We start from the raw sequence: 288,358 nt of genomic DNA, 5'->3' as shown, positions 1-288,358 counted from the left end.
AACTTTATAAGTCACTCTTTATTCCCGTCCGGTCATCTGACGAGTCGTCGTTCCGAGGCAAAGATTCTGCGGAAGATTTATGGTCCTTTGCACTTTGGCCACGGCGAATATCGCATTCGATGGAACGATGAGCTGTATGACATATACGATGTCATTGACACAGTTCACCGAATTAAAGACAGCGGCTACGTTGGCTAGGTCATATCGTCAGAATGGACGAAAATACTTCAGCTCTTAAAGTTTTCGACGCAGTACCTGCCGGGGAAAGCTGAGGAAGGACCAAGTGGAGAAATACAATTGGCGCCACCTTGCGAAAAGATGAAATTACTGGAGCGCTGTTATCAACTCGGTTATAACCGCGTAAGTGGTGTCTACGCCAGTAAAAAAGAAGAAGATCTTAAGCATACTACGAAAAACCCTTTGGAAGTAGTGTGGCCCCTACTAGTTAACGCAAAAACATGTCATGGACCGAAATCCCATCAGTGAATACTACTGCTGATTAAGACAATGTCAAGCAATAACGCATGTGGTCGAACCGCGGTGAGCTGGCGTAAACGCACGGTCAGAAAGTTTTGCTATGTATTTGGTGAGATTTTCAGGCAACAGTCTAGTATGAGCCGCTCTCTTACGGCCAAAACCCTTAATTCGGACCTTTATTATCAACAATTAAGCCCTCTAAAGAAAGCAATGGCACACAAGCAGACAGCTTTGACCAATGCAAGAGGAATCGTTTTCTGTCAGGACCACGACAGACCACATACATTGATAAAGACTAGTCAAAGGCAGAGTAATGGAGTAGAATTTTCGGAATTTTGTTTTAAATGCTAGAAATTTCCCTCAAAAAAAAGTATCAGAGAAATTTTCACTACCAACCAGCGAATTCTATAAGCTAAAATAAACATGAATTTTTATGAAAACAAAATAACATGGGTGCGACAGGAATTACTCATTCCCCAAAGTTTCTCAAAGAAAAAGTCGACACAAAGTTTCCTTGTTGAAGTAGGAGTTTACTGTCAGAAGCTCTCTATCTCTCTCTTCAGACTTCCTGACTATTGCAGTGTTTTCCAAGCCGAGGTGGCAGCCATTAAGGTAGCAGTAGATTTACTGCTCCGGAAAGTAGCCTCCTTCAGAGAAGTGACCATCCACTCAGATACAAGAGCGGCGATACTAGCCTTGAACTCATTAAAAGTGCGTTCAGGATTGGTCAAAGAGTATCTAACCTTGCTATCAATAGTATCAGGTGTCTTTTTGATAAGACTTGTATAGGTGCCAGGCCACAGCGGGATCGCAGGGAATTGTAAAGCTGATGAGCTAGCAAGAAAAGGCACCCTAGAACCTCTATTGGTAGATTGGGAGCGGATCGGAGCTCCCGTATACTCCCGTATATAATTCGCAGAAGCTTGGCCAGTGCCAGGCCAACATCGATATATGCGCTGTCTCAAAAGTCTTGTAACCCAATATCGATTGCAACAGATCTAGTGATCTCTTAGTACTCAGTAAGGCTAGCGTCTCCCTAGTTGTGGGGCTTTTAACAAGACACCCCTATTTGCGTCCACGGAATAAGGCTGGGAATCTTATCAGACGCCATCTGCAGAAGAGGTATGGAAGAAAGATGAGCTGGAAACAACACTTCCTTCAAGTTTTCAAGGTCGAATTAAGAGCGAATAATATATTTTTACTGTCGAAACTCTGATGCTTCAGAATTTTTTTTCTCAAGTTCCTACAGGGTCCCTCAATAAGCCGCTATACGCCTTTGGGCCAAAACAATTAGATGCAACACTTCCTCCGTTCGTAGCGACAACAAGACAAATATGTTTTGACCAAAAATTGCCGCCGTTGCTTTTTATCACTTTCTGTTGCGTTTCGGTTCTTTTCAACTCACAACCGCCACAACAACACCTGGCTGCTTCGTTAGCAGGCTTCCTTGCACTGCGGCTGACAGACAGGTCACCTGAGTTGCTGCTGCTGCTGATGATGATGATTTATTTAGTTGATAGTTCTGCAACAGAAGACAAATGGAGCAGAGAACGTTAGTCGCAGCGTGTGGCAAGCGTGGACTCCTTGCTTACTTAGCTATGCTACAACGTTGCCAACGGCTGCATGAAGCTACTCAAGCTGAAAAACGGGAGTTCACAACATCACACCAATAAATATATACATAGTATGCATGGACGAGAGAGCAGTCACATGTGCATGTATGTGTTAAGGTGTATGTGTATTTGCAAGTACAATCATGCAATGTCAGCGCTTTTGCGACAATAGCTCACCTGTGTAACTCAGGCTAATGTGGCAAGGCAGCCTGACAGTATTGTTAGATAGAAATGAACTGGACGGCAAACGAGTTGGAACACACAGTCGTCTTTACTAACACACATACTTAGAAGCGTGTAAGTATTTCATAGTCTATATGGGCGTCGACTTTCAACGACCACTGGTCTTCTCAACGCGCCTTTTCCCACTTTGCTTTTATCAGATTCAGCTAAAATGAATCGTCTTACTTACTATATGATGTTTTTGGCGCTTGTGGACTTCGATTGTACGCAACTAAACCTCACCGCTCACTTTCCAAACTTTGCTCGCTTGACTTACACCGGCGACAAAAAAGTTAGAAACGTCTAATGTTAAATTTTTACACTAAAATATTTAGGAGAAAATACGGAATTAGGGGTTACTATTTTGATTATTAGATGAAGATTATAAATAAAATTACAACTACAACTTCCACCTGGCTCAGTGCAAAGAACACGAAATCTGAAGTAAATTAAGAAAATTTAAAAGCCGATAGAACGAGCTACCTGGGTCCAAGACTGCAAAAGTACACAAAATTTCTATTGGCATTCGATAGAAGAGACACGGAACATTTTGGGAATACTAACTGGACACTGTCTGGTGGCGACGCACGCCCGCAGGACGGAGCAAATCACAGCTCTGGAATCCCTTCAGGTTGCTATTCGTCCCAAATGCGATAATTTTGCATGGCTCTAAAATGTCGGATCTTTTTGGAACTTTTCAGGAGCCCATAGAGCGAAACGAAGGTGGATCGGCTTCAGTTCCTACACGCTGTATTTTGCACACTTTCTATTTAATATCTCGACGTAAACGCGCCGATTCGTTCCATATGTCAGTCCGAATTGCTGCGAATGGCCCTGATTCGAAACTATCGCCATTCTCCATTTATTTTCTGGTAATACCTACTTTAATAAATTTCAGGTTAGAGCAAACAAGAACGTTAGCTTTGTTTATTGTTAGGTTCATCTAAAACAATTCCTCACTTTTTTATCCTTACTTGCTGCACTTTCGAGAAGAATATTTCAAATCAATCAAATCAACTCTTTCGTGCCCTTCCTTAAGTTAAGAAAACCAAAACTTCCAAAATCACCGAAAATTCCCAAATAAAACTGAATTTGCCGCAATTTTGCAACATTTATACCCAAAAACTGTGCAGCACCCCTACACCGCCCCGCGCTACCAGTCATTCGCTGCGCGCAACACAAAAAGAGGAGCAAATTCACCATGGATTTTCAACTGCTGTTTATGCCACTGGCAGCAATCAGACAGGCAACAAACCGACAAACGAATCGGCGAAACGAACTAACCCGGCAAGCTGGCCGCCACTATTGCCACAACTCACTCAGCGACTGATTATGTTGTTGCATTTTCTGCTGACGTGTTGTTGGCGCGTTGGTAATAAGCCTTTGGCAGTGATTTGATGTTGGCGATAAATTGAAGGTGGTGATTTTTCGGTTTCGGTTTTTCGACTGTGGCGCGCGTAACAGCAGCAACTTGCCACATGCCACATGGACACATGCAACCAGCTCACCCATTTCAGCCGTTCACCTTTGTCGGCTGTCCAAGAGTTTTACGCTATGTTTGTAGATATCTATATATAACTATGTATATATATATTTATATGAGTGTGTATGTGTGTTGCACGCTACTTTCGTGTATGCGTTGCACGGTAGCCGAAGCGGCCGTCACTTTTAGTGCAAATGATGCTTTAATTTTCGATATCCTCAACCCAACTTTGGTCTTAATTTTTTTATGCGGCTTTCAGCTCTCTTTCCCATTTGTGTATGAGTGTGTGTGTGTGTGTAATCCCACTCTTTGTGTATATGTTTTCGTGTACGAGTTTTGTCTGATTGCTCCTTTGCGCTTTGTTTTATGTCTTTCTTTACGTTTTAGTCGGTTAGTTTGGCTTGTGTTCGTCCGAATTGATTTATTTGTATGGTTCGGGGTATATAATAAACATTCGTGCAACATTATGTGGAGGTGTTGAATTGTGTTGTCCGACATTCTTTGATACAGATATTTTGATTATGTGTGATTTACTGCACTGCGGCACTTGTCTGTGGGCGTCCAACACACATACTTACTTGTGTCCATGTGGATTTATGCGTGTAATGGGGATAATAATATTGGCAAAAGTCAAAGTCACCTTAACGAGGATAAACGAGGCGTATTGTATTGATTGCTTGGCGTGAACTAGTAAGATTACACTAGTGATGGCGAATATTGATTTATTCTACTTTATTTATGTTTTTGTGAGAAAAATATTTCTATCTTCATTTATCGAAACATAATATTACTGAGTTGTATATTTCTATCTTCATTTATCGAAACATAATATTACTGAGTTGTATTTTAAAGGCATGCCACATATTTGGATTACACAGGAATTTGAAACTAAACATCAAAACCCTGAGTTTAAGTAGAAACAGAAATTCTTGACTTCGGCTGCACCGAAGCTATAACACATTTCATATGCGCTTTTCTGACATAAAAGGTTATAAAAAATCTGTATCTTGATTTTTATGAGTCAGTTTCTATGGCAGCTATATGTTATAGTGATCCGATTTGAACAATAATCTCCAAGATTATACCATTTCTTTGGAAAATCATATGTACCAAATTTCGTGAAAATACCTTGCCAAATAAAAAAGTTTTCCTATACAAGGACTTGAGTTTGATCGATAAGTTTGTGTAGAAACTGTATCCTATATTGGTCCGATTTTGACAAATGGAAAAAAAAGCACGTATGCAAAATTTCATATCAAAATCTCAAAAATGGAGGGACTAGTTCGCGTATATACAGACAGAACGGGCATGTCTAAATCGACTCAGCTAGTTAGGCTGATATGCTCAGTATACCCTAAGTGATCTGCAGAGCTGAATAGAGAAGGTACAATCTTTTACAATAGTCTACAACTGCTGGCGTAATGACCAATGACCTCGATATCATTTACTGTTAACCGCACCGTTAGTTCTGCTTGCTCCAGATTGGACAAAGAAGCGAAGCAAATGGGTCTGGTGGTGAACAAGGGCAAGATGAAATATCTCCTGTCATCAAACAAACAGCTGTCACACTAGCGACTAGGCTCCCACGTCACTGTTGACAGTTATAACTTCGAAGTCATAGATAATTTCGTCTATCTCAGAACACCAACAACAAAGTCAGCCTCGAATTCCAACTCAGAATAACTCTTGCCAACAGATGATACTTAGGCAATTGAGAAGTAAAGTCCTCTCTCGACGAACAAAGACCAATCCCGGTCATCATCCTCGCCGGCTATATAGTGCAGAGACGTGGACGATAGCAACATCTGATGAGTAGATATTATGAATTTTCGAAAGAACGGTTCTGAGGAAGATTTATGATCCTTTGCGCATAGATGAAATGCTCTCATCACTTTATTCTTGATTATCTCTATTTACCATAATTAAGTCCGCTCTAAAGCTTCTTGAATTACATTTAGTCAGAAGTTCAGTGGAATTATTGAATTATTATCACTTGTAATACATACTCTGGATTTGCATTTACTAGAGTAAGTAGGTCAATGAAGGCCTTTCAGAATATTTCCAAACGTAAACGGACCTCACTTCTGATTTCATAAACATAATATGTCATACTTTATACGAAAGATAATAGAAAGATATTTACTGAAGCAAATTGTCAGAACTCCGCTTGGATTTCTGAGCTAGATCTTTTTATAAAATCCATAAGCAATTAGGAGATGAGCAATCCGTACAAACATGGTAATATTAGCAGCTAAACTAAACATCTGACACTACAAGCGCAATTTTAATATACTTATTTACATTACTTGTTTATGAACTTCCAGTAATGATTTGTCATTTCCGTTAATGGAACAGATGAGCTTCTAACGTCCGGCATATTTTGAATAAATTAGCAGCTTCAAGCTACTAGAACTCGATCTGTTACACAAACAAACATCTAGAGACTTCAAAGAACGGAGATCTAGATCAACCAGCGAGGTAATTGTTCAAAACGATTACGAAGTTATTCCCGTCAACTATTTTGAAAAGGGGAATCACATCAACAACAAATATTATGTGCTATTTGAACATTTTAAGGAGGAAATAACAAAAAAAACCAAGAAGCAAGGAGTGATGTTCCTTCAGATTAAGGTACCGTGCAACAACTTGGATGGAAATATGTATTGAACTTACTTTCGCATTTAATTCCTCTTTCGGTTCTTAGATCTCAAAAAAGTCTATTTCGCTGCAATTGTAGATGTTCTGACTGGGCATTATGGGATAGGTACGTGCTGTGACTAGATATTTTGACGGACTTTGCCAAAGCTATATGAAGGAAGGGTAGGGGGGATCAGCGTATCGCTATTTTCTAAACATACAGTCCGGCTTTTGTCAGACTGATAATGAAAAATTTCGATAGCCACACCTTTGGAGAATCTGACGAAGTGGCTAAGTGAAGCACTTTATGGAGTTTTTTAGATAATTTAAATATGTGTCCACGTGAAATCCATCGACTTTGGATCAACCCTACGACCTAACCTACCCTATGCTCACAGAAAAGAAATTCGGCGACAATGAAGAGGTAATCATCGCAAGTTTGAGAGCGTTATGGGTTCTTAGAGGAATATATGTAGATCTCTCAATAAGTGAAGAATTTTGTCACCTCTTTTTACCGTAATAATAAACTTTTTACCACTTCTATTGACCTCAACTATATTCTAAGCGTTATATGCCATGGATGTTGTAAACCAATTGTCCGCTTTGCAGCATTGATTTTGTGAGCGTGACGGTTTCAATACATTATTTTATATTAAGAAGACGTCTGTCATGATAAGTTAAAAATTAAAAATCACGCTATTGAATCATAACGATTAAATAAATTTACGACCGCAACCAGAGAAGAGAAACTAACTTAATTAGTGCGGCAAAAGGGGTCCAAATGAAAAGCGCAATTAAAATGAAATGGAACTGTAAAATACTTAATCAGTTCGAAGAATCTTTATTGTTTATGGGAAAACTCAATTAAGCCACCCTCGCAGGGAGAGCAAAAAATCTAACGAAAAAGGCTGTTTAAACACTTTCGCTTTCACGAGCGCTCATAATTTCCACAATCAACACCTCTCAAGCAAATAACGACGAAGGAAAAGAGAATCTCCAAAAAGGGCTAATTGAATATTCGGCAGCAGATCAATGGACCCATAGTGTTGCAACGGTATCGGAATGAATGAATTAATGAATATAATCGAAATGATAAATGCATAATCTATAAACCACTTTGCGTCGCTGGGGGTGCGGGTTCGAAAAGCAAAACATTTTAAATGAAACACAAATGAGTGATTTAGCGGTTTTGTGCACGCACCCCTCCGACACACCAAGGCTCTTCGGCGTTGCACTTGAATCGTGCTGCAAAGACGAAAGTAAATTGCACATAACACACACACACACACATACGGACAAAGCAAAACAGCCACTCGAAGGCATAAATTCAAGTGCAGCAAAAACAACAGCAAATTGAAAAGAAAACAATAACTACAACAACAAACAACAACAGCAGCATATGTGATAGCACAACAATTAAAGAAATCATCCATTGGGGCAATGCGGCGCAAACAAGACCGGAAGGCCTTGCCACTTGAGCATGCAGCGCTGCCATCAAGCTGAAACGAGTGAGAAAACAACAAAAAGGGAATAGAAGACAACAAAATAGAAATTCGGCTGCGCCTGTGCATTGTGTCTACGAGGCGGTACCAGCGTGTGACTTTAGGGAGCAAGTACAGGCAACAGCAACAACAACAGCAATCGAAGCAACACCAACGGTAGCAGCTGATGTATTGCCTTTTGTAGGCGACTGCCAAATATATGAGACCACAAATAGGCACGTAACGAAAATATTTACTTTTTATTTATTCGTCTGCCCGTCGCGTCGTTAAATAGTGCAGCCGTGTAAGTACACAAGATGCAAGAATTTTACGCTCTTTACACGCCGCTGTTGTTGTTATTGCAGCAATTGCTGGCGGTATTATTGTTTTCTTGCCGCTATGGGATATACACCATCATTTGGGAGTATTTTTTATACTCTTCTTTTGGAAAATCAGTTTCGTTTTATTTGTGCAGGCAGTTCGTGCGAGACTGCTTGACGTTTGAAACGGCCGCGCCTCGAAGAAAGAGAGCCGTGAAAAAAATTTTAAACATTAAAATTCTTATTGTTTTGGAGCCTCGAATAAGGAAGAATTTAATTTTTTAGACCTCAAATGAAAAAATATGTTCTTACTTTCTCCAGTATGTTGGGACCAAAAATTGGTTTGTTCATGCAATAATATCCAGAAAACACAAAAATTAGAAAGATGAATTAGAAAAGTAAAAACTATCGTTCTTTTATGAAAAAACTGAATATGAACTGAATATTTTTAATTATCAGGAAGCTGGAAAAGATAGTAATTAACGATTCCAATATTCTAGTATCTTAAAAACAGAATCGACCGAACTTCGTTTCTTCGCTGTGAGTTGTAATGAAGTCCTAAATTTTGTTTTGTAGACTGTGAAGAATTTTGGCACTCCCAATGATGACACCAAGGAGTTTTGAGCGGGTTGTATATCTGATCATATTTGAAGCAGGTTGATATATTTAAACTGTGCGCGCAAACCGAAACGACAAAAAAGTTTTCCTAGATTGTTACAACCCTTTTTAACTTCGTATAAAGTTTGAGAAGGACCTCTCTCAGCTGTTCGATACCAACTGAGGTTTCAGTCAAGGTCACTCCCTATCGTGAGACTCCTTCAATCTACTCTTGAAGAGAAGGAGCAATCTTCTATAAGAGTTTACAGCTGCTGCTGCTAATTGACTTCAACCACCGCGCTGTTAGTTCAGCTTTCTTGAGACTGGATAAGGAAGCGAAGCAAATGGGCCTGGTAGTGAACGAAGGAAAGACAAATTATCTCCTGTCATCAAACAAACAGTCATCGCACTCGCGACATGGATCCCACATCACTGTTAACAGTCATAACTTCGAAATTGTAGATAATTTCGTCTCTCTTTGGAACAGTATTCACGCCAACAACAATGTCAGCCTCGTCAGCCGTATACGTTTGTCAATGTATACATCAACATTGTCATAGTTCAGCGAATTAAGAGACAGCGGCTACGTTGGCTAAGTCATGTCGTCCGAATGGATGAAAACACTCTACCTCTGAATATTTTCGACGCAGTACCCGCTGAGCGAAGCATAGGAAAAGGAATACCTCCACTTTATTGAAAAGTCCAGGTGGAGAAGAACCGGGCTATACTTGGAACCTCCAATTGACGCCATATAATGAATAGGAAGAACGACTGGCGCGTAGCGTCGTGTGTAAACTCGGCTATAACCGCGTAAGAGCGGTATCTACACCAATAAAGAAGAAGAAAGTTTAATATCCTTGCGTCAATTACGGCTACGGAAAATGTTACATTAGTATTTTGGGTAGCCAACTTTATCACGAGCCTAAGTATTAGAGTAACACTTTCAGTAAAATTCTTGAAATCATCGAAATCGAGTATCATGCGTGTCGTTCATTCACTCTTTGTTAACAATGCTTGAACATCGTCGTGCTGACCTCAAAGAGAGAGCAGATTATCTCAATTTTTTTTAAGGACCGATCGAAGTCTGTCAATGTAAAACGACGTCGAGTATAGGTTGTTAGTGTTGATGTTATAGCGGCAGAAATGTGCCGTGTTGACAGTCCTTGGCCGGATAAAAATCCGGCTCCGTTCCGATTTCGTAGAAACGACTGTCTTTTTTTTTCGAATAGAGGTCGAATAGAGGTCGAAAGTGAGGCTTGACATTGTAACTGAGGACCCTACATTCATCAGACGCATCATTACCGGAGACACGGCGTACGTTTATTAGTACAACGTCGAAACAGTCCAATAGCGAATGACACTCCAAAAATTAGGCGAAACCAAAGAAAAACAGTCGAGGCTCATAACAAGTGAATGGAAAATTGCATTAAGCGTTGGCATGCTTGTTTTGACCCAGAAGATTGTTATTGTATTAAAATCTATGAGAAAGTTTTTTTCTGGCAGACCGAATCAAATTTTGCAAAAAAATAAAGCAACAACATTGGTGAAATGATCATCATCGTAAAATAATTATACAAATTTACAACAATCTAAGCAGCAGTGAAACTAATGGATTTCACGAAATAAAATTCAAACATAGAAGAAGGAAAACAAGGCTTAAGATGTTTAGAAAGAAGAAAGTAGGATCACTGGAGAAAAAATGAATTTCATAATGCTTTTAATTATACACTTCATTGGAAAAACTTTCAAGTTACTTACATCCCACCCGACTATATGGGTCATAAATGCCATCTTGAGGTATATGCAGCAGTTATCGATATGTAAGAAAGTACGTATTTATGTTAACTTACTACAAAATAGACAATGGCTTACTACTCTAAAGTTTAGAGTCTAATTTATTGTTAATAATAAGATATAACGAACAACATTTCGAGGCAACTAAGCTTAGTGGACCGATAATGACCAGACTTATTTCTAATGGCGTTTATATTTTTTTTAAACTTTTGAAATACTCGTTAGAATTTAGTAAAATATTAAGTACAATTTAATGCGTTTCCTTTAGCTTTCACAACTTACAACAATTGATTAGAGATTAGGCCAAAAGCTTACCTGAAAGGAAAAACAAAATAATTGATTAATATAAAAAGATAAACTGTTATTCATTACTATTTATTCATAGATAAAGTTTCCAAAGGAATTGAAAATATATTAATGATAAGTAATATTAATATAAATGTACATTTATAAAGTGCTGGTTCAAAAAAATGCAGTTGAGTTGCCTAGAGCAGGAAAATTACTACAAGATTCCTAATAATGTTTTAAAATAAATGTTCAAAAGCTTTTAAAATGAAGCTTAAGCGCTGTCAATATTCAGTTAATTGAGAATTACAAATTTTTCTTTCATAAGACTTTGCAACCAGCCTTCCATATTCGAAAGGTCTCCGCAGAGTTTCTATATAGTATGAGAACTCATATTTAAAACTCTTAAGTAGAGCTCAAAGTATTGTCAAAACCGCTAGAAAACAAGAAAAAGGATAACTTTGGCTCATCCGAAGTTATAATACCATACAATGCATTTTATAACATGAAAGTGTATAAAAGATCTTTATCTTGCTTTTGATCTAGCAGATTTTATGGCTACTATATGCTATAATGTTCCAACACCGGCGGTTTTCTACTGACCTTAGTATTCGCAACATCATCACCCGTCTTGAATTCCATCATTCATTATTGGATAATATTCCACCGAATAGACCACGTCCAGCACGCAGTGAAGAAAATAAAGCAGCCGTAGCTGAGAGTCTACACGAAGACCGTGGAGAGTTGATATGGCGCCGTTCGCAGCAACACGGACTGACGTATGGAACGACTTGGCGCATTTTACGTCGAGATCTTGCCACACATCGCATCAATCAATGGATTTATTGAAAGAACGCTTCGTAATTATTATAATTTCACGTTCGATTGACCATCAAGACTGTTAGACTTTGTCCTGTGAGGATATGTAAAGTTTAAAGCCTAGGCGGATAATCCCGCTTGAATTCAGACCTTGGAGCAAAACCTCACGCGTCTCATTCGCCAGTTACTAGTCTAAATGTTCAAACGAGTATCGAAAATTGGGCTCAACGGATGGACCTGACACGTAGCCGCGGCCTACATGTGAAAGAGATAATTTTCAAAAAACAAATGCCACAGAATGTTTTTTCAAATGATAATAAACATTCCCCATTAAATTTGAAATTTCTGTGTTTTCTCTTTCAAAAAGTAGGGAACCTCGAAATGGATCACCCTTTACATACACATATTGAAAAAAATACCAAACACTAGATAACCGTTGCTGTCCAACCTCTTTACGAGCCACTATACTCTTTAGTTCGCCTACAAGAGGAGCTTGTTGCTTTGAGCCTTTTCCACACACACTTACATGTCTATATAAATATACGACATCCAAACTGCTTACTTTTACTACGTAAACTAAAAATACTGCTTCCTCTTCTTTTCATAAACTCTTTTCATAAAGCCTCACTAACAATTTGGGCTTGAATTCTAAACACTTAAGAGTTTTGCCGTCGCTCGTTGGAGGCGTTGCTTTGAAAGTTGCAATCTTTGCACTCGAATGCGCTTCAATTGGCTCTCAGATGTGCTAGGCTGTTGCACTGAGCTCCGTATGCACATGGCTTACGAGCTGGTGGCAAGTCCAAAGCGTTTGCTAAATGGGTTTGGTGCTTTAAATGCTAACCGCAGGCGCCACTCAGATTTTACTGCATTCGAGACTGTTTTCAGGTGCTAAAATTATCGAAGTGTGCTTGCAGCGAGAGCAGATGACCGAGCAGCAACAGTGATTGTGGCATAACCCAATTCGTCCATGCACATACTTTCAGAAGAATTAGTCGTTTTATGTGTTGATGAAAAATTTTAATGACTGGCTATGCACTGCGAAGCAGTTAAGTGCTTAAATGTTTGTGTGAATATGCTCGTATATCTCTTAAGATTCTTACGTCAGTATGTAAATGCTTACAATATGTGTTGTGGGCATACGGTACTTGTAATTTTCGCAAAATGTTCCTCTAGTTCATAATTTTGCCTTTGCTTTGTATACAATTTCGTACAGAAAGTGTTGTTTGATATGATTTACAGATTTGTATGATATATGGAGTTGTAGAAATGGACTGAATTCAACATTATGTATGCTTTTAAAAAATATTTCTTAATGAAGAATTTCATGCCGTCTCCTAGGTCTCTGATAATACCTTTTGAGACTTAGCCTACCGCTATTATGGTATAGGGACAGCTTCAATTCCATACACTTGTAATAAACCTCAGCTGCATCTTCAGCGACTTTTGGTTTTTTTGGATTACGGCCAATTTTTGGTGCTCCATTTACTAAATTATTGGGCAGTTTCGACGTCATAGTAATAAACCCCTGCCTAGTCACCAGTTACGATACTTTTGATGAAGCTAGGGTTTTCAGCTACGGTGTCAGGCACCTACTTTTCGACCTCTATTCGACATCGTTTTCATTAAATCTTCAGGTATGTTGATACGAGTCTAGCATTGACACGCTTCATACCCAGAACATTAACCGAAATGTGTCGAGTCAATCCATAACAGAAGTTGAGATAATCTGCTATCTCTCTAAAGCCAACAGGATGATTTTCAAGCACTGAATCCTTTACCTTTTCTATAAGCGTCACATGTACAAAAAATAATTGTACCAATCTATGAAATCGGTCTTACAGTTTCTTATTTTTTCCTTATTTTCAGTTAGAAAAATTCAAATCTCGCTTCCAACTACTTGGAAATCTATAATTCTAGTTGCAGAAGTTTGCAGGCAAAACGGTAGAAATTTTATTATTTTAAGGCAAATGATTTCTCTTCTTATGAATTTTATAACTCAATGAAAAAAAAACCATTATAAATCAAAAAATGCTTAACTTCATCGAAAAATGATACGAGACCATTTTTGTAGAACAGTAAGTTTCCTTTTCTAGATATCGGTTTGAACCTTCGCACAAAAACTTTTCTCCCCAAAAGCCTGATCATTTAATGAAATCACCGACCACTTTAAGATATACTATAGCTGCCATACGAACTGATCGCATCACTACAATCACCGAACATATTGTTCAGATTGGACCACCATATCATATAGCTACCCTACATTGTGACATAAAGGCACCCGGAATTTGTCACTAAATTCCTCATGTAAATTATATTTCAAAAAAATCTAAGTTGGACAGTCCTACTGTCCTTAATTACTATGCCAAATATGATTGCCATCCGTCAACTAGTTTGTTTACAACAGCTGCTTAAGTCGGTACAGTAGAGCATTGCGAATTTTACAATGGATAAAAATATCAAACAAAGAATTTGTCTCAAATTTTGTATTTCTAACAAAACGTTGTGTGCGGAATCGTTGCGAATGTTGTACTTACGGTCAGTTTTATCAAAACCATAAGCCTACGAGTGGTACAAAGCCTTAAAGACAATCGAGAGATCGTTGAAGACATGCTTCTTTTGGTTGATCTTCGACCTCTTCCACTGATAAAAATATTAAAGAAGTGAAATTTATGGTCCTGGTAAATCGTCAGGCAAGTTAGCGAGATGGCAGGAGAGCTCGACATCTCTCGCGAGTCCGTTGGAATGATTTTTGGGAATATTTTGGGTATGAAACGCGTTCCTGCTCGACTCGTCCCGATAAAGCTGATTTTTTTCAAAAACAGTACCTTAAACAGGTATCTTTGGACATGCTTGATCATGGAATTCGATCCCACATTCATGTAGAGCATTATAATTACCAACGAGAAATAGGCTTATGAGTTTGATATGCGGATTAGTAGGAAAAAACGAGGCGAAACCGCAAAAACCTCACCAAAGCCGCTCAAAAATCGAGGTTATCATTGTTTTTTTTTCGATCTTCGTGATTTGGTTTATCATGAATTTGTTCCGGAGGAACAGAAATAGGAGTTCTATTTGGCCGTATTGAGGTGTTAGTTACCAGATTTAGCTCTGGGTAATTTTTTCTTCTTTCCCAAACTGAAATTGCCCGCTTTGTGAAGCCCGTTTTCAAGCGATCGAAGAGATAAAACAAAATTCGCTGAAGCAGCTGAAGGCCAATCCAAAAAGTGCTTATTCAAATTATATATTATCTATGTACATACAAAGTAGCAAAAAGCTTATGAAAAGTGTTCAGAGGACTGGAAAAATTGTTGACATACATACATTATTGTATAGAAAGCTTTTTTCTTTGTGAAGGGCTGATTTATAACCAACAATTTTATTTTAAAATATTTATATTTACTCTACGTGATCAATAGCAACAACAACATCAAACTAAATAAGTATTTGCTTTCTTTTATTGATTTCTGTTGCTTTGTTTACATTTGTGTCTAAGCATTTGTAAAATGGCTTTCTGGATGCATTTCGTGTACTACATTCTATTTACCTTTTATGTGTGTGTATCAACACGCACACATATGCACATTTCTATTTTTGTATACCTATTTGTATAGTGGCTTCATTGCTCTCAAAAACTGTAGACAACTCTTTACAACAACACCAAATGCTGCTATCAAAAGTTGGCAATGGAACTCCAACTTCGTTTTGGGGTTTGTTTCATTGTTGTTTTTGTTTGATAATACTTTTCCTTACGAAATTCATCTGAGTTTCTTCCTTTATTTACTTTAATGTACGAGTTTGCACTTGCCACCAGTGTGTTTAATATTTGTTGTTTGTGTTTTTGTTGTTTAATGCGGACGTGTACGTGTCTTCACAAAATTACATTTAATTAAAATGCATTTCATCCACAAACTTCACAAATCCAACAAATACATATCTCTTGTAAATAGATGTGAATGGAAGCGAGTTGTCTGTTGCAATAAATATTATTTCTTTTCTTGCCTACAGCTGCTGCCACATACAAAATAATTCCAAAAATCTCTTTAAAGTCATGCAACGAAATAATTTTTTTATTGCATTCGATTCGTGCGTAAATTAACTGTTAGACAACATAGCTTAGTTAGCTTGTTGTTGTTAGGTGCATATCTACAACAAAACATCAAACATCATGGCTGTCTTTAAAGCGGATGTCGAGTTTGAAAAGGAAGGTGATTCGTTTAAAGCCTAAACTTTAGGCTAAAGTGTTCAGTAAGGAAACAAAACCTCTGAACTCTAATGTTCCAATTTCTGACATATTCTACTTCCTTTGGCTCGAAAGTAACGTTTGTTGGGTTAGAAGTGAACTGTGCGATAGAAATAATTAAAAAATGTGTAGGTTATTATAAGTACGAGAGAATTTTCAGCAGAAACTGGGTACCAATGCCGATACTAATCTTCTGAATTAAAACTGGTAGCCATTGGTTAAGGGGTTACATGAGTTTACGGGTTTCAAAGAATCTAATATTTTCATTGTCTTATTAAATTTTACAACACTTTCAGAATATTGTCGTAAGTTTTCAAATTGATCCGAGTAATAGTTTGGGAGATAAACCTGAGAACCTGTGCGCTCGAGGCTAAGTGCGCCGTCTTTAAACGCGTTTTTCTCGAAACTGTGTGTTTTGAAGTCGCTTGGCAAGATTTCTCTAGAACTAGTCAACCGATCTTCATGAAATTTTACACGGATCTTTGATACAATTCTTAAAGACTTGGACAAAGTATTTTTTTCGATCATAACTATTTGAAACAAAATGTCGCGAATTTTCACTGACATTTTCATTTGTTTGTAAAAATGTTTGCCAAAAATCTAATTTTCATTTTTTTCCCTTCGTACAAGTTCTATATTAATATTTTAACTAAAACACGTATTTTTGCACTTTAGGTGCTCCTGTAAGTAGTTATCCTGCCAAAGCGGGCTCATCTTTTTTCCGAGGGGTAACCGCAAATGACGTAGTTTAAAATATTTTTCCCCAAAAATTTCAGAATTTCTTTGTATGCCTTAGTGTATGTTTGTAACAATAAAAAATTCCAATTAAAGATTTCATTTTTTATATGAATTGTTGAAAAAAAGCCTGTTTTTACCCGAGAAGACCCATGTAACACCTTAACCTTTTAGGTAGGTCAGACACACCTAAAATAATTGAACTTCAGACTGATAAGCTACTTAAAGCTAAGGCTATTTGATTATATCACGAGGGTAATTTAATAAATATTTAGTCTCACCGCACGATGGCGCCACTATCGCGATAAAAATTGACGTGTAATACATTCTCGTAGACCGTAACAGTCAAAATTTTATCCAAATCGAACTCACAGTTTGATGCAACGTGTGGAAGAAACGGAATTGTGGAATTTCTTCGAAGGCGACTGAAGTCAAAAATTGGCTTAACAAGATCCAGAGAAAGAATATATTTCAATACACTACAAAGTTCGTATCCTGTTTGAGTTTTTTCACTGCGAACAACAGGCGCAACCGTGAGGTCAGAGAATACTGTCAGACACTGTTTAAGCGTGTGTTGCCAATAAACCTATTAATAATATGTGACAGCCGCCATTTTCTATAGTACCCCAGGTTTTTTGGTCTGAAATGCCCCAGTTCTAAGGACTCGCAGAAAACGTTAAATTCAAAATGTTGGAAAAAAGACGTTTTATTTCCCAACATAGTCGAATGTTGCTTGAAGTTTGGAAACAGAAAAGTGTTACATAGCGCCGAATTCATAGAAAATAAAATAAAAGAAACAGTTCAAAGTCTCATTTGACCACTTGGCAGTGGCGACCACAAAAGTCACAACTGGTTACATCCGGTGCGTTGTCATGGTGGAAAAGCACTTTTTTCTTCGTCAAATGAGATGCCTTTTTCTGCAATTCTGTGTTCAATCAACCTAAACACTTGGCATAGTAGGGAGCCTTGTCTCTATTTTTTTTCTCTTCCTCAAGTAGTAAGTAGATTACCTTTTATATTTCGATATTTGGCAATCCTAGTGTTGCGATCTGGCAACTTACAACTTGATTGTAAATTTGGCATTTTTGATGTTATAAATACTCAGAATGTTTTGTCATGCGGCCGCTACTTGTGCTCTTTATAGTAACTTGAAATATTCATCTCGGCCACAAAGTGGAATTAAGTTAATTAATTATTTTTCACAACGATGTGATTTATCTCATCAACAGTGCATCGATGAACTTAATTCATTTTTTGGCGATGAAGCTTCATCAAAGACCAGTGTTTATCAATGGTATGATGAATTCAATCGAGGTCGCAGAACACTCCAAAATCAGTTGTGGTTCCGGAAACTATTGATGCTGTGCGCAAACTAATATGACCTGATCGTCATGTGACCTATCGTGAGATAGGCACAACTGGAGCCATTAGTGGAACCAGCAATTTGGTACTCATTATTCCCGTCCTGCTATATGGTGCAGAGGCACAGACTATAACAACATCTGATGAGTCAACGTTACGATTTTTCGAGAGAAAGGTTCTGCGGAAGATTTATGGTCCTTTGCCACAGTGAATATCGCATTCGATGCAACGATGAGATGTTTGAGACATACGACGACATTGACATGGTTCAGCGAATTAAGAGACAGCGGCTACGCTGGCTAGGTCTTGCCGTCCGAATGGACGAAAACACTCCAGCTCTGAGAGAATTCGACGCAGTACCTGCAGGAGGAAACAGAGGAAGAGGAAAACCTCTACTCCGTTGTAGGGACCAAGTGGAAAAAGGACCTTACTTCGCTTGGCATCTCCAATTGGCGCCACGCGTAAGCGGTTCCTACGCCAGTAAAGATGAAGACGAATATTTTTTTTGTTCTCTAAACTCGAAATATAAAATGTAAATGTAAATCCCACAAAACTATGATCATCACCTTTCAGGCCACTAGCATTGTCTTCGTTCTCTTTGAAGCTTTGTCGACGTGTGACATCCACTTTTACGACTATTTTCGTTTGCTCTAATATCCCTTACAAAAGCCTTTATCGTAAAGCGAACAGAAAAATTATAGGATCTTATTCATCAAAACCACAGTTAGAAATTTTGTATTCATAAATAGCAAATTTCAATCGCCGATCCACCCTTATGTGCTTAAGCTCAGTTGCAACTCTGGCAATTTAAAATTTTACTTTAAATAACTGCCGCACAAATATTTGCTTCCATATAACATACATACATACTTAGATATAATATTATCGAAAATCATAGGTAAATATGGTTATTTGCAATATCAATTTTCATATTTAAATTCTTTTGTTGGTTTTTGTAACTATTTAAAGAAAAGGAAATATGACCAAATACGTTTTTAAATATTTAAATTTTCAATTACTTGCAGTCAATATTTGTTGGCTTCACATTGCAGCTTGGTGCATTTACTAGAGCTGTTAATGGATTTTTACATACATATGTTACATACAAGCACATGTACATATAAACACATATATACAAGTAGGTGCATATTTGCTAGATGTTTACTTAACGCTACTTGGTGATTCAGTTTTCGGTGTTGCAAGGTAAACAAACACTTGCAACTGTTGAACAAATGTGACACCTAGAAGAATAGTGCTGACAATAGAGATTTAAATGGTAGTAAGTAGTTACAAAAACAAACAAATATTACAACTGCTTCTGCAACTATTGCCACCTTAGATTATTCCAACCGTAGGCTTCAATTTACAATATTTGGTAGAAATTACCACCCATAGAGAATATTACATTAAAAAATACTTTAAACGTGTGGATTTCAATGGGGCAAGGCGCATTCTCAGAGGCGCCATACAGTACATACGAGTACAAAACGAGAAGGCCACCCATCCTGATTTTCACAAGCACATTTTTTTCAGCGATAAAGCTCATCATTTTTGAAGAAATATGGACCTATGATTCCTCCGGTCCACAAACCACATCAAACCGTTGTTTTTTCTGGATGAAATGGCAGCTCTTGAATCTCTTCAAGTTCCTCTTCGTCCCAAATACGGAAATTTTGCATATTTACATACCCATTGAGCCAGAAATGGGCCTCATCGCTGATCTAAATTTGGCTCGAAAACGCCGCTATTCTTGGAATTTTTTACGAGCCCATGGAGCAAAGCGATATCTGATTAAAGCCGTTAGCAAAAATTTGGTTTGCTAAAATATGAAATATCATTAAATTATATTTTCAAACAAACTCTACGATCTTAGGTAGAGCAAAGTGAAAGCTCAATTATTATCTTTATCACGTATTGACCATTCGGAAGTGGGTAAAAACTTGTAACACTACCTTTTTTCTAGATTAAAACACATATCAAAATTTTTTCTGATAAGCTTCCCACAGAGCCCTTAACACATCTGTCTAATGACTACTGACAGATAATCGGACAATCGGCATATACAGCAATAATATTATTAACAGTAAAATCATATAACATCCATTCACAGAAAAAAGTTAATAACAGATGGCAGTATTCACTAGACTGGGTCCCATCCAATTCATACCTTTATTTTGAAACACTTGTGTAAACAGCACACAACTGTTCGTTGCAGGTGAGAGCTTGGAATATGATCAGCGGCTTCTTTGAAGATTACAAAACAGACTTTCATATTTCCAATATTTTTTTTATTCAAAAATTTTGATCTCTCGTTACCTTTTAATCGGCCCTTTGGTGCAGTGGATAGCACATTGGACTTCTAATCCAAAGGTCGCGGGTTCGATCCCCGCAAGGGCTCAAATTAACCAAAGATTGGTGAAAATATTATTTTGCAGCAAGCGAACTAATAAAACTTGTGAGTAGACTTCACATATACATATTATCTTACCCTGAACAGGGTATATTAAGCTTGCCTTGATGTTTGTAGCACCCAAACGGAACACATGATAAGTATGAACACATTGACAAGCTGAGTTGATTTAACTTTGTCCGTCTATCTGTCCGTTCGTCCATATCTTTTTAAGGTATTGTTCTGAACTTTTGCATGATTAAGAAGCTACTCATTTATTGGAACCGCCGACATCGGACAACTTTAGCATACAGCTGCCTTACAAACTGAATCATCGGAATAAAGTTTTGTATAAAATTTTTCAAGAAATTTAGCAGGGATTATTATCCAAGACATCACTATAATCTCTGAAAAAATTGCTTGGACGGATACCAGCATATAGCTGCCATATAAATTGACCAATCAAAATCAAGAATCAATCTTTTTATTTCCCATTATACCACAAAAAATATTTCGAGCAGCCGAATGGAATATAAGTATGTACAAATATTCATCGTAATAAATCAACTAGGATTTCAAATGACAATCAGGCATAAAAAATCATCCGTGGCATGAACGTTGAAATGTCGTCATAATTGGCATAGTTCAGTGAATTAAGAGACTGCGGCTACTCTAGCTAGGTCATGTTGTCCGGATTGAAGAGAATACACCAGCTCTGAGAGTATTGGACGCAGTACCCGCTGGGGGAAGCAGAGGAAGAGGAAGACCTCCACACCGTTTGAAAGGTGGAGAAGAACTTGGTTCCACTTGGAATCTCCAATTGGCGCCAAACTGCGAAACTCGGCTATAATCACCTAAGCGGTGTCTAGGCCAATAAGAAGAAGACTCAAGCAATCGTGGGAGAACTGCAACGTAGAGAAAAGTAATCAGCAAAAATTAAATTTCTTGTCCAAATACTTCCTCTTAAATAAATTAGTTGTAATCACTTTTCATTAAACATTTAATTATGTAAATAAAATTTACACCGGAAACCTCTACATATACATATGTATGTATATGAATGATCAGTCAAATAAATTTTATGCCCCCACATTAACAAAGCAGGCTAATAATAATAAACAAACGAAAACAACAATTTTACAAAGCCATTAAAATGCAGCAAACTTGTGTATTGTACCAACACATACATACATACATAAATAAACAAATAATTACAAGCAATATGCATTAATGCGAAGAGTTAAGAGTGTGAAAACACACATTAGCATAAACAAAAGGCAATACTTTTAATGCTTCATTAGGGCTTAAACTGGGCGTAACTGGGCAGTCCAAGAGGCGCTGACAATAACACGAAAATCATTAATTTAGAAATTTCATAAAATGGCAAATTAACCAAAAGGAATGAAGTGAAAGGGCAATGACAACAAACAAACAATTAAAACAAAACAAACAAAAGGATAAAGACCGGAGAAAATGGCGCGACAATGGCAATGAGTCCCTTCATGCGAGTACATGATATATACGTAAAAACACATACATATTTACAACAATACATTTAACCATATGTGTGCGTATGTAAGGGCGTGAGAATATATTTTATTGTCCGGTGACATATTAAATGCCTATGAAAAGTCTTCAAATGTGAAGCTTTTGCTTGAATTTGTATACATTGTCCATATACATAAATATATTGTATATCGGTATGTAAAAGTTTCGCTCCTACATTTGGGACTAGTTTTTCACTAGTTCCAAGGTAATAAGGCTTGCATTCTGCACTGCCACAAACACATTGAGGTATAGAACTTTTCTCTTTTAGTATGTTCATCTAAGCGAATTAGCTTATTATCTGTGTTATGTAAGACAGCGGCTGAATAGTTTTTCATTGAATGGCCTGGATACTATATGGTATAAGCTTTTTGAATTGCGCACGGCCACTGATTTCTGTATAACTAAAAACGTAAGCACCATTCAGGATTTTATATTTTGGATTAAGACTATTTATTGCCAAAAATTGGGATACGAAGTTGGCTATCAGCTACTATACTGTCGCTGGTAAACATTCATAATAATATATAATATAAATAAATTCCAATATGGACCTCATAAACAATAACTTTTATACTAAACCCATCACCTGTTGCAAAGACAAAAATTGTAAAAACGATACCTAATTCAAACTCTGGCGTCTCCTCCTCTGCCCATATACCGACGAGGGAGTTGTGGGTGGGAAGAAGCCGTTGAAGGAGAGAGGCCAAAGCTTGGGGGGAATGTTGGTAGAGGGGTTTACTGTCAGGAGTTCTCTATCAACTCCAGTTTCAGGCTTTCTGACTGTTGCAGTGTCTTCCAAGCCGAGATTGAAGGTAGCAATATATTTCCTGCTCCAGAGTGCAGCCTTCTTCAGAGAAATGACCATTCACTTAAATAGCAGAGCGGCGATACCAGCCTTGAACCCATTAACAGTGCGTTCAGGGTTAGTCAAGGAGTGCCTTACCTCGCTATCAATAGCATTGAGTGTTTTTGTGATATGATTGTGATGTATAGGTGCCAGGACACAGCGGAGGCGCAGGAAATTGTAAAACTGATGAGCTAGCAAGGAATGGAACCCCAGAACGTGCGATATTCGATCAGCCATCTAACCTAATCTTCCTCAGTAATTTATTAAAGCTGCTTGCATTTCGGTAGGTACGAAGTAAGCCGAATTATAGCCGACTTCGCCTCTTTTCAAACGTTCAAATAGTTTTGGGATAAATAAATAGTAAACGTTAATTTTTGTTGCACTGAAGCTATAATACCCTCCAAAGATGCATTTCTTATAGAATAAAAAAGGTATTAAAAGATGTTTTGCTTGATTTTGATTGGTCAGTTTGTGAGGTAGCTATACAATAAGCCGATCCGAACAATTTATTCGGATATTGTGAAGTTATTTTGCAAAATATAAATGTTTTAAATGCAAGAACTTGATTTGGACAGGTCAGTTTATATGGCAGCGAACTGGTAAAAGATCACCTTTTTGAAAAGAAAAGAAAAGGACATGTGTAAGAATCGACCAAAGCTGAGGAACGACTTCGAGTACATGTGGTACAGAAAGATAGACGATGAGAGCGGCAGCGACTGCAACAACAAAATTCTTGAACTTTTTCATATGTGATCCAACTTATAAAGTATACCATTCTATTTGAAAATACATACATTATATAGTACTTATGTGTATACAACATTTACAATGTACCAATTATTTGGTGGTGAGAAATAATATTTTGTTTTAACGAAATATATTTCGAAAAAGGCTAAAAATTCTTAACTGGATATGAACTAGTCTCAAAGTATCGTGCACTCCGCCGTATCAAGTATTTTCTTCAAAGACCTATTAAATTTTTTATTGTTTATTTCTGTTATATAAATATCAAAAATGGTATTACTTAATAGAGACATTAGTTTGCAACTAGTTAATTTCACTGCTGGGTAATTGCTCATATTCAAGTGTTTACACTTAGTTATTGTTGTATAAACGTCTGTTGACAACGGACAATGCAATTACAATAAAAAATTAACATTGAGACATACATACATTCATAGATAGATCTAAGCGCAGATCTACATACATATAAAGTGGAAAACTAAATGCATTTACCGTTGAAAAGGCGATTTCGATTATGGCTTATAGTTAGTTCAAGTCACTGCCGTTATTGTCCAACAGATAATTTGTAAAAAAGGACTATCTATTTAAGAACGGTCATTGCATTGACTGGACCTCATTTGTTGTGGTTGTCACACACAATATTGCAGATATTGTTATTGAGGTGGTGTCCACTGGGTGGTGGCGTCTATTGGGTGGTGACATTTACACACTTCTTTAATGTATACAATATGTATGTATGTTTATACTTGTATGATAGAGACATAGTAAGTAGTGGCAGACATTAGGCTTAGAGCACAGGGGATTTGGTAATCGAGGTGCAGACAAAAGTATTTGGGTCATTATGGCACAAAACACATTTCACATGCAAACAAATACTTAAACAAAGAAGTAAACTTGCAGATAAATGTGCGCCCGCTGTACGTTATTGTTTGTCACACTTAGTAGCCGTCAAGTTAGGGGGCAGGAATAAGGACAAGGAACAGAAGGCAGCATAAAAAATCATGATTAAACGACTGGCATTTCTAATGCACACAATATTTGACAAAGTTCTGGGGATAGCAACAAGAAAAAACTAATAAATCCTAAATTTTTAGCACGAAAATATTGGATATTTTTCTGCGAGACTAAGATATTAAGTCTATTAGGACACTTTATTCTTCGACAAGTTGATATACAAGTGGTTGTTTTTTTGGCATGACTGTGTAGTTTTCGTATCACCGTCATTTAAATTTAAGTACATGAAATATTGTTTTCGAAAAGATTTCGTTTCATGATGCACAATCGAAATCTCAGACCTATTTCTTTTCGAAATTACCAGAAAGAAATTACAGAAATTGAAAATGGTGCAGAAGGGTTTTGAAGAGTATACTTTATTCCGAACACAGGTATTTGAGCGGCACAAAGCATTCAGGGTAGATCATTTAGTCATCGAAAACTTGTCTCATACGAGTCATCCATCCACATCTGTTAACAACGATAACGTTGAAAGAGTTTAAGAATGAGTGCTTGAAAATCATCTTATTGGTATTAGAGGATAGCAGAGGATCTGAACATTTCTCATAGATCGACTCAACATATTTTCGTTAATGTTCTGGGTATGAAGCGTGTAAATGATAGACTTGTACCAATAGTCCTAAATATTTTGCAAACATAATGTCGGGTAGAGGTCGAAAAAGAGATGACTGAAAGCTTAACTGCAAACCCTAAATTCGTCAAACGCATCTACTAGAATTCGAAACCGCCCATCAATCAATGAGGCTCCAAAGAAGATACATCAGATATATCCTTATTTAATCCCTAAATACATAAAAAATGTACACAACTCATTTTTCACCAAAACGAATAAAGAAGAAAGAAAAAATACATACAAAGTAAAAGCTTAGCCAAGATAATAAACCTGTGAAATAAAGTAGGAATAAAATTCAGAGTAAGTTGAAAAACGAAGTTTGTTTAATAAAATTACGGCAATAAATTTGTAAAAGCAAAAGCAAATATGAGGGTAAAGAATAAAGAAAGTAATGGATATGGGAGTGAGAGCACGCCTTAAAGGGAAACTGGTGGCAAACGCATAAGCGCTACCCGGACAAACTACAATCAAAGGCATTATGACACAAAAAGTTATAAGGATGACATGCAAGAAAATCCAAATGACCGGTAAAAGAGGGCTAATGGGCTAAGAAGTCGTCAGATGATATTTAGTAATGAGAAAGGAAGAGGATAAGAACAAAACGTTGAGAAGGAAAGAAACGAAGGTCACACAAAGTAAATGCTTGGAGAAAGTGGGCAGAAAACGATGGTTTAAATAAAAGGCAAAGAATTAGTGAAGGCGCAACATAAGGACAATAGAATTTATTTTTGTTGCAAATTAAAGTTACGGTAAAAGTGAAGTCATAAGGAGGATATAGTTGGAGCAAAGTAAAAGATGTAAATGGAATAAAACACACAATAAATAGTGGGCAAGGACTGTAAGAGATTCAAATTTGGAAATGCGGGTACTGCTACCGATGGACCCCAATGCAAATGAGCTTTGACAAAAAAAAAAATTTAGGGACATGCAATTTTAAATCATCTGGAGAAATGTAGATAATTGTGATAACGAGGCCCAGAGTAGCACAGTTGTTGAAATTAGCTTTGAACAGTTGTGTGTTGGCTAAAGATTTCTCATTATTTTAAATTCCATTAATACTTAAATTAAGCTTAAGAATTATTCTCTAGTAATTAAAGCTACCGAAAATTAGAGTTAAAGGGTTATATCCACGTGTTGCTTTCAAAAAATCGAAAAACGAAATGTGTTGTCAAGAATTTCCCAAAATAATGTTGTTTATTCCATTTCCTCATATACATACATACATATAAAGGGAGCATGAAAGCCATCAGAAGCCTTACTATTTCTTCCAAAGTTCCTCACTGACTCATCAAAAGCTCTAGTAAAAACTAACTTCTATCATATTGAAGCATAAGACCCTGGAAGATTGTGTCAGATGCCTATTCAGCCATATCTATACTTCTTCTTCTTTTTCACTACAACTGTGGGTCAGTCTGGTCCGAGAACACATACCTTCGCCAGTTGCCTCTATCCTTTACGTGGTCACGTCAGTTGTACATACCAAGTGCAGACAGGTCTCTAAGCACTTGATCCTTCAGTTGGATGCGTGAGCGTCCTAGCTTCCGTTTTCAAACCATTGGTCTCGATTCGAAGCAGCTTTTCGCTGGAGCCTCACCTTCCATTCGATCTAGCGCATTCGTTGAATTTTTATGCTCTTTGCTTTTATCGTTGTCGCCGTAACGCTTATACAGTAAGTGATTCCATCTTCTTCGACATCATCGCTGGCGCGGTCGGCTCCAAAGATCTTGAACAGTCATATCTGTCTATATCAAGCCTTTAGGGTTAAAAATATAACGGCAGGTGCGTTTACCCCGAATAGGCAATTCGTGATTCCCCAGTGTCCTATAAGTAGACCTCTAAGCATCTACAATAGATAAGTTATTTTTGCTTTTATAAAACAACTATTTATGTCAATAGATACTTTGAATAACCAACTCTTCCTGATACTACCAGCTTCAGTATGCTATTTTCACTTATTTTGCTCTCTTTAATGCTAGCAATCCTTCCTTCATTGCTGCTGACCCGCAAGGGTAATAGTAAGCGGAAACCACTGTGGGTCCTAAAAGTGAAGTTGGCGCTGCGAGCAAATCTAAGTGATGCCGCTATTATCAACTTGTAACCGTACTTACTTAGGTTACTTGTACTAAAAGCAGCAATGCGAAGTTGAAAGGAAAATGAAGCGAAAACAAATTTCCGTTGTGGTTGGGTGGTTGAGTGAGCGAACGAAAATCGAATGCAGCGGAAACGGAAATAAACACGCTGGTAAGTGGTTGTTGGCAATATCAACTTACATACAAACATGTAACTACTTGGAAAGACATTTTAGTATTATTTATATGTATATGCATTTATGTAAGTATTTCCGTCTCTGTATGTAGATATAGCTTGAAGGTATTCATTTGTATATTTGAAAAGCTCCTGAGCACTATAAAAAGGAAAATTGTCACAAATGTTGATACAATTTTCGTTTGTTTTTTTACTAAAAACAACAAAAAACACTCGTATATTAATAATAATAACAACCTATACTTGCAAGGACCCTTCATTCAAACAATAAAATGCGGTGGACCACCCACCCACAGGGCTCTTCTTAAGTGCGTACCGCCGCCTTGAAGTCAACCTAGTAAATTCACTAGACTTGGCCATTTTTACTACTCCAGCGCTCGAGTTAAATACTTTCACTCCCCCTTTCAAACTTTACCGTTACACTGTACATGCAAACAAACACTTTGGCCTTTCCTCTATCTACCCTGTCATTTCACGCTTGCTTTCTTTGCTTATCGCTTGCGTGGCAACAATAACACTATGCCATTGTAATGGACAAATCGCTTTGGGTATAGAGGCTGTGGGCGCTAGACGCCGCTATGAGCTTTTCTAAGCTGCAAACGTATTTAGAATGGCAATATTGTATGTTTGAAAGTGTGTGTGTGTGGTCTTGTGCTCAGTGACTTTGGTCTCGATTTATTTATAAATTTATTGTATTGACAATTTTTTGGTTGGTATTTGCGCACATTTATTGACCACCAGTCAACCGCGCAATAAAATAACAACAACATGAGAAAATTTGAACAGATGTGGCTCATTTCAATGGCAGGCAGTTTGTAAATAAAAAATAAGCCAACAATCATCTCGGCAAATAAATATGTCAGGCATACAGAATTACAGACTCACAGTCACACACACACATACTTAATTACATACACACTCACACAAACGTGCTGTAGTGTTCATAAGTATATTAATATTCCCACTTATTTGGTTATTCCTTCGACAAGACTCAGTTTCAGGTTCAGGCTCAGGCAAATTGGCCACTTCGCTTTTCAATCGACTGAGTTTTTGTTATAATTTATGGCACAGCTTCGGTCGCTTAAACCTCACTGCTGCTGGCCACTTTGCTCTGCGCATACTTTTCTACTCACTCCTCTGTTGGTCTTTTCAAGTTCAATAGACTGTAATAAATTGTAATTAATTGTTGTAGTTGCGTGATTTTGACGTAGTAGTCGTTGACGGTATACTTTTATGATGAACACAAACACGACTAATATAGCCAACGTGTACAAGTGTAGCACCCATGCTTGTATGTATATGAATGCGTATTTTGGTCATTTGGCGCTTAATCCCTGTACGCCAACTCATGCAGGATTTGCCGCTTTGCACTCTTGAAATATGGGTAACGCAAATAGTTTGATCGAAAAATTATTGTTTTTTTTCTGATCCTGTGATTAGCTTGATTATGATTGAGTGTGTACAGAAATGCAAAACCACAATATTATTTATCTTCATTTGAAAGCAATTGCATAATTAGGCTATCAGTTGCCGTTTAAGATAGCAGTAGAGCTAAAGATTAAGAAGTGGCGCATTTAGTGGGGAGTAAATGTCTAAAACAATCTACGGTTCGCGCTAAAAGAATTATTACCGCAAAATATAAGCATGAATCAGTAAAAACAAGTTCAATTGGTAGTTTTTAGAAAAGTTTCTAATAGGTACTTTTTTACTAGAAACTTTAACACAAAAATATTTTCCAACAGACTAAAAATCTTCAAAACCAACTTTATGTACATAATATGATTAATACACACATATTTATATGTAACTATACATAAATTATACATATAGTGTAAAATTTAAAGTTTATGAAAACATTTAAACTATTAATAATATTAAAATTTCTTATTACTTCCGTAAAAGTCAAATTAATTATTGAAATTTGTATATAAAAATCCTCTATAAATGGTTGATTTAATTTAAAGTCATTTTTAATTAATTTCGTTTTATTTTTTTTATTTATTGATTTATTTATATTTTTGTTTATTGATTTTTTTTATTTCAAACATTGCATTAATTGCACTCAACATCACTTAACATACATTCTCATTTATTCTCACTACATTGCAACATTTGAATTTGTTGCTAACAACACGTAATCTTTCAATCAACATAGGTAAATGTTTCCCAACATATGTATCACTCTCACTAACTCATACTCTCTCGCTCTCTTCACCAGGTGCTCATGTATAAAAGTCACGTTAGCAACAGTCGTGCTAAAGAAACGAGTGGAATGCAAGCTGTTAACAAACATTTGCATGGATTGCATTTAACAGAAAGTGCTAAAAACCAAATGTTGCTAACAGATTAATGAGCGGCAGAAAATATAAAAAAAGAGGAAATTATATTTGAAATTTATAAGCAATGAAATCAAGCAGACTCGGTTGCATTGCAACTTTCGCAATTTCGATTTTGGTTAGATTAGGCACATACATATATGCAATGCAACATGTTGTCTTTTATAGCAGTTTATTATCGTCAACCCACGCTCTATAAACAAAATATGTATGTACATATATGTATGTATGTAAATACATACGGAAATATAAATTAATAGGATTGAAATTTGAGGTAGCCTCAGTAATTACGAACCTCCGAAAAAGTAAAAAGATTTTTAAGTTTTCAATGATTCCAATTTCTCAAAACCAAATAAATATGATTATTACTACAGATGAGTTCAGATAATAATCGAAGGACTAGTCAAAGAATTGATCTCTTATTTGTGTAAATAATTACACTTCACTGTGGGTTAACAAATTGAAACTCTTGTCAAAATCTATTTCCTCTAATCAGTACCTGATAAATCTCAGAAGGTCGTGTGAAAATTTCTAAGCTTACCGTTCGCTTTTTCAGAGAAACTTTCTTCACTTAAAAAATTCTTACATATACGCACATGCATTATCCGGATCAACTTCAAATTTTCAAAAATATATGCAAAACAAATCGGGTTTTTGAAATTCACAAGTGGATATAACCGCTTGAAAAAGAAATATTTTAGACAATTTACTATCCAGGGCTTTTCAAACTGTTTAAAAATGTAGAGGAGTAACAGCGCTGCTATTAACTTTGCATGCGCATACATGCATACTATTTAAACAAGAATTCTATAGAAAAATGTTCGTTGCAAAAGAATAATTATCATTCTACCAAATATAATCCAGGAATCCACTTACCTTGATTATTTATTTCTGCCAGACTTCTATTTAACTGAGAAATGTTCTAATTAACGCCACTCTCCATTGCTTACACTTCACCAACAACACTTTGAACAGCGACAGGTGTTAACAGCGCTGCTAGCAGCACGCACATTTCCACTTCACTTTTCACCCGCGAATTAAAAGCATAAAAACAATGGCCCGCACTCATTTTTCACTTGAATTCAATTAATTATGATTAAATTTATTAATTTAGCAACTAATTGTATTAATTTTAGTTTTTTTCCGAACAAAATTCCAAGTTTTGCACTCACTACGATTTAGCAGCAAACTTTTTCACACGCACGCAATGAAACTGACAAATAACGGATGTGCAGCGAATAGGGAATTTAACAGCGCTGCTGTCAACTTTGCATGTACATACATGCATATAGATAAGTTTTCTATGGAATAAATGTTCGTTCGGCAATAGAATATGCATAATTCTACTAAATATAAAACCGAAATCCATTTAACTTAATTATTTATTTCAGCCAAACTTCTTTTTAACCGAGAAATGTTCAAAATAATGTCACTCTCCATTGCTTACACTTCACCAACAACACTTTGAACAGCGACAGGCGTTAACAGCGCTGCTAGCAGCACGCACTTTTTCACTTCACTTTTCACTCGCGAATTAAACACATAAAAACAATGGCCCGCACTCATTTTTCACTTGAATTCAATTAATTATGATTAAATTTTTTAATTTAGCAACTAATTGTATTAATTTTAGTTTTTTTCCGAACAAAATTCCACGTTTTGCGCTCACTACGATTTAGCAGCAAAATTTTTCACACACGCGCAAGGAAACTGACGAATAACGGATGTGCAGCGAGCGAAGTTGTTGTGCATTGTTCGTTGAGCAGAGTTGTATGCGCATGTTTAAAAAGAACCTTAGAAATTAAAGTTAATAATTAATTAATTATATTTATATATTTATTTGTAATAATTTTAATGTAAGAAAATAGTGAAAATAAAATCATGCGGAATGCATTACTAATAAATTACTTCACTTTAAAAATATATTTCAATGCGGTTGCCACGTTTCTGAACACTATAATGAAAAAAATTAAATTAAATAACAAGATACACTTTTCAAAAGAAGATTTCTTTTCAATTTCAATTCATGCTAATTTAAACATTTTATTTATAACTAGCTTCGGGTATTTAATTAAAAAAACATATTTTTTTTATTGTTTTACACTAGAAATATGTTAATATTATTTTACTTAATTGTTTTTAATATAATAATTTTTATTAAAAGAAAAAAAAAATTTTTCAATAAAACAATAAAAACGTAGGTATTTTAAAATCTTTTTAAATAATTTTGAGAATACATATAATCAACCGTTCTCATAAGTTTTTTTTATTAATCTGATTAGTTTTTCATTTCCACATTCAAATACTTTATAAAACGACTGCATCCCTGCATCCGTCTTTGACTGTCTGCTAATTCCGTTTGTTCTTGACAGTTTCCTTCTCCGCCGACGAGTAAACCCACACTTCTCAGCAACTACAAGTGAATATTTAATATTTGCATTTAATTGTGCAACAAATTAATTATAACATCGATTAAACGAAATCAGTATAATTTTACTATAACAGTTTGTGAAATAATAAGTGCAGTTGTTGCTTTGAGCCTTTTATTGTGCAAAGTGAGGAGAGCCTGCGCTTTTGTATCAACGAGTAGCTTTTGTATCAACGCAGCCCGTACCGGCCATAAACCAAATGTTAATATTTGTGTTAAATTGTGAAATAAATACAATTACATGTTAATAAATCGAAAGTAGTAATATTTTTCAATCAAATAATGTGAAATGTTAAGCTCCGGCTGTGTTAAAAACCTTTTAATATGCGAAGAACGGAGAGTGGGTGCTCGCAGCAACTTTCGTGCCGGCGACGAGTACTCGACTCGCATTAGTTTGTATGTGTTTGTGATTGTGAGTAAATGAAGTAAATGCTCGTTATCATACATTCGTGCAAATGTTAAAGAGGTGTCATTAAATGTTAAAATCAAATGTGTATTATTTTTTATTAAAAATGTGGTTATTTATTAACCAAAGAGCAATCAGTTTTATCGTTGAAAACAATAATGTTGTTTAAAATACTAAGGGGAAAGGGTTTAAATATAATAAAAACTTGAAACTGAAACTAAAAAAATCAAATTGCGTATTAAAAAAAAATATTATAACTTGAAAATAAAATCATTAAATTTCGATACTGAATATCTTATGTCCGCACTGAAGACAGAAAAACCCAATTTTTGCGGTTTATTTTTAAAAGTTTTGGATTCTCTTTTTCCTTAACCGATACTCGGGAGGGCCTCTGAAAAAGGGTGTTTTGCGGTGAAGAATGACAATTCAACTTTTAGTCGAAGAACAAAGCAAAAAATAGTAAAACTTTGTTCATAATTTTAAAATTCTCAATTTATTCTTCCAAATCTATGTCGTTCCCCGAAAGAATTTCTCATTGGTCTCAAAATACTTGTGCCCCTTTTTTCCAATCCTCGAAACTGTTATAAAAGTCAAATTTCGGAATAGTCTTCAATGCGCGTAGGGATTCACGTTAAATGGCTTCAATTGCTCAAAACGATTCCCAAAGGGGTCATTTGAGTTTGCCGAATAGCGGCGAATACGGTATTTGCGGCACGGTATTAGTTGAAAATTTGGCGAAAAACTCACGGAAAATCAATGACGGTGCAATATCGTGGTGCAAAAACCAAGAGTTATCGGCCCATATTCCGGGCAGCTTCGCACAAACGAGGCATAAGAATCAAGTAGTATTCCTTCTTGACAGTTTGGCCGATGGGAAGGATTTCGGAATGCAATACATCTCCATCGAAGAAAACAGTCAACCTAACATAGATTTTTGACCTGCTTTGACGTGGTTTTTTCGGCTTCGGCTGACTTTTACCTCCGACTGTTAATCGTCGATTCTCAAGTTGATTATCAGTTGATGTTGATGGCTGTTCGTCGTCAAAGCGTTCTCGACCCTCTTTGAATAATTTGTACCAATCAAAAACACTTGCTCGCGACAAGCACTATCACTAAAGGCCTTATCCAACATTTTTAACGTTTCAGCACCAGAAATTTGATTCCTTACGCAATATTTAATGGAACTTCTTTGTTGAATAATTTCACGCATCGTAAAAGTCGAGGAATGCACTTTATGTACATACTTCAGAAAGACAAGCGTATAGTAAACACTATTGATTATTTTTATGTGACATTTGGCACAGATGTCACTGACAGTCACACCAACCTAAAAAAAATTTCAAGGAATAGGTTTTCGCGCGAAACTTAAATCAAAAAGTCTTACTATTTTTTGCCCACATTAATATATAAATAAATTATTAATAAAAATTATTAAAAAATATGTCAACTGTCAAAAATTTTACAAAATATTCAAAAGAATTGAAAATTTGGAATCAATAATAGTTTTTATAATTAGGCTTGACTTTTTATGCCAGAAATATAAAACAAGTGTTTTTAGAGAAATTCATATAATTAAGTCGCAGTCAGCAACATCAATCAAATTTGTATAATATCACATAAGTAGTAACACATGTACCAGAAAGCGGAACGAATACTCTCTCTCTAAAGTATTTTGCAAGTAAGTGATTATTACAATAATATTTTTTATTTATTAATACAAAAAATTTAAATGCTAAAAAAGTATATTTTATTTATATTATCAAATTAATTATTAAAATCACGAAAACTATATTTTTTATAAAAAAAAGTTTGTTTCACAGAAAAGTTATTTCTTTTAATTAAAATGTTTATATAATATTAATATATTAAACTTGCGTTAAAAATCATTGAACTCACCTACTTTAATAGGGCCAAGTTCATCGCGAGCACTTTCACATGCAACTAATTAAAGTTGCCTCATCAATCTAAAAATTATGCCAATAACTTATTTTCTTTATCGCATATTTTAATACTTTCATCTTCTTCATATTCTGTTTACTTATTTACATTCCACCAATCATGCACCACGATAAGCAACTCCATAGCATGAGTTAGCCACCTTCCAGCTCCACCTCATAACCGCTATTTTATCACTTACCGAAAATCTTTTAAAAGAAATTACAGCCAAAATTAATTTACGACAAGCTTAATGATGCATTTTCGACCTTTCGTATGAAATCTCAATTAAAATTCTCCGCCAACGGGCAAAAGCTGCCTCCTTCAGCCTCTGCGCACGTCAGTCAATATTTGTGCGACACTGACGCCAGGCAGTCAAGCGGCCGATGCTGCTTGATATTGCAGCAAGTGAGCAAATATCAAAAGGAAAACTAATTAAAGTATCGGCGCACGTTTTCGATGCCGCAATTTATTACTTTAGTGGCTGTTATTATTATTATTGTTGCATTTGACCTGTGCCGCGTGCCACCTTTGCTGTTGTTGTTTGGTTGTTGCAGGCGTAACGCAGTTTACGTTTTTAATCGACAACAATAAAAACAATTCAAACGCTACAAAAAGTTCCCAACCACTACCGCAGCTACGCGCGTTGGGGTCCATCGACTGCACAGTCGCAACTGTGGCCGTAAAGTCAGGTAGAAAAATATAAATGCTGCTTGTTTTTATTATTATTACTCATGGGCGCTCATATACGATACTTATACGGTTTGTATGGGCTTGCCTCTTTGTCGGGCCGTGTACGCCTGCCACGATAACTGGTAATCAAGTGCAGCCAAAATACCGCCAATAAGACCAGCAGCAACAGCAACAGCAGCAACAGCAACACGAACAACAACATTTACCGGCCAATGTTCGACCGCCTGCCATGAACGCCAATTATCGGCAACATGAGCAACTCAATCGACAAGTTAAATACAGGTTACGCGCCTAACATGTCCACTCAACCTGTACACCCATGCATCCTTCAGCACCGCGCACGGTTATGTTACCCCCACTTCATCACCCCTCCCTCAAGCGATACGCTTGGTCCAAAGGCTGCTATTTGGCGGCTCACGTTAGTTAGAGATTCCGTTGCAATCGTTTGCCATCGATGCATTTGCCGAGTGTGGGCTGTACTGTGAGGTACACTGTGAGAGCCTACAACGCTTGAGCTACTTGTATTTATACATAGTACAGCCGTATATGCCCTCTGCTGGTGGCAGCCGTAGCAGCTTTGGAGAAAATTACTATGAGAGATTGCTATACACCCCCGCAAACCCCCTCCATCACCACCAATATGTACAAAATCTTGACAACAACAGCAATAATAACAACAAGTAAAGTAAATACTAGAGAAGCGCAGCAGCTGCGACACAACAACTTCGAAGAGGCGCCGAACATTTAATAGGGGCCGAGTCAAACGTTCATACCCCCCGTTAGATAAGACCGCTGACAAACACACATGCGCACACAGCACCAAACAAACACCCAGTTTTCATGCATTTGGCCATGCAACAATTGAGCAATTTTCATTAAGTCGCTGATAGTAATGTGCGATGCGGTTATGTGCTTGAGTGGCGTGGTTGCGCGCGGCGTGCTGTGGGCGGCGTTGCCGCTTGCAAGTGAAATGCCATTTATACGCCAGTTTGCGCCAGTTGATGGCGAATTTTGTGAATTTGTGCAACAAATGTGATTTTAATCTTATTGCTTATGCATGCTTTGGCTCGAAATTAAGCAATTAGCAAGCGTCGTTGGCAGCGAAATGATGGTTACTTTACAAGTGTTGTTAAGTTGTCGTAAAATGAAGTTATTATCTTTCATCAATATAGTCATCAAAAGTTGTAAACTTCAGCGAAAAGTTGTTTATTTAAGCAATCACAAGTTTGGCATATATTTAGAAATTATTTTAGGGCTTTCAGTGTTAAAAATTATTGAATTATTAGTTGAAGTTAAGTTATTAGTTGTTGCTTTCTTCTTCAAGTAACACTTGATATCCTGAAGAAGGATTAGGAATGTCAAGGTATCTAGTTTCGCGAGCACTCATTAACAGTGACATATGACTTATTCCCATTATAATGACCACTTTTGTCTAAAAAAACAGTTTTTAAATTAGGAAAGAAAGCCAGCTTTAAGTTTTATGGCTGCCATAATGCAATTTCAAGCTAATAAATTTATAGCGTAAGGAGCATATTTGCTGTATGATAGCTATGTCAGCGATAGTTTTTTTATGTTAGACCAAAGCTCTCATGAGCTACGTAGATTCAACTTGCGAAGGGAGTTACCAAACCACATTTTCACGAATTTTAAAACAAATCTTTACTACCGTCTTTAATATGAACTTATGGACCAATACAAGCATGCCACCGTCTTATCCAATTTTTCGTATATTCTGACAAAAAGTACCCTGAAATTCTAAATAACTCCCAAAATATTTAATTATTCATCAGTATTATTTTCTTACCTTCAAAGTATCCCGATCAGATGGTCTTCAGCTCCTTCAGCGAATTTTGTTTTATCTCTTCGATAGACTGAAAATTGGTTCCACGGAGCGGCAATTTCAGCTCGGGTAACAAGAAAAAATCACACGGAAGTTGAAGAGGTCGAAGGTCATCCAGATCGAGGGATATCTTCAAAGATCTCTCGACCGTCTATGAAGGCTTTATATCACACTTAGCTGTGTTTTTAATAAAACTGAATCACCGTAAGCCTTTTACAACATTCGTATTGACTTCGCACACGAAGTTTGTTTAGAGATACAAAATTTGAGACAAATTCTTTATGAGATATTTTTGCTCATTGTAAAAATCGCAACTCACCTGGTTGACAGATTGCACTCATATTTGGCATAGTAATTAAGGACAGTAGGACTGTCCAACTTAGATTTTTTTGAAATTTCATTTACCCGGGGAATTTAATTACAATTTCCGAGTGCTTTTTTGTCTTAATGTGCTTATTATAAGCCTCTGCTGGGATGGCCTTCATTGCCTTAAACGAAATTTTTGATTTTTTGACTTTGGCTAATATTTGGAATGCCTTTCCCTAGAATTTTGGACAGTTTCGAAATCATATTTATAAATCCACCTCTCGTCCCCAGTAGGGGTGCATTTGATGGGGGATTAGGGTTTTCAGCTACGCTGCCAAGGATCTTTCTTCCGGCCTTTACTCAACGTCCCTTTTTGCAAAATACACAGGGGTTTGGTACGAGTACAAGTCTAATATTGTTACGCTTCATACCAAAAACATTAACCAAAACTTGTTTAGTCGGTCCAGGAGAGATGTTGAGTTGCTCTGCTATATTTTTATGCCAGCATGAGGAATTCTTTACCCTAACTTAATCGAAGTTATCGTCATTAACATGTAACAAGTTTACAATGAATTCACAATCTTCTTTGAATTTTTTGTTCCACTAAAATACTCGTATTTGTAGTCGTGATTTCATTGGAAACACAAAATTTCAAGCAAATTCAGTGCTCATTTGTTGGAAACGCCAATATCAAAACCGCATATAGCTGCTATACAAATTGATTGACCGTTCAAAATCAAGTTCATACTTGAACATTTTCTTAATTTGACTAGACTTCTTCCTAAAATTTACCATAGAGGTGCAAAAACCAATAGTTGTCGGTCCGTAATTCCGGCCTCCTTTTACGAATAGCTTCGCGCAATTGACGCATAACACTCAAATAGTATTTCTTGTTGACGGATTGGCCAGTCAGAAGAAATTTGGAGCCCACCACACCTCGATAATCGAAAAAAACCAACATAACCTAGATTTTTGACCTGCTACGTCGTGGTTTTTTCAGCTTCGAAATGCATCGCCAGTAATAATAATACTTTTCAGGACATCCTGGTAGTCGGAATACATTGTTTCACATTGAGGGATTTTGGAACCAGTAGCGCTTTCTCTTGTCTAAGGCCCAAATGATCTTTGAAAATGGTATTTACTGATCCTTTCGATATTCGTGCAATAAGTCTCCGCAGGACACTGGCCATCTCTTTGCATTCCCCACCAACTCATCTGACACCCCTCTCCCTTTGGTCTGACCTTGTCGATCCAGCAGGTTTCTTGGACCTTCCGTTAGATGACGTCCACGACAACTTAGCTAATCCTTAGCATCCTAACGAGAACTAGGTACCCGCTATAAAAACAACTACTACATATTTCATTATTTTATTGATCGTGTTGATCCTCGGTTGATGTTGATGGCCGTCCTGGACGTGGTTCGTCATCAACACGTTCTCGACCCTAAACTATCAGTTTAGTAATAGAGGAGATATCTAACTATTATGCCAAGATGCGCCTTACATTAAAATTACACACATTTTTATAAACAAAAACTTAGTGTCTTTTATATTAATAGTAGAATACACAGTGTTCAACTTAAATTATTTAAAAGCTAACAAAAAAATATGTTTATATGTATACTTATTTAAAATTACGTAATTATAACTTTACACGTTTTCAAAATAAAAAAAAATAATACATCACACGCTACCAGTGTATACTGGGTATACCCCTACAACTTTCTACACCTGCTACGCCTTACAATATGCATTGCAAAAAATACTCTCATATGCAGTCCAGCCCAAACCTATTGGTTACACTCTCGTTTGTTGACGCTGGCGCAACTCTGCCTCATCACCTTCGAACGCCCTATTCTCCATGCCGTTGGCTAACGTTTGCGCCTGCGCCACAACCGCTGCTCGCGCTTCAGTATCCCGTTGCACACATTCGGCCGCATGCTCGGCCTGTTCGAGATTTTCATGTATCACATTCGTTACGATGCCGTTTAATTGACCCTTCGCCTCACTCGCCAATGCTATCGCCTCAATCGCATTGATATTACCATTCGCGTCTTTGGCGTCCAGACAATCAGCTTTGCCAGCGCCAGCTTCACTATCGGCGGCTTGTGCAATAGCCTTGCGCTGTTGTTTGCGCTGGAAGTTGTACATCCAACTGTGGGTAGATTTGACATTCATAAATAACACGGTTATTAGACAGCTAATCTGTTACTTACAGGAAAATAAACACTGCTGGGGCGGTGAGTGCGCCGCCTAACAAATAGAAAGCGCCGGGTAATACTTTCAACGTGGCCGCATACAAAGTGGTGTACATGGGTGCGAAAACCATGGGCATCAGCGCTTCGGCAACACCGAACAACGAGTTCACTTTGCCCAGTTCATCTTTGCGCACCAGCTTGGTGGCAATCGAACGCATCGCTATGAAGGCAGTACCGTTAAAGATCTCCACAATCGCACCAACATACATATGCCAGGGCACGGTAGCAAAAGCGTAAACGAAACCCGATAGAATCTTGGACATACTCGAAATAACGCCGACCAGCGCATCATCGATCTTCAACTTGTGCGAAAGTATGCCGACGCAGAAAAGTACGCCTAAACGAAAGTAAGATGGGAACAATTTAAATAGCAAACTTTATTATAACCTCAAAATACGTACCAACTAGACCGGTGACCATCGCATAGGTTGAAAATACGCTGAACTCCACCTCACTCCAGTTGAAGCGGAAACGTGTAAAAAGATATGTCACAGACATTTCACCTGGTTTTGAAAAACGAAAGCAATTGATAACCACTCTAAGTTGCTAGGCATGAAAAATTGTCTCACCATGCATTGGTCCAATAACAACCATCACAACAACCATTAGCATTATGACACGCTGACGACGCTGATTTTCGCCTCGTTTAAAGGCCACCCGGAAAGTCTCCACCACGTGATCCTTGTCGAAGAAATCGGCTAATAAACTCTTGCGCTCGCCCTTCGGCACACTCTTCTCTGGTTTGGCACGCGGTTCAGCTAAGAAGAATAAACCATATAGGAACGAGAACAAATAGAGACTTGCTGAGATGGAGAAAACGCCATAGAAACCAATTTGTCTGGAAATAAAAATATATAGGTGATTACTTAATATTTTCTATAGACAAAGTATGCTTTTGTGAGCAATGCTAGGAAAGAAAAACAGTAGTTCTAGACGAAGTCGAAGCCGAGGCCGTAATTGTCTAAAACTAGTTGGGTTTTTTATCGTGAGTTTTAGCAAATATGAATCAAGAAACTCTAAAGTGAGATATACTAAGGTGGTTAAGCGCATGTCTGACGATGCACCCAGGTCTTCAGGAGAGCCATTGTGAAGCCATCGGAACTAAAATCCTGCTATACTCTATTAAATTCTCTCTGAAGCATCCTGTGCTCCTGATGAAGTTCATTAATACAAATTTTTCTCTACGATTGTGTCGGATAGTAAGAAGTGTGTTAAACCCCTTTAATTTTGGTACCAAACCTTATAATGTATATGTATTATAGAACTTAGAATATTAACTCACTTCAACAGCAGTCCACTGAACGCCATACCGATCGGTACGCCCACCGAAAAGCATACATTCAATATGCCAATACGTAGCGTACGCTCCTCTTCCGTAGTAATATCTGCTATATAACTGAAGACACCCATTAGCATCGTAAACCAACCACCACTTAGCGATGGAAATATGGCTTCCGTCAAAGCGGCCACCTCCATCGGCGTACGTTCGAAGTACACACAAAGTATGAGACCTACGGTACCCAGAAATTCGCCAATAATCGGTATGAGAATACAAGGTTTTCGCCGATGATGCCGATCACTCCACGAGCCCCAAAACAAAATGAGCAGACAGGGAAACATCGATTGTATCACAGTTTTCCAGGCGGCCATGCGTGCGACCATCTGTTGCACGGTCTCCTCCTCGCTGCAATTGTGTAAGTTACACAGTGAGAGGTTTGCAAAGCTAATTATTATTACAATGATTTTACTTACAGCGTATAATTGGCGGTATCTCTGCGTGTGAGCGCATCACACACCACTTCGCCATAGTCCATGTTAACGCGACACGCCTTTTCTAAATTCAGATTTTGCGTCGCCAAACCCGACAGCACACTGGGCATAATGTATGCGGCTAGGATGGGCTCTACGGTGATATTATTGATGACCTTTTGCAGTTTCTCACGCCAAGTCAACTTCGGTTTCTGCGGCGGCTTTTCGTTGGCTTCCACGCTTTTCACTGTGATAGGCGTTATAGTTGCAATGGCCATATTTGTACCCGCCGGGCTGGCGGTAGTCGTGTCGGCCGCACTATGACCCATTTTGATAGGGGTAAACTTGAACGAGAAAAAGTATGATGTTTTTGTTAGTTCGTAGTTTTATATGAAAGTCTAAAAATTAGCCTTAAATAAATAATCTTAATAGAAAAACAATGTAAGAACCTTCTTCCCCACAAGTTTAAAATTATTTCAGGAATTGGTACCGATTTTATTTTTAGTGACCACATAAGAGCAAATAATACCTGATGAGACAAAATCAAAGCAAAAAAACAAAATCAAGCTTGATTTTCTGTTACACTTCCAGCTGAAGCTTTGTTTATTGCGTCACTTTCAGGTCAAAATATTTGTTTTCAGCTAAGTAATACTAAAAACAATTCGACACAAGTATTGATTGGTGGTAACTCCAATTAATAAACGTCGAGGGTCACTGTTGAAATAGTACTCAACTCTGGTTACCGCGAGCTATTTTATTTATAGATTTTTCTTATCCTAATTCATTTATATATGTAACACATACATACATATTTGTATTATGTATATAAGTATAAATTTTAATATTAATCTAATGTACATAACGGATTATGGTCATTCGCTGCCAAGTCGGGACTGTGCTGTGGATGACTCATCAAAAATGCAATTGATTCAGTCGTAGTGAAGAGTAATCCGTTTTCGGTGATTGGTTTTTTTTGATTTCTTGAAAGACAATAGGCAACCAAATGGTTGGGTACCACTAAGACTGCAGTTTACTTTCGAGCTCAAACGATTCATCACCTGTGATAGACGTGTTTCGAAGCACTTTTATCGTATTTTTTAACTTTCTCTCGACCAATCCACATGAGTCTTTTTTCAGTGGTGGAAAAAAATATTTCTACAATCATGCAATATTGAATGTATGCTAGTCTCACTAATGTCTATAGTTGTCTCCATCTACGATAGCTCACATGACGATCTTGCAAAATCAGTTTGCGCACAGCACCAACAGTTTCCGGAACAACAAGTGTTTTTGGACAACCTTCACATTTTTACCGAGATGAATATTTTAAGTTACTGTAAGCAACACACGAACTCATATATCAAAACTGAACTTTATTATAGCTTCAGTGCAACTGAAGTTAAAGTTTTTCCACCGTTCTTCAATAGCAGATCATGTCGATTGTCTATATATTGAGTGATACATATTGTCAGTCAAATGAAATAGTCAAAAAGCTGAAAATCAAATGACCTTCTTTATTGTGAGTACGTACGAGGTTTGTTCAAAAAGTATAGAGAATTTTATGTTTCTAAAGGAAGTTTCCAAACCTCGAAACAGTCGGTATACTCTTTTTTGGTATAGCCTTCAGGACCTTCCTCGATTCAGTTTCTATCTCCTCAATCCTATCACTTGACCTTTTGAGTTTGCAGAATAGCCAAAAGCCGCACGAAGCCAAGTCAGGTGAATATGATGGTTGCCATATGAGTCGAATTTTGGGCGAAAAGACAGGAAAAATCAGAGCAGTATAACATGGTACATATGACTGAGTTTGGAACCAACGGAGACTTGACGCGTTTGAGACACAAAACAATCTACAAAATGGCTTAGGCTAAGCCAAATGACTTTTCCACACTATCAATCAACGACTTTAAACCAAACCTTTGGCTTAACCCTCGCCGGTAGAGGATGACACTCGTCCACTTGTACGGCTTATGAGCTTATTTTCTGCCATAATTTGATCATCAAAGATTTTCCACAACATTTCCAACGGGTACGCCAAATAATATTTTTCCGCAGAATAAATACAAAAACAAAATTAGCAAGTTCTTTGCTTAATAAAATCAACCATTATATTAATTATTTTTATTGCAAAAATCGAAAACTTCACTTTTAGTTGTTTACAAAAGCGCATGTAATTCGGAGATCTTTAAACCTTTTGACAAACAGATGCTTGGCAATTATTATACATAGTTCCACGAACATAAAAAAAATATTACTACCTTCCTGATAACATAGCGAAAATGCAAAATTCACGTCACTTTCTGTACAAACCTCGTGTGCACTTACTCAACACAAAGCTCAAAGGTTAATAAACTTTTCTCATTTGCCTAGTAAACTAAGTGTTTCACCTTTGAAATACTACATAAAGTTGTAATTACTTAAAACATTGACAACATGTGGCAACATTATTTATTGCTCATAGTACTTTTGCAGATTCGGCAGCAGAGACACGAACTAGAAAGTCTGAACTCTTTCACCTATGGGGTAGTTTGACAAACTTTTGAACTTTATTCAAATAATTTTTTGTAGCAATTTTTTAGCAAAACAACAAATTTTCAGTTAATACATACTAAGTTGTTTTAAGACAAATCATTTATAAATACTCGCCGGAAAGACCTACATACTATATACTTACATACAAATGTATGAAAGTCATCTGATAAAATTTGACGGCGACCGAGCCATTTAAACAGCGCGCGCAAACCGGACCGGCGACTTAAAGATTTTTTTTATTTTACATACATACGTGAAAATTTTTTTTTTGCCAGTGCGGTTCTAATTTGATTAGGTGATATGTACTTTGAATGGATTATGACGACGTGAAAGCCACAAACACAGATGTGTGAGTATAAGTATATCGCTTAATAAGCTTATTGCCGCGTGATTATCCAAGTTTACATGAAATTTAAATATAGAAATCGGAAGGTGCCTACAAGTTGCGTATGTGTGCATGTGTAACAAAATAAAAACAAAAACAACAACAACAATATATCTTCTTCTGCTAGTCGATTCGATCCGCCTTTGTTGTGTTTTCATTGTCGCTCGCATCTTCTTTTTTCTTATGATTTCGAGATGGGCTTATTGCTATTGTTGTTCTGTTTGTTATTGCTTTCTAGTAATAGTTGTTTACGTAGCGCTGTTGTTGTTATTGTTGCCTGACATTGTTACCGGCAACAAGTGATTATAGCGCGCTGTTCTATTTTATATATGCGTACATACATGAAATCTGTCATATGCATATGTACATACATATGTATGTATATACTCAAACATATCTCGAAACATATTTCTATACCGACAATGCTCTTATTCAACGTGTGTGCATGTGTAGCAGCGATTAACAAAACAAATCTACGCGAATAATTGATAAATAAGATTAAGGTGATGCCCCTACACACCCACAATTTCTTCGACTCTTGACCACATACATATGTATAACATGCATATGTACACGTTTGCTTGTTTACTTCTGTTTATATACAAACACCGCTATTTACTTATGTTTATGTGTGTGTATGCATCCATATGTTTGTATCATCTATTATCTGGCGTTGACATAAATCACTTAAATTGCTTTTTGTCTATTTTGCGTAGTCATCGGCGGCGACGCCGACGCTGGCGGCAACACCTAAGCGTCAGCTCAGACTTATAGATTTCGGCGTCTGTAACTTAAAACGTCTCCAAAGCTTTGTGCGTTGAATCTGTTTTTATTTTTATTTTTTTCTATATGTCATTTATTTATTTTTTCTTCTTTTACTTTTGTTTTTGCTTTTGTATCACTCAGAGTGTGTATTATTGTTATTGCTTGTTTTTGTTTTTTTCTTTGCAAATTGCTCGAGTATTTTCTAGTGTAAATTTTTATTGCCAGTGTTAGCAATAAACCGGCGATAGCTGAGCTTTGCCTTTCTATTTCATTAGAGGTGAATTTTTAGAATTCTAAAATAGAATGAGTTGTCATTTTTTCTTTGCTTTCCAATAGTTTTGTTGTAAAACAAGCTATTTAAACGTAACACTTTAAGTAATGTATTATGGAGTACGGAAAATATGGGCAATTATTGGCTAGAAAGCGAAATCGAAGACAGAAAAATTTATCGGTAATTAAATTTAATTCAGTAGGGTTTTAAAGGTGATTTTATCTAATTCGAGTATGCTAATAATAAAATAGAATGTAGTATTATTTTGTTATTTAACTTCAGATAATAGATTTGACTTATTTTTGCGCAGTCAGTTGGAAAATATTTGAGTTATATATAAGTCTCAAAGTTAGTTGTTTCTTTTGCAATATAATTTTATTATTATTACTTAGGAAAAAGTTGAAGTTAGGCAGAACTTCCACAACGTGTCACCAGAGGCAAAAGATTATCAAAACAAAGAAACGGTAAAAACGGCTGTCGAAGCAATAATAGCCTTCATTTTTGATTTCACAGACTTTGAAAGGCTATTGGGATCAGAACTACCCAATATATTCGGTTATTATAGCGCTTCCTTTGGAAAATAATCTTCTTCGAATTGCATGAGGATATCTTGTCAAGTAAAAAAGTTTTCCAAACAAAGACTTAATTTTGATGGTCAGTTTGTATGGCAGCTACATCCTGTAGTGATCCAATAGCGGTGATTCCGACAAACAAGCGGCTTCTTGGAGAGAAAAACACATTTGCAAAACTTCAGATCGATATCTCAAAAACTGAAAGACTAGTTATGAGAAATGGAGATTCAAATCGCTGGGCTTTTCTCGCTGCTCATTTATATACAATATATACATATGGTATATACTTTATATCCGTATGGTCGTCGACATTTCTTTCATGGTACTAAAAACTTCTTAATAAACTTAATAAACTCTATTCAGGGAATTTTAAGCCCAATGTGGCTATCTTCAGCTAAATAAGTAAGTATTGCTTTTTGTGTGTTTAGTGGAGTTAAAAGAATTTACGTCGATAGATGGCGCTAGCGTTAACTTATGGGGTACCATGGTTTTTTCGGGTAAAAAACAGCCGCTTTTCAATAATTTTTTTTCATATAAAAAATTATATATTTTATTAGAATTTATTATTGTTACAAACATACACTATTAACAAAGAAATTCTGAAATTTTTGAAAAAAAAAAATATTTTAAACTGGGCCATTGCGACGCTATTTCTGGTGAACCCTCGGAAAAAAGATGCGCCTTCGTTGGCAGGATAGCTCCTTACAGGATCATATAAGGAGCAAATATAGGTGTTTTAACTTAGAACTTGGTCGAAAGAAAAAAAACTGAAAATTTAATTTTTGTCAGACATTTGAGGAAAAAAACTAAAATTTCTGTACAAATTTCGCGAAATTTTATACCCTTAACGAAGTTTGTAAGATTCAGAAGGAAAGTATATATATAAGTGATCAGTTTGTTGAGCTGAGTCGATTTAGCCATGTCCGTCCGTCCGTCTGTCTGTATATATGTATACGAACTAGTCCCTCAGTTTTTAAGATATCGTTTTGAAATTTTGCAAACGCCATTTTCTCTTCAAGAAGCTACTCATTTGTCAGAACTGGCGATATCGGACCACTATAACATATAGCTGCCATACAAACTGAACGATCGGAGTCAAGTTCTTGTATGGAAAGCTTTCATATTTGACGATGTATCTTCACAAAAGTTGGCACAGGTCATTTTTTAGGGCAACAATGCAATCTCCGAAGAAATTGTTCAGATCGGCTTACTATAGCATATAGCTGCCATGCAAACTGAACGATCGGAAAAAAGTTGTTGTATGGAAAACTTCTGCATTTGACAAGATATATTCAGAAATTGTTCAGATCGGCTTACTATAGCGTATAGCTGACATACAAACCGAACGATCGGAATAAAGAGCTTGCATGGAAAACTTTCGCATTCGACGTGGTATCTTTACAAAATTTGACACGGATAACTACTTAACGTAATAATATAATCTCCGAAAAAATTGCTCAGATCGGATTACTATAGCACATAGCTTCCAAATAAACTGAACACATAGTTTTTTTATTTTCAAATACTTGTAATCGAATAAAAAAATTCTTTGTTCAAGTCTTTAAGAATTGTATCGGTTAAGTAGTTCTCAAGAAATCCTGCCAACCAAGTTGAAAAGCATAGTTTCGAGAAAAACGCGTTTAAAGACGGCGCACTTAGTTTCGCTAGACTCGAGTACACAAGTTCTCAAGGCTATATCTGCGAAACTATTACTTTAAAATTATTTCAAAAATTTAGAACAATATTTAAAAAGTTCCAATAGTAAATAGAGGCTTTTGAATTAGAGAACTAGATCTAGTTTGGCTCAATCAAAATAATCAAGTCACAATCTCGTCAGCACGATGCAAACTCTCTCTTTCTTAAACTTCAGTAACTATCTCTTAGGCGCCGTAAGTGCCAACGCAGTTAATACAGTGCTCTGAAATCCGTTAATGGAGGCTCTATTATTAGCAAAGGCAACAACAAATAACAAACATTTTCTTGTCATTATAATTTATAGCGCTTGTAAATCGATAAACAATTGTGTCAACGAATAAACAGATGTTTTAGCGAAAATAAAACTTGTGTCAAGAAAAGAAGAAGAGAATTTCACAAAACAGCCGCCGGATAGGTAAACATTAACTCAGTTTGCAATAACAAAAAAATTAAAATGTGTATCAAAGAAAAATGTAGATAATGTATAAAATCTTAAAATAATATTCGTCTGGCAGATATACAGATGTATGCCATATGCACGAGTATATGTTTTATTATTTCAGGCTTGGAATGCATTGATATATAATCCACTTATATATATATAAGCATATTAATATGTTTATCACCTGCTTGCTTATATATACACATAGAAGATTAATATAACATTATCTATTATGTCAGCCTAAGCTTTGAAAATGCTACACTCAAACACTCTTACTTATAAACTATTTTCTTTCGTGTGAAAATGCATATTCAGTCGTGCGTGACCGCCATGCGTGCAAATATTTTGTTGATATATTTTTCATAAATTGTTTTAGCATTTTTCTGTATTTCATTACTGCCTACAAAACGAAGATCAGAGAAAAAGCACGCCACTTTCAGATAACGCAATTACAGGTATGTGTAACCCAGCTGAGCTCAGCTGATTGCACGATCTACTAAACGCATTGCTGCATTATCAAACTGTATGTAGTTAGAGTAACTTACAGCGAATGGGAAAAATACGAATTTTTCAAAGCACAATAACAAACATTCTAAAGAATTTTCGACATATAATCTTAGAATTTATTTAAGAACGAATAATCGAAAATAAAGCTTATTAACGCTACAGAAAGTGGGCTTAAAACTCTTTTGATTGTTGCGGAAGGCATCCGAAGACCTCATGAGTAAAAGGTACCTCGCATTTGAACTCTATATCAGTAAGAAACCACTGTATTTGCCTGACTTAGCTCCGTGTGAGATCTGGCTATTCAGCAAACTCAAACGAACGCTTCATGGAAACCGTTTTGAGTCAATGACAAAGTACGTGTTCAGAGTCTTTTACAAGTATACACTCCACTTATAAACACTCTGTACACATCGGACAATATGTGTCAGGTGGAAATCCAAATCCCCAGGTTGTCTATCGATCCACAAATGTATGTCCGAAATCAGTCTGTGTGTCCACCGCGCTTAGCATAAAGTTTGTCACTCTCATCTCTTTTTACTGCTAAACGTCTCTGATAAGTAATATTTTCGCCCGAAATCGTCACACTGTATGTCAAGCGGCGCCATACTGACTAATTCCTCAGCAGCGTTATTTGATATGTATGTTTCGGAAAGTATTTATCATGCGTATTGCAGAAGGCCTATGCATTGCGTTAATTGGTCTAGCATATTATCTTATGTCTAGCGCCTGTATCTATATTGGGGTCGTATACAGTATAACTGAACTCATTACCTTAGCTATTAAAAGTCGTCGGCTGGAGCGTACACAGCCTTATTTTCCACCACTCTATATAAAGCAAGTGCTCCTTGTATTTGAGTCTTGAGTAAACTATTACACCATGGTACTTCAACTTTCTTCAATTTTCCTGAAGCTTATGAACAAGACTGTGAAGTAATCCTTTCTTCAATTTTCCTGGCGTTTATGAACAAGACTTCTGTCTTCTGTTCAGCCAACTCTAGACTCATGGTAACAAACCATTTATGCAGTCATTGCATTTGATCCGGAAGGTCATCCAAATTTTTAGCCACTGCTGCCACTTGAGGTCATCGTATAGAGCTTTTATTATGTTTGCCCACTTTACTCGTACGAAGTTGAAAGCATTCTTCACATCCAGGGTTATTGGCGCGCAGTATCAACCACTTCTCTTAGTGCGTCATAGTGATATATGTATGTATGTTGCATATTGTTTATCCTGCATGACGTTGTTTTCAAGTGCCAATGTGCATTTTTAATCAATTGCCAAAAGGTATATCTTAGGTCAATATGCTATCATATGTATACATCTTAACCTAAATAAATATGTTTGTATATTTAAGTGTTTAATGCAGGTGTATCACATTGGAATATCTATGTGTTTGTGTGTTTGTTTATGTTTTGTACTGTCGCAACATTATCAATAATAATCAATGACGTTTGAACATATTGCCAGAGTAAAGAATGTAATTATATAAAATGTGTGGACTGTATGTGTTTTCTTAATAAGTATTATAAGATTAAAATTAAAATTAAATATTCTGCTCCTCAACGCACATGTTCATTTTTGAACACCATCTGATTGTTCAATTCGCCACTTTCCATTATTTAGCGTATCGAAGACGTTTCACACTTAAGACTTTCTCTCATTACATTACTAACTGTTTTTTTTTCTTAAATAAAACAAAAACAGTTTCGGATATCTATGAAATTCTATATTTCTGAAAAATGACATTCGATGCCATTATGTATGAAACTCGATTTTTTTTTTGCATGGCCACCACGGGCACTCTTGTAGAAGTCCAGACGCTGAACACAATTTTCGACGGTTTTCAAGCATAAATCGGCCGATACTACAGCAATTTCACATTCGATATTCGTACGAAGATCGGCAGTCGTCGCTGGCTTGCTCCCATAGACCATAGGATTGACGTAGCCTCACAGAAAATAGTCTAACGGCGTCAAATTGCTCGACCGACGCTGTCATTTGACTGGGCCATTTCGTGAGATAACGCGTAGACCAAACTTGGTTTTCAATAAATCTATTGTGACGCTGTATGGGTTGTGGGCCGGTGCTGTTGGAACCACATATTGTCCAAGTCCTTGACATCCAATTCGGAACAAAAAGATTTGGTTATCATTGAGCGGTAGCGATTCCCATTCACAGTGACGTACCGGTCTTGATCATCACGGAAGAAGTACGGCCCAATAACACCGCCGGCCCATAAACCACACCAAACCTTAATTTTTTCGGGATGCAATGGTCCTGAAAATGATCGCTGAAAACGATTTTCGATGAAAATCTGGATAATTTTCAAGTTGTTGCTTCACGTACACACGTACAACACGACTTCAGTTCTTGCGTCAATTTGATCTTGTAAGGATGTAGGCCAAGATATTTTCGCAAAATTCGCCAACACAGGGATGCCCAACGCTTGAGAACGACGTGTGGGAGACTGATTTGGATCTTCCTTAATTGGCACTTCTTTGTCTCACTGGCACGAGCAAATTTTGTACTTTCCCTGTGAATTTAAATTTTTCCACTAGACGCTCAATTGTTGGTCTGACAGGACGATTATGACTACCACAAATTGGACGTAGCACTTTTAAAGTTGAGGCCACTGACTTTGAATTTCAGTAGTAAATTTTAATAATTTCGACTCGTTGTTGGATCCATGATGAAATAGCAAACCTTACTGAAGAGAAATGTCAAAAGAGCGGGAAAAATACGGCATCGTTTGCTGTCCCTATCGGTATACTTTTGTAGCGTTCCTATTGAAAACTCCGTCATTTTCTATAATTTTAAATTATTAGGTTTTTTCAACACGCTTGTATAAGGCTAAAAGAAGCTTATTCGCATACCAATATTTCAATGTTGCTTACATTTAGGCGTTTATATTAAAAAAATAATATTTTATATATACTTTTGGGCCAATTTACTATTTAACAATAACTTATGAACATATAAAATAATCTTTTTTCACAGCTTTGCACTGCCGTTCTTTAAAAAATTAGAATAAAAAAAATATTTTGCCTACTTTTAGGCTATGGTAAACTCTTTATTTTACTAATTCATAGAATAATATATTTTCCTGTCATTATTATGAGACAAAACACAATTAAGTTGATGTTTTATTCCAACACACCGTGCGAGCTAACACCACAAAGTTTCTCGGTCAGCTCGAGTGATTCAAATGTCAAGGTCAGGTGCATACACTACCTTATACTAGGTATTTAATTAATAACATACGCCCACTTGTAGCCTTTACGGCTAACTTTTTGATATACACACGCTTAATTAAAGCAACTGATGAGTACTTACATAAAGATCAATCTACAGCTACAGCTCAAGCCATATTTAGAGCAAATTTCATATATGTATATATATAAGTATGTTTTAGTGTTTGTAAATATATTTTGAGACTTATGCTTGTAATGGTGCATACAGCAATTAGTTTCGGTGGCTTATATTATATAATTTCTCTTCATGGACTATTGCTCTGGCTCAATTGCATAGCTGAACGCTAATCGTGGGTTGACATGAAAAACACAATAAGTGCGATTTGCGTAAAATTAATAGTAGAAAAATTATTCTTTCCAAATATTAATAACAATTGCAATATTTAATATATATGTTAAAAGCAAATGAAAACAAAATCAAAATAATTTAAAATATAAAATAAAATTATGAAAAAATGCAATAAATTAGAATTAGTAAAATTAATCATTTAATAACAGAAATTTTATTAAGATAACACACAATTCAAAATATTTTCAAAAATTAATATTTAAATCACATTTATGTATTTAAGCTGATTCAACTAATTTTTATGACCAAAATTTACATAAAGTACATAAATCAAATTAATTAAAATTGCATTTAATCTAATTTCCACGCAAACCCATGGGTTATTTTTGTCTTTCGCGTGTTAAAATACTAAATTTATAGTTTTAGATCACCCACACCTACATTTTAATGCTTTTATATTATATTTAGGCGCGCGTGTTCAGAAAGTGCGCATCCATTCGTGTCTCTATGTCAGTTCAATAAACGTTTAATTGTCAGCACACGATGTACTCGTGCAACAACAACAACAAAGAAACAACCATTTCTTTGTTTATAAGTTTGGTCGTATTTATAGTAAATATTAGCACGTTTAATTTACATTCCCGCGAAGTAAATCGTAAGTTGCTGAAACTAGCTTCGTGTAAAATTTGTAGAAATGAAAATCCATAATGCGACACTCAATATGTGGGGAAGTGTCAATATGCTCGGTTAGTGAAGCAAAAGCATGTTAATTAAAAAAAGAAAAATTGTAAATATTGCGTCTTAGACTGTCTACTGTCTCTGATCTTTTTCTTAACTCACGCCATTCCATTTCTCTATTTTGAAAATGCTTTCTATTCGTTCTATTTAATCTTATAACACTAGTTTTCAACCATTTTGCAGGTGTGATGTTAAAGACCGTTACTATTAACAAAGAAATTCTGAAATTTTTGGAAAAAAATATTTTAACCTCGGACATTGCGACGACATTTCCGGTGACCCCTCGGAAAAAAGGTGCGCCCGCGTTGGCAGGATCATCTAAAGTGAAAAAATACGTGTTTCAGTTAAAACCTTAACTTAGAACTTGGTGAAAAAACTGAAAACCGGATTTTTGGCAGACATTTTTACAAAAAAAATTTAAATTTCACGACATTTTTTTCCAAAGAGTTGTAATCGAAAAAATATTCTTCTTCCAAGTCTTTGAGAACTGTATCTGTGTAAAATTCCGTGAAGATCGCTTTGAGCAGTTCTCGAGAAATCTTGCCAATCGACTTAAAAATCACACTTAGCCTAGCTAGCCTTAAGCGCAAAAGTTCTTAAGGCTGTATCTCTGAAAATATTACTCGTATCAACTTGAAACAAGGATAATATTCTGGAGGTATTGTAGAGTATATACTGTGATCAAATTGATTTTGTTTTTATTTATTTATTTTTAATTTAGACTTCGCGTATTTTCGAATCGGTAAATTTTGTTTTCTGTAAGTTGGTAGTACTTTTAGTGACAAATATGCTAAATTTCACGTGAAAATATTCATTAGTGTTTCAGATACGCGTCGTTTTGTGAGGCTTTGAAAGTGAAGAATTTATTGTACAAAAAAGTGCGAAAATGCACCATCTCATACTGCATTGGTTATTCGTGATCATTTCAACTAATATCGTGCCGGAACAACGGCATTCGCCTGATTAACCTTCGTGTAACTTCTGGCTATTCAGCAAATTCACATGACCACTCCGAGGACACCGTTTTGACTCAATTGAGGATATAAATGCTGAATCGAAGAAGGCTCTGATGGCATAAATGTATTGCAAAGGGAGGGGATTACTTTGAAGGAGATGAAATGGACAAAATTCACCTTTCAATTTGATCATAGTAGTAATAAGACAATAAAAAATCGATTTTTTAAAACCCTTAAACCCATGTAACCCCATAAATACCAACACAGACCTCTTAGCTCATTAAAGATTTGAGTTTAATTGATATACATAAACTAGTTTTACAAATATTTTGGAAACTTTTTAAGAATATACTTATAACTCAAAAAGATGACTCGAGATCTTTCACCAAGCCGAACGCCAAAAAATGTTTAGGACTGAATTTTACTCAAATACACATATTCGCCTTCTTTATTAATTTATATTCATTTTTTGAATACGTCTAACATATACTTCGAAGGAAATGGTCATATAATGATCAGAAATCTGTTTTCGTACAAATATACTTTTCTTTACAAAGTTGTCATTTTCATTATCATATTCAGTTTATAACGTATTCAGATATCCCTCTCCTAATAGTTTTATAGTATATGGCCCCAAACGTAAGCAACACTTTTAATTGTATCTTTTTTATAAAGAGTTTTATCCGCGCTAGTTCAGGGAACTGCCATAAGCTAATATTATTTATTTTAAATTTGGAATTAATGACTCGTTTCAAAATAATGAATACTCGTATTATATTGTGAAGCAAAAGAGATTTTTGCCAAAGCTACTATGGCTGCCATATTCCTCAAGCGTGTCAGCACTGACAATGGTGCTTAGGTTTAGGGATATGACGTTCAAATTAAAGAATTATGTAACTAATACCGCAATAAAGATGCACAGAAACCCAAAGGAAACTAATAAGTACCACAAAGCTTCTGGATCAGCACCGAATAACCCAAAAGAAATACGTTAAAATCGATCGAAAGTCGTATTTATAGCTGGGTAAAGTAAAAATTCTTTCGGTAGGGCCAAAAGAATGGTTACGATTAATAGAACATTTACACTTACATTTGGAAATTTAAATAAACTAAATGATCTTACGCAGTTGGATTTGGGTAAAATGTTGATGGACTTTTCCCTACTAATTTGCGCAATTCATCCTACATTTTCTGTCAAACATGCAAAAAAATCATCTCTCAATCACATTATTGACCACATTTGAAAACAAATTAATTATAATCCAAACTGAGGCCTAGAGATATTTAAAGATTCCAATGGAGCTTAGTCTCATATGCTACATAACAACTTTTAAAATCAAATTTGTTCAGCTAGAACATGTTATCTTAAACTTTATAATTAGTACTATACATAGTTCTTGAAGCATGAACAACTTTTTCGTTTAATCTCTCATACTTCCAGAGTGTCTTCAGTAAAATAAAAAAAATAGTATTAATTAAAAAAATATTACATACAAAGTTTTAATCACTTTCAATTACTCACACTCGCAGAAAAACTGTATATAAATACCAACACACACACAAACTCTCGCACAAACAATTAAACACACTTGCTACAGTTAAAGCCCGTTCTGTCGCTCAATTACGGTATTTTCGTCACCAAATTAATTGCCACTAAGTGCAGTTCGTAAATTAAAAATCTCCAACAAAGACTAACTAACCGGGATATCTACAAACCCATACATATACAATGCACATATCATAGACATTCACACCGACACATACACACTCATACACTCATACATAAGAGCACATCTAAATTTGTAATAATAGAATCGCAGTTGAATAATAAGCATCGCTCGAATGCTTGAAATAAATGCTATGTACTTTATAACAACCCCAGAGAAGGAACTAAAGTTGTTGTAATGTGCATAAAGCGATAATTTTTGTAGAAAAGAAGCAAAAAAAATTGCTGCGGGTAGTCATTAAAAATGATTGAAATAAAAGCTTATGTGTTTGTATATAAACAATTCTAGAGGCGGCGAAATTTAAGGACAATACTAAATACGCAAATGTTTCATTCAGAAAAAAAGCGCAACAGCTGGCGCGTGCAACAAATTCCGCTATGTCACGGAGCGTTTGAACAATACATACGCTCGATAATGGAACTAATTTTTGTTCTGACTTAGTTAATTTCGCTACAAAAATGCTACAATGTGGACATATATTTAAAATTGGCGTTCATTAGTTGTACTTTGCGTTTCGCAATGAGCTTAGTTAAGCTTAACCGGAAGATGACACTTTCGCCGATTCGCCGATGACTAATCAATGAGCAGGTACGCGCAATTTGCATAATTAAGCAAAAAGTACTGTTACTTCATCGGTTCATTTCCGTTTTCGGCACCTACTCATGCTTGAGAAAGATGATTGAGATTACGGTCGAGTAATCTCAAGGAGATGACTCAGACCTCGGCAGTCTACGTAAACAAAAGAAACACGGGCTTTTCCTGGCAAAAAACTGTCTATTCTTTAGGTTAGTTTAGATTAGGAGTCGATCATAACATGGATCTCACTTGGACTGATCCGTTGGAGTACCCACGAACTGGATCATAAAACCATTAAAAATCGACGAAGCGTTTTAAGCCTCCTTCAAATTTGTTTGAGGCAACTAATGCCAGTTTCGGCTATGTCTTTTGGTTTGCCGAAGGTAAGACTGCCGAGACGTTTCAGCCTGAAAGGCTGGGCAAAGGCCGTGAAAGTGCCACCTCATCCTCTTTCATACAACTTTGACAGCTCCGACAAATTTCTTAACCTAACCGATACCTTTGAACAGTGTCCAGTACAAACTCCTACGATTGCGGCAAGATTAAGTTTTCTTAAGGCAAGTAGTTCAGTAGATCTCCTGCGTTCTACTCTAGGCCAAAAGAGAACAGCGCTTGCTAAGCCTACACGAGGTCCATTGGTCCAGTGCTAGAGTGCTGGAGATCCAAATCGATCCCATTCCACAGTGAGCGGGGCAAGCATGCCACCTCTGGCTAGCTCATCAACTTCGCAGTTGCTAGCGATTCAGCTGTAATCAGGCACCGAGTCTGATGATGAAGTAACTTGATGCTATTTCCAGTGAGGACAGATATACCTTTACTAGCTTTGAGCGCATGATGTGTACCACCTTGTTAGCAACCACTGCCTGAAAAACGCTACAGTGATCTGTTAGCCTAAGGCAAAGATTGACAGAGAGCTGCGTGCAGAAAACTCTCCCTGAAAACATCCCTCTTAGCTTCGACCCAATACGCTATTTTCTACCTCTCACATTTTATTTAAAATCAAGCCTACTTCGGCGAGCAGAAAGGAATATAAAATGGTCATGGGGTATTCATAGTGATCTAGTAATCAGCAAGATTCCTAGAAATTGTTGACGCTTGGCTGAATCAAAGTCAATAATATAGAGACGTCAATAAATCCTAACTAAATAGGGCAACTGTTAAAGTTAATCACTGATTTGAGATAGTTTTTGTGAAATTAAAGGGAAAAATTTCAGTGTACTTACTTATTAAAGTCTTTATAGCAGCCAATGAAAATAAGTGCTATCAACGAATTGAAGTTAATTTTAAGCAAGATTAAACAACAACTTTTAATAAAGTCAAAAACAAATAAAATCAACAGCTCAAACAACGAATTGTGCAATAAAATAAAAACTTGCCAAATTAAATACGAATTAGCAACACTTCAAGGTTTCGATCAAATAAAAATATTATATATAATATGTATTAGTCGTCTTCGATACGCCACTATCGTCGTCTGAGCTCTGCTATTTTTACAAATAATAGTTTATATGTGTGTGAGGAGGAAATAGCCATGTGCTCACGCAAGTTAAAAAAGTTCTCTGAGCCCCATTTACTTGGGAGTGACCAGAAACGATTCTTTTACATTTGCCTCAAACAGCTCACAACTTTCGGTCTTAGACCAAGTATACTCTGGGTAGCCAAAAAACATCCGTTTGAAGGCGAGAATTATTTATATGTGGAAACAATTGCTGTTACTATCCAGAATTCAATCAAAGAGGAAGCGAGAGTATGCTGGTAGCTCATTAAGCTGATAAATAATGTTTGCTATTAAATCTCCAATCTATTATACCAGTCTATGGCGATTATACCAGTTGTTTGTTCGATCCGTTACACTTCAAGGTCTGGTAAATTGAAAGCAGCTATTACATATTATATGCTCAGTTAAATATGTTTAAACATATATATACGTGGCAATAGTTGTTAATTTAATATCGTACACACGACTTCACCATATTAACTTTTCTTATATACCGATTTTTTATAGCAGATTTATTGCCTTGAACTTTTTAACACCCCAAAAAACAAAAACATCAATGCAGTCAAACAGCTATAAGTAATCATATGCAACGCTACTCGTTTTTAGATTCATATACATATATACAAGTATGTATATGTGTATACAATACATACATACATTATGCACACATATGTATATACCGTATAGACGTACGTTTACACCGTTTAACTAAAAACTATCCTTCATGGTTAAATCTAAAAATAACAAAAAAGCAATTTTTTTAAGCTTCAACAGCCGCGAATGTTTTATGGCTGCGTTTGTGTGCTTGTGTGTATTTTTTGGTGTGCAACTTGCAGCGCGCATGCTTGCGTTTAGATGCCACATGCGATCGGTTATGGAAAATCATAAACAATTAGTGAGTTATGAGCCGTTAAAGGTTAGCTTTTAGGCATCAAACTTGAAAATTGCAGCTCTTTGATTTTCGATTTTTTTTCTTTGTTTTAGTTTTTTTTTATATCTTTACACTTTTTATATGCTATTTACACGAGTGATAAAAGGTGCATACGCGAGTGCAATGACTTTTGTTGGATTTCACAGCGCACGGTTCCATACGCAACACTGAAAATTGCAACACTGTTGAACAACATGTTCTTTATTCAACAAAGCAATTTTCTTTTCTTATTAATTTATTACGTTTAACAATCGCACTGGAAATATAAAATTTTGAAATTTTGCTTTATTGGCAAAAACGATGACTTATGTATATTACAGTATTGGTTTTCTGACATATGTTAAACATACATACATTAGAGTGGGTCAAAAAAAACACAAATTGGTGGATAAACAGCTCTAAGCAAGCCTCTCCAAGTATGAGCTTTTAATTGTAACGGGAATGTCTTCGAGTAGCGAGTCGCGTTTGCTTGACGAGCTTGAAGAAATAAGAAAAGCTCTCCACTTACGAGGTCTTATATGTAATGGAAAAGTCCTCCGCCCAACGGTTTTCTATTTTTTTCTTATTATCAGATAGATAGATATCTCTCCGCTGCAACACGGCACTCCTCATCGTACCAGCTGTTCTTTTGACTTTTCCGAAAACCGATGGTTCTGTTTGCAGCTGTACGTAAGGAGCTTAAAATGCCGTCCCACAGTTCTCTTATACCGAGTTTCTGAAGAGTGCTCTCAGAGGGCAGGAGTGCAAGTCGAGTAGAAAATCGTTCGGCTGTCTGTCGTAATTGCAGCTTCTAGACGTCTAAGCTTCTTTGTGTTTGTTGATGTACGTTGTTTGCTGCAACAAGATAGTGGTCCGAGTCGATATTGGGACCTCGGAGCGCACACACATCTAAAACACTGGTGACATGTCTCCCGTTTATCACAACATGATCGATCTGGTTGGTAGTTTTTCGATCCGGAGACAGCCAGGTGGCTTGATGAATTTTCTTAGCAGGAATCTGGCACTACAGATAACCATATTTCGAGCCCCGTCGAAGTCGATCAATTTACCGACTGAAGATACCTTCCTTGCCCACCCTGGGCAAGTTAAAGTCGCCAAGAACGATTTTGATATCGTGGCGGGGGCAGCTGTCATAATTGCGTCGTCGTCCTTATTTTCCGTCGCGGCGTGAGCACAATCAGCGATATGTTGAAGAACTTCGCTTTGAGGCGAATTGTGGCTACACTTTCATCTACCAGTGTGAATGCCAAGATTCGGCGACTCCTATCACGAATCCCACACCGAATTTGCGCTCCTTTATATAGCCACTGTAGTAAATGCCACAAGGACCTACTCGTCTCAGTCCTCATCCCGTCCATCGACCTTCTTGGACGGCAGTGATGCCAGCCTCTACTCTTACGAGGACATCAACCAGCTGGGCAGCGGCACCCTCCCAATGAAGGGACCAGACTTAACACGTTAGCATTCGTCATTCAAGGGAGGTTAATAATCCCAGGCTATTTTGATCTTTTCATTGGGTGTGTTTTTTTAAGTGGCGGGTCAACTCAAGAAAGAATATATGCTTTTAAAAATTTTACTCAAATAACACCCACTCCCGCCGGCATCAAATTTCAATACCCACAAATAAATGAAAAAAACTTCAACAGGTGGCTGTGCTCTAAGCTGTTTACAGGTTTCCATTTAGTTTCCTTCTCAACGAGACCACAACAAACCAATTTTTATGCAATCTCCCTATACTACGCACTTACAAACACACATACATACATACATACTTATTACTGACACACATACATACACACACAGCTACATGCAAGAGTATTGGTGAATTAGCGCAAATTATTTTTAAGTAGCCAACAATAACAACAACAGCAATAAAAGCACACACAATGCTGCCGCTGCAACTAAGCGCTTTACAATGCCCGCTCACAGCATTAGCAACAACAACACTACACAACATATAAAGCTTGAACTAAAAGAAAAAAAGGAGGAAAAGGCAAAAAAGCAAAAAAGCAAAAAACACAACGAAACACACACCAACTAGCAAATAAAATCCGATTAAAGATTTTATTATAGCACAATAGAATTTCAAATTTCCAAGCGCACATCAAATAAGCGTACGAACAACAACAAAAAATGCAGCGATATAAAATAAATTGTTGTATTTAGAATGAGATTTTGTTGCTGTAGTAGCGCAGCGAACGATTTAGTTTATTTTCAGCTAATTGCTGTTGGCATTTCAAATAGGTAAAAATGTAAAAATTGTGAGCTAATAAAAAACGGATTACCTTTTATGGTGGACTGCAGGAAATTCACACAATTCGCGAATACGGCAACACTGGCGAAAAAGTTCAAACAAAATGTTTGCACTCAAAATGAAATAATTGCGCGGGCTTAGAGTACTCTCATGTAATTAGCGGTGTTTAATTGTAACTGCAAATGCAAATGTTTGTATGATAACTTTCCTTAAGCGGCAAATAAAAGTTTATTGCTTTTTATTGTTGTAAATTTACCGCAATTAATTGTGATTTTCAGTTATTTGCTGTTGTTTTTGTTTCGCCGGTTCATAGCAGAAGGAAACTGCTCTTTTTAAAGCGGATATTTTATTTTTGTTGTTGTGTTTAATGTAACATGTTTCTGCAAAACAAGAGTGTTTGGGAAATATTTTTATTTATGGCTTTCTTGCCGCTTTTTTGAAAAGTATTTTGTGTATTTATTTATTTTTTTCATAGTATGTGAGAAATTTGAACAAAAAGTTTATAAAGTATAAAAACCAGGCGAATTGGAATTTTTTTAATATACTTGTTGCTTAAAAAAATATATATTATTATGTTAAATATATTTATTTTAAAAATATTATAAATAATTTTTTTTTTAATTTTTTTTATATTTTTTTTAATTTCTTAAATTTCAATTTTATTATACATATTTTTAAATTATTATTTTATTTCATATATATATGAATAAAAATACTTAATTTCATAATATGCAAAATCTTCAAATAATTTTATACTTTTTCAAAAGTTTTAGATTGTTTTATGTAAATTTACACATTTATTGATTTCATTAAATTTTTAAATATTTTTTATTTATATTTTTTTATCAAATTTAATTATTTTTAATTTAAGGACTATGATATATAAAATATATTTTCTATCAGCATATATTTTGTTATTAATTCTTTATTATTAGTTTCTTAATTATTTCAATTAATAAATTGTACGTGTTAAATTATTTAAATTAAGTTTTAAAAAAATATTACCCATATAAAAAAAATTTTGTTATACCAATTTTGTATTAAATTTTCCTAATAAATTTTTTAATTATTTACTTGGTAATAATTACTTAAATTCGTAATAGTTTTTTATTATAATATTTTTCCTAACTTTTTACAATATTTTGAAACCAAAATTTTTCAATCACTTATTTTATTGCATTATTATGTATATTACGCTTTTTTATTTTGATTTGAGTTTTTGATTTCTTTTTGTAATTTTTACATTGTTAACTTTTATTTTATTTGCTTTGATTTTTTTTTCTTTTTTTGGCTTTACATTGGTAAGTTTTATTTTATTTATTATTTTATTTTCTAAATTAATTATTTTTCCGCTTATTTTTGGAATATTAAAAAAATAATTTTTAATGTTTTACTTAATTATAATTATTTTATTTTTAATTACTAACACTTTAGCAATATTTTCACATACAAATCAATTTTATGTTTTTTAACTCAATAAATTTATTATCTTTTTCCGAAAATATCTCTTTTTTATAACAAGAAATCCATCAAAGTTAAACTTGTATTAAACTTACCAGTTTTAAGCAAGCTTTATACATATCTCTTTATATTTAATTTAATTACTTGTTTTATATTTTTGATATAACTTTTCGCATATTTTGCTCAAATAATATTTTAAATTTTTTTTGGGTATTAAAAATTTATTTACCTAATTTTATTCATTATTAAAAAATAATTTAGTTCAAAATTAATTTACCTTAATTTTTTCATTATCAAAAAATTAATTTAATTTAGATCGGAAGAGCACACGTTTAATTTTATCATAATCTAAAAAGTTAATTGAATTTAAAATTTATTTATATAAAATATAATTTTTTTATTATCAAATAACTAATTCAATATAAAAAAGTGACATTCTTTATTTTATGTTCAATAAATAAAATATTATTAATTATTATTTATTTTTATATGTATTTTAATTTCAAATTCTTATTTTCATAAATTTCAAATTTTATTTTTTTTTATTTTTAATATAAATTTTAATAATTTTATTTAAAAAATTTTTTAAAGTATATTTTAGTTAATCAATATTTTTGTAAAGATTATTGATATAAATCAAAACTCTTATTTTTTATTTTTCAAAACTGCTTAGAGTCCACTATAACCCGGAATAGCATGCCAACTCAAAAAGTTCTACAACACTCATACGCTCCCGTGTCCCACCAAGCGACAGGAGAGCACTTATACGCAGGCGCATACCGTTTTCAAGCCGAAAATGTCAATTTTCGCGCAACTACACAATACTTTTCACATTTCTCGCATAATTAGCAAATATGCACGAGTTTCAATATTATTTTCTAATTGATTACACACGAAAATAATTTTTGAATATTTCTACTGCACACACAAGCTGCAGCCAGTGCAACTGCGTATGCAACGAAAGAGCTCAAAAGCAATTTCTAGTTGTTTCACCTTCAATTCGCAGACAATTTATTCGCCTTTACGTTGATTGCTTTCATTTACTACAGTTACTTTGCCACTTATACGCATGCTTTGCGACTTTACGCTTATTTGGATATTTTAGAAATTTGTCGTTGGCGCGCTCACCTAACGCTCGTTACCACCGTACACCACACTATTTCACCAGCTCTTTTCTGTTTATTAATGTTGTTATTGTCAAATTTTTTTCGAAATTACTTTTCTTTTCTTTTTCAACTTTTTGCCAGTTCAATCTCACTATACTTCTTCACATTCGGCAGCGTATTTCGAAAGTAACGAACCAGCGGCGGCGACTTGAGCGCAGCGACTGAAATTTGAATTTTACGTTTCGAGTTGATGAAGTCGCGCGCGCACACACGCCAAGTCGCTTCGCGTCGCGTCTCGACGCTATGAGGCGAATCAAGCCCAGCGAAGCCAAAGCTAAACCAAGTTCAACGGCAACGGTGACAGCAGCGGTGGCGCAGCTACAGTTACAACGGCGGCAACGCAAGCGCGGCACACACACATATACTTATATATTGATATACATAGACATATGTATATATATAAGTGTGTGTATTTGTGGGCACATTGTTGTCTAGCGCTCAAACAAAAAAGCAACAAAATTTACGTGTATTTCAGTGTGGCATACATACATACTAACGTGTGCCCACAAAGCGGTAAATATGTCTGCATGTTAATATGTCAACGCCTTTGTCGTCGCTGGCTAGATAAACGAAGCGCTGCCCAGAAAAAAAATCTAAAAAAAATAAAAGCAAATTTTGCAGAGAGTGAAGAAACCGAAGAAGCGCTTCTTTATACATACTTATATGCACTTGTAGCAGTATCTACATATAACATACATATATTACTGCATATACAAGTATACAAGTATACTCGCTTCCATATAGTAGTAAGTGCCTACTGACTAAGTGACTGATTGCCCAAAACACCGATTGTCTGTCTGCTAGTCTGTTTGGCGCGTCTTTCCGCCGCTCATTGTAGGTGAGTGACTGTGCCGCGCTGCCGTGTGCGCCACACACCAAGTAGACTTACTAACCAAAAGAATAAATAAAACCGAAAAGTCACAAAGAAAACCATAACCAAAAACAACAAAAAGAAAACAACAAGCGTGCATTTAAGCGTCGAAGCTGCACTTTACTTGGCGTCGAATGCTTTCAATTGTTTGTCGCCGCATTAAATCTTTTAATTCTTATAGTACATATACATAGCAGTTATGATTTTATTGCCTTGTTGCATTTGTTATTTATAGATTTAGCTGCTGTATGCTATCTGATTGTTGTTGGTCGATGCATTGCGCGTTTTGTTGGCCATTGTTTAAAGCATCGTACTTACGAGCCGCTGACGGATCAGCTGCTCTCCGGCAGTGCATCTTATTGCCTAGTTTGCAGGTGTAAAAATGTTTAGTCAGAGTTTTTTTCCCGCTGCCATCTATGCATGGATGCGATTAGAACCATCAAGATGCCACGGTATTTTTTTAAGCAAAATTCTCGAGCGTAAACGTTGACATTTGCGTACAATTCGGAATAAAAGTTAGTGTAATGTGGGATTGGTTGAGTTCCAAACCTTCACTTCTTAGAGTAGTTCCTAAAAAATGAGAAGAAAAGAACATTAATATGTTTTTTACATTCATCATGGCCTCTCATTCCGTAATAATATTCTCAAAGAAAGGCCTTATTAAATTTAAGTAACCTTTGGAGACTCTATAATACCCTTCACAAGTGCATTATTTATATCAAGTGGATGAAAAAATGTTTAACTTGAATTTGTTCGACCAATTTGTATGACAGCAATATTCAATACCATAATTATCCGATCACAGGAATTTTCCCGGAGATTTTTACATTGTCTTTAAGATCAACTCATGTCAAATTTAGTGCAAAAATCTCTAAAATTACAAGAGTTTTCCATAAAGAATTGGATTGTGATCAGTGAATTTGTATGGCAGCTATATGCTATAGCAGTTCAATCCAAATAATTTATTCAGAAATTGTAGCATTATTTTGTACAAAAATTCTTCCAAAATTTCGTGAAGATATCTCATAAAATACAAAAGTTATCCATACAAAAACATGGTTTCGGCCGATCAGTTTCTATGACAGTTACATTCTATAGTGGTCCGATATTGGAGGTTCCGACAAATGAGTAGATTCTTGGGAAGAAAAAGACGTGTGCAAATTTTCAAATCAAGGTGTGTTCCAAAGTAAACGGGACTTTTTTAATCTAGCGCCTCCTGGTGGTGCCATCTATATGTCGACTGATGCGTTAGAATCTGCTATCGTTATCGATTGTCCAGTGAGAATTGCATAACATTTCATTGATTGGAAGTGAAGTTATTGCGTTTTAAGTGTCAATATGTTTGTATTATCGGGCGCGAAAATTAGCTTCAAACTAAGAGCCAACATTAAATTTTGTTTTAAAATAGCTAAAACTTTTACCGAAACGTTTCAATTGATGAAACAAGTTTATGGCGATGATTGCCGTTTCAACGTTTTCAAAGTGGTCGTGACGATCAACATGTGGGCCAATCAAAATCAGTGGTCACCGGAAGTTCCATGGAAACTGTGCGTGAATTCATCAAAAATCAGCCGAAATCATCATAGAAATTCATGGAAATGGAATTGAACATCTCCAAAACATCGATTTATCGCATTTTGGCCGAACATTTGGGCTTACGAAAGGTGTGTGCACGGTTTGTTCCGCACAAATTGACTGACGACCAAAAATTGCTCAGAATCCAACTCATCGATCGACGCTTGTGACCGATTATTTGACCAAAAATCACATTTTAACCATTAACAACTTCCCCTATTCACATGATATGGCACCGTGCGACTTCTTCCTTTTCGGAAAAATGCATTTGCCCATGAAAAGAAAGCGTTATGCAGACGTAGAGGCCATTCAAAAGGCTTGCACCGGCATACTGGCGGCCAAACCGGCCAACGAGCTAAAACACTCGTTTGACATGTAATTAATTATATAAAGTTTATAATATAGATACATACATTGATGATGTACATAAGTATATATATATTCTTTTTTGTCAAATTATTGCAAATAATTTATTAATTTCATTATAATGTTTTTGTATATTCATATCTGAAAATATACATATTTTGGAAAAACTGAACTTCCAAACAATTATTCAAAATTATTTGCTGTGCAGAGTAATGATCCCAAATGAAATTTACCTGCAAAACAATAAGAGCCAATATACGCAAAAATATCGCCAAGCGCTCGAATCATCAGTCTGTACAAACAATTGTTAAATGTTTCGCAATTTAATTTACAATTGACGAACTTTGCATGCGATTTATTGCGCATGTTTGCGTTAAATTGTTATTTGCACAAATACAGATTGGAAAAGTCAAAATATGATAATTAACGGTCGTTCTGCAACTTCGCTTCACTTCGCTCTGCTGACAATTTAATAAAAGCATGTAAATGCCCGACTTTTCGCTCCATTTATATGACATATAGTATAAAAAAAATGCACAATTTTTATGCACAATAAAATTATACAGTACTTCACTGCCTAATTATTTGTGCTTCAATTTCGAAGCTTTTCACCCCTGGCGATATTATAGTTGTTGTAAATTCCATTATTAATCTGTCATGCCATACATTTTGCTCTATATAACTACAATGCATATACATATTTACAAAATATGAATTTAAAATTATTAATATATGAAAGTATATACATATATGTATATAAAACTGAGAAAATATATACAAAATAATTATAAATATTTATGAAATTAAATACGGTTGTTGCGAAAGCAACAACATTGTTGCACTGATTTTGTTGTAAATTAAACATTTATAAAAATTTCTTGTTACTAAAATATACCATCACACTTGCACATATTCGCAATTAGCAACTACTTAAATGATATTTACACGAAATAGATTTCAATCAGTTTGATTTTATCGATAATTAATTACTGTTATTGCAGTTCTAGTAGTAAATGATTGAAATTTCAGTTATCTAAAATTGACAGCGATGACTTTATTGCGCGTGATGAACCTTACTTTTGTGCACATCATTAAATAACAGATTGATAACGGTACCTGGTTAGTGAAAACATAAGCTTCAAGAGGGAAATTTTTATACATTTTAATTTTGGGAAGATAAAAACCACCTGTAAGGCATGCTAACGGGCGATAAAAGTAGAGGTACTTTTTCCAATAGCCTTTCTTTGACAGATCAGATGTGACTTGTGTCAAGCTGTCATGTCATTTTTGTTTGGTTTATCATCATAGAAAGACTTATGACTGAACAACCTCGCTTCGCCCAACATATGATCAACAAAATCGGCCTACTGAGCGTACTATTCGCAACACCATCACCCTTCTTGAGGTCCAGCATTAATTATTGGATAATATTCGAGCGAATAGATCACATCCAGCATGTAGTGAAGAAAATCTAGTAGCCATAGCTGAGAGACCATGGAGAGTCGATTCGGCGCCGTTCGTAGCAACTCGGACTGACGTATGGAACGACTTGACTCAATTTACTTTGAGATCTTAAACTAAAAGTATACAAAATATAGCTTGTGCGAGAACTCAAGCCGCTCGACTTTCCCAAAGGACATTTCAAGAAAATTCTACGTTTTCGAGCTAAATTTTGTTCACTGAAGAAGAAGCCCATTTTGGATCAATTGATATGTAAACAAGCAAATTTGCCGCATTTGGAACGCAGAGCAACCTCAATGGTTGCAAAAGCTGCCAATTCATCCAGAAAACACAACGGTTTGGTGTAGTTTATGGGCCGGTGGAATCATCGGTCCATATTTTTTCAAAGATAATGCCGGTGAGAATATAACCGTCAATGTCGACCTGAAATTGAAGCTCGTGATATCGGCAATATTTGGTTTACACAAGACGACCCCACTTCCCATACCTTGTATCAGTCAATGGATTTATTGAGATAACACTTCGGTGAGCAGATAATTTCACGTTTCGACCATTAGACTTAGCTGCGGCCAACATTGGAAAGAGATAATCTTTAAAAAATAAATGCCAAAGAATGCTCTTTCAAATGATAATAAACATTATCCATTAAATTTGAAGTTTCTGTGTCCAGTTTAATTGCTTTGTGATTTCGTAGAAGAACATATTTCCGTATCACGAAGTTTGTTACTCACAAAAAGAAACATGCCCGTCTATCTATCTGTCCACAGTCCCACAGTTTTTAAGATATTGCTCTCAAATCGGTCGGAAGAGTCGTTCTTCTTATTTTATTTCATCATCTTTTCAACTCTCTGGCCACCCACAACCAGCTTTTGTTCTCGAAAAACACAAATTTTTTATGGTTTGCATAACTGTGAGTAATAAAAGTTAAATTTGTGCCCTTTAAATACTAAATTTATATGCCATTAGATAAGGTTGAAATGGGTTTGCTTCCGGAAATGCTTCTTTTTTCCATGGCAAACAATTTTTACTTGCGACTAATGTCAACTAATTACCTCTTCTATAAAAAGGTATTATTTTAAACTTACTTTTTGTATGGCAAGAATTTTTGCGTTATCGTTTTTGATAAATTTGTGTCATTAAAAATGCACAAATCACGACAATACTGATAAAAGTATATCTAGCTCTCAAGTGAAGTCTTTTCAAACTCTCATATATCAAATTCAGCTCGCTAACTCTCTCCAAAATTTTTTTTCAGGAGTGCGTCGCTCTCACGCAATCGTTTCCACACGAGAGCGTCACATAAATGTAGCAGGCATAGAAATTGCAAATCGAACGCGGCAGTAATAACGCTAACACGGCCTGCTATATTTTAGGCGCTCAAAAATATTAATAGACTAGACAAAAATACTATAAAATAATTGACATGCAAAATAGAAATGCCTTATATAGCAAGAGAACAATATTAAATATTACCGGAACTCCGTCGCACAATAACCTCGTTAATTCCATTAAAGCAGAAAACAGTCGGAACTATTTGAATAAGCGCTTAGCGTAGCGACGGGGATTCCAGGCACAGATTTAGGAATTTTAAAATTCCGAAGTTGTAGCAATTTTATGTGTTTCGTGAGCAATAAATTTGCTAACCGAAAATGTAAATGATAACTAACACGTATCGGGGAAGAAATAAATCAATGTTTTTTAAGTATTAGAGAGAATTAATTTTAATTAATCATTTATAAAAGTGTAAATAAAGTTAGATTGTTTATAGATAATTGCATTCGATTTGTAATGGCTTACTAACATACTTGTATATAAATTTATAATTGTTATGAATAAATAAAAATAATACTTTCTATTTAAATAATGCGTAACAATTTTTTTAATATATAATTAATAATTTACCGCTGTTAGGCCATTTATAATGTAAGTGTGTATATGAATAATGAATGAGTTTGAAAGTTTTCCGTTTTAATAAGACAATTTAAGCTACTGACTATCACTTTTTGTGCTAATCAAATGGTTTTTAGACAACAAACGACGCTATTTAGTTATTAAACAAGTTTAACTTATTTATAAACAAAGTAGGCACACTTCTATCCTTAACCTTGTGTTATTATGTAGGGTAAGTTTTGCGATAACGAGGAAATACTTGAGCCTCATTGTTCATGCTAGATATAACCAAGAAATTTAAATACCTATAAGGTTGAAATGTCTTCTCACACTCGCAGCAAGTTCAAAGGAACATCCTGTGCATTATTGATTCTTGAAGCCAAAGATACTAAGGCCACTCTTTGAGTAATTACTATTGAAAGACATTTGGAAGCCCACAAATTTATTTAATATTAATAAACTAATAGCCGATAATCTAAAGTTACACCAATTAAGAATTTGACCATATCCGACAGCGAACCGCAAGTTTGTACTCTAGTTATATATTATTATCATATTTCTTTTTTACTGGCGTAGACACCGCTAAGAGGTTAAAGCCGAGTTAACAACAGCGCGCCAGTCGTTTCTTTTTTTCGCATTTTGGCGCCAATTCGAGATACCAAGTGCAGCCAGGTCCTTCTCGACCTGGTCTTTCCAACGGAGTGGAGGTACTCTCAGGGCTAGAGTGTTTTCATCCATTCGGACTACATGAACTAGCCAGCGTAGCCGCTGTCTCCTACTTCGCAGAACTATGTCAATGTGTCGTCATATTAATATCTTGTACAACTCATCGTCCCATCGACTGCGGTATTCACCGTTGCCAATTCGCAAAGAACCATAAATCTTATCGGTCTTGTTTTTGGAAGAGAAATCACAAAGTCACATCATAGAACTCTTTCATAATATCTACAGTGACTTTGCAAGTATTTTGTTCTAAATTTTCAGATTAAAGGGATACCTTTGTGCTGTGGGTCCGGCACCCGGTCGCGGTGCGACTTCACACTGAACTGAATTTTCAATACTACCTGCCTTTAGGCTTAAACCATAGCCACCACGAATCTCACCAAAGGGCCAAACCCAATGAGCATATTAGACCGAACTCTAGATTTAAGTCTCCGGCCAGATCTAGTAGCTTTTGTTATTACCAGTTCAGCACCGATCAAACTCAATGACAAGTGACATTTGTCGCTTGAACTTCAAATATCTCTAAAAGGATCCTCATTCATAGTCTGTAATATCAGTTCAAGCTGAATATTATAACACTATTTCTGACAAGACTATGTTGAAGTAACAGACACAGTGCATTATTAGATTTTAGTCGCCTCTAACGACAGGCATACCTTCTACCCCTGCCCGCTGGGGGAGAAGACACAGTCTACAATCGGTTTAACAAATTTCAACGACGCGAAAACAGTTATAATCGAGGATAATGTGACCAAAGTCAGTGATGATTGAAGGTGTTTAAAATATTAGAGATAATAGCCATATGAAAAAACAACATGGGTTAAGAAACGGTAGGCGTTATTAGTCAATTTTCTCACTCCAGACAACAAACGCCACTTCACATCAGTGCAAGATACCGTTTAAGCGCAATCCAAAGGTGTTTCATGACCGCCGTTGAAATATGTATCCAATGTTATACACCAGAGGCCAACGAACAACCGGAACAGTGGACTTTAACCTTCTAACCTGCTGTGTAAAAAACGAACAGTTCCATCATACGAAGAAAATAGATCGTTTCTCCCATGATAACGTACCGGCTCAACCGCCGTAGCGGTAAAATTGCTTGAATGAAACTTAAAAATGGAACCTTACTCCCCGCTTTTAACAGATGTGGCCACTTTGCAGAACTCTGGTAAACATATTTTTCAGACGAGTTAAGGAAGTGGGTGCAAGATCGGATAGTCTATTTATAAAACGTAATTTTTCTGAAATGTTCGATTTTTTTTTTTGGCTAAATACTTGTCGAACGGCCGTACTTAGACGTTTCTTAGGACCTCAGAAATTTCGTTCTGAATTTTTATAGCTAATAGCTTTGTAGATATGTTAAGCAAACTCGTAAAAGTGTCAAAGTTATCAAACAACAATATAAATTGCATAATTGTCTATCAATTTCGAATAACTTGCTTCGAGTTTACTGCATTAATTAAATAATTGAAATTAATTTTGTCTGACCGATTTTGCGCTTAGATGAACACTTACTTTTAAGCGCCACGATTTTGTTTTGATCTTCAATTTCTACTAATTTTTTATTCAACTCTTTTGCCGAAAACCCCATTTTGTGAATACAAAGGCGGAAATCGCTAGTGAAAAAAGGTAAAAATAGAAAGAAATTAATTTGGCAAAAAACGGGTAGTCACAAAAAATTTACCGAATAAATTAAGCAAATGACGAAAACAAAAGTGGTAAGCACTTAAACAACTAATAAAATGTTTTATGCTAATATTGACTTTTTTGCCGTCGCGCTCGTTCGCAATCGTTGGCAGCTTTGTGGCTAAACGCAATCAGCAATTCATCACATGAACGCGAAGCATGCGCCGTGAATTTTAAGCAAAGTGCTGAAAATCTAGCGCAAGTGGAACGTATTTTACCAATTTTTACTATTTTTATGTCCAAAAACAAATGCAACAATAAATAACGTATAATGGATGCATAAAATGATGGTTAACACCATAAAACAAAATGTAAACAAACACTTGAAATACCAGATACCAGCGCATAAATAAACAAATGTTATAAGGCTTCGATGCAACCGCAAAAGTATAGGCACAAACATACAACAACACCGATAAAAGCAATATAAGCAGCATTACTTAACGTTCTTTGGAAGGTTATGAGAAGTGGTATCTGGCCATCACTGGCTGTTGCTCGAGCGATGATGCTGCGCAATATATTAAGTTTGGAGTGCAAAAGAAGGCAAAACAATTTATTAAAAAAATTATAGTTTCATGGATTTGTGCTAAAGAGTAAATAAAAAAGTCTCTCATAGTGTAGAAGTTGGTAAATAATATATAAAAAAAGTATTGAGATACTACCAAAACTATCTTGAACAAAAAAGCTAACAACAACATATAGAAAAAATTTAAAAAACTATTTAAAAATCGAAGCCTAATTCCAATTCGTAAGGTAACGCATGATGTCTTTAAATATTCTCGCCAATGTCTTGTTTAATTGCTCGCCCTGAAGAGTCTTATAGTATAAAATATACCTATAACTCGAATACAGTTTTCCAAGATCAGATTATATTTATATTTTGGATTTTTATCAGAAACTGCTAAAAAATGCACGACAATCTGGTAAACTAAATAAAGTCTTAATAGTTCATTGTGCATATTATATTGGTTATATTCAGTCGAAGAAGTAGCATCCCACCAGGAACGACACGAGTCTGGTGACTCATCTTCCTTCCTCGCGTACTTTCTTTGGTTATTCTTCCTTCCAAAGATAATAGTTCCGTTGAAACATTTTGAATAATAATTAGTAATGAAGACTGTCTAAAGTCAAGCAGTAAGTTCAGTAGTAAACAACTTAAAATATTTCTTGATGTGATTCTAGAATTGAAAATGCTAATAATCCATGGGGGCTTGAACAGTTGTCATAGGATCTGAACCATTTTTTGTCATAAGGTGGCATATCTTAGGGGAATTATTAGTGCAAAGTTTTATTCAGTTATATCAATTAATTCTTGATTTGTGTACTGGAAAGTGAAAGAATAAAATGGAATTTGAAATTGTGCTATATGAGAAGTAGAGGTTGTTTTAGTCCGAATTCGCACTGTGGCTTAAGAATGTGAGAAAATTGTCATGTACCAAATTTAGTCGAAATTGGTCGGTCGGGTCCCGAGATATGTGATTGTGAGTGAGCGGTGCCTCTTTTCATTTCAATTTTCACCCCTTCTCCCATAAAGCCGGGTGTAAATGTTAATGATTTTATGTTATTAACAGTACCGTTAAACGAGTAGTGTACGAGATTATCTTCCGATTTCGCCCATTTTTACAGTGTCGGTAGGTTTGCTTAAGGGAATTATCCCAATTGAATTTGGCTATTGTAGCTTTAGTGGTCTAGCCACTGAGGACCGCAGATGCTTCTTTCTACTGTGATCCCCAGTGCCAAATAAGAGTTCTATGTCTTAATTTAGTGCTAAGTTACGGGGCTTTATACGATTTCGGTTAATGACGTTTTGTGAGCGTGCCAGTGGTCCGACTACGCCCATTTACGATCTCTCTAACTTTTTTGCCAAGAAACATGTCAGAGCAAGTTTCATCGAGATAGCTTCATTTTTACTCAAGTTACAGCTTGCACGGTCATACGGACAAACAGACAGTCAATGGTCATTATTGTATATACCCCTATATATGTATATCTCGCTTAGAGATACATACATACAACTGATAGGTGAACAAAACTATTATGATCTGTAACCACATTTTGCGAGAGTATAAAAAATTAAAAACTCCTCGATATACAGGAAGGTGGCGTGAGGGCTTCAAACAAATTGTGCTTCCTGGTTGACATAGTTCCAACCATTGTAGTGATCTAATTTTTTTACATTTTTGAATTTTTTAAAAATACTTAAACTTAAATTTTCTCAAATCCGAGACAGGAGCGGTAGAGAGCTTTATAACAAAGATTTTTCAAGAAAAACATGCGTAAAGTTTCGTCGTCTGCTAAGCCGATCCATTTGTACCGACACTAAAATGCCAAAAATTTCGGAAATAATTAAAATTTTGAAAAATTCTTTTAAAGAGATATTTTTGGATACCTAAATTATCGAATTAATCTCGATTTTTTCAAATATCTACATTTGAATACCTTCTCTAACTTTTTCGCCATGGGAAAATGTTTACGGATGTACAAGTTAGAGCGTTGACAAGAAATAGGATAAACAATGACTAAATCATGATCCCTTCGATCTCAGTGAGTGTCATCCGAAACGGCCACTTCGCAGTTGACTCGCTTACTTAATGAAATTTACATAAAGTATAAAGAAGTATAAGCTAGCGTTAAAAATCTCCGTTCAAGTCCATAAAAATATGGATTTAATAAAAAATATAATAAAAAATAAATAAATATTATGGTGCTTTTGATACATTTGGTACATTTGATGACTTCCAAAAAACAAAAAAAAATTTTTGTAACCTATTCTTCCTTTCGTTCAACATATTCATCAGAAAGTTTTAAACACTACCTCGGCAACTTTAACTTCTATAAAAACTTTTTCGCATTTTATGTAGTAACATTTTTTTATTACACACTGTTTGCCTATTGTGCCACAATTCTTAACCAACCTGTTATGGGCAGATGCTTTGTTCATATTTGTCAACATAGAAAATAGCACCGCAAAGCTGTAAGAAACCAAAACTATGAACTGTGAACAGCAAATGCAAAAAACAAAGCTTGCAACTCGATTTGGGTTTGGTGAATGTGCGAAAAATATTTGTTTTATTTACTTAAACTGGTGATTTGGCGTGACAAAAGGTAAAACTATGCTAACCACAGCATAAACGAACTTAGCAGCAGCAACATAAAGGCGTACTACATACATACATGCAAGCATACAAACAACAATAGTTTTTGTAACGAAGTGACAGCACTTTTAATTTTTATGCCCTAAACAGGGTATATTAAGTTTGTGAGGCAGTTTGCAACACCCAGACGAAAACGTCGGAGATCGTAAAACATATGTAAATATGATGGGTCAGCGATCAGCGTGACTCTCAATGACAATTTGACTACGCGAAATAGTCCATCAGCTTTTGAGATATCGATCTGAAATTTTATGCATTTTATTTCTCTCCAAGCAGCTGCTCATTAGTCGGAAATATTTATATCGGAGCACTGTAGCATATAGCTGTCATATAAACTGAACGGGCAAAATCAAGATATTCTATGGAAAACTTTTTTGTTTGACAGGATGTCTTCAGGAAATTTGGCACAGATTGTTAACACAGATAATGCTACAATCTCTAAATAAATTGTACAGATAGAGCCACTATAGCATATAGCTGCCATGCATAGTGAGCAATGAAAATTAAGCAAATTGTTTTTATACCCTTTTAGAGTATAAGAAAGCACTCGTGAAGGGTATATAGCGAACTAACCATTTTTTCTATTTTTTTTTTTAATTTGCACTTTTTTCTTTAACTTACATATAAGCAGCTTTAATTAAGCTAAGCGCAGATGACAAACTGAACATCTGTTACGCCACTTAGCCACACCTCAGACGTCACTCACAGCATGCGACTTCAGGCCGCCCGCCCAATTATGCATTAACATCTAATATTTGTTTTACAACATATAATCATATAGAAAATTCAAGAATTACTTAATCGTTGAATTGCGTGTTTTTGTTGTAATGGCGTCTTACACACACCGTCGTCCAACAGTTGCAGTTGTTGCTGTTGCAATATTAACCACAAACACTTGTCTGCTTCGGTAAGCTATTGTTTATTGTTGTTGCTGCTGCTGCTGCTGCTTGTTTGGACAATTATTTTTCCGAAAGATTATATCATGTACAAATTGATTTCTGGTTTCGCACGCTGCACTCCACAACAACAACAACAACAACAGCAGCTGGCATCAAATTGCTAAAGCAATTTTCCAACAAATTCTCAAATAATTTGCACGACAAAATCATCGTAAGCTTGCAGAAATACATATTAGTTAGCAAATTTAGTTAATATGCGAACAATTCCCTTCGGATACACACACAGATGATCACACACTAGTACATCGTTGCTTTGCCTTATAATAGCGGTTTTGTGAGCGCTCTTATGCACATACTTGCCTCACCAATTAGTGCTAGAATGTGCAATTAACTTCGCTTACCTTTTGGAATATTCCGCTGTGCGAGATCTTACCACACTTAATACATATTCATGTGCTTTGGGTGGCGTTATTGAATAATGGCCAATTTAGTTGCTACCATTTTGAGTTGTAAAGTTCAGTAATTGCGTAAATTACAAAAAAAAAAAAACAATTTTAAATGCCAATCAGTTAATTGAATTATACATTGTAATGTTTGAGTATGAAGAAAGAATGACATTGTTATTATATCATTAGAGACTTATCCAAGACTTTTGATAGAATTATAACCTTAATTTCTTAAAAGACAAACTAGACACTGAACAGGGTATATTAAGTTTGCTAGGAAATTTGTGACACCCCATATCAGCGAAAAAGCTTCTAGACTCTCAGTCTTTGAGATATCGGACTGAAATTATGCTCATGTTTTTTTCTACTTAGGGAGAGCTGGACTTACTATGAGATCACTAGATATATTGTGATCGTACTTGGACCAAAAGGCTTTTGCGACAGCGATAGCCAAGCTTACGCGAAGCCCAACTAATAGTAGAACACAAGAGGATACGGGAGAACCAACCCGCTTCCATTCTAACGATAGCCCAGGTTGCCTTTTTTTGTTAGCTCATCAGCTTGACAGTTTCGTACCGAGATTAGGCACCCTTTGACTGAACCCCTGAATTCAAGGCTAATATCGTCACTCCGCTGTCTGAGTTGATGGTCAATTCTCGAAAGGAGGCTCTCTCTGAACGAGCAGCTTCATATTTTCAATGGAAATCGATGAACCGAGGTATAATTCCGCATAAAGTTAATGAAGTGGTAACTATTAGAACAGTTGTAAACCAACTCTTCGCTCAAATTTCTTGAAACCTATGTTTATGTAACAGACAAGAGGCTAGGCCCTTGGTTCTATGATGCTATAAATATGGAAAATGTGAAAAAAATGGGCAAAGGTGAGATTTTAAGCTTTTTCACCAGCTCAGTAGGATATAAGAACGTCTGAGCTACCAAATGCTTATGCCTTGTTCTTACAAAGGCGGTACAGTCAATAAGGAAGTGTTGATGTTGTTGATGTTTCGACCTCGTTTAATGCATTCAGCTTCTATCGCTAGCATTCGCTAAGATTCTCAACCTTATAGTGTGGACGTCTATAGTGCGTCATTACCTGTTATAACCCTTCTATGCGGTTAACTTTTACATATGTAATTATAAGTTTTGAAAATTTCATGCCAAAGGCCCATACATTTTTTAAAAAGTTTTTTGTTTTAGGTTCCCTACCTTAGCACCACTAATCTTAGTGACAAATGGTTTTATCTGCACGATCCATTAAGCCATGTATATAGAGTAGGAAACCTCTTTTTCAAAATAAAAGTTATTGACGTCGAAAAAAATTCTCTAATTTCTTTAACTTCGCATCGGGTTTGAAACTTTTTTAATAATACGGATAATGAATACAAAACATATTGCGAAATCGAAAAATTCTTTTGGTAAATTGTTTCTAGATGTTGTTGCAGTCATATATCACCAGTGCTACCAATCATATTGATTGTGCCAAACCACATAGTGTTGGAAAGGTGAGATTTTAAGCTTCAATTCACCAAAAAGAAATTAAATTCAGGGAAGCTGAAAAAAAGTAACAGCTGTTCAAAAATGATTGAAAATAATAAAGGAATTTGCTATATTTTGAAATTTTTGTATGAAAAAGGCAGGGGCGTAGCTACAACTTCGGGCGCCCGGGGCCAAGGATGTTCATGCCGCCCCCTTTTATCTACCTACCTACAAGTTTCATGAGGTGGTGCGAACAAAAGTGAATTTTTACAAAATATCTTCCATATTAAGTATATAAAATTTAGGAACTAGAAGCCACGCACATTCTGAAGTTCCAAAATTCTCACAGTACGGTTTTTGAGGAAATTGATAGTAAATTTACAAGACATCTTATTAAAAGCCATAGAAAAAACCCATTTTCGCCTTATATCTTGTACACTTTTGACACAATTTTCGGGAATTTTGGCCCGAATTGGAGCTTTTAAATACAATTTTTGAAAATTTGGAGAAATAAAAGTATTTGTTACATTCAAAACATAGGGTAACTGTGAGAGTGACACGTCGCTAGGCAAAGCTAGAAAAGTGCATCTTTAAGTTCTATCACTATTTTTAAGAAAGAATAAGCCAAAAGATATAAGACAAATTCAAAGACTGAAGAGTATTCGAGTAAAAATTAATATTTTTCATTGTTATTCAGATTATTACATTGTGAGTGTACAACTCTTTATCTTTTATAATAAATTTTGTAAACAAAATTGTTGAAGTATTTTTCTGAATTTTAAGAAACAGCGAAGACCGTTTTGTCGCCCCCAAGACGTTGCGCCCGGGGCGACGGCCCCCTTGGCCCCTCCCTAGCTACGCCACTGGAAAAAGGGAACAATACCACGCAAGCCGCCAATGAAATTTGTGAAGTTTACGAAGACGATGTGGTATCAATTCGTGTAGCACAACAATGGTTCGCTCAATTCCGTTCAGGAAATTTCGAAATTTCGACTTTCGACTTTCGACTTACTTTGATGAAAGTTTTACACTGATGGAATAATGTTTCTAGCGGAAAAATGGCAAAAAGTGGTCGACCAAAATGGTATACATTTTTTTTTATTTATTTATTAGTATAACAATAAAAAAATAAGTTGAAATTTGATTAGAAATACGAAAATACTTTTTCGACTTTCAAAAGTTATCCAGTCTTAAAATGCGTGCGTTTTCATGTGATTAACCTTATAAGAGCCAGACACATTAACTCCCGCCTAAACTAAAATTATATAATTATATGTATAAACGATTGTATATTTATATAACAAATATAACTTATTGAATATTCATTTCAAAATTACTATAAAAACGCAGGTCAAAATTTTTCAAATCGGAATTGCATACTTAAATACATGCAGATAACGAGGCTTCCTGTTTCAAAACAAATAAAAATCAATTTGTGTTTGAGTTTATTTACATCCGAAATGAAATTTGATTTTAATATTAAAAACAAACTCAGCAATTATCAAAATTTGTTTTGAAAATGCAAAAGTTCAAAGAACTTATATAAAATGCAAATGTACGAAACGTCACACGGTCGATGCGGTAGCCAAATTATCGGCGCCGGTAGTGGTGTGTGTGGCTTGGAATAACAATTCATACATACTTATATACTATTTTGTATAAATAGACAAATGTGACTTTAAGGCAAAAAAATTATATTTGTATAAAAATTTAGATGCAAATAGAAATATCAAAAAAACCCACATTTTATAAACACAATACTTTATGTGGACTTAAAAATATTTACCAGCCAGCGGTTCAAAGACGCCAAGCCAGCGCACACGCTCGAGCATGTGCGAGTCGAAGCAGACGCGGCAAAATGCATTTTTAACGACACAATAACCAATAAAATCACTCACGTTTCCATGATATTAAAATAATTGCCAATTTTTCGAATTGCTCGAGCAACAATTTATGCAATTTCTACAAGTCATGGCTGTGATTAAACATGACTTCTGCGCTTCTGCTGAGGTGCAAAATAGCTGCACCTACAGTGCTTTGCAAAAGTGTTTTTTCTGCACAACTGTGTGCCCCTTATGTTAGACCATAACGCACCTATTAGAGGACCAACGTAGTACCAGCTTTCCTGCATACATATTTAAAGCTGTACGACGCCGCCAAATGCACTTCGTTAATCACTGTAATGACATACCGTTAATAAGCTTATCATTACAATCGTTAATCACACACAATCAACACACTTTATGACTATGCAACAAAAACAATGGCGGGCAAAGCGTGTGATGAAGTGTGCAAGCCGCAGCAAAATGCAGTTAAGCTGCACAGCTGTTTAGTAAGCGTTGATTGAGCGCAACGTGAGCAATTGTTGCCAGCAATAATTTTGCTTTTTTCTCACTTTCCGCAAATCTTCCTTATGCGGTGCATACTAATAAGGCCCGTCTTCTTTTTATTTGCATTTGTGTGTAGTATCAATAGTCATAATTATTAATGAAGATTTTTTTTAATTAATTTTTCTTTTATTTTATTTTTTCTTTTCATCATTATTATTGTTATTTAGTGTTAAATTGAAACCACCAATTGTTTGCCTGATTTTCTACAACCGCAATTAAATAAATTTTGCAGTCGCGTCATGGTGTGTGAAGCATGAAATGCATTGAAGCATACAGAAAGCCCTTGGGCGCAGCTTTTGAACCCACTCCGAGCTGACAATGTGCGCAAATAAACGCTTAAAATGAATAGAAATCCACACTTTTTTGCTGGCCCATCGAGTTGATGGATAGTCGTTGTGCTAGATAAGCGAAGTGAAGTGGATTGCGTAAAAACACTGCGAAGATACAGATAAATGTAGATGTGCAGTTACAGTTTCGGTAAATACATATGAGCGGACCAAGATGCAGATACCGATACACAAATCTGCATACATTGTCTGATATTGATACTGATGCGGATAGAGTTAGAGATAGGAAATTATTTGCTGATAAGGATATAAAATTCATAAAAAATCGGTATTAGAATGAAACACAGATTTACATAGATGCCGGAGTAGAGGCAAAAACAAAAGTATCAAAATGTGGCAGCAATTGTGACAAGCATCATCCAATGCCGGCGTAATATCCGAACATCAATGCATGAATAAACGGACAACATGAGTACCTGGATTTCCTCCTGACCCAAATATTTTATGAGCACTAAATAGACATATGTGCTTCAAAAGTTACCTTTCTAGAATCCATAACGATGTTTGTCTGAACTGTGCAACAAGTATAGAGTGCTAAACCTTCTTCTTTGAATACCATTTTAATATAAGAGAAGAGTGAATAACTATTCTTAACAATAGTTTGATGGTGGAAAATTTACGACAGTCATGTATCAGTGCCATGATAAATCGTCCTTCTCTTCAGTCGGGGTGTGGGCGCAAATCAGCAATATGTTGAAGAACTTCGCTTTGATGCGGATTATGGCTAGACGTTCATCCACCGGGGTGAATTCCAAGACCTACTCGTCTTATAAAGTAAAATCCAAATTCCAAAAGGACCTACTCGTCTCAGTCCTTGTCCCGTCCATCGCTCTTCTTGGACGGCGGTGATGCCAGTCTTCACTCTAACGAGGACATCAACCAGCTGGGGAGCGGCACCTTCCCAATTAAGGTACCGGACATTCCAGGCGAATTCCCTTAAATCATTATCCTTAATTCTTCTCATCCGAAGCTGTTGTTTGCCTTTTATTGGGGGCATTTCTTATTTCTGGTCCCAAACCCAGCGCGCAACCATGGAGAGATAATTCGCCTTCTCAACGCCTTCAAATGGATGTTCTTTGGTTACCCAGAGCATACTTGGTCTAAAACCGGAAGTCGTGAGCTGCTTAAACAATATTTAAAAGAAGCTTTTCTGGCCACTCCCAAGTGAATGGCACTTAGAGATTCGCCACATGACTCCTGTGCTCACCTTGGCCAAATGTTATGAAATTTAGCCATTGAAAAACATATACTCGTATACCTTATATGCCCTAGTTCTAAATTTTACTTAATATATTAGCAAATGTAGCAATCTCAAATTCTTCTACGAATGCTATTGTTCTTACCTCCTACTGGATGTTAGAGCTAAAATTGAAGACCAAACTTTTCAGGACTTTTGGCAACACTTTCGTCACTCATTCAGCTTAAGAAAATTGTAACTGAAAACTACCATATGATCAAAATTTATCCGGACTGGGGAAAAAGGGTTTTCAATAGTCAAAGCCATGTTAGAATTTGACGGCGCATTATCGTGGTGAAAATTCCATGAATTTTCTATTCACAAATCTAACAAAACGGCCTTATTAACGGTTTGGCTCTATGAAATGATTTCATGGTGAATCACATTACGGTAAGCAAAGAAACCAATGAGCATTTACGATTTCATGTTGGAACACAATCGCTAGATTGTCGAACCGTTTGAATAGAGCCACCACTCGTTGCCAGTAATGAGGCGTTTGATAACTTTAGGGTACTCAACTACGTTGGCAAGCATCTCATTTGCAACCTCTACTCGATGACGTTTTTCCAAAGGACTAAGGATTTTTAGTACAAGTCTGGCACTGACCCACTTCATATCCAAAACATTCACCAAAACCAGTTGAACCGATCCATAAAAAATTTTGACAACCTCTGCTGTTTCTCTGTTGCCAAAAATCATCGTGTAAGGATTAGGCGATGTCAGCGTCATTAATGGGTAATGAACGACTCTCATAAGGCAAGTTTTCGACAACTTCAAGACCTTCACTTAAGGTTTTGTGGCACGTAAATGCTTTTGTTCGTGATAAGAGAGATTCCTAAAAATACTTCTGCAATATTTTCAAAACTGCTGTATCCGCGATTCAACTCGTTGTTCAATTAATGTTTCCATTCTTCTTCTCCTTGTCTCGAGTTCTTCTCCGATGTAATATTGGAACTTTCGGTCGCTAATATAGTTCAGAAAGAAGCTTATGATTAGTTACGATATATTTCAAATGGCATTGTTCTAAAATGTTTTTTCAGGCGAGCTGCTTGTGAGCAAATTTTTTCAGAACCTCTTTCTTAAAAACTTTGGCATAAACACACTCATATCTCTTAAAAGTGATAAACTTCGAAAGCTTCAAGCATATTCGGAAAGCACTGTCAGCGTGCGTTAGTTATAATGGGTTGTCAAAAAAATCTTGCGGTATTTTTATTGATTTTTTTTTTTTATTGAAATTGAAATGAATTTTTGATGACTCATGCCCAGCTCTTGACCGATGCTACGGCTGCTACTATGCCGGTCTCTTTCGACCAATTCAGCGATTTTATCGCAATTTTCGACGACAGGCCTTCCGGAGCGTGGCGCATCTTCGACCACCTCTACACCAGAACGAAAACGTTGAAACCATCGTTGTGCGGTGGAAATGGAAACTGTATCGGGTCCATAAACTGCACAAATTTTATTGGCGGCTTGAGATGCATTTTTGCCTTTATCGTAGTAGTACTGTAAAATATGCCGTATTTTCTCTTTATTTTGCTCCATATTTGCGACGCTATAACTCACGAACGACTTAAAAGAAACGACAATCAATCGTGTTAGCGCGTGAAATGAGCTTTCCAAAAACTAGAACTACGCGCTTTCAGCGCCAACTAGAGAAAATACCGCAAGACTTTTTTGACAATCTATTATAACAAAACTTGTCAGGATCATTACTGCAACTACTCGACTTACTTTCCATAATAAATGTGTACTATTAATCTCATAAAAGTGATAAGCAGATTGACAGACTTTGAATAAAACCGGAAAAAATTAAAATAAGACTTGTAGGTAAACCAGAGCTGTCAGCTGACATCCAGTAGCAGCAATACAGTTAATACTACCTACTTTACCGAGCTGCACCAAACAAAAATTTTTTTTTTGTAGGCCAGTGTAATCGTCATAGATAATTAGTACATACATATTTATATGAAATTTTCTGTTTACCTACCCAATTTAAATAGGTTAAATGAAAAAACATATAATTTGGATAACAAATTACGGAAATACATACATACATATGTATGTACATACAAAAACAACAAAAAACTATGAACAATGTCTATAAATACAAGACAAAGGATCATAAAAACGCACTAGAATAAACATGTACCAACAACAGTTAACCATCAGCCAATCAACCAAGGGATCCAACGTTGCACCAAGCTCTCTAGTTTATAAATAGCCCGAAGAGACTGCAAAATTAAAACAAAATGTGAGACTCAGCTACGCACGGAAAGTTACCAGCTCGGTGATAGCGCCGGCAACAAATGCTGGATGCTGCCGTTAACTACCTTTACATTTTTTTGCTGCGCACCCGCTCGTAGCGTAACTGCGAACAACGGACTGTCACGCGGCTAAACGGCAAACCAGTTAAAACGAAGCGTATCGCGAACGCGCTGTGCTGTTCTGGGCGACAAATAAAAAATTTTATTGATGGATTGGTACTGTCAGTCGCAACTTTAATGTCGTCTCAAAGTGAATAGTGATTATCACACGTCGGTGATGATGACGAGCTGCTGCTCACGGCGATTGTGCAGCGCAGTGGCGATGGTGTGGCTGTTAATGATGCGAATCTGCCACCAATACACCAGCAGTCACTCTCGGTGAATCACATATGATTACATATACATACATATATGTAAACGGTTATTAGCAGATTATTTTCATATTCCGTGATTGACAATGTCGCAGAATATTGATAGCTCCGTCGCAACAGCACGTCCCGTTAACTATCCAATTGATACAGCAACAATGATTGAAAGTATTAAAGCATGATTAAATGGTACTGCGGGCATAAAGAGATGAATGCCAGCTGATACCAGCAAACAGTAATGTCGCAGTAAAAGATAATAACTATTTATATGACACTCATTACACCTACACACGTACACTCACGTACACTTAGAAACATAAGTGTTTATAGATTTATAATGACTATTTAGCATACAATTAATTACTGCAGCTGATAAGCCTGGCTTGCAATACAAAATAGAAATAAAAGTGCGTATTTACATTGAATTGATGTGGAGCCACTCCCCCACTCTTTCGACGGGCATTTACTAGTTGTGTGGAGCAGCAATTAACTATCAATTCTTCAGCCGTGACAGTCAGAAGTTCTGCTCACAATATCAGAAAAGCATTTGTTGAACTTGCATTTGAAGTTGATTGACTGAGGTTCATTAACCCATAAGCAAGTTCAATATGCAGTGGACCGCAAATATATTTTAAAACGCACGCAGATCTATGTATGTATGTATGTATGTAGATTTAAGAGAATATGTTTTCTTTTGAGGCATGTCTTAGACCATTAAACACGCTTCGATAGTAGAAATAGCCTAACTAGAGTTAATTGAAAATTTAACTCGAATATCATACTACTTTTTTGAGTTCATGAAGATACATTGGGATAAAAAAGCACCCGGTAAGGGGTACAACTTTTTAATATGGCTATTTTTACTATGGCTAAAAATATCGAATAAAGAATTTGTCTCAATCGTTGCGAATGTTGGAGGAGAATAACGGTGATTCAGTTGTATCAAAAACACCAGCCTACGAGTGATACAAAGCCTTCAAAAACGGTCGAGAGATCAATGAACACATGCCTCGTTCTGGACGACTTTCGACCTTTTCAACTGGTGAAAATATTAAAAAAGTGAAGGATATGATCGTCATGGCAAGTGTTAGAGAGATGGCAAGAGAGCTCAACTTCTTTCACGAGTCCGTTCGAATGATTTAGATGTATGCATTTTTTTCAAAAATAGTGGAATTGTGACCGAATTTAAAGCCAAAAACGCAATGAAAACCATCGATCAACCCCCGTATTTACAAAGATTTGGCTCCGTTTAATCCGTCTTAAAGCCTTAAGATCACGACCACAGTACCGATTAGTTTAGGAAATGACACGCATTTTAACCAACTAAAGGCTATTATTTCGGAAATCCGCTAGCTACAAGACGCACTTTTTGGGACATAACTACATTCAGACTGACTATCAAAAAGCCTAAATCGATTCAAATCACAACTTCATGGCAAACTTAATAAACTTAAATAGGTATAATACTAATACCTGAATTAAAATTAATTTAGTTTTTTTACAAAATCAATTCCAGTATTGATTTTGGAAATTTAGTCTAATTTACATTTTAATCTATTCTGTTACTGATTTTGGCCATTTAGGCTCATTTACATGTTACAATGACTCTAAACGTTTAAATTTCGTATTCTTCCCTCCGCTCAAATTTGGTGTCAATATTTGCTAAATTGACCCCTAAAGAAAACGGTACACAGCTCAATAATATATAATTTAAATACACTGTCAATAAGAAAGTTTTAAGAAAGCAAATTTGATTAACAACTTTCTCTGACAATTGATTTTCAAATTCAACATAATAAGCCTATTATAGAAAGATACCCGCTTTAACCCCCCCACATAATAACCATTGAAATGCTACTGAGCTCTGCCCAACCTTTGCTGAGATGAGCTGCTCAAATATCCAAAACAAATTGAAGTGTTAAGCCTTAAGGCGTTAGCAATTCATCACTGTTTTGCAAGCAACTTTCACTTAACACACCGAAATGGATTACAAAATAAATGTATGCTCCGCAGCACTAATAAGCTGGTGAATTTTTAAAATCATCGTATAAAATTTCCATAATGAGGTCAAAAGCATTAGCGTGCGTTTTTGCGATCATTTGGCAAATAAATTAAATAAATATTGGTATCTTGGAAATGGAGATGTAAACAGTTATAGAATTTAGCTATTTTGTACTGGCAGTGCCTGTCACTGCGGCACAAAAAACTATGTACCGACCGATTAACGAGTTAACGCCAATTTTCTTTGTTTGGTCACTGAATTTATTTTTAGATTTACTTGAAAATTTTCTTAGAAATTTCCATAAATAAATTGAACATAATCCAAATAACTGAGAAATTAATACAGCCTATCTTGCCGGTTAACTTTATCCCGTGAAACTTATGCTGACTGAAAACTCTAAAACTGGGTCAACAGTCATATAATTCTGAATCTGCAACCAAGTACTCCGGCAAAACAGTCAATCATTTTCCTCGAGATGCTCCGTGTGGAGAAATTTTTTTGTATTAGCTTTATCTTCTTTTCATTTTTTTTACATTTTGTTTTCCAGTTTTTTTCCATTATTGACATATCATTTATCATGTGCATCTCTTGAAATCATTTGTTTGCAAACTTTGACGTATTTCTTGACCACGTACAATATATGTCTCATATATTATATATACAACATATATAATATGTAATGGTAAGTAAATATTTTTTATTAAATATTTAATTTTATTGTTCAGTTTTTCGCAAATTTATTTCACATACACGCCTATTTCACGGTTTGCTAATATTGATTGACTTTATTTGTTTGTCGACGCATTTAACACAACTTTATGAATTGGTTGTGTACTTGATGATGCAGCTTTCGTACACTTTTTAGTGAGAAAATGTTATAAAAAAGTTAAACCATGTTATTAGATTGATTCTTTAAATCGTCTAGTAAAACTTTCCTATAGGCCTTGCCACCAAGCGGACATATTTTTCTGTAATTTCGGTCAAGTGATCGCCGCGGTTGGCTCGAATAAATTTCAGCCGACAGGCCCAGTTTTCGATCACCTCTTGAAGCAATTGAAGCATGTCAGCAATAATGCGCCAAACATTTTCTTTCAAAGAAAAGGTTAATCTGCGTAATCAAGCAATTTCGCAAGAAAAATAGTTCTACCAAAAAAGTTGTCACCAAAAGTTTCCTTCAAGATATTTATAGCTTCCTTGGCTTTATGGCGTGTAAGCGCCGTGTTGTTGGATCAAAAGGTTATCTACAACAACATCCTCCAATTCAGGAAAAGTCTTTAAGCATGGCTTCATAGATTCTAACATTATACCGGATTAATTTTTGTAGAAATGTGGACCAATAATTACCTCTTCCCATAGAACACAGCAAACAGTGACTTTTTGAGGATGTAACGGTCTCCTAAAAATGGTTTGTTGATTATCAACACTCCAAATGCAAAAATTTTATTTATTAAGATACTCATTCAATCAAAAGTGAACATCAACGCTGAAAACATTTGTCCCGGTAAGAGTATCATAATTGTGTTAATAAATTCGTAAACATTACCCTGGAGCAGGTCATTTCATTATGAAATTGAAAGCCAAACTGAGTATAAATCAAGTAACAGCTACCCAAAACATTGGCCAATGTGTCAGATTTACTATTAAAATTCAGAAATATTCTTTCCTGTTAATATTATGTCGGTGTTTCAAAAATCGGAATCGGATTAATACTTCCCTTAGCAACCATATACCTAATATAATGACTTTCGAACTTCCGGGTGCCTGGATAACTTGATAAACTTGAACGAAAAATTGACCTAGCTCCCACATAACTAATATTAGAATTTTTGAACGCCCAATTGACTTTACTCTATATGATTGTGATTGTATGTGAGGAACCTTGATGAAACCTTAACATCTAGCCTGTGCCCCTTTAATTGCATGTATTATTGGCAAAAAAATGGTAAAAACCTCTATAAGAGATAGTATATATAAGAGATAGTATATATAAGATACTCAAACTGTCGTCAAAATTAACTGAACGTATAACATAAGGTTCATATAATTTAATGCCAAAAATGAAATTTTTTTCATTACTCTAACAAACCAAAATAAAAGTGCGTGGATTCCGATCCTCTGGTTAGTCTTTTGCACCTAACTTTGGTCCTAGCAAGTCGCAAGAGTCCATATCATTACATGTGTTCTCTTCACTTCGGTATTTTCGAATCAAATCGATTTATTTTTGTATTTTCTTACAAAGCTCTGTTTTCCATCGGTTTTCAAGGCATTTGCTTGTCTTACTTGACTTCCTCATGTAGTGCATTATTTTCTGCACTTAGCGAAATTGAACCTAGGGGCCAATATTCGCTCATTCGCTTCGTTTAAAGGTTTGACATGACGGAAAGCGGAAACTTCCAATGATTGGCTTTGTTCACTTGAAATGCACTGATGCACTTGAAATTATAAACGTTCTAAGAATAGTAAGAATGTGTTATTGTGTAAAATGGTTACCATTAACATACCATGGTTTATTCGCAAATTGGCTTTGCTAAGAGCATAATTACGCTCTTTCATAAAATTAAGTAGCTTTTATAGTTCTAGTCTATAAATTAGTTAACGTAAACTGTTTATTACCCATCATAAACAATGTCAAACCTTCGAACTCGCGTAAAAAAGTTTCACATAACAATCGTTCTGACATTCAAATACAGAATAAGACTGATTCGGCCATATAGTATCTCCGGACCTTGAGCTGAATATTTCGTGTTTGTATACTATTTTTTAATTTCGCTATCGAAATAGGTACCTTTTGTTTCATTCTTAGCCTAGGATTGATTAATCCCCTCACCTAAGCTCCTCACCATTTTTCATTTTATGTTCGCAATTAACTCCAATGTTCTGTCAGTTTTCCAGTCTAGCCTCTAGTCCTTGTTCTTCCTCTCCTTGTTCGTTTATATAATAAGTATACAATAATATACGTGACACCTTGTAAATCCCCCCAAAAACATATACTAATCAACAAAAGTGATATTCTCATGTATTAATGGAATGAAATTCAAATCAGCATTTTTTCACGAAAAATTATTCCCGATTAGTTTTTGCTTTGTGGCATGACTTGCAACATATTTCGCAATTTAACTTCGTACAACACGTACATTAGAAATTTGACAATCGCAATAAGCGCAGCTCCAAAGTACCGCCAATTAGTCTGATATATTGAAATACACAAATTATTGTTAGTGTTGACATATTTTTCGGCAATACGTGCTGTACAACACTTCTGCTTTAAAAACAGGTTTCAATATCAAGCTGAGAGCGTAAACAAACACCCAAATATTGCTAACTAACACACATACATATGTTGATAGCAGCAAGTAATGTAGCAAAAATCAATGGAAATTACAACATTGTTTTCAACAAAAATTTGCAGGCATTGCTCAAAAACAACTATCAATTTGTATATTTGAAGACATACTACATATATCTTAAAAAGTACCTATCTTTCACTTAGTAATTAAAATACTTCCTCTGTATGTCATCTTTAAATTAAAATCGAACAATTCTTACTGTTAAAGGTACAAATACTAAACTAATGTAAAATCAAAAAAATAATAAATGATAGTTTTTCGGGAGAAAATATATTTTGGGCACCAGAGAAAGCACTCACAAGATGTTATTTTGTTTGGAATTGTGATTTGAAGGTAATACTCACTCATTTCGGCGAAATACACTTAAATTTAGAGGTTATGTCAACGCTCTGTGGACAAAAACTACAAATTTCCTTACTTTTATTTCCATTATTTACTCGGTAAAATAACATATAAAATTTAATTAGCTGGTGCGGAGACATTGTTTTCAACTTTTGATGTACTTTTGATTTTACTCAACACCTTTGAATACCAAAAGAGTCATTGTTCCAAGATAATTTTTTAATCACTTCTTCCTTGCTGCCTGAGCTACTTTATATCAATGATTTGGGAAACAACTATATACTAGTTACAGATAGATAGTATATTCCACATTAATGATCCGATCATGAGAATGTAATTGTTCTTAGTACTTAGCCTTTGCCGTATTCGTCGGAACAGCTTCTGACCTAATAAAGAAAATTTTAAAAATTTATTTTATACAAAAATGCACTGAAATAGTCTCGTTCACTAAATGATGCTGCAAATAATATCCGAGAGAGATATAAGATTATCCTAATAAAGGGTGACCCATTTCGAGGTTCCCTTCTTTTTTAAAGACAAAACAGAGAAACTTCATATTTAATTGGAAATTTTTATTATCATTTGAAAGGACATTCCCTGGTATTTATTTTTAGAATTTTTTTTTTTTTTCAAATGGTGTCCGCGGCTACGTCTCAGATGGTCCATACTTTAAGTATATGATGTTTTGCTTCAAGACCTAATTCAAAGCGGAATTGTCGGCATAGCCTTTAGACTTTGCAATAAATCCATTGACTTGTGCGATGTGTGGAAAGTTGAAATGTATTGAAACCAAATGTCACCAAGATAACGAGCTTCAAGTTCAGTCATCAAATAGTAGGTTATCATGGCGAGATAGCAGTCGCTTTTGGCGATTACGTTCTCACCAGCATCATGAAATATGGACCGAATCGATGTTTTTTCTGTATGAAATGATAGCTCTCGAATCTTTTCATGTTGCACTTATCCATTTAGCCAGAAATGAGACTCATTGCTGAATCAAATTAAGCTCGAAAATTTCGGATCTTCTTGGAACTTTGCAAGAACCAATAGAACGAAGCGATGTCGCTTGGGAAGTTCAAGCGGTTTTATACGCTTTAAATTTAAGATCTCGACCTAAAATGCGCGCAGTCGTTTCATACGTCAGTCCGAGTTGCAGGGAACAGCGCCGAACTGACTCTCCACAGTCTTCGTATACACTCTCAGCTATGGCTGCTATATTTTCTTCACTGGGTCTCAAGATAGGTGATGGTATTGCGAATAGTTCGCTCAGTAGGCCGATTATGTTGACTATAAGTTGAGCGAAGTTCGCGAAACATATTTTTTACAGTACGTAAGTTTTCGTAATAAAGCTGAACGATTTGTAAACGTTGTTCAGGCGTAAGTCTTTCCACGATGAACTGCCAAACAATGCTGAACAAAAATAACATGACAGCTTAACACTACTCACGCGTGATCTGTCAAAAAAATAGCAATTGAAAAGAGTACCTCTACTTGGATCACCCGTTATATGTATATCAATGCTGTCAGAGTGATGAAAAAGTTTTTGTATAAACTAGAAAGATATCTTAATAAACAACTTTACCGTTTTCGGTAGATATCATCCCCAAGTCGCTCTCTTGATAAAATTTGAAAACCTGGAAATCAGTCATCAACAGTTCGATCTTTCCCAATGTCACCATTTTGAATACCTTTAGCTTAAATGATTTCATTGTTTTCTGGAGCAATTGTTTGAAATGAGAGCGAAATCATATTCACAAGAAACCAGAACCAAATCCGAACTTCAACTCAATAATTTGAGCAATTTCCGTGTCAACACCGAGATCGCTTAAAAAATAAAATATAATGCAAATGATATTCTAAAATTATGCAATAGCGCTAACAAAAAACCTAAAATATTATAAAATAAACGTTTCATAGCCTAATATTTTATAATTTTTAAAGCCTGTCCAAGCGCAGCACGACTTAATTTGCTTAGAGGCAATTAGTTTAGCAAATTGTAGGCATATAAGTATATATAGGTTAGTACATTTGTATATGTAGATTTCCGTTTCAGAAATTCCAACCCCCATATATTTATAATCACGTTTTCACACCCGAAAACCCCATTAAAGCACTTGCAATTAAGCAAAAACAAAAGCAAATACAAATGCTAATTCTTTGCTATTAAAACTTTTGTGCTAACAGTAAATCCGCCTTTAAAAAGTTTATGGAAATAGTCAAGCAAAAAGTCGCAAGTAATTAATATACATATATGCTTATATACATATATACACTTGTATGTATAGTTTAGTAGAACTGAATTGTATCTATTTATCATGCGAATTGTTGAAATCTTCTCAAATTAGAAGCTAACTAAACGACTAAAAAAGTGTCGGCATTGCCATCATGACAAGGCAATAGCGTCACGCCCATGATCAAGGGAATCCATTATTTATAATTTAGACTTACGACATACGCCTTGTGCCTAGTCCTACATATGTTTGTGTTTACTTAAGGCACAGAGAGCTACTAAGGGAAGACTTGCAGATGGAATAAATGATGCCACACACGCGACACAGCCGCCAACTGCTTTATAAATAGACACTTTCGTATTTCGCAGACAAATTTTATATTATTTTCGCAAGGCATTCGGTATTTCCAACAATTATGACGGAGTAGTTGGGACTAATTTTGAGGTACTAGACGACTTTAAGAGACTAGTACTTGCGCCACACTAATTTGTTGTGCAATTATACACAAACATATATGTATGTATATATGTGTGTGTATATGTATGTAAATGAACAGCTGGAGCATATCCACAGCTCCACACAGTCTAGTGATGATAGACAGTTTATTTAGCAGATAAATTTTAAAATAGCTCAGCCCCGCAGACATTAGGTAAACTCTGACGAGAGCAAAGTATCGCAATGTCAAATTTTAAAAGACACACATGCACATGAGTCTCATGTTAATCTAACATACATACTCGCTTCATAAAAAAAAATACAAAATCCGTAAAGAAACAGAGTCTGCTCTATTCTATAGTCTATATAATCTGCCTCGTTTTGTTTGCTTTCATTATAGATATGTTTGTATGTATGTATGTATATCACTTTCTAAAAATTCGATTTCAATGGCTGATAAGCATACCGTTTCGCAGCGTCACAGGTGCTCACGGCGTCAAACGTTATTTATCTGTTTCCGTGGTGTAGTGGTTATCACATCCGCCTAACACGCGGAAGGCCCCCGGTTCGATCCCGGGCGGAAACAGTTAGTAAATTTTTTTACTTGAAATAGGATTTTGTCGTATATTGATATATTGTGTTAAAGACAAATAATTTTTGTACAAAAATCTCTTTTATGAAATCCCTCGAATGCAACGAAATCACGTTACGGCACGCTCGCAGTATAAAGAGTTTTACTATAGTGAATGTGAATACTCTTTACACTCCGTTTTTGAATTATAAGGTTCGAAACTAGAATGATTTACAATAAAATAAAAATTAGAAAGTTGCCACCTATTCGAATTTTCTAAATCAAAAACAGTTAAAATAAAGAAAAAACATTACAAACTATATTTGTTTAAGAAAGTTTTTAAATTTTTTCTGAGCTTTTATACAACAAAAAAATTAAATGGCTGCAATCTTTTCGAAATTTGTAAGTAAAAAACAGTTAAAATAAAGGAAAAACATTACAAACTAAATATGTTTAAGAAAGTTTATAATTTTTTCAGAGATTTTTTACAACAAAAAAATTAAATGGTTGCCACTTTTTCGAAGTTTGTAAGTAAGAAACAGTTAAAATAAAGAAACATTAAAAACTAAATACGTTTATGAAGACCATGAAGGGGTTGCCACCTGTTTGAAATTTGTTAGTTTAGACTAAGAGGTCAACCCCAACAGTAATCTCACTTAGACAGCTTAGAACGCCGGTCCGTTGTGGTAAAAGTTGCACTTTAATCAAATTTTTAATATAGTTGAATTGTTAAAAGTTGAATTTCTAAGTAAAAAGAATTAAGAAAGATTTCTGTGGATTAAAATTTTAATAAGGTTGCCAACTATTCGAACATCATAACTCGACGATACAATAAATAGCATTACTAAAGGGATATCAAACGGAGAAGTATTCGAAGAGCTTGCATTTGAAATGCTTTTTTGAGGAGGGTTGTCAGCTGTTTCAATTTAATTAAACGAAAGTGTTACATAAATAAAATATTTCAATTTGAGTATCAAACTAAATTAGTTAAAAAAAATGCTTTCATCTTTAGCAATTTTTCCATTTGGAAAAATCAGATTGTACAATTTATATACAGAAAAAAAACGATTTAAAATTATAATTACAATAAAGTATTTTACCTATTTCATTCTCTATACATATATACATTTGATTTTTGAATAAAAATTTTAGAAACTTATTTTCCAATAACCTTATCATTCTGACAACACCAAACATCGAAATGTGTTTTTCAAGCAAGAACAAGGAAATTTTCGAAAGTTTTTAGTCTTGAATTTTTTATATGATATTTATATATGTATATGTATGTACGTATGTATGTATGTATGTATGTATATATATATTTAGAGTGCCGTTCTGTCGTTCCTTTATACATAGCTATACCCTCTCCTACATTTCATTTGGTAACATTTTAATAGTTACTTAAAACATATTTCCCCCCCAAATCAGTCAGTTAAACAAAACAATCATAAGATCAATACTGAGCTCAAGCAAAGAAGTAAGACACTAACAAAGAAATATCATAATGTAAAAATGGGAATAATATTATTTTGCCACAATGACAACAATAATAATAACAATAACAGCAATATAGTGATAAAAATAAATATACAACTCCCGTGGGTATAACCAATGGCTTGAATGACTTAGTGGATTTCTCGAAACAATTGATGCAAAAAGCCACAAGTAAGAAGCTAAAGAAGCAAATAGTGAAGCCCAAACCGTTGGAAAGGCAAATGGAATATTGTTGAGAAAAGTAAAAGCAATAAATGAGAATTACTGATATTTTCATGATAATAGCTGACACTTATTTATATTTTGTTCCACTTCCTTACCGCCATAGGGACATAGATTTGCCTGGAGCATATAGAAAAATAATGGCGCAAAAAACTAAGCGCATAAAGGACATAAGAAAGTCAATAACTAGGAGTATTAATAAATCGGAGAGACACAGAGGATTGTTATATGCAAGCATAAATTGTTTATTATTCGTTTTACTATATTTTATTCTATGACATAGTGTTAAGTTATATTATATTTTATCTTTTATAGTATATAATAATTTTTTTTTGTATTTGTAATTATTTTCTTTTCTTTCCAGCTAAGTATTTTTACATAATCGACAAAAGCGCTGCTATAATTCTGAAAGTATGTTACAAACTTATTTGTATATAGTAATACATATCTGAAACTATTTTGATTACTAGAAGGATTTGAATTTAAATAAAGCTTCAATGTTAAATATTGTAGGGAGCTGCCGTAGAGTTAATGTTCTACTTTACTTTTTAAAATTATTGTAATCACTTTAGTTAAACCGAACTACGATAATATATTGGATAGTCGAAAAAGTCTTTTCGTATTTCTAATCAAACTTCAACTTATTTTTTTATGCTTATACTAATAAAAAAATAAACAAATATGTATCATTTTGGTCGACCACTTTTTGCATTATTCCATCAGTGTGAAAGTTTCATCAGCGCAAATCGAAATTTCCAGAACGGAAGCGAGCGAACCATTGTTGTGCTACACTAACTGTAAATTTCATTGGTGGCTTGCGTGGCATTCTTCCTTTTTAAACAAGAATTTCTTCACTATTTTCACTCATTTTTGAACAGCTGTAACTTTTTTTCAACTGAATTTAATTTTTTTTAGTTAAATGAAGCTTAAAATCGCCTTTTCGACACCATGATTGGTAGCACTGGAGATATACGACTGCAACGACATCTTTTGACAAAATACGAAAAGACGTTTTCGACTACCTAATATTAATAGGTGATAACCGTATACTTCATGCTTCTTCATTGTTTATATTATAATTGAAAAAAAACCCTACTGATCTATTGCAGTAAATGAGTCTACACCGATGTCGGATTTTTATTTCTGGGTGCAAGCCTTTAAAATTATCAAAGAATATTTTTATCATGCAGCAGTAGAGATTTTTTGGACGAAATTTCGTCTGAAATATTCACTTAATTTTCTAACACGGTTTCTGAATTTCTTCAGTTTGTCAAAAACCACAAAAAAATCAGAAATAATCAAAAAACAAAGGGAGAAAGTTATCACAAGCCAGATTCATGTTAACAAAAGATGTATATACGTACGTATTGCTTTAAATTCACCGGATCATTACTTAGCAATCGAAAATTAAGACAGAACATGCTTTGAAATCTCAGTGAAGGCTCTATATACTACAAGAGTTATCATATACTGCCTTGAAGTTTTGGTATTTTGGACTATGAACCGTGTATTTTGCCTTAAATTTTGGAAACCCCAGAAGAATACGTCGGATATCGTATAAAGTATTCAAGGGTCGTCTTTTAAACGGAGGAAAAATCAAAAAAATTTAATAATCGAAAATCGAAATCAAAATCAAAATATTCTCCAATAAGTTCTATACACTTTTGTACGCGTTTGAACAAATTTTCGAACCACTTTAGCCACTCTGATTGAGGTATCGGCCAAACTTACGTTCATGAACAGGGTATATTAAGTTTGTCACGAAGTTTGCAACAACCAGAAGAAAATGTGTGATGATCTGAACGATCAATATCGAACCACTATAGCATATATGTAGCTGCCATACAAATTGGACAATCGGAAACAAGTGCTTGTATGAAACCTTTTTTATTTGGGAAGAATATTATATTTGTTTTGTTATGGAAAGTGTAAATATCCACGTATATTTGGAATCTAATATTATTGAAAAAAACAGAAAAGCGAAGGGATCAAATGAGACCCGAGGCTAAATACCCATTCATGAGTTCACATTGCATCATATATTATCCATCCAATTCTATCTAATGTCTATGCACCTGTTGGCCGCAAATTTGTAGTCTAAAATTGGGTATATACCAACCTTAAGTCGAATTTCTTCTACATTTATTATGTTAACATGGGAGGCCACATTATTTCTATTTAATTAACTTCCTACTCAAATTGCTCTAACAAATCATATATACGCATAATTACAGTAAAGTCAATTACTTACTTAAATATATAAATCCCCAACACTTTTTGAGTTAATTTAACAACATCTTGTAAATTACGCTCTTCATTATTTAGTACTTGACGCTGTCAATGACTTCCGCAATTCTTCGCTATTGACAACAGAAGTCGGCTACTAGCAAATGCAATAACAATAAAAACAATGTGAAGAAGAGCCAAAGTTAGGGGCTGGGGGGAGGACAAAAATATCCGGAAAATTGCGCGCACGCAGCTCTTGAAATGTCAACAGCATTTCGCTACTCTCGCTTTCACAATCAAAACCCCAACCAAAGTGACTTCAATAAAAGTGTATGTGTGTACAATGAAGTTGCATTTGTATGTGTGTATGTGTACAACGAAGATTTCTTTGTGTGTTTATTTGTGCCTTTGTAAATGGTGTTGAAAATGGGTGTGTTGCGTATACGCCATGGACGTCAAGAGCATCTAATCAAATAGACCGTATCGCAAGTATGTGTATGTATATGTATATGAGGGGCAACAATAAAAGAATACATTTTTGGGAAGGAAGAGCGTTGAAAGTGGATGACTTGATGTTGCCTCATGCCACATGTCTTCATTGCAAGCGCTACCGTTGGTGCTGAGGATATTGTTGTTATATTTTATTGCAGTACTTTATTTTACCACAACCACAACACTTAGGCATCAGCAATAAACCAACACAAGCAACCAATACATACACATACACATATTATAAGGTGACAAGTGTGTATGTTGCAAGTGCGAAAATGCGTGTGTGTTTTTTGTGTATTTTGGAGGAGTTGTTATTGTTGGGCAAGTGTTAAAAAGCTGTTTATCCCTTCATATAAAGTACGAGAAAAGAAGCGACAAAATATCGTAAAAAACGTGAATTGTGGAGGGCGTGAAATGGTGCTGACAACAAAACTGTTAATGTTGTTGTTGTAAAAATAACTAGCAAATCACCAACAGACAATCCAAATGCGTAGCTATGTCCTTTAAAACGTCAAAATGCACACAACTAACACACAAAAATTTGTATTTAATATATGTATACTATGCAGTATACACAAACATGCCACAATAAGTTGCAACTACATATACTTTTAATAAATGTATGTGCGTATGTAACTGTCACGTTTCTCTTCAAGTTTTCCTTCTTTATTTTCGTGTCAACCGCCGTCAGCGCAGCGCTTGGTTGCAATGTGTGAAACAATAAAATTTATAGCATACTTTTTGGCGTATTAATATTATCTTTATTTTGCATGCTGCCGTTTAATAATATTCGCTTTTGTTGTTGTTAACACTAACAACAAGCATAGTGTTTCGTGAGTGGCTGTCGCTGTTAAAGATTATTGATGATACATGTGCAACATGGAGTAGTCTTCTACATTGAAGTGCTGCACTTCGGAAATTGATACTTGCCCATGTGTGTATGTAAATATTTGTGTGTGTGCAAGGGCGTTGAAGTGCAATGAAAATTCTGATTTATTGAAAGTTTCATATATGTATGTAGTGAAGTGCAGGACAGCTGGTTATAAATAGATACGAACATAGAAATTGAGTTCTAAAATGGAAAAGAAGCTTCAGTGGAAGAAAATTTTGTAATTCAGCTTCTAACAAGTATACGCTTATTTTTTACAAAAACAAGAAAAAACTTTCATTTCGGCTGCAGCGGTGCCTTAACCCTTTAGAAAATAAAAAGATTTCAATATGATAGGAACTTAGCAATTTTAAGGGTGCTATATGCTATAGTGGTTTGATCTAAACAATATACTCGCAAATTATAACGTTGCCTTCGACAATAATCTAATCCAAATTTCGTAAAGATATCATGTCAAATAAAAAACATTTTCATACAAGAACTTAATTTTGATCGATTAGTTTGTACGGCAACTACATACATGCTATAAAGGTCCGATATTTGCCATTCTGACAAGTTAACACCTGCTTGAAGAGAAAATGATGTATCCAAAATTTCAGCACGATGGAGACATCCATAATGGTATAATTGATCTACCGTTCCCACAACGGCCGGGCCTACGTAACCGGCACGGAGACGGATTTATATCCGCCCAATTACTCGGCAGTAGTCTTCAAAATGTTTTCAAGAACATTTTCTGCCACTACAACAAAAACAATATATTTGATCTCCTCTTTCTGATTGTAAAACCTGATCCCTTTACATGCAAAGACTCAATTATTGCAATTAATCTAAATTTAATTTTGACTGTTTCCTTTTTTTCAAAACTTGCTTCGTACAACTTCCAGCTGTATAGCAAGGTCTCGCATTTGAAATCTTTTTTGTTTTCCCTACATGTTGTGATATAGTTTTAGTGGCAGCCGAAGTCTACCCTGCCATGGAAATCTTTTTTGAAGGCAGCATTTCTTTCTAATAATAAATTATTTTTATTCGAATATATATATGTATATTCGTAACTGTAGTTTTAGATTTTTTTATTAAATTTATAAATTAAATATTTTAGTTAAAAGTAATTACAATCGAAATTTACTATTTCCCTACAACTTTAATAAACTTTCCAATGAGATTTACTTAAAAAGACATGCCAGTTTATTGCTATATTCAAGCCATGCCTTACTAATTTAATTAATCTTCAATTTTCTTGTGATTTAATTGAAGTAATTGTAAATTAATTAAGCATATATTTTCAATACTCAAATTTTCATAAATGCTGGCCAAAAGCTATGGTACTTTGGAAGCAATCAAGATGAAATTCAATTCATACGAAGTTAGTAGACGCATTGTCTATATATCTATATATATTATATATATATATGATTATATTAATATGCACAGCATTATTTAAATATATATTTACATATAACACATATAAGCTAGGAAAATTTTCATACATTCTACTTCACATAGTATAGGATATTTTTTTAGATTAAGATCTTATTTTAATACATTCAAAAAAAATGTATGAAATAGTTAATATTTAGCTTCATTAGGTAATACATTTTATAAAATTTCGTGTTTATCTCGAATTTCGTGCTCATAGCCTAGTTGCCATATTTTATCTGTTCGATTTCATCTAAATTACTTCAAGAAAAAATTGCAGACAAATTACCTAAGCTAGTTGGTGAATTGCTAAATCCATTTCCGGATATGAATTGAATCGAATCGATTCAAAACTTCGTTCAAATAGAGAGCTGCTTTCATTAACTTAGAGCACTGCCAGACTGAGTCCATTTACTTTGACGACCAAAAAGGCAAGTCAATCGTTTTTTCTACATGCAAGGGATTATCTTTTCAGATTTTTTCTAACTCCACTATGAAAATTTTGCTTTGTCAAGCCAGAAATGTGCCTCAACGTTAAAGATGATTTGACGGCTAAAATATAGGCGTAAGTTTACTGCATAGAACCCGAGTGTTGAATGTACACTCGTGGCCACGCAAACCTTACCACTCAAAATTTTCAAGTATTGTGCATATTTGACTGCATTTTATAGCGGTACGGTATAGAGATTTTTTATTTAGAAATATATTAATGACATGTTATTAAACAAAAATTTTAAAAATTAAAAACAAAATATATTCAGCTATAGATAAATCAATTGCAAGATAGTGAGCTTTACAAAATGAGCTCAAAATACAAGAGACTGACATGCGATGAAGAAATTATACTTTTTTTTTAATTTAATTTCATTTACACTATATCTGAAATTAATATTTAATATTATTTTTTTTTTAATTGAAACACGAAGTTTAGTAAAAACAGTAAAAGCAGCCACTTTTGTATAAGCAGAGAAAAGCTAATTTGTGTTTCACTCATTAAACGTTATAAATTAGAAACTATAATTATAATTAGATAATATAATTAAGTTTACTTATGCTTACTAAAAACAGAAAAAAACCACAATTGGAGGAAATCCCGAACGAACGATAAAGTTCGAAAAAAAATTAAGAAAGTATAGTGGTAAGGTTCGCGTGGCCACGATCGTATTTTTCAACAATTCTTATACCTTATTCAATTATATGGTAAATTATACTGATCATAAAAGTCAAACATATATGTTCACTTTGACAGCTAGTTTGACATGTATTTCTCAATATAATTATATGCCTCTAAAAACCACACCCTATATAAGTATGGGCGTATGCATATTCAACAATTCCAACAATTAAATCCTATTCACATTTGGATTGTTCACTTCCTTGTAAATTTGTGTATGTTCGTTCCAACTCAAATATTCTCAATTTTCCTTGAGTTGTAGCCAACAACAATTACGTTTAAGTTTCTGCTGCCATTATTTGGCATACAATGCGCTCTATAGCAACAGAAACGCATATTGGCCACAAATTAATTGATAACCTTCGACAATAGGATATGCCAATAATTCAAAATCATTCTGAAGTGCAAATCAAATGCGTTCTTTGGTAAATAAAATTTTAATAAGTTCAATTAAATCAATAATAGACAAATGTTCGGAAAATAGTTTGCATGAATGATCTGGCAATCTTTTGGAATAAATATGTTTATTTAGTAACCATGTTATCACAATAATTTTGATTACTTTATTAAGGAAAATATTAAAGTTGGTAGCACTGACTTCTGATAAATAGGTGAATTTTTTAGTAAACAAATTTATTTGGCATAGTTTTCTTCTTCTTCTTTATTGGCGTAGATAAAGCTTACTTTGTCATTCCCGAGTTTAGAACAGCGCGCCAGTCGTTCTTCCTTTTCGCTTTCAAGTGTAGCCAGGTCCTTTTCCACCTGGTCTTTCTAACAGAGTAGAGGTCTTCTTCTTCCTCTACTTCCCAGGCGGGTACTGCGGGGAACTCTTTCAGAGCTGGAGTGTTTTTATACATTCGAACGGTATGACCTAGCCAGCGTAGGCACTGTCTCTTAATTTGCTGAATTATGTCAATGCCGACGTATATCTTGTACAGCTCTTCGTTCCATCGACTGTGGTATTCGTCGTTGCCAATGGGCAAAGGACCATAAATCTTTCGCAGAACCTTTTACTCGAAAACTCGGATCGTCGACTCGTCAGATTTTGTCATCGTACAGGATCCCTACTAAATTTCATCATCTCTTCTATATTGATTGGGTCCGTTCTTCGCTCTTAACCATTTTTCGCAATAATCTCTCAATATATTAAAACAAATGAAAGGCTTAAGCACTGAGATTTAAAAAGCAATTTTTTTTATCAAAAAAGTACCAAATTAGAGTTATTCACTCCCATCGCAAGCACATCTTCAATATACGTAGTTTTTTGGTAAATTCTAAAAATATTTTACTTATGCCAAACGCATGTTGTAAAAATTACAGAATACTATCTGCAACCCAAAGACAATCATCCCACAACTACATATCTTCACCACACAAACAGCCGTCGGCGACGACGCATTGTCATCAATATTCAAGGCAGGTTTCACAAACAGCACAACAAATTCACTTTCATGGCAAAAGTAATTTTCACACTTGGAACATCTTCGCGATTTCAGTGCACCAAAAGACGAGACAGGCGAAAACACATGCAAGCACAAACACATTCGAATGGAGTCACCCAGACTCCGCATTCGCCACTTGCCACTAGACACCAGTGCCTTCAAATAAAATAGCTGAAGGCTTGATGAAGTAAGACCGAACTTTCGGAGCAAAATCAAAGAAAAAACTTTGCGCCAAACCGTCGCGTTGGGGCGATGAGTGATTTAAATTTTCCGTCACGTTGTATTGGCAAAGTTTAGAAAATCAGCTGCAGGCAACCAAAGTAATCAATCATGCAAGCCGCAATCCACATTGAATGCCGCACATTTTCTATTAGCTGGATGGCAGAGCTTCAGTGGAAAACATCAAGCTATTGGGTTTAATATTTTTGGGAAATTATTTATTAACTAGCTGAGTAATTAAAGGTGCCAATACAAAAATTATGGAAGTAGAAGTAGCGGTCGTCATCAAACGGGGGGGGTCCTCTCATCCGAGGCTATTTTCTTCTTTTCATTGGTATTGTTTTTTCCGTGGCGTGTCCCAAGCCCCGCGCACAACCCTGGAGAAGATGGATCGCCTTCTTACTTTAGCTCGCCTTCAACGGATGTTTTTTGGCTACCCAAAGGATACTTGGTCTAAGACCGGAAGTAGTGAGCTGCTTGAGTCATATGTAAAAAAATATTTTCTAGCCACTCCCCAAGATGGCGTTCAGAGCACTTTCCTCACTTACATGAGCTTCTATACATGGCTCTATCCTCCACAACATGTGCGCGATGGGATAGAAATATATAGCGACTTACAGAAAGGTTCAAGACCGTCGCATACTCTTGTAGAACCCCCAGAGGTGATCTAGTGAACACTTCTCCAACCTGCTGAAAAGCAGTGAAAACATAACGTCAAAGAGATGGTGAACTCGATTCCCCATTCCATGACGATGTAGCGGACGTTCCATTGCCCGACCGAGAAGAAGTTCGAATAGCAATCACCCGTCTGAAGAACATCAAAGCGGCGGGGGCCAATCTATTGCCAGCCGAAGTATTCAAATGCGGCTGCGAAGAACTGATGAGGAGGATGCATATGATCGGAATTTAAAGGGTCAGTAGGGTAATCTTTTTTCCAATTTAATTTTTTTTTTTTGCATTTTCTGTTCCCTTATACCCTTAGAATTAATGTAGAAACCCACTTTACCATTGGAAGGTTTCGAAAAAAGCCCAAAAATAATAATACCGTTCGACGTTCGGAGTGCACACCTCAAACTTTAATCGCGTTTTTCTCAAAACACATTTTTTTAAACTGGCGGACATGATTCCAGTCGAACTACACAACCGATTTACTTAATTTTTTTTTGATGTTCACAAAACGCTTGGCTATCGTCCCTATATTTTTTATAATTTATTGACAATGTTATGACAAATTTTATGTAAAAAAACATGGGGAAAAATTAAAATAAAAACGTTAATCACTTTTTTATTTATCAACATTTTTTCATGATTCCAGTAGGAACGATAACCAATCACATACTTCTTAAGAATAAATTGGGTTTTTGTGTTTCAGATGATCCAAACATGAGAAATCGTGTACGCCAGCGAAAAAACGCATCTCACCCAGCCATTTCTCATCAGATGTCATCAATAAATTCCGAAAAAATTTGTCAACAAACTGATTGGACCTTATCAGTGTGGCTTTAGGCCTGGAAAATCAACAACTGATCAGATATTCATCATGCTCGTCACAAGAGTCAAGAGTAAGAGTTAAGCCCGAATGTATCATTGAGCGATAAAATCACTAATTTAGATAACTAGACTGGATATATGATCCACAACGAAATGACCCCAATAAGAAGTCAATGCCTATTTTCCTAAGTAGAAAATATAAAGCCAGCGGACTTCGTGAAATCCCCAGCCATAGAGTTATAGGAGATAAAGCTTAAATATGTTACTTCTTAAATGATTTTTTTTAGTAAAAATTTTCTCATAAACATTCGTACAGCTACACATACGGAAGTGAAAGTTGCACGTACAAATTGGCTGAAGTCAACAGGACTGACAAATAGCCGAACACATTCAAACTATCAAATTCGATGTAATATGCTAGGCATACATGGCAGTCCTTTAACTCTAACTCTAAGATATATTAGGAAGTAAAAATGGAAAATCAACGGAATATTAGCAATGAATATAAATGAACTGAACGTCCATATGCACTGCAGGCATCTTACAGCATAGAGGATATTAAAATTAGCAAAAGAGAAGAAAGAACGCGTAATAGTAAGCTAACACCAGGACCCGTCCTGTCAGTTTTAAACTAACAAAATATGCTTAAAATTTAACGAATTGCATAATTCTAGGGACACGAATTCTTTATCATCCTTTTTGCGTTGTACACATTGATATTGCCCATCGAATCAACGGTCCCAGATGTATTTAAAACACTTTCGAACCGCTGATAGACATTATTTGAAGTATTTTTTTTTTCTAACAGTTAAAATTCAACACCATTGATATTACTTGAATTCGAACTCAGATTGAGAGTTTGCGAACAGAGAACACCTCGGACTCATTGCTATTTAAAAATAACTGTTGTTCGGTCATCTACAGTGACAGGAAAGTTTACCAATGTGAAAGAAGTATATATCCTCCTTGTCTCGTGAATCTAGAGTAACCAATGCGCAAATACGTTCTTGATATTGTGAAAGGTTAAGCTCCTACTTATCCGTAATCGAACCCCACATACCAAATCGTTACCCATTTTTCGATCACCGTAACAGAAAAGTAGAAAATGCCGTCCTATCCTCCTTGTCTTGAACAACTACGTTCTGAAATCTGTAGTACGTTAAGTTCCTACATATCCAAAATCGACTCCGACATACCAAATCTATGTTCGGCATGCATTGAAGTCCCGTATGAGACCAATCACCTCTTGGATGTCTTATGAAACCAGATTAAAGTAAGTCTTTCCCGTATGGTCCAACCCCATCGATGTTTCCTGGACCTTCCGTTCGCTGATTTTAATGACAATTAACTTGCGTCCTGCCACCCAAACAGGATCTAAATAATCGCTATCACAACAGCAACGACATACATATCTTCCTAAGAGAGAAACATAATATAATACATTTCTTCTTTATTGGCGTAGACACCGCTTACCCGGTTATATCCGAGTTTGCAACAGCGCGCCAGTTGTTCTTTCGTTTCGCTGTTTGGCGCTAATTGGAGATTCCAAGAGTAGCCATATCCTTCTCCACCTGGTCTTTTAAGCGGAGTAGAGATCATCTTTCTGCTTCGTCGAATACTCTTAGAGCGGGAGTGTTCTCGTATAGCTCATCGTTCCATCGACTGCGGTATTCGCTGTTGCCAATAGAACAGAACCTTTCTCTCGAAAACTCGTAACGCCGACTAATCAGATATTGTCATCGCCCCTACCTCTGCACCATATAGCAGGACGGGGATGATAAGTGATTTGTAGAGTTTGGTCTTTGTTCGTCGAGAGAGGACTTTACTTCTCAAATGCCTACTCGGTCTGATGTAGCTCCTGTTGATGGTTATTTTGCGATGGATTTCGAGGCTGACATTGTTGTTGGTGTTAAAGGTGGTTCCAAGATATAGACTAACATAATACATTTGGATCTAAGAATTTACGGTTCGAGTCGCTACGATCAAATACGAAGAAATTCGTATTTATGTATATAAAAGTAACGTCTAGACCACGAAGTGTCCAAAAAACATATTTGTATAAAAATTTACATATATATTTATTTACATGATTCGAATTTAAGCTTGAGTTTATGAAGTAGTATATGTATATATAAAATAAAAATTTACATACATATTTACAATTCTATAAAATCCATTATATTTAACAGTTGATACTGGATAATTCCTTTAGCTTTACACCTTATAAACTATAATAAAACTTAATAGAATCTAAATAGAGTGCAATCGCCACCCAAAGTAAGGTATTCCAAGTGGCTTCAAGCAAAAGCACGAAATGGGTATTCATCGGTCCAATGCGCCAGTGCCACGGCAACATTTTATGCATAACGGTATGACCCACATACATAATAATTGCATTCATGCCAGACTCCACAAACGGATAGCCCGTCCACCAGCGACGCACGTCAATAACAAAGTAGAGTATGCTGAGCATGAAGAAAGCCAAAGCAGAGGTGACACAAACAAAAGAAAGAGACCTGCAATAGAAAATATTTTTAAATATACATATGTACAATATTATTCTGCGACTAAAAATTTTGTCTCCATACGCACCAAAGATTTTTATTAATTGGTATGGGACCAGCTTCCACAGTGAAAAAGCAAAGGGCGCCACCCAGCAGAGCCAGAGCAAGCGACCAATACAGCCAGCGTTTAATGCGTGCGCTCCAACCGGTATGCACCAATATAATAACACCAGCGAGGACGCCTAAAAATGCCTGCACCACAGTCAAAAGGCAGCCTGTGGGAGTACAAATAAATTTTTTAAAGTAGACTTCTTTTTATCCAATTTTTTCCTTACCAAAGACACCTTCGGGATCGAAAGCCTGTGCGCCGTATATAAATTTCGCGGTGGGATGCTGATAGATGTGCGCATCGCCTAAAATCAAACGATCTACATAACCGTTAGCGCCGCCTGTACAGTTGGGATATTGTGCGTTCGCGTGCTTGCCGCCAGGACCGAGATAACCGCTTATCAAAGAGAATATTTAAAAAATTAACCATTTAAAATAATGGTATATTATTCACATAAACTCACGTCGGACAATTTGGCACCGGAAGTCCGAAGATTAAACCCAAGTAAATGGCAATGAGTGAGAGCATTACCAAAAATTCTGTTTTCAATAAAATAATATCGCATAAAGCGCGCTTCCAAGCAATCTAAATATATGACAACAAAATGTATAAAATATATCCGTACATAAAAAAATTATATAGTAAGACCACTTACCTGAGGCATCACAAACTCCCTCTCAATAAAGACGGTGTGAACCAATCCACAGACTAGATATGCAACAGCAAACCGTTGTAGTACACCCATTATACGTAAATTGGACATTTGTGGACCATTAATGGAATTTAGACATACGCCGATAGCAAATAGTTTAAGTGAACGCTAAAAAAATAATACTTATAAAAACATGTCATTATCATTAAACTACTGTAAGATCTTACCCAAACGATACGTCGACATATTCGCGCCTTCGACGTCCCACGCGCCACTTGCGACTTAATCGAAATCGGTATGCAAACGCCCATAATCCATAAGAATGAAGGAAAGACAACATCTGCCAAATGTAGACCATTCCAAGGTGCATGTTCGATCCACCAGTAGTCACCGCCGCCACTATTTACAAATATCATCAAAACAATTGCCATGCTAAAACGGCGCATACGAAAAAATTAATAAAATAACAGCTATAAGTATTTTACTGCTTCACGCATTTTACCCCCTAAAAGCATCCAAACTGCGCATTCGTTTGCTCGTCTGCGCAGGCGCAACCGCAGCATTGATTTCAGTTGCAGCGGCCGCCTCGGGGCTGAATGTATACGAACGCCAAGCGCAGCAAGCCATTCGTATCGCAGCCAAAACCAAAGTGACTAGGATAAACACCGAAGCGAGCGCTAAAGAATAAACCGACGATTAATTTATATAACATGCTTTTATCTTATAAAACATAATAATTTCTATTACATACATAAATTGACATTGACGCCCGCTTTATCTGTTATCAGCTCACAGCTACCATTTTCATGCAACGTAAAATTATAAACCCCAAATTCTTGCAACTCTGTTGCGGACGCATACAAATCGCACACACTGTTACAGTTCGTGTCATTGCATTGCCTGAGGAAAGAAAGAAAGTGGTTTGATATCTCTTTTTTTCAAAAAAATAAAAGATTTACACTTCATTAGCGGTCAGCGCATCCATTTCTTTGTCATACACTTTAAATTCCCAGCCACGCGCCACATTTAATTTGAATGTAAAGTTGTGCATTGATTTCACAAAGCTAAATGGGCACTGGGAGAAAAACAAACAATGTTATCAATTTCAAATCTATTTATGTACATATACATATGTCTTTGCATAGTGCTTAATGTACAAATGTATATCAAGGGTGATCCATTTCGAGATTCCTGGAAAATGTTTTATATCATTCGAGAGAACATTCTTTGGTATTATTTTTTGAAGAATGTTGACCGCGGCTACGTCTCAGAGGGTCCATCCGTTGAGTTCAATTTTCGATGACTCGTTTAAGCATTTCGGCTAGTAACTGGCGAATAAGACGAGTGATGTTTTGCTCCAAGACCTGAATCTAAGCTGGATTGTCCGCATAGACTTTAGATTTTACATATCCCCACAGCAAAAAGTCTAAAGGTGTGATATCACACGATCTTGGTGGTCAATCGATCGGCCCAAAAGTGAAATTATCTGCCCACCGAAGGGTTCTCTTAATAAATCCATTAATTGATGCGATGTGTGCGAAGTGGCGCCATTTTGTTGAAACCAAATGTCGTCGAGACATCAAAAAATCGGTTAAAGGTCGCCATTGGCGGTTACATTCTCACCGACATCATTTTTGAAGATAAATTGACCGATGATTCACCGGCCCACAAGCCACACCAAACCGTTGTTTTTTCTGGATGAAATGGTAGCTTTTGAATTTGCCTTCGTCCCAAATGCGGCAATTTTGCTTGTTTACATACCCATTGAGCCAGAAATGGGCTTCATCGCTGAACAAAATTTGTCACGAAAACGTCGAATCTTTTTCGAATTTTTCAAGATCCCATAGAGCGAAGCGATGTCGCTTGGGAAGGTCGAGCGGCTTCAGTTCTTGCACAAACTGTATTTTTATCGCTTTCAGTTTAAGATCTCGACGTAAAATGTGCCAAGTAGTTCAATACAGTTTAACACGACTCACGCGTGTCGAAAACTCACGCATCTTTCAAAAGAGACTATTGAAAAAAGTACCTCAAATTGGATCACCCCTTATTTATCGTTTTTTTGGTTTTTACTTACTGTGTAACATTCTTCAGACCGACTGTAAAGATAAGCCGGTTTGTTGTAGTGAGATTTGACCACTAAGTATGCTTCATCAACTTTCAAGTCTCGCATATTCATGCCACGCCACACTGGCTCAGTATATTCGACAAATTGAGACATGATTTCTTCGAATCATTTAAGTATATGAACAAACTGCATCATGAGAAAAAAAAAACAAAAATAAAAAGAAGAAAGAACAAAAACAAATGCTTAATTTCTATGCAATAAAAGGGCAAGGGTCACTCTCAATTCTCGCCGCAACTTGATCTCGTCATCTGCAATGGGAGACAGTTTGTTGGTTGCATCCGAAGACTGCTCAGCATATTGTCTCATGTCGTCGACATAGTTGAGGAAGGACCTCTTGATGCTCCTAGGAGGCGGTTCCGCTTCAAGAAGATGATTTCTACGAAAACACCCCAGCAGAAACTGCTTGAAGAAGAATTCATTATACTCCTTAACTGGGAGCATATGGGCCTCGCTGTGCACATGTTCGATAGGAAACATCAAAAGGCATCCCGTTTGCGTTTCACTGGATCCAGGCGACTATATTGGTGCGGTGTAGTTAAGGACCGAAACGGCTGATTGCCTTGTATATTGCCAACAACGTTGTCTTTTCCCCATGTGCTGCCGGCTAGCGACTTGAGGAATTTAATACGGCTCTATACTTTGGCAATAATCGCGGTCGTGTGAGGAGTGAAGGAACACAGGCTGTAGAGTGTCGCACCTAAAATCTTAGAGTTATTGACAGTCGGAATTTTAACGCCATTAACTGCAATATTTTTTAAGGTCAAGTCTGTACTTCTTCTTCCAGTTTGTGAATATGGTCAATTTTTCCATAAAAGGACATGCTTTCAACATGCCTTATATGGCAGATGTAGAGAGAAAAGGACGTATTCAAAATTGCAGATAGATAAGCTGGTACCTACAAACAGACAAACCTGCAGATCGACTCTGCTTGTCTTATTGACGACGACGTTTACGTCTGAGTTTTACAAATTTCATGGTAAACTTATTATACGCTGTTCAGATTATAAAAATAATTACAGAAAATACATTAATCTAGACCGCATCTAAGAAATCTAGATACAGTTTCTAACGATGCAAGCATTCGAGAAATAAACGTCATGCCCATGGACGCTGTACCGAAACAAATTTTGAAGACTGTTTGAGTGTTTGGGAGCATCTAAAGAGCTAGTCACTATCTTGTGAATTAATCGAATCTCACTTTAGCTTTGCAGAACACTTTGATCAGTTTAGACCAGTCGGTTATATTTCGGAATTTTAAAGGAATGCTCCATAGAAAATTGAGGTTTTTACAGAGATATTTTCCTGTTTGAAATGTTTTTGTTCTATTGCATTTTTACTTCGCCTCTGTTCAGCTGATCTATCTTAAGGAGTTCTGACGAAGTGAGCTCACCAAATATGATCAATTTCGGAAAGGTGAGCTTTATGGATACTTAGAAGGAGGGGCCAGTTTATGCTATTTATGAGACCAAAACTGTCATTCTAGATTGATTTTGATTGAGAGACAATCAATGCGAAAAGTCGGTGGAAGTGCTAATAGCTCAACTGTGAATGGCGTTTGGTACGGGCCAGTTGTGTCCGTAGTCTGTTGGGTTTCCTCTGCGTATCGTTTCACAAGCCTCTAACTATTTTCAAATTTTGAATTTTCGTTCAACAAATTACTACATATGAATGTATTTATGTAACAAATTTATTTATATACATATATTATATGGCATGTCTTCCGCACAGCAAACAGGTTGTTTTATTTGACGCACACTGTATTAATTTATGTAAACATTTTGCAAATCAAATCTGAAAACCACCTACACAATGTAACTAATATTGAGGTCAATAAAAACTCACTAATGTTTGATTGATATTACAAGGCACCGGAACTTGCAATTATGTAAATAACCTATTTACTAGAATACAAATTCCTTCACCAATTCATATTAAAAATTAAAGTGCTCAGTTATATTTCTAATAATTTTTTTTTTTTACATTTGACTTTATACCACTATCTTGTATTTAAACTGCATTTGTACTATATGTAAATATTTACACAAAATCAAAATATGTCAACAATACAGCAAAGCCAAATTACTACTGTCAATTCTTGTTTGTTACTGCGCACCAAAGTGCATACATTGGTACATACATATGTATGTATGTATGTATGTATGTAGTTGGGGCAGTATCCACATAAACAGCTGAAACTACTGTGGGGAACGTCAAAATGAACATTTGTAGAGTTTTTACAACGAAGTGGAATTGAAACACTTTTTTTGTTTTACTTTGGGGCATTTGTAGCAATTTTTAAATAGTGGGAGCTTGGCCTATGGCGATACCTAAGAGGCCCCATTTCAATGTTTTTTTTTATGAAACAGTTAAAATCCATTTTCAAAAATCGTTGGTACATCATAGTATGACTATGGTTACAAAAATCAAGCAGTGTATTAAAATATACGGCAATGGCAGCAATTACTCTAGAGTGTATGGAAAACAGCTGAATCTAAAGAAACTAAAAAATTAAAATTATATCGTTGGATACTCGCTTTACGCTGGTTTTCTTTTTCGAAATTCAATTTTTTTCAATTTTTGGGTACATGTTAAAGTAAAAAAGAAACAAATTTTGGCAAAAAAATCAGTTAATAAAAGTAGCTAAGCTTTGAAGAAAAAAATGTCCAGCGTTACCTCGTAAATTATGTACATATGTATAGATAATCGCCAGACAGACAGTTAGTTATACAAATACTGGTAACTTCGTTTCTTCTGCAATTGATTTGAAATTTAGTAATTTTGCTGAAATAAATTTGGAAAAAAATATAAAAAACAAACCCTCTTCCCCCCTTAGGAAGATGTATTGTTTTTAAAACTGGATTTATTGGTAATATTCGGGATGTATTATATGTATGTATATGAAACTATAAAGTTAAAATAGAATAAAAAATGTTAACTATAATGTGAATAAACATAATTAAAAAAGAAAACATAGAAATAAAAAAAAATTAAAATAATTCGGCTACATATTTCTATTTTTATATTTATACACTTATGTAACATATATAATTTTAATTTAATTTATTGTGTACCTAATTTTTTTTATTTACTCTATGCCATTTAACATAGTAGTGATTTCTAATTGTGATGTATTTTTAATTTATTTATTTTTTTATTTTCACAAGTAACATTTAGAGGAACACGAGTATTTGCATATTTTTCATATCCGATACTTGCAACAATAAGTTCAAGCCACAATAGTAATAATTTTACATTATTAATTTTTATCGGTTGGGTTATTCGTTTATGTGTAGAATATAGCTACACGATATATGTATATATACTACATACATACATAGATGTATGTATATATGTGAGAATTTATGTTTTCAAATATATGTATATATTTGTAAATTTTCTTAGCAAAACCGTGACTAAAATATCTTCGTAACAAAAGATATATGTACATATGTACATATGCAAGTACAAGTTTTAAGGCATAAACACAAAAATAAATGTCTATAACAGTATTTCATATAAAAATGCAAAGATACATTTTAAGGATAAGAAATGGTTTTTAGATAAAATTAAGCATATAATTGCAACTACAGTTTTATTCTTTTAACTCGTATAATAGAAACTCAAAAAACTATAATTATATTGAAAATTTAAATTTTAACTAACCCGCATAACCTACTCTCTTCAATCACACTTTCCAATAATTACAAACATTTATTTATTCGATAGAATTCATTTCGTTACTTTTTTAATTGCTATTCCTTGCTAATCTTTCATATAATGCTGTAAACAAATTATTTTTTTCTAAAAATGTGCAATACTGGTTCAATAAAAATATATTCAAATACAAAACTTTTTATTATAAATGTTACATGTGTATAAAGTATGAATGCAATAGTAGGCAGTTCAGTTTTGCTGCATTTTGTCTTTTATGTGAGATGTTCTACATAATGTACAGGGCGAACTCAGTTCAGTTTTTGACTAAGTGTATTACCGGTGCCAAAAAATCAACTACATCATCTTCCCTAAACTTCTCTGGATCATTATTTATGTTTATTTCATAAAATACTTTCCGGCATTGTTAAGCCTTTTGTGAAAACGCATGTGTTTGCAGTGCAGGTGGTTCAACTTGCCTTCGCCTATTTTATTTAACCAAAAGTATATACATACCAATATTTGTTTAATTTTTTGTATAGATATATGTTGTTACCTAAAATCTCATCAATTGTCTTATAAAGAAACATGCAATATAAATACATATGTACATATATAAACAAATAGTATTTGGACAATATATTCAACATTTTCAGTGTCACTCGCTAAAAGAGTGTTTGCATTTCTCCAACTTCTTTCTTCGCATTTTTCAGAACAAAACAATAAATTTATAAAATCAAACTCAATAATTTGGAATGGGATGAATTTGTGAATTGCTTTTACTTGTACGCTCTTTGCTCACATAATTTCGCTTTACTTTGTGTCTCTCTTCAACTAATTTCTCCATTTGGTTTCAACAAAAAAGCAGCGCTCGAAGCAATTACAGTTTAAATAAAAATAATCGAGCATACATACGTTTTCAAATATTAATAAAAAATAATAATTTTTTCACCCGCGAAAATTGATATTTGTATGTATTTCAGCTTATCTAAATCACTTAACTAAAATTGCAACATGAATTTGTCTTTTTGGCTGTCTTGTAAAATGCTTTACTTTGCATTGAAAGGTTTTCTGATTTAATTACCATGTCATCTAGCTTTTCGCCACGCTCAAGCACTGCTTCAATTGTATTCTTTAGTATAATCTTAGTTTCATCTAAATCGTTTTGCATTTTAGTCAACGCATCTGCCTCTTTTGGGTCCTGATATTTGGCTAAATATGCAGGCAAAGTATTAAAATCAATAGTTCCATCCGACCCCGTTTCCCAACGGTCCGCACTAATTTTCGCACTAAACTCATCTAAGATTTTTGTTATGAGCGTATGAGCAACGCGCTGCGGATACTCATGATCAGCAATCAATACGCCAGCTAAATTGTCGGCACGTACGTACACATGACACATATAGGCCTCTTGCTTTACTGACTGACGCATGGTGGGTTGTGTACGCTCCACAATGGTTTTTGATGCAAAACTGAAAGTTAATCCTTTGTATAGAAACTAATTGGTGTAAATAAAATATAAAAATTAACAAATACATACGTCATGAACTCTTGAACTGTGCCCCGTTGAAAAAATGAAAATGACTGTAAATCGTAAGTAGATTTTAATAGACGAGCTTCCGCAGAACCTTTGTAAAAAATACTCAGTGCAAAGAGTTTCACCATCGTTTTTGCTTTCAGCTGACTTCCTCGAAAAACTATTTGTTAAAAATGTGACTTAATATTATTTTTGATTGTTGATTGTTACATTATTATTATACTCACTTGACTGTTTAAATACAAGCGAAGTTTCAGAAATGTGATGCTCCCACTTATATGTAGAGAATTCAGTTGAAGATTATTGTATTTTTGATGACTATGCGTTGTTTAGTCAAAATTTTATGTTAACAAAAGCAGCAATATAATTTTCCTTCTTGAATTAAATTTCTTTAAAATTTTGATATTTCCCGTGTGTTGTTTTTTTTGCAAAATTTTTGTCTATTATCTTATGTCGTCATCTGTCAAATCAAAATGTAATTTTCTCAGAATGTTGCCACAATGTTTAAAAGTTATCTTTTTTTGATTATTTAATTGCAATTATATACACATATAAAAAAATCAAATGTGGCAAGAAAAATCTCTTTACATATGCTGCCTTCGCAGGCAATAATACTTATCATGATAAGCTTTCAAAGAAGTCAGATATATGAAATTATGTATAATAATTTTAAAAAATGTTTAAACGTAATTTGTTTTAATAAAACAATTTTTTTGTCCGATTGACTTAAAATGAATCTCCACGAATTATATAATTTTAAAAGTAACAGCTTGTGTTTAACCAGTTACAACATAAACTTGTTGTGAGTAAGGTTAAGTTAGACGACTGATCACTATGCCTGGAGCCATTCCCAAACTGTACCACTTTCACACCTATCTCACAAGAGACACCATTCTTTATATAGAGCTGCCGATCGTTCATCAGCACACCTTATGATCTTGGGAACCCCTTGACGCCCGGCACTTTCACACATTGGAGGTGATCCTAGATTCACTCTCTCCACGTTCATAAAAATTACGGAAATTGTCATAACTACTCTTTTCCACTCTTCTCGGCTGATGGCACCAACCTCCCTACTGCGATCGCATACGCTAAGTTCAGTGAAATGCGCAAGTTTAGCTATTTCGCTAAACGCTGACGCAAGTCCCGTGCTTAGTCTTTTTCCGAGAGAAGCTTCTCTCTCACGTGCCCTTTACAGCTTTTTTTTTTTTGAGGTACGCATTGTTCGGTTGTTCCTGTAATTCTTCCTTCGTTCAGCACCCTTCTCGTCCATAGATCTCTGCTCAGCCTGTCTGTCAACGCAGCGCTCCAAAATTTTAGCTGCTAAACATCGGACCGACTTCGCTTTCCTGTGTGTCCTAATGTGTCTGAGATAGAGGTTGCACCAGCCTTGGAAAATGAAGGATAGATTTGGAAATGGGTTACGGCTTCCCTTCTCCTCCGGATTTCGTCTTCTCCTCGCTAAATTTGGTTGAAAATTTCATTGCTAAAAGGGTTTCCTCACAGCTTGAAGGTAGCCGGCTTTAATGGTCCCAAGGTTAGCTCTCACGAGGCCAAGACGAGGGTCGACACACACCAACCAAATGATGACATGCAGGAAACGTACTCTGAGGGCTGTCATGGTTCCATCGGGACTGAGACAGTTACACCATTAGGCCACTAGGGAAGTACATATGTCATAAAGTAATTGCAGAGGTTACAATTAAATTAAACAGCAATAACCTTTTTTTTAGGAATTTGTTAAAACTTCAAATAACATTTATTCATTTAAAAAATCTATTATCTAAGAACGGTTAGACTGATTTTGTCGCCTCCTCTGACGTCTCCTTTTGCGTATATTCTCAGCACGTCGAACTTGTCTCTTCCAGCTGCGTTTTCTTCTCCTTCTAAGTTCAGCTCTTTTCCGCTTGATCCATTCCCGTATAATTCTTCTCCGGCGAGCCGCTCTCCTTTTTTGAGCTGGTGTGAGATTACCTGATGATGAAGGTGCTTGTGTGGTATTAGTGGGGGTTGGACTTGGAGTAGTAGAAGTAGTTGTTGTAGTTGATGAAGTTGTTGCAGTAGCTGAAGTGGTTGATGTCGGGGAAGTAGGTGAAGTAGGCGAAGTTGGACTCGTTGGACTAGTTGGACTAGTTGGCGAAGTCGCTGGTTGAGCATTACAAATGCTAGCAAAGTAAATCACTACCGAAAACACGAACACGAATCGTATATTCCAATACAACAGTTTCATTTTCGAACTCTCAAAGGCGTATCATATTAAATTACAGAAAAGTTAAACTAATGTAGGATCATCAACAAATTGTACTGCTTTATATATCACAGTGTAGCCTTCAAATACATAACAATTGTTTTTGATAGATTATACTTCCGGCCGTTGAATTAGTTTTTAAAATTCGTAACCATTATTTGTAAAGCTGGTTTTGTAAAAGAGATATTTATACCCTGAACAGAGTATATTACGTTTGTCACGAAGTTTGCAACACCACGATGGAAATAAAATAACAACATGACGAGCTGAGTCCATTTACATAACTGGGTCCTCCTTTCTATCTGTCTGTCTGTTTATACGCAAACTAGTCCATCGGTTTTTGTGATATGGATTTAAAATTTAGCACACGAATCTGCTCATTTGTCGAAGCTTGTAGCTTACTATGAAGGGTTTTTTAGCAAACCCATTTAATAGTTTCGGTGCAACCGAAGTTAATGCTTTTTCTTCTTTGTTAAAAATATGAACTTCCATATATATTTTAATCTTGGATACATATGTATATACTTTGATATTTATGTGAAGAACCGTTAAAGCAGTAAACGTAAGAAAATTTTAAATTGAGTGTCGAAATTTCCAGCGAAGTAGATCTGGTCGTCCAGGAAATTTGTATTTCTTTTTTTTTAACTGTACAAAGTACTTAACCAATCCAACAAGATTGTACATACATTAATATAAATACATATATATATGTTCTTAAAATGTTTACCAATTCAATATTGACATACCCCATATTGACTCAAAACGTGTAAACTTCCAATAATTACATTTCCATTTTATTATACATACTTATGTATGTACATACATATAATATGTATTCATGTAAGCCTCAAAACAGCAGTTTAATAAGCAACTGTTCAACATCATCCAGTGCCAATTCCTTCAAGCACCTCCAACATCCGGTAATCTCACCTCAGCTTAAATATGAATATTAGGAATTGCACGGAAATGGATAAAGCGTACATGTGGGCCTGACGATTACATTAGGACACACTAGACTTGAGATGAGCAATATTTACATATCATCAATCACTTACCATTAAGCTGGATATCATCCGAATATTAGTAGTGCCGTCGTAGAGGACAACAGGCCCATACTTTGCGCCGCAAACATTGTTAACAATATATCCATGATTTAAACACTACGTTTATTTATCAGTTATCAGTTAAACAGTTCACAAAACTTGCATTGTGAACACGCAAAACTGTGTAAACGTGATGAGCCATGAAAGTGCATGCTCAGACGAGGACAGGACTCCTTCTGTAGGTAAAGTGTACCAGAATTTAACTGTCAGATGGATGTCCATGGTACCTATAACAATTTTCGATGCTTTGTTTATAATTTACTGGTCATTTGAACATTTTTCTATTTTATCTCTTCTCATCCTATAGTCTATAACGCCACCGGCATTTACTTACTTGCACCGATAAATAAGCGGTGGTAACTCTGTTATTATATGCAATAGCTTCAATCATAACATTAGCAGCTGATCGTAATTTTTGATTTTATTGCGGTCGATATAAAACTTTTGGAAGTCCGTGATATTAATTTAAAAATGTCTCGTTTAATTTTGCGTTCCTTGCGTAGTTCAGTTGGAGTTTTACGCAGTAACAATCGTTTATTTAACATGTGAGTAAAACAAAAAGTAACAATGCTTAGAAAATGTATTAATTTTAATAAATTCTAAGTTGCTTACTTCAATCGCAAAATTTGACATCATTTCAACATTATGGAGCGATTCCTACAAATAAGGCGCTGTTTGATAATAAGTCATCGGTTCCACTTTATCAATTTTGTCGTAATATGTTTATACAGACACAAGACACACCTAACCCTGACAGTCTAAAATTTCTTCCCGGCACAGACGTTCTGGGAAAAGGTAATACATACGACTTTCCCAGTGTATCTGCTGCGTATTGTAGCCCCTTAGGTAATTGTTTTATTTTTTGTATACGCATGTTAATACAAACTTTGTCTACATAATAGCTAAGCTTCTCTTTCGTATCGACGGGGTGCGTGCTGTGTTCTTCGGTGCCGATTTCATAACAATATCTAAAGAAGAAGAAACGGATTGGGCCATTATTAAGCCAGAAGTTTTTGCTGTAATAATGGACTTTTTTGCCAGCGGTTTACCAATACTGAGCGAAGCTAAACCAAATTCAGATACACAAATCGAAGATGACGATGACGATGTGGTTATGATGATTAAAGAACTTCTTGACAGTCGTATCAGACCCACTGTGCAAGAAGATGGAGGAGATATTATATATATGGGTTATGAAGATGGTGTAGTTAAGTTAAAGATGCAGGGATCATGTTCTTCCTGTCCAAGCTCCATTGTTACACTTAAAAATGGCGTACAAAATATGTTGCAATTCTACATACCCGAAGTAGTGTCTGTTGAGCAAGTTTCTGATAAAGTAGATAAATTCGCAGAAAAAGAATTTGAAAAATTCGAAAGCAAAATCAAGTTGAAAGAACCTTCACCGACAAATGAAACACAAGCTTAATGTACTAAATATTATTCATTTAATGTTGTTAAATGTACCAAATTCTACTCAGTATAACGAGGTATATAATGTAAGAAAATTCATACATGATAAGATGTTACGTTGATTTGAGTTAATACAAATACATAAAAACATAAACCTGTACAGACGTACTAATAATATAAATGAAGTTATTTAATTTTTATAGTTTACTTATACCATATATAATGTCATAACACACCATAATTTTGTTTTTGCGTTTTTTTTCTGTTTTGATCGGCAAGTAGAAAATCCGATTTAGATCAAATGTAGTCCGTTTCATTCGATAACTTTTTGCTATTTTAAAATTTACATATATGTATATACGTATGTTGGATCGACTTGTAAGAATAATGACTCCTACATTTGTGAAAATAGTTCACTAAAGAAATATCATGAAAGCGATGAAATTTTTTCTCAGAGCAGCAGAATCATTGAAGATATTGATGAAGCCATTTCCATATCGTTTGTCTAAATGTCGCAGAGTTATAGAAAATGCTTTCGGCTAACTTAAAGCCCGATTTCGAAAAAATGACAGAGGTTTACCAGTAGCTCCAAAATATGTCAACGTTATTGTACATGCGTGCCGTATTTTGCACAATTTTTTAAAAATGGAAAATGATGAAATTCATTCTTTGTGGATCCAAGATGCAGCAAAAAAATGCAGAATATCAACTACGCTACACTACAAGAGCTGGGGAAAATGATGTATCAGCATCGGCTAGTAGAAATGCAGTTTGAGTTTTCGTGAGTATAAATGCCCTTAATACTTACTTACATTTATAACATTGCCTTATCATCTAAAATATTAGCATACTTAATTACAAACATTATTACTGTAAAATTCATATATATTTTAAATTAGAAAAAAACTTTTTATACAAGTTTTTCTGTTATCTTTTCCATTAATATCAACAACTTTTCCGTTATTCGGTTCTGCTCCAGAATCGCCCCTACCATCTCCTGATTGACAAGTTTTGATTCTTCCGCAATTGTTTTTAGTATTTGTGTTTGCTGCTTTATTAATTTCACCATCTCACAGTCATAATTCCGCTTTCTTGCAGTTGGTGACTGCATTGGTGCCGATGATGATGACGGTGATGGCGATGACAGCTGAAATGATGGCGATGGCAGCTGAGGAGACGGAAGCGGAGAGGACAGCGATGGCATCGATGATGTTGGTGATGGTGAATTCTAAACAAAATGACTTTTTAAATGTATTTTTTGATAAATAAAATCAATGATTTTTCTTACCAAAGAATCAGTCTTAACATACAGTGCCGAATTGACGGCAGTTGACCCTATGATGCGGTGTACTGCCTGATAATGTTTCCATTCAGAGGGACTACCGCCAGAGGGGTCAATTTTACTTTTCTCCTCTCTGTAAACATGTTTGGATATAGACATAGAAATATACTTGTAGTTATTGTAAAAACTCACCTGTATTTCTTTGTTAAATTTTTCACTTTGCAATGAACCTCTTCCGCACTGTATCTTCTTCCCATTTCCACAGAAATTTCTTGATATATATGGGCATTCCTTTTCGCCTTTCGGAGGTCGTGGGCACGCTCCTCCCACTTCTCCAGCAGCTCAATCTCGTCCGGGAGTGTCCATTCGGAGCGTTGCTTCCTGATAGACATCTGAAATATTCGAAGATGTTGGTGATGGTGAATTCTAAACAAAATAACTCTTTAAAATTAATTATAGATAAATAAATGATTTTTCTTACCAAAGAACCAGTCTTCACATACAATGCCGAATTGACGGCAGTGGACCCCATGATGCGATGTATAGCCTGGTAGTGTTTCCATACAGAGGGACTACCTCCAAATGGGTCAATTTTACTTTTCTCCTCTCTGAAAACATGTTTGGATATAAACATAGAAATATACTTGTAGTTATTGTAAAACCTCACCTGTATTTTTTTGTTAAATTTTTCACTTTGCAGTGAACCTCCTCCGCAGTGTATCTTCCTCCCATTTCCATTGCAATTTCTTGATATATATGGGCATTCCTTTTGGCTTTTCGGAGGTCGTGGAAACGCTCCTCCCACTTCTCCAGCAGCTCAGTCTCGTCCTGGAGTGTCCATCCGGAGCGTCGCTTCCTCATAGCCATCTGAAAAGTTCAAAAGTATAAATTTGTTTTGCTTTAAAATTAAGAAATGCTTACACTGACTATTTCGACGCTACATCACTGTGGCTACTCTATTCTTGTTTTGTGTATTGAAAATTTGAAAAACAGCTGTCCGTGTTGCTTGCTTTTTATTCACAATAGAGTAAAATTGGCCATTTTTAACAATGTTGCACGTAGGCAACAAGCAGCTACTCTCTAAAATTTTTAAGATTAAATGGGATTTAGCAACGGAGTTATCTTCACTAACTCCTAAATTTATCCAGATTAATAGCCTTGACAGACGGCAGCGTTAATCCGGATTAACTGCGCACTTAATCAGATCCAAATTTGTAGGTGACAGACGGCAGCTATGCGAGTTCGAAACTCTCATAAACAGCTCATTGTCCTTTTTATAATATTTTCAATGAAAATTGATAGAAGATAAACATTATGGTTGTTAGCCGACCAATTTTTACCAAACCATTTTTATTACAAAAGCATATCAACACATTATTTTTAAAACTGCATCACAACATAGAAGTTTTATTGATATTATATTGAGAATTTGATAAACAGCTGTCAGGGTTGCTTGTATTTCATTCACAATAGATGAAAATTGGCCATTTTTAACAATGTTGCCAACGAAAATCTCACAAACTCCCTAAAATTTTGAGAGTTATTTTTGGATTCAGCAACGGAGTTAGCTGTGTAACTCCTGAATGAATCCCGAAAAATGCAATTAATCTGGTTTAACGCTGCCGTCTGTCAATGCTATAATGCAGCCGTCTGTCAATGAGATTTAATTAGGAGCTAGCAAAGGAGTTAACTTCACTAACTCCTAAATTTATCCGGATTTACTGCATTAACTGCCGTCTGTCGAGGCTAGAAGGTAATCTCTTATAACAATTTGAATCATCTGTATTAAAGCATAAAAGATGTTGAACTTAAAAGTTCGGGTTTATAATTAATTTACTTTTTTTCTTTCACATAATAAAAATCCGAAATAAGATGTATTTTTTTTAAATAAAGCACATTTGTACATACATACATACATAAATTTCTAGTTGTTTGATGAATTTTTTAGATATTCAATAATCAGAGTTAACATTTTTATTTAAAACAATCTTATTTCACTTGAATCACCCCGTTTGCAGACGCCATTTGCAAGCTGCATCAAAAAAATTTCCCACACAGCCGCCATCACATTCGCTGCTTCGTTCGGGCTTTCTTCATTCGTTTGTCACAGTTTGGTAATTGCTCGTTCAATTGCCATCACGTCGTTTTCGCTTATTCCTGCACATTTAAATTAGTTAAAATAAAATACAATAAAATAATAGTATTTTACTTTTATTGTATAACAGAACATTTAACTAATGCTTCGAAAAACGTAAAATATTTACTTTTTTCGTAACAATAAGTGAAATACGCAGTAGACGAACAAAGCAGCAAAGTGAAGGGGAAAATTAGTGGAAAATTTTAATTTTCTTCGGGCTTTTCAAGTATTCAAAGGAAACATATAACCATTGATTGCTGTAAGGACCGTAGCGGTATCCGGCCAGACCAAAAACTAAAGCAGAATAAGTTTTACATCCGCTTTAATTGATTGCGAAAAAATAATAATAGTTTTATTACAATAGAACTATAATAAAGAACTTCGCATCGAAGCGGAAAATATAAATTGAACTATTTCAGTGAAATAGTGTTCAACTATAAAGTTAGGTAAGTCAATCATTCAAATTACTTGTATATAAGTAGGACTTAAATCGCATCCTACTTATTGTTTTTTATTAAGTAAGCGCTTTCTCCCTTTTGCTACGAAAAACGAGGCACTATTGATTTTCTCAACGATGGCAAGCGTACCTTTACGAAGTTGATACGTATAGAAAAATTGTATGCTTGTACATAGTTGTAGTTAGATATACATACATATGTGTACTTAAAGCCGACTCCCTTGCCATCTTACGAACCATGTGGTTTTCTTTACGACTCCACTGCAACAAGACTAGTAAAAAGAACTAAGCCATACAATGCTTTATTTACATAATGAAAAATATACATACACATACATATCCAAAAAATTTATTGAAAAACGTTTTTATTTTTATGTGTCAATAAAAGTTTTTGCCGACTATGCTGATCCATGCTTCAAATTAAAAACTGACACAAGTAACCATGCCTACCTTTGTTGAAGTGTCACTTGAACGTCACTAAATGTATATACAAAAAATTCTAATTCTCATGTTTCGTTTCGTTCGTTTCTTTCAAATAATAGAAGCAACGTGGAAAATACGACTTTTATTCTAGAAGAATAGAAGTCAATTAGTTAAAGAAAAAAGGACGCAAAATATAAACCCACTTTTCGACGAAACTTTGCCAGAAAAGTAAATAAAATGTACGCAGGTGGTTATGCAGTGAATGGCGGCAGCCCACATGCCAACTCGAATGGTTTTTATGGTGGTGGTGGGGCAGGCGCTGGTCCACGTCCTGAACGTCCACATTATCAGCGAAACACCATGAATAACGGCAGCAACGCCGGTATGCCCTATGGCGGCGGATCGGGCTTATATGGAGGTGCCCAAAGCACCTACCGTGGCGGTAACAATTCTAATTCAATGATGACAAGTGGTGGTCCCAGCTTTTATGGGAACGGCGTGAGTAATCCTGGTGGTTTCCAAGCTCGTGGTAAAAATCCAAATTTCGTACCTCGTCATCAGAAACCCAACGGTGGTTACCAACCAAGCAATGGCGGATATCATGGCGGTATTAATTTGGGATTATTGAGTAAAGAAGAGAGAGCGGAACTACAGCGCGAAAAGGCAAAAAATCCCGGACGTAATTTACAAATTCCACGTTGGGAAAACCTCCAACCTTTCAAGAAAAATTTCTATGTACCACATCAAAACACACTGAATATGAGTGAACAACAAGTCGTCGAATTGCGAAATGAATTAGAAATTACTGTATCCGGTAATGGTATTCCACATCCAGTGTCATCGTTTGAAGAGTGTTCGCTACCAGAATACACTATAGAAGAAATGAAGCGTCAAGGCTTCACAAAGCCTACTGCTATTCAAGCACAAGGATGGCCGATTGCGCTCAGTGGACGTGACCTGGTTGGCATAGCGCAAACGGGCTCCGGTAAAACTTTGGCATACATGTTGCCAGCAATGGTGCACATTGCGAACCAACCACCACTACAACGTGGCGACGGACCTATAGCTCTCGTATTAGCACCTACACGTGAATTAGCCCAACAAATTCAATCCGTTGTACGTGATTATGGACACTTGTCTAAACCCGAGATCCGTCATACCTGTATTTTTGGAGGTTCATCAAAAGTACCTCAAGCACGTGATTTAGAAAGAGGTGTTGAAGTCATTATTGCAACTCCAGGACGACTGATAGATTTCTTGGAAAATCGTAACACAAATTTGCAACGATGCACCTATTTGGTATTGGATGAAGCCGATCGGATGCTGGATATGGGTTTCGAACCACAAATCCGTAAAATAATAGAACAAATTCGTCCTGATCGACAAGTAGTAATGTGGTCTGCAACTTGGCCTAAAGAAGTACAGGCACTTGCCGGAGATTTCCTAAAAGATTACATATCCATCAATATTGGTTCAATGAACCTCTCGGCTAACCACAATATTCGTCAAATGGTTGAAATATGTCAAGAAATGGAGAAACCTCAGCGCATTGTTAAATTACTACAAGAAATTGCACCGACAACAAACAATGCTGCAAATAATAATAACAAAATAATTATTTTTGTCGAAACTAAAATCAAGGTAAGTGTTGGAATAAAAGTTTTTCATTATTTTTTGTGTATTAACTACATCAGGAAAAATAACAAGTTAAAATCAAATTATCGTCATAAAAACTGCAATTTTATTTTTCTTAAATTTATAATTTTTGTTATCTGAAAATAACATTACTTAACGGATAAAGGAATATACCATTAATAATATTTCAATAAATTTCTAGGTCGAGGAAATCTTGCAAATTATTCGCAACGAAGGTTATACTGCCACCTCCATACATGGCGATAAGTCGCAACCTGAACGCGATTCAGTGCTAAAAGATTTCCGTAATGGAAAGTCGAATATTTTGATTGCCACCGATGTCGCTTCTCGTGGTCTAGATGTGGAGGATTTGCAGTATGTTATCAATTATGATTACCCAAATTCGTCGGAAAATTATGTTCATCGCATTGGACGCACTGGACGTTGTCAGCAATTGGGAACCGCATATACTTTCTTTACCCCGGACAATGGAAAGCAAGCACGTGATTTGATTTCTGTATTGGAGGAGGCCGGTCAGGTACCACCTCAAGAATTGTTGGATCTGGCACGTTCATCAGGTGGTAATGGTAATGGCCGCGGAAATAATAATCGTCGCTGGCAACAGCAGCCTACCCATCAACAGCGTAGCAATCCCTTGAATTATCAAGCTGGCAACAACGCTAACGGCGCATACGCTCCGAAACAGAATCACTATCAGCAACAAAACAACAGTATGTATCAGCCACATAACGGTGTTAGCAGTGGTGGTGCTGGTGGCAACTGGAACAATCGATCCGGTGTGGTTGGTGGCGGAGCTGGTGGCCAATACAACAATCCCGATGCCAGTGGCGGTCGCACATATCGCCCACGTGCTCCATTTAATGCCGGCGGTCCTCGCCCTATGATGGGCTACATGCCGCCACATATGCAACAAAATAATGGTTACGTACCACAACAACAGTATCGACCACGTAGTCAACAATTCATTCCACAGCAGAATGGTAATATACCACGTTTTCAGCAATATCAAAAACGAGAATATAATCAACAACAACACTACGATAAACAGCAAAATGTAGTTGCTAATGGCGGCGCTGGTGGCGGTGTGGAGCATCAACCGCATAACGGTGTTATCAACGGTACAACAATACAACAACAGCAACAGCAGCAACACCAACAGCAAGTAAATGTTGCTGCAAATATTGCAGCTGCAGTGGCTGCTGCCGGTGGTCAATTGGGCGGTGAGTATCCCAGCAATGTGTCGACACCACCGGCTGCAGCTTTATATGCTGCACCAGCACAATCGCCTCCTACTGCAGCTGCCAATACTGCGGCTGCTTATATGTATGATGCTAGTGGTGTTTTGGCTGCTGCTGCTGCAGCCGCCGCTGCCAATCCATATGGCGGTTTGGCACCAACAGCATACTACGCACACCCGCACCAGTTTGCTGCGGGTGTGGCACCAGCCACCACTGCTGACGTATTGCAACAACAACAGCAGCAGCAACAACAACAGCAACAGCAGCAAAGAGCGTAAGTGCATCAGACGTATGAATTATAGCAGTGCGCTTAGCAAGCATATAACATATACATACATTTCTTCAATTTTATCGACTTACTTACAAATATTTACTTATTGATACTACATAAAAAAAAAAAAACATTCATAAATAATAATAATCGATAAACGGTAACTGTTCAAGGTATACATTAAATATATAAAGCCGGTATGAGCCAAAAGGCACTTAAACGAGAGTTGAAAACAAAAAAACACGCATTGCAAAGAACGAAACAATTGAAAACAGTAGAAAATGTGTAGCGAAATAATACATATGACATATGTATGTAATAACTTACATGCATATATACGTGTATTTGTAAACAAAAATAACATAAGTATTCCCGGTGAAACATACTTTTATTTTTCAAATTAATCTTAAATCGGCTTTAAGAAACATTACATTCACATTATTCTTACAATAAATTATTGGAGTAGCCGTTGTTAATACTTACAAACGCAGCAGCACCGTCGGCAGCCTTCAGGTGTAAGCGGCTACCCCACAAAATTGGCTAATCTTGAATAATTACATATGACTTAAGCAGTGAATAATTATCATCTTACATAGAAACCGTAAAATTTAATTTCACATAAATTTTAAAATATGAATTATTTTAATGCATATGAATTTTTTGTTTTGGTATAAGAATGTTAGAGAATTCTTAGTTATCAGAATATGGAAAAAATGAATTGGCTTCAACACACCGCACTGTGGTGTAGCGGTAATAAATATTATTTTAAGCATTTGAAAATGTACCAAAATTCTGCAAAGTGCATTTTTTTAATTCTCTGTATTATTTTATAACTACGAAATTCCTATTTCCGGTTTCTAAAAGAAAAACATTACAAAAAAATAAGCGAGCAACTAAAAGAAATTAGTCAGTAACTATGAAACAACAATTTAAACGCTGAACTTTTTAAAACTGCATCAAATGAAATGAAATTAAATAAAAAAATTAGCTGAGTTTCGTACGCAAATATGTGACCCTATAAAACTTTTTTATAACACACTTTCGATTTAATCATAAAAAATACTTCAAAAGAGATAAGAGAGATATTTCGCAAATTATCTTCTATGCAACTCAATTCGTTTTTAAGTTATTAGATGCATAAAATTGTAATGAACAAGAAATATCGCGTTGCATCAATTGAAGTACATATATTATTATCCCATTTTATATATTTTTTCAACAGTTTATTATAACTGTTTTTTCCAAAAATGAATTATACTAACTTTAGAATAGATTTCTCAGGTACAGCTCATTACGGTGGAAGATCATGATTGTATTAAAGCAAATAAGAGATACGAGTAAAATTCTGCAGATTTACAGAAATGATATTTGCATGAATCATACGCAAATATCATTGAAAGTAACGCTGCAATTACATTTTACTTCTACCCTTGCCACAACATTATAATTAAATTTATTTCATGTTTTTTTTAACGAACAAAAGACAACCTTCACTAATGAGAAACAATTTCCAATTATCTTCAAAATATTGAAGTTCACGCATTAACGTTATATAATTAATATATCAAATATAATTTTAATTTAACTTAATTATCTAAAAAACATTGAATTGCAACAGCCAAATCTAGCCAGTTACATATTCATATAAAAAAATTTTGACCATATAAAAAAGAAACATAAAATGCGCCGCATTCATCCATACAAACATAAAACAAGTTTACACTTGAATCAATAATTGCAAACATACTTGTACAAACGACGATCATGTAAATAGTATGTATATTTATGAGACGAACAAAAATCATAGTGAAAAGTATTCGTATGTTAGGTTAGCTGTTAAGCTGCACAGAAGCTTTTAATTTTTTTATGAAAGCTAGTTGGTGAGCGCAGTTGAAAATATGTAGCCTAATTACAAAGAAAGGACGAGGCTTCCTTTAATTAACTCGTAACATGGTCCGGGTTTAGTGTGGAGCAGTATTTCAATGCCTTCGATTCATATGCAGTGTAGAAGTAAACGATAAATTATCGGATAAATATGTATACATACATATACATATTTGCTTTGTGGTAGTGTCTTAAAAAAATTATTTTACGCAACTGTTTTATAACTTATAAAAAGGTATAAATAATCCGTTTTCACCGGCTAAATTAAACGACAAATCTTAAAAATATATTGGATTTTAGATTACTGATGTTAAAAAATTTCAAATTTTAAGATTTTCCATATTTAACGTTGCGTATTTTGTTTCATGGGTGAATCTACCACTTTCACTGCCAAGCATAAACCCTAATTGAAAAGCATACAACAAATAACGCATTTTATGAAAATTATACAAGTCCCTTTTAACATATGTACGTCAAATTTTCTATTCCTTCACAACATAGCAATACATATGTACATTATATAAGACAAATATTTCCAAAAACTTTGCTACATACAATTAAATGCACTTTTCCAAAGACACAACGGAATATGTAAAAGAATACACGTAAGGTCTATGGGAACTTGTAAAGAAATACTTTTCTCATTTCCCAGCAGAAATAACTATAAATTAATTTATTTAAGCAATTGTAATAGTTTGAGCGCGCTGAGTTTGCTTTTTAAATTTGATGTATGCCATTCCTCCACTTCTACATGAAAGTCATTTCGTATTGAATATTTGTCTATCAAATTTGAAAACGAATATTTGAGTACAAAACGGTATATTCAATTTGTCGCGAACTCATTCACTTTGTGCTTTATTCCACTGCTGCTCGTATTCCTACCGAAATAACACGAAAGTCTGCAAGCGACTTTGTATTCGAATTTTAATATTGAGAAGAAATAGTGTATTAAAATTACTTTTAGTAAATCTAAAAAATTTAACTGCTGAAAGTTGTTAGTATCGAAGCCAAAGTCAAATTATACAAACAAAAAAGAAATTGAAGGTGTGCAAAGCAGGATAGAAGTTAACAAATATAAATATTTTTTTAAATGCCATATATATATGTATGCTAAGTATATATACATATATATTTATAAATGTGAGGAAATAAGCGAAAACATAAAACGTGAACGTTAATTTATAAGAAATAGTTTTGTATTTCACTAAACAAAATGCAATTATTCGAATATTCCTAACCAAAAAGTCCCAAAAAAAATTTACAGTCATACATTAAGCATGTATGCGCAAACACACATACATAAACATATGCTATTGCTAACACAGTTAAGCAATTTGCAAATGAATTTCTTGTTGAGAAAAAACATTGAGAAATGTGTGTAGTAATTAACTGGGACAATTGGTTAAACAACTAACCAATTTCACACAATGTTTCTACCAACTTTGCTACTGACACTAAAGCAAAATTAAGAAACGAAATCAACTGAAAATGGCATTTTTCACAATTAATTTCTTCTTTTTTTTTTCGTAAATATAAAAATTGTATCAAATGTAACAAAACAGCCGCTATCACATGGTTTTGTAGAAAAAAAGTATAGGCTTACTAAAATATACGAGTATAACTGTATACATACGTCATTTGTATGTAACAATTTCGTTAGTTAAAGATGAAAAAGCGATAAACTCGTTTTCGTGGCAAATAAATGCATTGTGTATGTAGGTACTAGGTACTTTTTGGGCAGGAACTTAACCAAAAACATAAAAAACGGACAAAGTTATAGTTAGTACCAAAACCAAAACGCCATTCGCCGTATAAGCTTTCATGGCATTTTTCATTTGTGACGAGCGAAAGAGAATTTTTTCATCGAATCACATTAATTTGGATATTAGCAGTATTCAATGATGTTCAACTACCATATGTTGTACTCAACCTAAAGATCTCTTAGTTAAAACAGACTAGAATTGTTGAATTAAATTAACGTTTTTATTTTTCACTTTTTTTATACATACATACATATGTAGCTTTTAATTCGAACACATAATTGGAAAATTAACATTGTTTATCGAAAAGGAAACAAAATATTTATTTTTATACATAAAAAAGATGTTTTTACTGTTGTTTTTGCAGTGAACAAAAAATACTTTGTTTAGCCATCATACGGATCGTAACAAAGAAAATAAAGCGAGGGGAAAAACAAATCTTTTGAACAATAAATATTGTTTCAAAAACAGTATTTGATAAATGCATTTGTTTTTATTTTGTTTTGGAAAAGCCGCGTTATGTATAAATGCTGCAATTATGGTAAAAACAAAAATTGAATGTAACAACTGCAAAGCGACAACATAAAAATTAGCATACAAAAACCAACAACAAAATGTGATGTGATAGACTTAAAAAACATATGATAACAAAACTATATTTATATGGATGATATGAGGCACATTCTATACTATATTTTTCTTTTTTTATTATATATATACATATATATTATATACATGTGTACATATGTACGTTAAAAATAACAAATTACATGAACTCACAAACTCTACAAAACTAACGTTTATATGTACAAAAAAAAATATATATATACATATATATTGCATATTTTAAAGAATTTTCGTATTGCGCCAGTGCAGCTGTGCGAAAATGTAGCTGAACTGTATGAAACATTAAATAAGTTGCTAATTTAACAAACATGTTTCTCATTAAAAGCATTACATGATTTTCCCTATCTTACTTCTTTTTTGTGGAACATTATGAATACAAATAGTTTTTGTTTATTGAGCTGTAGAGTTCTCTCTTTGAAAATTTTGAAAAGCATTAGTGTTAGAACTGAATACTAAAACACGATTGGTTTTTGAACACTTGTTAGTAGTTTATTAATTTTGTTTTGAAAATATGCATACCAAAATAGTTAATGTAAAAAATGGAAATTTGTGAATTTTCGCCGAGCGAATGAATGATTGTTGGAGTAAAGTGGTTTCTGCTTAGCTCAAATGAAGAAAAATTCGTTTACCGCAAATTTCTGTTGTTTGAGTTATTAAAACTCTTATGAAATATTTATTATATTTTTATTTTTGTTTTCATATTTAATTTTTCAAAATTTTTAATTACTGTTGATAATAAATTAAACGACAACTGCTTCATAACTTAATTTTTTGTTCATATTTATAATATTTTATTTGTTTTTATTTTATACTATATTAATATATATTTTTATTATTATTATTGATTTTTATTCTCACTCCTCTTCAGGTAAACGAATTTTATTCATTTCAAATTGTTAGCTTTTTATAAAATGCTATATTTTTTCTTAGCATGAAATGAGAATTTATTTAATTTTAAATTCTGAACATTCGGAATAGAAATTCGCAATGTGCCCACCTTAATAAACTACATACATACATACATAAATCCATACAAATTAAAATATATTAAGTTTACAAGTACAAAAATATCGTATGTAAAACATAAAATGTAACCAAAAAACACAGCAAAGAAATATTTTCCCATGCTAGACATAAACGTACATATTTTTGAGCATAGCATTAGAAATATTTGCATACAAGTATGCAGCTTCAAAAGTCTGAAAAATTCAATTTTCTTATTAATAAAATATTAATAATTTGTTCTTTTTTTTTTACAACTTGAATGACGAAAAAAGGTTCATTCAAGTAACATAAAATGTCGGTGCAAATGTATTTGTGCACACGAGACTGAGGTGTGTGTAAATTTTTATTGTTGTTTGTACCATTAAGATGTATTATATGTAAATTTTCGTCATATACATATGTACGTGAATACGTGTCACATATGTATGTATGTACATGAATTTGCCTTTTACATTACATACGATATTTGTGCGCATACTGGAAAAGAGGCCGACATATGTAGATATGTAGAAAGGTACATTCAAAGACACGCAAGGATAATAAGAATTTATGGATGTATGTATCTCCGTAAATAACTTGTATTCGCAATTCACTTTTTTATACAACAGTAAATAAAAACTAATTGGCGGAGTCATTGTGAACGATTGTATGCAATTAATATTTAAATAAGCGCAAATCATTCTTTGAGTATGAAATTTGAATGTGAGTGAGCTCTGCTGCACAAATTCCATTTTTACTAAAAAATTACCACTTTTTATTTAATTGTTTTTCGCATTTTTTTTAGTAAGAGTAGTAGATACGGTTGCGCGTTTGCGTCGCATTATTTGAAAAATATAATAATAATCGAAAATGTACGAAAATTAAAATGAAAATCAAGCTATAATTTTTTATGATTCTTTTAAAATGATTTTGTAATTATTATTTTTGTCTCTCAGAAGTTGCATAAAGCCTTTTGCGGCATATACCATTATATAAAAAAAGACTACAATGTTACATCCTGAAGTCAGCAATATCAAGTACTTTTATTTTTTTCATTTAAATTCATTCCAAATAATAGAAGAACACACAAACACACATGCGTATTTATACCCATGCTATCCACACACTTCCATACACACAACCAAAGTTTGAATAAATTTGCATGCAGATGTTTGTGAGAGAGCGAAATATGAAATGTGAATGATGAAATGATTCAATGAACGCCGCGGTATGACAAGAGTTGGTATTTAAAATGAAAAGCGTATTAAATTGTTACACTTTTTGCTCGACCATTTCTTTTTAGTGCTGCAATCAAGTTACCAAACAAAACGAAATCGAATTGAATGTAAAACATACATATAAATATAAACATGAATACCGTACGTCGAAGCATAAAAGCAAGCTAAAATTGCAATTAAGCAGCCTATGCGCCGTCGACAAAATAATATATACATATACAAAGGTATATGTAAAAGCAATTCGAAAGAAAGTTAAGAACAACTAATTAACAACTGGGTCAGATACAAGTATAAGTTTTCTGTAAAGCCAAAATATGAAACTAACATTTTATTGTCATTCAAATAAAAATAATAAAGCAGGCATATAAAAACATTGTATGTATTTTTATTGTTAAATTACAGCGACTAAATATGAGTGAAAAAACAAACTTTAAATATGAATTGTACTGATATTGAAATATGATTTTTGATTGGAATTTGTTTTTGTAAATTTACTATTTTTATTTTCATTACTGTTATAATATATCAAAAAAAACACACACGTCTTTTTTTACATTATTTTTACCTTTATTATTATAATTTTTATACCCTGAACAGGGGATATTAAGTTTGCAACGAAGTTTGTGACACGCAGAAGGAAACGAAGAAACGCTATAAAATATCAGTGTGACGAGCTGAGTCGATTTAGCCATGTCTGTATATCTGTCCGCATGCATACCTGTACGCTTTTGATATATCGATTGTGGAATTTTGTATATGTCCCTTTCTCTTCAAGAAACCGTCGAGATCAGACTACTATAGCAGCATATAGCTCCCATGCAAACAGCTGATTTTCACATTATGAGTTAAAAAAATATGCTAAATTGTTTTTCAGCTGCTAAACGATTTTTTTATTATTGAAAAAAAATAGTAAATTGTTATACTCAAGATCACCTTCTATTTTTACGTATACTTGAATAGACTAATTTTTGAAAGTAAAGATTTTCTCCAGAAAAACAAAACCAAACCTCTGTTAGTTTTATAAAGATCGACTTTATATTTATTTCCATCCAAAATTCTTTTAGCAGTGAGTTTAAGAAAACTATTACGAATATATAATAGAAAGGATCATCATTATTCCAAATGACTTTTTTTATTATTTGTAAAATTCAGTAATTCTGCAGTAAAATCTAATTTCTATATTGAAGTTTGAAAATTGGTTAGGATTTGAAGTCTACTATTGTAAATATGTTCAATACTAACATAAGTAAAGAATTTTATTTATTTATTCTTCAAATGGTGGCTCCTTGACGAAATTGGTACCGAACAACTCATTAAGCACACAAACGGCCACATTGCGGCGAGCAGTTTTCTTAGAACGACCAGAGCTTTCATAGTCCACTTCGTCAACAGTAACGCCCATGCGCTGTAATACATTTGGTGGGTCGCCTACTGTACCAATTTCGCGATACTGCAATCCTGGACGCATCTGAATTATAAAAAGAATTTCGTTTAATGGTTTTCAAAATTCAATATCTTCATTCTTTTAAGTAGAACATCTCAAAATTATATATTCAGCAGAAATTAACAACATTTTCACTTACCATACAGAGTAAAGTAGAAGGATGAATTGATTCCCAATTGCTTGGCAATTCAGAGCGAATTGGTGCCGCCTTTGGTGGCTTAAATTGAGGGTTTCCATCTCCATTGGTGCTGTCGTTGCCAGAACCTGTTTGCGGCGGATGAGCAACACGCAATTCGGGTACAACATAACCCTCGTTCTCCCATTCAGTAAACAGTTTAAAAATAGCAAATGAAGCCAAATTGACCATAGGTACATCATCGATTAACGCTGATGTGCCAGAATTATCCTGCTGTCCATCTTCTCCATTCTCGCTGACAGTTTCTAAATCAAACACATTGTTGTGAATATCGTTTTCTAATAATTATATAATACTTTTTCTCTTACCATTGGGAGCATCAACGGCCATTTCCACAGACTCATCATTATTAACTGAGCTCTTACGCAATCGTGGCTTTTCACGCATTTTCTCCAACACATAATCGCGTAATGCTTTCTCGCTGGCACTATTTTTAGCAGCTATCTTAGAATGACCTTTGCCTTCATATTGTTTATCATTAACCGTAACAACAGCTACAAATCCACCACCTGAAGCAGTGGTAATAGTAAATTCGCTAATTGTCAAGCCAACGACCTCATTCAGAACCATCAAAGCATTCTTGGGAATTAATGTTTTGCGCAGTTGACGATTTTGACGTATTTTCTTCTCCTTGGCACGCACTGTGTAGTAGAGGAAAAAAATACTTGCAATAAAAGTAAGAAATATGAACAAGAAAAAACGTTAACTTCGGCAGCACTGAAGCTATAATACAATTCGCACGTACATTTCTTATAGCATAAAAGGATATAAAATATATAGGTGTAATTGTATATCGATAAAAATAATAAATTATAATGCATACCGGAAGACTTCTTGCGCGTACGGAAAATATTTTTGTACTGCAATTTTCCACTTTCATCGTATAAGCCAGAATCTTCCACTTTGACATCTTCTTCTTCTTCTGCTGGATCTTCTTCCATTTGTGGTGGTTGTGGGGGTGGCTCTAATGGCGGCGGTTGTGTATTCTCATATCTCTGCTGCTCTTGTGCCTTATTTTCTTGCTGCTCTTGTTGCGTTTTTTCATTCCGGTTAGTTTTATTGTCATAATTTTGATTTTGGCGTCTTTGATATGGTGAGCCTTGATTTCCTTGTTGATCAATATATGATTGTCGCGGATCCTAAACATTGATTTTAGATTTGAAAAAATAAATTATTACTTGATGTAGAAATAAATATGGTTTTTCTTAAACAAAATTTGTATTTTCAACAAAAAATCAATTTCTTACACATTTATTGCAAATACCAAATGCGTTTTACAAACCAAACCACAATAACGTGCACTTCTTATCACATTCCATTTCTGGTTGATCACTTCGTGTCTCGTATTGCTGATTAAATCAATCCATTGCAGAGCAACCACGTTTTTGGCTCGTTGTTAATGGATTCATGCTGGCATCGCATTCGATTGGCATTGCAAACTCAAAAACCTTAGTTTAGCAATAGCTATGGACATTCCTACAACCACTGCTCAAACGAAATTTTCAACTACAATTGCACCTACTCAATTTAACAGCTAAAACGCATTAATTATCTTAGTTAACAATGTGATTATAAAATACTCAATGCGTTAACAACTGCTGATTGTAGTACACACAATAAACGAATATAGAGATCAATCGGAATTGATACCATTGCATTCAATCATTGTATGCGATTCATGATTAAACCTACATATATGTATAATATGTATTTTCACATATGTTTATTATTTATATGTACACATATGTATTTGTTCTTAAGAAAAAATCATAACCCTAACGAATGCCTACACATTTTATTTTTTTTTAACTGGTAACTACACTTATGGCAGTACTACGTTTTTTTCGACATTTGTGATTATAAAAATGTAAAATGTGTACACACCGAATGGAGGCTTGATTAATTCTAAATCAAATGTGTAATTTACAAATGTAACTACAACGATTTCATTGCATCTATAGGACAAATTGTCACTATAAAGAGTATGAGACAAAAACAAATATTCCTAGTTGTAGCGTTTACTCTAATCTACGCCCTATGGTATATTCGTTTGAGTTTACAGCGAAGTAAATGTACATAACTATGATATACAAAACTAATATTTAAGAAATCAAATAGACTCATTTCCAACAGCTTGTAAAACGCAATAATCCCGAATGTCTACCATTACAAGAATGTTTGCTTGTCATAGCTTTTTCCTACGCACCGTACACGCAATTAATACATTCAATTTATAAAATTGATAGCTAAAATTGTGCAAACGATTGCGGTTATGACAAGTCTGCAATCGGATTAGAGTCGTTTTAAAAATTATTGCAAACAAATCTATTATACAGGGCACTAAACAGTTACCAACCTTTGCCACTGCAAATTATAAAGAAATAAAATAATGAATAAGTTAACCCAATGTAAAATTTTGTTAATTTGGTGCTGGTATTCTCAAAAATATACAATTCTTATACAAATAAGACTTAATATTTTTTGTAGATACTTATAAATGTATATACATTTGTAAATAAATACCTTTACTTAAATAGTTAGTCTATATAAAAATAGGGCTTATACAAAATAACAAATGTTGTCAAAAAGTCAATAGCTTTTATATTGCAAGCTAAACAACTTTAGTTATTTTAATCAATAATTGTGGGTGAAATTTGCACGCATCGAAAAAATAAAAGGAATAGAAATGGACCTTTTTGAAAAGGTATGCCATAAAAGTTAAGTTCTCATAAAGGGGTATTCTTATCTAGGATTTTGAAAAAATCGATTTTTTTTGCATATCTTGAAAGTTTAGACTTTCAAAAATATTACCTTGGAAGGATTTTTCAAAATTCGACTTATTTTCGAGCCGATTTTGTGACGTGGCGTCCGTGTTCACTAGAATTGTCTCCAAAACTTTAAACGCGTTTTTCTCAAAACTGACTTTTTCGGAACGATACCCACGATTTCTCAGGTTCTACTGGACCGATTTACTTGAAATTTTTATAGAGTCTTCTTTATAGGCTTGTCTATGGTTGGAACTAGCCCCATCCCCAAATTTTTATTATTTTTAAAAAATTCGAAATAGTCAGAAAAAGTGATCCCAAAAAAAACTTTTTTTCAGGCAGTCGCCATTTTGTGAAAAAAATTGTTTCCCAATTTTCCATAGTTCCGGCCATTGCGACATTATTCTAGATTAATAATCTTTTTTTTTGGTTTCAGATAACTAGGAGGGTTGAAATCATGGGTATGGTCACGTGGAAATTTTTAGAGACCTCCCACTTCGTCAGCTCATAATTTTTGAAATTTTTTACTCTTTTTAGTTTTTAATTTTTTTCTGTACTCTTCTAAAATTAACAAATAACTAATAAAATAATGGATAGTAAAAATATTAATTGCCTTTTTTTTACGACACTTTAAAAATTACCTGAAATTCATGCTTCTAGACCAGAATGCCCCCATAAGCAAATTAAACAGACGTATTCTCCGAAAGCGTTTCGCGAAACACCTGTCCAAGCCCGTTTATATATAAATTACACAACATGCCGCAAATACGCAAACAACAGATTTTGAGTCATACATACATACATACTATGTACATACATAGTATGTATATAAATAATAGATTTTTTACAGAAAGTTCTTGCTTGGAAAATCAGGATTAATATTGTATGAAAATAGTTGTATGTACGATTTCATATACCCAATAATACAATTTCATAACTAGAAGAAATTCTCAATTTCAGGACTATATCCTCATTTTTTTAGACGTTTTGAGTATACACAAAAATATTTCGTATAAATTGATTACTCAATTAAAGAGAGATACACATAAACATAAAATTTTTCTACCTTTATAAAGATTTTCAGTACACAATAATATTTTTTGTATAAATTGGATAATCGATTGAAAGATAGATACACATAACTTGAAAAATATACATCTTTACAAAAATAGGAATGAATTACTTACATATATTCCGCCAGAAACAAAATTCCTCTTTTGGGGTGGCCGACGTGACCGATTCATATTTTCAACTAGTGTTTTTGTTATTCTGACACTATCAAATGTATTTTTATATTTTTGTAATTTCACTATGGAAGTACAAAATCACCGAAATAACCACGATGTAACTCAAAAAATCAATGAAGGCAATTTTCTTCGAAACTCTACGCACAACGAAAAGAAATGAGTATTCTTTCCGATTCCTCTTTATTTTATTTTCTACGTTTTAAAATGTCATCGCTGTCAAAACGAAAACGGTATTGCCAAGTAAGTAAAAAAACAGGAGCGCTAGTAATACTATGGCTATGACGTCACCAGCATAGAAATATATAAAAATTTTCCAGCCATTTAAATAAATTATTACTTTAATTCATAATTCGTCGTTAACAATACATATGCATATACGATCTTTTATTGTAAAGTAATAAATGTCAGAAATGTTAAAAGAGGTACATAAATAGTCGGAAAGGGGCTTTTTGCTAGCTTTTTCGGATTAAATTTGTTTTCTTTCAAATTGAGAAGTGTGTATAAAAATAGACGGATACAACAATTACAGCACATCCGTATCTCAAGGGATCCTTTCTGTGATTTTGCTTACATGAAATTATTGAGATTTCTTAACTGGTTATGAATCAGGTTGCGGTAACTATTTCTATTATATGTATGTATGTATATATTTTTTGTATCAGTTCAATGCACATTTCTCCGCTCTCCAAGGTCAACTATACATTTCTCATATATGTATGTACATATTTCAACCACATACTTTTCGCTGATGATAATATATGTATACTACATACATAATAAAATCTAATATAGTTACTATTTTTTATTTCGACAAATAATTTAAAGTATTTATTCTGATTTTATTTATACTTAAAATTTTTTTTATTAATATATCGAAGTTGAAATTAAATTGTCAACTGATGTGCTAGAACAAATAGTTAATAGAAACCACCTACAACAATTTAAATTTGCAGTCAAAGCGTATTTGTGGTCACAAAGGGTGTATAATGTAATATTACAGTCCAGACAAGAGACTTTCCGGGGGGTTTTAAATCGCTCAATCTTGGCGGCCATACCACAGGCCCACGACAGGAGAAAACGCTACCCGAGCACGTTCGTGCTCTTTCCCTTCGTCTTTCATCGACATTTGGGCGACAAACGATCCCTTGTGTGACACAGTCTAAAATACATTGCATATAGGCAATACGCATACGTCCATATGTACACATATTTACATAATATATACAAAGTATATGGGCATACACATATACCTACTACACCGCGTAGTTTTCGTATATGAATGTTTTAGCGCTGCCGGACAAAAACTAAGACATAAGATCGCAGAATACAAGAAAAAAAAACAATAAACGCGAAGCCAAACAACGGTCAAGTACAGTCTGCGAGGTTAAAAAACGTTAACATAACCACAGAATAACTTTTTCTCCCACTATTATAATATTGTGTTTTTTATACAAAAACTCTACAATTTTATTTTAGTTTTGTAGGTATATGAATTGTTTCTAAAAATCCATGCACATTATCCATCTAGTTTGCACTTTGTTGGCTTAAATTTCTAATATGACTGGTACTCAAATTCAAATACACACATACACCTGTCGACGCATGCAAATGCGACCACATGTGCATGCGAATTTTCCTTGCTAATTTGTCGCATTCACAGCGACGACTGATTTCGCGCTGCTGACGAACCTAACCGCAGCGGTGTATATTTTAAATTAAGTACGGAAATCTGAAATAATCAGGCAAAACACAGATACTTTATTTTGTATTTCTACTATTTTACAAATAACCATGTTCTCAACAACCAAACTCATGCAAGAAATGCCAACAACAACAAACATTCATAAGGCCACAGCTGCGTGAGAATTTTTATGACGATAATAATAGCGCCGTATGCAGTGGTGGCTGACAAAGGTTGGCAGCACAGTCAACGCCATTTAAACAAAGCCGACAACAAGCGGCCATTATGTGAATTTTGTACGTCGCGTTTGAACTACTCGGTTTGCATCGGCTTTACTCTCAATAAACTCAATACAGATATGTCTTCTCTTAACTCTCGCGTCTCATTCGTTCAATAATGTGTTATAAAATTGCAGAAGGGGCCCTAAGAGAATACGAACAAACTCACAACTTCAATATATATAAAGGGTAAGCGAGAAAGCATGAGTATAATCGGAATTTTTAGTGTGAAAGATTCAGCAAATACATATGTATGTATGTGGGTTTGATGTAAATAGAAAAATATTTTTTAGCAGAAATGAAAGGAATGGTGAGGAAAAATTTTAAGGGGGAGTCCAATGACGCATTCTTATACGCGTATACTACCATATGATCAAAAATGATTCGGACTGGTGCGTTTAAACTGCGCGCGCAAATCAAACTGATGAATTTTTCGCCCCCAGTTTAGTACAAAACTCTATAGAAAAGTTAATTAGTGTATGTTTGGCAGCTGAATGTTGATGATGCGAGATGTTTGTCTGGCGTCGTAGGTTGGACCCTACATTCATCAAACATACTATTACTAATTACGGGATGTGGGTTTATAAATATGACGTTACAACTGTTAAATAATCTAGCGAATGGCGCTACAAAAATTAGCATAAACCGGAAAAACTAGGCTAATAACAAATTTATGGGAAATTGGATTGAGTGAGCATTAGCATGCTTAAAACGAGCCTATTTCAAAGGCGTTAAGAAAGATTTGTATAAAAATACGGGAAATGTTGTTTTTTTGGCAGTCCGATTAATAAATAAATAGCAAATAATGGGTTGTATAATTTGTAACTCTACAATTTAATTATGCTGATTTGGAGTATTGTTCAGTTAACAAAACTTTTTACCTTAAGTTGGCTATGTTCAGGGTTGTGGTGAGAAAACAGATAATGATTATAGGGAAACATGTCTTAATCAGGGAAAAACTATAAAGAACTTTATACTATATGTATAGGGAATAGTTTATACTCTTTCCGCATGTAAAATGCATTATTGCAGGACCCTATTTATATTTAACCACTTGAGTGAGGACAGTGGTGCACCGTGAAAGGGTATCTTACCATAAGTAAATGAACCCCCTACTGAAGTACTCTAGACATCTCTCATACAGATCTGAAAATATATTTCTTACAACATACATAGATGATGAGACTTAAATTCAAATTTGAAAAAACATATCTTAGTTAAATAAGTTCAGACATTTTAAGAAGTAATCAGAAGTTGAAACTGCTAATGGAATTATTTATTTTAATTGAATTACGTTTTTAATTTTATTTATTGTTAAAACCAAATTTGAAAGCTTACCTGGCGAATTTAAAAAATAAATATATAGTGCAAATATTTTCATATTTAAGCGATCGCTATAGAAATCTAAAATCACAGTGAGATAAAAATAGCAAACACTGAAATCACAGATATTGAAAAATCGTAATATCGGTCGTCACTAATATACACATACTTAGTATCTCCAAGTGATCCCCCTACAGTACGCCTCATATTTTGTTGAACTCAGCAATTTAGCACATAATATGAAGCAGAAAGCAAACAAAAATATCTGAAACGTGTACGAATGAATAAGAACGAATTCAACATATTGTATGTATGTATGTATCACATAAGTATAGTGGGCTTGCGAAGAAAAAATGCTGAAATTTGGCGCGCTCTTCACCTCGTCTATTTGAAAAACATATAAACAGCAACAATAAATTAGCACTGAGCTGATCAAATTTGACTTCGACTTTTAACAAAATTTTCATGTTTTATTTTATTTATATCATTTGTATTATAGTCTGTCTATACTTCTACACCAATTTAAGTTAGTTCTTTGTGTGAATTTCTCTTTTAAACCTCAATCTCTTCAGATTTCTTTTTATGTGTAGCAGTTAAATTTGGGAACAGGATAAAATTAATGAGATGGTGCATCGTAGAAGGACAAAAGCGATAAACAACATAATAAGAATATCTAGATTAACAAAAAATCGACAGATTAACTTTTCGTGCCGTAAACAAATAGTCCTAAAATACAAAATTCTACCAACCTAGGACTAGTCCGGTTCAATTTTAATAGTAGATAGTAGTCTGACGAAGTAAACGACCAGCCAAGATCTGATGCGAGTGCGAATGAATAGGAACGAATTCAGCATGTTGAAGATGTGTATATGTACATATATTTACTATAGTATTTGAAATTGCAGGCAGTCGGCCATATACTTACAAATTTACATACATACTAGTATGGTCGCTTTGGGATAGAAAAAAACTGAAATTTGGCGCGCTCTTGCCTCTTTTATGGCAAAAGGCATATATGTACAACAGCAGCAGCGTTGAAGTTACGAAAGGCAACAAAATATACTAAAAAACAGTAACAAATTGTACCATCCAACAACAAATAGTATAAAGCATATAAGCTATTAAGGCATATAACACACATACTAACGCCACATGTGTCATATACCCAATGTGTAACGTATTTACTTGCCTAGTGAGAGCACATTTAAATTATGGTAAGAGTATGGTTATAATACAAGAGCGCCGCAGAGAGGGAGAGCATTGTTTTTTGTTTTTGTAAACAATACAGATAGAAGAGTAGAAGCATCGTCAAACGGGCATCGACGGGCATATAGCCACTATCCGAATTGAATTCAATAGCCTTTGCAAAGGCAATTGCCATAGCATTCATACGTTCATTCGTTGTTGGTATACGACGCTCTGTGTGTATTGTGTTATATTTTCAATATAGCTGAAGCGACAAGCATTGAATTCACTATAGAGCTATAGCAAGCAAGCAAGCACACGGTAAACGGTTGGACTATCAGCTCAGCCCATACACAGTATACAAGACTACGGCACAGTAAAAGCAAAGCAAGCGGCAGCGCATTTGTTGGAGATTATACAATTCACAACAAGCAATTCAGCGCGAAGCAAAAATATAAGCGAGATTGCCTGAATAGCATTGCAAAGTAGCAGAAGCAGCAACGCCATAGCAGTCAGCTATAGACGTCGTCGACTCTACAATATAAAAATACAATATACAACGGCTATACGGACCACGGGGCTACGACGTCGATACTCGTGTGAGAAATACGACGACGCAGCGGAATACGACCATAAGCGATTGCATATGCGGATAGAAGTGAAGTGTACAGTAGCAGCAGCGAACACAGCAGCAGCAGAGCCAGCTATAGAGGAGTAACGTAACGGCTGGTTATACGAAACGACATTATACACAATACATGCTATAGATCAGGGGCAAAGCTGTACCCACAGTATAGAGTCATAGTAACGAGCATTGCTGCTATTACAGAATCGGTGCATAGAGCTCTACATCTTGAGCTACAAACTATAGGCGAAACGAAACAAGCGTATAGCGAAAACAAAAATAAAAAAAAACAGCGCATACCAACTGAGTATCGGAGCAATTCTTTATATGTATGTGCGAACGCTTGTTGGAATTTGTGAGTATTGAAACGCGAAGAGAGAGGGTGAGAGAGTGTAACTACGTGAAGCATTCATGAAGGGAAGTAGAGTGTTGAAGAGGAAACTTTGATATATCATTTTTGTACGACGGGGCGAACGGGTGTACAAAGTAAAGCAAGTGAACAGTGAGTGCCTGTGGTTTTTCCTTTTTGGTCGCACAAATTGTTGAGAAGACTAAAAGTAGAGACGCATTTTATATGCGTAAAAACAAATAAGTGGTTTTGTGTGTGATTGCATAAAGCGATTTGGTGTAGTGTTTGTAAAAGAACTGTGCAAAGGAGTGAAAAAAGAGGGTCGTCGCGCGCGCGAATATTTCCCCTAAGCGATCCCCCTATATAATATATATCTATCACGAGTGTTGGTAGTAGACGCACAACGAAAGTAGTGTGTGAGAGCGTACAAAGGAGTGAGAGGAGAGACATTTTTATTCTTCGTGCGCTGTGCAAGCAAGCAAGCGGCATCAGCAGCATTCGAATACATTGTTGGTATTGTATAATTTTATAATACGTGGAGTGGCGAACGGCGGCACATTGTTGAACAACGCAACGTAAACGCCTAAATAAAGTATAGCCATAGCATTTGTGTATAGAGCTAAAGCCTTATTACAGCTAGCAGCAGCAACATAGGAAACAGCGACAGCAACAACAACAACAGTAATAATAACGACTACAGCAGCAGCAGTAACAACTATAGTGACGCAGTAAAGCAGCAGCAGCAGCAAAACAACAACACAACACATAGTTGCAGTATGGAGCACTTTCATCAGATTCAGGTAAATTTTTATTTATTTTATACGAGTTTTTGGTGTATGGATCTTTTTTTGTTGTTCGTTTTGTTTTGATTTTTATTTGATTTGGTGCGATGATTTTGTTGTCGTTGACGTCTTCGTTGGTGAACTCGCTGATGTTTTGTTGTATTGCGCATCGCGGCGCATTGTCGCGTCTCGGTTTTAATACATATGTTTCATTATGACCGTATATGAATATGGAATTTATAGCGCTTACATGCATATGTGTACATAAGTATGTTACATTCTTGGCCTCAGCCCTCCTACTTATAATGCAATGCTGACACGACTCTTATCGTTATCAAATCAGCACCTACAATGTTGTTCACGCTATCCGAGAAAGCATCATTATCGCGCCTGCAATAATATCATTATTCCGCCGAATTCAACGCGACTGTTAGCAGTCATTAGTGCACGCGTCGCGACATCAATCGAAATTGAGAATGTCAATCGGAGAAATCGAAAGCGCTCAAGTGAACAATATGTATTCATATACGCATATTGATTGATACGGTTCGGAACCGATGGACGCTATGCCTCCTGAGAATTAACTTAACCATGTTTCCGGTTAGCGTTGTCCGCCCTCTATTCGTTGTACGCCGACGTTAGATAAGTGTACATTAGTATTTATTGCTGTTAATCATATGCATAAACAATGTATATTAAGCCGGTAAATGTTTTTTTTATACATATTTTTAATGTAGGAGTTATTTGCGACAGTTTATTTGCACATTGTTTTGTCCACAACTTTTTTTAAAATTTGTGTTAAGTAGTATGGAAGACTGGCTTCTCGGTTTGAAAACGGGCGATTTTAAGGAAATAAATTTCAATAATTGATTATCATTATGGTGGAATTACACAAATACGCTATATGACTAGGGAGTCAAATGAAGTACCTAACATTAAAGCAGAACTTTCATAACATGTACCTTACTTTGATGAAAAGAGGTTAATTTTAATAAAATATAGTTTTTAAATACATTTAAACCAAGTAACTGCTTAGTAAAGCAAATCTCGTGTTACTTATTTATTAATAGTTCTCCACTATTTAGGAAACGTTATTCGGAAAAAGGTTCCTTTGTTCTTTACGCACGTTCAGAAATATATACATACATATGTACCTATGTAATTTTATTTACAATTACTAATTACAGAATTTTATTGAAATTATAAAATAAACAATAATGCCATAACAAATCAATCAATACCAATAGAATCACATGCTACAGAAGTATGTGTTTTAAGAAGGGGATAATGGTGGGGGTTAAAGTGTTTACGTTTTGCCGAGACGACGGTTAAATTATCACACATATTTGCAACAGACGCGTCTGTCTGTCTGCCTACCTTTCTATGACTGCATTTATGACTGTGTGACTGCAATATTGCGATCAGCCGGGGTGCGCCATGACAGCGCAGCGACCGCGGCGCACGCACATCGCCGAACAAATTGTAAAATTCGCATGTGAAAAATTACAATATATACGGTTGTCCACAAATCTATGTGTATGCATATGTATTCAGATGTAGAGATTTTTACACTGTTTGCGGTTTTCGTTGGCATTATTTGACTATATGGCTGAGGTGTTTTTATTTTGCATTATTTGCTGAGTTTTGCACTTATTAGAAACTTTAGAGTTTGCTGATTGAATTGACAGGTTTTCGGTTTCGGTTAGCTGACGCTCTCAGCTGGTGGTAGTGGTAGGCTTGTGGAATCGCGCAAAGTTTCGCGTAAATGAAAGTAGCAACGTCACATCTACTAATCGCGTCGCAGATAATCGTTCATCTTATCATATTTTTCACATAACATATCGAATAACTTAGATACCACGCGATGGTATAAGATGATACCGTGTGCTATCATTTTGATATCTTATATACGACATTTCTTAGTTAAATATTATTTACATATGTATACATTTATGTATGTTTGTAAATATAAATTAATCAATCAATGCAACTGAACGACTAGCGCTAATGAGAAAGGTGTGTGATCTTCGCGCTGGTGCAATGACAACAATTAATTCGCCACCAACTTTACTTTTGTTTTATATATTTTTTTTGTTTTTTATTATTTACTTTGAAGTTATTTTTTGTTTTTTATGTAGTATTTTTAGTTTGATTATATTTATTGGTTTGTAGTTCGTTTATAAATTATAAATAGTATGTACCTATACAATATTTCCCCACGTAGCTGTGCTCTGACATTTCGGTGTGCAAGAAAACTATATAACAAATTCAACGCAATATATAATTAATTAATGCTAATTGGATAAAATGTGAATGATTAAAAGTTGAATATTAATACATGCTGTGTTGCGTTACAAAAACCCGAAAATAAAGTTAAAATTGCGGTGTTTTAAATAATAATTAAAAATGACTTACCATCTTTAATAAAGTGCATAAAAAACGAATAAATCAAATCAAAGCGGTATTCTAAGTGATTTTAGGAAACATGAAGTATTCTATATACACTGTGCTGTGTTCCTTAAATACTTAATTGATACGAGTATAGTGGCGGAAATTCAAGTAGCATAAGTGACTAATTAAATACATTTTGAATTATTATTGATATTTTTGTCAATATTTTAAATCCCGTTTTAATGAAAATTTTGTGTGCAATGCATCAATAAATATTTAAAATTTTTGGTGGCAAAAGTCACTAACCTAATAACATTTGTCCAACCTAAATACATTGTCTTCACGGCGCCCTATAGATTTTTGTGTTTTTTTAATTATATTTTCTTTTCGGAGATATAAATCTTAATTTTATGCATACATTCTCTGGGTAAATTGCTCTTCTTAATTCTAATTCGACAGTGTTATTTGAGTGAGTTCATATTTTATTGGGTAAAATTCAGCTAAATATACTAATGGATTGATTGTAAACTTGATTATAAACTCGAATTGGTGCTATTTCGGTGGAGTCGCGAAATTCCAATTCTTGAAATCAATAGCAAAAGAAATATTGAACACGAAATATGTTAATAACTTAATTACCCAAGAAACAATAACAAATTCCGTGCTGCTACTTGATATGTAGACCATATGTGTTAATGTCATTTAAATGTAAAAATAGTGCCTTTACATAGCAAAATATTAAAAAAAAAAAACAATATTTATAAAAATGATTACATTGTAAATACAAATATGCAACCGAACGTCTATAGTTTCCTTTTGCAAAAAGCTTTTTCTTTCTATTCATTAATAAAATAGTGCAAATAAAATAAATACACTAAGTATTTTATTGTGTTTGTAAATAGTTGCCTCAATGACTCATCAAATTTTATTATCGAGACGCGCAAAATGTAGTAAACTTATTTAAATTGCGTAACGTTTTGATTCATCGTTCGGGCATATGTCCGCACATCTGCCCTCCTCACTGCAGCCTATAATATTTGCATGCATTGCATTTATTTATTTGCATTAATGCACTTTCTATGACATTAATTTCTATTTGCAGCCAGCTAAACTGGTACTCACTTGTCTAGTATACACCGTATTCCCTGCCTTCCTTTCGCCTTCTACAAACTATCGATTAAAGCTACTAATTCTCACATATGTATGTACATATATAAGCTTAACAATACATTCTAATATGCATCAAATTATGTGAATTTTGCAATTTTAACACAACAAGCAACAGCAATACTGCAATAAGCAAATTTATTAACAATTTGTCCGCACTCGTCGTTCCCCTCCTTCGCCTCCTATAGTTTACACGAATTTTTCCATCCATATAACAAAGTACAGTATAATGCAAAAGCTAAAATGACTGGTATACCATCATATATATATATATATGACATATGTAGATATATATATATTTGTACATACAATTGTGTATATATTTTTTACTGCCTGCGACTCGTTTCGTTTCACTTTACCTTTTTTTAGCCTCGTTTCTTTCGTTAATCGCTATACCTTGTGCTCTCCTCATAACATGCTGTCTCGTTCTATTCGATTAGCATTATGCCACCATTTTATTTGAATGCGCTAATTTTTGTACTCTCCTTATATTTATCGGTATATAGACAGGCTCTCTCATGTTCTCCTCTCTACTATATAATGACTATATACAACTCTCTGCAATGCTCATTTGCTAAGAGCGATGGGTAAGAGTTAAAAAGATACATTGAAGTATCCATGGTGGCCGAACTATTAATAATTACATGTGCTCAGCAAAAATAGTGTTGCCGTTATGACTTGCTCATGTCTATCTATAATGTTGCCAATAGGTTGTGTCGGGTTTTCGAAATGAAAACAGAGAGCAACTTTTGATTTAGGTTATTGTATGAATTTACGCGCGCATTCACATATGCGGTTTGCTGAAAAAAATATATCGGGTGATTTTTTAAGAGCTTGATAACTTTTTTTTAAAAAAAAAACGCATAAAATTTGCAAAATCTCATCGGTTCTTTATTTGAAACGTTAGATTGGTTCATGACATTTACTTTTTGAAGATAATTTCATTTAAATGTTGACCGCGGCTGCGTCTTAGGTGGTCCATTCGGAAAGTCCAATTTTGGGCAACTTTTTCGAGCATTTCGGCCGGAATAGCCCGAATTTCTTCGGATATGTTGTCTTCCAAAGCTGGAATAGTTGCTGGCTTATTTCTGTAGACTTTAGACTTGACGTAGCCCCACAAAAAATAGTCTAAAGGCGTTAAATCGCATGATCTTGGTGGCCAACTGCCCATGCATCCCGAAAAATGCACTGTTTGGTGTGGTTTGTACGCTGGTGGAATCATTGGACCGTATTTTTTCAAAGATGCTGTTGGACGCAACGTTACGGTGAATGGCGATCGCTATCGTTCGATGCTAACAAACTTTTTGTTGCCAAAAATGGAAGAACTGAACTTGGTTGACATGTGGTTTCAACAAGATGGCGCTACATGCCACACAGCTCGCGATTCTATGGCCATTTTGAGGGAAAACTTCGGAGAACAATTCATCTCAAGAAATGGACCCGTAAGTTGGCCACCAAGATCATGCGATTTAACGCCTTTAGACTATTTTTTGTGGGGCTACGTCAAGTCTAAAGTCTACAGAAATAAGCCAGCAACTATTCCAGCTTTGGAAGACAACATTTCCGAAGAAATTCGGGCTATTCCGGCCGAAATGCTCCAAAAAGTTGCCCAAAATTGGACTTTCCGAATGGACCACCTAAGACGCAGCCGCGGTCAACATTTAAATGAAATTATCTTCAAAAAGTAAATGTCATGAACCAATCTAACGTTTCAAATAAAGAACCGATGAGATTTTGCAAATTTTATGCGTTTTTTTTTTTTAAAAAGTTATCAAGCTCTTAAAAAATCACCCGATATTAGCTGATGGTAGCTTAATATTCGCGCGCTTTTTAAGTATGATAAACAATAGAAAGCACGTTTAAAGAAACAAAACACGAGGAAGCATTGTTACGAATTTTTCCGGCATGAAAGAGTTTGCTGATTAAGCGAAACGAATTTAAATGAGTTGGTGGAGAACCTTAAAGATTATTTTATTTTAAACTTTAAAAATAACATTATAAATATACATACTTATATCGCCCAAGATCTTGCTTTGAAGTCTTTTTTAGATTTTACGAATATTTTTTTATTAATTTTTCTAGTAATTATCTAAAAATAAAAATACTTAAATAAATTGAGCAGATTTTCGTATAAGTAGTAAAACGTCCAATGCCGTCAATACTCATCTAAGGTTGCCTTCATTTTGCACAATATACATATGTGTGAATATATTTATACAAGTAAATATAAGTATATGAACCGGCAATTAAACAACAGCAACGATGTATCGATGGCAAAAAAACTGATTAGTATCATGTGAATGAACATAATCAACAATAACAACAACACCAGCGGACACAAATAGAAAAATGTGTAAATTTTTTTTACTTCTTTCTTATATTTTCTCTTCCCTTTGAATTAACGCCTGCTTCAATCATTTACACACACATGTCGTCTAGTCACACTGGTTAGCATATGCCGCTGCCCTACTCATATCAGTTCAGCCTTTTCGATTGTCTCTGACGTTGCCGTGAACATTGCTTCGCTAACGACGTCGCTGTCGTCGACGACGTTGTCGTTTATTTTGTTGAAAAAATTGGCGGGAAATTTTTTAACTCAATAAGATTGCTGTGTTGTGCTGATAATACCAAGCGGTAGGCACTCAGCCGGTTTGACACCGGCACAAATGTGTACCATCATTGGTTTGATGGGAGATAGCAGCACTTCAACAACGTCCCACTCCCTAATCGTCGTCTCCGAATCGATGCTAATGTGTTTTGTTTAGGTGTTCGCTAAATGTTGCTGTTAACGCTAACATCATAAAAACAATATGTACTCAAGCATTAAATATAAATGTTCTGCTTGTCTCTCTCTCTTGTGCTAGGCAGTCATTGACTGACGGTAAGTTTTTCAAATGACACTTCAAGCAAACAATATAAGTTGATACGGCAGAAACCAACACTGTGGTAGCACTGTATTTGTTTTTGTTGGGTCTAATTTATTTGTATACGGCGTTTAACAACACTACCTAAGAGCATTTCCTAATTTTTCGTTTGCTTTTGAAGAGAAGTGAAGAGAATACTTATTGGAGAGGTTATTTAAAAGGTTGCCCAGCAGCTAGAGAGTAAGAGTGTGGCTATTTTCACGAGAATATTGAAGAGCATTTGCTGTCGAGTACTGTGGTTTTTTCTGATCAGTGTTTATTTAAGAAAGCGTCTTTCGTAGGTCTACCTGTCTTACAGTGTAATGCAAAAGTAAAATTACTTTAACATACGTACATATGATGGTATTTATTTATGGATGCTATTTTTTTTGACATTTTTCACAACCTATAGATTGGTTCTTAAAGAAATTTTAAATTTTTGTAAACCTGCTTGTGTCCGCTCTGAATGATAGAATGCGTGTTTTTGTAATCTACTCCAATTACAAAATTTTTATGTTTTAATACCAATGTTTACTACGTTTTTTGTGGCAGATTCTTTAAATCCTTATATTTTTAAGATTAAACATTTTTGATGAGTTCTTCAATTATTTGCTATTTCCCATACATAATCTTGTCATTTATTGCTCCATGCTCTAATTAGTGGCAGAAATCAAGAATGGTTGGTAGTACATACATATGTACATACTTATGTAATTACTATTTTTAAATCTGACAAATTTCGCAGACATACATACATATGAATATGTACTTATGTACATAACTATGTGCATGCATATCTGTTATATCGAAAATACCGATAAAAAAAGCGCACATACCCTCTCAATTCTGTATATCCATCCATATTTACATACATACATATGCATGTAGGTATTACCAAAATAATCAATCAATGATAGTTTTGACTTTGATATATTCACAATAAAAATTATAAGGCTTATGACAGATAGCGATAACAACTGTATGTATGCAGATATAATATAATAAAAAGGTTTACTGCTATACCAATGCACAACGTTTACAACCAATTTTTTAATTTTTTTGTTGCTAACATATTTTTCAAACTTAAATGACGTTTAGCTCAATGCATTTATTTCTTTTTTTTGTATCCTTTATTACTGCCATTTCTCTCTTTCATGAAAATATTTGACCACCCTGTGGCACACGACAGCATTCCACAAGGCATGTTGCATCCAGACAACGCTTCTTCTTCGTATAAATTCGTTTAGTGGATGGATAGTCGATTCTTGTTCGTCGGTCGTTGCATTTTGTCTTCTGTTCTACGTGTATTTTGTTGTTGCTACTTATACCCTTTTCTTGTTAAATATCCCTGAACATATGTACATACATACATATGTGTGCGTGTTCTGACATACTGTCTATATGTATGTACATATATCAACGTAGGTTTTAAGATTTAAATTCGCAATATAGATTTTTTCAAAAAATATTTTTTGGTTATTTCTTTTTCTTTTTTTTTATCATTTATCAATATTGACCTATAATTTCTCTACTTCCGTGTATGGGGTATAGGAATTTTCATCGCTTATAATTGAGTCACTGAGCGTTTCGCCCAACCGCTTGCTGCCTGTCTTCTTGGTGGCAAATTGTTGCTGGTATGTGTTCGTATACGTACATAAAATTTATTCGCTTTCCCGCACCTTAATATTTTAAATTAGGGTTCCTCTTTTTTATCGCTTTAAAATATTTAAAGAATTAGATGTTTCTAAATTGAAATTAGTAGTGCTTAAAAGCTATTTTAAAAATTTTGTGGTATTCATTTGCCACTCGCTTTTATTAAGCTCTCAGATCAACCCACACGATTTTAGCAAGAAGCCGTAAACATACAGAATCTCCGTAAGATGTGCAGATCATAGCTATCTTGATCATGACATGGGTGCTAAACTTTTCAAAATTATTTACGTTTAATGTTTCAAACCTTCAGATATTTATATTCTATTCTTCATCTTATCAATATTCTGTTATGTGTATATTAATGGCCCACCTTAATGGACTTTCATGTATTTCCATAAGTAAGAATGTGTGTTCATCCTCATACACATGTGTTTGCAGAAAGATAGGGTCGGATGGTTGGTTCATCGTTCGTTCTTTTGCTCGCTATGCTGTTGCCGTATATATATATGTACATACAGTGGTGGTCAAAACATTTGCAACCAGAATGATTATTTTATTTTAAAACATTTTTTTTAACTTTTGATAAAGTATTCCTTTATCTATATATATTTTTTTATTGTAGGTCTTGTTTATACAAATAATCATAAAAACTGAAACATTAATTCATTTGCTTATAACGGTAAAAAGGCATTAAATAAACCAAAGTCAAAATTCATGGGTTCAAAACATTTGCAACTTTTAAGTATTCTAAAAATATTCTAAAGTTTTTTCAATATTTAGTTGCATAGCCATTATTTTTAATAACTTCAGCACTTTCAATGTAACTGTAAGGGATCTCTTTCCCTCCCTTTCCAATCTGGCGAAAAGTTCATCACCATTCCGGAATATTTCACTGTCTATTTTGCGTTTAACCATCATCCACATATTCTCAATCGGGTTGAGATCGGGAGACTGTGCCGGTCATACCATAATTTTTATATGATTTTCCTCTAACCATGATTTTACGAGCCTAAACGTGTGCTTAGGGTCGTTATCGTGTTGAAAAGTCCATAAAAGTGGCATTTCCCAAACGGCAAACGACAGCATGGCATTAGTTAAAATGTCCCTATAATTTACAGCTGTCATCGTGTCAGTAATACTATGAATTTAACCAATAACATTACCGGAAAAGCACCCCCACACCTTAATATTACGCCCTCCGTGCTTTACTGTAGCAGTTGTGTACCTTGGGTGATATTTTTCACCTCGCGGACGCCGAATATAAGCTTTGCTGTCTGAGCTTCGGAGGTTGAATTTGGATTCATCTGACCATAAAATTGAGTTCCATTTCTGCTTAGTCCAATTTAAGTGTGATCGAGCAAATCTCAACCTATCTTTTCTATTTTTTGCAGACACAAATGGCTTTTTCGTACATCTGTAACTACGCAGACCAAACTCCAAGGCCCGTCTTTTAATAGTGGAGAGACTGACGTCGAGTTGAACTTCGGATTTAGCTTCTCTTGGAACTGCTTTGGGGTATTTTGTAAAGAATTTTTTTATTTGCCGGTCTTCTCTTACGGTTGTAGCACGAGGCCTACCTCCTCTGTGAACTGTGTGGATGTTCTCAGTCCGAATAACACGGCAAATCGTTGATTTATGTATGGAATATTTTAACGATATTTTTTTTTGCGAAAGTCCATTTCTAAAATCTTCTTTTATTTTTGCTTTAAAGTCCGAACTGTATTTATTGACTCCCATTTTCAACCGAAAATATTACAAAGATCACAAAACACGGAAAAACACGCGAAAGACTGAATCCAAACTCTTAGTAAAATAAAAACGCATGAAGTTCCACTAATTATGTGGAATTCGATTACCGTTATAACTTGCTTTTTTTCAAGTAGCAAAATAAAATAAAAATACAGCAAATCTCAGTTGCGAATGTTTTGAATACTTGCATTTCATATTTTCCACTAGAATATTGCTTTGTTTTTGTTATAGGTTAAAAATAACATTTTTAACAGTACATATTTAACAAATACAATAACTAAAGCTCGGAAAAAGAGAAAAACAAAGAACACAAAAATTACTTTAGCAACAAAAAAAATGGTAGAAACAAATATTTGATTTTGGTTGCAAATGTTTTGACCACCACTGTATATATCTACATATGATAAGCGCCGCCATCGTCGTGGCTTCGGTACTGTAAAATTAACGAATGAATGCTGTCGCCTGCTCGTTTTGGGTAGAGTCACGCTGGTATTGCTGTGCAAATGTGCAAGTAGTATCTACACATGTACGTAGGTATGTATGTATCAATGTACGAATAGTATATCGTTGGCAAAGGGCGACGGGCTGCCGTAGATATGGGTAAAGCAAAGGCAGCAACAGCAGCGGATTACTTGTGCTTTGCCTTTGCCATTCAATTGTAGTAAGCGACGCAGGCAAACGTATTAGTGGCCAAGGGCTAGTGTAGTAGAGAACAAATGTATAAGCATAAAGCAATTCTTGGAACGTAAGTAGGCAGCAACGTTGAATTTGCCAAAGTAAAGACAATACCCTACAAAGCATTAAATTGTGAAGTGATACAAGGACGTCAAGAGAGTTCGCTTTGCCGCAGTTACAATTGTGAATTAAAGCAAAAATACTTCTTTTTTTTGGTGTCTGTATGTATGTTGTATTTACAGTAGAAAGCGCTTTTGAAAAAACTTTTGGAGGAATACGAAAAATTTCCACTGCAATGAAAAAAGAGGTGGAGGTGGAGACTTATTTCAACGCCGCTAAAATAGCTTAAAAATATGACAAAAACATTGTGAATAATAACAACGCCAACATTCTTTAGAATTTTTCTTCCGTCTGCTAACAAAATATCTATGTATCTGTATACTTTTATGTCACCTTTTTCAATGCTGCAAGCCAACATGCACAGAGTCGTCGTCGATTCTTATGTCTGTCGTTTGGTCTGGCTTGACTGTCGTTCTCTGTTCGGATTTCGTCGTGGTTAATGCTAGCGTTGTCAAAGGTGTTTGTCGCCTGCTTTCGTGTAGATTTTAGCTCATGGTGCTCACATTCAATCAACTCTCAAAGAAAAAAATATTTTTTCTTTTGCATTATTGAATTGTGCAAATAAAAAGGCAAAGTCAAGGAACGTACCGGCTACAATTATAGAATGGGTGCTATGTTTTTGTGTTTATAATTTTTGATTGTCGGATAGGACAGGCGAAATTTTTGTGCAAGTCCATTTTCATGTGGAAATATGTTCACACCGATTACAAAGTTGATGTGTGCATAAATTTAAAATATAAAGTTGGCTGTTAATAGTTGCACTCAATGTTTACAAGTACATATATGTATGTTAAGCAATGTCTATCGGTTGCTATATAACATGTTATCCTAAACAGCTTATTTAAATTAGTATTATTTTGGATAATATTTTATATTCATCAATATATTAATTAATTTCATGTTATTCGCAATTTCTTCTGTTTTCACATGTATCCTTTATTTTTGACATTTATTCACATTCCTTGTATCTTCATTGTGAACGAAAAAACTAATTTAACATTATTATTTTCGGTAGCAGTTGTCTACATACTTATGTACATAATTGCATTTGGCAATTGACAGTTGTTATCAAAAACTGATGTTTCTATTGAACACTCAAAACTAATATTTTTTTCTATAATATTAATGAAAGTAATTATTCAGAAATAAGAAGATAAAGCATAGGGCCTACAAAATATTTGGTTCAGAAAAAAAAGTCCACAAGTTCAGACGATTGGCAGAGAAAAATGTGCAAAAGAACGCGGCTAACGAAAAAGCGCGCAAAACACGTTTCGAGCGCATCAACACATCATAGGACATGTACGCGTTCACATGAATATATGTATATTTACATGTAAGTTAACAGAAGTAGAAGCACTAACAAAATCCCACTATGTTTTATAGCCGCATTCGTTTGCAGCCGTTGCGAAGACAAGTCAAAAGGCAATAATAACAACGGCGGTCGGTCGTAATGAAAGCGCGAGAAACGACGCCGACTAACCAACCAACCACACGACCGTGAATGCGAACACCGCTTCGCTTCATGCTAAATGGCGGATCGTCATTGTAGCCTCTTTTTGTTGTTGCTATTGTGAACGTCCTCCTCCTCCTCGTATCTGATGAATTTTTTCTTGCCTGTTTCTACTGCACATACACTTTACTAGCTTGTTCGTGGTTCGTTCACTCACCACACATTTCACGTTTAAGCGCGCCGCGTGTAAAATTTTGTGAAAATATCTGCTAAATCTTTCGCAAGAAATTCTATAACTTTAATAAAAGTAAGCAGTGTTAAAAATTTACAAACCAAGTTTGTACAGAATTTTAATATTATATTGTGGTGGTTTTAATTGATTTGTAAGTTTTAAAGGTTTAAAATTTTTTTATGTAAAACAATCTCATTTAACCAAGCAAAGACGGGAGAATCTCGTACTAATAAATATGTATCTACGAAAATAATCAGTGAATGTAGTGACACAGGAATCTAGCCTTAGTACAGGCATACATACAATACATAAAAGAAATTGAATGAATTAGTTTCTTCATAGAATAGATCGTTAGAAAACGGAAATTCTGTTATAGAACAAGAGAAAAAAAAGTTGAAGCTGAAAACCCTGTGTGCCTGTGCCTCCCATTCGAGTTAAAAGATATACATACATACATATAGCTCATAGTTGAGATTATTATTTTCTTTTTAATTTGTGACATCGTTGTTTTATCAAAAAGGATATATTAAATTGACGTAAATGCTGTGAGCAAATTTGCTAAGGATATTGATAAATATCAAATTTTTAATTTGTGACATCGTGTTTACCAAAAAGGAAATATTAAATTGACGCAAATGCTGTGTGCAAATTTGCTGAGGACATTGAAAAATATCAAAATACGAACCATCTGTGTATTTCGCGGAGTACAAAACGTGCTAACTTGTTCGATAAAGACGCTTCCGAATATTACGATAAAATTTTGTGAATATTTTCCTTTGTCCAGGTTTACAAGTTCCAACAGAACACCTGATTTGTTAGTGTACTCAGCTGTTTCTTCATAGTGCTGTTTGAAAAGTGCGTGTGTGCAGGTTAATTGTAGAGTTCGTTTATAATCAAAGACAAAGCCAAATTAAAACAAAATTAATCCTTCCGCAAACCGTTTATATGCCTTCAATTTGGTGCAATAAAATATATATAAAGAAATATTTAATTTAGTGTGTATAAAAGTTGTAAATAATTATATTGCTTTCTTTTAAAAGCCCTTGTTTAAAAAAAATTAAAAACGTGTAACAAATTTTAATTAAGCATTCACATATTATCCAATATAGCCGGTTTAAATTCAATCTAGTGATAATAACATCGTTGTCTTCCGTGAAATATCGTCGCGATTTTGTAAATTAATCTCTTATTTTGGTTATTTAAATAAAGTAACGTTACTTTGTTACAAAGGTGTATTTATATATGTATATATACATTAATTGGTAAAATTTAATATACGGTAAAAGATAGTTTTATACAAATAAACGTCCACCAAAATGTCAGAGCACGGTGCGTGGGGCAACCGCCAAGCGACCGCAGCCGAGGCCGCCCTTTGGTGGCCCGGAGCGCTCGCGGCGGCCGCGACACAGCAACAACAGCAACAACAACAACAAACCATTGATCAGCAAACTCTTCAACACTATCAGCAGCAGTTGGCTGCGCAGCAACAGCAGCAGGCAGTACAACAACAACAATTACAGCAACAGCAGGCCCATCAAGTGGTCGTGCAACAAAATCAACAGCAAGCACATCAAAATAATGCCAACACCACTTCTGGTGTAGGCACCCAACAGTTATTTACCTATAAAATGGCCAGTAGCTTCCCAAATCCAGCCACGACCATGGCACAGGTGGTCGCTACCTCAAATGCGGCCGGTTCAACCGGCTACGATTATCGTCTTAATATGGCACAAGCAGCTGCAGCGGCAGCGGTACCCGGTTCACAATGGTGGTATTCGGCTGCGAATTCTGGACAGATAGATGCCAACACCGCCGCACAGTTACAGCAACAGCAACAACAACAGCAGCAACAGGCACAGCAACAGCAGCAACAGCAACAACAACAGCAGCAGCAACAGCAAGCGGCTCAGCAACAGCAACAACAGGCTCAACAGCAGCAACAGCAACAACAACAGCAGCAGCAGCAACAGCAACAACAGCTACAGCAGCAACAACAGAATGCTACAGCGGTAAGTCAAATTGATTACATATTTTTTTATCATATCTATATACATATGTACATATGAATATATACCATCCGATCAAATTTTATCCGGACTGACATAACCGAAAAACAATCGTTTGTACATAGATATGTTTTTACAAATCTTTATAATCCACTCTTTAAACCACTTTTCCATACACTTGTTACAAGTCCCGGATGGAATGGCCTCCAATACCTACAAGAAATTTTGAATTTTTCGATTTAAGTAAAAATTTTTAGCACAATTCGGTAAATTGTTGGACAGTTTCGATGTCATATTCATAAAAACACTACCCGTCACTAGTAATGATGAATGTAGGGTTCACATGAACAAAAAAAGTTCGCACCAATCTAGGAAAAAATTTAACGATTCGGTTTCGCGTGCAGTTTATTGGGACCAGTCCGAGTCAAAATTGATTGGATGGTAGGCTTTATAAGTAGATTCATAAATACGTACAAATTTTCACATACATACATACATAATTCATTAGAACTCCACCCAACTAAATAAGCATACATATGATATGTCTACTTAAAAGATTTGGATCAAATTGCATCAATAAAACTTCACGTCATTGTCGAGTATTATGCGAAAGCTACATAAGTATTAATTTTATATATGTACATATATGTAAATATTAAATGTTATTTAATTCCTCGATATCAACTGATGCTAGCATATCCAAATACCAAGAAGGTTATTGCCACCAGAGGAAATGTTTACGCCGTTAAATTCTCATTTTAAAACCAGATGCCTAATTAAAATTAAAACAGTCAAATTTACATAAATGTTACAAATACAAATACATAACATACGGTACATATACATAGATATATGTATATACGCATAACTTTCCTAGTTACTATCTGCGAAAAAGGCAATGAACGACCTGGTTTGCATATTTTATATACTTTTCTTTTTTGGCTTCGTAGTTCACATTTTGTTCTGCTGTAATTCATACAGTACAACTTTTTTATTTTATAGGTATATTTTTTTCGCGCGCATTTACTTCTCTGTTTGTCACCCCATTCATACAAGAGTATATATAAAAATATGCAAATTTGTGTGCAAACAACAAAAATAATATCTATAGCAAATAAAATAGCAGCTGTTGCTTTATGACATGTGCGGATTTCTAATACGCGCATATAAAATTGTCTTTGTACATACATACATATGTATGTACTTCCTTACCGAAAATACGTTCATATCTACATACATACGGATGTGTAAAAAGAATATTGTATAATTTGAGAATAAATATATTTTAGCATCAAGAATGTAAATATAAAAGAAAAAAATTTACATTAAGTTGATCCATCTTATTTTACACTACCTTTATGTCATGAAATCTTCTTAGAGATTTTAACCTTTTTTCTATTTTCATCTATGTACATATGTATATAATTTTTTGCATTTTATTTTCACTTCTTCACATTCCTTTGGTGTTGTGTTGTATTAAATATGATATTTAGTCATGCAACTCTCTTTGCTACACCCAAGTTTTAACAGAGCTTTGTTTCCATGTATGTAAGTACGGGCCTATGCGCCAGACATTTGATAGACGCAATAATAAAAGTATGTACAGAAAATAATTTTTCTAAAGTAGACAAGGAATGAAAGCTGTTGCATGCTTCTCAAAGCTGCCGACAAACAAACATGAAAACAAAGAACCCTTGACCGAATTTTTCCGTGCCATTTTGCGGATAGATTATATGTAGTACATACATACATTCTATGAGAATGTACTGAAGGATGTATAATTTTTTCTTCCTTTAACGTTGTTTACTATTTGAATTTTCCATTAATATTTAAGTATAAGTTCTTTGAAATATTAGGTTATCTGTGTTGCTAGTTAGAGGCTGTGGTCATTTTAAAATTATTTTATTACCTATGAAATAAATGTTTGGCATAATTTTCAATTTATTATAATTTATAGTATACTATCACATTGCAAGTCAGAAATAGGCGGCTTTTTACGATTTTTTTGAGGAAGCATTTTATTCAATAAGTAAATGAAAAAATTTGCATTTTTAAAATTTAGTGTTGTATTTAGTATTAAGCGGCGATTTATTTAAATTTTGGAAAAATGTATTTGGCGGTGAGAAGATTTTTCTCTTAAAAGATATTTCCAATCCCAAAAGAATTTTTTTTTTTAATTCTTTGTTAAAAATTTTGATTTTTGACAAAATTACAGCTTTCCAAAAAGATATGTTTGTACATTGGCTTTTACTCAAATTTAATTATTTAAATAATTTAATTTAATTATTAAAAACTTGCTTTTCGATGATTACCCGAAAATTATATCTTAGGACGTCGTTTGAAAATTTCAAGTTTTTCGGTATAGTCGGAGAAAATTTTCTCACCGACTCTGAAAACAGCGTTTTGAAAAAATCGCAGTAAAAATATTTGCCGCATCAACTACAAATTTTCGGAGAATATTTTCAACTATTTGATATTCATACATACATATGTATGTATGTATTTTTTGAAATTCACGAGTTAAAAATAGCAGTTAAAATTTTGGAAGCCGATTCGTTCGTAGCTCCCAAAACACTTGGCGCACCAACTACAAATTTTCTGAGAATATTCTCAGCTATTCGGTGTATGTACATACATATGTACATACATATGTATATGCAATCGATTTTTTGAAATTCACGAGTGAATATTGCCTCTTACTGTAATTGATTTTTAAATTCATTATTTACTTATACCTTTTACTTTATTCAATTATACTCCACGTCCCCACTTATTTCATCGCTAATTTTATGTCTACTTGCGTATGCTTCTAATTTCGCAATGCCTCAAATCTCTGCTCATTGTTATCGTACTTTTCGGCGTTATCAGCATGTTTTTAATGTTTTTTGCTCTACACCAGAGAATCGAGTATCAATTAGTATTATTTATTAGCAAATTTGTTGTGGGATTATTCGAGTTTGACAGCTCTGTCAACACATATTTCGTTCTCTTATTAGTCTTATGCCTACAATGGAAGTGCCCATGCAAACTCTCAGAAAAAAACAATTTAATTGATAGGGAATTTAAAGTTGAACGTTAGCAGCTTTGCCATGCAGTACATTTTTTTGTTGATAACCACGTGCTTAGTGAGCAATCGAGTTCGTTAGTGTGGTTATGTTACACATAAATATATGAATTATAAGAATTTTACATTATCTGTTATTAGTTTAAATCCATTGAAAATGTTGATGGAAACCTTCGTTAGTTGTTGAAAAGAAAAATTATATGTCTTTTACTCAACCTTAGATTCTTATTTAAGGAATCATCATTTCATTTTCAAGATTGGTACATATTGTTTACACTTTTTATTCAGTGCTCTCTACAAATATTTACTTACGTGTTCCTTCAAGAGACACAACGTCATACACTTTCGAATAAGATTTGCATTGTTGTTATTATTTTCGTTCGTATTTAATAGCGTGCCAGTTTCGCTGTGCTAATTAAATACCAGATATACCGACAGCTCCCCTCATTGATTGTCATGCACGTGTAAATTTGTACACGTATACGTATGAACATTAGGATGGGTTGAATTTTGCCGAATGTAGAAGACAAATTTGCAGTTTAGAGACATTCGACCATACTTGCTGCACTTAATTTTTAAAAAAGATAGTTCGTTTATTGTATATATCACCTTGTCAAAACTGTTTTGATATAATCGTTATTAACAGAGGTGGATGGACGACTTGATGACTTCACGATCTTCAAAGATTGTTTCTGCTAAAGAGTACTTCCGCAACATTTTGAACAATTTCGTTGACGTGATTACATTCGCAACTGAAAATTTAATTAAAACCTTTTAATTTTTTAATAGTTAAAATCAGCTGCCAAACATACACTAATTAACATGGAGATAAAATTTAACATAAGCTTATACCAATCCAAGAGGGAAAAAATTTTATTTATTCAATTTTCAATTTTTTATAAATTATATAAAAGACTCAATTTTGTAACAATTGTGTTAGACATAATTTTGGCCTTAGTTTATTTAAAATTATATGTTTATTCATGAAATTCATCCGCACTAATGTTTTATATGTATGCAGTTCGTATGTATTACTGAATTACTGGTTTGGTTGGGCCTTTTGCAAAACAGGCATTAATCGCAAACGTATATCCATATTAATATGTGTATGACACATTTACGAATTGCTAATAACAAGGGGCCAGAATGCTAAATGACAATAAAAAGGGCAAATAATGACAAAAGAAAAAAATTTTGAGCAGATAAAATTTCTACATTTCTGGTGAAATTCAGATATGACAAAGTGAAAGTTATTAATGAATCAACAGTTTGTGGTTAAAAAAACAACTTTTTTGTCCACATTTTTAAATTTTGTATAAAAATTTTCATTTTCACATACATATTTTATTTTCACTTAGATAAATATTCAAATCTTAACAGATTTTCGTTAGTTTTTGTAAAAACATAGCATACATATGTATGTATGTACATATATTGTCGCTTATTATAGTGGCAGAAAATATTCCTGATAAATATAAAAAAACTTCACAAACCGCATGTCCTTGACAGAGAATGGTAGATCATTGGTTTGAAAAGCTAGAAAACTTGAACCTGACCTACATGTTAGCATCAAATTGTGTTTAACGGCATAAAATATTTATAGGGTATTTTAGCTGTACCAATGGCTACGCAGTTAAAAAATGACTTTTTATAAGATATGCGAGTACATAAATTTTACCAAAAAGGTTGACTTCGAAAACATTTGTACGTTTATTAAGCTGACTCCGTAATCGTTACATACATATGTATGTATATAAATGTCAAAAAGTAAGTCAGGCAAACTTACACATATGTAGTATGTATCCTTGTATTGACACCCACATTTACACAATATTTTCCGCAGATGTGTGGTAGCTCATTTGTTGCTTCACGTTGTAGATTTCCGAAACGCTTGACTACAAAAACCCATTAGCAAAAAAAAAACGTACATAAGAAATAAGAATAATGATACCAAAAAGTATAGTGTGTGAAGACAAAAAAAAATTGGCAATACTGCAATAAAAGGCAGTGCCGCATGAAACGCTTAAATTAAGCCACGTTTGTTTCCAACGAGCAAAGCAGCTGCTTGTTGGCTTATTCGCCTCGCTCTGTCGGTATTTGGCCGCTTGGAGTGCTATCCGGCTGACGAATGGGCTGCGCGCCGAGCCCAGTCGAGCGGAAAGCAAGCCATCAACCTTATCCTCCTCGCTATTGCTTGCCTTGCCGCCTTATTCGAAACTCTGTTCAACAACAACACCAACACCTTTATTATTTTTTAACATTATTTTTATAGATTAAAAAAGAAAATACCGTAGTAGCAAATCTACACAAATATTTTTTTCTTGTTGGTTATGATGGCGCTCAAGTGGGTGCTCTTTATTTTGGGTTTCAGCCGCTGATAATATTTGTTGTTTTTGCGCCAAACCAAGCGTTCGAAAGAAGTTCGTTGACCATTAGTGGCGGCAACCCAACCAAGCCAAACCACCCAGCAACTGCGCTACAACCGGCTAACCAAATATTCGGCTAAAGTACCATTTACAACAACAATAGAAAAAATCACGTCAAGTTGAAGTATTATTGAAAGGAAATGCTATTACACATGTACATCTGTAAATACATTCGAAGTTCGCGCGCTAGCAATTACCAAAAGCAGAAAAAAGTCAGAGAAAAAAGTTAAATAAAATAGAAATCATTTTAGGAATTTATATTGCTTTTTATTATCGACATTTATGCGTGACGATTTTTTAAATACTTTTTTTTTTAATTGTTTTGTCAACATTTTTTGTTCAAAATTTCGTTTGCTTACATGTTGGGTGTGTGTTTTTGTTGTAATTTTATATTTCTTTAAAAATACGCGTGTTGAATTTTTAATGGTTTTTTAATCAGTTAACGAATTTGAATTCTTACTTTACATTCCACACATTATTTTTTTTATTTAAATTTTTTTCTACATGGCTTACCCTTTTTTACAATTATAAAGTTTTTTTTTATTTTTTCTTACATACATAGATATACATACATAGCTTGAGACAATAAATTTTTTATCTGCAGCATTGAATTAAAAAACACTAATATATTTGATAACCCAAATTCGTGCATTCGCCCACCATCATTGACGTTTTGGATATTTATTCCATACTCTAGGTGGAAAAACCAAACACCATGTAAATTTATATTATATGAGAAAATCTAACATTTTCCAATACATTCAATTAATAACAAAAAATATATATGTATATTATTTTTATGTACTTGTTTAATTGAAATTCCACTAATTAGTTCTTATTTACTCCAAGAGTATTTAATTACCTAGACCTGTTTGCATTAATTAATCGTTGTTTTGTTGTTGCTCCTCTACTTAGGTGAGTTAACGGATTCAAACAACGTTTCGATATTGCTCATATACATACATTTGCACAATATTACATATTTCCTTTCTCTTTTGCAATAATTGTTATTTTTTTTTTACATTTTTTAAAGGTTAACTGCTTAATTTTTTTTGATCGAGAAACCATGCGCAGTATTTGAAAACAAGATATACAATTGTTTTTGTTGTTATTTTTTTAACATTCTCACACACGCATGCAACGAAAATTAGAGGTCATGAGATAGGTCACATTGCACTGATTACCATGTGATTTAAATTAAATTTCGAGTTACTATTTATAGTACGAAATAAAGTTCAAAGATAGCCCGCTACCAAATGGTGTCGAAAATTAGCTAATTAAGACGAGAAAAAACGTTAACTTCACTGCTATAATACCCTTCACAATTGATTTTTACCGTTCAGTTGGGTAGCAGCTACATAAATGCAATAAGTCCGATCTCAACAATTTGTCCGTATATTGTACAGTTGCCTGGATAATAATTCATGGCAAATTTCGTCAAGATATTTTGACAAATAAAACATTTTTCCATACAAGGACTTAAGTTTGATTGGTCAGTATGTATGATAGCTATATGTTTTTCGATATCGGGGGTTGCGACAATTCCGACATAGCTCCTAGAGCTTCTTCTTGAGATAGAGAAAATAGGGAGTGTGAGAAAAGAACTTGTGCAAAACTTTTAGATCGATATCTCGAAAACTGGGGGACTAGTTTGTCATAAACGAACGGACATGATTCACTCGACTCAGCTTGCCACGCTGATTTTATATATACATACAGTGTCGGACAAAACTCATTGGACTAACTCGAGTCTCACACATGTTCCGTCATAACTTTTTACATAGATGCATTAGAAGAATAATTTTTTTTGCAATAGATAGATCACATATTCTATATTAAGAAACAATGCAATAATATTTTTTAACTTTTATGTAAAATTTATAAATTATAACAGAAGGGAAAAAAGTAGAAAATTCGTGCGACATAACTCATTGGACTAACACTTTGGATATCGAAATAACCACTTCCATTGAATTAATTTACCGTTATGTGGCGGGAAAAGAATTTTGCAGGTACTTACAATAATTATAATTATTATAAATCGTAGATCACACTTATTCGAGTTGTTTATTTTAATGATAACGAGTGTGTTGTGAAATATTTAAAGTTGTCCCGAATAATGCTACTAAAAAATTATTTTTGATAAAAATAGTAGACAAAACACATTCAACTGAACTTAAATTATTAATTGTAAGCAAATTCACAAAAAATGTGTGGAAAAGAAGCTTTAAAAAAATTATTCTCTGGGGAAAACAACTGTTGTTGCTATTTTACGCAAGAACAAAGCTGAAGGAACCGTTAAAAAACTTAATATTGGAGGACGTCCCAGAGTCAATTCGGTAAAGTATGACTTGCGAATAGTGCGCGAGTTTATAAAATATCCCCAGATATCAACAAACAATGTTGTAGATAGCTCACAACTAAGAGAGAGTACGCGTACAATACAACGGCGCGCCGTTGATGTTGGTCTTTTTAGCTTCCGTGCAGTAAAAAAATCTTATATTTCCAAAAAAATCGGTTAGCACCTTTGGAATTTGCGAAACTGCATATAAATTGGTCTAAAGAGCAATGGAAGCCGATATTGTTTTCAGATGAGTCCAAATTTAATTTGCAGAACTTAGATGGAATGACAGGTATACGAAGACCAACATGAAGCGTTTAGAGTGTCGATATTTGCAGGGTGCAGTAAAGCATGGTAGGGTAATATAATGGTGTGGGAATGCTTTTCTGGTCAGGGTGTAGGACCAATTTACAGAATAGAAGGGAACATGGATGGGTTCCAATATAAAAATATACTGCCAACCCAAATGTTTCCTCACGCTATCCAAAAAATGCTGCCTGATTGGCAGTTTCAACATGTCAATGACCCCAGGCACATCCTCAAAGTTGTGAAGGATTGATTTTTGGAATAATAAGTTTATTTTATAAGATGGTCCGACCAGTTTCGTGACATGAATCCGATTAAAAACTTATGGGAAATTGTCAACAGGCAAATTAAAGAGGAACAGGTCCACGATTATAAAAACAAGCTACTTGATGTCTTAAAACGAGCCGAGAATGGAATAAATGATTCACATATTAGTAATTAAATTTCATTTATGCCTAAAAGATGTGTTGCAATCAAAAAAAAATAATGGCTACTCAGTAAAATATTAATTTAAAACTAATTTATTTTCATATTTAGCTAAAGTCCAATGAGTTATGTCGCACGAATTTTTTACTTTTTTCCCTTCTGTTATAATTTATAAATCTTACATAAAAGTTAAAAATTATTATTGCATTGTTTCTTAATATAGAATATGTGGTCTATCTTTTGCAAAAAAAAATTATTCTTCTAATGCATCTATGTAAAAAGTTATGACGGAACATGTGTGAGACTCGAGTTAGTCCAATGAGTTTTGTCCGACACTGTATGTATGTATGTCTCCTTCTGGGTGTTATAAGCTTCGTGTCAAATTTAGTATACTTTGCTCAGGGTATAAAAATAACAATGCATAAACATAATTCTTTTAAATATGTCGAAGCGTATAGCGCCAAACAAAAACATTCATTTATGTTGTTGTAAATATGCCATAATTTCCCAAGGTGGCCACCCAAACTCTAGCCTCCAATCCAGTTAACTGTTCTCTGTATTATTTGTTGTTGTAAGACAACTTGTTTCGCCGATAGCTCATTGAGTGCTAGTGTCCGGTTAGTTGTATAAGTGCAAGCAAAGCAATACAAACATTACAAACAACTGAATATTAGCTTATGAAGTGAATGACTCTAACCAACTTGGCTGGCTGGCTGACTGGCCTGACGGCCGAAAGTGTGACTGAGGAAAATAAAAGCGAAACTAAGCATAGAAATCGAAACTGAAACTAAAAGGCGTTAAAAAATCACATTCACTTTTTGTTGCCTCAATAGCAACAAAAAATAGAAGCAACATAACATTGCGTTGCAATAGCATATAAAAAAAAACAACATTAACAACAAAATTACCAGCCAACAGTTGCGGCGGTTAAAGTGTCTTCCAAGTAATGCGCGTGCGCACCCATATGTTGAGCGAGTTGCCGCTTTGCGTTCGCATGAGCCATCAATGCTTGGCCAGTTACATAGCTGGTTGTGCCCGGCTGCCTGTTGTGGTTGTGGCTGTCTGGTTGGTGTTTTTGTTTGTTGGTGAGGCAAACGGTTAACCATTTGCTGGCGATTTGTCCAACTGACTTAGAGACCAAGTTAACTAACTTGCTGCATAACAACAGCAACAACAACCACCATGATTAGAGAGTACGACAAAAAAAGTGTAGCCATTAACTTGCAAAGCATTGACTGAGCTGTAAACTGAAGTGGTAATAAAAACTGTTCAGTGGCAAAACTAATATGCGCGCTTGCATGTGTGTATGTAAATACGTAAACACAGATACATACATACATATGCATGTTTTTGTGTATACATCTATGTTCTTGCAATCACTGTGTAAGACTTAGTGTCAGCGCTGCAGTGCTTGTTTGTTACTGTTAAGTTGTTAATGCTTTTTGTAAGATTCTAAAGTGTTTTTGTAGTTTCCACCTGTTCTTATCTTCACGTGGTGGTTCTTTCACCTCTTTTTCTTCCTTTTAGAAGTGTGTTGCTTATCAATTGATGACTACTAATGGGGGAAAAATGCGAAAAGAAGAGACCAACAACAGCAAATGCGCCGAAGAATTATGTGATTGCGATCATGGCAGTTCCACCTGCTAACCAATTGTTGAGCGTTACAAGCTGATTCGAAGCAAAAAGGCAGAATTTCCTTTGATTAATTTTTTTTTGTGTATGTGTGCGTGCCCGTGTGTGTTATTGCATCAAAGGTTGCAGGTGAATGTTGTTTTGTCGGCCGGCCGCCCGTCGCTAAATGCTGCCTTTTTGTCGTACTTGACATCGATCTAATGTGAAAAACTAAACACTTACTTTGCAGCTGCCACAATTTTATATGTACATATATGTTTGTAGGTACATTTGCGCGCGTTCATTTTTATTGTATATGAGAATGATGCGTTGCCTGCATAAGACAGCCATGCCAGTGGCGCCAGCAACAGCACTATTCAAGTTTTTATGGATACAAATAAATTTGGATAGAAATTTTTGTATTATAAATGAAAATATTAATATTTCAGAGCAATTAAGTATAGATTTTTTGCTTCAACTCGGAAATAATAAGTTTTTCAGTTTAATTAATCATTGGCTCTGAGGTTATTTAAATATTTACTATGCTGTAAACTTAACCTTATTAACCTAACCTTGCTTTCAGTGCTTTCAGCGATTTTTTTTTCTTTCGGGTAAATTTTTTGAAAGCCATTCTTCGACAGATTGTTCCAACATTTTCATTATGTTCATAAACCCAGGTCTTATCACCAGTACTGTTGCGTTTAATAAATGTAAGGTCCTCAACGTAGCTGGCACTTTTACGAACTCTGCTCGACGTCGTTTTTTCAGAAAATTCAGGTCTTTTGATACGAATATCGCAGTAACACGCTTCATGCCCAAAGTATTAAACAAAATTCTTGTGAGTTCATCCCTAAGAGATGTTGAGATCGTCTACTATCTCTCTGTTGCCAACACCTACTCATATTTTGGCTCCGTTTTTGTAGCTTTAATGCTTCCATTCCAAAGGCAAGTGTTTCTCTGTCAAGATCAACATTTCATAATTATAGGAGGAGCTAATTAATGGATATCCATCCAATCTATATATATATATAAAAGAAAGTTGTGTTAGTTACACCATTTATAACTCAATAACGGCTGAACGGATTTGGCTGAAAATTGATGGGGAGGTATCTTAGAACCAGGGTAATTACATAGGATACTTTTTATATTTTTACGTTAACATTTAATACAACTCATAAATACAAAAATTATAAATCAAATCATAAGCATTTGTTTAAAATTCATGTTTGTATGAATCATTTAAATATATGCGTACAATTTTAAACAGATTCTTCCTCAAAATTAATACAATTGCTAGGTATTTGGAATAGTAGAAAAGAACTGCAACCAAATACGCAGTGAAATAGATTATAACTGACTCAGTAATCAGTCGTTGAGTATGTATTATACCATGTGCATCCCAAAGACTAATGTCATAACCTTTGCAGCCGACTTTTTTCGTCTTTCCACGCAGTGGGAAATGATGGAGCTATGTTTCTATTGTCACACACCGACACAAAAATTCGGGTTTATTGTGATTAAAGAACACTAAACACTTCTCAAAAACAGTTATTCGTTGTTTTTATTGGATTATGAACTTGCGAGGCACCTACTTTGCACAGAGCTTTCGCCTCTTTAGAGCATCATTGTCCTCGGTGCTCATTTCGCCTGTTTCCATCTTAGTAAATATCTTTTCAACGGTGGATTTCTCCCAAAAAGCAATGCTTTACTAACACGAAATGCTTTATGATCCATTTTTTGTAAACTAACGCAAGTTGCTTCACACAAATGTTATATCTCATTAACTAATAGTTATAATTCAAATAATAGAAATCATATGGATGGTGGTAGTAGTATTATCTATGTACTTATGTATCAGCCACAGTGAAGCGTGGACGAATCCTCTAGTATTGTATAATTCCGAATACTCATTTAATGTTTCAATTTCTTTTTATCAAATTAAATTTAGTCAATGATTCGATGTCATTACTTCATATTCGAATATTGTTTCAAATTCGAAGGTCGCTTATGACAGAAAAATAGTGAATTTATAGTTTAACTGTAAAATTAAGAATTTTACATATATTTTGTACACCGTTTCCTGCAGAACAATAGATTTAGAACCAAGATTGTTTAATGACCTTAAATATTCCGTCGTCTGACACAGTGTACATATTTTTCATAAGTTCTAAATTTGTTCCACATAATCTCATTTTCTGTCCTTTAAGAATACTCTGAAATATGTATGATCTCTTAATACGTTTTATTACCTTATCATCATTTGTTGTTTACATTTCCTCTATTTTCCCCTAATTATTTTCCACTGACATTGCAATTCAGGCAAATTACAATAAAAACTAGTTTGATAAGTAAACAAGCAGCTTAAAGAACCTTTAAACCTTCGGGAAGTGAAATGAGTTTTACAGTTTACCCTGTAATTAAATTTAATTTGCGTAAAGGACGAAACTAACACGATTAACCATGCTAGTGGACAGACTTTGCCGGCTGCCTTATTAAGAGACGTGAGAAAACTGCTGAATTGAGAAAGGTGAAGGAAACAAAGAAAGAACAAAGTAACGAACGTACAAATGAAATGTTGATGAATTGACATTTCCTGGACAAGCTAAGGTTTTTTTGTAGCTACCTGAAGTAAATAAACGACCAAGAGTCTTTTGTAGCACTCATGAAGGAGGGACTGTTGCATGAAGAGATAAGAAAAGAAAAGGAAACTCTTTACAAACCAAAATAAGCGTTTTAAAAGTAAAACAACAACAAACATTACAACATATGTACATATACATATGCCACTATAAAAACGGGTATTCACACATAACCTTAAAAAGCCGCCAAACAACATGTAACTAGCGAACGAACCAGGTGATGGAAAGTTACGACACGCCAAGGGGTATGCGATTGCGCAGAGGTGGGGAAGAATGGTGACAGGCTAGTCAGACGGCAAGCAGTGGCAACAGTCAAAGGTTTTACTTGTTTGGAACTCCGAGAATTGGCCAATATAAGCCGTCTGTTCTGATAAAATTGAGAGAAAACGTAATAAAAGAGGAGAACGCGCTGAATGATGATGCTTCTATGGTGGTATTATATGATAGGGAGGGGTTAGGGCGGTGTAGTTTGTGCAGCGAAACTAGCAGAACAAGTAAATCGTCACGAATTCTGGTTAAAGTGGTGTTTCGAAGAATTTTCGAAGAAGGAAAATTGATGTAAAAATATACACACGTATCCGCACTCCTCACGACAAACAAACAAGAAGAATGCTTGCTTGGTTGTAACACGATTTGGCCATCGCCCGTCGTCATCGTCATAATACAATTTAAAAGCGAAGCGAAGCAAATGCCAAAGCGGACGTAAGGAAAATAATTTTCAAAACAGAAGTAACAAAAAATGTAAAAAGCTAACCAAGTGTAAGAATTACACAAACAACAACGTTGTCAGAGGCAATAACCAGCCAAGAAGAACTAAGAACTGGTCTGACTGGCTCGCAGCTTGTCTTAATAAGAAATCTCGGTTGAAGAAATACTAACAACTCGTTGCTCGCAGCGGAATTGTGGTAGAAATAAATAACCATGATTTTTATTTCTTTTTTTTTCTCTTAAGCCAATTGTTGTTTTTTTACAACACGCATCGAGTGGCAGCGGCAACGGCGGCCGTGTCTGAAGACGAAGTTCGTGCATGAAATAAAACTTTTGTGCAGCTGCCTTAAGACTGGTTTGATTGGTGGGCTGATTGCCGCTGCTGCCGTTTCTTTAGACACGGATGGCTGAGAAAATGTTGCAAGTTTCTTGGCACATGCATATACTCCCCGTATAGCTTGCAGACTGTGCTTGTGTATATGTATGTGAAAATAATGGTTTTATAATTAAAGTACTGATATAAATTTGATATAAATGTCATAAATCGTTCGTTCGTTCGTTCATCGCTTTTGGTTTATGGGGCTAAAATCTTTGATTGTAGGTTACGATTTCTTTTGTTCTTCGCGATAATGACAGAAAATGGATTTATGGTGGAATGTAGAAAAGAACTGGTATTACTAGCAAAAAATTTAAAAAAAATGTAAACGTAATTGGAAGAAGGGAAAGTATTTCAAGCAGATATACATACATATATGCAACTGGTAATTTTAAATAGCCAAGTGATTTTTTTACTGTTAACTTTACAAGTAGGTACGTTTCATAGCGCTTTTTTTTATCTAGATGAACGTTTTTAAACTCCCTAGTTAATAACGATTATTTTTTTTTTATTTTAAAGAGTATGCTTTGATTGGAAGGATATTAAAAGGAAAATACAGTCACAATGCAAGAATTTTCTGACTAAAAAACCCGTGTTTTACGAAAAATTGTTTCGCGTAGAAACAATTTATTTTCTGTAAACATCACATAAATTCCGCCTTACTTGAACTGCATTTTCTTTCGTTTTTAATAGCGCACCAAACAAAAATATTTTCCAAAAATTATTATTTTTTTTTACAAACAAGTTTTACTATATCAGCTCTTCAAATACTACCGTGATCAAAAAACTTTGTTAATAACTTTAAAATTCTTAATTTATTCTTCAATTCACTTGTGCCAATATTTTTTTCAATCCTCGAAACGGTTTCACCGGAGCGGTCGTTTGAGTTTGTTGAATAGCCAGAAGTCACACGGAGCTAAATCAGGCAATTACGGTTGTTGCAGTACGATATTTGTTGAAAATTTGGCGGGAAAATCGCGAAGAATCAATGCAGTATGCGACGGTGCATTATCGTGGGGCAAAAACCTAGAGTTGTCGGCCAATAATTCCGGTCTCTTTTTTAAAAATAGCTTTGCGTGAACGCCGCTTAACACACAAATAGTATTCCTTGTTGACAGGAAATAATTCGGATTGTACCACAACTCTATAATGAAAGAAAACTTTCAACAAAACCTTGATTTTTGACCTGCTTTGAGGTGGTATTTTCGGCTTCAGCTCACCTTTGCCATGATATTCGGCCGAGTGATTGTTTGTTTCCGAGTCGGACGCATAGATTCACGATGCATCGCCAGTAATAAATAAGTTTCATGACATTCTGGTAGTCGGAAAGCATTGTTTAACATGCGTTAACGCGACGCTATTTTCGAAAAAATTGAGTGATTTCGGAACCAATCGTTCTTTCACTTTTTTTATTCCCTGATGAAATTATCTCAGAAAATGGTTTTCACTGAACTTTTCAACGATGCCAGAAGAACTCTGACTGTTAATCGTTGATCCTCAAGCACCAATTCCTTTATTTTATGGACGATGATGTTGACGGTCGTCCTGGAATTGGTTCATCGTCAAAGCGTTCTCGACCTTCTTTGAATAACATTTACCAACCAAAAACACTTGCGACACACAACGAAGGCCTTTTCCAATATTCTGTACGATTCGACACCAGAAATTTGATTCCACACAAAAAAAATCGACAAATGGGCGAAATTTAAATTAAAAAGTGTAGTATATAACGGTAAAGCGGTTAAGTTTGAAGTTGCCTGCGAAAAATTCAATAAGATAAGCTGTTGTCATTAAACGAAATTACTCAGTCAACGACTCAACCAATCTAAGATTTTTGGGGATTGCGTTTGTTAGTCCGGATCAAATTGAATCAGATGGTATGCACACCTGCAAAAAATAGTACATTTAGAATAAGAAGTATATATTGTCCAATACTAAAAATATATACATTTTTGAACGCACATCTTATAAATTTGTATACCTACATACATACATATGTATGTATGTATGTATATAAAACACATATTCCTTGCAAAAATGAACTGCAACCTTTGCCTTATTAAGGGCAAATAATATAAGGGATGAATGCTAATATTATTTCAATATTTAATGCACGGAAGCTTTCGTACACCATGACCTAGTGCTACCGTATGTGTTGCCGTCAAAACTTTTCAATCATAAAAAGAAATATAGTATATTTTTTCATTAAGCAGGTTATTGCAATGTTGTGTTATTTACGTTACTGAGCCACCCTCTAATTTTGCCACTTAGAGCACTTAATCCCTTCCGTTGCTCTTCCTGTGATGAGCTAAACCGAATGTAACATACATTGTGAAGGGTCACTTTTTCAATTATTCACTTGTTAGCTCATTGAATTTTATTGAACACAATTGCTGCACACAAAATCAAGTGTTGGAATTGCTACATAGAAACATATGTATTTAGATATGTATGTAGGGCAACAGTGAATGCGACAATCATTTGTGCGCCCCTAACTAATGACTTATTGTTGAGTGTGTTGTTGCTGTATTTTCCACTAGATATGGTGGTTGGCTATCGTCTTATATTTTTGCTTACCATTTTTATGTTGATGACGTTTTGTAAAGTTGTTTTTGCAAATTTTCCGGTAGCAATAAGAAATCATCGGCATCGTATTGGAATTGCTATTTATCTGTATTTCAGTTTCACCCCATTTTTCGCTTAATATATGTACCTTTCTTAGAGAGTTTTACTCATAACACAGTATACATACATATGTACATCCTTTAATGTGCTCAACCATTCATGTAATGCTTAGATGATAAGTCGTCGAGTGTACCATAAATGTTTAGGTATGAGGCAACATTCAAGGAGAAGAAAGGGTTATTTGTTTGTCAACATTAACGTCCATTGCCCTTATTCCAGCACTTTTTTTGCATTGCAACAGGCGTAAGCAACAGTCAAACATAATGAAGTAAGAGTAATAGACTTCTTTTTTCTTTTCTGTGATTTTTAGCAAATATAAAATATAGTATGAGAGCGGGAAAGGTAAATGCTGTGTATGCAGAAGAAAGTTTTCGATGGTTTTCTTTGATTTGTGACGTGGTCTTGCCAATGTGATATCGTTCTTTAAACGATTCAATAATGCTATATAATAATTGCAATTGGTGGTTTGGCAATTCCACTCTAAAAATACCATATAGACGCTATAATATGGTAGCATACTTTTGGGTCCCTGCAGACGTTGATCTTGGCTCATCGTGTGCAGTCCTCGAGAAACAGTTCACGTTTGGACATATCCTCTTTTAAGAGCCACCAAATAATTTTTTTTTTTCGATTGTGAGCTTTTGCCACCCACTTAGCACAGATCTTTTGCTTCTGAAAATATTTATGAACGTTAACTACAACAAGAATTAGATATTACTCCTCAATAAATATCACATAACATTATCATGAACACTGTTCTCACTCATTTGTCTATAAAAATTCATTCTGACACTTTTCGAATGAGTCACCTTTGCCTAGTAGTCAGTTTCTATTAGTCAGCCTTCGGTTTTTATTACCGACACAGAATAGCTTGCGACTTCAAACACTCTACTCTCTTACTCCGCACATTTACTTCTTTACCTTGTCTGCTTTCATTTTCATTTAACCAAATTTTATTTTCTTCGTTTTTGTATGTCTACGCTTGAAGATGTATGTTTGTGTATTTTTTCACCTAGTTTATTGTGCATTCATACACATTATGTTCATTCAACCATTCATTCATTGATTTGCCCAACAAAATGTGTATATTGCCTATGTGGCGTTAACTTGTTAGCAAAAAAAAGTAAAAATATTCCAAAAAGCGCACACAAAACAATAACAACAGTTTTTATGACAAGCATAACATTGGCTAATGGCAACAGCACAAGCAGCATCCAGCAGCAGCTTAAATGCGCAATAATAAGAGCTAATCGTTTGTAGATTTTATGGCATAAAAACGAAAATATAAACATAAGTAAGGTATATATGGTACAAAGTATGCAACAGATTTTTATGAATGAAAAGGAATATACATATTTATTTAATACTAGTTGACCCCGCAGCCGTTGTTTTGCGTGATATTATGTGTTTTGAAATGAAAAGAAAGAAAAAAGTTGAATTTATATTGTGTTGAAAATCATTTATTTGCGATTTTTCTATATTTTTTTTATGTGGCGCATAAATGTAAAGAGAAGATGGTTTTCTAACTAGTGCACACGCCACGTATATCTGGCCGAGTGAAAAACATAGCATTTCAAGATTTATGCCACACTATTCTAGCGACTATCCTTGTGTCCTGTTGATTGTAATCCCAAATGCAATTTTCCCTTTAAACTAAATACGTCTGAACTGAAATGGTGTCCCCTTGTATTCGATAACTGCGTCACAATCATCGGGTTCCATTACACAGTTTCGGCGCATGAAGATTTTTAAACATAATAATCATCCAACTTTGAATCGCAAATAATGCTGCGGCATACTAAGCCTCTACAAAGAATTTAGAAAGTGCGAACTTCAGTGGCATGCGAAGTAGCTATCGTCCATCGTTTGTTTCCAGTGTCATGTGGCTTGCTTCTCAAAAAGTTGCACACACTGTACCATTCACAATACGCAATTACTTAAATGAATTTGAACCGCGAGACACACAACAGTCGGAAAACTTTCATGATTTGCAAGAGTAAATATCCTTTTGGTGACGTACTTGCAAACGTACTTGATCGATTTCACCAAACTGCAATACTCAACATTGCCATACATAAGTTTTGAATGTGAATTAGACAACAGTGGTACGATCCATGTGTTGTCAACTTCGATATTCACTCCTGTAAATTGAATGCTGAATGTTTTACCATTGTCGTCTGGTGAGCGACGCTGATGCAATATCCATCGTTTCCAGTTTGTCTTTCCGAAAGAAAAGCACGTGGATAGTGTTTCATGCATTTATTGTCAGACATGCAAACCGAAGTCGGATTGTGGTGTCCGCAAGGTTCATGAACCATATTGGTTTTCATCACTTCGTATAATACTGGATCTTTCTCTGCATCAGGAATTTCCGCAGAAATGATTTCATCAATTTGATCTGGTGTAACCACCATCCAAAGAAGAATGTGTGCGTGCGGGAAACCTCTTTTTGCCACTTATCAGAGTACATCCAGCATTTAACAGCACTATATATACCATACGTTGCGTCAAGATAACGTACATCAAACATCGTAGCTGTTGTTTAAAAAGTCGTGCTGTGACATCGTCGATCGGTTGCTGATTGACAGCGATCCATAATTCCACACGTATGTCATCGCAACCTGGGAGTACTCGGTCATGTGGCTTGGGCTGCCATACGTTGATGGCAAAAAGAACGCCGTCCGATATTAGGGCGACCTCTTCGCAATTGATCACTTTGTGTGAAACACACGAAAACTTTTCACTAAATAATTTTCGATAATTTTTCTTTTGAATAGCCGGAATAAAAAGGAAGCGACCGAATTGAACGATTCAAATAATTTACAAATCAAAATATTGAAAAACAAAAAAAATAAAAATTGAAAAAAAATTTGTACGGAAAAAAGTTACTTTTTGGAAGTATCGAATTTTCCGACTTTTCCTAATGAAAAGTATAAGGTATTTTTATTTCTAACCCTTCCCCGATCCACAACGAACAACCTCTGAAAATTTCATCGAGATTGGTGCAGCCGTTCTCTTAGCGTTACCAACAAACAAATATTCACTCGTTTGTATGGGAAAAAGAAAAGGGCTGTTTTTAGGGGTTTTCCGACAATTATTCGAATTTTTCTTACCATCCTTGAACCTCAACGTACATTTTAAAAAAAGAATTGGCAAAATTGGTGCAGGCGTTGTAGAGTTATGCGCTTAGCGACACATTTTGCGCTTAATTTTTATATAAGACTAGCGTGTTTTTTTGTAGAAACAGGCGTACATCAGTCAAGATGTGATCCGACGTACAGATGAGTTTATAAAAGAAAATGCTATAATTCACTATTTAAATGTGTTAATCTTGAACAACGTATAAACCGGATCAGAACAGAAAAACTTTTCATCAGCAAAATCATTCGCCGTAGACAGGAGCACGTAGGAAGCACTTAGTGATAGTTACATATTATAAGGTTGATGCATAAGAAGATCTGGGGGGAGAGTCGTTCTCGATGTGTGTGACTTTTCATTGTGTGATGGAAAACAATTCCTCTTCTATTGGCCAAAGCTCGGCTGCTCCTGAGCGATTACTTTCTTCAGTCGGTCCAATTGTTGACACTACAGCTCCACATTATGGGATTACATAGTTTTACTCGAGCAAATTCATGGAAATCAGTGTTTCATAAGTTCACAAATTTTTTCAATTCTGCGTTGCTTAAGTTAACAAACCCTGAACCACCCGATTTTTTTTTCTAATTTGGCGCCATTTGGCGTATGCCTATAAATCATGAATTTTTACTCCAAGTTTACTAGCAATAAAAGCTTTTGAACACTACATCGAATTTTCCTATTTTTGCCCTTCTTTCCTCCAATTTCGTTGCCGGTCTTTCGTGATTTTCAAACATTTATTATTTTCATGTATACTTTCTTGTTCTTATTGCTGTTTAAGTACATATATATATACATACATACATCTGTAAACGTATATAATGAAAATGAGATTAAAGCTTTTGTGGGTGATTGCAACCTCCAGCCAGCCGGCAAACAAATACATACACAAGACCTTAAGTAACAACAAAACGCATAATAAAATATAATAATCACGAATTGTATTGTGTGCAAAGCAAAGCAAAAATAAAAATCTCAACTGCGACGATAACAACAAAAAATACATATGAATATATACATAGTAGGTGTGAATGTGCGTTGTATGAGCAACAGTAGTCTACAGCAGTAATCATTGCTCTGTTGTTATTGGTGTATAGGTATAAATCGACAAAGAAATTTACTTACGTAGATACTTATGTATATATCACTGCCAATATTTCCATTTAATATGTAGTGCTATTTCAACATCTACTCCTTATGCATATTCGTGTGGGGATCCCTCGTTTTTGTATGCACATACATTTGTAGGTATTGTATTTTGTACTTTTATATACATATTTGTCATCCAGTCATACGGTTCGTCAGTTGGTTTTTATTTTGCTGACGTACATATACATGTGTGTATGTGCATCAAAATTTCTTTTATTTCCTCACCGCAGCTACATATGTACATATGCATATGCGTGCATGTACACGCTGTTCTTGTATGTTGTTTGTATATTTGTTGTTATACTAAATGCTCATATTTAAATTCTATTATGAATGTGATTTGCTTGAATGTGATTTTTTGCTTTGTCGTACATACGTACATATGTATACCCACACGTAATTTCATTCATTGGTGTTGACTAGTTTGATCTGCCTGTTCATTCACTAATAACCGGCAGCGGCAGACAGTGAAAGCAACAACTACAACAACGGTAGCAATAACAACAAGAACAGCAATAATAATGGCATCAGTAATAGAGTCAATGAGCGAGTGAGTCGTCCAGGGCAGCCAAACAACCACTAAGTAGCTAGCTAGACAGCCAAAAAAGCCACCAGCCAGCCTGCCAGCCAGCCAGTCAGTCCGTCCGTCCGTTCGTCAGCCATTCACTAAGCCACATTGGTTTTGGTTTCGTCTGATTTGGTTGGTGTTTGCTATGTTTTGTTAGTATTTTGTGATTGCTTCTATGGTATTATGCCGACTTTGTTCTTATTGTTGTAGTTGATTTTTTCTCTGCACTAAATTTTATTGCTGTGAAATCTTTTTCATGCACTCGCTCTTGCTTTGTCATTATCACGTGAATGTGCTGATAGATATACATACATACATACATACTTCAGTATATCTGTATATACATACATACGTGTATGTACGTTTGTTGATATGTTTACGTAGCGTAGCGCCGGCGTCAAACAGTCTGCCAACAGTTTGTCCAACAACTGTTCTGCGAGGTGGCAATTGCTTAGCAGCTTTTAACTTGCCGCTTTTTTATCTATATTTAATTTGTATATACATTTGTACACTCATACATACATACATACATATGGTATGTGTGTCAATCTGTTATAATATGCACATCACTGTATAAAAATATGCACATGAGCACGGCTTTTGTTGGGAATGTGAATCTGTGTGTGTATTTGATTGCGCTGCGCTGGTGTTTTTGTTTTTTGCTCCTCTTACATTTAGAGTCTACATTCTTGCCGTTTTTGTTGCTTTTGTTTACGCCGCTTGTAGGGGAGAAAATAAACGAAACTCACAAATGAAAATAAGCGAAGCCAGGAAAAAGTATGTATAATTTTTATTCCTTTGTTCACACGCGCGCAACAGTTGGTTGTGTGTTCTGTTCGATTTTTTATTGTTTTCCAAGTTGTTTTGTTATTGTTGCTGTTGCTGTGGCTTCATTTTGGTTTAGTTTTTTTTTGTGGTGACGTTGCCATAGTCAGCAACACTCGGCGTTTCGACAGCGCCGCCAACGTTTTAGTCATTCCATTTTTGCTCGCAATCACAGGCGCCACACGCCACGCCATCCATACACTTTATGGTAAGTATATGTATGTGTGGTGTATACCGTTGTGTTGTGTCACTTTGCAGAATGCTGCGTTGAAATTTTGTATGCACACACAAACACTGATGCGCGCTCTACTACACACCTGAGTCAGTCGTATTTAATTTTTTGTTTACTTTATGATTTTCTAGCAGCTAAAAATACCGACAGTTCAGTGTCATGGGTAGCTTGTTTGGATGCAAGTTTTATTTTAGAAAAAAATAAACGCTTGACACATGCACAAACCTACATATTTATAAGGAGAATACGAATATGTATTGTGTTTGATTAGTAAATGAGGTTTGGCGTACTCACTAGAAATTTGCCGGCAGCCTGACCTACGACAATTATCGGTTTTTGTTTTTATTTCTCATTCGTTTTGCTCTGCTACGCTGATCTGATTTGTTTGCTGATTAGGCTTCACGATAACAATCGCACTGTTGCTCCACTGTGCACAATAAGTATGTTTGAATGAGCGAAATTTTCTGTGTTGTTTGAAGGTTAGGGCCTACATGGCGTATGAGTAACATCAATTGTATTTATTTGTTTACAATACCCAAGGATTTTTATACATCGGGTGTGTGTTTGTAGGTATGTAGTATGTGTTACATAGTACATTTGTTTGAATGTGATTTGGGTAATTTATGACATCATTAATCCATGTCATAATATTACACTGATAATTCGAGATTACATTACATTACCGCATTTAGGTGGGTGGGTAATTTTTGATTGCGATATTGATAGTTTTTTAATTTTAAATTGTAATTTAGCATTTTTTTTTATAAAAATGATTTAAAAAAAATTAAATTTTTTTGAAAATTATTATGTCAAAACTCATGCACAAAGTCAATAAGAAATCGATAGTTTTTAATTTTAAATTGTAATTTGGCATTTTTTCATAAAAATATCTTATTTAGAAAAAAATATTAAATTTTTTTGGAAATTATTATGTTAAAACTCATGCACAAAGTCAATAAGAAATCGATAGTTTTTAATTTTAAATTGTAATTTGGCATTTTTTCATAAAAATATCTTATTTAGAAAAAAATATTAAATTTTTTTGGAAATTATTATGTCATAACTCATACATAAAGTCATTAAGAAATTTCAATGTGGTTCTTATATTAAAATATGTGGCACGAGCATAAAAATGGGTTACCAATCTATGATTTTTTTATCGATTCGATTTGCGACAGCTTATGCAGCGAAATTTCTCATTACGGTCAGACCTCATAGCCAGACGTTTCCCATTTTTTTAAATGATCGCAGCAAATTGTTTTGCGCTAGTGCCGTGTAGTTCGCGGTGGCTCAACGGAAACTAATGTCATTCATTCACATTGGCTCCAATTTATTAGTTCAATAGAAATATAGCTGTGAGTTACAGCTTCTGACTCTAAGAGTACATTTTAAACATTCGTCCTTGCCGCGCCCCATATAGGGACAGCTCCATGCGGAGATGGGGGTGTCCGGTTATGAGGATAATCATTGTATTTACTAGTCTGGGTCAGAAGGTATTTTCACCATAAAGTCGAATTTCTGAATTTAGAAAATTTACCATGTTTTAATTCTGTCAATTTACCCTTTTCTGAGTGAATCGCAACTTTTTCTGTAGTTTAATCCTATTTATCGCCGCTTTCCAAAACAATTTAAATATTATTGGAATACTTTAAATAAGTTATAAATGTAAGTATATGTAATATAATTTTTATGATTTGATTTTTATATATTTTTTCAAGCGTTTTATGACTGAACTGTTTGATAATTTTAATTGCATTTCCGCTTGATGTTATTTGATGACTAAGTCCCATGACATGCAAATATACGCATCTGTGTGTTTACGTATGAGATAGATTGTGACAAAAATGTACCCAGAAATTGTAAATAAAACACAAAATATTTAATTATTCATCAATATTTACTTTGTCGCCTTCAAAGTAATGCCCACCAGTCGAAACACTTTTCATAAGCACTTTTTGTGCCTTCAAATTCTTCAGCGAATTTTGTTTTATCTCTTCGATCAACTGAAAACGGGCAATTTCAGTTTGGGGAAGAAGAAAAAATCACACGGAGCCAAATCTAGTGAATACGGTGGGTGGTGCTCTAGTGACGACAAACTTAAATTAATAATCACCGATCCAAAGGGGGTTAGATCGCCCTTGGTCGGATAAAATCTGGGTCAATTGCGGTGCGTAGAACCGGCTGTCGTGGGAATTGCGTGGGTGATTGGTCACAATCGTACTCTTTTTGAAGAAAAAGTCAGCTTTATTGAGACGAGTCGAGTAAGAATGTGTTTCATACCTGAAATATCGCGTAAGATGCTGAGCTCCTTGCCATATCTCTAACATTAGCCATAATTTCAAGCACCATATCCCTCACTTCTTATTTCATTCGTAACGATCCCGCACACGAAATTTGGTCAGAAATATAAAATTTTAAAAAAATTTTTGTTCGATATTTTTTATTTTTATCCAGCAATGCACTACTGAGGTGTACCGACTTAAGCAGCTGCTGTGAAAAAAACTTGTTGACAGATCGCGCTCATATTTTGATCAGTCCTACTAACTTAGCCAAATATATTTTTTTGTGAAATATCATTTACCCGGTGAATTTAATTACAATTTCCGTATGCTTTTTTGTCCCAATGTAACATTCTATATGGCAAACCGAGTAATCGTATAAAGCCTGTTTTTCGTTGGAATTTGTAGAGTTTGCTCAATTTAGCTACAGCAGATTTCCTGGATTTGATTACTAACTGTTAGACAAAACAAAACTTTTTTACTTATGCGTAAGCATTTAATTTTCAAAACGGCGTCTTTCGTATTAATAACAAATTAATATGTTATTGTTTCGCTATTGCTTCGTGATATAGATATGTAGAGTGAAATTCCTCATAACCAGGCACCTACCGTAGCATTATTTTGTTCGTTAATCAAGTAAATTTGCTTGCGGTGATCATTTTACGTATTGGTCTTAAAAAACTGTCGCACAACACCACAAATTAATTAGGGTTTTCACATAGTCTCATAAAGTTATAAGTTATAACGATCCGCAAACATAGCGTTCAGAGTTGTATTTGCGTAGTACGCAATCCAACAACAAATTTTTTAAACTAATATAAAAATTTATGATTTTGTGATTTTACGTTGCTTTATGGCACGTTGTGAGTACCCCAAAAATCAAGTAAAAAACGGGAACTACAAATTGGGAACAATTTTCTTTACACATTTTATGAAATCTTGTCCGTTTACAGAGATAATTTTAATTAAATGTCACCTAAATAGTGTTCGTGTCCGGTCATTGGAACATAAAATAATGCATACTATTTTTTTACTGAAAAACCTAATATATAAATCAAAGATATATACTTAGCTTAAAGTAAAATTAAAAATATTAGACTTCGGTCATTTTAAAACCCTATCTTCTCGCAGCGTTTTTACTTGTAATCGTGTAAATCGCTTTTTTTGCGTATAGGTACAAATGTTGTGGTTAGATCAATTGAAATGCAACATTACTATAATTGCACTTCCACAGAAAACTAGAAAAATAATATGCAGCAGAGCGATCAGTCGTGTCATATTCAAAGTAAATAGAAATAATAAATTATAGAATAAAATTTTATATATACATACAAACATAATTCAACGAAATGCATAAACGAAAAAATTATACTTTATAACTTCAACTATTCTTCGGTTGAAACTGTTCACTGCCCTGCCTTCACGAGTTGCAAATTGCAAATCGATTTCCCAACATCCCTTCATCACTATGACAGTACCCTCATAAAATTCGTGTTCCAGCGGCAACTAACTACTGCATTTAGATAAAAACCTCAACATTTTCATCATCATCAACTTTATTTTCAGATATGTATGTCGATATATGTATGTTCGAATAATCGCCAACAGCGTTAGTCGCCTTATCAGCATCACATTGTTCACCAGAGGGAATTAAATACGATATAATAAATAATTGCCCGACAGGCCACCTTCATATACCATATTATTACTCATCTTGTACAAAATATACATTGCACTTGCACTTAATCCACGACATTGCTGCAACAGAGTTCTTGGTGACAGTGCAATAACAGTTTGGCTGCCTGGAAACTGACAACTTTGCTTCAACTCAACGTCCTTTGCCTAGCTGTCTTCTTCTGGTGGCGCACAAAGCTTGCATTTTATTTTAGCTATATACCTATTTATACTAAATGCAGTTAATGCTTGGTATACAGATCTGAATATATATGCATATATTATACACACTTTCGGTGTACATATGTATATATGCACATATATTTTTGCTATCTTTCAATTCTTCTGTGCTATTTGAACTCCCACCGATATGTAAGCTTAGATATTTTCAAAACTCCCACACATTTGTGTGGCTGCAATGCAATATGTGCATGCACTTGTGGCTGCCATGAGTTTGGCTGGCTGTTTGCCTATCGTCACTTCATCACTGTCAACTTCAACACGAGCATCGGCGCCGGCACCTTAATTATAAATATGGACACATGCATATAAGAGTATATGTACTTGCATAGATGTCTATTTATACATGTGAATGTTGCTCAGCTTCCATTGAAATGTACATATATGTATGTATGTATATTGTATTTACTTATGTATTTGTATATGTGCAAAATCCTATGTAAAATGTAAATTTATTGTTTTATTGCTCGTACTGCAAGTAAATTTTATGTTATATGCTTGAATACTTGCATTTAGAATACATAATTCGTATGTGTATGCGAATAATTCGTTATTGATGCTATAAGATTCTATTGCAAAGCCATTTTTCATTTTGCTGGTTCATCTCTGTCGTTATCTATTCATATGATTATGTATGTACGGAGATACCACTTATGTCAGAAATAGATATTGAAGCTATAATACCCTTCTCAAATAAAAAACTAACCAACTTATATTTGATCGATCAGTTTATAGTATATCAGCTTTCCATATAAGGACTTGATTTTGATAGTTAACTTTATATGTCATCTATATGCTATTGTAGTCCGATGTCGGCGGTTCTGACAAATGAGTAAATTCTTGGGAAAACGACGTATGCAAAAATCCAGTTTGATTTCTCAAATCTGAAGGCATGACTAAATGGACTCAGCTCGTCACATTTACATATACATACATACATACATATGTATATACTGGATCGTTCACTAAGTAATTTCGTTTGATTTTATTGATTTTTTTTGTAGCCAAATTCACATTTTACCGTTATACACTTTAACTTGTTTGTAAAAAATTTGTTTACGATGTTTGGAATAGTTTTTGTTTGGTGCCCTATCGAAGTTGGAAGAAGGATCAACATTTTCGGTAGATTTTACTGTTTTACTGTCAAAAGGGTAAAATTATAGTTTAAGCTAGGCGAAAATTATGTGATGTGTATGGAGAAGATGTGTTGAAGGTGGAAGGCCTCTTGAAGCCGATGTGGATAATGCGAATAAAGTCCTTGGTCGATACAAATCGTCGATAACAACTCGAGAGGTTGATCAAAAAATCGTTTTTAAATTCCGCAAAAAACGTAATTACTTACACACGAACCAATATATTTTATAGGGTCTCCGACTTTCTTCTGCAATCTTCATTGCAAACTTTTAATGTCACGAAGTGTGGCAGAAACTCTTCGCAAATAAAAAAGTCGAAATATTCATAAGATAGGGTGGAGTTTTAGAGTACAAAAATGTATCATTAAAATCATATGTCAATACATTTTTATTAATTTCATATTTTTTTTATATTCTATTTCTCAAAAATATAGAGCACGATGATTCGTGGTGCTAAAGCTGATGCGAAGCCCCGAGGCCGTATGACAGCGTACGCTTACTTTGTACAAACATGCCGAGAGGAGCACAAGAAGAAGCATCCCGATGAGACAGTCATCTTTGCCGAATTCTCCCGAAAGTGCGCTGAGCGATGGAAGGTAAGTTTGCTTAAATTTTCTCTAAAAAAAATTACTAAAGCCACCTTGTGTTAATTTGGAAAATTAAGTCATCGAAGAAACGATAAATATAAACAAAATTTGAACGTTATATACATATGTATCTTACTACTTCAGATTTAGCGGCGTATGTTCTTTAAAATATTGACTCTTGTTTTTTAGGCAAATTTTGGTCTGGTTTTTAATTTGAGGAACTTTTTTCTAAGAAGTCGAATCAATTTATCGGTTTCGGTGTTACCGACTGATCCTAATCTCTTTTAAACAGAAAACTAATTAGAAAAAGTTTGCAAAGGTCACTCATGACCAATACAGTTTAAGTTAGTTTAAAAGAAATCGGCTATAATCGATCAATAATGATCTAAACTTTAAATGTATTGATTTTCATAGAAAATATGATCTTAAAGACACTTTAATCAATACATCGCTTATTTATATAATTATGTGTATATATATTGCCATGTTTTACCAAAAATGTGGACGACTACGAAGTATAATACTTGCCAAAAGTTTTAAAGTGCATGGTTATTAGCACCATAATTCAATTATTATTAATTGTGCCTACTCCAACAAGAACAAAAATGTTTCTTTTGTCAATCCTAGCAGATATGGGCGCCTGTCTCCACTTAACTTTGTTATTTAAGTACTTACGCTTTCATCAATAAAAATAAGTAAAAAGATTTGATGAAAAACGCCAAACAATGGCTGAAAGCGAAAGCTACAGCGGCGCTCACTTTGCTTTAAGATGTCCTTGCCAACACTTTTTTATGATTCTTGAATTCTTTTATATATTTTTTATTGTTGTTATACATTACTTTACTCTGTATTATATATACACACACACTCACCGCTGTGTATTTTATTTAAATTGTTTGTCAGCTTTTATACATTCATACATACTTTTATGTATATTTGTATGAAAAGTCTGTGCGAAAAATAATGCAAAAAGGTATTGAAAGAACGAAAGGAGTCGAGGGTGTCGAGTGTGTATTTATATATGTACATGCTTTCCCCTCATAAACAAAAACGATTATAGTGCGTTCACCGAGCGGCGACCGGTGAAAGAAAACGGCATGAGAGGTGTTTTTAAAAAAATATATTAAAGTGGCTGCCGGCAGCAATGCAACAAAAACAAAAATGAATATAGAAAGAAAGGATGAATTGGTCCTTAAGTTGACTGAACAAAATAAAGTGAAAGAAAAACAAAAACTGAAAGAAGAATTGCTGAAAGGGTAATATAAAAAAGAATACTGGGAGGACCCTGAAAGTCAAAAGGGCTTTGGCAGGGGATCAGGGTGATCGGCGATGACGATTCGAGGCAGCAGAAGAGCTTTTAAAAATATTCTTGGTATACTAATATACACAATACATACATATATACATACACATTCGCTTACTTGTGTGTGCAGGTGCATGTAAAATTATTTCGTGTGGAAGCAGGCGGCAACGCTTGGAAAACATGAATTCATTTAATGACGGAAATGCAATTCTGTAGATGACCCCTCACTTTTATTGCGCTCCTCTTATCCAGATGGTTCACACACTCTACACACATACTATATGAGAGTGTGTTGTTGACCGTCTGCAACGTAACCATTTGCCATTCAACATCAACGTCCTGCTGCATTTGAAAACTGCTGAAGTGTAGACTCCTCGGTATGTAAGAAGGACGATGACAACATCCATACATATTGCATGCATAGCAAAATTTTATAAAGCCTAAAGGAAGAACCGGGGAAGAATAGGTGTAGCTGTCGGGTTCGCCTGTAGTTTGCAGACGATATGCCTATATTCGTATAGTTGTTTTTTGTGACCGAAGTATGTGGAAGTTCAAATAATTTTTGGTTTGGCGGGAGGTTACGTAAGAGTGTGGTTATTGGAAGTAAAAAATGTATATTAGCGACTTATTGTATTGCAACCTAAATTTATAATATTCTGATTTGCATTTTGGTCCATATATACTGTGTGTTTTTAACTTGAACATGTAGCGTCCGAGACCCTACAAAGTATATACATATGTATGTATGTATATATGTATATGTATAACTGGGCAGCGTTCAGTGCTGAGTTGATTTAGTCTGTATATACAGGAACTACATATAACCGTTCTTCGGATATCGATATAAAATTTAGCCCTTTCCTCCGCAAGAAGCTGCTCGTTTGTCGGAACTACCGATATCAATCCACTATAACATATATATAGCTCACATACGAACTAAATGCCCTTTTTTACAACATATCTTCACGAAATTTGTCATACAATATTGTCTTAGGCAACACTACAAGCTTCGAAGAAACCGATCAGATCGAATAGCATCAAGCTGCCATTCAAACTAACCTTCAAAATGAAGATAAATATCTTTTTATACTCTCTAAATGTTATAAGAAATACTCATGAGAATGTTACTATACGTTCGGTGTAGCCGAGTTTAACGTTTTTTCTTGTTTTTTCACCCGTAAAGAAGGCATGAACTCCAAAATTTTTAATACGAAGTTTTTGAACGAATATACAATTGGAAGCTGGCAGAACATATTGTTTAACAATATTGAAGATACTAATTGTGTTCTCGGGTCGTTTAGATTAATTTGATTCGAATTTCTTTAGAAATGTCCTATTGAAATAATAAATTGAATTAATCCGTTCTGAAGACAGATAAATCGGCGTAGCAGAACTGATATATTTATAAACATACATACATATTCATATATTTAATTACTTGTTTTTTTTTTATGATTCCGTTTGCGATGCTGTGATTCGTAATTTATATATGCAATTTTAGATGTTAAAGCAATTGAACTCTAGTAGTAAAATTGCTTATTTTTTAATTCAAAAGCATAAACGTAACATATCTAAGATATAGAGAGACAAATCTGCAGGATTCTGATAGCGTTGCTTTTACTAATGGCAATCAGTAATCTTAAAGTTGTGCCATCCATATAGATTAATTTTTGTGTCAAATTGCTTGCCGGATTTTATACATAAATACCCACGTACGAATAGTGTAGCATATATCGATATATGTATGTATTTTGTTTTTGTTCGTGTGTGTGAATGTTGTATTTTAAGGGTGGCTTTAACAACACATCACCAACGCTGTCGTCATCACAATCTGGCTTACACAAAAATCAATGCCAGAATGTTATTTTTCCACCCATTCTTCCACCACATTAAATATTTCTCTTAGTTTTGCCTTTCTCTCTTTTTACTTTACTACTCACTTATTATTTTAAAATTCTGCGCAATGGCATATGCTCTGTCCACCATCTTCTCCGTCATTGAGGCGACAGCGAGAGGAAGTTTGCCACTCAAAAATCCAGCAGTAACTAAGTCCTGCCCTTGTACCATATATACATACATATATACATATAATATATATGTATGTACATATACCTGGGGTTTTTGCTGAGTTTAGGTATGTTAGGTATAAGTATATGCTATATAAAGTAATTGCGTCGTTTTCAGATTGCACGTAGTCCAATGGATCAAAGACTGTTAACCCTATGGTTTGGAAATCCTTTGCGTTTAAAAAAAGTAAACTTATATTTGAATATGTTTTTAAATCACGGCTTCTGGTTTTGAAATTTCTGCTATGTAAAATACATATTCTAAACTTATGTTCCGATTTTACAAATTTTCTATTTTTTTTAAATTTTTTTTAAATTTTTTTCAAATTAATTTTTTTTAATTACATATTTCTTAAAAACTGATGGAGGTCCAAAATAATGTCCGCTTAAGCTTTAAGGTTTTATACATTTAATCTACTCTTCTAAAATATAAGAATATTTTCTGGCGATACCGAGAACAAATAAGAATAATATTGTTTTGAAAATTCGGAATAATTTTTATAAAGACTATACTTATATAAAAATATATTATATTTCAACCAACCAACTCCATTGACAGGTATGACAGTTAGTCTGAAAGGATTCGTTTGAATTTGATGTTGTTAACAACATCATCAGACAGTGTCACATTTCATAAAAACATAAAAAGTTTATTCATACACATGAAGGTTAATTCTGCTAGAACTTGATATCAAGGGAAATACATGTAGGCATACATAATACCATACATATTTGTTTGTGTGGCATTGTCTTTTTTTCACTTCAGCACTTTGCTTCATAGTCCGGTCAACTTCAAACGTCTAAGGTGAAAAGTGGGTGGATTGGGTGCCGGGTAGATTGCTTAAGTCCACTATATACTACATAAGTACATATTTATATCTAGGTATTTTGTATATATGTATGGATGTATGTAAAACTGCACATAGCATTTTCAGGGGTCGCTCTGTTGAGTGCTGTCAGCTGGGATTGCCACTGCGAGTGGTGGAAATTATGGGCTGGGTTTTTGGCTGGCTCTGTTGGTTTGTGTCGTTGTTCGTGGCTTATTTTATTGGCGTCGGGACGAAAGAGGAAATTTAATGGCAAATATTGTAATATGAAGCCCACAGCTTTTGGCTTTAAAACTGACAAAGAGCAGTTTTATAGCAAATTAAGAAATTAAAGCGAAATACGAACTGATTGTGATTTTAATGAACGGCTTTTAAGGAGCTGATTAATGGAAAAAGCGTAAATTATGGTTGAATTAAGAATAAAGTGACATATGCTAATATATTTGTTCCTATTACATGCGTATAAATTTTAGATACATATATGTACATATGTATGTATCTTGCAGATATACTGAAATATAAAAGTTGCTCACACGTGACATGTGCGTGCCTCTATGGCCACTGGCTTTTTCATGCGTTAATATGTTTCGTAGTGCTTCGGACAATTAATTTCCACAAATTACGCCTGCTGACCATTAGAAATACCTTTTCCATGCCACATAACCCAACAAGATAAATTGAAAGGGTGGTGAAGACAATTTATCCTTTTTAAAACAGAAAGCACATATTCCTTTATAAAACTGATGAGGCGATAGAGCGGATGTTACTAAGAACGTGCGCTGATTGTAAAACCTATAAAATTTAAGTTTGACTCCAACGACACTTGGGTGAAATGGAATAGATGATAAGAGGGCATGACTGTTGGAATAGCGTAGTAAGAAATGAACTTTGCCAAGCAAATTAAAACTTGAATGGTGGAATACTGCGGCTTTCCGTATGCTGTTCAGTATAGTAGACGTGAAGGGCCTCGATACTTACATATATACATACTTGTACATACACATATGAATCAGCTATTTGAAAATATAAGAATACTCCTTAAACAAGATAAAACGTTCGGTTGCCGTTCACAAAAACTAAAGATTCCATACAAAAACTTCATTTTGATCTGTCAGTTTCCAGCTATATGCTATAGTGGTCTGATTTGTATAATTTCTTCGGAGATTGTACCGTTGCCTTGTGCAATAAAATTTCGTGAAGATATCTCGTTAACTAAAAAGTTTCCCAAACAAGGACTGGATTTTTATTGATCAGATTGTGTTTCCTTGACTACGTTGACGTCATCGAACACTACGCCGACCAGACTTCGGTCGCAACTTACTTCAGGCACACATTGACCGCCTTTTACTTCTTCTTCTTTATAGCCGAGTTAACAACAGCGCGCCATTCGCTTCTTCTTTTCGCTACGTGGCACCAATTGAATATTCCAAGCGAAGCCAGGTCCTTCTCCACCTGGTTTTCCAACGGTTTGGAGGTCTTCCTCTTCCTCTGCTTCCCCCGGCGGGTACAGCGTCGAATACTTTCAATAGTTGGAGTGTTTTCGTCCATTCGGACAACATGACCTAGCCAGAGGAGCCGCTGTCTTTTAAATCGCTGAACTATGTCAATGTCGTCGTATGTATATCTCATACAGCTCATCGTTCCATCGAATGCGATATTCACCGTGTCCAACGCGCAAAGGACCATAAATCTTTCGCAGAACCTTTCTCTCGAAAACTCGCAACGTCGACTCATCAGTTGTTATCGTCCAAACCTCTGCAGGACGGGAATAATGAGTGACTTATACGAGTTTGGTTTTTGTACGTCGAGAGAGACCGCCATTCAAAGTGGAGGTATTAACAGCTCCACCGACTCCCTCTAAGTGAATGGCGTACTTGGTGTCATGGAGCCCCCACATGTCTCTAACAAACCCCATTCATCTAACACCCCTCTCCCTACGGTCCGACCCCATCGAATTAGCACGTTTCTTGAGCCTACTCTTATATGACTTCGATGCCAACCAACCTAGACCTTACCACCCAAGCGGGGAGTAGATAACAGTTACAACAACAATAATACTTACATGATAAGTGATCCGATCTCAACAATTTTTTTGAATATTGTAATTTTGCCTTAAGCAATAAACCATGTCAAATCTCGTGAAATATTATAGTTTTCCATACAAGGACATGATTCTGATCATTCAGTTTGTATGACAGCTATGTACATATGTATATGCTATATTGGTTCAATATAGGCGATTACGACAAATGATCAACTTCTTGGAGAGAAAATGTTAAAAATTTCAGATCTACAAATCAAAAGTGATGAGACAATAGTTGGAGTTTTCATTGATAAACTGAAAAATTAAAAATTTGATATTTGAAAAATATTATTTTTTTTAAATGTTGCTATTGTGGAACAGTTTATCAACTTGTTTGTTGTTGTAACAGTATATCAATTAAATTGTTCTTGGGGCATACTAAGAGATACATATGTATCGCTCGTGTCATTCGCCTACAGTTTTAAAATATTTTGATTTAATTTACTAAAGGAATAACTTTGGTGGTGCGCTCTCATGTAGATATTTTATACTTCTAATTATTCCATCGTTTTCCTATTTTATACTAATTATTTTGCGCATTTAATTTTTCAGACAATGGTGGATAAGGAGAAGAAGCGCTTCCATGAGATGGCCGAAAAAGATAAGGCGCGATATGAGATGGAGATGCAAAATTATGTACCGCCCAAAGGAACCGTGGTAGGACGTGGCAAGAAGAGGAAAATGATTAAGGACCCGAACGCGCCGAAAAGATCATTGTGAGTTCGTAGCTAACAATGCATTCATTAAACTTTTACAATTTACTAAACTTTCATCGTGGAATATAAAATCTAATTAAATGATATTTCTTTGAATATTTTAGATCTGCATTCTTCTGGTTTTGCAATGATGAACGTAACAAAGTTAAAGCTGCGAATCCAGAGTACGGTGTTGGCGATATAGCCAAGGAGCTCGGCCGTAAATGGTCCGATGTGGAACCAGAGGTTAAACAAAAGTACGAGTTAATGGCTGAGAAGGACAAGGCGCGCTACGAGCGGGTAAGTGTAACCATTTGCTCATCATTTAATTTGCTTTTATGGTGTAAAGCGTTTATGTAATGGATGATTCAATATAATTACTTGTATTAATAATAATATTAATAAATTGCAGGAAATGACCGAGTACAAAACTAGCGGGAAAATACCGATGTCCGCGCCTTCAATGCAAGCACAGCAGGCTGCAGCGCAGAAAGCCGCGTTACTTGCTGCAAGTTCGCAGCAGCATGAGGAGCATGGAGACGATGATGGCGACGGTGATGATGATGAAAATCAATAGATTTAAGCAAATACAAAGTAACCAAGAAAAAGTAGAAGGAGGAGCATATAAGATATAAAAAAAACAAAAGAAAAATAAACAAAAAAAGAAAGAATTAACAATTTTCCACTCAAAAATGAAAATGGAACTTATATAACGTAATATTTAAGTGAATAAAACCAGAAATATTGAATGAGACATAAAAATCAAGCAAAAAGTAACAAATATTAAAACAATAAAACAGACGAGAATTAAAAACAAAGTTATGAAATTTAACAGGGAGAAAGTACATACAACTATGTAAAATACAAAACGTATGTATGCCGCAAATGCAAAATCAAAGCTAAAAGTAGTTGTAGCTCCAGCAAGCACTATCAAGGGAATCCAAGACACAATATGCTGTACTAAAAAAGTAACAATACTTTAAATCAACACTGCTTTTAAAAATCATGGCGGCACATACAACCGAGACAAGTACGTACATCATGCATTCATTTGTTATTAAAATTCCATTAAACCATCAACCAACTGCATAAAGTTTTTTAAAAAGTGAAGACTCCAAATAAACTACTCCCCAAAACAAAAATTACTACTCATTTTGAGTGTTGGAAAGCACACAAGCAATCAACACAACAGCAAATATTACAAAAAAAAAAAAACAAAAACAACACAAAACATGACTCACCAATAATAGCTAGTTGACATCGTTTAAAGAGTAGAAATAGCGGCATCTTTGAATAATAATGGCAAACAACTCAGATACGATTATTTTATAATTAAAAATATTGTTTCGATTAATTTGATTTATTGTAACATTAGCAATAAATGTTAGGATTAAAGAGAGACACTCATAGTTTAGGGGCAAATAAGAAGAAAAATAAAGAGAAAATATAATGAAAAACTCAATATTAAAGTGGCGTATGGGCTTGACTTAAAATGCCAACGCATTAGAATTTATTATTTTATCATCGTACCGATTATTATTGGCAGTTATTATTATTATTTTTCAAAACTAGCATTTAATGTTGATATAAAACGAAATTACAAAATTAAAATAAAAACAAAAAATAGAAATACCAATTTTTCGTTCGTTTAGCGTGTATAAACAAAATACATATTTTTTATTTACCATTTCAAAATCATACAACATAAACATTTAAAGAAATGTTTAGAAAAAACTTAAGGACAACTGAAAATAAAAAATATTTTGAAATATTTTTATAAATACATAAGTGCGGTTGAATTTCTGTATGAAAACTATGTACGAGTATCTCGAATGTGAATATATTTTGAGGCGATTATTACATATATTACATACTATGTATAACTGCTAGCCACAATACATGCATATATGAATAAGCAACAGTTATATAGTTGTATACTACACTCATACAGCAGCAAAAAAATACAATAAGAAACAATATAATAAATTTATATAATGTACGATAAGATTTAGAATATACGTATGGTGAAAACCCAAAAAAACTATGCAATTTTTTTCACAAATCACTTTTGGCAATCGCTTGGGGTTTAAAAAATTTGACGAATTCTTTCAAAATTTGATTTTTCGTAACATTTTTGAAAACATGAAGACAATAGTGTTTATTTCATATTTTCCGTAATAGTATATGACCATTTTTGTGCAAACGAAAATTTAATATTTGAAAACTTATTAAATTTAATCACTACAAGTGCGTTTTATTCGCGGTATGATTACTAAAGCTTCACTCAGAATATTTTTAAATTAAACAAATACACTTTCAAATAATTTGAGTTCAAAATACCTTTTCTCTTTCCGGTAAGTTCATGGAAAAACACTTCAAAAAAATAAAAAGGGACATCTGCAGGTATCAAGATAGTGTAAATAGATTATCTAAAATTAATATTGAAACTTAAGGGAATAGTCGAAAAACATATGTATATGAACGAAAGATACAAGTTTTAATTTGCAGAGAACGGGTGGTAAACTTATTGATTAATGTTTTGCGAAAACGGAAAACACCTTTTATTTGCATTTAATTGTATGACATAAAAAACGATAAAAATTTATTTTAGGACTAATGTCTAAAATTTATGTTTGTTGCACATGTAAAAACGATATACATATAGAGTTGGGGATGTTCGGGCAAGCAAATAACAGCACGAATATTGCGACACTGTTGTTTTTCTGCAGATAGTGCAACATTTTTTGGTCGAATATGACACCTTGCCGCAGTGATTGAGAGTCGAACATCCTCTTTGCTTGCAATCATCATGTTTGAAATTCAGTTAATATATAATCATAAAGATTTAACTTTGTAGTTATATTATAACTTTTTGAAAGCAATAGAGATGAAGCCAACATTTTGGGTGTGTTCAAGCATTTATTTGTTTAAAATGTGCAGTGATGTAATTTTTTGTGCAAAATACTATACATTTCGATTATTTATGGCAACCAATTTTTTTTGTCGTCGTCAACAATATTATATAAAATGCAAAGTTAAATTCTTTCCTTATTCTCATATCTTTAAATACAAATTTTATTTTGTTTAGCTAACTATTTTTCAGAAGTATATTTCTTATGGTTATTTGCAGGAGGAGGTATTTGTTTATTGGTCATGACGACAAGAAATAAATTTAAAACGCCAAATTAAAAAAAAATAATTGACCATTCATTTATCATAATAAAATTGACAGTTTTTACTGCTTTAAATTGCCACACAGTTGCACATTTTAATAATGGTAGCTTTTACCCTAACAATGTTGTATAACTCATTTATTGCTTTCGATTTCTTTATAATCTTTTGTTGTAATTAGCACTATTGGTTTTTTTTTAATGGTACACATTTAAAATTTTTACAAAAGTCAAAATTAGTATAGTTCTTTAATTTTTTGTGATTTTCGTATTAATGCCTGCCACCGCGTTCATCTTCAGTTAGTTCGTGTACTACTCGGTATGTGCATATTACTAGTATACCGAACCTCTTGTATATATGTATGTATATAATTATACAATGCATTATACGTCGTATGTATGCATTTTTCATTCAAACCACATAAAACATAAAAAAATAACGGATAAAATTAAAAATTATGTAAAAAAATGAATATGAAATGCAAACTACTTCAGGCTCGACAGATTCCTATTAAATTTAACGGTTATAAAAAATCAAATGTCAAAGAATTGCAGTAGAGGACATACGTACATATACACTCACGTAAATTTACTACATAATGTTAGGTAATATTAGTAATAAAAACAAAAAGAACTTTAATTGAAAGTAATCACAAAAACAAGCAATGATTTTATGTACATACATATGCAGACCGATTAGGAATAATGCGACCTCAAAGTTTTGGGATTATTCATGTACATATGTACGTATACATACGCTTATTCGATTGCAGTTATTGACATATGAAGTTGTCAGTTTTTTTATGTTTTACAATTTTTTGTCGTACATTATATTATATTTATAGTTAAAACGCGTTTTCTTTATCAAGAAGGATTAAGTAAACAGTTGAATTTCGCAGCAGAGGAGAAGTCTGTGCATGGCTGCTTTATGCATTTAACTCAATTTTACTTTCGAAGATTACTAAGATGAGATTTTATTTTTATTAATCACAAGTTTTTATTAATTCATCGTAAACATATGCATATTGCCTAAGACGTACATATGTACATTCTTATATACACTCATATGTATATTTTTTATGCCTCTAAATTAGTTTTGCTCTCTCTCGAAATCCTTGGCAAATAATGAACACCAAACTTTCACTACAATAGAAAGCAATATACACATACACACATGCATATAATCAAAGTCTAAAGCGAAATTTTAACAAATTCCCAAAATGCGACTTGCACCAGATATAAAGTGAATACTTACAATAGCGCGTTGCAAAGACAGACTGAAATATCGGGGAGGGGCATGATAGGTAGTAAAGCCGAATGAGCGTCGTTTGTGGCAGTTTAGCCGACACTAATGCCTATATTTACAAACATGCATACTTAAGTGAATAACACCAACCAACAAATATTTAAAATTAATAAAATGAAAAGTAAGAAACAATAAAAAATGAAAGGCAGTAACAACCACAGTGTACACATAATGAAAAAATCTAATTTTTTAGCGTAGAAAAAAAAAAATAAATAAATAAAAATGAAAAGAAACCCATGTATTTGTAGCTTTTTCTTCCAGACCCAAGAGCGGTGTTTTTTTATTGAAACATAAAAGTATATGAAATGCTCTTATAACAATAAGTTCAACGTTAAATAAAATTATAGTTGTTAATTAAAAACAAAACAGTATGCGTGCGTTTGTGTTAGAGTAAAAAAACAAAGAATATAAAATTTGAACTTATAATTTATAGGCATACATATTGATTATTTTAGTTTCTTTTTATTACTATTTATAAGTTAAAAGCCTGTGCAAGTATAATTAATGCGGGTCAGAGTTTTTAAATTACAAAATATGCAAGAGTGTGTAAAAATAAGTTTCAAGCTACAAAAAGAAAAAAAATAAAACTAAAATGAAAATTAAAATTAAAATAAAAAATAAATTATGTTGTGCGTTGATTTTTAATAATATGTAATTTACCAGTATCTATAATAAATTAGAACATACATTTATAGCAAGTACATGCTCATGTACATATGTATGTAGTATGTATGTAACTTCGTAGTAAGTTGAGTTACATATAAAATATACAAATTAGTTATTGTGTTACGAATGTAATTATTTTTGCTTTAGTTTTCATTTATTAGCGAATAACATTTATTTTACTTCAAAATTAAACATACAATATGTATGGAAAAAAAATTTACAAATATACAAAAGGAAATTATTAATTAATTGCTTAAGTTAAGTACCGATTAAATAATAATAAATTAAATACATAGTAATGAGTAAAATTGTAAGAAAGAAAAAAGTGAATCACAATTTCCTCCCCCACATACAAAATAATTCATTTATATACATACATGCATATACATACATAATGAACCTTGCCCATGCAAATTATAAAAGAAAAGAACAAAAAAAAATAAGTAATCGCGTAAAGACACGCTTTAACACTCATAAATCCACTCTAGTATTTACTTTGAGAAGTAATTTATATAAAAGAACAGCAAACAAACTCAAACAAATAACGTAAAATTTTATGAAGTGAAAAGAAATTACAAGTTAATAGTGAAACTAAGTTTAAACTACTTATAAAAATGAAGTAATAAAAAAATTAATACAAAAAAGAAACATACAGAGCGCTTAAGGCATGACAAGCGTCGTCGAATGTTAATAACGGCAGCAATGATTATTGTCCTTTGTAAGCTAATACATAATACATACGTATACACCCACACTTATACACATGCATACACAATTTAGGCATATGTGTAAACAATTAGTTTAATTCTTACACTGTAATGTGAAATAATGAGAGTAAATGCGTAATAATTATAAATTACAACAATAATATTAAACGATAATAATACAAATGATAAAATAAAAATAATAAAAAACAACAAGAAAAATGTATTTTAAATTGAATTTATTTAAAAAATGTAAGTAACTAGATTTTTTCAGAAATGCCAAACTTTAAAATAAACTTGATTATCATTTCTTGGAAATTTTTTATAATACCTAAAACTATGTACTTACATAAATAGGGTTGCGATTTTTTTAATTAAAAAAATTGAAAATCGAAAGTTGAGTCCCAAATCCAAGAAATTTAAATTTTTAGTTTTTAATTTAATAGTAAAAATTTAAAATTAACTGGTATTTGAACTTTAAATGAGAATTCGGTAATTTTTTTAATTCATTGTTTGCAAACTCTGTATATAACTTCATTGATTATCGCTCAAATTTTGGTCACCTTGCAATTTGTTCATTTATTTCATTTTTCGCTCAGTCTGGACAGGAAATGGAAAGAGGGGATATTGGATCTTTCCTCCTTTCGATATTTCCTCTGATTTGGCAACGCTTTTGTAATCGATCGACTTTTATCGATCTACTTCGCATCATCAGCTGTTCATTAGCCTGTTTGATATTTGTTTTTGTTTTTCGCACAATATTTTTTGTTTTGCTTGTTTTGTTGTGGCAAAATGTTGCTCGTGAAATTGTTTTTTATGGTATTATTTACCGAGAACATATAAGAAATTTCAGTTTAACATTTTCATACCCAAGTTGTGGGGATTAACTATTACGATAAATACAAGGACATCGTATAACGAAAAAAATTCATAGCTATCAGTCTGCGCAGGCGTTTAACAAATGAATTTGATTACCTGCGAACTGCAATAGGCTTGGAATGTTTAATTTTCAATATATTAGTAGTAATGGCGTCAACGAATAACATTTCTACCCTTTTGGAATGGATGAAGTACACTCACAGTCGGTGCATACTAAAAAGCACTTTGCCACAATGCATGGAAACGGAGGCAGATGGTACCTTCGGGGATGAGGTTGATACTGAAGCAAGCAAGCGGATGAATGAAACAATTTCGTACTTAGAGATAGGCATGACAGTTATTTCCATATTAATACGCGCAATTGCTGTGTTACTTAATATCAAATTGGCTGTGGACTATTATCAGCAAGGAGAACAAAGTTATTGCATTTGGACAGTGGTATGCATGGTGGTGCCAATGTGTGTCACTGCGCTAATATATGCTACAATGTACGTTAAATAATTGCAAGCTATTACTATTACTTTAAAGTTTTGAAATCTGATGTACAATGTTCATAAGGAAGGTATAAAAAAACTTGTAACTTCGCCAATTTCGCTGCGATCGAAAATTGAAATTAGTCATAACATTCTTCAGATATGCATTCATTTAGAGCAAACAAAAAATTCGTAAAAAAAATTACATCAATACTTCCCCCTTAAATAACTTTTAACACCGGTATTACAAATATTATTTGAAATTCTAATTAGCTATGAATTTTAAAATATTTTTAGGTGTTATCAAGATAAAAAATTTGACGGCGGATTCAAGAAGGCAACGAAAACGGCATTACTGGTTATAGTGGCTTCACTTTTTCTTAGGTTAAAGAATATATAAAAATATTATATTGCCATTTACCAATGTTTTTTTAGATACTGGAATACGCTTATTTATTCCTTAAAATGTAAACGTGCGGAACTGCAAGGAGATCGAGATGAGCAATCAGAGTAGGCAACACAGCAATGCTATTACTAATTATTTCATTATACCTACATATGAGTATCATTATTTACAGTTATTACAATCGCACTACGAAAGAAGAAAGCGACATTGCTTTGATTCGTTTGTTTGAGTGTTTCATGGAAACGGCTCCACAAAAAATATTGCAAATATCAATAATACTAATGCAAGAAAATCAAATCACAGGTACGTCTAATTACTTAAATAATTAAAACCACAAAAAAATTAAGTTTTATAATGCTTAAACTCAAATTAGCTGGTAACAGTAAATTTATTTATATTGAGCTTTGTAAATACGCTTTTGGAACAGTTTTTTTTCAGTAAATAAAATATGTCTTTTTTGCAAACAATGATATGGAACCGAAAGTGTGATTAATAGGTTTTATTGGAAACAAGAACACATGTTAACTTCGATAGCATGGAAGATACCCCTCATAAAAAGAAGTTTCCATAAAAAAACTTTGTTTAGATTATTATTTATTTAGACAATAATCCATATCAAAGTTCGTGAAAATATCTCGTCAAATAAAAAAGTTTTCCGTACAAGAAGAAGTATTTGGATCGCTCTGGTTGTATGGCAACTACATACATATGTATGTGCTTTAGTGGTCCGATCTGAACAATTTTTCGGAGATTGCACCGTTGCAATTCCAAATTTCCGGAATTCATCTTGCTAAATAATAAAGTTTTTCATACAAGAATATGATTTTGATCGTTCAGTTTTTATGGCAGCTAAATGCTATAGTGATCCAATGATGGTTCGTGGAGAAAAGGACATGTGCCAAATTTTAGATCGATCTCTCAAAAACAGAGAGACTAGTACGACTGAAAATAGTAGAACAATTTACAGTTTTTTAATTTATAATAAATGTATATTCTAGTAGACTGAAGTCAGTATTACGATATTGCAAATCTTATATTTTTACCATTGCCTACAAAACATCATTTAAATTGATATCGGAATCTGAGAAACTCGCCATTGTTTCGTACTTTTTTGTTCAATAAAAAATATAGAACTTTTTTATACTTTATTTTAACAGCTACACAAATACTTAGTGTGCTGCTTTATCTTTCGAGCGTACCATGGACGTTATTCAGTTATAATCGATGCATACGTGCCGCGCAACCAAATAAAAACAAGTTAAGCTATTGGAATATGGCGCCACATCTCTGTTGGCACTTTTGTATTTCACGTAAGTAAAATTAAACATAAATTAAATAAAAAAATGATAAAAGGAAAAATACTTTATTTTGACTTTTTTAGTATCGCGCATCTTTTGTATGGCTTTTGTGGCTGTGCTTTTTCCCGTCTGGACAATAGTTGCTTGCGTTCTGCACGCCGTCATATTGGGATTCGTCACATACATAGTGGAACGTCCGGAATTCACCAGCATTATTTCTATTAATAATTTTCTCTTTTGCATCGCATTAGGTTTCATTTACATATTCATTTACATTCCAGTCAAGGAGGCACCAACGAGATACAAATATGCGTTGTACTATCTAATTTGTTCGATAGAAAATATCATATGTGTGGGCTTATTCATATATTATCCACCAAATAATCTTTTAGAATCTATTAGTCTTTTCTACACAATTTGTGTTTTGGCCATTGTCTTTTATTACGTCGGCATTTGTTGTATGCTCATTTACTACGTAAATTATCATCCAAATGTAAATACAAAAAGAAACAAAAATACCAATGGTTGAAATATTTAGTTGCAAATGAGCATTTATAAATATAATCAAGTATTAAAGTACATTCTCAAATATATTTACATATAAGTATATAGTAAGTTGACAAAAGCTTTATTATGAAGAAAAAATCTCTCCAACTGATATTCTACTTGCATCTACCGGTTAATGACAATTTATTCATAAAGAGTTTAATAAAATAAAAAAAAATATATTTATATAAATTAAAATAAGACTTTTGTAAAGAAAATTATGTTTGCTCGCATGCATATATTAATTTAAAAAAATAGAAATTTTCATTATCTTCGTATACATTAGTATATTCTGAATTATTTCCATATATTTATACCGCAAAATTTGAGCATAAACTAAACAAGCTAAAATTAACATAAAATATTTTAAATAAATATTCAATAGTATATGAATGTTCTTAATACAAAATATATTAGTCTCAAATACCTATGTACATTCAAATAAGTTGTTAACGTATGATATCAAATTAGTTAATACGCCTTCAATAAACGATTACAGTAACCAATAGTATGGCGATTTCTTTTCAATTTCGAATATTCGTATTTGAAGGAAATCATTTTATTTATTCATTTTTGACGTACACCATATTTACTACTTCGCGTGTGCTTCCGTAAATGAAATATATACATATGTATGTATATGAGTGAGCAGTTGAATTTTAACAAAACAAGCATTCTAGTTTTAGAATATGAAAAAACCACTAAAACTTTAAATTTTTTAGAAGCTGAAAAAATACTCTAAGGATCACAAACTTCTATTTTCATAATATAGGGACAAACGTGTGTCAGCTTACATGTATTTAACGATTGCATAAAGTTTATGCCATAAACAAACACGTATATCAATCAACTTCTTATATGCATGTACTTAGAAACATTTATAATTATAACGCGTTAGTATATTTTCATTATAATATATTTATGTGTTTTTACTCAATACCATTTCAAATAGTTAACAATTCAGTTGTGATCTCGTAAATAGTAAAAATATTGCAATTTATTGCAAATTGATGCAAAGACACAAAGCAGTCGTTTTACAAGCGTGTTTTAGTATGATAATAGTGGCTCGCTAGAATTATCACTTGTCTGCTCCAGCACTGCTTCCAACAACATTGGGCTCCTGTTTGTCTTGCGGTTGTTGCGTGCTTAAAGCACTTTCTTGTTCATTGACAACAGATTGTTGTTTAAGTTCCAGTTTGGGTAATGCACTCTGTTGTTGCTGCTCCAATTTTCGTTTCTTCTTTGCCTGAATATCAGCTAAAGTTTGTTCAATCGAACGCATATCCTTTTTGTTTTTGCTGGGCACGAAACCATAACTCAGGTTAGTTTCTGTTTTACGTGCAGCCTCTAAGGCTGCATCTTGCCCAATAAGATGAGCGTACTTATCTTTATAGTTGGTCGTTGGTTTAATGTCACACTCTGTGGTAGGTGGTAGTAGGGTGGAAGCACGTGCCAGTCTTTTTTGTTCACTTTCCAATTCGCGTTGCTGTTTTCGCTTTTCAGCATATTCTTTGGCAATTTCTTCATTCCAACCGTCACCGTTGCGCCGAGCTGCTATTTCATCTTCCGATGGTGCATTTTCTTTTTTATAAACAACTGAATGACGGTCGATATCTTCGCGACCAAAACTCATTGCTATAAAGCCACCGAATTCTGCTACCTCATGAATAATGGCACGGTGCACTTTATCCAGCGGTTGAAACTCAATATGAGGGCGATCGTCCTTGGCAAATCGTCCGATACGATCCTCTACATATTTGCGAAATCGATTTAGTTCTTCTTTCTGTTTGTTTTTAATTCGTTCAGCAAGCTCTTTTTGTTTTTTGATCATTTTTTTCTGTTGCTCTGTGGCTGCGGGAGGTTTTTCCATTGAATTGAGTATTGAATTCAGCAAATCCATGGCGGGTTTTAGCGGCAGAGTATTTTAGTAAAATAAATAAAACTATTTTATTTGTGTTGCGCTGTACTATGCGCAATTTTAGACGTATTAATAGGTTTTTCCTATTTGTTTTTTTTTTTTTATTGTCCAACTTCGCCCAGCTGCTGCTTTGAATTTTTCTCATTCGTTGTTTTTTTTTTCTGTTCTTTCTATCAAGTGCGTGTGGTTCCGACAGCTGTTCGGTTGAGATGGTAAAAGAAAATGATTTATATAATAATCGATTTATTTTCTATTATCGATTAGCTTTAATCTCTAGGAAAGATTATCGGTTAAGATTAGGAAGTGGGTCTATTTGTTATGTTTTGAGGCCGGTTCCAAAAACATTTTCGGAGATCAAAATCATATAAACATTTTCAGAGATTTTAGAATATATTTCCGTACTAGGATTACTTAACTCCAAAAGAAAGTGGAAAATAAAACATACCGATATTATAATAGTCCTTTGTGCGATATTGGTATGACCAGCTTTGAGAATTCATGCCACAGAATATTTCAAAAGTTCTGTGCAATCCATTATAAAATACGGTTTTAAAATAAGATTTTAATATTATTTTATTTGGTTTGGTAGTAAGGAAAAATTTATGTATGTTAAAATTATTTAAAATGCACCCAGCAAATGGCTTATTATTACTTATAAAAATACATTGTATTTCTAGTAATTTAAATTTTAACTAAACTGTACATATTCATAATCAAAAATAAATGTAGTTTATTGTTTTCTCAAGAGTGTCAGTTCTTTGGCTTTTTCCATATATCGACGTGGACGTAAATATTCCAAAAATAATAGTATAACATGTGCCATAGATATCACCAACAGGAATGGCCAGACTTTACTGCGCAGATAACCGTAAAGTAATTCCCCAAGCGATTTCTCAGGTTCGGCTAAAATACGCTTATATACTTTTTCTGTACGTTGTGTAACATTCTCCCAATTGTATAACGTTGACACAATTTCGTTACATCTATATGGACAAAGAACGGCATCGTCTTCATGATTTTCGAAATCTCCAATACTTTTTGGTTCTTTTTGTTTATTTAAGTTTGAATGAGTATATTTTTTATTATTCTTCCGTTTATTTGCTTTTGTAGTTGAATTTGTGCCATTGCCGATCGAAACGCCATTACTATAAAACATGCCACTTTTTTCAATACTTGTTTCGACTGGGTATAGCTTTTGTTTTTTACAAAACTGTGTGTAGCGGGCAAGAGCTTTGAGTACTCCTTGGTAAACAGAATCAATTTCAGGATCCGTAAGTATGATTAAATTTGATGGCAATACTTCGGGAATACCACCCACCCGGGTGGACACTACTTGTAGACCACATGAAGCTGCTTCTACTATAGCCATGCAGTACGCTTCAGTGAGTGATGTATTTACAAAAATATGCCCACGTACAAGAATGTCGCGAACTTGAGAATGTTCAACTGCTCCTATTAATTCAACGCGATTTTGCATATTGGCCTTTTCTCGTATCTCTTCGAGTAGGTCCCGTTTTGGTCCATCGCCTACTATAATAAAATTTACATTAGGCGTGTGTCTAAAACGTGGAATGACACCGGCTAACAAATCGATTCCCTTACGGTAAACAAGACGCGAGGCAACAACAATGTTAACTAAATTGAAATTAAAAAAAATTCAGTTATGTGCATGTGCAATTTCAATAAATGAAAATTAAGCACTTACTTGTACCGTCTGTAGGTCGTTTACTTGGATTTGGTGTAAATAAGGCAGTGTCGACAGCATTTGGTATGACAGAAACATTTTCTTTCGGTATGCGTGCACGCAGCACAGTATTCTCTTTACCTGTACATATGAGAAATATTTGTCATTGACGCATCAATATACATATATACATATGTATATAATATATTAACTCACCAATATGAGAGACACAGATGCAGTGATTTACATTTGCCAAATTAATCTGCAACATTTTATTAGTAAAAACGGCCGATAAATCAGCAAAGCCAAAAAGACTATGATCCGTGAAAACTGTCTGCAAGCAATAATAATTTTTGTATAATCGCATTGGTTGTTGACTATTTTAACTTACCCTTAAACCTAGCATGTTACCTATAATCATTGCTTCATGTGCCAGCGTGCTGAATGCAGAATGCCCATGTACAACTTCTATGCTTTCTCTTAGTAGCACACACCGTATTAGAGGTATTTGACATAGTATTGTTGGCAGTATGCATTGATTGTAAAATGGCTTAATTGGTAAATAATAAACCTTTAAACCATTCGTTAAGTAACGAATTCCTTTGCAATCGCCATACGAGTGTGTTAATACAATGACCTGAACATAAAAATGTGAAGGTTAAGTTTAAAATACTCATTAAGAGTTTATGACTCACTTTATGTCCGTGGGTTAATAAAATTTGAGATAAATTAAAAACATGTTCCTCTACACCGCCTATACTTGGATAAAAGAAATCCGTGACCATACTGTAAAAGTCCAAAAATTGTATACTTATTTTTAATATATCATATTTCGTTAATTACCATATTCGCATTATATCTCAATAATCTAAATCATTTGTTTACTACACTGCATTAGAAAATAAAAACTTGAAATCAGCTGTTTAATGTATCATTCTATGAAGGTAAACAGTTTTTTGACGTTTAATTTTCACAGAGTGCCGTTCAATTAAACTTAAATTCCGAAATAAATCGCTTAAAACATTTGCCAAAGCAAAGAAGAATTAACATGTTTGAATGGATTGAATGATCAGCACATGGTAGGGTAAAATGATTTTAATCTCAGCTAGATTTTTAATTATTTAAATTATTTTATTTTCTTAAACAAATTTCTATTACTTCTAACTCACCCTATTAAATATTGATAAGAAAGGGAGAAAGTGCACGCACTATTTATGAGCATTTATGCTTCTCACTTTGATTCTGCTGTTTTTACCGGCATCATTCAAGGTGAGCGAAATGAAATGAACTATACATTTTTAAAGGTTTGAGAAATGCCTTAGAGTAAATGAAAAAATATATAATTGCTTCTATTACAAATCTCCACTACAGGGTTGCAAATTTGTAGTGTGTTCAAGCTTAACATAACTTGTTCATCGAAATTTACGCAAATTACATAAATAAGGATTAAACCATCGTTCAAATGGCTATATAACTGTCTCATAATTATGTAATCACAACATGCTATGCTGAAAAAATATATAAAATTGAACTCACGTGCGTTTACTCCGTTTTGTATTGTCGCAATGGCAAGCCTGTATTAAACGGAAAGTACTAAGTTTGGAAGGCAGGCATTTTACAATCGCACAATCTACTCTAGTACTTTCATTCGACACACACAGAATTTTTCTAAGTTCCATTTTGTGTGGCGACTCGAGACTTTGAAAAATTTTCATAGCACTTTTGCCTTTGCCGTGTAGCTCTTTGCTTTTATATTTCATCTCGTGTTAAGTGGCTGAAATAAGTATTTTTTAGCTGCTAATCGAAGCAGAGAAGTGTGTGCGTGGAATCTTCCGAATTTTCTTGTGAATTTTCGTAGTCGAGACTAAAAATGAGCGTGGATGTGGCACCCGAAAATGTAAGTAGTAATTATGGTAACGGTGAAATTTTATGTAATTTTTCAGATATTCCTAAAAAACTACCTATAACAATTTTTACAAAATAATATGTTAAAAAACAAGTGTATACTAAAACGGAAATGTAGATGCATACTCAGTACCATTATGGCAAATCTGTCAGCAATATTTAAATGTACATTTCCTTTGTTTAAGTAGTAATTGTCTCGTCTGTGCGATTTGTCGGGCCCCAACGCGATCGCCTTGAAATGAAAACGTCAAGTTTTTCATGAAAATGGCGACAAGTCCCCAACAGCATACATGGACAAAATGCAACAAACGGGCAAAATCAGCAAAAACACCAACAAAGAGAGTAATACTTGCTGTTTTACCTGTGCTCCGAAGTAGTTGCAATGCAAAATTCGTATAAAATCTGTGATTTGGCAAATTTTGACCCAAAAAAATCTTAACTGCCCATCCTCGTTAGGTTTAGATTTATGTACGATGGTAATTATTTAGATGCCGTACATTGTGTTTGCTATGTATAAGCTCCATATAAGCTGCAGTATTAGTTTGCAGTATGCATTTTTTTTTTTTTACAAATATGCTGATGTGATGAGCTTTCTGGCTGGCTGCAACAGGGAAAGTCAAAGATGGAAGTAGCGTAACAAACGCAGCACTAAGTACAAGTAATACTGTGAATACGAGTCGGTAGAGCGAGCGAGTGAGCCGCTCGACATGTAATGTTTTCGTAGGCATTGTCGTGGTTGCTCGGTGGCAGCGTAAATTTTTCAAAGTCTTCTGGAACGTCGGAGTATTGGCTATGACTGACTGTGGCGGGCAGATCAACTAATCCACGGGCTGATAATAGCGAATACTTTTAACAAAATTTTTATATCCGTCGACATTCTATGCGAAAACAAAAATATATTATTTACGATTTTTTTTTATTAATGTCATAGGTAGTTAGGATAATGTTTATTGATTTAAATGTTTTTTTTTTCTTTATTTAATTTTTGGTAAAGCAAGATTTATTCTGTTAGTATAATGAAAAATTAGATATGGTTTTGTATTATCGGTGCAATAGTAACAAATAAAAAGTTATTATCTTATTAGAGTATTAAGTAAATGTAGTACAAAATTGTATTGCTTGTTTAACATTAGAAATAAGAAGCGTTAAAAAATAACCACCACAACAACAACCACCCTCTTTTGCATCCCTTGATTTATCAGTTGCTTCACAATTAAATTTTCCAAGCACCAATTTTCCTTTGTATTATCTTTCATTTCATTCACTTTGAAAAATCGCATTTCGTTTTTATTAACTTGTTTTTAGAATATTGTTTACATTTACTTCCTTTGCATCTGTATATCTATATGAACACAAATGAATATGTGCAGGTGAAGTACTTTTGTTTCAAAGAGTGTCTTCAATTCTTTATAATCGGAGATTTTTACACACTCAAATAAGAGTGTGTGTGTACATATGTATATGTTCATGTGGATACAACTGTAGGCCCTATAAGTAAGTAAAGTTGAACATATGTATGCATGCTTTAACTTGTTTTCATTTTGGGTTCTTTTCTCTTAAAACTTGCACTCTGTGTTACATTTTGTTTGACTTAATAATTTTTAAATGTTTTGCTAATATTCATATTCCAGTTTCTGACGAAACAATGCCAAAATCACCAATCGTGTTTTAATGAAAGTATGTATTGACTTTCATCTCCTTTTGTTTAAAGTCAAGTAAATGCGACTACTGCATTTGCCAAATCAAATAAAAAAGAAACAAGAAAAGACGTCTACTTCAGCTGAACCGAAGTTAGAACACAGGTTCAAGTTTTCTTACAGAAACTTTTTATGGCAGTTATACAAGTATATTGTAGTGATCCGATCTGAACCATTTTGTGTGGAGATTCTATTGTTGCTTTGGACAACAATTCTTGCCAAATTTTGTGAAGATATCTTGTCAAATAATAAAAGGTTTTGGTATACCCTACCATATGTAGCTTTTGAGACAACTTTAGGGTGTCAATATACAAGTATTTACAGACATATAAATGGGTATATCGAATTCCGAGGTGAACTTATTATAATGACTGGACTATATATACAGGGAGACGGACATGGCTGAATCGGCTCAGGTCGTCATGCTGATCATTTATGAATATAATTTATAAGGCCTCTGGCGTTTCCTTCTGGGTGTTACAAACATGGTGGTAAATTCAGTATACTCTGTACAGGGTATAAACATGCAATTAAATATGTACATATGTGCATACATATGTACTTATATGTGCACACGTATATGTATGTAAATACGTAGAAACATATTTGTATCTACATCGAGCTAAAAATCTTGTAGGTTATTCGCCTCTTCTCTTTTTTTGTGAGCATTCGTTTTTTGTTTCAATATTTCTTTTTCTCTTTGTTACCTGCCACTGTCGTAGTTGAATGGGCTCCAGGTTCTGATCTGTTGCTGAGCTGATCAAAAGTATGACGAACTTAATACATATGTACATACGAGTATTAGTGTGAAAATAAAATAATGCCTTTTTCATATGTACATATGTATGTCGTGTGTTTTTGCTTGCACTGTTGCAGATTCTTATTTGATTGTATTGTATTGTTTTGAAGTACATATGTATATTTATAAGTTAGAAGCCGTAATCATTAGATATATATAATGATAAATATATATATGTACATATCTACTTAATTCACCTTTGTAGATATGTATCTGTTTTATCACGAAATTAAGTGACGCACCCTCAATAAAGAGAACATTATTTGATAAATGTGTTAAGATCTTTTGAAGATCTCATTCGTCAATGCAAGAATACAAAACTTTGAAATAGATCAACATGTCGGAAATTTCTGTTATACATACATATGTACTCACATATCGATTTATATATATAGCGCTAAAAATCGTTCATTAACATTGCATGTGTTGTCCCAGGGACACTGTGTACATCCCAAAAGAAAAGGTAAATTTTTTGGTTATTACTTTCAAGTGTGAGCGATAAGCAGCAATACCCGAAAGCTATATCTACCGAAGCACACATTGCAAACGATAATACATTTGTTATATACATACATATATGCATGAAATTCATCTACGTCACACTGTGCTTTTATTTGTAATTAGTATATGTATGTAGGTACTGCTTACATCTATGTATGTGGATACTATAATATATTTATTTAAATATAGTATTAGGAAGAATTAAAATTTCTTATATAATTATAAAACAATGACCTATATTAACTATACCGAAATATTAAGGCTACATTTAGGGCAATGGCAATGTCAAAGACACCTAAGGTGTCGACTATAGTTTTATATTTTGCTAGTTTAATTTATGCATAATATCCAAGAGCGTAAAAGTCGTCACGTCACATTGTTGTGAAACGTGTGTGAACGGAGGTGTGGACAACGTGTTCGTTGACTGATGCTAATAATTCATTTTTCTTTAATTTTTTCACATACAAACATACGTAAACTTTAGATGTTGTTATTTTGTACGTTCATATATTGATTAATAGTCAGCTGGATGGAATTACCTTTGTCTAATATTTAATCTTTTATTTGATTTTTTATTGTTTTCAATAGACTTGGCGAATTAGTTTGAATTTTTGAGTGTAAATAAGACAGCTCAATATTAGCCGGCAATTCTGCCTAATAATTGGGGGCAATATGTTACACGTGGTCAATTCTCTCACATGTTTTGGCAATTGTTATGGTTCTACAACTAAAGTTTTTGACATAGGGGACACAAATAACAAAAGATAATTGCTCTAACCTTACAATATTGTAATTAGAAACTTGTTTCATGTTGCTTAGAGTTAAATGTCCAATAAGATTATTGTTTTGTATGTGAATTACTAATAGCGGGACAGGCGTACGAAAATAAATGTTATTTTATTCGTCAATACAGTGCCTTTTATCAATTACTTTACTTAAAAAAATGTTAATCATGTGTTTATAAATATAGAATTATAATCAATATTATAATATATAAATATTTATTTTTTAGGACATCAAGACTCAGAATGGGTCATCCGAACTGGTGCAAGTGAATGGCGTCAGTAATGGTCATCACAGTGGTAGCAGCAGTAGTAAACATAAATCCTCTAGTAAGGATAAACATCGTGATCGCGATCGTGATCATAAAAGTTCAAGCTCAAGTTCAAAGGATCACAAGAGCAGCAGTCGGTAAGGCAACTAGTGCTACTTTTCACTATTTAAAAACTTAATGTTTTTTTATTGATTTTTTAGCGACAAAGATAAACACCATAGTAGTTCTTCGTCCAGTAGTAAGGATAAATATCGAGATAAAGAACGCGATGGCAAGCATAGCTCCAGTTCAAGTTCGAGCCATCGTGATAAGGACCGTGAAAAGGACAAAGATAAACATAAATCATCATCGTCATCGAGCTCTAGCCATCATAAAAGCTCGTCAAAAGATAAGGAACGCAAAGATAAAGATCGTGAACGTAAAGAAAGCAGTAGCTCCTCTTCGTGCAAAGATAAAGATAAGGAACGAGATCGCCACCATAAATCGTCTTCATCCTCATCATCTAGCTCTCGTGATAAGGATCGCCATCGGAGTTCGTCGTCATCTTCGAAACACAAACATTCCAGCTCTAGTTCTTCAAAGTCTTCATCCGGTGACAAATCAAAATTAATAGATGGAGAATTCATTAAACCAGAGCCGATCTCACAACCTTTAATCGATTCACAGTCAAATGGTTATAATACTGATTTTGTAGCACTTCGACCCGAACCAGTTGGTAACGATTATATGGATGAATCAAATACCGGTTTCGACAATAGTCAAAATGGCAAAGATGGTTACGAAGAAAAACCGGACATTAAGATGGAAGAACAAAATATTAATATTTCACAGGCTAGTTCATGCGATTATTCGATGTCACAATTTAAAGAGGATGAGCCCTCATTTGTCGTAAAAGAGGAGGCCAGTGCTGACGAAGATAGTATGTTCAAACAGGAGACGGAAAATCAAGAGTATGAGGACGACGAAGAAGATGTCCCATTGGCTATGCGTAAGACAAATGTTAAAACTATTACTCCAATTGCTGAGGAGGAGGACGATGAAGAGGATATACCACTAGCTAAACGCAAAATAAAAGCAGAAGTGGAAGAAGATGACGATGAGGATGTGCCATTGTTGGCAAGAAAGAAGGCTAAGAAAGAGTCATCATCAGGGAAGACTAAGAATAAAAAGAAACGTGTCAAGGAAGAGGAAGAAGAAGAGTATGGAGAGACAAAGCCCAAGAAGAAAAAGGCCAAGAAGGTACTTGTGTGCAAATTTAGTAAAAACTAACATTTCTGTACAAATAAAAACATTACAGACCGAGCAGCAGCCACAAGTTAAACAGGAGACTGCTTCCCCAACCAAACGAAAGAAGAAGGAGGAAGAAGAAGAAGAGGTTTGGAGATGGTAAGAAATATGTTTTCTAACATGTTTGGTTAATTATATTAGTTGCAAACGAAATTTTAATGTGTTGTCAGCTGGTGTTGTGGCTCGCTAAAGAAACAGCTGATATCAGTTTTGAAGTCATTGTATGATTAACACAGTTTCACAGCCTATGTAATTGTCATATTGAAGAAAAAAATATTTGAGGTTAGGTTTTTATGTCACTTTACCTCAGTACGATATTTTCGTGTTCGGTGTGTGGTTTGCGTAATGTGGCTAACATCCCCACTGCATCTTTATGGCGAAGGCAACTAAAGTATTTATATTCGCAAGCGAAAGTGTTGTCTTCGCCATATGCAGCAGACAGTCAGCTAATTGGAATCGTATCACTTGCTCTGCACATACGAATGCATTTGCTTCCAACTTTAGCACAAAAACAATATCTAGAACCCAATCCGTAGTTAAGATTGCGTCGAAATCCCAATCCAAGAAATTAAAAACTAAATTTACTGTTCTAAATAAAAATTTCAGGTGGGAGGAAGAGAAGCGGGAAGATGGTGTTAAGTGGAATAGTTTAGAACACAAAGGGCCCGTTTTTGCGCCACCATATGAACGTGTACCGAAGCATGTACGTTTCTATTACGATGGCAAACCTATGGATTTGTCTTCAGAGACTGAGGAGGCAGCAACGTTCTATGCAAAAATGTTAAACCACGATTATTGCACAAAACAAATCTTTAATGACAATTTCTTCAAAGATTTTCGTAAGAGTATGACATCCAAAGAGCGTGAAATAATCAAAGACTTTGGAAAGTGCAATTTTGAAGAAATGTTTAGGTATTTCACTGCAGAGTCCGAAAAACGCAAGAGTGCTACAAAAGAGGAGAAACTGGCTAAAAAGATGGAAAATGAGGCATTAGTTAAGGAGTATGGAATTTGCCTAATTGATGGCCACAAGGAAAAAATAGGTAATTTCCGATTAGAACCTCCAGGACTATTTCGCGGTCGTGGCGAACATCCGAAAATGGGTATGATTAAACGTCGCATTCAAGCAGAAGATGTGTCTATTAACTGTGGCAAAGATTCGAAAATTCCATCGCCACCACCGGGCCACCGATGGAAGGAGGTGCGCCATGATAACACAGTAACCTGGTTGGCCTCTTGGACGGAGAATGTGCAAGGCCAAGTCAAATATATTATGTTGAATCCCTCGTCTAAATTAAAGGGTGAAAAGGATCACGTAAAATATGAAACTGCTCGACGTTTAGCTAAATCCATAGACAAAATACGTGCCACATATCGTGATGAATGGAAATCAAAAGAGATGCGTGTCCGACAACGCGCTGTCGCTTTGTATTTCATTGATAAATTGGCTCTAAGAGCTGGTAATGAAAAAGACGAGGATCAAGCTGATACCGTAGGTTGTTGTTCTCTTCGCGTTGAACACGTTAAATTAGAAAAACAATTAAACGGTAAAGAGAATGTTGTTGTATTTGATTTCTTGGGTAAAGATTCCATTCGCTACTACAACGAAGTTGAGGTTGAAAAGCGAGTATTCAAAAATCTAGAACTATTTTTGGAGAATAAAAAGGAAGGAGACGATCTGTTTGACAGGCTTAACACTCAAGTGCTCAACGAACATTTAAAGGAGCTTATGGAAGGTGCGTTTACATAAATACACACATATATAAACATATTTTTAAGTATATATTTTTATTTTTTAAAGGACTCACTGCCAAAGTGTTCCGTACCTACAACGCCTCAATTACATTACAAAACCAGTTGGATTTACTCACCGAAGAAAGTATGTCACCTGCGGAGAAGTTACTTGCCTATAACCGCGCCAATCGTGCAGTAGCCATATTATGTAACCATCAACGTTCAGTACCAAAAGGACATGAAAAATCAATGGAGAACTTGAAGGAGAAGATACGTCAGAAACGCGAGATGATTGAGGAAGCCGAGTCGGACTATCATGTAAGTTAAATAATTATTGGTTGCATATCCATATATGTATATATATATTGTTTAAACAAACTATAATTTTCTTTCATTGTAGGATCTGAAAAAAGCTGCCAAACGTGGATCGGTAAAAGAACGCGTTATGGCTGACAAGAAGGCAAAGACGTTGGAAAGATTAAAAGAGCAGCTAAAGAAATTAGAATTACAAGAGACTGATAGGGATGAGAACAAGACAATTGCATTGGGCACATCTAAGTTGAACTATTTAGATCCACGTATTACTGTCGCATGGTGGGTAGAATGTAACGTAACGTTACGATACTTTATACAAAAAAACTTCTACATAATGCAGAATTACATACAATTAAATATTTGCAAATTTGTTTACAGGTGCAAGAAGCATGGAGTGCCAATTGAAAAAATCTTCAACAAAACTCAAAGAAACAAATTCATGTGGGCTATACATATGGCTGATGAAAATTATCGCTTCTAAATACATATTAATGTATTGTATGTCGGCGGCAATGGCGCACGGTAACGAATTCGGCGCAAGTATGATGTTTAATCGTAAATAAATAATGTTGAAGGTTTAATGTAGCATTCTACCCTCCCCGAATGCTGCAGCACTACTACTACCACCACCCACCACTTAACGCTGTAGATGAATGCATGATGAATTTAAGAGGGAAAAAGAAATATCAAAATCGGCGACGTCAATAATGCTTATTTAAACAGCAGACGAAAGATTGAGATGAGAGACATTAAAATATGCCTCAAACTATTTCATAATATATGTATGAATTAACTACATACGTATATGCATATTATCCATAGTATATAACGTTTAGTATGTAACAATCAACTTATTTCATTATGATAGACACAACATTACTTGCAATACATTTGAATACATAATTAAATATGTATGCCTAGTTATGTAAGTTAATAGGAATAGTTTGCCATTTTATGTGCGAATGGCAACGGACTGTTCTCCTTAATTATCATCATGAACACACACTCACATATATATACATCTACACCCACACAAACAAAACACATTTAGTAGAACGTATTAGCGTACAAACTTTAGAAATTTTTGAGAGTTACAATTTCGTTTTTATTTATAAAACGCGAAAGAAAATTAAAATCACACAAAAAAACGTAAATTTAAATGAAAATCTGCATATTTGAATGGAAGGACAGCGCAGAGCATACAGCGGCAAGGCAATTTTTACTGGAACAGTGCACACTAATTCAGTTTTAGTAGAAATTTTGTTTTTAATGCATGTATACATAAATACTAGTGTGCTTTCTTTTTTGATTTTTCCTCAAGGAAGGGCACATCACTGCATATACATACATATGGTATATATATACTATAAAATATACATGATAAACAAACATTATTTGAGTTAAATCAATTTTTAGCATAATTCATTACAATTTTATCTTATCTAAATGTAAGAAAATACACTATATAATATAATAATAATAATAATTTATAAGTCGTCAGAGCAAGAGAAGAGGGAAACCGCTTCGTTACACTCAAATAAGAGGTAAATGAAACACAAATTTATCAATGTAGCGGGCTAATTCAGAATTTTCCCAATTTATGTGTAATAATTTAGATTCGATCTTAAATGCAAGTATGCAATCATTCGGCGTATGCATTGAAAACAAATAAAACTAGACTTTTAATTAAACAAGAAAATAAAATAAGAAAAACATGCAATTTAGTTTATCATTTATTATTTCTTTATTGTTTTTTTTTTTTTAATTCTATACAATATGAGACACAATTTAATAGCAGTTACAAAAAAAAATAATAATAATAGTATATTTATATATACATATTATATATATGTATGTACGCGAATACATACGTATGTATTTTCAACAAGTTAAGGTTAAAAAGTAACTTTTGTACCCACACTTTCCACTATTTACATACCACAATACAACGTACATACATGCATACATATATTCAGTTGTTTTTGTATTATTTAAGTTACAAAACAGAAATATATCAAATATTGTAATGTAAACAACAGAAAAGCATTTACTTTGATTATTTATGGATTTACATAAACGGAACTAAACTGGATTTGCATCCGAATGAGTGCTATCTCCCCAGAAGTGTTGCCTAAAACTAGATCAGATCATGTTTTTGTTTTAACAAAAACAATAACAAAACGGTATGTTTTTGTTTTAATAAAAACAATAACAAAACGGCATGTTTTTGTTTAAACAAAAACAATAACAATGAATTTTGATATTACAAAAATAATAACACTTGTTAGCTATTAATCGCTGTGAAGCGGTGACAGCGCAAAACGAGATAACGGTGAGTGGTTGCTCGAGAGTTACTTTTATATATAAATAATATACCTATACATATATATGATTATTTTTAATTAGCTTAATATTTATAATTCTTCTGTAAAAAAATTAAATATATCTTCGTTTGTCGAATTTTGCTTTTTATCTATTGGTTTAAAACAATTGCTTACATTACATTACAATACTAAAATGTTTATATTCCTCGCACACAATTTTACATTTGTAAACAAATCATTTACTTCAATTCAGAAGCTTTCAATCATCAAACAATATAACATGAAAATCGTTAAGCAAAAACAAAAAGAAATTTCAGTTTAATTGGCAAATAGCTGAAAAGTCAGTGATATCAGCTAGCTAACGACTTAAAATACATTTTTTTATAATATACCAGCAGATATAAATAATAAATATATCAAAATCAAACCAAATTAAACACAAATTAAGCTGAACACATACATACATACTAGTTTTATAAAGCAAGTATTTTATAGAACAAACTATATAAAAAAAATATTTAAGAACACATCAACTTCTGTTTATTGCAACAAAGTTTGGAGTCAACAAAAATAATTTGAAAATAGAAGTAGTATAATAATTGAACTACAAACACACTCGAAGAGCAAAATCAATTAAACATGCCTAAATTAGATATTTTATGAAGCAAAAGCACTCAACATTGGCATAAAATAAATAAATATCGTATACATACAAATAAACAGATCATACGCATATCTGTTTAGGTATCAACTCAACTTTTGATGAAACTAATCAACAGGAGGTGACAGTTAATACGGAAATACAAATAAAAACAAATAAAAATTATAATTTATACATATGTATGTGATAAATAAGTACGTATGTAGGTAAGTTGCAAAATTACTAAATAACTAAAATAATTTGCAACAAAAGCACATTTAGTTGCACATACACAATGACGTATGTATGTATCGTATTTCAAAGGATAAATAAAATTTAGAAAATACATGTGTCACATTTGTTTGTTTTGGAAAAGTAAACCCGATGATATATACTACGAAATTTACAAAAAGAATGTTTAACACTATATTGTACTATAATATTATTCCGTTTCCACGAAAGTCGGGTCTACGTAACCGTAACGGACCCGGGTTTTTTTATCCGGTCAAGGATCGTAGGTATGTCCATGTAAAATTCGAAAATGTTTTAACAAGTTGAAGGCTTGCCTTTTGCAACGTTTTTTTGAGAATAAATGAGCCATCCAGCTCTTTGTAATGAAGAGTGTAAAATCTTCGATTATCACCATAGAACCAGCATAGATTTTTATTTCATCTTAAACATTGGAGTATATACCTTCGGCGGTACAAAGTGCAATTTTTATACTCTGAACCAGGTGTATTAAGTTTGTTAAGAAAGTTGAAACAACCAGAAGGAAACTTCGGAGACCCTATAAAATGTAAATTTGTATATATAAACGAGTAGTGTGAAGAGCTGAGTGGATTTTACCATGTCAGTCCGGCGACTGGCGAAATAGTCCCTAAGTTTTTGAGATATTGATTTCAAAATTTTCACACATCCTTTTCTCTCTAAGAAACTGCTCATTTGTTGGAATCAGCTATAACGAATCACTATAGCATATAGTGTTTGCCGTGCAAACTGAACGATCGAAATCAAATTCTCCTATGGAAGATATCTCCAAATAATTTGGCACGTATTATTGCCTAAGGCAATGGTGGAATCTTCGATCGGATCACTATAGCATATAGCTGCCGTAAAAACTGAACGATCGGAGTCAGGTGCTTATATGGAAAACATTCTCATTTGACGTGATATTTTCAAGTAATTTGGCATCGAATATTGTCTAAGGTAATAAAGTAATCTCCAAAGAAATAGTTCAGATCGTGTCACTATAGCTATTATACAAAACCGATCGATAAAAATAAAACTCAAGTTTTTCTATGAAAACATTTTTGTTTGTGAAGGGTATTATTTATGAGTTTGTCTTCTAAATATGTTTATCTGTTCAATATTTCTTTCCAAGGGTTTTATTTTTTTTTGCTTTCAAAAAATTTTAAAAGAAACTACATACATTTATTCATTTATATTTGATTGTTTTTTTATTAATATTTTTAAGTCAAATTTAATTTTATTTATTTGTATCGTTTAAAAAAAAATTAAAATAAAAATCATTCGGTTAATATACATACATTTTTATTTCGATATTTTGCACTTTGTAATAATTTCAATTATTATTCAACACTAAGACAAACATATTAACAAACCGACAATTAGCTATCATCAACTTATGGCTAATGTATATAAGCTCTAAAAATTGTATTTTTCAAACGTACGGCGTTCATTATTAACTCTTATTATTTTTCACAAAAATTCATATGTATGTGTGTACGTTTGTTTACTCAACCAGCACAACATTTAGGCAGAAACTCCGCTTAAATGCAGCAAAGACGTGGAATATATGTAAGTTCAGACCGCAAATAATATAGACGTGCAAATAAGGCAATTACATTATCCGATTTCACGTAGTTATTGCTTTTGCGGTTTAGCTAAATGCCAAAACAAAAAAAAATACAAATCGCTACTTCCTACAGTATATAGAACACTAATGTTTTTATAGACCTTAAGCGTCGTGAGATTTTGTTGTATATATTAGACATTGAGTGTATATGTTCTTCAGAGAAGTACAAGCGCAGTACATTTCTAAATGCTTCGCTGTAAATATTTTATAAATTTTAAAAATTTCATATCCTTTTTTTATATATATATATTTTTAATATATATATTTTTGCTTAGCGCGAATTCGAAATTCGTTAACATTTCTATTTCATTAAGCGTTTAAATTAATAGCAGAGCATTAAGTAATCATTCTCATCAACCTTAGACACGTAAATGTTGTTGTTAATTTAATAATACGCGATAATCGTTTTAAAGAAATAAATTCATGACAAATGCTATCGTGCACAGATGTGTGAGTAGCAAGCGAATACCGCAACTTGCAACAATTTGACATGCAAATAAACCGTTATATATTGCATTAAAACAGAAAACATAAACTTAAGCATTAAATAACTATAGAGAAGCAAAATTAAAATAATACATAGTACAAATAATTGCTGACAACAAAAAAATAGCAATAGCATATACAAGTACATATACATTAAATCTAATTAATTGCATTAATACGAGCAGTGTTACTGCCATCGCCACCGCCGCCGCCATTACTACTGCCGCCACTAGCGCCACCGTCTACGCCGCTGATACCGCTGCTATCGGTAATACCTGTCGACAATGTGCCGCCAATGTCGCTGGATATGAAGCGATGCATGAAATCGCGACATCGAGTCTCACGATAAAAATCGCGACCTGCGTGTGCGGTGCTGCGCAGCAATACACGCCCGAACACGCTGGCTGTGGGAGCAAAAAATGCAAATGGTAAATAATCAATGGATTTTTTAATATTTTGATTTTTTTATTTGTTTACAAGTTTTTTTTATTTTTTTTTATTTAAATTTTTTTAGAATTATTATTTTTTTAATATATAATTTTATTTGACTTCTTTTTAATTTTATTTAAAATAAAATTTGACTTAATTTAAATTTTTTAAACTTATTTTTGACTTTTTTGTACTTTTTATGTTTTTTTATTTTTTATTATTTTTTAATTTTTTTTGGTTTTTAATTTTTTCAAATTAAAATAAGTTTTTTTCAACTTTATTTTGCGTGGTTAGCGTGTGTACATACCGACGTGCTGTAAATTATAGTACTGCCGCTCTATGCCTTGGCGTAGAAACATGCATAAATGCACGAAGACATTGCGGCGCGGTGAGCTCAGCAATGATATCAACTCCATGGCTTCTGCGGCCGTATTTGTTTGCAATAAATCTTCGACAAAAGGATCAAGTAAGGGCTTTTCGGGCAAGTCTAATAGCATGAGTAGCGCCTCAGCAGCTGCTTGTGGCGTACCGGCTAATTTGCCCAAAGAAAAATTTACTGTAATGTTTTGTAGAAAGGAACATTGCAAAACATGCGTTTACTTACGAAATTCCTCGCTCGACCATGTGTCCAACCAATCGCGTATAACGTTAAATTGCAAGCTGCGCGCATGTTTATATTCCAATGTTTCGAAAGCACCTTCCACTTTATTGCCCTGCTTGTGCAGATAGTCGATGAGGAAGAAAAACTCGCGTGGCATTGTCACACGGAATTCCGGTGAATCATCATTCATCTGAAAGTCGAGTTTATGCGGTTAAACAAGAAATTAACAACTTATTTTGCTTAGCATAGCATTACTTACCAAATCTTTAATTTGCGCTTGCGTATACGTGTTTAGCGGTTGATTGGTGCGACAAAGCGTTTCCACCGAAAGACCAAAACAACTTGGCTTGTACTCGCCGGTGACCGTCAAAAACATATCTGGTCCGTTTTTTACATGCAATATCAATATGTCGAAATCGAATTTCCAATTGGTCGTGCGTATTTTCTTCAACAAGCCCGTTATGGAACGCACATCTGCCAGCAATTTAACGCGTACACGCTTGGTGCTATCGGTCATTAGCGTTTCGGCACGCGGTTCGACTTGCAACCACTTTTCGCATATATCATTCAATGGTGGGTCTTTGACTTTGAACATAAACTCCACCGGCATTTGACAGTTATTCGAGACAGTGAAATCACATACGGACAACTCGTTGAAACGTACGACACCAAAATCGAGCACGGTTTTATCGACACTTATTTGTGGTTGATTCTCATTTTCACGTTTATCAACCAGCTTCAAGACTTCTTCGTGTATGCGTTTGTAACGCTTCTCATCTTTGGTTTTGATTTTTACCCGAAATATTGCATAAACAGGCTTGTGATCACTCTGTCGTATCTCCATAATACTATTGTAAGCCAACTGCTCAATACGCACACCTTTCCATAGCACACGATCGCAGTATGCTGGCGCGCGTTGTTTCTCACTGAAAACGTGAACAAAATGTAAAGAACATAAAATCATGTAATTTAGCATTAAATTACGCACCTGCTGTCAAAATTATCAGTGCCTACATCGTACTTGTAGGTGGGTCGAAATTTGATACGCCCTTCACTGTAACCATCAAAGCAATTGCCTTTACCCATTTCAATGCGTAACTGATCATATTTCATAAGTACATCGTAAGCGTTTGGTGAAGCGCGATTACATGGCAATTGTAAGCCTGGCGGCTCTTCAATGCGATAATTTAAGTCACCAATCCAAAAGATGTGCCTGTGAAAAAAGAAAACCATAAAAATGCAGATCTTTGCACTTATTTTATCCTTTACTCACTCGTGATCATTAATGGTACGTTTTAGATCATCATCGAACACTAAACCACGTACGATACCCGCATAATCTTCATTGCGTGCCTCAACGAAAGCCATATGAGCAGCTAAATGTGAGTTTACAAAGCAGAGGTTGCCTTCATTTAGTTGTATGCTCACCGCAACGCCGCCTTTGTTGCCCAGTGTGTTGAAAACGCCGCGCGCTACTGTTTTGACTCGACAACGGGCAATATATGGCCGTAATTGTTTACGTATGATGATTGTTAACATCATGCCTACGAGACGTACGCTAGTTAACTCCTCATATTCGCCATCTTTGTGTAAACTTGATAGCATTTTACTTCTGCATTATAACGATAGATTAATGAATCATTATCATCAAAATGGTAGGTATTTTATTAGATAAAACTCACATCCACATGGGGTCAGGGCGATTTTCGCTGAAAGTAATGGCTTTAGCTGATGTATCCAGCTCTTGTAGCGCAATGGCATATATGTCGGCTGGTTGCTCACCATTTGATAGCCACAAGTGCAATGGACTGTCACTATATGGTTTGTTATTTACATTCCAAGTGCCACAATATACACTAAAAAATATAAATAACAATATTAAAAGAAAATGTATTATAGCTAAAAACGTACATAAAATCCTTGAAAACAATATATTCATTTTCACGTCGTTTCAACTCCTGCTTCACTTCGCCGATTTGTCGGTAATCGTTCAGCCAACTATAACTCAAAATCGATTCCGTTGCCGCGGTTGAGTGTGTCATTGAAAATTTAGCTGATATGATTTGCGCATGAAACGTTTCGAAATCAGATGCGCCCTCGGCTGATATGATTGGGTAGTAGAAATATTTCACGGCCGCCTCATCGGCTGTTTTTAGATCGAATTGCAATTGCGATATGGAACCCTTTTTATCTGAATTTGTGAGCACACATTAGTTTCATGTTAATTTGAACACATACATACATGTACATGTACAAATCACAGATATTTACCACTGCCTATTTGAAAAGTTTCATTTAACGCGAAAATCTTATCAATGGACAAGTCATTGACGTTGCGTGGCGGTAAGCGCGCTGTTGCAAGGGAGAAAACTGCGTAGGTGCCGCCTGCCACTGACACTACTAACGCCAACAAGCGACTTCGATGCTCTTGTCCAATAATTTGATAGGCTTCAAAAATCTTAAAGAAAAAATTTTAATAACTTGTGTACAATTATAAATACAAATTTTGCTTACCGATAAGACTTTTTCGTTGTCTTTGAATTTTCGTTGCACTATTTCAATTGTATTTAAAGATATTTCTCCATCTCGCATATCATTATCTGAGACTACACTTCCTAATAATCCTGAGCTGGAAACAGCCGCTGATATCGTTGGTATACTATTTAACGACGATAGCGTCGTTGACTTAGACGACATTGCCGGATCAGTGTTCATCTTCCTTACTGTTACTAATATCCCACTCTAACTACAATTATAAATATTTCAGTGTACTTTTCTTTTGTTGCTATTTTTAGTAATTTTTACACTCTGTTTTGTTTGTATAAAAACGTCATCGATAAGATACGACGTTTGCGTCAGTTCGTGGGACTTTTCTACTGCAGCGAATACCAAAGCGTTTTGGGTGTTGTTTTGCTTTCCATTATAAAATTTTCGTTTTTCACGTCACTGATATTGATTTTTGCTCTTCAATGAAAAGATAAATGTTTATGTTCACCAGCGATATGAATCTGACTTAAATCTCACTTTGCTATGTTTTAAAACCGTTTATTAGCTTATTTATATACTTAACGCGAATAAAATTGATGATTTTAATTTGCTGCTGCTGTTCTGCTAGTTCGACCGTTGAAAATTCATTGACAACTATGAAACGTCAGGTAAAGCATTGCCAACGCAAAAATGTATTTCCCAATTTGAAATTTTCGAAATTTGTTGAATATATTTTAAAATTTTATGTAACAAACGTCTTACTCAAAGCAAAGTCGGCGTTATTTTCTATAAAGAAAACAATTTTTGGTAATAAATTATTCGGCTTTTTCGCTATTTCCTAAAGAAATAATAACACGACGCATAATTTGTTGTCCGTCAATGTGCTACAGTGCTGCTTGTGTTGACAGCTTTATATCATTTCTTCCTTTTTCCTTCTACTTCCGCAGTTATTTTGACATTTTCAGTTAGTGGCGTGATTTTAAACCGCTATAATTTTTTCAAGTGCGCGTCGTGTTAAAATTGTATTAATTTTAAAGAATTTAATCGTTCGGTGTGCATATAAACTCTTTAGAGTATGGTTGAATAGTAAAATGAGCATGTAGTGTTATTTGCAATCAATTAAAAGTATATAAAAGATCAACAGGCTCCGTGGCAGTTGTGTGTGCATTTCTAACCTAAAAGTGGAGTGGCCTTGAGAGTGAGGCTTTTTAGCCAAATGCTAAAGGATAACGATTTATAGATTTCATATTGCAATAATTTGCTTTAACATGTGAAAATACACAACAACTGCAACACAATGAGTTAAATGATTGTAGATCAACTTTTCTGGTTGTGAGAATTTGCACCGCTGGCATGTTGTTGCATTTCTGATTCGCTATTTTGCATTTCATTATTTTACTTCATTTCCGTGCAGGTTTGACGTTTCCGTTGCCAGCGATTTTTTGCAAAAACTGTTTTCATATTTTATGTTGTGCAAGGAATATAACAAAGAAACTTCTTGTTAAGTGTTAATATAAACATATGCATGTATGCATGTCTTCGATTACGAACTATCATTTGTTGTTGTGTCAGTGATATTTCTAATGAATACGTGGTTGCAGGTGAAGAGCATATTTGGAAATACCTTAATGAAGTAAGTTATAATAAATGTTTATAAATATTTTAATTTAGTTAATTAATATAATATTTAAACTGATAATTTTCACATGTATATTTTCTAATTAATATTGAAATTCGTTTATAATATTAAGTGTTACCAGGTATCGAGTTTTTTGATTCAAAAATTTTGGATTTAAAAAAAATTTTCAATTTTTATTTCCATATTCGGGTTTAAATTTTTAATTTTTAATTCAAGATGTTGGAGATTAAAAATTGAAATTTTTATTTTTTAATTTAATAGTAAATAAAAAAATTTGTTATTACATTAAAAACTAGAATAAAAAAGGATATAAAAGGAACAATTTACACATGAATTTTTCACTAAAACACTACTATTAATTAATTAAAAATAAGTAACACAAAAAAGAGCTGAAATATGTTGCCATTTTTTTTCTTTAAATAATGGAATAAAAAGTGCGTAAACGTAAAAAATTTTAATTTTAAAACAATTTCTTTTTAAATTAAAAGTTTTGGATGAAAAATAATTTTTTATCTTTCAATTCCGTATTTAAGATCAAGAACTATTTTTGAGTAAGATTTTCGGTATTACTAAATAAAATAGTTTAATGTACTATAATTTAATTTTTGTAATTTTTTGAAATTCCGAAAATCTTAGTTAAAAATAAAATGCAAATTTTTAATTGCAATTATCTGAATGTAAAATAAATTTTCAATAGCAAATACCGGGTTGAAAAATAAATAAAAAAATTATCTAAAATACCAGATTTAAAATACATATTTTGTTTAAAAATTAACAAAAAATTGATTTGAGTTTACATTTTCGCAGGCGTGAAGCCTTTATGTTCTAATATTTTGACCTCGAGCTCGCACTAAGCTATAATCTTCACTACTCCAGAAAAGTGGTGGATAAACTTACATATTCTAACGATTAATATTTTTTCAATTATATTTATCACAACATTTTGGTCGAAAATTTAAATTTTGAATCCTGCTATAAAAAGTTTTTTTTTTTTAATATTCAGTGTTTCATTAAATTAATAAAAACAGTATTCATAGATTTCAGAGTAAAAAATGTGGATTTTTCGTTTTTCTCGCGTTTGTTTTTGGTGCTTCTTTTTGTCACTCATCCCTTTAGCGAACAGATATTTTTGCCCCTGAATGTGTGTGAACATACTAAATACGTACATATTTGTATGGTTTCCGTTTTTGAACATTTTTGTGTACACACGTGTTAAATTATTTCGCGCTTCAAAGTTTCAACGGTATTTTTCTTTGCCTTATACATAGCTTCATTTCAATTCTGTGAGCGTACATACCAACGTTTGTTGTTGTAAATGCCATTGCCCAGCTGACAATTTGAATTGCAAAAGAGAGCAATCTCTTGCCACATGCCTGTGTGTATCTAAGTTTGTATGGATGTATATGTGTATATATGTAAGTAATATTGGTGAATTTTTGTGCGTACATTTTCTTCAATCACTGACAATGCGATTTCATTGATTCTTTTCTAGTGTGTGGAAATTTCAGCGATTTTCCAACATCATGTCATTCTTTTGTTTTGAGTCCCTTTTTCAAGAGCGGAAATACTGTAAAATTGTAATATAATTTTGGGCGTTCAAAGATAACTTCTTGCTGATCATTACTAGAATACTAAGCAAACGTTTACTTTAATTCATTACTATCAAAACTTTAAGTCGCTATTAATTTATGACTACTTTAGCAAGTCATTTATTATACCTACAATATACCTAGTATTTTAAACTTATGTGTATTCAGCGTTTGATCTCGCGTGTAGAAGAGCGAACTAACTTCACCACAACTTGACTTAGTTGTGACATCGTCTGCTGTTGGTTGAATAAGTGGCTTTGCGCGCCAAAGTTGATCCTTGAACCGGCGTGGCGTACGCGAGCGAGTTAATTTAAACTTAACGCCTACAACAAACCGGCAAATACACCTTTATACATACACATTACGACTGACAAAGAAAGCAAAAAGTTAACATGTGCAAACATGTAGAGCTGGCTGTCTGGAAAGTGCCTTCTACAGTTAAGTACTAGCATTACACCTTGCGTTTTATGCTCAGAAAGTCTGTTGACTTTTTTGTTTGTAAGGGTCTGCTAGCTGCGCCTGGAACTTATTATTTTATTTATGTGAACTTTCTTTTATATATTTTTATGTTAAACATAAGCACATCTCCGCAGTTGTGTGTACAAATAAATACGTTTATAATATAAATAATATTTTCTCACCTTCTGCTGTTTTCTATGAAATGATGTAACATACCTCAGTGAAGAGAATCATAGTTCTGTTTTTGTGTTATTATTGCTTAATTTCTCTATTTCAATTAAAAATGTATTGTTGGTATGCAATTGTCTTCGATTGACATCTATGTATTTTTAGAATGCTTCAGCGAAATTCTACTCTATTCGCCCCTTTTAGTCCCGTTATCTCAATTTTGCGTGATGGGAACGCTTTGTCATTGGAAATAATTATGTATAAGTAATTAAACGCTGGTTAAAAAAACTCATAAGTTGTTTAAGTAAATATGGAAGGGAAGTAAAAGTTGATTTTTAATAAGAAGGAACGAATTTTATCAGTCAAGGAATGTGGTTTGATAAGAGAAGTGCATGAAAAAGGAGTTACAATACCAGAAATAGTGTCTAGAGTAACTAGATACAGAAATACTACTGCAAATTTCTTGGAAAACTCGGATTCCTATGGTCAGACGAAGCGTAGTGGCAGGCCAAGTCACATTGATGACAGGGTTAAGCGATAAATTAAACGCTTACCTGTAAATAAGCAAGTGTTTTGTAGTGATAGAAACGCTATTTAAAACTGAATACCTCATTAAATATACTTTCCGTGAGCCAGAAAAATACATATAAATTTTAGAGGGAAGAATTCTGAAATGTAATATTTTCCGACGAAAAAATCACATTTTTTTTTTACTTTTTCGAATGTTTTGAAAATACTTCTAATTTGCAATTTTTGGGATCTGTCGCTTTACACAATACCTATCTAATACCTATCTAAAAATATTCATATAACTATTTTTTGTCTTGCCCTGATCGAGCAGTTTTCAGTTAAAGAAGTACTATAAATGACGGTCTTCTCTGACTTTTTGGCCAACCTCAAAATTCACTGCTGTTGAAGCTGTCATCAGAAATAAAGATGATACCATCAAATTTGACCAGGACTGACAAAACAAAAAACCCTTTGTAGTATTCTATTATACATTTTTTTATTGCCTTCAAAAGAAACTTCTTTTGTCCCAATACATATAAGCATGCCAACGCTTAATCCAATTTTTTTAAACTTCTTAAAAGCCTCGGTTGGAATGATCTTAAATGCCTTAAACAAATTTTGATTTTTTTCGGTGCGCCATTTGCTTCTGCTTTTTCTTTATTGGCATAGACACTGCTTTCACTGTTATAGCCGAGTTTACAACAGCGCGCCAGTCATTTCTCTTTTTCGCAATTTGGCTTCAACTAGAGATACCAAATGCAGCCAGGTTCTTCTCCACCTGATCTCTCCAACGGAGTGGAGGTCTTCCTCTTACTGCGTCGAATAGTTTCAAAGCTGGAGTATTTTCATCTATTCGGACGACATGACCTATCCATCGTAGCCGCTGTCTCTTAATCTTAATAGAAGCTCTGCAGCTCGAATTATTTTCTCCAGCAGTAGATTAAAGAAGTCGCACGATAGGGAGTCGCCTTGTCTGATATCGAATGGCTCGGAGGGATTCTTCCCGATCCTGACGGAGCTTTTGGTATTGCTCAACGTAGTTTTGCAGGGACACCAAATTCAGACATTGCGGTATAAAGGCAGCTCCCTTTCTCTTTTCACGGGTCTTTTCCACGATTTGGCGCATGGTGAATATCTGGTTCAGTTGTCAGGTCCAATCAGTTCGTTGACGGTGGGCTTTAATCTTTCACACAGTACTCTCGATAGAACCTTCTATGTGATATCGAGGTGGCTTATCCCACGGTAGTTGGCGCAGATTTAATTTCCATTCTAAAAAGATTTTCCAATTCTTAAAAGATGTTGATGCATGCTCCTTATCAGTTCTTCGCCGCCGTATTTGAATAGCTCGTCCCCGCCGTTTTCTTGTTCTTTAGACGGGTAATTGCTATTTGAACTTCTTCTCGGTCGGTCAATGCAGCGTCTACTCCATCATCATCGATTGGGGAATCGGGTTCGCCTTTTCGTGGTGATATGTTTTCATTGCCATTGAGCAGGCCGTTACCTCCATAATTTTAATATGCTCTAGGCATCAGTCACTAGATCACCTGGAGGTTCTACATGAGCATACAGTGGTCTTGAAACTTTCTGTTAGTCGCCGCATGTTTTCGTAGAATTTGCGGGCATTACCCCTGTCGGCCAGCTTGTTAAGCTCTTCACACTCACGCATTTCGGCCTCTCTCATGTTTATCTGCAAATGCGTCCCGCTTCCCACTTCAGCTTTGTACATTGGGTAAAAATGGTTTACCAATCTATTAAATTATCAATTGGTTTGCTTGTACAGATTAAATGGATCAGTCCGACTCAAATTTGATCAGATGGAACAAATGTATTATATGTGTATTGTTAAGGTCGTAAATTCAAAACCTCATAAAAATTAGAAATTGAGGGATATATCCCACATACATATTAAAATCGTCGTATAATAACCTCATAACCATCTAAGAAAAGAGTCTCGACAGCCAAACCGAAATCATCCGATATATGATTAGATTAATTGCGAGAGTTTAAGAATTATGTGTGCAGAAAGAAATATATGTACATTGTAAAAGGGCAAATTGCAAAAACCATACATTGCTTTTGGAAATTTTACAAATTCAAGTGTTAAATTTTTATTTCTCTTCTCCTAACCGCAAATCAGTACATACATATGTACAAATACATGAGACTTAACGCTCAATATTAATTTCCTTATGTGTACGTAAGTATGTTAATTTTATATTCATTGCATTTCGCACTTTTGCAAAGTTTTACAATGTTATTAGCTCTGGTAATTATTATTCCCCGCAGTGCTACGGTACACCTTCCTTTTTATCGTTATACGTGTCACTTGTTGTTGCTTGCCCATATAATTTTTATTTCACTCAAATGCATTACATTTGTTGTTGCTGTAGTGCTATTAAACTAGTTGCTGCATTTTCTGATGACAAGATAACTACAAAAGTCGGTTACGTCAACAGACAGGCAAGCGGACCGGAAGGGAAAAAGACTGACGTCAAGGCAGGGTGAAGTAGAATAGAGTGGAGTAACGTGAGGCAAATACAAAGCTAAAAAGTTAAAACGGATATGTGTTTGTATATGCTTTTCCTAGTTAACAAAGTTGCAAAGTTGTATTTGTTGTTGGTCTTTTATAATTAATACCCTTGCTACTCTGGCAGCAATTGCTGCACTTGTGCGCTTGCATATGCACACATGCCAGAGTAAGAGCTCAGTACACACACTTTGGATACATATGAGTGTATACACTCTTCATACATACGTGTGAGTCTGTGTGTATGTGAACAGCTGTTTTTTGTGCACCTTGACGCTCACAGCGTACAAGTGTTGTTTAAGGTTCGTGGGTTGAGAAAAGTGGCACACATCCGGCGGCAAAAAGCCACCAACAAACATAACAAAGCGTTTTGGTGGGGACTGACATGCACCTGGCTTCTATGTACACTATATTTATCTCTCCTTTTTTATTTTATATGCTTGGTAGTAGTGATATGAATTTGTAAATTTTTATTCCGGATAATTTTCAGTTCAGTGGTTTTTGTATGATATTAGAGTTCAATTCAGATAACTGGCTAGAAATATCATACCATATGCTAATGAACAAGTTCTCGTAAATTCCTGTAATTTGATAATTCACAAAAGTTAAATAGTAATATGTGGAATGTCACTTAAGGGTTAAGGGGATCAAACTTAGTACTTATACAACCAGAAATAGTCACACAGTATGTCAACGTTTTTTTCATATAGTTCTCGCTATCTTGGATATCGAAGGATATCTATGATGACTTCGAAAGGGCGATTCATTTCGATGTTCCCTACTTTTTTAAAGAAAAAACCACATAAAGTTTATATTTAATGGGGAATAATATCATTCGAAAGGACAGTCTTTGGCATTTATTTTTTGAAGACTACATCTTTCTAATGTTGCCCGTGGATACGTGTCAGATGGTCCGTTCGTTGAGTTCAATTTTCGATGACTCATTCGAGCATTTGGACTTGTAACTGGCCAATGACAAGCATGATGTTTTGCTCCAAGGCCTGAATCCATGCGGGATTGTCCTCATAGACTTTCGATTTTACATATCCCCACAGGAAAAATTTTAACGGCCCAAAACCTGAAATTTTATTAAAACCAAATGTCAACAAGATCATGTGCTACAATTACCGGTATGAAATAGTCGTTGGCGCGAGCCATTGGCGGTTACCTTCTCACCGTCATATCTTTTGAAAAAATATGGACCGATGATTCCAATGTCCTACAAACCAAACCAAACCGCTGTTTTTTCTGGATGAAATGGTAGCTCTTGAATCTCTTCAATTCGTTCCTAATGCGGCGATTTTACTTGTTTACATACCCATTGAGTCAGAAATGGACCCCATCGCTGAACAAAATTTGGCTCGAAAATGTCGAATCTTCTTGGAACTTTTCATGAGCACATAGAGCAAAGCTTACCATTCGATACGTCAGACCGAATTACTGCGAATGGGGCGCAATCGACTCTCCACGGCCTTCGTGTCCACTCTCAGCTACGGCTGCTCTATTTTCTTCACTGCTTGCTGGACGTGGTCTATTCGGTCGAATACTATCTAATAATGAATGATGGGTTTCAAGATGACTATGTATAAGCTGAGTGAAATACATTCTTTACAGAATGTGAATTTTCTTAATAAAGTTGAACGATTTGTAAGCCTTGTTCAGGCGTCTTTCCATGATGAAATGCCAAACAATACTGAAGAAAAATAACATGACAGCTTGTCGCGACTCAGCGTGATCTGTCAAAAACAGCTATAGAGAATAGTATCTCTACTTAGATAAAACTGGACAGAAGTGTCCTTCGCCGACTTCTTTATTTGGATGATGTAATTTTTGCTGCAATTCTCTTTGCTGAAGTTGGTGACCTGCAGCATCTTCCAATCTCCTGTCAGCACATCAGAAATTTGGTTTTTGAGAATCTGTAGTGCTTTTTCCGGTTGTATCGTGCGCGGTATCAACACTTTGGCCTTCGGAATAGACGGAATACAACTGCGCTCAACTATTTCTAGAACAGCGCAACCACCTCCCTTACCTATATCAGTGAGGCGTCGTTCTTATATTTAGGATCTTAATCCCATTAATAGCCCGAACCATAGAAAGTTGAGTAATTTATCTAAGGGTGCAAAAAAGTAAATGTCTCTTGGCTATCATGTTGGCACCTGCTACAGCCCGAGACGTTTAGAATTGCAACTAAACATTTAGTGGACATTTAGTTGGCCGTCGCTTTATATATCATTTTCGCCTTCAACCCCTTCTTACTGAGTTTTATCTTCGCCGACATAGGACCTTTGGCTTCCCCTGGAGAGTGTAGCAAAGCTTCCTCTTCCATAGCAGAAGGAGATATACTCATTACCAATCCTTAACTGTGAAAGCAACAAAGTCTCTTACCCAGTCAGCACCGTTGAGGAGCATACAGATAATAGAATTTCCACCGACCAAAGACATATAATAACAGAATTAAAAAAAAAAAAATCGAGTTCAAAATTCCAAAAGCACCTGTTTTAAGCTTCGTTCACACATAATTTTCGATATTTTGGAATATAGTTTTGTATTTGTTTGCCGTTAAATTTAAGATTTATATTATATTTTTTTTCTAAAATGTCTGTTATAATTTTGTATTTAATTTTCTTCTAATGAGAGTGATAGGAATACCCATGTAATTACCATAAGTGCTGGTGTAAACATGACGCCATTAATGCAATTTACCATAAATTTCTAAAGGCTAACATTACAGTAGCAGTAAATTCATCACCAGTACATCCTGATAGAGATGAATTTAACCTTCTCTTCGTTTTCTTTATATATTATCTAATTTTTTCCTAGCACCTTGAGTTCTTTTTCACTTGTGTCGCATCTAATGCTTCACTCACTAATTGACTTATGTATGTATCCTTACTCTTTTTATAGACATTCGTAACACCCCCACTTGTCGTTTCGCTTCCTCTTGATCTTCTACACCGCTCATTAGTATCAAATGCATTTGTGTTGCGCTTTTCAAGTGGTATTAGTTGATGCGTTCGAGTTTCTTTTTTTCATTTCTTTTTTGTTCTTTTTGTTTTAGCAGTTGTTGTTGGCGTTCTTAGTGAAAAGTTAAATGAGTTTTTAATTGGTCTAAAATTGCGTGTGGCTGGTGGGTAGGTTGGTTTATCAGTTGGTTGCTCGATGTGTTTGTTAGCTTTACTGGTTTGCCCTCGGTTGATGGTGGTGTTATGTTCAATCCTACATATACCATATACAGAATATATAATATTAAAGTGGCTCAGTGTCAGCTTTGGCACTCGTACTCTTAGGAGCTCTCGCCAGCTTATAAGTGACTCTCAATGAGTTTACATGGAAGTATTTACTGAAACACACATACAGTTAAATTCTGTATAAGTTCCGATGTGCTTAAGAGACGCCAGCAATTTAAGTTTCTAATACGTGCTAAGGGCTTTTCATTTCAGTAGAATACCATCTGATCAAATTTACCCTAACTGACACAAAAAAAAACAACATTTTCACATATTTTATTATAAATCTTTATTATTGCCCTCAAACTTGGTTCTTTTTGAGCCAATACAAGCTTGTCATTGCTTAATACAAAGAACTTGATGCAAGTTGCTAAACAGATCTTCGCTGCCGTATTTCAATAGCTCGGCCGCCAATCCATCGGCCCCATCCGCTTTGTTCTTCTTCAGACAACATCATCGATTGGGGAATCGGTTTCACCATGTCCTGGTGTTTTGCTTTCACTGCCATTCCCCCCCATAATTTCAGAATTCTTTTGGCATCTGGCACTAGATCACCTCTGGGGGCTCTACAAGAGTATGCTTTGGTCTTGAAACTTCTGTTATTCGCCACGACACGCCACTCCTCATCATACCAACTGTTCTTTTGCTTTTTCCGAAAACCAATGGTTTCGGTAGCAGCTGTACGTAAGGAGTTTGATTTCCTTTATACCGAGTTGTTGACGAGTGCTCTCAGAGAGCAGGAGTGTAAGCCGAGTAGAAAATTGTTCGGCTGTCTGTTGTGATTGCAGCTTCTCGACGTCGAACCGTCCTTTTGTTCGTTGCCGTGAGCTTTTTGCTGCACACAGGCGGGTGCGTATCTTCGTAACGGGTTTTTCAATAAGAGTTTACAAAAGTTTTTTTAAATAAAACAAAAATGGTTTGGGATATCAATAAAATTATTTATTCCTGTGAAAAAACATTCGATGCCATTATGTATGGAATTCGATTTCTTTTGAGGGGCACAGGCCGAAGTCCAGACGCTGAACCCAATTTTCAACGGTTTTCATGCATATTTCACATTCGATATTCGTACGAAGTTCTTCAATCGTCGCTGGCTTGTTGGCATAGACTATAGACATGAAGCAGCCCCACAGAAAATAGTCTAACAGCGTCAACTCGCACGACTGAGACTGCCAATTGGCTGGGCCATTTCGTGAGATAACACGTTCACCAAACTACGTTTTCAATCGATTGTGACATTTGTTGTGTGGCTTGTGGCCATTCCATTCAATTCGGGCCAAAAATATTCGTTTATCATTAAGTGATAGTGATTGACATTCACAGTAACGTATCGTTATTGATCATCACGGAAGAAGTACGGTTCAATGACGCCGTCGGCCCATAAACAGCACCAAACCGTAATTTTTTCGGAATGCAATGGTGACTCATGGAGTCCGTGTGCATTGCTGCCTGACCAATAACGTATATTTTGCTTATTGACGAAGCCATTTAGACAGAAATGAGCCTCATCGCAGAAGATCATTTCTCGATGAAATTCCGGATAATTTTCAAGTTGCTGCTCAGCCCAATTCGCGAACATAAGACGATTCTGGTGGTCAATCGCTTCAGTTCTTGCGTCAATTTGATCGTGTAAAGATGTAGGTCAAGATCTTTTAACAAATTTCGCCACAACAACGACACAGAGATGCCCAACGCTTCAAAACGATGTGTGAGGGACTGATTTGGGTCTTCCTCGCGCTAGCGGCAGCAGTATTCTCGACACAGTACTGAAGAGAATTGTCAAAAGAGCGGGAAAAATATGGCGTCGTTTGCTGCCCCTATCGTCTACTTTTATAACGTGTCTATTGAAAAACCCTTTTCTACAGTTAGCAATATTTCCAAATGTTTTCAATGGAAAAATATTTATAAAATAAAAGTTAAAAAAAATATACTACATAAATCCCACATGTGGCAATATTTTTAATGTGTCCATTCAGCGATACCTGATTTTTCGAGGCTCATATATATACTCCACTGTTGCAGCAACAGTTCCATTTTAAATTCCATTTTATTTAAAAGCAATTCTTTTTGATAAAATTCAGTTGCTTTCATAAATCCCATTAGCAATTCGCAATTCAATAATAAGGATTTAAAAATAATACTTACTTGCACGGCCTTTCCCGGTCATGAATTATAACATTCCGCATTTTTTAAGCAGTATTTTTTCTTTTGCTTTAAATTAACGAAATGCTGCATTTCACTATGCGATATAATAAAAACTACACTTTTAAGTATTAAATTACCACTCTGTGGCTTGATGCGCTCATACATGCTTATAAACATATGTATATACATATATGTATGTACATATATCTTATTTTTGTTTTTATTTTTGGTTTTCCATTTTACTATCGCCGCGTTATTTTTATTACTTAACATTAATTAACAATTGGCAGGGAAATGAAATCCCTGCCTTGATGGCATTAATGAATATTTATGCATTTATTTGTTATGCGACGATCCGACGCGAGGTCATAAATAAAGGATGGATTTTAATACACAACAGCCGTTGGCGGTCGCACATTGCGAAAGCGCTTCATGTGTGTGAAATTAAGCGGCGCCACCCACTACATACAAACATAAATAGATGTAAGCGTACAGTTAGGTGTGAAGTGGAAAATTGTTGACCAACAGCGCATTGTGGCCAGGGCGTTTTAATGCGTAAAACGCCAATTTGCGAGGGAAATATAATGCGCGTCACAGCATATGTGGCAATTAAGACGGCCGTAGGCAATTGACTGGCCATGGGTCGCTGTCTGCTGTAATTAAAGCCTTGAAAAATGTAAATAAGATTCTCAGCAAATAAATTAAATTGCAGAAAGGTTTAATTTCGCTCCTTTAAATTTATTTAACTCGCACTGGTAATGAGCAATCCGCTGTCATTTGGCTAAGTTTGGATAAATATGTATTTTATCTAAGGCTACTAACTAATACTTATAACAATTATAAAATAAATAATCGTGCTCATTTCTCGATTTTAACCTTAGGGATAAAACTTCGATCCATTAAAATTATGTAAATGAGGTTGATAACACAGATAACAGATCATCAGTAATATTTTGGGCTTACAAATAAACTATTGCCAAATATTATTAAATTACTGTTTTGTATTACAGTTTTTCTTCTGCACTAGGTCTTGTTTAGCTGGTTATATGGATTTATTATGAAAGGATATTTTAATACAAATTTACATATATTATCGCCTTCAAAATAGACTGCTGTGCCAATACAAGAGAACTCGGAATCCAATTTTCCATACACTCGTTATAAGCCTCGGCTGGGATAGCTTAAGGGGGTATTCTACTCTAGAATTTTGAAAAATTCGATTTTTTTTCATATATTTAAAGCTTAGACCCTTAAGAACATATCCTCCAAAGGATTTTTAAAAATTAAAATTATTTTAAGAGCTACAGTTACTTTAGTGACGCAGTACCTAGCCCGGTTCGGCCGTATCGAATTTTTTAAACGCGTTTTTCTCGAAACTACTTTTTTCCACACGGTATCGGCATTATCTCAAGTTTTATACAACCGATTTACTTGCAATTTTCTGTGAACCTTCTTTATATAATCCTTTATCGTTCCTACCAGCAATTCAGGAATTTCAAAAAAAAGCGTAAAAAATGGTTTTTATTTTCGGGCAGTCGCCATTTTTCAAAAATTTTTTTTTTTCGTGTTCCCTGAAATAAGATGCGCCATTTTTTTACGCCTGTCTCTTATGTTCATGTTTGAACATTTTCAACATCATTTTCTTAAATCCACGTCACGTGGGTTACGTCTCGTCAACAGTATTGATGTGTTTGATGAATGCGCTTATCTTTTTTCCGACCTATACTCGATATCGTTTTTGCAAAAAATTCAAGTCCGTTGGTTCTCGTCTGAAAATGAATCTCTTCATACAGAATGAATTAACCAAAATGTGTTGATTTGATCTATAATTATTATATGAGACTCTCTGAAGCCAATACAACGACTGTTTCTTTAACTTTTTCGATAGTATCGTCATTAGCAGAGGTGGATGGACAACTCGCATGAGGCAGGATGGTTTTACGACCCTCATTGAATGTTTTGTATCACTCAAATACTTGTGCTCGTTATAAAGTAGACTCCACAAAGCACTTCTGGAACATTTCCCGGTTCCATTGGAAACAGAAAATTTCAAGTAAACTCGTTTAATTTTTTTCCATTGGAAACATTCCAGGACAAACTTTTCGAGTCAGAAACGAGTAGCTTTCGAATACGTACTACTTGATATGTGGAGATGAAAATAAAAAATGTTTTATCAATATAGGATAAGATTTTATACCAGTCCGGGTCAAATTTGATCAGATGGTACTCTTTGTAGCTTCTCTTTTTCTCTCCGCTGTGAGTCCAGTCAAAATAATCGTTTTATTTAATATCAGTGAATATTGTAAGTTTCTTATAAAATGTATTCAGAAGAATTTTTCCTCATTCAAATTAACATTTGTGTTCCTCAGTTATAGTCATATACAGATTTACCTCCATACTTCAACAAAATTGAAGTCATTGTGCAATAAACTACGTTTTAGAAATTCGAAAACACGAAATTAGAATATTCTACTGAAACGTGGGACTACACTAATTCGAACAATAAATAGAAATAGCAGAAATTCAAAATGCCTGTTCTTGCAAAAAATCGAATGCAAAAGTAGCGAGTGAAAACAACTATTTCCAAACGCTCACAAATAAAACGAGAAAAAGCAAAAAAAAATGCGGTATAGTAAAATGAAATTTGGTTCAGTGCTGCAACAAATGCGTTTTCACAATTTTTTCTTACTCTGCTTTTATCACATAAATTAGGTCAGAAACTCGGGCAGCATGCCGGTAAATAGCGCGCATTGCCAAATCAAACCAATGAATGGCCATGCGGAGAGAAGGAGAGAATGCCATGCACATGAAACCATAAATGTATTTGTAAGGTCTATATATTTGTACATACATACATATATGTATAGTTGTATTATATGTAGTACTCACGCACACACACCCAAAGTGTTTACAATCCGCTTCCACAAATTCGATTTAACGCTTTGACAGTAAAGCCATGGCCATTTCTGGCTGTGGCAGTTGTTATTCGCTGCCTCGATGCAATGAATTGCATTTAAATTGCTCTGAATGCTGTCCTTCGATCTTCCATACTGTTCTCTGCCACCACAGCGGCATCGTTTGTTACTCTTGTGCACTGGTTGAAGCAATTCGCTGACCCGCTTTGCAATTGATGTTAAATAAAAATCGTTAGAAAATCGTATTATTTGACGACTTTTGAACAGTTGCGAATTTTGGGATTTTCGTGAAGTTGTGCATTTCGCACATTGTATCCACTAAACCACCGCATTCCGCACGAAAGCACTAGTAATTGGCGGCAAATATAGCACTGAGCGAAAATGTGCTGAGCCATCGAGGGCGATGGATTGATTTTAACTCTTTAAAGCATCAAAACTATGTCGCCTAACTAACATTCTATGGAATAGAGATAGCGTCATTTAAATTCATGGAAAACTATTTGACAATAAGGTCCAACAAAGACAAAAAAAATGGATCATATGCTTCAAAGAGTTAAATGCTTGTGGCTCTTAAAATGCGGGAGATGTTCAAGGGGAGAGGGCGGTTAAGCTAAGTCTTTCCGAATTTCGCTTGGGTGAGAGAGGGAATATTGACAAATAAAATAAAGGTGATATTGGAGAAGGAGGAGGAATTTTAGGAAAACTTCACTGAACCCCTAACCAGGTGGAAAAATCACAACTTAATTTATTATTTCATAGTAAAATTTGGTGGGAGATGGGTATTATTAACTTTAACTCAAGGTAATATATATACTAAAACTTTGTTGGCTTGTCATCAAGGGCACAGATTTTTGTTTAAGTGAAGTTCTCAGCGTTCGGTCGAACACTGGACCATTTGCCATTTACGCCTATGAACTATAAAGATTATGAATGCGCGCAGATTTTAATATCCAAAAATAATTAGAAAACTTTTAAGAGTTCTAAAACTTAAGAGTTTTAATCAGAGAAATATTTCATTTACGCATATTTTTTTACATGGAAAAATTTAAAGATTTATAAATCCATGAAGTCCATAATTTCGTCCGTTTTCGGCAGATGTTCTCACGCAAACGCCTCAATACGGCCAACTCCTTATTGACGGGAAAGACGGTTCAGTTTCCGCTCGTTTTTTCCTCAATTTTGATGATTGTTGATTTGAATGTGGGATCGAAATTCGCACGATCAAGCATGTCACAAGAGATCTGCTTACGGTATTCTTTTTGAAAAAAATTCAGCTTTATTAGGAAGAGTCGAGCAAGAACGCGTTTTTGCCCCCAAAAATCCTCCAAAATCATTCTAACAGACTCGCGAGAGATGTCGAGAGAGCTTTCTTGCTATCTCTCTAACAAGTGTCTGACGATTTCCAAGCACCAACGATCTCTCGCCCGTCTTTGAAGGCTTTTTACCACTCGTAGGCTTGTGTTTTTAATAAAACTGAATCACCGTAAGCCTTTTCTAGCATTCAAAACTTGAAATAAATTCTTTTTTCGATATTTTTATCTATTATAAAAATCGCAACACACTATTGAAGTTTACCGACTTAAGCAGCTACTGTAAATAATATTAAGTATATGGGGGCTAAGGGAAGTATTGGCCCGATTCAACCCATTTTTGACATACCAGACATACCATTCTAAGAGAAGGATTATTCCTTAATTGCAGTTATACTTGTATACCTGTGCCCAAAAAATAAGGTGACATTTGAATTTAAACTGCGCGCGTCGAAGGATTTGGAGAATTATTTTTTTTTTAGGTTGGTAGTACTATCAGTCACATTTATGTCAAATTTCACGTCAAAATATTCATTAGTGTTTGAGATACGTGTCGTTTTGTGAGCTGCTAAAAGTGAGTTTTTCGTTTTTTGCCATGTTGAAATTTGTTGAGCAAAGAATTTGCATAAAATTTTGTTTACGGAATCAATTTTCTGCTGCGGAGACGTTGAGGATGATGCAGAAAGCCTTTGGTGATGACGCTATGTCTAAAAAAAAATGTTTACAAGTGGTATAGTGAGTTCCAAGCCGGCCGTGAACGTTTCGAAGACGAAGAGCGTTCAGGGCGACCATCAACCTCAACCGACGAAGCTCACGTTCCACAAATCAAAGATTTGGCGTTGAAAAACCGTCGATTAACAATTAAAGACCTTGCTGATGAAGTTGGCATATTGAAAGGCTCAGCCAATACCATTTTGAAGGATGTTTTGGGCCTCAAGCGCGTCAAATCTCGACTGGTACCGAAAACATTGAATTTTTTGGAAAAAAGGCGTCGCGTTGAAGTGTGAGAAACGATGCTTTCCGACTACCAGGGTGTTATGAAACGCATTATAAAATCAAGGTCATGTTGACTATTTTCTTCGATTATCGTGGTGTTGTGCGTTATGAATTCCTTCCAACAGGTCAAACAGTCAACAAGGAATATTATTTGAACGTTATACGTCGTTTGCGTAACGCTATCCACCTAAAAAGGCCGGAATTGTGGAAAGACAATTCTCGGTTTTTACACTACGATAATGCACCATCCCATACTGCCCTCGTAATTCGTGATCATTTCGCCAAAAACTCAACCCATATCGTTCCGCAACCACGGTATTTACCTGATCTGGCGCCGTGCGACTTCTGGCTGTTCACCAAGCTCAAAAGACCGCTCCGGTGACACCGTTTTTATACGATAGAGGAGATTCAAGCCGCAGCGAAGACGGATCTGAAGGCCATCCCGGAAAGTGACTACAACCAGTGTTTCGAAGATTGGAAAATCCGTTGGCATAAGTGCAAGGCATCGGGAGGGGATTACTTTGAAGGGAATGAAATTGATTTGGAAGAATAAATAAAGAATTTTCAAAATAAATACAATGTCACCTTTTTTGGGCACAGTAATATCACACATTGACCGACATTTTCGATAAAAAATCAACTATAGATACCGGGGTCTAAATATGCGGTACCTAGGGGCTTGAATGGTTTTAAACAGTTTTTAGTCATAAGGTGGCACTAAAGACATTATTCATTATCCCGTTATATAAATTACTTCTTGATTTGTGTGATGGAAAGTGAAAGAAGAAGAAGTTGAATTTAAAATTGTGTTATATGAGAAGAAGGCGGGGTTGTAGACCGATTACCTCCATTTTCACACCGTGATATAGGAATATAAAAAGAACGGTACTTACTAAATTTTGTCGAAATCGGTCAGTCGGATCCCGAGATATGGGATTTTACCAAAAAGTGTTTTAGGAGATATATACATTAAACTTATTAGAGGGCGGGGCTTGCTACTGAAATTCCCTGTACCAAATATGAGTTTCATATCTTAAATAAATGCTTAGTTATGGTTCTTTATAGGTTTTCGGATAATGATGATTTGTGGGCGTGGCAGTGGTCCAATACGGCCATCTACGAACTCGAACTTTTTTGTACTAACAAGATTTGTTACCGAGTATCATCAATTTCAAAATTCATCGAAATTCTCAATTTTTACTCAAGTTACAGCTTGCACGGACAGACTGACAGACAGACATTCAACAAGGTTTCAACTTTTCTCGTCGCCCTGATCATTTATATATACATGTATAACCCTATATCTATCTCGATTAGTTTTATGAGATACCTACAACCGCTAGGTGAACAAAACAATAATACTCTGTAGCAACTGGTTGCAAGAGTATAAAAATGGAAAATTCATTGTTCTGTTTTGACTAACGTCTGCGCCTTTTGAATTTCAAAATCGCTCCTGAATAATCCCTTGACTCTTATTATGGAAATCTTCTAATAAAACCAAAAAAGTATGCGAAAGCTCAAACAATTGGAATTCAGGATTGACCTAATCGAATAGCTCCTGTGAGGAGCTTATTATTATAGAATAAATAAAATATAACGATATTGATACACTTGGTTCATAGCAGACGTGCTATGTCAATCCTGTCTAATTGTTTGATTAGACAAAAGTGTTCCACATGTTCAGGTGTGCTAAAAACATTTTAGTCAAATTTTGTCATTTTAATTACCTTTGGCTAATTATAAACCAGCTTTGCAACACGTACAAGGATAATGCTCACTACACTATATTATTTATTCAGTGGTTTGGAATTTCAATCAATTTGCTATGTATACTATACCTATTACTCCCATACACGTACCTCAGCACTGCCACCAAGCCAGTGGAGAAAAATTGTCAAAATTCAAGAAAAATAATATGGGTTACCGTCAAGCTTGGCAGCCACATATATGAAATGCAATTTGAGTCTGTCCGGCAGAGCCGTACACTGTACAGGCCAACTTTAACGACATCACTTTCGGCTACTGCTGCTATATTGCTTTAGCAGATGCTGTTCATACTCATTAAAATTACTCATACGTCTAGTGGCACCGGGCAAAATGCACTCAGCTGCACGAGCAGCTTGCTCGTACTACATATGGTTTTTTGGAACCAAAATTGGTTAAGGTTTAAGATATTTGCGTGTGCTTGTTACTATGAGCACCGTTATATGAGTATATTGAAAATTTGGCGTTGGTTGAGCTTTTTTTGCTTGTTTTCTGCTACTACCAGTTCAACTTGCAAAATCTCCAAACTTGTTAAAACTAATTGTGCTGGTGTTTTTATTGTTATTAATTCTCCTTATGTTTGGACAGGAGTTCGCTTACTACGTGAGTGCGGTGTAATTTGCTATGAATATTTTTTGTGAATCCTATCCAGTTAAAATTAGTGGAAATGTGAGCGCATGCAGGGAGAAAAGATAGAGAGAATTTTTGCTAATAGATTGCTTTTCCGATTAAAGCTAAACAGGAAACGATTACAATTTTATTTAAAATATTTTGATATAAGGAATGAAACTTGTTGTGCTATGAAGAATGAGAAAACAACTATTGGGAAAAGTAACCCAGCACCTCAAATAAAAATAAAAAATTCCTTAAATACTTAAAACTTTTAGGACACATATTAGCTATAGAATATACAGCTGCATATAAATGATAAACTTTTTAACGATCCATATAGTCGATGCAATAAGGGATCACAATCATAGCTACGTGAGATCAGGGTTTGAGCTCCGTATCGAAAACTCTGCAGCCTTTAAGTTACGTCTTTGTTAAATACATATGTATATGTTTTTTATAAATTTATGGGAAATATTTGTATACTAACTCTGATTCAGAGCTAAGAAGCGCAAACGATCGCTCTCCCTCTTTACATACATATATACATATCCACCAATAAAAGAGATAGTAGTGTCCTACAGATTAAAATGGTTTTTATATACCATTATATGGAAGTATGGAAGGAGTAAAAGTCCAAGCAAGTTACTTTTTTATTTGAGTTGGTTTAAGGGATGTTAATATCGGTTGTGTCTGCAATCCTGGCGAGAGAGTCCGATATCCCTCGGAGCTGTGGGGTTGTAGCAGCACGGATGCTGTGTGCCATGTGTGTATGATTACCTTGCAACTATCATCGGGCATGTTCTCCAGGGCAGATTTAAATTTATGCACCAAGATGTTACTGTTATGCAGGCCTTGCTGAATTTGATACTGTGATACTGTCTTTTAGTCATTATTTGATAAACGTTGTTGCCTCCCATAAAATACACCTCTAAAAATTGTGAATGTTCATTAAGTTGTGGCAAAAGTGATCCAATTTTGTGATGTACGTGGCTTTGCAAAAAATCAAGTATAGCTAGAGTTTTGTATTTTTTTACACGATTAAGGAACTGTTTCACAGGTTCTTCTGAAATAGGAATGAGCTTATGGCTACTGTAATCCAATGTCGTGTCATATTCAAAACTACATTTTTCAAATACCTCCAAGATGCCGATCGTCAGCTTATGCAGAAGTTTCTATAGCTGTGACTGTCCGACAACGTCGTGTGCCCTCACATATCATGAGAATAAGATACCTTCAATATACGATAGGTGTGTTATTACAGGGTGTTAGCTAACTCCACACCAAATTTTATTGCTAAAATTGCTCTATCCGTTTAGTCGTGCTGTAGTAGCAAACATACACACTCACAAACTTTCGCCTTTATAATTGTAGTGTGATACTTTAGTATTGTGCTATTACTTTTAAGGTAATTTAAGGTAGTAGTCTGGTAACTTATGCCTACTTTCATTTATAGAAATAAAAATGAATTATCTTGAATATTTAGAGTGTTTTTATTTACATATTTAAAAAATTTATTTGAAAAAATTTAATACTTTATTACTATTATTATTGTCCGTCGAAGTTGGAACCTCAAAAAAAATGCATGTGGTGGCCCAGGTGATTTTGGCTCTTGATGTTATCTGAAATCAAATATTCTTGGTTATTCTTAATCTATAGACATGTCATTCTGGTCGGAACTACTGAAGTTAAATTCCAAGGGTAAATAACAAAATGGCGGACTTTGAAAAAAGTCCTTTATTTTAGCAAAGATAGGGTTGCAAAATAAATAGTTAGGGGTGAAAAAAATTCTTGTTAGTACCGACGAGAACTACAAGTGTGTAGAACAGTTAAAATTTGAAAGCAATCGGTTCAGTAGAAAAAAAGTTAGGACCCGGGCCGACCAGAAAAACAACGTTTTGGGAAAAACGTGTTCAAAGTTGAACAACTCCGAGATAGAGGACTCCGAGGCGTTCTAGGAAACTCGTTATAACTCCCGAATTATTTCGAATTTCTGTCTGAAATTTTCACAGTATATTCTCAAGACATTGTACTTTCAAATTAAGCAAAATAAAATTTTCGGTTTTTTTAAATCCACGTTGCCAGACTACTACCTTAACTTTTTTTAATTTTGTTACAAAGGTGACGATATTTTCCATTCTTACTATTTAATTAAATTTCCTTGCTTAGTCAATGCCCTGACTCATTTATGTTTTTCGATCGCGGTTCCAAAGCATTTTATGGATAATATATGTATTTATACCATATATTAGATCGAAAAAAAAACTTCAAGTGTTTTGTCATTTAATCATCGTAAAACATTCCGACCCCGTTTTTATAACTTCAGCTGTTGTCGGGCAGAATATTTATTTTAGACATTAAAAACTTCTTATAAAATTTCATCGAAGCTCTGGGCGGGCTTAAGATTTGGAGATCATTCCGCTATGAAACAAGTTCTGGCTCTAGTTTACTCAGTTGAGTTGTCTTGTGATTTATCAGTATAATATGTAGTAACAAGATAGGATAGGATTGACGCCTTTTATCATTATATGGGCCAGGTCGGACTTATTCACAACCACAGCTAATCTATAAACCTCACATAACCCAATAACCAGATTGATGTAACACTTCCAAAGTTCCTGAAACAAAATCAAAAATCCTGTTATCTTACATCATCATGCTATTATATTATCGTACAATAAAATATGCTATACCAAAAATTAAAAATAAAAATAAAACTCTGCCACTTTACGTTAGCTCCATCAACACTACCGATTAATGCCAACTTTCGCCGTGCGTATTATTTTGAAACTTTTATTTGAAAACTTTATAGTGCGAATTTACTTTTTAATAAAAATTTACGAGTTTCATGTTTCATTTTCGAGTTTTCCGCTGACTTGAGTGAAATCAAAATCTTCGCCGAACATTAACTACCGCACTGAGCCCCAACTTACGCCATTGGCAGCATATAAAATTGACTGTCAAAAGTTTATGCCAAGCTTCATTTGCCATATTCCCACAGCTCGGCTGTGCATTGTGCACTTTCGCTACCACTTCCAACTTCACGGCCATTGTCTTTGCAGCGCAGACTCATGTATACATAAACATTCATGTATATGTGAGGCGCTGCTGAGCGTTAGTTAGGATTCACATTGCGGAATGTAAACTTGTGGAAAAGTGCAAAATCAGCGAAATATCAAAATGATACGCTTGCATTTCCGGCAACAATCATTTACGCATACTTTCCTAACTACTTTGGTACTTAATACAAATATAAGTACATCTGTTACAACTGCGTTAGCGGCGCTGTTTGGTGGATCGGGGGTTTTAAACGCCCCATTCTTATTGAACTTGATCTTAGTTTTCATTAGTTTGGGCTCTTTAATCAGAAGCGAAATCCATAGTAAAGTCGGAAGCTCGCTCAGAAACGATTATATTTAGAATATGAACTCTAGAAGAAATTATAGGCCGATTTAAGCAATTTTTTTGAAGAAATTTGTTAAATATGTACAGTATATTTAGATTAGTACAGCTGCTGGCGTATGCCGATGATATTGATATCATCGGCCTCAACACCCGCGCCGTTAGTTCTGCTTTCTCCAGACTGGACAAGGAAATGGGTCTGGCAGTGAACGAGGGCAAGACGAAATATCTCCTGTCATCAAACAAACCGTCGTCGCACTCGCGACTTGGCTCTCACGTCACTGTTGACAGTCATAACTTTGAAGTTGTAGATAATTTCGTCTATTTAGGAACCAGTATTAACACCACCAACAATGTCAGCCTGGAAATCCAACGCAGGATTGCTCTTGCCAACAGGTGCTACTTCGGACTGGGTCGGAAATTGAAAAGTAAAGTCCTCTCTCGACAAACAAAAGCCAAAATTTATAAGTCGCTCATAATTCCCGTCCTGCTATATGGTGCAGAGGCTTGGACGATGACCGCAACCGATGAGTCGACGTTTCGAGTTTTCGAGAGAAAGGTTCTGCGAAAGATTTATGGTCCTTTGCGCATTGGCCACGGCGCATATCGCTTTCGCTGGAACGATGAGCTGTATGAGATATATTACGACGTTGACATAGTTCAGCGAATTAAAAGACAGCGGCTACACTGGCTAGGTTATGTTATCCGAATGGACGAAAATACTCCAGCTCTGAAAGTATTCGACGCTATACCCGCCGGAGGAAGCAGAGGAAGAGGAAGACCTCCACTCCGTTGGAAGGACCAAGTGGAGAAGGACCTGGCTACGCTTGGAATATCCAATTGGCGCCACGTCGCGAAAAGAAGAAACGATTAGCACGCTGTTGTTAACTCGGCTATAATCGCGTAACGGTGTCTACGCCATTTAAGAAGAAGAAGATATTTAGATTAAGAAGAAATAATGGAACGTTTTCAGAAATTTATGTTGAATGCAGAAACATTTTTAAGATAAGTAGCAAGCCAACCTTAAAACAATATTTTTTGACTAAAGACTAGAGACTGTGTTGCGAATAGTAACTTGTCACAAATTGAGACTTTATTTCAAAATGTCTTAGGTAGTGACAGAGACTGCTTGCTGAATCGCATGCTAAATGTATTTCAAAGATCAGGATTTGACACTTTCAGCCTATTCAGGACTGTTCCTCCGTCTTTGCTTTGATATTCATCACATTAAAACGTCAGAAATATCAATTTTTTAACTTCAGTCCCCCTCTACTAAAATTTTTGGCATACGCCAGTGCTCGTACGCCTTCAACTTCTATGTATCTTAGATAAATATTTAACTTTTGCAAACAATTTCACGATTAAAGTAATGCCTTAGATTGAAAAGGGAGTTTTTCTACCCCTCGCCTCCAGCACAAGCCTTTGACAGGCAATAAATGCGCGAATAAATGATTAGATCTCGAGAAAGTGAGAGACAGCGAGAAATCGCAGCTCCCCTTCCACCATTATCAATAGCACCACCACCACCTCACCACCTACACAGCACTACAGTTATCTAAAACTATCAAATAAGCCTAAATTTCACAGCGACATTGGCAGTCAACACTGTCAGGCATCAGCCGCTTTGGCAGCAGTCAGCGCTGTCGCAACAGTTAATTCGCTGTGAGCCGCAAAAACTTTGTCATAAGTAAATGACAATAAATGTCACACAAAATGCCATAAAAGCACAACAGTCAAACTTCATCGTTGTGCGCCGCTAAATTTGCCTACCCCCGCACACACACCTACAGGCATATGTGCGAAGCTACTTGCCAGCAATTATATACACATATAGCAGTGTGTCACGTGTGCGCATATTTTATTATTTTGTGCCCGCTGTTACCCACACTTTTTGGCATGCGACCGCCTCATATCCTTAACCGTAGCAGCAAATTTCGTATGTGGCTTAGGAGTGCAGCATGCCGCCAGTTGTTTAACTAAGCTCGAAAGCATGTCATAACTTTGGAGGACAATAAAAAAGTATTTGCTTTATAGGCCCAGCCATAAATCGGATTGGTGCCAAATTAACTGCGTGAATATTACTTACAGTATTTGAGCGCAATGTGTTTAGTGCTATGCGCAGAGTGAGGGAAATATTGGGAAATAATTATGTAAATGGATTACGAGTTATTTATGTTCTTAGCCAAACCATGGTCTAATTTAATGCTTTCGGTGTTTTGTACTTAGCCCTCGGTAAAAGTTTTTACTCAAAGGATCAAATCCCGTTCTAGGTTTTCTGCTGGAGATTCATTAAAAATATCCCTGTATTGTAATACTATATTAAGGATATAGGAGTATATACATAAGTATATAAAGTCCAGCAAAAAGGAATCCATTTTGTCTGCTTTAAATTGATGGATTTATTCAGCATAGTAAATATTTGATATATTTATTTCACTCTTATAGAAACCTTTGTTCATTTTGCTAAAAAACTTTGACAGTCGAATTTCACCAGTTTCTTTTGAAGCGAGTTTTTCACCAGCAAAATCATTTATCATGGACAGAAGCAGGTAGTAATCACTTGGTGCCAGGTTCAGATTATAAATCAGAACCTCTCAACTAAGTTTCTAAAGCGTCTGGCGAGTCACTATCGATGTGGAACACTCTCTCCTATGTATAAGCTAAAGCTTGCTATTTCTGGGTAATTGCTTCGTTTAGGCGGTCGAATTGTTGACAGTAAGAGTCCGAATTAAAAACTAGGCGGTAAATGATTCCCTACCAATTCCACTAAACATATAGTAAAACTTTCCTGGTGAGGGGCTTACAGAGAATGGTGTTATCTTTCATATAAAAATTACTGGAACGGAATTGACGAAAGCAATATTGCGCATGATTGGCTGTTTCGATATCAAGAACATTAACAATATTCACATGTTTAGCCGCTTGACTTGCATTTTCTATTTATCGAAGAAAACCTCTTTGCTGGTGCCCATGTTTGATGTGTGCTTTTGCAATATTCTATATTTTGGCGTCATTCCACCTCGTCTTTGGTATAGTGACCACATTGAAGTTTTTTAGACCAGATTTGTTGCCTACCTTTAGGATTATTATGTTTTATCATAGTCAAACACCTCATAAGATGTTTGAATAGAGTTTAATAGGCTCGTATAGGATGAACTAAATAGATCCTATCATTGTACCGTTGTCGATAATTTATATATAATTTATTTCTAAAGACTTTTCTAACTTTTTTGATTGTTTTATTTCTATTGCAATTGAAATATATATGTATAAGCCAGTTCTCGAAAGAAAAAATTTTGTCTGTATTTCTCTAAAGCTATTCACAATACTTCGAATCGCAAAAAATAAACAAATAATATTAGTACCACTTTTGATAATATTTCTAAACGAAAATATAAATTGCTTCTACTAAATAAAATTCCGGACTAGAATGCCTAGAAAAGTAAGCATAGCAACCAGGTTAGTATTAGGGAAAGCAAATATAGAACTAGTCTAGTACCATCCCTTTCTATCCCTTAAGCCGCCACCACCATTCTAGTCGAGCCGATGCCTGTGAAAAATACATATATCAACATCTCCGCTGCTTTGTTGCACATTTTTTATTTTATCAAACAAGCGTCGTAAAGTCTGTAGCAATGCTTCAACTCACAAAAGAAAATAAAATATAACTGCCAAAAGTAACGAACAACGGAACTCAAATGAAACACAAACATGTACGCTTTGAAAGATGAAAACAAGTTAATCTCAAAAACAATCTGCCTGCTATTTTCATAAGTTTGCATATTCAGCTTGTCTATGCGTTTATTTACATATAATCATGCACTCACATATGTTTGTATGTATGTTCAAAGTGCAAAGACAAAACAAATCATAACTGGATTAGGCGCCTACTATGTGCTTATTCCCATAACATACTTTCTACGCCCTTTAACAACGGAGCTGTAACTCCCTTGCCTTACGCTTGATTACCTTTTGCCGTATGGTCGGCCATTTTTCTGCCGTTATTCTGGTTTATTTCCTACTTCTTTTACAACTTCAATTGTTTTCGATTTCATCGCATCTCTGCCTCTGAGTTCAGTGTCGTTGTTTTCATTTTTTTCTTTCTGTTTTTGATAGTTTATTCATGGACCATTTATGTACCAATAAGCTTTTGATTTATTGTTGGAACGGATGTGTGTTGTCTGTAAGTATTTACGTACCTATTCCTTGGATTATTGTCTGATTGTTGGTAAATATTTTCTTAGGACATGTTAACAGATATGTATGATGTGAATATTGAAAATTTCATAATGGTTCTTGTATCTATTTGAAACTTTGAAACTTTTGTATAGGGTTTGACAGGGTCTAAGCGACCGATTTCTTGTTAGTGTGTTTAAAAGGTTTTATGTGTAATTATGGAAATTTCTTCCAGCAGCTAATACTGCAGTCGATGTAACGATGTCCGAACGATTCGTCCAAATTGATGAAAACTCTCCAGCTCTGAGGCCCGCCGGGGGAAGCAGAGAAAGAGGAAGGCCCCAACTCCGTTGGAAAGACCAGGTGGGGAAGAATCTGGCTACGCTTGGAATCTCCAATTGGCGCCAAAAAGCGAAAACGAATAATGACTAGTGCGCTGTTGTTAACTTGCCTATAATTGCTTAAGCGGTGTCTACGACAACAAAGAAGCAGAACGTTAGCTTAACTATATGAACCAAAGAATTTCACTTTCATAAAATTGGTTTAGCTGATTTCCGGTTAATTTGATCAATGTGCTGTGTTAGAAAATATGCTCATAAAGGATACGCGAGCGGTCTAAAAAGTATTTTGCCTTACCGGCCGATGGTGCCACTCTCTCCAGAGGTACATACTATCGAAAATCCGAATAGGACTTTAGAAGGAGCGTCGCCGCAGACTTGAGAAAAGCGAGGAAAGAACAATAATGGACGGTGACTCGATTTCAGTGTTTGAAGGGAAACATTAAAGGGCGCTTGAATGCTGAATACGGATACGTTTGTTCTTCAATATAGACTGTGAGTTATCGAATTAACGAGTTTCAACGTGATCGTACGCCGTCTCTTTACCATGAGCCTCTCAGAAGTATCGCGAAAATGGCCATCACGGAGTATAACGGAACAAAAGTTCACGATCTCGCCTTGGAAGACGCGCCAGATAACTGAAACGGTGAACATTTCAAAAGGCGACGTGGGCTAAAGTTAGCATAAAATATTGCGTATGAGAAAGCCATCAGCGGGCCAACTCGAAATATTAGGAATAAGAAAACCTTCGCAGGGATGGATACAGAGTACCAGATAATAAGAAAACCCGTGAGACCACTGCAGAGCATTGTTTGAGCGCGATCCGCAGCAGTTTTGGTTCCGTTTCGTGACCGTCGATGAAATGTTTGGCACGAACCAGAGACCAAGAAACAGTCAAAACAATCGACTTCAACCAGTGAACTTGTTCCGAAGAAGATAAAGACCGTCTTAGCGGTCGAAAATGTGATGCCTACCGTTTTCTGGGAGTTACTAGGTGTGATGTGCATCGAATACTTGGAGAACGACAAAACGGTCACAGGGCTCTATTATGCCGTTTCGATCTTAAAAAAAAGCCTGATGAGTTATAATCTGTCTGATATATAAATATTGCGCTTTAATAAGCCGTATAATCGTACAACAACATATCTGTGGATGTATTTGTGTTTCAGAGGAGCATTTGAAAAAAAAACTGTGCCAAAGTTGGCTGTATCGGCAATGTCAACCCAGACGTTCAACATGACAGTGCTCTAATGTATGTATGTACAGTGGAGACTGTGCTGCCAGAGACTGCACAAACAGTCATGCCGGCAGTAGCAGCGGCAGCCGCTGCAAAAACAACAGTAACAACAGCAAATGCATAAATATTTGTATTTAAAATGCATATTTACGTTTAACAAATTTTGCATGCATGTCTGAGTAAGCACTCTAGCATAATCCGCAATGAGCAGTCGACCGGCGGCTGCAACAAAACGCCAACACTGCAACAACAACAACAAGCGTAACGCTGTTTATACGCTTCCGTATGCGCTCGCTTGCGATTGTCGACAGAACGACAGACGTCCGACGAGTATTTTGCATATGAAGTATAAAATGTCGCAGACATGCCAAGTGGAGCGGTGAATACCAGCGAGCCAACGAACCGGCAAGCCAGCGACCAACGACCGACGACGACCAACAAAGTGAGTTGCAACAATAACATAACAAGGACAAACTATAATGCGATAAATAATACAAGGCGAGGTCAGAATGAAATGGGAATAGTGCAGCGGATGCCATGGAGAGGGTAGAGGAAGCAAAGTGTAATGAAATCAAAAGCGAAGCTACAGCGACTCCGATATGATACGCGGGACCGGAACGCTAGCGGCAAGACCGGAAGATGTTCACTAAAGGAGTTGGGGAAAGAGAGTGTAAGCTGAAAGCGAGAGAGCTGGAGGGGCTGGACGGATTGGGAGGAAACGGAAAAGTGAAACAAAGTGGGGCAAAGTGTAGCGATGCAGCGCTACGTCGGAAGTGAGTGCAAAGGACACTGACACAAAGGACCACAGACAACAATGACCGACAAAGTGGACACGCACACATGCAACAAAGCATACACAGCGCACATACATTCACATATGTACATTATGGTACAAAGAGTTGCATGTGCAGTGATATGTGAAAGAAATACATCTCTGCATGCAGCCGGACGCGCCACAAGCTGGCATGCAGTTATCCTGCCATTTGTGTAGATGATAAGTGGAGCTACTTTTCCTTTGGCACACATACATACGTATCCTGTGTTTTTTTGTCTTTTAAGCTGGCAAGCGAATGTTATGCGATATGCAAATAAGCTATATGCAAACCAACATGTGTGAGAGTGTACAAGACAGTGCGGTGTATAAAAATTGAATACAAAATGTTAAGCAGAAAGCATTGCCCGGAAAGGCGAAGGAAGCATCTGTTTTATATATTTTACCAAAAGCTTAGAATTTTTTATTTTTTGCGTAATAAAGCTCTTTTAATGCTTTAAAACTTTTCCTAAAAAATTGTAATTTTCCGGTTGGCTTTCTTGAAGAGGGCGAAAACCGTTAGTATAACTGGTAAGATAAGCAAGCAGGGAGCAGATAGAAAACTCACAATTTATCTTTAAATGCATTTTTCTCAAAACTACATTTTACATATTTGCTTAATTCATACGTTTTCTGAGAGTCAGAGTCAGAAAAGTGGGTCTCTTCATTCCATCCAAATGGCTGCTGATATTTTTAAGTTGAATTTGGCAGTGGCGATGACGGAGGTCTTAGCTCACGGCATCGGCATGGTGAAAGAGCAAATAGTAAATTTTTTCTGTAATTCGGCCTAGAAGAGTTGTTTGTCTGTTCGCCTTTCTCCAGGTAGTCCCAGAAAACCTTTTTCCTTGGGCGTTGACGCTATTTTATATATGTACTTATATGATCGCTCCCGTATTTCTAAAGCTTTTCTTGACTTGGGCTACTAGAAAATGATATGTTGCAAATAGATCGGGTAATCCAAGTAGAGGTACCTTTTTCTGTTATGTTATTTTGTTCAGTATTGTTTAAAATTTCGTAATGGAAATACTTACGCCTGAACAACGTTTATAAATCGCTCAACTTTATTACGAAAATTCACGTTCGCAAAGAATGTGTTTCGCGCGCTGAGCTCAAATTAGGGTCAACATAATCGGCCTACTGAACGTACCATTTGCAACACCATCACCCATATTGAGACCCAGTATTCATGATTGGACAATATTCGATCGAATAGACCTCGTCCAACACGCAGGAAAGAAAATATTTCACCCGTGCCTGAGCGAGTTTACGAAGACCGTGGAGAATCGATTCGTTGCCGATCGCAGAAACTCGGACTGACGTATGGAACGACTTGTCACTTTTTACGACGAGATCTTATATTCAAAGCGACCAAATATATAGCTTCGCTCTATGTGCTCTTGAAAAGTTCCAAATTTTATTTAGCGATGAGGACCATTTCTGGCTCAATGGGTACGTAAACAAACAAAATTGCTGCATTTGGGACGAAGAGCAACCTGAAGAGATTCAAGAGTTGCCATTTCATTTAGAAAAACAACGGTTTGGTGTGGTTTATGGGCCGCTGGAATCATCGGCTTATTTCTTCAAAAATGATACCGGTGAGAACGTGGGCGTCAATTGTGAACGTTATCGCCTAATAATAACCGACTGTTTGATGACTGAAATTGAGGCTCGTGATTTTGGCAATATTTGGTTTCAACAAGGCTACGCCACTTGCCAGATATCGAATCAATCAATGAATATGTGGACACGTTTTGGGATGGTCGATTGACCACCAAGATAGTGCGATAACACACCGTTAGACTTATTGCTGTAGGGATACGAAAAGTTAAAAGTTTATGCAGACGATTCCGTTTCGATTCAGACCTTGGAGCAAAACATCACGCTTATCATTCGTCAGTTACCGGTCGAAATGCTCGAACGAGTCATCGAAAATCTCAACGGATGGATAATCTGAGACAAAAATAAATAACAAAGTTTTTTCCTTTTAATGATAATAAACACTCCCCAATAAATTTGAAGTTTTTGTTGAAGAAGTTGACTACATTAAATTAAAACAGTAAAGTTCTTGGTCTCTATCTCGAGGGAGAAAATTGGTTATCGGAGTACTTTTGTTAAACAAAAAAATGTTGGTAAAATGGGTTACCGGACTTTGACCAAAAAACAAAATTGAGAATAAAAGAACTTTTAGATTAGTACAATTAAGGGACTTTTAGTTTGATCTGATTTGTGGTATTGATATCGAATATTTTAATGTTTAGAGAAAAAATTTCAGAAAGTATCGAAAATAGATAATGTAACGATATCCGCGGAACCAGCCGTTTTCAAATTTTTGACCTTCTTTCACGCCCTCCTCTACCTCCTTTAATTTCATCATAATTAAAATGACAATTAATTTCTTACTGACTTCTCTATTCAAGCATCAATTTTAATAAACTTCCCCTCTTTCTTTGCTTTCCAGCCAAGATAAACAATTTTTTCTCAAACGTCATATTGCATTCCAATAAGTTTTTTCACTTAAACTCTTTGTTGCTACGGTGAATCACAGCTGTTTTTACCACACATTCGTATGTAGCTCAGGAATTATTAAAAACTTGCAACCGCAAAGCTTTGTAAGCTCAGACACACAAAATACCATTGCATTTACGCTAGTCACATGCCAGACTTGTCATTTGTCATGTGTCATGTCTGCCGCATGCATTGGTATCTCCTTCTATGGCACTTTGTGTGCTTGTATTTTGCATTCTGATTATTATTTATGTTTATTTATTCAAAGATATGCATAAATATGATATCACAATGGCCACTCCTTTCGTTTTTTGGTCAGCAGCAGCTGAGCAACCACAGCTGTTTGTTTGCTTTCGCTCGTAATTCATTTCAATTGAAAATGGTTGCTTGGCAAGGACGACACAGTTGGAGCAGTTAAACTGGACACTCTGAGTGCTATGTGTGCTTTTGCTATATGCTTGAGATGTGCTTGTTCGCATATTTAATTTGGACAGAAGATGCTTTAGTTTGTGGTGTTCTCTGTGATTAATATTCGTTTGTTTACTTTCCAAATGCTTAGGTTGGTGATTTTATGCGTTATAAATAAATTATTTTTTGGTTTCGAAAATTATCTTCACTGGTAAAGTCCAGCGTTCTCGATCTTTCAGACTGATATTTTGTCTTTGTATATACACATCTGAAGCAGATTCTAATATCTCTTTAATTTAAACGTGGTCGTACAAGCCTTGAAGACGATCCACGTGAAGGACATCCAAAAAGCGCATCAACACCAGAAATCATAGCCAAAATACAGGATATATTTTGGAAAATCATCGATTGACTAAGAGAGCTTTAGTAGATGCTCTACACATCTCATTAGGCAGTGTGAGCCATATTTTTTAAGTGGAATTTTGGGTTTTAGAAAGCTGTGTGCACAATGGCTGCTGCATTTGCTAACAATGGAACAAAAACACATTCGAACGCGACTTTCTCAGTAACATTTTGAGCGTTGTAGAAATGATAAAGTAGATTTTATGCATCAATTCATCACTATGGATGAGGACTATCACCATGATCTTGAATCAAAACAAAATGCTAAAGAGCTGGTAAAACAAATAATTCTGAATATTATTGCAACCTTTTGGACTATTTGAAGGAAAAAATTCGTGAAAAAAACAGAAAAATTTGCGGAAGAAAACAATCCTTTTTCATCAGGACAATGCACCGTGTCACAAGAGCATTTTGACAAAAGCTAAAATCCACGAATTAAAGTTCGAAATGTTGAAGCATCCGCCGTATTCACCTAATTTGGTCCCCAGCGGCTTCCATTTGTTTCCAGAACTCAAGAAATTTATGCGTGGCAAGCGTTTTTCATCAAATGAAGAGGTCATAACGCCTGTTGAAGCGTATTTTACAGACCTTCCGGATTCTCACTTCAGGGATGGGATCCACAGATTGGAAGACCGTTGGAGCAAGTGTATTAATGTTCAGGGAGATTATACTGAACAATAAAGTGTATTTTGTACAATAAAATTGTGTTTTTCTTATCAAACGACAAAACTTATTGAACAACGTGCGCGCGTGAGTTCGAGACCCTTCTGATGTGTAGCAGCATGCAGGAAATCCACTGAATTACTTGCTATTAGCAAAGTCTATCTTGCCAAAAGCGTAGAAGTTTTTATTGTACATTTTTCAAAAGGCTTTCAGCAGGTTAGGCGTAATCTTGTCCAACGAAAATCGATAAGGTTGTATGGTTTTGCCAGACTGGAGTTGAACATCTTAGCATCAAGGCTTCGGCGAACCAAAAGACTTACCAAAATTAATTTATAAACATCTCAATAAATTTGTGAATGCCTCAGGGATTTTTGTTTAATTATATATGAGTTTTAGGCATCACATTTGATCGGCGTTCCAAGCTGTCCAAGTGGGATCCCTATTAGGATCAAAGGGTCGATCGTGACTTAACCAGGTTTCTAGCCATAACCAACTTAACGCTCTCGTATTAGCAAGCTGAAACGTATGAACTTTGAACGGTAAAACTGTCAAGTATACAAGTATTAGGTATAGAGAAGAAGAATCACCTGATCAGAGGGGGAAAATTAAAAATATAGTGATCTCTTTAAAATTGATTTCAAATATCTCGACGACTTAAAGTCTCTCCTTCTAAGGCATTAAGTGAATTTAACTTACGTTTGGCGAAATATATTGTGCTATTGTCAATCAAGCCGACGTCCCGTCAGCATGCTGGAATAACTGAATATATTTATTCTAGTTCATCATTATCTATAGCTTTACTGATTTTATTCGCATTATTGCTATCCATTTTTTCTAATAAGTGAAATAGGTTTAGCTTGGAAACAGTACCACTCATAAGATTTGGTAATATTTCACTCGATAACTGAATCATTTTCTGAACCTCTCCATCTCTTAATTTCTAGATTTCCTCACAGATTCCTCCTATCTAAAAACGTTTCGACGCTTCGTTTAGTAAAACTTTAATGCACTTTTTCCTCTTCCTACAATTTCTTGATTAAATCAAGCACTTGGAACTCAAATCCACCACGATAGATTGTTTTCACTAAAGATTCTTTCTTGTTGTGTCAGCTTCTCTTTCGAATTCCCTTCGTTGTATGGTGTGTATTTTTACATTATATATTTTTTTATTGCTATAGTTATAATATTGTATCATGGTTGTATATACTATTGGTACTTATCAGACCTTAGCATGCTATTTTCAGAAAAAAGCCTAAGAAAAATGTTTTCTTTTTTTTTTGATCCTCTTTACAAGCCTATTACTTGTTGCAATTACAAATTACTACAATAAAGACAACTCTTAAAACCAACTGTGACAATAAAAGCTATAACATCCTACGAGTTATTCCATATAAAAATAGCTAAGCAATATGAAATGACATTACGACTTCACACGCAATTATTGCAAGCTGTTTCCACTTCTCCTTACACTCGAGTCAATTTTTTTAGCCACTATTAAAGCGCCAATACAGCGAAAAGCTGATTCTTCTACGAGCATGCTGCTAATACTTCAGAAAATTTTCACATACTCACAAAAAACACACATACATATACATATTTACAACGGTGCTTGTGTTGCATGAAAACAATTTGCGGCAACATTTTCACCATATTCCACAAATGTTCACATAAAATGCACAAAATATGAGAATTCACTCGATATCTTTTCCAAACTAACGACCCAATAACAGCAAAGTATTGGGTACCCATTGTTATGGATTTAAAAACGACCGAGCGGGCACGAATGGATAAACAGTCTCATATTTATACGAGCGTATTTGTGTGCAATTGTGTATGTAGCGAGCGAAGTATTGGCCACTCATGCCACAGGACACATGCCATGCTTTGTTACCCTTTTATAAAATATAACACAAATAGAAAGGCAGCGTCGCAGCGAATTTTCAACAAATATTGATGTGAACAACAACATACATACATATATGGTATATGTACATACGTATATCTAATACAATATAATACCCAGTCAGTAAAATATTAGGAAAACTTCGTTTGAGTTACTTATATGTATGGTTGCGGTTGATATGCTTTTTAGTTTTTAAGGGGTTACATGGGTTTCCTCGGCTAAAAAACAACCCTTATTCAACATTTTTTTCTCATATATAAAATAAAATATTTTATTAGAATTGTTACAAACATACACTTTTAACAAAGAAATTCTGAAATTTTTGGAAAAAATATTTTAAACTCGGCTATTGCGAAGCCATTTCCGGTGACCCCTAGGAAAAAGCGCCTGCGTTAGCAGGACGACTTCTTACAGGATTATCTAAAGTGAAAAAATAAGTGTTTTAGGTAAAACCTTAACATAGAACTTGGATGAAGGAAAGACTGAAAATTGGCAGACATTTTTACAAAAAAATGAAATTTTCAGTGAAAATTTCGCGACATATTGTTTTTTCAAATATTGTAATCGAAAAAAATCCTTCCTCCAAGTCTTTAAGAATTGGATATTAAAGACCTGTGTAAAATTTCATGAAGAAGGGTTGAGTAGTCCTCCAGAAATCTTGCCAACGGACTTCAAAGACACAGTTTCGGGAAAAATGCATTTAAAGACGGCGCACTTAGCCTAGCTAGCCTCGAGCGCACAAGTTCTCAAGACTGGTAGATACAGCTATTACTCAGATCAGCTTGAAAATTTAGGACAATATTCTAGAGGTATTATATAGCTTAATAAGACCATTAAAAAATCGATTTTTTGAAACGTAAACCCATGTAACCACTTAAGTCAAGAATCTTTTCTTCTAAATTGTCAGACTTTCCTGTAGGCGAGCATCAAAAGAATACACACGAAAACAATAATATATAATACAACAAAACAAGCACTGATATATTTTCTGAGGAAATTTATGCAAATTGCGCCTTCTTTTTCGTCTCGCTTACGAAACTGGTGGAATATTTTCTGATAATACTTTGAGGCGCTTCGAAATGACCAGTTAAATTTTGTCTAAGATGGAAATTTGATGGAACCACTTGAAGGAAGCTTCCTACAAATATCTGTCCTGATAAAAAAGAATTTAAATTTTGTGTAGAATAAAATGGTATATAAGAACTTAATTCTGATTTTAACCGATTTGTTTGAATGTCATCTATATGTTATAATGCTTTAATCTGAACAATTTGTTCGGATCTTGATGAGTTGCATTGGATCATAACTTATATCAAATTTAGGGAAGATATCTTGTTAAATAAAAAAGTTTTCCATACATCGACTAGAGTTTGATTGGTCAGTTTGTATGACAGCTATATGCTATAGTGGTCCAATATCGACAGTTTCGACATACGAACAGCTACTTGGTAAGAAAAATACGATTTGCGTATATAAGTATAGACGGTTATGGCTAAATCGAGTCAGTTCGTCCCTCTGATCATTAATGTTTATACTTTATCGTCTAGATTCCTTTGAAGTTTCTCTTATATTACATAATGACGAGCATTAATTTACCGATATTGGATCAAAATCCTCAACGTGGCACGCACGTATATATATTATACATACGCCTAATAAATGTGTTAGATCTAATACTAAAATTGTTTGTGAGAGGATTAAATGCATAGGTTTGTGTTGTTTCTAAAATTGCTTCTGCAAGGACAGTTTTTGGTCTGAAATCTTTCTTTCGGTTACGTACACTCTATATCTTTTTTACTATTGCTATAAAGCTTGGATAACTTTTTCATTGAACGACTACTACTGAACCTTTTCCAACTAAACTTAAATCCAAAAGGTCCTGGATCTTTTTCGTATATAAAAAGCCCGGTTAGCTAGCCTACATTCATATATTATATGAACATAAAGAATATAAATAAGGGAATGTATGTTTTTGTACAAGGACATTACACATTACATTACAAATGGAGGGACACACATATCATAGAAATTGAATTTCGCCCATCGATACGCATAAACGTGCACACACATGTATACATGTATAATATGTGTAACAAAGCACTCATATGACAAAGTATAATCTTACCAACAACATTCGTAGCAACGGCTAAAGGGTTTGCAACATTTTGCGGCACATACTAACACAGTAGATGAGTGGAGTAATAGCGAGTTGGCAACCAGCTGTCGGTTTTAATTTGATTGGGAATACCACATACGCACATATTGTTCATCATTCGGTCCACCGCATCATTTGCGGCACACATTTAGTTCGTATACTATATGACAGGCAACGCCACACGAATGTATGACAAACTGGTCACTGCTGCATCTAAGTGGTAGAAATAGTATGTAGATCGTTTAGCATGGGCTTGCCACAGTCAAATGGGCCGCTTGAAAATTGCTGAAGTGTAAATTTGCTGTTAAGTTGGCAATGATTTAATATATACATATATATATTTAATTATGGGGTACTTGATAGCTAGTGAAATGTATTGCTTTCAATTGTTTTTTTCATGTTTTTTGTGTTAGTCTGTTGAACCTTTTCCATTGAAAATTAATATAATAAAATAAATACTTAATATTTTTCTTTGGTTTGTACACAATTAGATAATAGTTATAGCAGTTGAAGCCTTTTAGGTGTCATCATATCATCATTTTACCATCCAAAGGATCTCTAACCTTTTATATAATATTGATGCTGATTCAAAAAGTTGTTCGTTCTGAAACATGCCAAATTTTATGATGATATCTCGTCAAAAAAATGTTTTCCATACAAGGACCTGACTTTGATAGTAACTTCAGCTATATCATAGTATATCAACACATTTTGTTAATATTTACTTCCATGACCCAAATCAACATTCTTCGTTTACATTTAGCCAAGTCCAGAACCTTTATTTACATTTAGCCAAGTCCATAACGTTTGTTTACACTTGGAGTCAGTGAACCTTTTGCTTATATTTTATGGCGTCAATGACCTCTTTGTTTACATTATGAGGTCAGTAACCCTTTTGTTTACATTTTGCCGAAGTCAAAGATGCTTTTCTTTACATTTAGCCAATTTCACAACCTTTGTTTATGTTTAGCAAAGTTAACAACCTTTTTTTTACATTTAGGGCAAGTAAAACTTTACATGTTATGGGGTCAATGCGTCTTTGTTTACATTATGAGGTCAGTGACCCCTTTGTTTACATTTTTCCGAGGTCAGTAACCCCTTTGTTCACCTTTTATGAGGTCGGTAACCTTTTGCTTACATTTAGCCAAGTTAAAAACCTTTGCTTACATTATGAGGTCAGTGACACTGGTTTGAGAAATATATACATTAAACCTCTTATGGGGCGGGGTCTCTCCTACTTTTTAAATAATTTTCGCTCAGAGGTGCCTCTCACTAATGCGATTGGCTGCTCCAAACTACAGTATTATATCTTAATTTGCGACTTAATTATGGTACTGAATATTTCATTCAGTATAAACATCTGATGAAAATGCGCCTAATTGTAGGCAACGTTCATAAAAATTATATACCGTTGCTTACATTTAGGCGATATTGGAAAAAGCTTTGAGTATTGAAAAAATGAAAACATCAAATAAAATTTTGACAATTTCCAGTTTTTAAATATAAATAAATCTTATACCAATAGATACTGTAAAAATTGTGTTCACAAAAAATTTAATGATAATCGCCATGTCCAATTCAGGAGTGTTTCCAAATCGTTTGTCAGCACTTACTCGCACAATACTCGTTTAATCCCGCTCAGTCATTATCAATTACAAATGACGCATAAACCAATAACAACAGAAAACCACATTGATGCCAGCGATTATTTGGGGGCACAATTTAAAAGATGCCTAGGAATGTCTCACTTGTCTTTTATTAGAAATACTAGTGCGTGTGGCGATGTGTACAATCCCTAACCTCTATGAATGAATGAATGAAAAGCCTCTAATTTTATTGTTTTTGAGAAGCATTCAAATGGAAATACAATTTTTTCCAGCAACAATGCGGCTAAAGTTTGTGTTGTTGTCGACAGTGGCGTGTGGCTGCTTAAACTGTGATTGAAGGCCACCGTTGCCCATTTATTTAACGCTTCTTCTAAGGTCTATGGTAGGGTGGTGTGCTGGCTTTTTTGATTCTTCAAATTTTTAGCTTTTCCCCATTTTGGTTTTTCTCTACTTTGGCTTTGCCACATTTTGGCTTTTTCGCTTGCTTTGCTTTTGTTGTTGCCCCCTAAAATTACTCTTACTTTTTGCAGGCTGAATGAAGGCATTCAATCGCCCATAATTTACAGCTTAAATTGTAGTCCTCAAAGCGTATCTATCACGCTGGCCGTGTTTAGCGATGTTCTACAGTCAGTAAATGTTGCGTATACGACATGGTGTACGTTCGTAAAATCCTCGTCTAGTCTAAAATAAGTCGATTTTAAAAGAAAAGCAAAAACAGCGAATGAACAATTTTATGGTTGTTTATTGTTGTTACATGCATACATGCATTGTTGCTAGGAATTTGACCGAAAATTCAATTTGTGGCTTTATTGCAAGTGAACCAAAACAAAATCTCGTACATAAAAATGAGATAAATGAAAAATATAGAAAAAGAGACATTGCGCGGCAGGCAGACCAAGCAATATTTATAACCGGCGCAATGCCTATAAAAATTATGTAGTTACGTATATTTGTTGTATTTATCTTCTGCTTTGCACTTGCATTTCATATAAATTTCACCGTGATTTTAACCTTTCAATAAAAGCAACAAAAAATTTCATATATTATATTTTAATGCGTTCGGTCGTAAAGCTGCGCGTCATAAAAAATAAATAAAACAAACTGAGGCGAAGTAAAAATAAAATACGGAAAATTCAAGGCTCGTGCCTCACACTTTCGCTAAATGCACTTGGCGTTTATTATTGCGTTTTGCAATATTTTGTCTTATTTTAGTTACCATATACACACATACATATAAAGAAATATATACCATATAAAAACATATTTTTGTTTTTGCTCTTTATCATTCTCACACCAACGCATTTCAATTTGTATAACTTTCATAGCGTGCATTTTATATGACTTTCCGCTTTTGTTGTTGTTGTTATGCTTGCTGGTTTTATTGTGGTTGAGGACAAATATTTACGACTCCCTTCGGCTGGCTTCTATTTGCGCGCCATAAAAGTTGAGACGCCTCTAAAGCGCATCTGCGGCTGTGTCACATTTTTCGAAAGCGTTAAAAATGCAATAAAATCTGTGGATGACTTTGGTCGAGGAAAAAATGCTTTCCATTTCATGCTATAAAATGTCGTATTTGCAATGTGGAAGGGATTTTCGCGTGATGAAAAAATTAACAGCTTTTAAAAAATTTATATAAAAAGCTCCATGCACTCGGTATGGAACGAAATATTACTGCTTTTGTTACGTAAGTGCCAAAAGCGCATTCGGTATATTTATAAAGCGAGTTATAAAGCGATTTATAAATTATTTCTTTCATTGTGGCATCTTCTATTGGATTAAATAATTATTTTTAGTATCTATTAGTTGCGCAACTAAGTTCTCGCTGGTTTTTTTTATGATAAAGCAATTTCATTGCAAGGAAATGGCTACTAATAAATTATACGAAGTACTGTTAATTGCTAGTCACAACTTTTTCCCATATTTCTGGCAAAGCAAGAACACCATTACATTTGAACTATTAATCTTTTGATGCTATCCAAGAATCAAACCATTTCGCGATGTCGTCTTGTGACTGAAACTGCTTCCTAGATATCGAACGGAACAAATAATAACCGGACGGTGTAATAGCTGAGGAATGTGGTACGATAGGACTTTTCGTTTAAGCGTTCACAAAATGATCTTAACGGCTTTGATAACTTGGGGGCTAGCGTTATCACGCAGCATAAACACTTTTTCGTGCCTCTCCTGGTATTGGGATCATATAGCACTCAAGTTCTTTGTTTCTAAATCATTTCCAGCACATGTCTTCTTCTTTATTGATGTTGACACCGCTTACCCGGATATAGCCGAAATTCTTCCTTTTTACTGCCAAGTTCTTCTCCACCAGGTCTTTCCAACGGAGTGAAGGTCTTCCTCTTCCTCTGCAGGTACTGAGTCGAGTACTTTCAGAGCTGGAATGTTTTCATCCATTCGGACCATGACCTGTTGGCGAGAGTTGTTTTGCGTTGGATTTCGAGGTTGAAGTCGTTGTTGGTGTTAATGCTGTGTACTCTTATAAAAGATTGTGGCTTCTCGATTCAGCTCTGCAGCTCAAAAATAGCTTTGAAATCGACGTAGAGGTGGAGTGTGTCAATCCTCTTTTCTCAAGTCTTTTCCAAGATTTGGGGCATAGCGAATACCATTGATAGAACCTTATACGCGTTTAGTTTAGGAGACTTAGCACACGGTAGTTGGAGCAGGTTGTGAGTTGTCCCTTTTTATGGATTGGGCATAGCACACTTAAATTCCAATCGTTAGGCATGCTTTCGTCCGACCATATTTAACAAAGAAGCTGATGCATGCTCCTTATTAGTTCTTTGCCACCGTATTTGAATAGCTCGGCCGGAAATCCTTCGGCCCCTCCACTTTGTTGTTCTTCAGACGGGTAATTGCTCTTCGAACATCTTCATGGTCGAGCAATGGCACGCTCGCTCCATCGTCATTGATTGAGTAGTCGGGTGCATTATCTTCTGGTGTTGTGCTTTCACTGCCATTCTGCAGATGTCTGGTAGTCGCTTTAGAATGGCTTAGCGGGTGATTTCCCATGTTGAAGCAAGCTTTTATTGCCTTTGAAACGTCTCCTCATTGAGCAATGGCTCCAATTCACCGTCTTTAAAAGTTTTTGGTTTTCTTTCAAGTAGACAGACGTTGGTATAGACATCGCCGTTTTTGAAGCGACGAAGCCAACCCCGGCACGCCTTAAAGCAGCACTTCTGTAAGCTGATCGTCAGACCGATCAAGATAAGTTAGACAAAAATCACATTAATGCAGGTGGAAGATCTGAACCGATATCTTATGAATTCGATATCGAAACACATTACACGCAGTAAAGTATTCTCATTTAATTTTATTGTAAGATATTTTACAATCTCTCAGCAGACAGCATGCATATAATTGTAAATTCAATAGGTTTATTGGGATATCTAGGTCTAAAACCGATATGTAAAATATTAAGCCAATCACACGGCTGAGTTCAATGTATCCCTATTATATGGCAATCAGTATTTGTTGAAGTGGGCGTGGTTGTATTTCGATTCCTCCATGATAAAATAGTGAACATTTGATGACATTGGTTCACATTTTATTGTACTTTGTGAGATAAGAAATTTTCATAGAGGTAAAAAATAGTCCAATTTTTTGAATAGATTCACCTGAAAATTGAATGTTTTATCTTCAAAGTTAAACTTGCTGTTTCGAGCAATATTACGTCGACAGACTTTAACAATCATATCAAACATAATCATTATGAGAATCACTCACTTTTTTCAATTACCATTAAAATTGCTTAATTTTCTCGTGTGAATTGAGTACTCCATGCTTTACTTGCCAGACCATAGTCCTTAACAAATTCTAACCCCTCTTCATAGTCTCTGCCCTCCACGGCTTCTTCCCCGACGCTGTGGAAATTTATGCGTTTATCTGTTCTGCTATTCAATCGAGCGTGAAGCGTTTTTACAAAATTAATCACGACCAAACAAAGCACAAAGCTTCAAGGCCAATGCAATGCATGCTAAGCAAAAGGGGCGGCAGAAATGCCGTTAGAACGCAGATAACACCACTAAAACAACAAAAGATACTTCGATTTTAGCTTTAAGAGCTGTACATATACGTCTTCAAGTGAATATACCTTAAATCAACCTAAAGTTGTTTTCGCAAATAACATTTCGTCGTCGTAAACCATGGCTGCAGCTTGCAGCAAGCTGGTGAGGGTAATTAAGTTTTTACGCTTCGTTGCTTTCACTGCACATTGTGTTGCTGTGTTTTTATACTCTCGCAACAATGTTGCTAACGAGAGTATTATAGTTTTGTTCACATAACGGTTGTTTGTAAGTCCTAAAACTAAAAGAGTCAGATATAGGGTTATATATACCAAAGTGATCAGGGTGACGAGTAAAGCTGAAATCCGGATGTCTGTCTGCCCGTGCGTCCGTCCGTCCGTGCAAGCTGTAACTTGAGTAAAAATTGAGATATCATGATGAAACTTGGTACACGTATTTATTGGCTCCATAAGAAGGTTCGAAAATGGGCAAAATCGGCTCTACTGCCACGCCCACAAAATGGCGGAAAACCGAAAACCTATAAAGTGTCATAACTAAGCCATAAATAAAGATATTAAAGTGAAATTTGGCACGAAGGATCGCATTAGGGAGGGGCATATTTGGACGCAATTGTTTTGGAAAAGTGGGCGTGGCCCCGCCCCCTACTAAGTTTTTTGTACATATCTCGGAAACTACTATAGCTATGTCAACCAAACTCTACAGAGCCGTTTTTTTCAGGCATTTCCATACACAGTTCAAAAATGGAAGAAATCGGATAATAATCACGCCCACCTCCCATACAAAGGTTATGTTGAAAATCACTAAAAGTGCGTTAACCGACTAATAAAAAACGTCAGAAACACTAAATTTTACGGAAGAAATGGCAGAAGGAAGCTGCACCCAGGCTTTTTTTAAAAATTGAAAATGGGCGTGGCGCCGCCCACTTATGGACCAAAAACCATATCTTGGTAACTACTAGACCGATTTCAATGAAATTCGGTATATAATATTTTCTTAACACCCTGATGACATGTACGAAATATGGGTGAAATCGGTTCACAACCACGCCTTCTTCCAATATAAAGCTATTTTGAATTCCATCTGATGCCTTCTCTGTATAATACGAGTATAAAATCTATCTTGTTTCGTTATAATGAATAATAATGCTTCTATATATATGATTTATATATTTACAAGAGGGTGGGTCAAAAAACCATTGCTTTTTTCGATTGGTACTCTGAAAAATTGGTTAATGGACACCTATAAGAAAGCCTCTCTAGGTATGAGCTTGAGACTTTTCCCTTTGTTCCTGTTACAATGAAGCGCTCATACTTGAAGATGCTTTCTTAGAGGTGTTCGAAAACCAATTTTTCAGACTAAAATGCGAAAAAAATTATATTTTTTTTTGACCCACCCTAATATATATAAAAATGTATTTTCAAAGCAAATTTTGGTTGACAACACACTTTCTCCTTTAGCTTTATTGTTTATTTTATTGTAAACCGTTCTATGGATCTTCTTGTGTTTATAAGTTAATATGAGATAATTTTGCATTTTCATAAAATGATTTTGCTGAAGCCTCAATAATGTCTTTATTATCAATTTTAGCATTTCTTGTATGCTCATGAATAATAACTTATTATATGTATACTTACTATACATACTCAAATATTGTAGTTGTGTGCGTATTTGAGGTAATTTTAATGCAATATTCTTGTTTTGTAATTCACACAGATAATTATAATAATATTTGGTCAGCAAAATTGGATATGGAGAAGCTAATATAAATTATTCCGCACATTGATAGCTCATCAATAAATCTTCGAGAGAATCATTAATTTACGGTCCAAGGTGGTGCATAAATTAGCAAATTGTAGTAGCAACATAATTTACTCAAATTTCATTTACCTGTTATTTGTATTATGCCAATAAAGCTACACAAATCTTAATTAGTAGATAATGCCTGTTACAACAATAGTAACCTACATAATATTTAGTGTTATCGAATATAATATATTGTATTATACAGCAGGAAATTAAAGTAGTTGTTCTTAAAGTGTGAAAAAAGTGAAAAGAAATTGTAAAATAATACAAGCATCCTAAGACTTCCTCAGGCAAAGTAGCAAAATAGATTGATTGTAACGAAATTTTTTTATCCTGCATTAGTAAAGATTTAACAAATTTTCAATTATAATTACATTATAACGAATATAGAGACTTTTTTATTCAAGTAATTTATTCGCCTTTTATGGCTCGAATATGTAGGACGGGATTGGTGCGGAGATATAATGTTCGGAGTTAGACATAAGGCAGCCTTTTAAACTGCAGTACCACTACAGTATACTATATTTCAAGTAGAGGTTTTTGCTATTGGCAAAGCCGCGAAGTTAACCTCTAATGCATCAGCAGGCAACTCTAGAGTTAGTAAAGCAAGTATCAATAAAGGCAATAACCTTGTTTCGAATAGCGGCCAGAACTGTCTTAGGGAGCAGGATGAGCGGCTAATAGATGCCAGATAACAAAGTCATCGAGATTGACGAGTTAGTGAATGAGATTGCCAACGGAGGCGTATAGCTGTCATACGAAAACGTGACCGACATTGGTAAGTCCATGCATTGTCTATACGACGATCTGGACAGTGTCATGGCAAGAAAGGTCAAAACATGAAAATAAATTACAAAAAATTATGATATGTGAGGTAAAAGTGAGGAAAAATGAATTTATGAACTAAAAGGTCAATTAAAAAGTCCCCGGCCTACTATAGAAAAACACATTTTTTAGAAGAATTCAACATACTAGTTTTTTTCAAGTGTGATATACTGATTAAAGCCATTCTCCAACTTTTAGATAGTAGTTTTTTGTAGTACGATTTGTCCTTTGCTTTAAAATATGTCTAAGTTTCGCCGATCACCTCTTCATTCGACTAAAATTTCTTCTTAGCGAGCATTCTTTTGAGATCTGAGTACTGGGAAAAGTCGCCAGGGGCCAGAACTGGAGAATACGATGAATGCGGAAGCATTTCGAAGTCCTTGTTTTTGGTCAAAAGTGAGTTCGTGCGGTACACACTTTGCATAGGCTTTCTCATACCTTAGTACTCGTGAATGATATGATGTATATGCTTAGTTGATATATCTAGAATGCCTGCTATCTCCAACAACTTCACTTTACGGTCATCCAAATTGTTTAGTGGACTTTTTTTTTGAAGTTTTCGTTGATAACAACCTATTTTGGCAGTCCACCACGTTTAAACTTGGCATACCAATCCGTGATGGCTGATTTTCCTGGGTCAGGGTACGGAAAATCGTATTTAAGTCAAGTTTTTTCTTCAACCATCATCCGTCTCAGAAATGGTACGAGATTGTTGGAATTCAGTAAAGCTTCGTAGATAGACATTTGGGTCACGAGGGCTTTTTTTTGCGTTTACTTGTTTGGCATGCGTACATTCCTTTGTATCCAGCCTAATTTTAATGGACCAAACACTTTTTAGTGCAATCTTTAGCTCTTAGGCAGTCGAGAAGGTACTTATACATATGTGACAGTGTGATCGACCATTTCTACTATTTTATAGGCATTTCTAGAGCGTGCTGCATCTTTGGCATAAAAATCATTGAAAATAGTCTGAAAAAAAGTATTTCGACGAATAGGTTATACGCGAACTAGTCCCTCAGTTTCTGAGATATCGATCTGAAATTTCGCACATATTCTTTTCTTGCCAAGAAGCTGTTTATTTGTCGGAACCGCCGATATCGAACCACTATAGCGTATAGCTACCATGCAAACTGAACGATCTTAATCATGTGCTTGTATGGAAAACTTTTTCATTTGATGAGATATCATCCAGAAATTCAGCGTGGATTATGATTCAAGACAATATGACAATTTTCGAAGAAATCGTTCAGATCGGATCATTACAGCATATAGCTGTCGTGCAATCTGACTGATCAAAATAAAGTTCTGGTGCATTTGTCAAGAATATTAAAGCTCCTGTCGTTTGCTTTGTTTTTAGGTACATACTCGTAACATACTCTAAAGTTTTGCAAATCGCTTAAAACTCTCTGCGCAACAGAATTATAATTTCATAAATTTAAATACTTATGTGAAACCGTTAAACAAACATTAATAATGATAGAAATATTTTTGTTTTAAATAAAAATTACTGTTTTTTTTTTTTAATAAATATCATTGACTAAATATAAATGAAGCGTGCTTAGTTATAACCTCAAATAGTTCACACAAATATTTCGACTATTCAAGCATTTCTATGTACAACATTTCAGCATATTTAAACCAGCAAGACAACAAAAAGCTTTTACGGCAACCACAAATATAAATTCCCCAGCACACACATACATATGCACACAGTCGTAAAATTTCCAATTAACTAATTGCTCTATAACAGTAAACATATATGTGCCTCTATTTACCACCATGCAGCGCCATGTCTGCTTATAACTGTACTTGTGCATGTGTGTTGAGCAACATGCCAGCCAAATCACTGATGGCTTATTCCTATTGAGCCCGAGCATTTCATGAGTCTTGCTGATCCTACGGCGTGCCGAACAACAAGGGATCAAATTTATGTTTGACAACTTAAGTGTGAAAAGCAAATGCAACAAATGCCATTAGAAGTGCATAAAACAGACGGAATAATAAAAGCCAATGGTATTACGCCATATGCAGCAGAGTGTAGATATTAGAATGCTCCACATACTTTCTACATACACACACATACCCTACCTTACATCTGAATCTGAGTGGATTTAGATGAGTAAACGCTTTTACAGCGCACTTGGCAAGCGTGTGCGAAGCTGCAAATCTCCCAAACTAAATTAATTTTTCTCAGCAACAGCAAATTGCCCTAAATATGCAGATTTGCCGTAAAACTAGCACGGACAATGCTTGAAATAAATATTGGTTGAGCTCTAGGTAGCTAGTCCAAGCATCTGCTCGTAGAGCTTTGTATTCTTTTGCCGGGCGCATTGCCAATTTTCACTTCAATGCACTTTCACTTCGCCTCTCACTCTCTTTCATTGCTTTTATATAGAACTCTCTTCGATAAACCGCTTTGTTGAACGGACTGCCTATGCGCCAGTGGGTGCCGCAAGCAAATATCCTTTGCATGGTCTAATATTCTTGCTGCTCCGTCGGTTTCTTACGACTCCCTGTGGTTTAATATACAAACTACTCAAGCGTGCAGAGCTTCTTCCGCCTGCATGCAGGTGTGTGTGTGTGTGGGAATCTATTGTATTGCCTTTTTGTTTTTGTGCATCTGCGTGGCCGCACACATTTAGCTTTTCACCGAATATTGACCAGTTAAAACCCTTCGACCGCACACAAAGCCTTGACTCTGCCCTCTTGGGCTTTTTCCCCACCGGCTTTTGTTGCTCCAGTTTTGTTGTTGCTTTATGGTTGCTCATATGCCCTTACTTGAGTCATTGGTCTGTCGTCAAGCGGGAATTTCGCAAAGACTTATGACCAACTACAAGTAAAAGCACGTATGGTCCATTGGCAGTCCAGTTTTGCTCACTTTGCTAATTTTTGTGTCAATAAATCTGTACAAATTTGTGGAACATTTACTATGGTTGCTGAACATAAATTTTTTACTGGAACCAAGAATTTTTTTGTTGAAAATTAGAACGATTACACTGTGTGACACAACTTTTCTAACATAAATAGGATTACGTGTTTTGAACATTGTCTATTGATATGGTTGCTTAATATTTCATATATCTTAGTAATAGTCCCAATACTATTTGCGGTAACTTTCGTAAAAAAACAAAAGATCAAATGTCATTAATTGCAGTTTTGTTTTAATGCTGAACTCTGTACGAGTATGAATTAAAAGTTTTAGTGCTCTTCAGATCATTCCAACAGTCTATTTGACTCACGAAAAATCAATACAGTATGCGTCGCTGCATTATCGTGGTGCAAAAGCCAAGAGCTGTCAGCCCCAAATCCCGGCCTCTTTTTTACGAAAAGCCTAGCACAAACGATGCATAAAATAGTATTCCATCTTGATAGTTTGGCCTCGATAATCGAAAAAAACTGTCAACATAACCTCGATTTTTTACATTTCTTAACGTAAACGCTCACGTTAAGGCCTCGGCTTAACTTTGCCATGATATTCGGCCGATTGGTAGTCTGTTTCCGGATCGTACGCATAGATTTTGCAATTATCGCCAGTAATAATACATCCTGGTATTCGGAAAGCATTGTTTCACAGTTTTTAACGAGACGCTGTTTTGGAGTGATTTCGGAACCAAACGTGTTTTAACTTTTCTTAGGCCCAAATGATCTTTTGAAGAGGTTTTCACTGGTCTTTTCGATATTCCAACGATGCCAGTAAGATTTAAAATTGAATGGAACTTTTTTGTTGAATAATTTCACTCATCGCAAAAATCGCCGAATGCACTTTATAGACAAGTCTACGCTAAAGACTAATGATCATTGTGATATGAAATTTAGCACAGCGTAACCGATAGTCATACCAACAAAAAGAAACAAAACATGTCAATGAATGGGTTTTCGCGTGAAATTTAAATTCACAAGTCTTACTACTTTTTGATTTTTAACTGGGTCATTTCGACAAAAAGCTCTACCTAATACTGGCGATCTTTTCTTTGCACATGAGGTATATGTGGATAAGAAGAATCAGAGGGAGCATAGGGGCTGGGTTCTTCTTTACGGCTAGGTCAAGGCTAGGTGTGGAGTTTGGCGGATAAGTCTACTGTCAGGAACTACCTATCAATACTGTTTCAGAATTCCTACCTATTGGAGTGTATTTCAAGCTGAAATTATTCTCATTAAAGTTGCAGTTGATTTACTGCTGCGGGGAGCAATCATATTTAGGCAAGTGATTATCCATTCTGATGGTAGACCGACAATACTATGCTGTGTGCTCGGGGCTGGTTCAGGAATGCCTAACATTACTATCAAGGGCCTAAGTTAGTTATAGTACAAGAAAGAAACATCTCAACGACGAATTTTCCACATTTGCGAGTTCATGGCTAAAACACCTCGGACTTCATAACTTAAGCAATCCTGCTGAGTTGACGGGAACGGAAATTAAGTGCAGATTTGCAATTGGTTCAAGGCGCTTTTTCGACACTTAAAATCTTATAGTTCTGTTTATGGCAAAGTACTAGAAATAATAATTCAAGTTCCATCCCCTCTACTTATTAGGAATGCCATCGTTGAGCTCGCTAAGTGTGCCCTCAAAGCCAGTCCAGATGTGTGTGTCCTCATTAGAATATCAAGCTATTTCATCATCCGACTCGTTTGGGTTCTAAGTCATAGCGGAATCGCTGGTGAAAGAAAAGCCAATGAGCTAGCCAGGAAGTCACTCTTGGCCTGCTCACATCAGAATGGAAACGAATAGGATTTACATTGGCATCTTGCGTTTTAGCACTGTACTAATAATATATAACTCGCATGCGTTTAGTAAGCAATGATTGACCATCCGCGTAAGTATGTATGCAGGATAATTTTGGCCCAGAGTTGAACGGAGGGGATTTGCTGAAATACTTGCGCCTAGTAAAGTTCATCTTGCCGCAGTCGTAGAGGTTTTTCTTGGACATTGTCCAATAGGCTTTCGTGCTCAAAGTTTTCATAGTTGTATAAAGGAGGAAGAGGTGGAAACATCCAGGTTCCCTTGCCCAGCCTTTACAATATTGCGGCTGAAACTTCTCAGTAGTCTTGCTTTCGGCGGACTAGGAGACAGTTATAATCGAAACTAACATTAGTCGTCTCAACAAATTTGTGATAGGCTCAAAGCGTTTATCGTTTTGTGAGGGTCCTTATTGTTGAAATTTTATTCATTATTTTGTTTTCTGTTTAAGTTCACTATTTCCGACACCACGAAAAAGTTACTCCACTTCTCTTTGTAGCTTTAAGATTTACGAATCATTCCATTGAGGAGAAATGAAATATGCATATCATAAATTTCGTTAAAACAATTGCACAGCATTCCACACACAGATTCAAAAAGCCAATTCACACGAATTCGCTTATAAATGCTTTAGTAAGAAAGGTCGTCCATTATTGTTCTTACTATATTGTTGTTTTTACGCGCATTCAATTACTTTGCGTTGCGCGTTGACTTGATACCGTTATAAATACATATATACCAAATTATATTGGAAAAATATCGGGCTCCGTATGCCTATAAGGAACAATCGAAAAATGCCCATGAATAATAAAATATGGTGGAAGAAAACAAAATAAAAACAAGAAAACTGTTCTTTCCTTTGTTCTTCTTCTGGGAATAATATTCCGAAATACCCAATTCTTTCTGTTATTTATGTATACGTCGACAGTTATTGCTCCTCAATGTCCTCTGAAGCGTTCCAGTACCGGCACATGTATGCATATGGGTGTGAACTTCTTCACTGCTACTGAAATATTTAAATGTTTGCTCTTGTTTATCCTTATTGTTTTTATTATTTTACAATTTCGTTGGACAATTTTCATTTTCTTTCGCGCGTGCGGCAAGCGCGTAAATGTGTCGATAGTAACTGTAAAGTGGCAGTAGTATTAACAGCTTTGCGAAGATGCGACTCACAAGAGCTGGGTGAAAGGCCGTTTTTTGGGCGGAAATAAACGAGAAAATAGAAGTGAACAGTGCTGATATTGTATTCTGTTTGTTTCACACTTTTATGTGCGTTTTTGTTCTGAAATCTTCTTGAATTAATAATAAGTGCGTTTGCTTATCAATGGTTTCAAACATAAAAAATTGATTAAAAACGGTAACCTTGCTTTGGAAAATCGCCAAAACGTTTCATTCACTCTATAATCTACAATATGTAATCTGTAATCTAGTATCTATAATATATAACCTAGAACCTATAATTTATAATCTATAATCTAGTATCTTTAATATATAATCTATAATTTATAATCTATAGTCTATGATCTATAATCAATAATATATAACCTATAATCTGTAATCTATAATCTATAATCTATAATCTGTAATATATAATCTATGATCTATAATCTATAATCCAGAATCTATAATCTATAATATATAATCTATAATCTATGATCTATAATCTATAATCTATAATCTATAATCTGTGATCTATTATCTATAATCCATAATCTATAATCTATGATCTATAATCTATAATCTATAATCTATAATCTATAATCTATAATCTATAATCTATAATCTATAATCTATAATCTATAATCTATAATCTATAACCCATAATCTATAATCTAAAATCGATAGTCTGTAATCTATAACCAATAACCTATAATCAATAATCTATAATCTACACTCTATAATCTGTAATCTATAATCGGCAGTCTATAATCTATAATCTATAATCTACACTCTATAATCTGTAATCTATAATCTATAACTTATAATCTATAATCTATAATCTGTAATCTATAATCTATAATCTATAATCTATAATCTATAATCTATAATCTATAATCTGTGATCTATTATCTATAATCCATAATCTATAATCTATAATCAGTAATCTATAATCGATAATCAATAATCTATAATCTATATAATCCGTTATCCTTGAATATGTAATTTGCCATTTATATGTATATTGTTGGCATCACTTTTTTCGCTTTGGTGCAATCGCTATTTTTCGTTTGCAATTTTTTCCGATGATTTCTGTTTTTGTTGCCTTTATGTTCGTTGCTATTGTTTTCCGAAAAATTCGCTCTTCTGTCATTATTTTGCCAACCCTTTATTGCCCATGTCTGCCCAATATATTAAATAGTCCCACCAATTGTGTACGCTACACACCCATACATGCATGTACATGTGTATGGCAGCAATTTACTCCTACGCCATAGCAGTGTGTCGAACACGCCTTTCTCGCGAAACTGTAAATTTAATTTTTTGCGCTCACAACACGACCGCTTTACTGCACACAAAGTAAATATACACCCCCAGTTCCTTTGGGTATGCTTATTTTTATATTTTTGTTGATTTTTCTTTGGTATTTCTGTTTATTGCCACTACATGCACATATTTTAAAATAAATTTATAGCCAATCGACAGGCAATTAAAGTGTCGTATATCCATATACATATATCTACATATATTTATATTCGTAGGCTACTATTATAAAATATATTTTGTGTAATGAAAAGTTAGCCTGAAAAGACTTTGCACCAGTGGTCAAGTGGCTCGTCAGTCGGATTTGTAGTTAATCTAAATTATAAAGTCTATAATCTTTCTGATCAATTGAATATTATTTTACCGAGACGTGACGTGATTCAAAACGCTACAATTAAGAGTATACTCAGTGGTTTCCTAAGATTTACTTAAACGCATCTTTATTATTAACAGAAGTTTTATAGGGCGTTTGACATTATCACTTGCTACAGAACTTCCGCCTGTGGTTTTATCATCAGTGTACAAGTAATTTGGAAGTAATAAATCAAAAATCACATTTTAAGTGGCTATTTAGCGAAACCAAGAAAATCAGGTGCTTTAAAAAATATATAAAAGGTGCTCTTATACGAGTAGTGTATTTTACTCTTATTTCAGATTAAATATTATATGATATTAAAACAGGGTCTCGGAAAGTAACGTTTCAAATGTTGATTTCCAACTGATCAATCGTCGTCAATTTGTTAGCATACATCTTTACCTTGACAAATTACCCAAAAAAAATTGTCAAACCAGTTATGACTGCTAAATCACTAGACAAGAAACATGTCCTTTTTCATGGGATTCAATGTGAGAATGAAGGTTCAATTGTTCTTTTTTACTTTTTACCGGACTATTGATATGTATTGATCTGGAGAACCACAAAACTATAAAAGTGTGGAAAACAAGAAACAAGTTAACTTCAGCTGCACAAAGGCTATCACACTTCACAGGTGCATTTCTTATAGCATAAAAGGGTATAAATAGATCTTTATCTTGATTTTGATCAGTCAGCTTGAATGGCAGTAATTAGCAATAGTTGTTCGATCTGAACAATATCTACAGAGATTGTAGCGTTGCTTTAGCTAACAGTTCCCAAGTCTCAAGTTTCGTGAAGATATTTTGCCAAATAAGTGACTTTTCCATAGAGGGGCTTGAGCAGCTATATGCTATAGTGGTTGGATCTGCAAATTTTTTTCGAGGTTGTACCTTTGCAAATTTTGATTGAAGTTTCTTCATCATTTAAAAATGCTGCCTATCAATAATTCTAAATGGTTCCGATCGTTCAGTTTGTAAGGCACCTATTTGTATAGTGATCCGATATGGCGGTTCCGCAAAATGAACAGCTCTTTGGTGAGAAACGTATGTATGACGGTCAGATAGACGGACATGGCTAAACTGACTCAGTTCGTCTCGCTGATCATTTATATGAATATATATTTTGAAGGGGTCTCCCGATATTTTCTTTTGAGTGTTACAAATATCGTGGCAAATTTAATATACCCAGTTAGGGTATATATATTGTCACCGGTAAGTAAAATCTGGATCAGTCAGGTATTTGCTTTGAATGTCAGGAGACCTCAAGCGTCTCATTATACTTCGTCTTTGGTATTTTATATAACAGTTTAGGTCGTGTACTGTCTCTCATTGGTGATCAAAATTGGTTCTCCAGATCTTGAGATTTAACATCATTAGATTTCTGTAAAATTTCGACAAACGTGTGTATATGCATAGAAAGCCTTGAAGGCATTTTGCCCCGATATGTTTTCCCATAAATAACCCTAACCTTGTACTTTATGATTCAATAAAAAAATTATTATCGAAAGAGTAGAAACTATGTTTTCTATTTGATTCCAACCTTGTGTTAATTTTGGACACTCTTAGTACAGGTATACATTGTAACAAAAATGGAACCGGAAATTGCAATTAAATTCCCCGGGTAAACGATATTTAAAAAAATGTATTTTTCTAAGTTTGTAGGACTGTCCTCAATTACTATGCCGAAAATTAGCGCGATATGTGAACCAGTTTGTTTACAGCAGCTGCTTAAGTCGGTATACCTCAGTAGTGCGTTGTGACTTTTTGCAAGGGTAAAAATATCGAACAAAGAATTTGTCTGAAAATTTGTATTTCCAACCAAATTTTGTGTGCGGAATCGATGCCAATGTTGGAAAAGGCTTACGGTGGTTCAGTTTTATCAAACCCACAAGCCTAAATGTGGTACAAAGCCTTCAAAGAAGATGGAGAGATCGTCGAAGACATGCCTCGTTCTGAACGAATTTCGACCTCTTCAACTGACGATAATATTTAAAAAGTGAAGGATATGGCGCTTGAAAATCGTCAGACAAGTGTTAGAGAGATGGCAAGAAAGCTCGACATCTCTCCCGAGTCCGTTCGAATGATTTTGGTAGACAGTTTGAGATCTTGCTCGACTCGTCCCGATAAATCTGAATCTGGCGGAGATTACTTTGAAGGCGAGAAAATAAATATTGATGAATAATTAGATATTTTGTGTTTTATTTACAATTTCCGTGTACTTTTTTGCCTCAATGTATATCATTCCTACTTACAAGTACAACAAAAATCTATTCATTCGTTTCTTCCATCAAGATTCTTAAACAATTTTTTAAAATATGTTGAGGCCTGGAAAGATTCAAAATATAATAAAATTTCATTTTCTGAAATCAATGTGTTTTCTTTCTGTCTTTTCATCGTCCACTATATTTCCACTAGCCATCCAGTTCACATGCACAATTTAACTGGTATCAACATATATCGCAGATTTCCCACCCGAGGCGGCTCTTTTTTATGTTTCTTTTATCTCGGTTAGTTGCGTTTGCTTATTGGCAAATCCAGTTGGTCGCATTAGCGGTAATAAAAATGTAGGCTTTGCCACTAGAGATAAGCGCAGTAATTTATCAGCCAGCCGCATGAGCTTAGCTATGCTTCTCTCTGGTATTTTATATGTTTCTTTTTTTATTTGCTCGTACGCTTCCATTTTGCTGGCTTTATTCCCAAGTCACTCTTAGCCTTTTGGTCTCCATTTTAAAACCATTGCAACCCAAGTACGCGTGGTTTGTTTTTACTTACAGGATTTTTTTTATTGTTGTTAGTGGTCCTTTATTTATTTTGTTGTTACATTGGTATAGCTCGATTATTTACATGCACTGAATATTAGGGTGTGACATTTCTTATAATAGAGAGCAGTGCCCCGTTTTTTGTCCTCTTTACGATTAATCCACATATTAGCCTAATATTAATATAATACTCTAAAATAGAATAAGCTAACGAGATTCAAAAAGAGTTCTGGGTTCTAGAAAAAGTGGGTGTGGTTGGTTCGATTTCGGTGAAAAAAGGATACACTGAGAATTTTTTTGAACCAATTCTAGTTTAATGAGAGCAAATAGTCTGCGAGATATGATAGCATTTATTATAATAGTGGCTGTGACCCATTTTTGGCTGTGTAAACTGACGTTGGGCAACACCAAAAGCTCCGTCAGGATCGGGAAGCATCTCTCCGAGCCGTTCGATACCAAACGAGGTTTCAGACGAGGCGACTTCTTATCGTGTGACTTCTTCAACCTGCTGCTGGAGAAAATAATTCGAGCCGCAGAACTTAATCGAATAGGTATAATCTTTTATAAGAGTGTACAGCTGCCTGGCATATGCCGATGATATTGATATCACCAACCACCACCAACAATGTCAGCCTGGAAATCCAACGCAGGATAACTCTTGCCAACAGGTGTTACTTCGGACTGAGTAGGCAATTAAGAAGCAAAGTCCTCTTTCGACAAACAAAAACCAAACTCTATAAGTCACTCATAATCCCGTCCTGCTATATGGTGCAGAGGCTTGGGTGATGACAGCAACCGATGAGTTGAGGTAACGAGTTTTCGAGAGAAAAATTCTGCGAAAGATTTATGGTCCTTTGCGCATGGTCCTACGACGACATTGACATAGTTCAGCGAATTAAAAGAAAGCGGCTACGCTGGCTAGGTCATGTTGTCCGGATGGATGAAAACACTCCAGCTCTGAAAGTATTCGACGCAGTACCCGCCGGGAGAAGAAGAGGAAGAGGAAGACTTTCACTCCGTCAGAAAGACCAAGTAGAGAAGGACCTGGCTTCGCTTGGAATATCCAATTGGCGCCACGTAGCGAAAATCAGAAACGACTGGCGCGCCAACAGCGGCTATAATCGCGTAAGCGGTGACTACGCCAGTAAAGAAGAATTAGGCTGATATTAATATAATACTCTAAAATAAAATAAGCTAACGAGATTCAAAAGGAGTTCTGGGTTCTAGGAAAAGTTGGTACGGTTGGTTCGATTTCGGTGAAAAAAGAACATACTGAAAATTTTCTGAACCAAATCTTTTGAATTATTTTTGAACAAATCTACATGTTAGGAAAGCAAGAAGTCCGGTTATCCCGCTAGGTATGCTAAGTATAATCCAGTATCAGTCTATATATAATTAGTTTAGGTATTGGAATGAAACCGTTAGGTGTACAAAATTCTACTCTCTGTAACTCTGTCCAACATAATCCGAAAGTAAAATATATGAGAACATTTCGGACCCCCCTAATGAATATTCATATGCAAAGTGCACTTACACCTCCTTATATTGTCTTCTGCTTGCAACTGCTTACTCCACATGCAAGCAAGTACGAGGATATATGTACATATGTACATACCTACACACATATATACATACATACATACGTACCTACATATGTATATATACATGTGTATACATATATGTATGTATTTTCATTTGAATTTCAACCATTTATCTGTCGCTTGGCTTGTCGGTTGTGTGACTTTCACTCACTAAGCTTTTAAGTGCGAAATCCCTTTTATGTGATTTGTTGTGGCGGCTTTGAGTGTGGCATTCTTTTATCCCCAGCACTTATTACGTCTTCTAAGCATTTCGTATCCATTGCTTCGCCTCTCTGCTGCTTCTTCCCTCCCACCGCAGCACAAAGAATACTTTTTTATTTGTCTTTGACATTGAGTAGCTGATGGCTCATTTGAGTGGATTTCTTTTATATCGAAGAGTAAAAAAAAATGTGATAAAATATTTTTTTGTCTCTGTGTCTCGCTTTCGTCTTCGGCGTGATTTTATCGCATACAAATGAACATTTTGGAATTTACCACTTAGACTCTGCGGTTTTTGGGCAACTATTGTGGCTCACTTTGACATCACTTCGCCACTGTCATCTCGCTGGAATACTCTTCTGCTAGTTAAGCGAGGTTAAGCGTAGTATAATGTGGGTTATTGGAGTGAGACGGCTGTCATTGGTGTAAACTGGCATTCGGTCGGTATGTAACGGTCTGCCATGCGCTCAAAGTTTGCATTCACTTGATGCTGCGGCTACTCTGTGTCATTAAATACTAAATAATTGTAGTGAGATTGATGGTAATTTTGTAAGTATTTTCAATAAAAATGTTTATTTTTAAACAGTTTTGAAAGTAGGGTTCAACATTTTTAGATAACAGCGTAAATTTGACTTGAATATCTCATAAAACGTAGGCATGATTATTACTATTAATATTCTTTTCTGCTTTAACCATGAAAATCCGAAGGTATCCTTTTAGATATAAAAATATATACAAAAGTGACCCAGACAGATAAAAAAAAAAAGATTTTTCCGTGTCTTAATACAAATCTCTATAATACCGAGACAGTACAAGCAAGACAATGCTTAATCCAATTTTCTATACACTTGTCATACGGCTGGCACGGCTTTCAGTGCCTTCAGCGAACGTTGGATGTGCTTGATGAATGGTTTTTTTGGTACCAATCTAGCATTGACACACTTCATACCTAAGACTTTAACCAAAATGTGTTTTGTGTCGATCCATAAGAGCTGTTGAGATCCTCTGTTATCTCTGCGATGCCAACATGAAAATTTTCCAGCACTACTTTTTCAACTTCACTGACTTCACGACCATCACTGAATGCTTTGTACATCTTAAATGCTTATGTTCGATATAAAGTAGACTTTTCAAAACTCTACTACAAAATTTCCGAAGATTTCGTACCCGTCATTCTATTGGAGACCCAAAATTTCGATTTCCGGAACACATACATAGATCCAACTTCAAACGAACATAAAGAAGGTGTACCATTCTAGGAAAACAAGGTATTGATTCGGCATACGCGCGTAGTTTATACAACCTTCTTCTTAATTGGCGTAGACACCGCTTACGCGATTATAGCCGAGTTAACAACAGCGCGCCAGTCGTTTCTTCTTTTCGCTACGTGGCGCCAATTGGATATTCCAAGCGAAGCCAGGTCGTTTGCCATGGTCGTCATCAAAAGGGGGGTCTCTTATCCGAGGCTGTTGTTGGTTTTTCATTGGAGTGTTTTTTTACGTGGCGGGTCCCAAACCCAGCGCACAACCCTATGCAGGGGATGTTTCGCCTTCTCACTTTAGCTCGCCTTCAAACGGATGTTCTTAGGCTACCCGGAGGATACTTGGTCAAAGACCGGAAGTAGTGAGCTGCTTGAGCCATGTGTAAAAGAATCGTTTCTGGCCACTCCCAAGTGAATGGCGATCAGAGAACTTTTCTCACTTGCGTGAACTTCTACACATGACTCCATCCTCCAGTGCTTTAAAGATGCATTTCATCGAAGTGAGACTTGAAAGGCATAATTTCTTAAATCTCTTCAATAGTTTCAAATATATATATGTATGTCTATAATGCATATAATCTATAATCAATAATGTAAAATCTAAAATCTATTAACTATAATCTATAATCTATAATCTGTACTTTATAATCTATAATAATATAAGAAAGAGTAATATTCAAAAACTCACTGACTTATAGAACCGCCCTCGCAATGTCATTTAATAAATGAGCAGCCTTTGCATGAATCTAAATGAAAATTTGCTATGAAAAAAGAGGTCCCTCTTGCTGGCAACAAAAGCAGCAAGCATTTCAAATGTCTACTAGAATTATGCAAAGTGGTTGGTGAGTGACTGCTAGTGATGCCACTTAGCTAATTGTTGTTGCAAATGTCATAAAACACAACACTGACGATGATAGTAACCCAACCCCAAACACACATACAATCCATATGTACATATGAAAGGGTATGTGAGCAGTAGTTGCAACCACAACAATTAGGCAGACAACGCGGCGTGTCACATTGCAATATTCGGCGGGCGCGCAGACAGCATTGTTCTTGAAGTAGGAGGCAGTGTGTGGATAAATGAGTGCCGACAAGTGCACGAGTGCATGTGAGTGCATTGAATAGTCGGATGCGCTTCTAAGCCTTTTTGTCTGCTAATTCTTGTTTGGTGTTTAGTGAACACGAGCCCTTATGCAGATAATGCAACGGTTGCATAAACACGCGCAAACACACAAACACACATAGTATATATATATATATGTAGATAGAGTCGTGTTTGAGCCACTTCAGGTCACATTGTTCGACGTGGCCTCGAAATTGGCAGCGCGTTGAATTGTCAAATGCGAAATTTGGTGAATTTGCGCAGTCATTGGTGTGCACATCCCGCGTCTGCATGCATGCACATCCGTTTCCTTATTTAACATGTATATGTGTTTGTATGCGTAGCAGCATCCGTATCCGCTTCCGTTGTTTGTATTCCGTTGCCGCTTCCATATCCGTTTGAATGTCCATTGATGTTGCGTTTGTTGGCTTGGAGTGTTTATAGTTGCTGTTGTTGTTGCTCATTGCATTTCACTTCTGTTTTGATACCCCTTTTGTGTTGTTTTGCAATATTTTTATTACTTTTGTTTCGTTTACCTTTGTTGTAGCAAATTTGATGAGTTGTTGGTGTATCTGTGCGCACCAACTAGGTGCGTTTTGTTGTTATTATTGCTGTTATGGCTACATTGCATTAAACTCGCTTATTGTTGTTGTTTTTGTTGTTGTGTTTACACACTGTTTGCGGAGCTAAATGCTTTAATAGCTGCTGTGGATTTGCACTCATTAAGTGCTCTGCATGCAAATGCACCACAACAAAACAGCAAAAACAAACAAGCAACAGAACACACAAGCGATGCATTAACAGTAACTGCAGTAACATGAGCAACAATTGTAGAGAGTAGTCGTTACATTAGCGTAAGTTTGCACAACTGCACTAAGAAAAGTTTTAGTTAGGACGGTCGTATATATTTGAACCCAACGCTCATATGAACGGTTTTTCAGGAGTAAAAAAATCGTTGAATGAATAGTCAGTAAACCAGAAGAACGGTTATAGAGAGTCTGTGGGACGAATGGCCGATTTCACCAATATTTATCACTCGACTA

The 288,358-nt window shown here is 34.9% G+C and overlaps 14 protein-coding genes and 2 non-coding genes across 28 annotated transcripts in view; 7 read left to right on the top strand and 9 right to left on the bottom strand.

The window, feature by feature from the left end:
• Positions 1-34,740, bottom strand: part of LOC120773727 (netrin-A-like) — a 610,257-nt gene extending 575,517 nt beyond the window's left edge. The window contains exons 1-2 of the mRNA XM_040102783.1: positions 34,705-34,740; positions 30,701-30,746 (exon numbers count right to left, since the gene is read on the bottom strand). Of these exons, the coding sequence (XP_039958717.1) occupies positions 30,701-30,746; positions 34,705-34,740 (82 nt within the window). The remainder of the gene's footprint in view (positions 1-30,700; positions 30,747-34,704) is intronic.
• Trnar-ucu lies at positions 20,394-20,467 on the top strand. Its single transcript has one exon. It is a non-coding gene; the product is annotated as a tRNA-Arg (tRNA).
• Positions 34,741-38,951: 4,211 nt separating the features above from the next.
• LOC120774768 (solute carrier family 46 member 3) lies at positions 38,952-63,625 on the bottom strand. 2 transcript variants are annotated; one of them, XM_040104529.1, is made up of 9 exons: positions 63,283-63,625; positions 61,085-61,208; positions 60,860-61,004; positions 41,442-41,782; positions 40,972-41,373; positions 40,259-40,527; positions 40,091-40,192; positions 39,648-40,026; positions 38,952-39,586 (listed from the first exon to the last, which is right to left on the bottom strand). In XM_040104529.1, exons 4-9 carry the CDS (start codon positions 41,765-41,767, stop codon positions 39,229-39,231), a joined length of 1,836 nt encoding a protein of 611 aa, XP_039960463.1. In that variant the 5' UTR covers positions 41,768-41,782; positions 60,860-61,004; positions 61,085-61,208; positions 63,283-63,625; the 3' UTR covers positions 38,952-39,228. The 2 variants fall into 2 exon arrangements, with proteins under 2 accessions (XP_039960463.1, XP_039960462.1); XM_040104528.1 differs by having other exon boundaries at positions 60,860-61,208; positions 63,418-63,625.
• A 29,857-nt stretch (positions 63,626-93,482) lies between these two features.
• On the top strand, positions 93,483-93,555 carry Trnav-aac. Its single transcript has one exon. It is a non-coding gene; the product is annotated as a tRNA-Val (tRNA).
• A 13,120-nt stretch (positions 93,556-106,675) lies between these two features.
• LOC120773408 (heparan-alpha-glucosaminide N-acetyltransferase) lies at positions 106,676-112,442 on the bottom strand. 6 transcript variants are annotated; one of them, XM_040102271.1, is made up of 11 exons: positions 111,979-112,442; positions 109,948-110,124; positions 108,833-108,948; positions 108,625-108,773; positions 108,376-108,550; positions 108,101-108,305; positions 107,877-108,041; positions 107,685-107,806; positions 107,448-107,617; positions 107,201-107,387; positions 106,676-107,124 (listed from the first exon to the last, which is right to left on the bottom strand). In XM_040102271.1, the coding sequence occupies exons 2-11, from the start codon at positions 110,089-110,091 to the stop codon at positions 106,830-106,832; spliced, it is 1,728 nt and encodes a 575-aa protein (XP_039958205.1). In that variant the 5' UTR covers positions 110,092-110,124; positions 111,979-112,442; the 3' UTR covers positions 106,676-106,829. The 6 variants fall into 6 exon arrangements, with proteins under 6 accessions (XP_039958205.1, XP_039958208.1, XP_039958210.1 ...); XM_040102274.1 differs by having other exon boundaries at positions 111,993-112,442; XM_040102276.1 differs by having other exon boundaries at positions 112,040-112,442.
• A 1,660-nt stretch (positions 112,443-114,102) lies between these two features.
• LOC120773412 (synaptobrevin homolog YKT6) lies at positions 114,103-115,646 on the bottom strand. Its single transcript, XM_040102281.1, has 3 exons — positions 115,414-115,646; positions 115,190-115,346; positions 114,103-115,121 (listed from the first exon to the last, which is right to left on the bottom strand). The coding sequence occupies exons 2-3, from the start codon at positions 115,312-115,314 to the stop codon at positions 114,647-114,649; spliced, it is 600 nt and encodes a 199-aa protein (XP_039958215.1). The 5' UTR covers positions 115,315-115,346; positions 115,414-115,646; the 3' UTR covers positions 114,103-114,646.
• A 3,288-nt stretch (positions 115,647-118,934) lies between these two features.
• Positions 118,935-120,128, top strand: LOC120773411 (NFU1 iron-sulfur cluster scaffold homolog, mitochondrial-like). Its single transcript, XM_040102280.1, has 3 exons — positions 118,935-119,082; positions 119,142-119,383; positions 119,440-120,128. The coding sequence occupies exons 1-3, from the start codon at positions 119,009-119,011 to the stop codon at positions 119,961-119,963; spliced, it is 840 nt and encodes a 279-aa protein (XP_039958214.1). The 5' UTR covers positions 118,935-119,008; the 3' UTR covers positions 119,964-120,128.
• Positions 120,129-120,814: 686 nt separating this feature from the next.
• LOC120773410 lies at positions 120,815-122,260 on the bottom strand. 2 transcript variants are annotated; one of them, XM_040102277.1, is made up of 6 exons: positions 122,151-122,260; positions 121,897-122,096; positions 121,711-121,837; positions 121,422-121,621; positions 121,236-121,362; positions 120,815-121,175 (listed from the first exon to the last, which is right to left on the bottom strand). In XM_040102277.1, the coding sequence occupies exons 2-6, from the start codon at positions 122,094-122,096 to the stop codon at positions 120,858-120,860; spliced, it is 972 nt and encodes a 323-aa protein (XP_039958211.1). In that variant the 5' UTR covers positions 122,151-122,260; the 3' UTR covers positions 120,815-120,857. The 2 variants fall into 2 exon arrangements, with proteins under 2 accessions (XP_039958211.1, XP_039958213.1); XM_040102279.1 differs by having other exon boundaries at positions 122,157-122,176.
• A 1,125-nt stretch (positions 122,261-123,385) lies between these two features.
• LOC120775444 (ATP-dependent RNA helicase DBP2) lies at positions 123,386-134,277 on the top strand. The gene is made up of 3 exons (XM_040105630.1): positions 123,386-123,812; positions 124,366-125,887; positions 126,084-134,277. The coding sequence occupies exons 2-3, from the start codon at positions 124,484-124,486 to the stop codon at positions 127,416-127,418; spliced, it is 2,739 nt and encodes a 912-aa protein (XP_039961564.1). The 5' UTR covers positions 123,386-123,812; positions 124,366-124,483; the 3' UTR covers positions 127,419-134,277.
• A 718-nt stretch (positions 134,278-134,995) lies between these two features.
• Positions 134,996-141,240, bottom strand: LOC120774127. Of its 2 annotated transcripts, none has more exons than XM_040103500.1 (5): positions 141,147-141,240; positions 136,368-136,683; positions 135,853-136,185; positions 135,488-135,789; positions 134,996-135,372 (listed from the first exon to the last, which is right to left on the bottom strand). In XM_040103500.1, exons 1-5 carry the CDS (start codon positions 141,180-141,182, stop codon positions 135,169-135,171), a joined length of 1,191 nt encoding a protein of 396 aa, XP_039959434.1. In that variant the 5' UTR covers positions 141,183-141,240; the 3' UTR covers positions 134,996-135,168. The 2 variants fall into 2 exon arrangements, with proteins under 2 accessions (XP_039959434.1, XP_039959433.1); XM_040103499.1 differs by lacking the exon at positions 141,147-141,240 and adding an exon at positions 139,497-139,748.
• Positions 141,241-143,833: 2,593 nt separating this feature from the next.
• On the top strand, positions 143,834-199,869 carry LOC120774126 (high mobility group protein DSP1). 2 transcript variants are annotated; one of them, XM_040103497.1, is made up of 6 exons: positions 143,834-145,797; positions 159,565-160,128; positions 188,377-188,538; positions 195,361-195,524; positions 195,629-195,803; positions 195,916-199,869. In XM_040103497.1, exons 1-6 carry the CDS (start codon positions 145,774-145,776, stop codon positions 196,078-196,080), a joined length of 1,254 nt encoding a protein of 417 aa, XP_039959431.1. In that variant the 5' UTR covers positions 143,834-145,773; the 3' UTR covers positions 196,081-199,869. The 2 variants fall into 2 exon arrangements, with proteins under 2 accessions (XP_039959431.1, XP_039959432.1); XM_040103498.1 differs by lacking the exon at positions 143,834-145,797 and adding an exon at positions 147,495-147,795.
• Positions 199,870-202,092: 2,223 nt separating this feature from the next.
• Positions 202,093-205,462, top strand: LOC120774875 (XK-related protein 6). Its single transcript, XM_040104728.1, has 6 exons — positions 202,093-202,716; positions 202,999-203,085; positions 203,137-203,211; positions 203,280-203,410; positions 204,265-204,417; positions 204,489-205,462. The coding sequence occupies exons 1-6, from the start codon at positions 202,376-202,378 to the stop codon at positions 204,932-204,934; spliced, it is 1,233 nt and encodes a 410-aa protein (XP_039960662.1). The 5' UTR covers positions 202,093-202,375; the 3' UTR covers positions 204,935-205,462.
• A 329-nt stretch (positions 205,463-205,791) lies between these two features.
• LOC120774876 (sperm-associated antigen 7) lies at positions 205,792-207,047 on the bottom strand. The gene has a single exon (XM_040104729.1). The coding sequence runs from the start codon at positions 206,849-206,851 to the stop codon at positions 206,030-206,032; it is 822 nt and encodes a 273-aa protein (XP_039960663.1). The 5' UTR covers positions 206,852-207,047; the 3' UTR covers positions 205,792-206,029.
• Positions 207,048-207,424: 377 nt separating this feature from the next.
• Positions 207,425-210,236, bottom strand: LOC120773342 (phosphatidylinositol N-acetylglucosaminyltransferase subunit A). Of its 2 annotated transcripts, none has more exons than XM_040102156.1 (6): positions 210,090-210,236; positions 209,249-209,339; positions 208,945-209,190; positions 208,770-208,887; positions 208,575-208,694; positions 207,425-208,504 (listed from the first exon to the last, which is right to left on the bottom strand). In XM_040102156.1, exons 1-6 carry the CDS (start codon positions 210,230-210,232, stop codon positions 207,600-207,602), a joined length of 1,623 nt encoding a protein of 540 aa, XP_039958090.1. In that variant the 5' UTR covers positions 210,233-210,236; the 3' UTR covers positions 207,425-207,599. The 2 variants fall into 2 exon arrangements, with proteins under 2 accessions (XP_039958090.1, XP_039958091.1); XM_040102157.1 differs by lacking the exon at positions 210,090-210,236 and adding an exon at positions 209,397-209,498.
• On the top strand, positions 210,195-221,157 carry LOC120773341 (DNA topoisomerase 1). Of its 2 annotated transcripts, XR_005705150.1 has the most exons (9): positions 210,195-210,450; positions 214,468-214,646; positions 214,710-215,748; positions 215,807-215,895; positions 216,403-217,532; positions 217,598-217,848; positions 217,931-218,124; positions 218,224-218,385; positions 218,458-221,157. XR_005705150.1 is itself a non-coding variant. In XM_040102155.1 (8 exons), the coding sequence occupies exons 1-8, from the start codon at positions 210,424-210,426 to the stop codon at positions 218,324-218,326; spliced, it is 3,012 nt and encodes a 1,003-aa protein (XP_039958089.1). In that variant the 5' UTR covers positions 210,195-210,423; the 3' UTR covers positions 218,327-221,157. The 2 variants fall into 2 exon arrangements, 1 of the variants encoding a protein (XP_039958089.1); XM_040102155.1 differs by having other exon boundaries at positions 218,224-221,157.
• A 1,186-nt stretch (positions 221,158-222,343) lies between these two features.
• Positions 222,344-227,328, bottom strand: LOC120774413 (type II inositol 1,4,5-trisphosphate 5-phosphatase). 2 transcript variants are annotated; one of them, XM_040104039.1, is made up of 12 exons: positions 227,226-227,328; positions 227,007-227,165; positions 226,716-226,947; positions 226,473-226,659; positions 226,113-226,392; positions 225,884-226,057; positions 225,475-225,813; positions 225,190-225,414; positions 224,461-225,127; positions 224,205-224,391; positions 223,908-224,132; positions 222,344-223,575 (listed from the first exon to the last, which is right to left on the bottom strand). In XM_040104039.1, the coding sequence occupies exons 3-12, from the start codon at positions 226,914-226,916 to the stop codon at positions 223,331-223,333; spliced, it is 2,730 nt and encodes a 909-aa protein (XP_039959973.1). In that variant the 5' UTR covers positions 226,917-226,947; positions 227,007-227,165; positions 227,226-227,328; the 3' UTR covers positions 222,344-223,330. The 2 variants fall into 2 exon arrangements, with proteins under 2 accessions (XP_039959973.1, XP_039959972.1); XM_040104038.1 differs by having other exon boundaries at positions 227,007-227,328.
• Between the last annotated feature and the right edge of the window lie 61,030 nt (positions 227,329-288,358).

Source organism: Bactrocera tryoni, chromosome 4, assembly GCF_016617805.1.
Source record: "Bactrocera tryoni isolate S06 chromosome 4, CSIRO_BtryS06_freeze2, whole genome shotgun sequence".
Taxonomy (NCBI): Eukaryota; Metazoa; Arthropoda; class Insecta; order Diptera; family Tephritidae; genus Bactrocera; species Bactrocera tryoni.
The sequence above is the reverse complement of the archived record's forward strand: the minus strand, read 5'-3'. Positions and strand labels throughout refer to the sequence as shown.

Excerpts from the sequence above, each read along its gene's own strand:
- LOC120774768 (XM_040104529.1), bottom strand. The coding sequence starts at position 41,767 with ATGGGTCATAGTGCGGCCGACACGACTACCGCCAGCCCGGCGGGTACA. Across the intron at positions 40,528-40,971 it reads TTCAGTGGACTGCTGTTGAA|ACAAATTGGTTTCTATGGCG; the intron begins GTGAGTTAATAT and ends TTTTATTTCCAG. Across the intron at positions 39,587-39,647 it reads CCAGCAGTGTTTATTTTCCT|TTGGATGTACAACTTCCAGC; the intron begins GTAAGTAACAGA and ends ATCTACCCACAG.
- LOC120773408 (XM_040102271.1), bottom strand. The coding sequence starts at position 110,091 with ATGTCTCAATTTGTCGAATATACTGAGCCAGTGTGGCGTGGCATGAAT. Across the intron at positions 108,949-109,947 it reads GGTCTGAAGAATGTTACACA|TGCCCATTTAGCTTTGTGAA; the intron begins GTAAGTAAAAAC and ends TTTTTCTCCCAG. Across the intron at positions 107,125-107,200 it reads CCAATTAATAAAAATCTTTG|GTCTCTTTCTTTTGTTTGTG; the intron begins GTGCGTATGGAG and ends TTTCTATTGCAG.
- LOC120773412 (XM_040102281.1), bottom strand. The coding sequence starts at position 115,314 with ATGGTGAAACTCTTTGCACTGAGTATTTTTTACAAAGGTTCTGCGGAA. Across the intron at positions 115,122-115,189 it reads ACAGTTCAAGAGTTCATGAC|TTTTGCATCAAAAACCATTG; the intron begins GTATGTATTTGT and ends ATTAACTTTCAG.
- LOC120773411 (XM_040102280.1), top strand. The coding sequence starts at position 119,009 with ATGTCTCGTTTAATTTTGCGTTCCTTGCGTAGTTCAGTTGGAGTTTTA. Across the intron at positions 119,083-119,141 it reads AACAATCGTTTATTTAACAT|TTGCTTACTTCAATCGCAAA; the intron begins GTGAGTAAAACA and ends ATAAATTCTAAG. Across the intron at positions 119,384-119,439 it reads TGCGTATTGTAGCCCCTTAG|CTAAGCTTCTCTTTCGTATC; the intron begins GTAATTGTTTTA and ends TCTACATAATAG.
- LOC120773410 (XM_040102277.1), bottom strand. The coding sequence starts at position 122,096 with ATGGCTATGAGGAAGCGACGCTCCGGATGGACACTCCAGGACGAGACT. Across the intron at positions 121,622-121,710 it reads ATGTGAAGACTGGTTCTTTG|ATGTCTATCAGGAAGCAACG; the intron begins GTAAGAAAAATC and ends CGAATATTTCAG. Across the intron at positions 121,363-121,421 it reads AATTTAACAAAGAAATACAG|AGAGGAGAAAAGTAAAATTG; the intron begins GTGAGTTTTTAC and ends ACATGTTTACAG.
- LOC120775444 (XM_040105630.1), top strand. The coding sequence starts at position 124,484 with ATGTACGCAGGTGGTTATGCAGTGAATGGCGGCAGCCCACATGCCAAC. Across the intron at positions 125,888-126,083 it reads TTGTCGAAACTAAAATCAAG|GTCGAGGAAATCTTGCAAAT; the intron begins GTAAGTGTTGGA and ends ATAAATTTCTAG.
- LOC120774127 (XM_040103499.1), bottom strand. The coding sequence starts at position 139,553 with ATGAATCGGTCACGTCGGCCACCCCAAAAGAGGAATTTTGTTTCTGGC. Across the intron at positions 135,790-135,852 it reads GGCCGTTGATGCTCCCAATG|AAACTGTCAGCGAGAATGGA; the intron begins GTAAGAGAAAAA and ends TGTTTGATTTAG. Across the intron at positions 135,373-135,487 it reads CTTCTACTTTACTCTGTATG|ATGCGTCCAGGATTGCAGTA; the intron begins GTAAGTGAAAAT and ends TTTATAATTCAG.
- LOC120774126 (XM_040103497.1), top strand. The coding sequence starts at position 145,774 with ATGGAGCACTTTCATCAGATTCAG. Across the intron at positions 188,539-195,360 it reads AGTGCGCTGAGCGATGGAAG|ACAATGGTGGATAAGGAGAA; the intron begins GTAAGTTTGCTT and ends TTAATTTTTCAG. Across the intron at positions 195,525-195,628 it reads AACGCGCCGAAAAGATCATT|ATCTGCATTCTTCTGGTTTT; the intron begins GTGAGTTCGTAG and ends TGAATATTTTAG.
- LOC120774875 (XM_040104728.1), top strand. The coding sequence starts at position 202,376 with ATGGCGTCAACGAATAACATTTCTACCCTTTTGGAATGGATGAAGTAC. Across the intron at positions 202,717-202,998 it reads GCGCTAATATATGCTACAAT|GTGTTATCAAGATAAAAAAT; the intron begins GTACGTTAAATA and ends AAATATTTTTAG. Across the intron at positions 203,086-203,136 it reads GTGGCTTCACTTTTTCTTAG|ATACTGGAATACGCTTATTT; the intron begins GTTAAAGAATAT and ends ATGTTTTTTTAG.
- LOC120774876 (XM_040104729.1), bottom strand. The coding sequence starts at position 206,851 with ATGGATTTGCTGAATTCAATACTCAATTCAATGGAAAAACCTCCCGCA.
- LOC120773342 (XM_040102156.1), bottom strand. The coding sequence starts at position 210,232 with ATGGAACTTAGAAAAATTCTGTGTGTGTCGAATGAAAGTACTAGAGTA. Across the intron at positions 208,888-208,944 it reads GTAACATGCTAGGTTTAAGG|ACAGTTTTCACGGATCATAG; the intron begins GTAAGTTAAAAT and ends TATTGCTTGCAG. Across the intron at positions 208,505-208,574 it reads ACGACCTACAGACGGTACAA|TTAACATTGTTGTTGCCTCG; the intron begins GTAAGTGCTTAA and ends ATTTCAATTTAG.
- LOC120773341 (XM_040102155.1), top strand. The coding sequence starts at position 210,424 with ATGAGCGTGGATGTGGCACCCGAAAAT. Across the intron at positions 217,533-217,597 it reads TTTAAAGGAGCTTATGGAAG|GACTCACTGCCAAAGTGTTC; the intron begins GTGCGTTTACAT and ends TATTTTTTAAAG. Across the intron at positions 217,849-217,930 it reads AAGCCGAGTCGGACTATCAT|GATCTGAAAAAAGCTGCCAA; the intron begins GTAAGTTAAATA and ends CTTTCATTGTAG.
- LOC120774413 (XM_040104038.1), bottom strand. The coding sequence starts at position 226,916 with ATGAACACTGATCCGGCAATGTCGTCTAAGTCAACGACGCTATCGTCG. Across the intron at positions 225,415-225,474 it reads CGTACCATTAATGATCACGA|GCACATCTTTTGGATTGGTG; the intron begins GTGAGTAAAGGA and ends CTTTTTTCACAG. Across the intron at positions 223,576-223,907 it reads CTATAATTTACAGCACGTCG|CCAGCGTGTTCGGGCGTGTA; the intron begins GTATGTACACAC and ends TTGCTCCCACAG.